The sequence below is a fragment of the Gymnogyps californianus genome, chromosome 6 (genome assembly GCF_018139145.2).
Source record: "Gymnogyps californianus isolate 813 chromosome 6, ASM1813914v2, whole genome shotgun sequence".
In the NCBI taxonomy this organism is placed as follows: Eukaryota; Metazoa; Chordata; class Aves; order Accipitriformes; family Cathartidae; genus Gymnogyps; species Gymnogyps californianus.
Window position 1 is genome coordinate 34,983,344 of NC_059476.1, and position 288,358 is coordinate 35,271,701.

A 288,358-nucleotide genomic window follows, 5' to 3' on the forward strand; every position below is an offset into this window, starting at 1 on the left:
TCCCATTCCAAATGGAATGTGGTCCCTTGAGCTCTTGAACAGCAAAGACTGCCAGAAACCATGATCCTCCCTGATTCATTTTCTGATTCTGAAGTACAAGCCAATGGGTTACTTCTGGATTTCTCGTGTTGAAAACTAGTTTAAAAATAATTTGTTATTTTATGATAGTTACTTTATAATAATTTTAAGGTTTCATTGTAAAAAACTGTTTTAATCCTGGAAAACATTTGCATGCGATTTTGTAATTCATTCCACTTAAATCTGGAATTTGGACATAGGAGGATTTAGAATAATTTTTCCCTGGGCACGGGCTTGCAAGGGGTGACGCAGTGTGGGCTTGAAACACCAAGGAGCTTCAACACTATTTCAGAGTATTCATAGCAACATTAGTAACTATATAAGCACTTAAAGTTAAGCACCGGCTAACGCAGACCCTTCATGTGTCTTCTGCTCTGACCTGCAGCAGGTCATTTGTCAGGTCACACAATAAACAGGACCACTCTGCTCAGCTGGAGCTGGGAAGTGTATTCCCTCACGCAATTCCTTCGGATACCGTGCCCAGCTGAACAATACTCTGGCCTCAGCCATAGCAGCATGCCGTGCTGTCTTTCCTGCTCTATAGCCTGAGCTGCAAGGTGGGACCGCTCTTAGAATTTATGCGCTATGAACTACAGACCTTCAGGTGGCGAGTTTGAGACACGAATTCATTGTGAGGTTTTGGGCTCAAAGCATGAGATACAATGAGACTGGCACAGGTATTTTGCCAGAGCTAAGCCAGGGCCTTCAATACTTTACACCCTACATGTTTATGGCACACTCATGCACGTGTGGTGTCACGACTAAACATTTCAGCAAGAGCTGGGAGAAACTCTCCAGGAGCCCTCTGGTGCCCCTCCTCACCTCCCAGCCCAGAAACTGTCAAGCCCCCACGATGAAACACTGAATTTGTGCCTTGACTTGGCACAGGTGTGAGTATCTGAGGCTGGACAGGGTCTGCCACCGTCCAGGGAGCAATGGCTAGTCGGCTGTGTGTGCTACCATGTCCCGTGTTACAGCTGTGTATCTGTGTGCATCTGCACATTTATTTCAGGGCCATAGCTACTCCTATTTTACCTTTGATGAGAGTATTATCCAAAACCTGTCTAGGTTGACACGTTGGATGCATATTGTTAGTGTTGTGGAGGAAAAAGTGGCACCCTAGATACAATAGAAGCTCTCAGAGTAACAAGGTTATAACTATACATTTGGACATGGCTCAGCTATCAACAGATAATCATTACAATTTTATAAAATTAACCTACTACTGATATTTAGCATATTTACTGTAGATATGATTAATGTAATTGTCTCCACTTAAAGCGGTCAACAGGGACCACCGAGCATTTGAATTTCTGTTGTCACTACATCTTTCTCTCACTACTTTTTTCTGGCATCTCCTTCTCTAAAGCAGTCTCTGAATAACCTATTGCCAATGGGTACAATGTAACTGAGAGGAAGCACAGTTACAATATGGTGAGTAAACTGAACATCGATGGATAATGTCTGCAATAGGGAACACCAATAAAACACTGTAAAAAAGAAGGTGGATATTAAGAACAGTGATTAACTGATCAAATTGTGACATTCCAGGATCACCAAAGTCTGAAACATATGCAAAAAATATACAAGGACTTCTAATTGGCTTCCATGTCTCAGACATTAAAGGAATCATGAACAGAATACAGTTCTAAATACCTTGCACATATAGTGAAAATGACTCAGTATCACCAATTCAGGTGTGAAATGACAAATTTCAAGATACATAGCCAAGTACATATTTGTCTGCACAGGAAGCATCTCAGGGTGCAGCACAGTAAAGCACAAAGACTCAGATTTAATTGTAGGTTTTTGTGTACTCCCCCTGAAGCCAGAAGCATTTTTGAAGTCAAGGATATTATGACCAGGATGAAGTCCTTTAATGGATTGAGACTTAAATGCCTACACTGTGCAGAGATGCTTTATATTAACAAGACATTTTATGTTAACAAAGAGCAAGAGAGAACATACATCTTCAGCAGGAAAAAAAAGAAATGTGTATAATTGCCCTTTTCTAAGATGGGCATCTAAGATGGTCAAATTTAAAATGCCAATTAACCTTCATCTAGTTCCCCTGCTCCAGTAACATGGGCTACAAGCAGATCACTTCCCATGGAGTGCAGCCCTCACCAATCACAGGAAAGGGCAGTCCAGAATGGGCTAAAGAACATCAACTCCTTGTCACCACACTGCTGATCGGGCAATCCCATTTAATCTTGGTAATGTGACTGCAACACATTTACAAGGCACCCTAATTCTCATTATGGGTTCTTGACCCATTATAGAGAGCACTCAAACAGCCCATACCCTCTCCTATCTAACCTCATTTTATAAAGCCATTATTTAATACATGCACTAACAAACCTCATGCTTATATATTTTCCAGTTTTCTGGAAAAAAGAAAGCTTTCTTTGTTTTCTATCTTTAACATCTATTTCTAACACCTCAACCAAATGAAACGTTTCTGTTGCAACTAGTTCAGAATTGTTTCGGGAAAGAGGAAGATACTCTGTAATTTCCATGGTGGAAATTTTAATAAACAGCACCCTCAAGAGGATTAGAACTCAGTTCCTTCACTGTTTGGTTAACAAAAAAAAAAAAAAAAAAGGAAAAAAAATCTGTTGCTAGGCTACCACTTTTGAATACAGCCAGAATAATTTCCAAAGGTTATTTAAGGTGTTTAACTACAGAACAGATACTGTGCGGGAATCTGTGTATGCACTAAAACCCCCAGTCACCAGTGCTACTGTGGTGGCCCTGAGGCATCTTGCATGGTTTAGTGTGAAACTGAGGTTTGCCAAGATCAAACAGGCAATCAGTCCCCATTATGAGATGATCCTTTAAGGAGGCGACTTTGGCAAGGGATGAGGAGACAGGCTGCTTTGGGGCTCCCTGTTGCTCTGCACATTTGGGAAAGTCCTTGTGAGAAGAGCTAATGCAAAGAGAAGTCTCATGTTTTGTTCTGAGGGTGATGAGTCCCATGGCCATCCTGGCTTGTGGGCTGAAGGCACGAGAGCACACCTGGACTGTTTCCTTACACTACACCGGGATGAGACCCGGACACATACTGTGACATTTGGGAAGAAAGCATAGCAGCTATACCCCACACTGGGTAACAGGACTGACTGGAACTAAGGGCACACTGTCAGTGCCCTTCTTCCCCAGGACAGACAGGAGGTCAGTAGCTGGGGGCAGCTGCCAGAAAGATTACAGCCTCTGCCCCTGTAAATCTCAGCCTGAGCCAAGTCATCTTCAGAGTCTTGAAGGGGAGCAACTTGTGTGATATGTCTGGATTTAGTAGTGAAGAGATCTTAAAAATCATGTCTCAGAACAGAAATTGGATGTGTCGAGGAACAACCACAATTTGCACAGCATCAAAAAAGTCACTCTGGTGCTTCATTCTACCATATGATGGAGTGTATATATTTTCTTTGCAGAAGTAACAGCGTCCAGATGTCTCTTCCCTCTTCCACTTATTCTTTCCAACTGAACACATATCATATCAATACCACTAAAACTGATTTGCTGGCTTCTGAGTGATAACTTCACCAAAAAGGAAGATTTCCAAGAATACCGGAACATTCAATGTTAAATACAGCAGTAATTTACAGAGTGAATAAATTTGATTCCCATTTGGATGTTTCTCTCCAACGTGTTGACAATGCTCAGGTACAGGAAATCAGATCTCTGATATTAGGTTTAAAAAGAATCTTGCAAAAATAAAATAAAACCTTGAGAATGAAAAGTCAATTAAATAATTCAGAATAATTATTTTACACTTAATTTAGTAAACTGATTTTCAAAGGATATATGTTAGGTTCTCACTCTGCTGCAAAACTGCACTCAGAGTTTGTTGTATTGGCAAATGCTGTTATTTAGCCTTTTTGTTTTAATTATGAGCACTTTCTCTGTGCTTATCAATTTTTAGGAAACTTTCATGGATTAAAAAAATATCCTTACCATTTAAAGAGTCACTGTGATCTAAGGAAGCCTAAGCAAGGATAGCCTTCTGAGGAGTAGCCAGATTCATGCCTAATGTTGTTTCAGAAGAGTGTGAATTCCTAGAGATGGAGTACCCAGCCAGATACAGATGTGACTGGGACTGTCAGAGAGCACATTTAATCCATCTGCCAAAAGGAAGCTGCTTTGTCAAATCAGACCTGACAATCCAGAACTGTTTTCACAGCTACACTTTGGTATGAAGAACTATTTTAAAATTACTTTTAAAAAGCATTTTTATTACTTTTGTTAAAAATCCAGATGCTTTTACTACAGCTAGAAATGGGATGACACGTATATGCTGAAGAAAACTTGGGCAGAAATAACTCATATCTGATCGTTATTCCCTGGAACAACAATAAACAGCTGCTTATCTGTGATCGTGCTACTTGGCTGTAGCGTTACCTTAGATATCAAAACTTTCAAGATTCACATTAATGTAAGCTCCACAAATTATCTGCTATACACGCATGAATGGCTCTGGTCCCTTTATTCTGAGATAATTCATTTCCTCCCCTTCTCCCAAGTTTTACCGCCCTTTCTTAGCATGTCTGGCCAATTTTCTGACATGAAAGCCTTACTAAAACATACCGATTGCTTACTTTACTTGCCATGTACAGCAATTTTGGTTAATTATTTTAAAATCCATATATACACAACTCTATATAGGCTCCATATGAATAAGAGAGGCTAATACATAGCAATTACCTCCATCTTCTAATTGCTTTACTAATTTTATTTGAGATAAAAATTGGCAGGAAATTTTTGCATAACTGTTAATTAAGATTTATTTTTCACCCTTCCAGAGTAGTATAATATACTGGGGTAGAAATACAGCTTAACCTACATTTCACACTCAGCCATATTCCTTTTTATGCTGTAGTTAACAAAGGTGTTCATGAATCAGCTGAAAATCTCAATTCATAGTTGGATGACACTTTTCTTCAACTAACAACAATCCTCAGTTACAAATGCCAAACAGGAAGAGCACATCTGTGAAAAACAAGCCTCTTAAACTGAACGAATGAATAACAATGATGTGTGGGTTGTGCTTTCTATGCAGCAAACTCTGGGAAGACCTTTCTGTGAACAGCTATCTGATAACAATTGAAGACGCTTTGGTGTTCCTACTCCCCTCCCACAGCTCTTTGTATCAGCAGCTCAGCAGAGAGAGTCTGACAGCAAGATTCCTTTGTCATTTGAAATTTCAGGTACTGTAACTCAGCTCAGTGCTGCACAAAGGGACCTCTACTGAGTGGCTGTGTGTTTGTACAGAAGAGACAGAAATTTCTCAATGGTCGGTTCTCTGTGCAGCAGGAATTGTTATCTATGAGTTATCCCAACCAAACTGCGCTCTGCTGAGTAACCTTTCATCACCTTGGTCTCCCTGATTTACACACAGCAGCACCCTCATTTCCAAATAAACAAACTAAAGCCCTACAGCACCTATCTAAAGCCCTATCTATGCTGTATACAAGAACCTATGCTGCATGCAGTTCCTCTCCCAGTTAGTTGCAAAAGCGAGAACAAACCACCTGTGCTTAAAGCACCATTAGCTTCTCAAATACCATGTTGAAAACCGTAATGTACAAGTCTATAAAAATGGAATAGAACAGAATAAAGTTCATCTTCACATCCAAAGCTTAGTGTAAGAGGCGCTTCCCCATCATTCTCATAGGCCCACCAGAGAGACATTGGATCCGAATATAAAAATGTAGAAGTATGAACATGAGCAAATCATTCTCAACTTGCAAGCTGCAGTCTGCCATAAACAATCCCCCCCTCCCTTTTTTGCATCCATAATATTAAGGAATAAGTAGAAGTATTTGCAACACTTCATTCATCATATCAGAGACTGCTGCAGAGAGAAAGGACAAGAACATTAGCACTGGCAAATTCACATTGCTCTTTTTCCTCAAGCCCTGCACCAATATTTACATAATCCAGCAACATAAAAACAAGGAACTGTCAGAGTTCATCCCTGAAAGAAATCCCCTTTGACTGCTAAAAGGCAGACCTCCCTAGCCCAGAAGAGCAGATTGAAGCCGTGCAAAGCTTCTTACATCAAGAAAGGGGCAACACGTTTTAGATCGATGTAACAAACACTTTTAATTTTACAGAAAGTTCCCTTCCATCTCAGCAGAAGGCAAGTTCTCAAACACTTCAATGACATGAGAAACAGGCTCAGATCTGCTCACTTTCCTTCTTGCCAAAACAGGTTGCAATTTTCCAAATACATGAGACCATTTTTCCCAACCACTTAAAATCCCAGTCACTGGAATCAGAGTCTGACAACAGTTAATTTATTTGGACTCCTTCTACCTCATTGACATGCTAGAGCTCTAGGCTGTAGCATAATCTCAGCATTTTTCTCTCCTGAAAAACAGATGCTACTAGGAGGAAATAACTTTAAGTGCTCTGCAGCAATTGCCACATTCCCAAAGACAACTTCTTCTCATCCTTTCCATCAAAAAAAATGACCAAAATAGAATCTTCCTATAGACTCTTAGGAGTTCCTATCCATGGCTTTCCATGCCTACACTTGACACTATTTGTCCAGCTATAACTAAAGATGAAAAGATGAAACACTGTTTAAAGTCACCAAATCTCTGATGGGTTTTCTCATATCCCAAGTCTGTGAATGTGAAGGAAAAGAGCTTGCTTTACAGAAAAGATTGGAAATGCATGTGAGATGCAATGTGCTATTATAGTGATGAATTGCATTGTCTAAAAGTCAAAGCACAGGTCTCTGGGGTACAACCCACTGTTCTGTTCCTGCTAGCTGTACAAGGGACACTTGTATCCAGTGCTTCCGATTTCCCCACCTGTAAAAATGTGAATAAATAACTGCTTAACCCAGATGTTTCAACATCCATTGCCTTAGCATCTGCAAGTCTTTACAGGTCCTAGGCTAGAGAGCACTCACAAAAGCTGAAAGTAATATTAGTTTAGATCATATTTTCTGCATTTTTTGTCCTCTCGTTCTTAATTCTGAAGGACAACTGCAATTGCAGTTCATCCATTTAGGCTTATCCTAAAGTCATTATTTGTTATGATGCTGTTCCTGCCTTCAGCTACAAAGAAAATGACTACCCCCTCACAGGCAGGATTAACAGTCACAGAAAATGAGTTATGGCTAGTCTAACTGACAGGAGCTCAGAAGCAAATTTATTTTCAGAAGTCCACCTAAGCCCAGGAAAGAATTCTGTACCCTGTATCTTCTTAATTCTTCCTCACAGCTACGTAAAGAAAGTACACAATGTGTTTTTCTTCATCACAGTCTGCACAGTCGAGACACATGCTGAGACCTACTGGTGCTAAAGGTAGCACGTGAACTAAGTGGTGTGAAATAAGCGGTGCAACACTATACAGAGCTTGTGCACTCACAGCTGATTTTTTTTTTTTACTTAAAGAATGTATTAAAAATATTGTCAGCATGGGTGGATCATTTTATTTATAGGTGGAATAATAATTATTTTACTTATGTCTCTGTCAATCTCCAAGTAAGCAGGCTAGAGGGAAAAAGAGGCTAGTGTTCCGTGAGATTGTTTACAAATACATTCGTACCAAATCGGTAGTAGCCAGCCTCATCATTTTTTCTTCAATCCATAGTGTCACCTTTCTTAACAGAATAGGTGCCAGATGGAGCTGCATGGGCTTATTTTGGCTGAATTTTAGAAGATTCATAGATCTTGGCCTGACTGTTTTTAGTGCCCTTTATCAGTAGATTGAATGGTACGCTCATCCACCTTGCTCAGAACTAAGCTGTTACCCAAGTAGCCTATGACTGCTATCAGCTTTTGCCCACTAGACACTACTGAAGAAATTGCCCTTGAATCAGCTGAAGACAAGACATTGTGGGACAAAAATATAGACTGGATGCTGATATACTGCATAGTGCTTACACAGATTAACACCACACAACGATGATCTCCAAGCAGCCTTCCAAAGTAGTAATATTTCAGTTTAGAGATCTAGTACAGCTTCCAACCAAATACACTTCGAAATTACAAGCCATGATAAAAAACACATGGCACTTCTGTTCTGAAAATATTTTGGAGAGATCTGTTTTTTGAAGTTGTTGTAGTGTAAAAATGTACTTATCTACCTGCAGCTGCAGCGAAAAAATTATAGTGTTCTCCATGATTCACAGTAATCAATAAATGAAAACTAAATAAATTAAATTCTCACAAAAAGTGAGAGAAGATATGAGGCAAATAACAGACATACAACAGCTGCAGCTTTTCAACATGGGACTCCAGAACACACTGTCAGTGCACTTCATGTCATATACAAGTGACACGTACCGCAAGTCATTGGGAACATTCAGCATGTTACAAATGAAGCACATGTGTTCTGATCTGGTTTGTGTCCAGCTCTGAGTGCAAGAACACACACAGCTGAAGGTCCACGTGTGCACTCCTGCCACTACAAACAGCTCCACTGAGATCCATCGCACAACAAAGAATTTCCTACCCAGATCCAGGCTGTAGGATCAGTGCCTTAGTCGCTTCTTGCCACAAATATGAGGAAAACAATGACACATCTCTCAAAGTTTACCTGGAGAACATGTCCTTACCTTGTTTCATGAGCTGAAGCCTAAGGATTTCAAGTTGTTTTTTTTTAAATCTGGAAAGTCTTTATATGTTTAACAAAATACATCTGAGTATGAACTCAAGTCTTACTGTCTTCGACACCTCCTCTACCAAACTGGAGTAGATGCTTTGCTAGATTAGGTCATATGTTACCTTTGCATATTAAAAAAGTAGATGGAAATACTGACTTACATTTATTTTAATACAATTGTGTAATTTGAGGTTTATAGAGCCATGCATAAAGCATTTGTTATTCCACCTATAACAAAACTGATCCATTAACTCTGACAATATTTTTAGTACATATTTTGTTACAAAAGCATTAAGACACGTTATGAATCATTCTGGCATTATGAGAGTTAATAGAATACTACATATTTTTCAGGATTATTAATATTTAGTGTCGTTCAGTAAATTAAAAAATCAAGTTTAACTAAGGTTAAAAATATCTGATGATACAGTACATAGATGATTGTAAATGTATATTAATGAAGCTTTACACAATTGACTGGATATCTTTTCGTTAATCACTCACAAAACCATGCCAAACATATATCAAAGACTTCAGCTCCTTTTTCATCCAATCTTCCAACATTTCATTATTATGGTTACCTGATTAATGGATGCAATAATACATGTGGCATGATATGATATGTTCACATTAAATTTTAATCAAATATTACTAAATTCAGAAAACATTAAGTAAATCATGACTGATGAGGCAATATTGCTGTACTGTCATATTGATGGTTAGAGAAACTCACTACGGAGAGTTACAGATTAAGGAAGAGAAGTAAATCTTATGAGGAAATAGAAGTATCTCAAGTTTAACTAGTTGGTTCTTTCAAAATTGCCTTCCAGCCAAAGACTGAATATTAGATCCATCAAAAGTATTCCAGTGTCTGTAACTGATATGAATGTTTTGTTTTCTTCTACTGCAAGTTGTCTCATTCTTTCAAAAGCATGGATTAACATATACTCTGCACAAGGGCTTTTCCCAAAGGATGATGGCCTGTACAGTGAAAAAAACCATTATTCTTCACTGTAGCCAGGAAAACTTAGCGCGATTTATTTAAAACCTTGCTATGATCTGAGAAGCAGTGTGTCAGGCACATGGAATACACTTGGTCTGTTCATTTTTACCCAAATTACGCTACTGTTGCTTTGGAGAAGGTGGACAGGCAGATAAGATGGGGGTTAGTGTTCACTTAGTTAGTAATCACAGCCTTGATCTGCAAATGTAAGATGGTTTCATCCTGGAAAACCAGAGAATGTGCCTCTACTGCTGCAGACAGCAGCTTTCTTTTCAGCTTTAAGTCAGTAATGAACCTGTTCATCTGAAAATTTGGAACTCATATTTGGCAATAATTCTATACTGCATTTTTAACTGGCAGAAGGAAAGAAAACACTGAACCGGCTTTTTACTGCTGTATTTGAAACTGAAAGAGAGCTAATGGTATTAATCTATTTACATTTCCTGCTCTAGTGAAAAGTCAGATGGGATTTGCTTATGTTGTCCTATGCCTGCCTCGGACATCCAGCTCCCCCTCCCCCCGCCCTCATAACTTAAAGATTCAACTTACAATTTCGAGGCATTATCCTTTTTTATAATGAACCAGTTATTTATCCAGAGAATAAACTCCACCTTATGAGAGTTAGATGACCCTTTAGAAGCTAAATTATGAATCCTAAATACCAATACTGGAGGGAGTACTAGCTAAAAGACTGCAACAAAACAATTCAAGCAATAACCTGTACTGAAAAAACTTATTCCAAAGAATTTAGAGCTCCTAGAAATAGATATTCTCAGGGGTTAATTCTAAACTTTCAGTGTTATAATCCATGACTATGCTTGCATAGAATTTCAGTCCCATGGTACAAACTAAACAGCTCTCTTCTTTCATTTGTTTCTACCTTAAAAACAGAAATGAAAACAGTCTTGTCATATGACCATCTTTTTGGTAGACTCTGATGCCAAGGTATCAGCGTCACTGGATCTTATTTTCAGTATGTGAAGTAGTGTACAAATCCTGCTTAACTGCTTAATTAATTGTATTCAAAAATGTAGTGCATTGCATAGTACTTGCCATGAGACCTTTCCAAAGTCTGTTTGCCTCTTCATGTCCTGGTTTCACTTTCAATCCCGTTTTTTGTCTTGAAAGATTATAAGGGGTGTAAGACTGCCTTGTATTATGGGAACATGCTTACCAGCAAGCGAAACCTCAGTACTAGTGCACTCCAAATAAATACTACTCAATTCTGCAGCTATACTCTGAATATTAAGAGCAATAAATATTTAACGTGTTTAGCTGGAAATTTTTTTTTTGACAACTTGCTTTTTGCTAGAAGTCATTCCATATAAAGTATTTTAAGGGAAAGCATACAGATAATAAAGGGAGAGAGAAAAGGAAATTAAAATGCTAAAATGGATACAATGAAATTAACGACCAACTGGGATCAACTGGGAAGGAGCTGTGAGTATTGATGCATCCTGTTAGCTCAGTTGAGCTACAGGTTTCATACTGGTTAGATCTATGGCACAAGGATTTCAGTTAAACACTTTCTTGCTGTAAAAGCGGGTTTGGCATTTTTTAAGTGTGACTAGCTCATATAACATAACGTGAACAGTTATGAGAACAATTAAAGCAAATCACTAAGTTATCTTCCTCCATACCCCAGTAAGTTTTGTACAGTTACAAGATTAAAAAGCACAAAATTCCTGTGAGTGTAAGACCTAATAAAAATGGAAGAATACATCCAAACCCACAGCTCTTACCTCAGGCAAACTCCCACTGGTGTTGGCACCTCATGCGATGCAGAGAAGAGTGCAGACACTTCAAACAAAATTGCCTGGAAAGGTTTGATTCACTCTCACTTGATTAATTGAATGAGTATATTATAAAACAGTCTTGCAGCTCTTGCTTTTCTCAGGAATGGAAAAAAAGAGGTAACTCGAGGTCCTCGGTAAACTTTACATCACAGAGCGTGATGTTATGGCTCAGGCCTCCAAAAAACTGCTGGCTTCCACTAGAATCCTCTGTTAAAATCAAGGTGCAGCTTTTAAAGACCTGACATAGCCTTGTAGTCTACAGAGTTGTGTCAAATACCAGACCTCTTGTCAGAAAGTCAGCTCGAAATGGACCTTTTTCTTTGCATTTCAGTCTAAGAGAGGAAAAACAAAACAAACCAGAAAATTTCTGACTGAGCACTCAGGATAGGTGATCTTCATTGGATTTTGAAAAAGAGGCAATTGATATGGGCAAGGAAGGCAATAATTTTCTGTCCAGATAGAGAAACACAGCGGTGGATTTAGGATAAGAGAGCCGGTTTAGAAAAAGAGAAAGGAATCAGTGCTAGTGATGCAAGAGCAGAACCTCATAGCCTTTAGCAAAGTAAAGCTGCTAAACAAACCTACTTTTGTCCAAGCTTTTTAAATCCCCAGAAACCAAAGCTGAAGAGTCTTTTATTTTTGTGGATGGGGCCAGCTGAGAGAAGCATTATTCAGCTGCCTGTGGCAGCATTTAGGAAGGCAATAACAGAAGCAATGATGCAGCACTGGCCCTTTCAAAGATGAGCATGAGTGGAGCTGCAGGTCTGAGTTGGGGAAATAGGGGCAGGCCTGTGGGTTATAGGTGAGAGGGGATTTGTGGCAAGGGTGGGAAAGTGATGAAAGGTAGGGTGGTGGCTTTACAGTAGAGCTGTAGGAGAGAATATGTATTAAGAAATGTTAGGAAGAAACTTGGGGCAATGGAGCATGAGCGAAAAACATGGACATACTTGCATACCCAAGTTTGATTCCTCATCACCACTTCCAAATGGCCAGCTCTTTCTGACCCCCATTTTTGCTGTCAGAAATACGTCAGCCCTAGTCAATGTAAAGGAAAAAGTCAGTATATCAACTGTTCATCATTATGCCCTCACAAAATACTGAAAATAGGAAAGTTTCTGCTCAGCTTCATACTGAGAGCTTATAATACAAAGACAGACAGAGTTTTCCTGGTATCTTGCACCTGGACAAAGTAATGCGAAGGAATACTACTTAGCCTTTCACCATTCCCACCAACTCCTTTACCTAAATTAGTTGTACTGAGCAAAGAAATCACACTATAAATATAATTAGTTACTTGGAACCTGATCTAAAGCCTAATGAAATCAGCAGAAAGCTTACAGAGAGAATGAGCTATAAAGAAAATATTAGTTTGATTGCTGTGGGCAAAACTACTTTCAGATCTAAGCAGAGGATTTAGCTATTTTATTCTGCAAGTAATGAGAAAATATCTTCTTGATTCTAAAACTAAAATAAGAGACCTAATTAATTCTAGCGCACCATAGTCATATACATTACTTCTTAGTATGCAGGCATCCAATAGTTTCTTTTTTAAACAGTAATATTTAAAAATGCATTTAATTTAAATGGTTGTGGTTCCTCTTTTCGGTAAACACATGTGAAGGCATACATTGTGTTTAAATATAACAAATACAGCTAAAATCATGCATCTGGGTCAATCCTCTGCATGTAATCAGGATTATGAAAATTTAGTTTTTCTTATCTTTCTCAATAAGTGGTCTACGTACAGACGACTGGAAATTTATTCAGACATGGTCTTGGTTGTGTTCTTGTTTTTTAACTCACGAGTTCTTTCTTCCCTGCAAATCTGACTGGTTTCTAATTTTGTCAGTTGCTCTGGTAGCTAAGGAAAGCGCCAAACCGTGGTTGCCGATTTCTAAGCTGTGCTGAAGTTCTTTCAGAAATAAAATTCTCATGCCAAGGCATTCTAATTGCAAGTTTTCTGCCCATTTTAATGACTCGCTCTTTTGGGTTTTGGTTCTGATTGCTGACCACATGTAATGATAAGGGAAAAGGTCACAGAGGACCTTGAGAAGCCAAAATCCAAACAGACACAAAAGAAGGGGGAAAGGCGACAGGAAAAGGTCTTCATTTGGTTTACACCTTCTCCAAGATTTCACTGTCCTGAACCTCCCAGCTCTCTGAATGAGGTTCCTTCAGCCCCAGTTGTCAAAGCCCTCCTTCATCCACTGCCTTGCCCACAGCTCCTCTCAGGCATTCCCCAGAGGCAACCCAAAGAGACACGGCACATCTAGGGGGAGATGCTGAAATCCGGTTATTCTGAAAAATCTGACAAATGGAAGGAGGCCCATCAGTCCAATGGCTCTGTACATGTGTGGTGGGAAATAAATTGTCAGAGCCATAGGGGAATCCCTTTTGTTTCAAAAGTGCTTCTTCAATGAAACAGACATCCCCATCTCTCTTTGAGGAAGGCACTGTGTGGGAGGCTCTGTGGGCCCTCCTACAATGCCATGACTGAGAAGCCTGTCTTTAACTGGAGCTTAACTGAAAATGCACAGTCCAGATAAAATGCAAAGGCACAAAGAGTAAATAAAGAAGTAGTCAATGCTAAGCAAAGTGTGGGCTGAGGAATTCTGCCTCCTAAGGAGGTGACAGTCAAATGAAGCTGGCTCATCATGTGTGTCAAAAGCAGTATCAGACAGGTAAATAGCAATTCTACACTTCCCTCCTACTCTAAAATTCCACGCTTAAAACACAGGGTATTTTAGGAAGCTTCCTGCTGACAGGCACATCCTGCCCAGAATTACATTTTAATAGTTCTTCTTTTAGACAAACATTTAATTTATACTTATACAGTCAACATGCTATTCCCATGCAGTCCCTAGGGAGGAGCAAAACATGCAAAACACAGAAAGGGTGGTAATGAAAAGAAATAATCATCCTGTTTTCATTGATGAGTTTACAGATAATGTAGTAGACTATTTACTATGGTTCTGTTTTCTCTGGAGGGCAATTTTAAATCTCTTAGAACAACTCTGTAGACGCTGGTAGAAAATGGTAGCCATTTTCAGTCCAGTGCAATGGAGGTTAGCATGCCATCTGGAATGAATATGTGACATCCAGCACCCCAGGATCTTGGACTTTTGGACAAAAATCTACAAAGTGTCCCAAGACTATTCTCTGAGTAAAAGAGAACTTCCATACAAATTTAGATTTTGAACTAGCAATAATATCACTGTATCACATTGCAACTAATGTTACACAGATAATGTTACAGGTTTTACACGCTTTCCACAGCCACTTCAGGAATTGGCAACATGATGCTTCTTGAAGGACCAGGGCACAGTGATATTTTCATTTTGCCGAAGTCAAAAGTACTACCTATCCATCAGGAAAAAAAATCACACTAGAAACTAACTAAGTTGAATACAGCATTGCAAACGGCAACACTGATGGTTCTGAAGCAAATCCTGCACATCACTAGTGGGTTTTAAAACATGAGATTTTAAAGAGTAATCTTGTCAGGTTTCTTTTTATGTGCCTTCGGTTTTTTATCAGATTCAGATATAGGAAACAAAACATTGACACACAACTCAAGGAAAATGCCCCATTTAAGCATCTGCTAACAGTCCCTGGATGAGAAGAGGCATGGCTAGTTCCCCAGAGGGGCTTACAGACACTGCCAGCCTTGCTGGAGAAACAGTAATGACCACTGCTGGTTCCATGAACAACAGGCATGCTGTAACACATTGGCTTGACTCAGCAACGCGGCTCCTAAAACCGCTATTGTGTTGATACAATATTCCTCACTCCTTTAGCTCCCATTCCACAAGTGGTAAATTGGCCCAGCATCCTACTCCTTTTTCCACTAAAGATAATGTGTCTTGAAATGAACATTGACTGTCTCTTAAAACCCAATAAATTAAATTGTCTTTCCTGAGCCAGCAGCAGGAGTACTGGAAAACATTTCTCGGAACTAGTTTGTTTTATTTCTAAGAAAGTGTTTGACCTTATGATCTATTTTAGCAAACTGGTATGATTTATGGAGAACTGATAAGCGCATAGTAAAAACCAGCTATGCAGCTACCTGTCACGAGTCAAACATTTTATGCAAAATTAAAAATTACACACAAACAGATCAGCAATATAGTTTAAATAAATAAATATTTAAAAAAAAAAATCTGCAGTTCAGTCACCAAAGATGAAAAAAAGAGTTAGTAAAGTGCCTAGAAAGAACAGCTTGACAGTATGCAATTTAACTGCCAGTGTATCTAAAATCTCATCCTACATAATATTTAGCAAGATCATCAAAATTTGCCTCTGGATTAATGCAGTATGGAAAAGGATAATCAACCAGTTAAGTGTGTAAGATCTCACGTACAGATGCAAGAGAATCAGTAAATTGTGACACATTAACTCAGTATGACTTCATTAACAATTGAACTACCAAGTTTTGTGCTCAGATGTAAAGACCTTTGGCAGACTTTTTCCTATTGTAGCACTATTGGCAAGAGAGAGAAAAAGGCCAGGCAGCACAGGGCTAAGGGTTAGAGAAGGGCTTGTCATTATGAAGAGGAACAGTGACCAAGTGGGATGGTCAAGATGGGAGCTATACTCCTACAGATAGCAGATAAACGTTACCTTTTCATGAGTGTGTGTCCATGAGCTAAGAGGAAGGAAAACACAACAGTTTGGTACAACAAAACAATTAAATTTTGTCATCTCATATGTCTGAGTGTAAGTACTGGCAGTGAAGTGCCAAGTAGCCTTTATTCTTGACCCTGGCTGACCTATCCCTTCAATGACTGATATAGGACAACTTCACCTATCTACTCTTCAGTCAGTGGGCTCTATATCAAAACCACTCTGGACTACGTAGGATCTGACTTGGTGATATATAACTAAACCAAGTGATAGATAAATTCTTGCAAATGAAAACAGGAACTAGCAAAGTATCTTTTGGAAGCTCCTTGCCTGAAGAGACTATCTTGTCTAACCACATATGTTGGAAGGAAAACTGCCCCCAGCACTCCTGTGTTGAAAAGCTAGTCCCCACAGCACAGGGATAGCTGAGAGCTACGGCATATCAGGCCACATAGGCTCCCTCAGAGACCCACAGACGCCACTCATGTCTGAGGATCATATCTACAAAGGGTACAAAGGGAATCCCGGACTTTCTTTACTTGCTGCTGATTAGCTTTTTTACTTCTTGTTTTCTGGGTGTCTCATCTTCCCGCCTACCTTCTATCCTCTTCTCTTTCCCCTTTTTTTCTTGCCCTTGTTCCCCTTTCAGTCTATTACTGCCATGATCCTATGAACTTGTGCCATCCTTAGTTCCACCTAAGAAAGTTATGTACAATCCCATATACATATGTTTTATGAAGACTATAGAGAAGAAAACACAATGTTGTATGGATAAGGATCATGATGATGCTCAGTAAGTTAGCTGGTCAGCTTATTTGCTGTTCAGTGCCCTGCTTAGTTGATCTTTCTCAAGAAAGTTTATTTTAAATAATTAACACTACTATCTTGTTAGCACACTTATGGTGATATGGCAATTTTGGTATCACTGTCATTGTCACCTGTTTTCATATATTGCAATTCCTACAATGAAGAACCACGAAGAGCAATAGCTGTTTCTTCTCCCCGTCATGGAGAGAGCTGAACCAGCCACCCTCTTGATTAGCTTTGTGCCCAGGGCTGAAACAACAGCCTGGACCCCATCACCTTTGCTTGTATTGGATAACGCACCTCAGGGCAGAACTAAACTCTCCAGGGCAGGAGCTGGTTTTGCACCTTTGCAATGGAAGGGTGCTCCTTGCTGTCACTCGTGTCTGTGGCTCGCCTGCGTGACCTCTCTGATACCGGCACCGACCTTGCTGCCCTGCGGCGATGGGTGCCTTTACCGCCACGCTTCATGACCGTGCTGGGTGCTTTTTTCCTCACAGAAACCCCACGCATCTACAGACCGACGACCTGTGCCACACGCAGCGCTGAATAAAAGGAAAAAAAAAAAGGGAAAGAAATCACGGTTGCGTGCCCCTCTGCGACGGGCGCGGGGCCCTCCCCCGGGTTGCGGCCGTGCCCCGCCGCGGGCGCTACCTCTCCGCCTTTCGGGGGCCGCTCACCCGGTCCCTCGGACCGAGCCGCCACCCCTCTCCCCTCAGCGGGGCACTGGGACAGCAGCAGGGCACCGCACCCGCGGGCGGGAAAACGGCCGTCGGGGCGGCGCGAGGACGGCCGTTGGAGAGGCGGGGCGGGGCGGGGCCAGGAGCGGCGCCCGTTGCCCCGGCGACTCTGCCCGAGTCTCGCGCGACCCGGAGGCTCTCGCGAGTCGCCGCCCGGTACGGGCCGGGCGGAAGCGGCCGCCGTGTTTACAACCCGCCGGGGCGGGGACGCGGGAGGAGCGGCGCCGGCAGCCGGACCGGGCGGTGGGGGCCGGCGGCACCGGGAGCGGTGAGCAGGCCGCCTCCGCGCCCATGTGCCCGCAGCCCCCGCCGTCCATGGAAGTGATGGAGGGGCCCCTCAACCTGGTGAGCGCGCGGCCGCGGGGAACGGGGCAGGGGGGTGGCGTCCTGTCAGCCGGTCCTGCCGCCGCTCTCGGCTCTCAGGCGGCGGCGAGTGCCCGCGGCGGGGAGGGGGTGACACCCCTCCCCTCTTACCGGTGGATAACCAGACGGAGAAGCGCGACTTGAACAGTAAATAGGGCCCTCTCCGCGCCCTCCCCCCCCCCCCCCCCCGCACCTGTTCAGGGCTTCTGCCAGGCCCTGCCGCGGCGGCACCGGGCCCTGGCCTGCCTGGAGGAGAGCAGGGCCGAGCGGCTGTCCCGGACTTGAGGCGGCTTCGGCGGCGGTGGGGGGGGACGGACGGGGGGGACGGACGGGCCTGGGCTCGCCACAGTCCGGTCCGGTGGCTGAGAGGCGGGGGAAGCGGCGGCCAGGCCGCGCAGCGGTGCCCCCCTGCTGTACGGGAGCTCCTGCAGGGCCCGCGGCTGGTGCGGCACACGGCGGGAGCTGGGCTGCTCCGTGCCGGCAGCCGCCGGGAGCACCGCGAGAGAGGAAACAAGGCAGGGGTGCGTGTAGCGGCATGTTTAGATTGGGGCGGGGGGGTGGGGTGGGGTGTGTGTTAAGTCTGGCCCAAGTTGCAAACAAGGGAAGTTTGCAAGACAAGGGAAGTTCTGGAAGGAAACGTTTAGATGACACAGGCCATATCTATGCGAGTTTAAAGAGTTTGAGAGACTTGTCAGGGCCCACTACTGTTTGGAGGCTTTTTTTAATTTCAGAAGGTGAAATGCTTTAAAATCTTAAATCGGTAATTATTCTGCTTAAACTAAATCTCAAAGGAACTTTAAATGAAACACAGATGTCTGAAAAATGCATTTTCACAAAAGCTAACCAGATTTTAAACAGCCTAAATTGGTAGGTTTCTGTCACATAGACAAGATCTAGGGTCAAGAACAGTTAATTCTCTGCTGCCGTGTAGGTTTTATCAAAGCTGTATCTTGGCTACGCCTCAGATGCTGTGATAGACAGAGCATTCCCTTAGAAAACTAGCTTTGGTCCAGCAGTCCAATTAGCCAGGAGTAGCACACCAGGAATACAGCTGTAGTGCTTCCAGGAATGAGTTTGATCCAGAAATTGTTTTACACATTGCCATGCAAACCTCAGAGACTTGTGTCCGTTTAGTTTTTAATCAAAGCTTATTTGCTCCAGCATGGCATCAGCCCTGACAAACCCTTGCCTGCTCCACACAGAGTCAGTCAGGTATTTCTGGATTGCTCTGTCTGGTTTCAGAAAGGTTTGTAAAATTGGCATTGCAGACCACCCATGGAATTAGGGCTGACAGTGTAGCAGGAAGATGGTCTATTTAGATCTGAACCGATGGTGCAGAACCACTCTGGGCATGTCTGCATCATGCTGTCTCAGAATTTTTACTCTGTATACTGGTAGCTGGATTGAAATAAGGAACAGCAGGAAGTTACAGCTCTTGTAACTTGTTGATATGATGGGTTTAAAGTCAAATACACTTGCAGCATGGTAATGCAGGAGGGATAAACTATAGCTATTTCACAGACACTGTAAAAATCTTTTTAAAAGTAAGTCTAGTGCATGAGCTTCTAAGGAGAAAATGATAATTGAATATTCACTAGTAAATGGCTGAAAGTAGCAACTCTGTGGCAGTGCAGGTATCACCAGTTAGTAGTGTTTCTTACTGAGACCACTTACTAAGGATTGTAGGAGTGACAAGAATACAACTAAAGCCTGGCTGATGATCCTCTGACCATGAGAGGAGTGTGCAGTTACCACACCTGTCTAGCAGCAGGCTCACAATAAGATCGAGACACTTCTGCATAATGGATGATACAGGAAAAAAGTTGCTTTATATAGTTTTGTACAGAAAATTATGAAGTTGCATGCGCATATGTTCCTACTCCCTTTTAAGGAGTATCCTGAAATACAAAAACTTTTCTTGAAACTGCTGCATAATATAGTCATGGATCATCTTATACAGAAAAATGACCTGTCTTTTCAGGTTGTGTCAAGCACCATGAAAATTCTTCATGACAAGAGCTTGAATGGGTACAGTACCATGGTTAGAACATGCCTACATTTTTACAAGGACATGAACAGGAGTAACTAGAGTTTTGCAAAGCTCTTCTATTCACAGTCCCTTTCTGCAGCTGAGTTTCAGATTTGCAACAACATTCAGGGAAGGTGCCAACCTCCAATATAAGAACGTTCGTTTAAGTTTTTGATACTATCCAGTGTCATGTATTTCACTTGCTTCTCCTATAAATCTCTTCTCTTGCCTAAGTCTAGTTCTGTGGATTGGAAAAGCGCAACTTTTTCTAAAGATGCCAGACCTTCAGAGAGGAGGGGAAAAAAACCAACCAAACAAAAACCCCCTGAAACTACAAAGTGGTTTTGGATACACTAATCATTAGGCTTATTTATCTGCTATCAATGACTTAAGTACAAGACATTTTCCTTCTTTCAGTATATCATGGCTTGCTAATTTTTGTGAAATTGATTTTTCTTTAGTTAAGGCTTTTCATTAGAATTTGCTATAGTTCTTGGATGTTGCTCTGTCCTGTAAAACTTGTTCATTAGTTGTGTATTTGAGCATCTAGTCTTAGTTACTGGAAAGCATGAATACTGTCCTGATTTTCCTGGGGAGCTGATCTGTCAAAAAAAAAAAAAAAGCCTTAATAGTTTTGCAGTATCCTGATGCCTCCATTTCTCTGTCAACATGTAGCACACTGACTGCACTTAATCCTTTGTATTGGTGGCTTTCAGTTATTCTTTATATATTTGACTATTGCTTAGCCTTCCAGATTACAGGTGGCATGCCATACCTTGTTGTATTCTGCTGATTTCAATTACATTCTTTTTCTACCTTCTGCAAGATACATTTCCCTCAAAATAATATTTTATCTTTATGTATCTGGGTCTTAATTAATGCCTTAAACTATCAACGATATTTCTTTTTCTTAAGTTTAATTACATTTTGGTCTCCCTAATTCACTGATTTACTTCTGTAGATGGCACTAGACAAATACTGATTTGCTTTCCAGATCTGTTTTAAAAAAAAAAAAAAATCTATAACTACAGTGGTTTTTGTTTAATGGAAGTTTTAATGGTTGACCTTCAGGTCTACTGACTTCAATGAGAAATGGACCTATCTTTTTAGAATTTGTGCTTTAGCTCTTCAGACCCCCTTTTTGTTTCCTTTTTGAAGTTATTCTTATCTTTTTGTATACCTCCTGTGCCATTGTTGCATGCTTAACAAATAATCATGCCAAGTCTAACCCCATCTTTCCTTCTTTTAACCTTTCTAGGGCTTGTGGTACAATACTAACTGCTGATTTGATTTTTCCACTCAGCTGTCCTCAAGGTATTCATTGTATCCAGTGATACTTCATTTAGGAATAAATTGAAGCAACTTTTCCAAAATCTGTTGCCATCCTCTGAGTTGTTACAGCCATGGGAAAGTGTTTTGGGACAGCTCTGATAGTTGAACATTCATTTTGTCTCTTCCTCTCCCCCCTTAGTGTACTGTATGCTTTGCAGATGGGAAGCATCATCTGATCTTGAAAGAATGGGTTAAAGCCCTGATCCTTATGCTTTTACTAATAAGGAAGCCAGTTCTTCAACCCTACAAATAAAATATTTAGGTTGTGCTGTGGAACTTAAAACTGGTATGGACTAAGTGCAGTCCCTGCACCTGCAGGCAACCATATAGTGTATATCTATCTAGTCCAGCTGAACACTTGTTTCATACATAATCCAGTGCCTCAAACTAAGACATCTCAACATTCTTTAACAGATTAAAACTTTTACTGCAAAAACATGAAGGTAAGTCTCATAAGAAAAGACGCTCTGTGCAAAAATGCAGTTTTGTGTGCTCCCTACTGTAGGGGCAATTCCTACTGCCATCTGGTTTAGGCAAAGAATTCTGATCTCACATCCAGCAATAATTTTAACCTTAGGTATAGGAGCAAAAGGTAGCAGTTAAGAAGCACAACAGCACACTGCTGACCATCAAAAGCTTGGAAGTAACACAGTAAAAATATGAGGCAAATAGTATCAACCTCAAGAAGAGACTAAAAAGGAAACTTGCTTGTTGAACAGAGTCCGACACCCAGGACTTCATAACTCTACAGATTCTACTTTAATACCTCAGTATCTTCCTATAGAATATTTGCTAAGGAACCATACCACCTTTACCTTGTGTATTCTTCCTACAGGGTAATAGCACTTTGTATGGTTTATAATAAACTACAGTCCAAAATCTGATGAATATCTATTGCCTATAAGTTTCTTGAAGTGTAAGGGACCCAGCTTGAAGAGCTGTTGTTTTGATGAAAAACAGAAAGCACAGACCAGTGGCTGGAGTGAGAATAACACACCAGAACGTATATTACAAGAATCTCATATAATGGAAGCTTTTAATATTAATGCTGTAAGCCACTGGTAGCAACCATTCCAGTGCAAGCCAATCAATGGTTTACTTTAAGAAATGGTTTAGAAGTGAGGTGAATACTACATCCACATAAGGGCAAAATAACAAGCAGAATAAATACGCAATATGGAAGTGTATGAGGAGAATAGAAAGCATGTATGAAAGTTTACCAGAGACCAAAGCATTTAAACCACATGGGCCAATGTGTTTTAGATTTAATGCCAGCCTGCACCTCTGTTATTTTGATTGGAAAAACAGGAATATTATGTTAATCTACAGAAACATCCACTGAATCCAGTTTGTTTTCTCTAATTATTTTTTTTAGTAAAGCTTAACTTAAATAGAAAGCTGCTATACTTGCTCTTCCAATCTAAAATGAAAAAAAGAGAGGTAGATGCACTCAATTCTGAATTCAAACTAGAGAAAACAAGCTTTTATGTAATAAATGTGGAAGTATCATTATATAGACATGCCTGACACAAAGTCTGTTTTTACCAGTGGTGAGAGGCCTTGGCTTGGTTTTCCCAGTAAGAACATGATCTATATGGGGCCATTCGTTTCAGTTAAGGGAAATGTAAGGTGCGAGCCTACAGAGGCAGCAGCACATCTGTCTGAGTAAAGTGACTGGAGGTGCTGAGGTGATGCATCAGATGCTCAGCTGAACAGCCAGATCAGTAATAGCCTCCTTGGAAAAGCTCAATAATGTTGTCTTCAGTCATATAACTACTATTAAAGTACAACACAAAACTGTTCCATATTGCACATATAACAACTTGCAGTAGCTCCCAGTCAAGAACATAATTAGCTAAGCTACAGGTGGTTGACAGAAGCATTATTTCCTCACTGGTATCTATGCTGTTTGGGTACCTACCAGCAGTGCCTTTCTGCCGTGTCACACTGGCATTACATGCATATCATCAAGCCATGCAGTTCAGCTCTGAGTAAGCATGCCTAACAGTTTAAAGACCCAAATGAAGCCATCTCATAGAGGCCTGAGGAGGCAGCAGACTGAAGTCATGGCTGAAGCCTTTCTGCCTCACTTGTCTGAAATTGTTGCTCCTGGAATAGTTTGTTTACTGGACCATTTGTTGTGATGATTCAGTTGTCCCTACTGAGGGGTAGCTCAGTTGCTGTAACAGCTTGAGCCATGTGGTTTAGGGCTACATATAGGAGCCCAGAATTTTTTTTTTTTTTTTATTATCAGGGCAGTGGAACTGTTCTCATTTAGCTTAGAACCTCCAGTTAGCAAGCCCTGTGTAATACCAGCTGCAGCACTGTATATGGGGACAAGAAAAGCATTACCAAAGCAGCTGAGAACTGTAGGTATACAAAATGGCTCTGACAAGCAAGCTGAAGCATTTAGTGCTTTTATCATACTAAATGGATGAAAAGCAAGAGAATGAGGTTGATTTGACTATGCAATAGGTAAAAGGATACCACACCTTAATGAAGTTGCAGGTGATCAGAGAAAGAGCTGCAACTATGCCTGTATGGGGTTTTGAAGACCACCTAACCTGAGCAGTGTGAATGTGAGTTGGTTTCATTCCAGATATCTTAATTGCCTTTGCATGGTGAGGAACTCAGATTAACCATTTTGTCTTAAATTTGGAATAGGTTGGGAACACACATATAGTCAATTAGAGCTGCTCAGTGAATTAGTGTTGGTTGGCTAAATAACTGGTTGCTTGTCTGCCCATATATTTAAATTCTAATACTATTGCTTATAAGCGAGTTGAACTTCAACACCTTTACAGTTGTGAGGAGTCTGTTAATATTGAGAATACATTCTCATGAGAGTTTCATACTTATTTTGCTCTATAGTCACACTAACCTGTAATTTACAGTTGAGTCATTGTTCTGTCAACCTTGCTAAGTACAGGCTTTCAAACACAGAAAATTGAGCTAACATGTGGCTAGTCGTCTTGGTTGAGCAGCCACAATGGCTTCTGCCATTTTTTTGTTTCTCATGCAGCCAACTCTATCTTTCTCTACAAAATACAAGGAGTATTTTTAAGGGGGCTTGCTTCTGTTGATAAAGCTACACATTACCATTTCTTTAGGCTTAGTGGCAAATATAGTCCTATTATTTAGCATAAGTTACAGTACAACTCTTTATTATTTTCATTTTTAGTGTAAATGCCTGTAAATACAAGCATTTTCCATAGTCACCCTGAGTTTTATTCATCATGACTGCACTTTTTTTTAAATAAAAAAAGTGGATGGCCATAGTTTGTTCTTGGACCTCTCAGGTCAAGTTTTCCACTTGTATTCTCTCTTCATTCCATTTTTCAATGCATACGCAGACATACGCATTCAGACCTAAGTTCACTATTTCCTGGTAAGAATGGGTTTGAAAGAGACTTCTGTACATATAGCACTGACAGAGTGTTTGTGGGGTGGAGGGAACAATGGTGCAGCACCTCATCCCAGCCTTTGTGGCCTGCTGCTGTAAACATCCACATGGAAGATACTTAGCACTCTTTTGTACAATATGGAAGCAATGCAATGTGCACTTTCTGACTCTTCCTTTCTCCAAAATACATTCTTAGAAAAACAGCCCTGTATCCTTAAGGAAACAAATCCCCAAATAGATCCCTCATCTCTCAAAAAAATACCTTCATCTTTGCTTTCAGTAGTAAGAGAGCATAGGTATTGATCCTTTCTGGCAAAGATAACTGGTATCCACAGTCCATAGCATACAATAGATGATGTTAGCAACAAACAGTGGTTTCACTTAAAACATTTACAAACTTTTGTATTAGACAGAACTTCTTTGCAGTTAGCTTTCCTCAGGCCCCATCATTTTAGCAGCTGGGTTTCCCTGCCTTCATTTGTAACTTTATTAGTAAGGCACTGTAATCTGTGCTGTATAATCATATTAAAATATATCACGTTCCAGAGCGTCCCTTACAATGAACAAAGACAGCTGTAAGCTTAACATCTTGAGCAAGGCTTTCTCCAGTGAAGAGTTGTTCCCATTAGGGGAACAAAGAAAAACAAAACATACACCAGACTATCTGTCTCAGCTACAGGAGGATTGTTGCAAATTACTGCTTTTAGGAGAGGGTAGTAGACTTACCCTATTTGAAAATGAGTAGTACTACATCCACCTCTTAAAAATATTGTAGGATCAAGCAGGTTTTTTCCTGTTACTCTCCTTTCTATAACAGCTAGCCATCAACTGGAATGATATGGGAAAAGCAGCAGCTTTTTTTTTTTTTTTTGCCCCCCCCCCCCCAAGCTAGGATCATATGGTGGTAATCCTTTAAATTGTAATGGTGCATTATCTCTAGAAAGAAAACTAGCATTTTTATTTTTTAGTTTGAGGGAGTGGTAAGAGATGTGGCAAGTGGGCCTTATAGCTTCATTTCTCATGGCCTGCAGTCACATTATTGTCTAGTTTATATTGGAAAAAAAGTTGAGTGTTAATTTTTGGGCTGCTAAGGAAAGCTCTAGGCAAAGAGGAGACCTGCATTGCTGTTTTAAAGGGTTGCTTGATTATTTTTTTATTCTGTTGCTCAGAGATTACATAGGCAATGATTTGGGCTAGTAGTTGGGTGGAAAATCTAATAGGAGCATTTCTCTGGAATAGTAGTACAAAGTTACAAATGCAGGTATCATCCCTTAACATCTCAGCTACAGTTGGAAAGTTTGAGGAAAGCTGTCTAGCTTACCTGCTTCTGTAGTTGATCCAGAGTGGTTCAAGTGACATAACAAGGCATATACAAATCCCTTAAGAACCAAATATGTTGGAGCAAGGTGAGGAAGCTTTTGAGCTTGGTCATCCTTCACTTACACCTGCTTCCTCTTACGAGAGTCAAGTTGTTGCACCTGTCCATTTGCCTACTGGGAATTCCTGCTCGTCTGGATTGGGAGGGACATCTAGAAGTAGTTGTTGACCTGCTTCCCCCCTTCAATTCCATTGCTTGTTAATAAATTATAATTATTCTTACACCACATCCTACATTTATTTCCAGCACTGCCACTGGAAGAGGAAAGAGAAATCAGATATATAAACCCACTGCAGTCATGCAGCAGCTGTTTCTGTAACGATCACAGCAGCAGGACCAAAGTCAAAGCAGCCCTGCTTGAGTCTCTTGGGAACCAGCATAGCAGCTCCAGAATTGTTGGTGTAAACACCTTCCTCTAGCATGACATCAGACCAGGGATAAACTTGAGAGCCATTTTTTTCACTTTATGATATAGGAGCAATTCTTCCATTGCCACTTTTATAAGAGGATACAGGCCCCTCTGAGTTCAAAATAGATTTGCTAACAATGGTTGGATGCTGTGTGGCTAAGTATAACTGAGCACTAAGAATAAACCAGCAGCCTAGACAAGATGTAGAAGCTTATCCATGATACATGGCTATTAAGCATCCAAGTACTTCTGTTGCAGCTTCATCACTTGCTGCTAGGAAACAGCACCACTAATTTCTTCAAACTGCTGGTGATGAATAATCTACCATGAAAATGGGAGAAATTCCTTGGTCCTTCCACAATCAACTAATTGGAACAAACACTCTCAGGGTGGAATAAATGAGCAAATATTTCCTTGTCAAGCTGGCGGGAAAACATACAAAATGAGGAATTCCTCCCCCATGACTGACTGCAAAGCACCCAGCTTTCTCACGCAAGGCTGTGCTGAAATTGATTTTTCTCTGCTGCGGTTCCTGTTGTTTCCACTGGGGAAGTCTGTTGCTCTGCATCAGAGTAAGATGGCCCAGCATCTGTATATTTTGATGTAACAGCAAGAAAGGCATTTTGACCTTGTAATCAGAGGATCCTAGCTTTTCTTTTTGCTGGCATCTCTGGGCTGTTGTTTTCCTAATTTTATTCACAGTCTAGCCCAACTTCTTCAGACTCCCTTCAGCTTCACTGGGAGTTAATTGAGAATGGAAATAATTTAATTGCTCCATCAAATAGCAACCGACTGTCCTCAGATGTTCTGCATGTGCTTAAGTGATTTGAGTAAGATCATGCTCCAGTAGTTTAAAACATATGAAAATAACCTTTGAAAACAATCAAACTCAAATTCTTATATGTAGGAACTAATAAATGGAACCAGGCCCCTGGCTTCTTGAATTGCTTTCTTAGCTCTTCTGTCTCTAGCTACCCTGTTTCCTCTTTCCATGGTTTTTTAGACCTGCCCATGCAGTTTGCAGAAGCAGCTGTATCAATACTAATTTATTGAAAAATTGTTTTGCAAGGAGCTAGCTCAGGTGTTTTTATGTCCATGACATAGCTAATTTGTAACTGGATGAGCTGCCATGAATAACCAAGGAGATGGCTCTATATGAGCTGATACCGTTTGTTCATTCCCGTGGGAAATAAGTTCATCTTTCTGGCATATGTCATTTGTAGGAGTCCATAGAAAAAGGCCATAAAATAGATGTTTTTCCAATAGAAAAACACTTCCTCTTCTGAGATTATTTAACCTCAGGGCAGAAGAAACAGGGAATGCTGACAATGCTCTGAGGATTGAATGAAGGTGAGGAAGAAGAATATAACCGAAATATTTGTTATGAAGAATCAAGGATTTGTGGGGTTTTTTTAAGAGCACTCCATATTAGCATATGAAATCAGTTTTAGAAAAGCCGAATGTCTAAATGCAGTGATACAACTGCTAGAGATTGCTTAAGAACAGCTGTTGCCCAAAAGAGTGTTTTCTGTAGAAGTCATTCTCTTCTGTGGTGTCAGAGCTGCTAAAATTCTGGTAGAAAATAGAACTTACCGTGACACTGTAGGCGATAAGTCAACTTGGAGGACAAAGATGACAAAGAAATTGACCTGCATTTTGGAACTTATTTTTTAAATGGATGTTAGTATAGGTATCATGTTAGTCCTGATAGAATCATGTTACCGTCCTGTTTGATTCTCTGACCTTCGATTCTTCTACCAAGACTGCAGGAGACAGAGAAAAGTGTAATTCCATAAGGCCTGTAGGGAACCAGCTGTTCTAACATCTTCGGACATGGACAAATGCACTCATTTGTATGTTGATCCTGGAACATGCTTAAGTGAGTTGGTGACTTATATTCACCAAAATCTGAAGTCTGACATGTTTTATGCCTTTATTTGGGTGAAGGGAGGGAATAGAGAATTTGTATGGGTCAGAGACAGAATTACAGGGACAGATTTAAGGCTTTCAGCTCTGTTTCCCCTACAGGTTCAGTCAGTATGGATTTGGTAAAGGCTTTCTTGAGAAACAGTAATCTTAAACAATGAAACAGGCAAACACTTTCTTCAGATTAATAAGTGTCTTGTGTTATTTCAGAGAGTCAGTGCCCTGTACCTGTTTACTTCAAACTCAACATGTAGTAAAGCAGTCATGAATAGTCTGTGTTACTGACGGTCTTGCCAGTTGGTGATTGTAGCCTTTCATATTACACAGCTTGTCTTGGAGGAAGGACCATAAAATTCATGTCTGGTAGTAATGACAAAAGGACTTGCTTTCATGAATGTTGCAGTGTTGGTTACGCAATACTGTTGCTCACTGAGCATATGCAAATACTTGCATCAATTGCTTGCTTTCAGCAACATCCTTAGTCTACCTTAGCGGCTCAGAAATACTAGTATACACTTAACTGTTGTACAGCAACAACGTGACTTTGATATCTTTAACTATGGCTGTGCTGCTTCCATTAATTGGTATAAGCTGCAAACAAAAAACCAAAGATCTTTTGCAATTTCTTTACCCAAGAGGCAAAGCCTCTTGGGCATGGGGCAGCAGAAAATGTCAAACCAGCTGGAAGCTGTAACATAACTCAAATATCTTGCATTCTGCTAGGTAAATTGGTCCTAAATACTTACAGCTTCTCATAACTTCTTATGGCCTACTGGTCTTTTTACACGACTACAATAAATGCCTGCCTGTAAAGGAGAACGTGCACTTTCTCAGGAACAGCTTCAAAAGGATTTTGTTGTGTATGCACCATCTTTGCTGCATTAACAAACTTCAGTTCTTACCTGTACAGTACAGATTCTTGTAAGGTAGTATTAAAGAAGAAATCAAATTATAAAGCTTGGAAGGGAGTGGGAGATCTGAACCTAAAAGCTTGAGAATTGGAATCAGTACAGGTTTCTTAGATGTACCGATTACTTTTAAAACAGGTATAACTATTTGCCGGTTAACCCTCATTGATGTAATGCTCTTTTTATTTTAAGGCTCACCAGCAGAGCAGAAAAGCAGACCGTTTGTTGGCAGCAGGGAAATATGAAGAAGCAATTTCTTGTCACAAAAAAGCTGCTGGTGAGTAGGTATTTCTCACATTCCAGCTCTTAAAATCAGTTTCTAGATTTGCGTGTTTCATATAAGTAGAATATCTAGTTACTTGCAAAACTTTTATTCTTAAAATGTGAATTTGTTTTTCAGTCCAGATCAAGCAGCCTTTCGAAAACTTTTTTTCTAATATGAGCAGCTAAAGTCAGACGTTTCCAAAGTTGTTTTGATTGGGGGTGGTTATCACTGTGAAGGCAGTTCTTGACTCAAGATGAAGCCAACACCTTGTGTCATGCACAAACTGCAGTTGGGGACCTGCTGTAAGCCAGTTTCACTTTACACTTTGTATTTTCTTCACTGCTTTCATAGCTGAAGTCACCTGCTTTCTCTGTTGATAAAGGAAATACTTAGACAAATGTTTGCTTACAAATTTTACTTACTTCCCTTTCCTAATGTCTGAATCAAGACAGCTAAGAACAGGTGATGAGCTCAGCTGTCCCAGAACTCAAGCAAAACAGCAGATTGCATCGCAGGCCTTGATGCTGCGATTGACAGCCTCTCCTAAGTGAGACTTTGTGCATTTACCTGTCCATTTAACTAGTCATGCTTAATTATTTGTGTTGGAGTCTGTCAGCTGTCTGACAGTGCGGCAACTGCTTGGCAGAATAAGAAAGAGGAGGTCTTAATTGGTGCAACAAGTAGGACATTTCCAGTGACAGGGCTTGTGTGGAGACAAAATAAGTGGCTACTCCGAACATCGTAACCTAGATACCAGGCATTCTCACTTTCCATTCATAAGTACTAGAAAACCCCATAAAATGAGAAACTGATAGTTTCTTTGGTATTTATGAATACTCAGAGCAATGAGGGATAGCACTTGCATTCTAATATGCAGACTTCTTTTTGGTTTCTTTCACTTCATATACCAAGACAAAACCCAGAAATGCATTGAATGTTTCTTGCTTTTCTTCGTCTGATGATTCTATGCCATTATCTTACATCCTTCTGAATTTGGTTAAGAATTTCTTATACCTTGTCATTTTCAGCACTAGCAAGATATGCTCAAAGTCTAAAGTGCTGCTCTGACTCTAAGCCAGCACATTTTCTGGTTTGGAGGGGAAGTTAATTAAAAAAGCGGGGAACTACAACTATACCTCTTCATCAAGAATATAATTAAAAAGCATGACTTCATAATACTGGTGTGCCATGGGCGAGAGGATTTTACTTACCACATTTTGTCTTAAAATGCTTGTATGTTAAAAGTCTGGTCCTTAGCTGTGTTTCTTCCCTTCACGACAAAGTTGTTGTTCTGGGACTTTCTCAAAGTGGCTGCTGTCCTCCTCTGAAAAACAAATTGGAATAACCTGAGCCAACAGGATGCCATGGGAAGGGTGTAGCGTGTATTACATGATCTTACAGTAATTTTTTCAGACTTTTGAAAAACAGCAGGTGTTTCCAGCCACTGTAACGTGGTAAATACTTTGCCTCTGGACTGCTGCTTTTATATGGGGATTCAGAATACAGAAAGTCTGAAGCCTTTTCTTAGCTTTTATGGAAACGTTCAGGTTTTGTAACCCTGTCCTAAGTGTTTATCAATTTTCTTTCCTGCAGCATACCTTACAGACGCTATGAAGCTGACCCAGTCAGAGCAGGTGAGAGCAAAGTGCAGCAGATGCCAGAATCAGCCATAGCTCTGTTGTGTGCCTGTGTGTCATATTGTGCCCTGACTCATCGTACCCCTCTTGGGCGTTAGCCTCTGCATAGTTTTCTGAACCCATGGCAACTGCACCAGGAGTTTTAGAAGTGCAGTGACGCTAGTCTTCCTTGAGAGTTTTTCCAAGATTACATGGAGCAGGGACAAGAGAACTACTAACCCATCCGAGGGTTCTCCAGCAATGGTTTCTAGTCTGCAAGGCATCTTCAAGTAGGTGATAAAACTGGTTTCATACTTAACTTTTGCTGTGAGGCACTTAGGCTGTTTTGCTGAGACACAAAGCTGAGCATCTCATCTACACTCTGTAATTTTGGTTTTATTCATCCCGACTAGGGATCTCCAGAACAACAGCCCTACACCTTTCCTTATTCATTGCACAAATCTATCTGTGAATGTAGTAGTGTAGTCTGCTCAGCACTTCTGTAGCAGCACGCTTTGAGTTTAGCCAATATTATCAAAGCAAATAACCCTTGGAGATCGGACATCTGTCTTTCCTCCAAAGAGTCATTCTTGTAGAAAAATGGTAGTCTCTTACCCAGGTGGTTCCTGTGAGTTATTAACCACCTTGCCACCCCCTTCATTAAATACAGCTGAATCATTTGAGACCGTGTCTGGCCTTGTAGCACTTTTCTGCTTAATGTTGGGTGTTATTAATATGGCTACACAGATACCATCACAGAAGCATACAGATAGTTTGTATTAGTTAGCTAAAGTGTGGCTGTGCGTGCCAAGTGAATCTCTTCCTTCTTGGTGTGTTGGTCCTAGGTCAGTTAAACTCCTAGTGCCTCTGCTCAGAGGTATTGTAGCCTAGTCAGTGACTTAAAAACAAAAACCAACCAAACAAAAAGACCAAATGTTAACTCACTCCTTCACAATACCAGGAGTTATGGTAAATTTGGGTGACATATCTGAATCTGTTGCATTGTAGAAGCAGAGAGCACTTCTTGTTGGATTTAGTATCTGAATAACAAAAGCTCCTCCCCCTCCCTCGGGCATGCCGTGGTGCTGTTTATGTAAATATTTACATGCATGTAACTTTACGTGTGTGAATATTCAGGTGGGATTAGGGATCACCAATTAAATTGTTTAATCTTGTTCTTACTCAGGCTCAGCTATCACTGGAATTACAAAGGGATAGTCACATGAAACAGTTACTGCTCATCCAGGAGAGGTGGAAAAGGGCAAAGAGGGAGGAAAAGCTGAAAGCCCAGCAGAATGCTGACAAGGAAATAGCCGCACACCTTCAGACTTCTTATAAGCCATCTGCTGAAGACTCTGATGATCAAAACATATTGGTTCCTGTTACTCAGAAATACAGCCCTTCCACGGAGAAACATCCACAGGATATTCAGGGTGTCTTTGACAGGGACCCGGATACACTATTATTTCTACTTCAGAAAAAAAAGGAGCCGGTGGAAGCATGTATTGGGAGTAAAGCTCCAAAAGATGACAAAACAATAATAGAAGAGCAGGCAACCAAAATTGCAGATTTGAAACGGCACATAGAATTTCTTGTAGCTGAAAATGAGAGATTAAGGAGAGAGAATAAGCAGTTAAAAGCAGAAAGAGCTAGACTCCAAAAATCTCCGGTAGACAAGGAGTTGGATGTAGATGCTGACTTTGTCGAGAAGTCAGAGTTGTGGGGCCTGCAGCAACACTCAGAAACTACTTCTTCAGCTGCAACTTGGCAGAAGTTTGCGACAACTGCTGGGAAGGCAAAGGACATTCCAATACCCAGCCTTCCCCCCCTGGACATCCCGTCCCCGGAACTCCCTCTGCTGGAACTCTCCGAAGATATACTGAAAGGACTGATGAATAGTTAAAAAACAGGAAAAGTGCTCAATGTAGTTACCCAAACTTAAGAAAAGGGAAAACCACCAGGACAATGGTGATCTGAGGGCAGAAACATCTAACACAATCCTACTGTTGGAGAAAAGGCATTAAAGCAACTTTGTTACTGTGAAATACACATCATATCTGATCTACTTCATAAAAGTTAAAGGTACCATAACTGGTATAAGATGGCAAGCTCTTTAGTCTTTCTCCCAATGTTTCAAACCAAATGACTGCCTGGAGAATGTTTCAAGTAACACAATCCTTCAGGGTTTTAAAGTATGCTATATGTAATAGTTATCTATAATGCCATAAATGATGGTGCAGAACCTAACTGTTATGGTTGCCAGTTGGCTGCCACTTCATATTGAAAAATGCTTTCTAGCATGAATTTAAACTGTGCATTTCATTATGCATAACTTTGTTAATTCAGATACAGTGCAATTTATACACCTCCTAGATGGATTTATGTGCCACGCTCGATACTCCTGACCATGTTAACCTCAAGTCAGGAGAGATTTTAATTTCCATTCTATGAAGGAACCAACTTACTAGTTCTGTTGACGAGTTTTTTTGGGTTATCTGTTTACATAACTAATCAGGGTGCATTGAATCTAGCTATTGGTTTCTGTATAAAGTGACATTGTTTAAAAAAGAAAAATCTATACGTAAGGAAAAATACCCTTTTTGTTTTCAGTGATGCATGAATGGAAGTAATTCTAGCTGGCAGTATTTGATTGAAAAAGAAATTGTTTACAGCTTAACCTGATTCAAAAAGGATATGAAAATAAAAACCAAGGTGTTCTGACACTAAACGTGTGTTAAATCTCTACAGATGTTGCAGAGTATAAAAAACAAATTAAGAGTTATGCTAACAGCGTTAGTACACACGTACAGCTCAACTTCTGTGTTCATCATCCAGCAAATACGGGACAGCTGGGATGAATTCAGAGGGCCTTGCCTATACATGAAGTGACTTGGCTAATAGCTGGCTTCTAACACCTACAGAGCGCTGAAGCGTCAGAGGAAGCAGCACTGTGGTTTTGCTCGGGGACAGGCTACCTGGAGCTGAACGAAGCCTGCCGCCAGAGCTGTGCGCACCCATTCAGGATTTTGGTTTCTGAGGAGGGCAGTGCAGCCCTCCTCGCACTCAGCCCCTTTCAGCATGGGTCAGCCCGTGCCCTGCCCCAGGGCGTTAGCCAGCCCTAACCCTGGCACTCCAGTGTTACCTGAACCCAGGCTTTCCCAAGGGGGTGTGTTGTGATGTGTAGTGGAGGCATTAGTTAACTTTAGCTGTTACTGATTAATGAAAAGTGTTAAGTGTTCCAAGCTACCCCATTTTAAGTTATTCTTGCACTGTTACAAGGTAAGCTTGCTTTCTAAGGGTACATTTTTCTTCCAGAACAGACTTGGAAGTGCAGCAAGAACACCTCACTGCTGTGCAAACTCTCCTGTTACCTTTGTATACGTGGTGTCTCCTGTGCTTGCTTGAAGGAGAGTAGGGACTGGAGGCTAGAAAAAGCCTAGGGAGACAAAGGTAAGACAAGTTCATTAGAGGAGGTCCCTTGCTCTGAATTGTAGCAGGAAACTAATCTTGCTGGGGAAAAAAAAGTTATTTTTCAGTTGCAGCAGTTTAGCACATGACCCTGCAGAACAGCTGCGAGGAGGTAACCTCTTCCAGGTCAGCCCCGGCTTGCTGCTCCCACAAAAGGGCAAGTTACATCTCCGCTGTCACCTGCCTGCCTGGCCGTTACAGGTGGCAAGGCAGTGGAGCATAGTGTTTCTATTCATGTAAGTAAAGCAAAGAAAATCGTATGTGCTCCCAAGAAGGAAATAAAATTATTTAAGCACCTATCTCATGTTACTGCCAGGGATGATAGCCCAGGGCTGTTAGCTACAGACAGACATTTCAGCTGTCTCTGCAAGCAGCAGCTATAGGAGGAGGAAGCAATTTTTAGCTTGGCTACCTTTGCTGAAGAGTCAGGATTCTTTAGAGGGGGAATAGGGGAATTGCAAGCTCTACCTTCTGTTTTTAAGACTAAACTGTCCCTTTGTATATAGCTGCATAAACAAAACACCAGATCTGAAGGAAGCTGCTTCTCTGTAGGAAGATAGCCAAGTAGGGGCAAAACTCCACGCTGCTACTTTTGAAAGTGTTGTTAAAACTTTTCTCTCTCCTGCAGTGCAAACGTTTGTTTGTTCTTGCGCTCTGCCTACTCAACACATGACTGCTGCTGAAATCAGACTCCAGGCAGCATGGCTTAGCACAAGAGGTTTCTGCTCCCATGAGTGATGCGGAAAGGAGAATGGGTGCAACGTTCCCTTTAATAGGATAGGAGCACTGAGCTGCAGTAGAAGCACTGCTAGCGTTACTGCCAGCGTTACACAGGCCCCATGAAGGTGATGTGGCAAGCTGAGTATTTCTGTGTAATACAGAGACCGTCCTAGAGCTGGAGCAGGCGGTACCTGTAAAGAGTCAGACCACGGCCTAGTGAACAACAGAGGAAGGAGAGCCCTAGCACTGCCAGCTTCTTCTTTCCCTCCCTTCCAGGCAGCAGCACGGTCAGCCAGCCACAAAGCCTACAGAAAGACAGGTATGTGGGAGCAGGTAGGATCACCCCTTTCAGCAACAGCACGGGATGTTTATAAAACATCCTATAGCTGAGAATCTATTGAGTAATGACTTTTGCTTATAAATTTCTTTACATTCCAGGGAAAAAGCTACATGTATGAAATAAGATGAACTATTTTAATTTTTCCGAGTAAGGAATTCTTCAGTCTGAATTCAGAGCTAAGCAATTACACAGTCCGTTTAAAGAATGAAAGGTTGTCTGGAGAATACTCACCACTAGAGGACAAGTTTTATAGCTATATAGTGATCCATCTAAGGAAATTCTTCTCCAGTGTCTGTCAGCAATTGGTTTCTGCCCCAACAATTTAAAACTGTTTTAAATGATTATTGCCTTTCAGCTTGTTTGAGTTCTGGCGTGGTGAAATGACACCCAGACACACCCGGCTTTCCTTCCCCGCACCTCTGGCGGAGTCGGCATTATGGTTTACGCTCCCTTCCTCCCAGCGATAGCTATTTTTTTCCCCCTTTCCTCTACCGCCTGCTGCACAAGATGGAGTTGCCAGCCCGGAGCGGAGGTGCCGGGTAGCCGCGGGCCGGGCCGGGCCGGGCCGAGCCGTGCCGGGGCAGCGGAGCGGCAGGTTGCCTCTCTCCGGAGCGTTTGGTTGCCGCCGGCCGCCACCTGGTGGAACTCAACTCACCGGCTCCTTCCCCAAGGCTTCCAAGGATAACGAAAAGGGGCAGTGTGTGAATACTGTGCAGAACGTAAGCAGCTTTGCGTGAACTACAGCAGCAACAGCAAAGTGGTAAGTTATCGGTGGTCACACAGCGTGTAAGCAAAGCCTGGCACGGTACGTGGAAAGATTCCCACGGGCGGTAAGCCTGATCTGATTGTTTTATACTCGACAGAGCTAAAAACTTCTGTGGTCCGTTATTTCAAAGTGTCTCACCAAGAACCAATTTTAAACATGTGTCCAGACACTGACTTCTATTTGTAGGCTTCGCTTTACCGCAGAAACCACTCTTGTCTTGGAACACAGAAATATTATCCCTGTTGTATATAGCCAACATATGCTTTGCAAAAAGAAATTGTAATTACCCAATCTCTGGCTCTGTCTCCACAAAAGGAGGAACCAAAGAAAGGCAAGTGGGAAGCAACGTGGAGTCTCTTGAGAATAAGATCTGCAGACTGCACTGCCGGTTGCTACTTACAATGACAGCTAAAACCAAAACAATACATTTTGGTTTTATATAAAGGGAAAAGGGGATCTTGGGACCTCTTCCTCCGAGAGCATTTCCGTTTTCAGGAACGCTGGCCTTGAACTCCTTCCTGCTCTCCTGTCAGCAGCAGCTCCTTAGCCATCTGCAATTCCTGTTGACCTGCTTTCAGCGGTGGGGACTACCCCTCATTTAGGCTCCCTTTCCCACAAAAGGTTGGACCAGATGATCTTTCGAGGTCCCTTCCAACCTGGGCTGTTCTATGGTTCTACGGAAGCAGGCTCGCTAGCAAAATAGATGGGGAAAAGCAAGGACAGCCACAACAGCTGATAAAATCCATTACTGAATTGGACTAAAAATACAGTAGAAAACAAAAGGAATCGGTCAAACTGTGCAAAAGTACTCAGAGCATTAGTGTGGCTGCCACAAATCAGGTACAGGCTGGACAGTATTTACCAGACCTTTCTGCCTGAGCCTGTGGCCCGTGGAGTTCAACTGTATAAAAAGAAGTTCATTGCTCCCTAAAGACTCAGAGCTATGGCCATCTTTTCCGCCACCTCCTTTCTCTCCCATGTTTGTTTTACCAGAAGTAACCTAAACTTACCAGGCTTTCTGTCTTGTAATCATTTGAAGTGTTCCCTCAGGCCCATTTGCTGCAGGAGTTAAGGTATTATTGAGATCAAACAATATGAAATCCTTAGAGCTGTGAAAATACAGGATTTCCTGCCTCAGAGCTACTAAACCCCACTCTTTAATTCCACTAAGGAAGCACAGAGCTACGATAAAACCACATGCCCAGGGACTGGAAAAAGAAACAGGCGTCCGTGTGAAGAATATATTGTATTGGTATGGTTGGAAGGTACCAGAAGCGTTCACTTTGAAACGTAACAGTAAAAATCCTTCAGTCAACCACTTAGCTTTAGAAAGGCCCATGTTTAAAATGCAACTGTTTGCATACAATACATCAGGTAAAACATGTCTTCAGCTTGCTGTGAGGCAAGATTTTCCTACTCGCTATATATAGATCGTAACTTCCTTTTCAAAGCCTACGAGAACAAATGAAAAAAGTACAGAGGTTAGTTTGTGTGTGCTGCTAACACTACAGATCATTTGCTCCTTGGTCAGAGTTTCCTCGGCCGCCCTGCTGAGATGGAAAGAAAGGGACGCGGCGGTGGACACCGCATCAGAGGAGCCGCCGCGCCACCGAGCGCTCCCCTGCCCTCCTGGGGCACACGTATCATGGGAACACAAAGACGGAGAAGGAGAAGTGGCACTCCTGCTAACAAAGCGCAAGTCAAAAGGTGGAAAGCAGGAGCACAGCGGAGAGCTGACAGTGGTGGAGGCAGAGCTGGGGGTTAGGAGGGGAAAGCACAGCAAAGCCTCAGTCCGGGAGTCTCAACAGGGAGAGGCAGCTTGTCCAGCGCAGATGTGGGGGAGAGCACAAACATCCTGCTCAGGAAAGCAGCAGAACAGGGCGACGGTGGCTGTGGAAGGAGGAAGGAAGGGAAATTCCCAGTTACGGGCGCAGGGCGGGGAAGGCTGTCAGCTGTGAGAGCAGGAGAGGGCTTGACAGGATGTCACGGGAGAGGGTACGAACAAAATTACCACCTACCGAAAAGGTCAGAGAGCATGAGAAATGTAGTGCTGATCAGATGGGGGTTCGGTTTACACAGAGATCTGAGCAATTTCCGTGAAGCTGGAAGAGCAGAATAAATACGCTTTAAAATGAGATTGTTATAATCCCTACGTCTGACCTGTGTAACAGGGACCACGGTTTCACTGCCGGCAATTCCAGCAATCCAGTGACTTCTGTTTCAGCTAAACCATATACACAACCAGCCATCCATGCTGAAATACTTCAGGTCATAGCAGCCCTGCTTTCTTCTTTGCTTACTACTTACTCTTCATTAGTTACCTCTACGGTTACAATAGGAAGAAAATTGTCGTGGTCATTTACTGTGCAACAGCGCAGTGGAAGCAGATGATGATAAGGAGCTGGAAAGGGGCAAGGGAAGGAGGGGGTGTGTGGAGAGCAGGGCTTGCAGTTTCCATGACTTTGAGACGTGAGCTTTCAAAGGACAGAAAAAAAAGAGAGGAAGAGTTTCATGGAGAGCATAGCAGATCAAGACAGCTTGGTCTCTATAGGAAGAGAAGACAGAGGATGACACGGTACTTCATATTCTTGTTCTAGGTGTTGACAGTGTTTCTGCACTCAGCTTCAGCTGATCTCACCAAATACTTTTGGCTACAATAAAATAGTTAAGATTGTACACCAGAAAACCTCCTGAAGAGTCTTTAGGAAAGGAGGATGGGAAAAACATGCCCAGTAACGCCTTGCAGAACATGGAAGCGGTCAAGAGAGAAAAACTAAGCTGAAAACAAAACACCTCCCCACAAACCCCTCTTCAGTCTCAGACATCGGCTATGAAAATCTCAGGTCGTACTGGCGGCGAGCACAACGCCAGCCCGCCTTCCCGCTCCCATTTCCTGCAGGGGAGCAGGCAGCTCCACTTCATTGTGGCAGAGCCAGAAATCTGAAGATACTGAATAAGCTGAATTTGGTACACTAAGTACTTAAAAAAACCAGAATTTTTGGCCTCTTTTTAGTGGCATGTGGAGTAGCTGTTACCTTTAACAACTTCTTGTGGTCTGCTAATGCATGCAGCGTGCGACTTGCAGAGTCTTTTCGAGTTAACGGCAATAAACGCTTTACAGCACTCCCCATCGCGCTCAGCTTGTACCGCGTTTTCCTTGTTCGCTCGCTTTTGGCTTCTTCCCCTCCCATTAGTTACTGGGAAACACTGTCATTGTTGCAGGCAGTTTATGAGGCCGTCCCATCTGCAAGCGCAGCAATTACCAAAGCGATTTGCAAAAGGCATCAGGTTTTTATCCATTGCAAATCCATCAGATATACCCATTAACAACAAAATTTTAAAACTATGCATCTGGTATAACTACCGTATCAATTTACTAGATAAACTCTACTAAACAAATGGACTGGATAGTTAAACTCTACAGTGACTACAGTGAAATCCTATTTATGCAGTTCAAATTAATTTATCGATTTATCTTTGCTACGAAAGCAGTGAAAAATCTACTTACCCCAGTGACTGTGCAGCATTGCCATGCAACACCGCAGCTCGAGCCCATCAGTGTTGCGTCTCCAAAATGAGACTTTTCGTCTTACAATCCTGTCAGTCTCTCAGGCTTTTCTTTGGGAGGATTCTTGCTGCTTCACCATCCATTTCACCCACACGTTTTTGCAGATTAACAACTTTGTCATACACTTATGGATTCATCAGCAAAGGTGGCAGGAAAAAGGTCACAAAGGAAGAACTTTAATATTCACACTTGGAAATCCTGATTAGCCTCTGTTCAGCGACCCCTTCGGTTACCGCCTGAGGAAGCAAGAACTTCTTCAATCCCCCAGGCAGACACAGGGATCCCTCCCCGGGTCTGCAAGTGCTGCGGGGTGACAGGGGCAGCCGTCAGTGCCCGGTGGGGGCCCAAAGGACGGTACCAAAGCCCAGGCCTAGAAGCTCGGGGTGCTGTCTGCTGTGCACTCACCGACAGTAAAGCACCTGAACACCTTTGAGAAGAGGTAGAGCAGGAAGCCCGAGGCTTTGGCCAGGACGGACACAGCAACGCGACTCTTACCGACAGTAACCCAGGGGAAACCAACCTGTTCCCTTCAATTCAACTACAAAGACAGCCCAGCACAAGGAGCAAGCTGGGATGACAGCCATGGCCCAGGCCCGGACAACTGCTCTTTGTGTAGAAAAAAAAACACAAGGGGGGGGACTACAACCATCTGCAGCAGGAATGCAAATTTCAGCAGCCTCAAGAAATTTCACAAATGTGAAAAGTACCTCACCAAAACTCAATTCGGGGGGGAAATACTTAGAACTTTATTAAAATTCACTCATTTACATACCCTGAACTTTAAAAAAAAAAAAAAGTATGTGCGACTGAAGCCCACTGGTCATTAAGCAAACGTATGCTGGCAGGTTTTGCATCTTCAGCCAACGCTCTAGTTCTGTGCTACACACAGCGTAAAGGAAGACGCTGCATGGAACCAGGTACGAAGCTGAGAATCAACTGCCAAGCACAGCAACGTTAACCCCAAAGTATTTCTTTGCAACTTCAAATTCCAAGTTTTCAAACCAACTAAAGAACTTTACTTTTGGAACCAGAAATTGCTTTCATGTTTCACTATTTCTTAAGATAATTTATATGGGTTTTTTGTTGGGGTTTTTTTTTTGGGTGACCCAAAAGCCGGTCAGACTGGGAGCAGTAAGCAGGCTAGTTCCTATCCCCTTTCAGACATGTCACAAGCTAGCTAACAGCTGCACCTAACATCTGATATCAAATCTAAACATCTGTTTAGTTTTAATAATTTAAATCCATGTACGCTTTTAACTTTTCAAACTAACTCCGAGAGCTGGAATTCTGCTCAACTGTAACATTTATCATTACGAAATAAAAACAGATACAAATCTTTTTTTCTTTAAACATCTATTATTTTGCGATATTACTCGAACTGCAAAAAGCCAAGATGCTCTAAAAAAATTGTTCTATAGAAACTCCTTTCCCCCCTCACCCAAAGTAAGCATTAGATTATTAAAGACAGAACATAAGCGACGTTTAAATTGTTTTATTCTTAAGGAGAGGCTCTTTCTGGCTCAGCCATTTGAGCTGTGCTCCAGCACGTCCCCTCGCAGTTTTGTCTCAAGCCCGGAGAGGGCAGAGCGGCGCGCACGAACCACGGCAGAACATTTCAAGCGTTACAATCAGAGATGCTTTTGCCATTACTGCGAACGAACGACTCAGGCTGTCACACGTGGGCCACAAACATAAAAAACGAACATGACGAGACAACATTTGATAAAGTCATTTTAATGGAAAATGTAAAACCCCTTTCAACTTCAATGTACAAAGCATGTGTAACACTTGCACTTTTAACAAATTAAAGCAAGCCAATGTTTTAAAAAAATACATCATTGAATGTATATATGTATATATTTACATAGCATATTAAGTTTAATATTTAGCTTTAAAAGTTCACATAAATTTTACCAAAATGAGACAATTTTTAAATAAATTACACCTTTTGAAAACGTTTAATTGTACACTGAATAGCTTCAATAAAATACTGAAGTGTCTGTATTTAATATCTACTTTATATACTTTATATTTTACAAAGTTTACAATTATTTGGCAGTAATTTTCAGATTATGACATGACTGCTGTGCGGACTCAGCAAGATCCCAAATGCAGGCAATAGCTGGTGTTTGTGTCCTACTCTCACAGTAACTGTCTCAATGTAGTGAAAAATATCTGAATTATTTTAGCAAACTGTACAAGTCACATTTACATTTGATCAACAATATAGCATAGAATTTTGGGTTTTTTTCCAAAAATAAATACATCATCTTAAATCTTTGACATTTCACAAACTTCATGTACATTATAATACAGGACAGCAGAGTGCTGCTGAATTGTTTGCAAGTCTAACATGTAATCACAGTGGCTGTGATATGAAGCTCTACCGTTGCAGTGTCATTAACAAGTAAATACGATGACTATGTTTTCTTGGCACTGATGGTTTGTGAAGCTTAAATTAGTGTGCATACTGGTCAGATATTAGAAAAAAAATAACCTCCATTTGCCGTTAACACAAAAAAGCAGAGAGCGCTTAGTTTTCATCCATATCTTCCATTTCACCTTCATGAATCTTCAAAGCTCTCACCATTTCTTTAACTGCATGATACAAGATATTTTTAACCTGCAAGAACATCAGACAGATTTTAGTAAGGCCTGCGACTAAGGAACTCCGCAAAGTAACTGCGTTTAGGACTGAGCCCTAAGCCTAGGGGATGGAAAACAAACCGGAAGGCTCCGTCTAGCCAGTGCACCTTTTTACACATTTTAAAACGTAACGTGAAATAAATAAAACCAGCAACTCAAGGGAGAGTCACTTACACCCCTGGCATTCACGCTGCTGCTCATTGTTATTCTGTGTGAACAGCAGCGAGGAAGTAGCTCCACGCACCGCTCCGCATTTCAATGAGCCTGAGCATGCCCTGCCTTCGCAGCAGCTTCCAGAGCAGAATTCATTTCCTACCTGCAGTTTATCATCATAATTGATTTCTTCCTTTGACAGCCTCAGCTCCTGCGTTAAGTGAAATGACTGTACAAGATGTTCTGGAGACACAAAGTCTTCAGTTACTTGAACGCAGCTGTGAAAATTTTGCACCTATCCAAAATAACAAGAAGAAGAGACTGATAATTAGTATTTTGGGGTTATTCTTTGGCAGAGATACCTGAGAAAAGAGTGGGCCTTGAGATCTCTTAAACCACAGGCTTATCAGACTAAAGGGCGTCTTTACACGTTTTATGCAGAAAGCAATTAAGTGTATTCAACTTAGATAAGTTAGCTTCTGGCAAAAGGTACGCTTTGAACAACGCACATCTGCCTGTGCTCCGGCACTTCTTCCTGTAGTTGGCTCTGACATGAATCGAACGCACTCTGACGCGTTATTCCACCCTTTTACCAGCCGCACAGGCACTGCTGCTGTGTACTGCTGCTGCACAGCCATTTCCAAAACGCTGCGCAGGCGCCGAAGCCGCAGACCGACTCCGCAGCAGCCTTGCCCTGCAGGACCCGGCTTCCTCGGGCCACGCAGACCCACTGGAAGCTTGCACTCTGCCAGGCACAACTTGTCACGTTTGCTGAAAAGTAACTGCCCATGGAAATATTTAAAAGAAAAAAAAAAAACAAAAGGGCAGGTGGGGGGGGGGGGGGGGGGGGGGGGGGGAGCACTTTTTTTTCATCTAAACACTTCTTCTTACTGATAAGAGGTAACTACTGAGAGAAATGGACACCATCTCCCGCCACCCAGGTTGTACCTGGAGGACAGGGGACAGGAAAAAACGCTTCTTGGTTGTGACCTGACTACCAACTCCTGTTTGTCCTCTTCAGAAACATACAGCATCAGGTTTCCACCCCTAAACGCCCACAAATTACACTGTTTCTTCAGCATGTCAAAAACCTCATTTCCCCAAATCCCAACAACTGCTCATAAAGTTGTGCAACAGCAATTCTGCAAACTTACAAAGCCTGGGGGGTGAGGAGGGAGCACCTCTGCCATCCTAGCAAACAAACAGTCGCACCCTGCTCAGTACTGATGAAGATCTGCAGATTTTAAGATCAAGCCTAGCAAAATCTAGAGTTTTTTAATGCATACTCTAAAATTTCCATTGTGCTACCTGACATTCAAAAAACCTTTGGGACCTACACAGTTCAGGACACAGCACTTCATTTAAAAATTATTTTCTTCTTCAAAAACACTGCCCGAGTCCAATTTTATAAGGTAGCTTGGCCTTTTAACAGGTGAAATCCCAGAGGGTAACCCCTAGCTCAACACTAGTGTTGTATGCAGGGTTTCTGCAGCCTCGTAATCGTCAAGGACAAAGCAGTGCCGTTCCCTCCTGCGAATTAATCAAAACAAAAATAATTCCGGAGACGAAGAGGGTTTGTTGCTGCCACACAACCTGCAAGCGGCAGAAAGCCAGGAGCAAGGAAACAGCTGCAGAAGTGCCACCGCGAGGCTCCCACCAGCACTCGGGGAATTTCCTGGAGCTTTGGCTGAAACCTCTCCGCACTGCGCAGCCGGGCTGCCGGCTCCAGCCCCCCTCCTCCCTCGCAGGCTTCTCGCCTGTTTCAAGTCTCTACCTGCCCTTGTTTTCCTTTCCACCCCATGCAAATCCCACACCACTCTTTCACTTTCTCCTCACTGAGACAAGGTTGTACTGATTCCCTCTCCCTCCATTGCACAACCGGCAATATTTGTTGCCCTCAGATCTTTCATTCTGCTGTGCCTTAAACCTCCTTCCCTTCCAGGGTCTGTCTTATCACTGTGCAAGTCTTTGCGGGGAGGACAGATTTTACCCGGCCGGTCTGGTACTTAACATGGGAATGCCCTGCCGACAGCCCATAGGCAGTTCTATTTATAATATTTATAATACAAGCTGATACAATGACACACACGAATAAATATGTTTAGCAACGATTCCCCTGAGGTTTGCGCGGCGAGGACTACAGCACTCCCACGACTGTGCCAGTTCCAGCTGAACCGAGAGAACGGCTTCGCCCCCAGCCCATGCAGAGCAGAGGTTTTCCAGCAGGGCCCAGGACACGGGCGGAGTGTCGGAAAAGCCTCAGACCTGGGCCAGGACAGGGAAAGGTGAGTGGGCAGGGAGGACAGGGCCGTCCATCCTCACGGCCGCAGCTCCTCACCGCACAGCCATCTCTCTCCTGTCCTTACACTGAGGATCAGCTGCTTCCTGCACAGCTTAGCTCCGGGGCCAGCACTCAGCCCAGCAGCTCTGCATACGCAACTCCCAGACCTTTACCCTACATCCTTATCATAACATCACCAGGATGTCACATTACCTCCAGCATGTTATTTTACAATATATAATCCTGCTGTTAAATCAAGATAATACCACTATAAAAAACAACATCATAATAACCTGTTCTACTATGAACAAGTTTTGCATGTAGCCTGAACAACACATTTCGATCACTGACTCAACTATTTCTAGCTTTTAATTTATCACTAAAATATTTTACAAATTTGGAGTCACCAAATTAAAACCAGAGAGGGCATCCCGAGAGGACAACTGTGATACAGGTTGACCCAGAGCGGAGCAGCAGAAAGAGCGAATCATTCAAAAGAACAGTAAAAACCCCCTTTTTTAGCTGGGGAAGTTTCCAAGGAGAGCTGAGGGCTCGCTGTTACAAGTGCCAGAGACAGAACAAGGCCCAGACATCAACAAAGCAGGGGACACTTCTGAGCTCCCCCACTCATACAGCCAAGAAGAAAGGAGATACAATCCTACAGTGCATCACTCACGGTACATTCAGGGAAGCACCTGCAGAGGAGACCAGTCCAACACTGTATCTATTTCTGGTTTCCCCCCCGAGAGAGCACTTCCCTCCACAAGAGGTACTGACAAGGCTACTCTGACCGTCACAGCTCACAGGAGAGGCTCTCCCTCCCACCCCCCCAATGGAACAATTTGACTTTGCCTACTGAAATGATCATAAGGGGGATGTGACTGCTGTCTGCAAGTACACAGGGAGGAGGGGGAAACCTGGGAAGCAAGAGGAATGCTTTATGCTACCATAAAATATTAAGAACAAGTTACTTTATAAGCTAGACATGAAGCCATAGAAGCTGAGGGGAAAAAAAAGAATATACAGAAGAAATACACACAACCTCCTCCATGTTAGAGCCATACAATTCTAGATCAGCACATCAGAAGCAGCAGTGTGACAACAATCCTAACTGGCTCCAGGACGGAAGTGTCTGAACTACACTACGCAGTGACCAAAGGCAGCCGGGCTCCCTCACTCCATCCCTCAGCCCAATTTCCTCTGCTCCACAACATTACCAATGAGAAAATAAATATGTTAATTTACCACCAAATTCAGTATCAACTCTCATCCAGTTTTAATTATTAAAGATTCACGATGTGTATGTAAATCTGAAACACTTAACGTGTAAACTTAACTGGTATGTATTCTTGTTCAGACTTATTTTTAAGCGTTTAATGTGCTTTGTATATATGAAGTGTTGGTGCTGATCCCCAAGGTCAGTATTTATGCATCTCTATATAGAGTACTATACACGTACATGAAAGAACACGATGCTTTCATTTCCTCCTACGTGGCAGATTCACAGGAACTTCTTACTGAAGATGAAAAGGTTCTCAGCTTCACCCACTAAGGTTTAAAAACACCATGTTATTAACTCCTTGGTGCCAGAAGCTAGAACGTTACCACTTCAAAAGCACTGTGGAGCTTAAAGCCAAGGAGATAAAGGTAAGAGTGGTCTTATTTTTGGTCCTTAAACCTATGAACTGCAGGGAAGCCTGGAACAGTCCTACTGCTTCATGTTTTATTTCTGTTTGCCTTTGTATAATGCCACATGCTATATAAAACACATTTCCCAGTATGTTTATTTTCTGTGGGTTCCCTTTTCACTCTTGTATCTGGGATATCTCCCTTGTTTCGAGAGATGAGAGTAAGGTTACTGGAGGATGCAATACAAATCTTATCAACTCTGGGAGTCCTAACTGCTTTAGCCTAACAGGAGCTACGAATAACATCAATACCAGACGTTCCTTCACCTTTGTGAAGCAACATCAAGCCCTGGAGACATGGTACAGGGAAAGGCAACCTACAACCACCCAACATTTGGTCACCTGGTTTTGGGTTGGGGTTTTTTTTTTTTTTTCCTTTCTTTCTTTCGCCAGAAAACAAATCCACACAGATCATCCAGGGTTAACATACCACCACGTGAAACCCATCTAAAGACTCACTGGAATGACAAAGGAGTCTAGTCCAGAACGTTGCTTTCAGTGCCCCAGCAACTGACATAGCCAGCAGACAGATTAGGGACGTAACATCTGTCATCACTACAACCCATTTTTTTTTTTCATAGAGAAAACCCTACTGCCCTGGTCACGGCGACATGGTAAGCCATCGCTTTCTCTCTGCCCAGAAGAGGCAACGGTTGGAAGCTGATCTGCAGATCAGAAACCAAATAGCATCTTCTTCAGAAAGGCCTGGCCTCGCTTAAACCTGGGCGGAGATCAATGATAAATCTTTTAACAGCAAGATGGTTTACAGTCCCTACTGCAGGGTGGGGATGCTCCTCATTCCTTGGTAGTCAGCTACCTAATTAGTGGTGTTTGACAGCTGGCAAGACAGCAAGAAAGCAGGCTCTATTTCCTGTTGAAACAGGAAAAGGTTCATGGAGTGAAGAAATAAATAAATCTAGAACTGCCCAAAAATCATGTCTCAACAACGGTGCTTTCTTCCTCTTTTCACCAAGGAGAAGCAGTTTGCAGACTGTGCAAAAAAACCACATCAAACAAAATGAAGTAACAAACCCTATGTGCTAGGAGAGGACTGAAGCTTGCCACACAAATTCATACTCTTTCTCCAGAATTGCCCTACTGGCAGTACTTTTTCTTACGTAACTAAGAATTAAATCAGCCCAGCTGCTGCAGAGGTGATATCACTCTTTCTGATGGTAAGGAAAGCTGCTGAGGGGACAATGATGACTCCTGGTGATTGATGTACCTTCTGTGTAAAAAGGAACTTAATGTGCAGTGGGAAAACAACCTCCAAATCCTGTTACAGAAACATCTTGTTACACCCAAACTGTCTCTACAGTTCTCCTACGGCTGAAGACAAAAACAATGACACCTGACATCCAGGTATTTTTATCTGCTTGGGTTGCTCTCCCTGCCTTTCCTGGGTTAGGTTAACTTCTGGTTTAGAAGGAAAAAATTACTAACCTGACTTTCCCGTAACTAACACCAGTTTATTTAGAAATTTGCTAATGAAATGAAAAGTGGAAAAAAGTGGTTAATAATAGTCTGCTCATTTTTTGTTTTAAAGGAAAAAAGGAACAGTACTATTTCAAGCATTCAAGTTGCTGTATGTTAGTACTGGCTAGTGTCTACACAAGCAGATGTACCTTATTATACACTCCTATATACTAATAGCTACCAGTAAGAAAATAAAATCTAATTTGAGTACAGATGTAGTTATGTCTTTGAAAAAAGTTATTTTATTGTATTTATGTTATTTAATCCTCTGTGTCTTTAAACAAATGTACATTACCTGATGAAGTGCTCCTGCTGGTAGAATAACAGCATCACCAAGAAACTGAATAACCGTGCAGGTTTTTACACCGTATTCTTCAAGAAGTCTTTGGCGAAGTTTTTTGTTCACATACCAACTCTGATCACGTATTGGATCATGCTCTGGTAAAACTTCTAAGCCTTGCTCTTTTGCTATCTGTAAGTACAGAAAAGATCCCAAGTTACTTTCAAAAGAGGCTGAACCTTTTGCTGATAAGTTGTAAGTATACCTAACTTATGAAGCAACGCTACTGTGGTCCCAATATCCAAACAAGAATTTTAGTTAGGGATTCAAAAGAACCTCAAAGGAACTGGGAAGTCCCACTGAACTGAAGACATCTGCAGAACTCCCACTCCAAAATGTAGAGCTTTAAAGAACTCGGCACAATAATCTATTAATAAGCAACACACTCTCTGTGTGACTTGCTTCATCAAGAAAATAAAATCTAACCTCAAGAGTTCCTATGCTGCCAATTTCTCAAGCTTACAACCTTCAGTTTTGACACAGACATGCAACACCACAACCTCAGCTCAGGAAAAAAGCAGCAGATAAAACTAAGGGTCACGTGGTGCTGGGCAACCTGCTCTAGGCGACTCTGCTTGAGCACAGGGCTGGAGAAAAGGACCTCGAGGTCCCCTTCCAACCTCAACCACTCTGTGATAAGAAGTTATTTTCCTACCATCCCATCAAGGAATCCGGAAAAAAAGATGGACATAAAAAAATAATACTTCCTGACAGCGGCAGACTTAACTGCAACAACCATTTCTCATCAAGTTAACTACAGGGGAACAAATATTACCCTTAATCAATTGCTAATTAATCAATCATAGCAAAGAAAGAAAAAAGTGACTAAAGATAAAAAACACATATCCAATCCATCTGTCATGACTCAGGAGACAATTATCAGAAACAGATTTTTATTCATACTGATATTAAATATACTTAATTTCATGATACATAGCTTGAAACTGTTCTTGTGTATTATCACCTTTCTTCTGTACTAACAAGATACTGAGATTTTTATCTCTTATCAGCAGGCAAAGTGGTCCCAAGGTCTAGTCGTCAATTAATTTCCACTTCAGTATTTCAAAAGTACTACCACAGCAAAAATACAAGGTGGTACACAATTTGAATACCATGGCAAGCTGTGGCAGCAAATGACAAACTTTATTGCATAGCGTCTTAAGTGCTTGTTTTAAACCTGCTGCTCAAAGAGTTTCACAATATCCCTTAATTGCTCTGAAAGAAGAAACGCTGAATAATACTCATTGTCCGCCTATTCCCTTGCATTCATTATTTTGTTCACAACTCTCTTCGCCAAACTGAAGAGCCACCATCCACTTTATGAGCATCTACTTTTTGAATGAACAGAAAAGCCTCGCTGTATAATTCATGATCTCCTGGAATTAGCTGTATTTTATTTACTAGTGCTCATTCTTCCCCACCGTTCAGCTTGCCGAAGAGCAAATGTTTGAGTCACCAGAGGACAGCTGCTGCGGGACTGAAACACTGCCTTATTGTCCAAGCGAATCTTTACTGCTAAATTTCTTAGGCTCTTCCTGCTCACAGTAGAGACCTTGACCTCCAGCCTGTTTATGGGCCCCTTTTGTTTAGCCAGTTAAAACTCATCTGATTTTTTTCCCCACTGTAGAAGACAGTGAAGACTTCTCTTCCTCGAGCAACCACTTCAGCGATATTTTGGTATTTCTAAGTCATCCGTCAAGACCGCCTTCTAGAACATGAAAACATGCTAAGACAGGGCACAGCAAACTGCTTCCAAGATGGTATCTCTAAATTTAATACCATTGATGACTATCAATGGCCCAGTGGGGGGTATTCATCCTACATGGTAAGTAACGACCTGAAAGGTTCTGATGTGGCTCTAACTTGTTCATCGCATGCTACCTAAGAAAGATCTGCACCGTAGCTAACGCTGAAGAAGTCTGCTGCCCTTGGGTACATTATCCCCCACCGCTTTCGTCTTCACTAAGAGGCAAGGCATGTTCTTTGAGCTAACTGACACGACACAGTCCTTACGAAGATTGGTGGCTGCTGGGCTGCAAGGTCAGGGTTTTTTGCATGGGACAACTCACAAAAATTTCAGCATCTAATAAAGCAAGAATGGATCAGTCACAGAAAAACACTATCCTACAAATTATCATTGGTATTAGAGAAGGACAAGAACAGATCTCCATGCCCTCCTGAGCCTTCAGAGTTTGCAGACTACCTGTAACTCTTAAGAAGTGAATACGTATCATGTTACATATTTTATTTGTTGATGATGTAGCAGGTCAATTATAATTCATATGCTATAAAGGAAATAATTTTGCTTCCCTCCCTTCCCTAAGCATAGGGGTGGTGTCTGTGGTTTTTGCCAGCCCCCTTTAATTTACCAGTTACTTAGATTATGTTTATAAAATATGTATTATAAATCTAACCTTCTGCAGAAACTCCCTTATCTTGTCAGCATCTTTGCCAGCATAAATGTGCCATAAAGCGCCAGGTAATTCACTTGAATCTTTCAACCGCTTCCTTAAAAGGTCATCCAAGTCTTCCTCTTCAAACTTCTTCAAAACTCCTAAGATTCAACAAAAATACTTTTAAAAAGTGAGACCCAGGAAAAACAAACTAAACACCTTCTTTTCCAATTTCTTGTGTGAGACTGAGCAGATAAAAGTTTGCCAAATACAACAGAAGCCCCAGGTGACCTTTTTGTTCAGTGTTTGCAATTAGTTACTAGAACATGAATGCCATAAATACCTTAAAAACAACATTTAATTTTTAAACTTTTTTACATTTCTTGAATTTGATAGAATACATTCTCCTACCTGAAATAAACAAGCAGGGCTGGCACCAAAAAAACTAAAAGATGAAAAAGGTGTTTTCCTGCAGTTAGCAAAAGCAGCGTTTTGCGTGCTGTTCTGCAGCACCTAGTCAAGAAGCTAGAGCTCTCCTGATACGCTCAAGTTTTGCTGCTATTAACTTAGCGCATATGCAAGCGAAAAAAAAAGCAAACAAAAGACAGCAAGTCTTACTGCAGCTCTAGTAGTCACACCCAAAATCTACATTTGCTGATTACAGAATAAGAGGACAAAAGACTAAGGGGAAAGAAACAAAACTATTTCAGTGATTTCAAGACTGTTTCACATAAGCAATAAACCTCATACATACCACTAACATACACCAATTTAAGCTCTCCAGTGCTGAAAAAATCACATTACGGTTCAAATTCAATAGAGCAAACACTGTGCATCCAGAGAGAGCAGAATAAACAGAAGGTTTGGCAAATACATCATCCTGACATAACTGTTAGAACTACCACAGCTTCCAGAGAAAATCCTTCATCCTGCACTTTCATTAGCTCTGCCAGCCCCAGCACAGGAACGGTACATCAATTATAGGTAATGGCAAAAAAAGTGAAAAGAGTTTGAAACACCATTTCATAATTCATGAACTATAGTGTACTTTATGCAGAACTACTGTGCGTGCAAATTCTTGAAATAAAGAATCTCCCGGGTTTAAGCAAGTACTTACGGCTATCTTTCATCCACTTCAGAAGAACAGTGTCAATTTTAAAAGCAGATCATTCAGTCCATCTACACCTCTTACAATGAGCTTCCCCTTACCTGATTTGGAAAGTACTCCATTTCCTTTCGCTATGCCAACATAAACAAGGATGTTCACGACATCAGAAACTTCAATATGGAGATTTGTGGTTCCTATATCATGGTCTTTAGTAGCAGCCACACCTATGTTACAAGATGAAATTAAGATTTGTTGTATTGCATATTCACCTTCAAATAGAAACGTGCAACAGCTGAGAAAAAATTTCTGAAAGTACACTAAGCATCACAGAAAAGCATTTTATGTACAGACGGGCTTTAATGTGAAAATACTGAGATATACAAACTACAAACATGCTTTTGTTTCACTTGCTAAACAAGAAAATGTTACTTTTTAACAGAGACCTTGAGATATCTCTTAGCCCAGGTAACTGTCCGTACATAGCGGTTGTGTCAGAACAAAACACGTTTCAGCAGAATAATCAATGACATTTTCTGACCACTACGTTCCTTCCCAACCTTTCAGGTTGTTCAGGGCAGAATATAAGTACAATGAATACACAAGGTTATCAAATCAAATGTGTCACTTTTATGCCTGGCTGTAAGCAGAGTTCTTAATCAAAAGAAATCCCCAAGCAAAGAGGAAAATTAGTTTTGGTTCCAAGAGGTGAAAACATACATGCTTAAGTCAAAAGGACGTTTCAGAACACTAAGCCTTGCAGCAGTATTACATAAAAGTGTCATTAATGACTCAGTTCTTCAGACCCATGCCTTGATCACTATCGTTAATATGTTTATTTCAAAGGACTTCTGGAGAACTTTTTAAATCAAAGCCATCATGCCACAAATTACAACTCATGTCTTGTCTTATTACAACAATTTGTAAAACAGAATTGAACAAATTTGTTTGCAAAAGAAGGAGCAGCTGGAAAAGGTCTGAGGGAAACAACCTTTTCTAAATAGGTTTTTGAGTGTACAGCATACAATACAAATACAAATTATGAGAAATATGCTGAGATTTATTTATGACCAGAATTATGAACACAATAATATTTCATGAAGTATTTTGTCATACAGCATTATTAAAGACAGGATCTGTCTTTGTGTAAAAGCAGCTAACCATTTATATGCTTCAGAAGACTGCAACAGCACAAGAAAAGGTAAAAAGAAATGCAGAAGCAAATAAACTCTCATGCCTGAGGTGCAGGTACTGTTAATACGCAAGTCAGTCCCACTTTTAAGGGAAGAGGTAACTGCTACACTTCTAGGGCATACTCACCATATGCACTGCACAGTCTGGGTCCCAAATCTGGACGGACAAAAAATCCTGGCAGATGAGAAGCCAAGTTTAGTTTTCCTTCTGGACTACAATACTCAGGCAAGGGTAAACTTTTTAATAAGTCCTCATATCTGGAGGAGGAAAGAAGAATGTAATTGAATTTGTGTCATTACATAGAGAGAAAAAACCAACATGGAGTTTGACTTAAAAATATCTAATATTAAACTCCAATACCTTGCTGGCATCATAGCCTTGAAATCTTCACCAGAAGGCCAATCTTTCAGTTTTAGTAGAGCCGTTTCCCCATTTTTTATTTTCTGCCGTTCTGCAAGTAACATAGAAATTACTAAAAACTAATACGCTGTAGGTGTTTTAACTTTATTCAATTAAAATACATAACTGAACTCTTAACCTTTGTCTACAAATATTTCATCCATAAAACAGGAGATAATTAATTTCGAGACTCAAGAATGACAACAAAACAAACTCAACTAGTTGAGGAACAATAACATTGGTTTGGTTTCTTAGTCAGACCTAACTAGTATATTAGTGCATCTTTAATTCTGCAAAGGTACAAAATGCAAGTTTCCATCACGTTCTCTGCAAACAGATTACCTAGAGCTTTCTTTTTAAATTAAAGTTTCTTCAAAGCTTCAAGATCCATAAAGAATATTTTTAACTGCAGTTTCTAACATTGACCATGTTGTTCAGAATCAATGGAATAAAACATTTAAAGTAACGTACTTGAAACATCTTCAAAACCATCCCAGAACTCCTTGACATTGGTGTTTGAAATAATACTGTCTTTGCAATTCAAGATATCAGCTTGCTGGTTTCCAAAATCTAGACTAATTGACTCAGCTTTCCACAAGCTGAAGTTCATTTTCTTATGCATACCAGACACTAAAACAGGCTGTAAAAAATAAAATAAAATAATCAATACTTATCCTTTTGCAAGCAAACACCTCCTTCAATTAAAGTGGAGTACAAATGCATCTGAAACACACACTGAAGACCTTGGCCCTACTGAGCTGTTAACATTTCCTCCGACAGCAATCATACCCACATCTTTTTGGAATTTGAATCTCTGTAACAGTAATTTCTTAATTATTATTAGAAGTTAAAACTACACTACGTTCACATGTGGGCTATACCTGACAAGCTTTTGCCCACTGTCAACAATATATTTTCAAACATGGAGTTAGGCAAATTTGTCCTTTCACACAACTCCCCCAGAGTTCATGCTGAGGTCACTTTCTAGACCGAACGGCTCAATACCTACCCTTCCTTGTTTCCAGCACTCTTTGAAGAGCTTCCAGTTGTTGTTGTTTTTATGGTCTCTGAGCCACAAAACATGCTTATCACAGATCCACGAATACTGAATATCACTGTACCGTTTACTGCAGTCATCCTGAATACATTTTCTATCGTCCTTTGGCTCATCTTTTATTTCAGATTTTACATTTATCTTTGGTGCTCTATTTGGTGGAATCTTGTTTTCTACTACTGAAGCAATTATGTCATCAAGAATGTTTGGCATAGTCCTTCCACTCTTGCCACTCTATTAGAAAACAAACAAATGTATGCTTAAACAACGTAAAAGCAAATGCAATTCCTTTTGCAGTAGAATGACAACATTTCATTACCAATTAGAAGCTTGCAGTTATCTACTTCCTTTGTAGAAAACTGCATGCATTCTTACATGGAAAAAGTTAGAAATATATAGTTATTACAAAACTCAATATATTAGAATCTTCCTTTACTTTGTCAGTTTATGGCTTTATCTAACTTCATGGACATTTTCTTCATAGTATGTATCAATTATCACTATATATAGATACACAAAAATAAACAGAATGTTAATGCAAATGTGTGTGTGTGTGCATATGAAGTTTTAATTATAAATGAATATTTAAAGCAATACAGCTATCAGACTGCTCTAACTACAACGTACCAAAACAAATGACAGAGATTTTCAAATCCTGATATAAAAACCGTGTGTCTTGTAAACACTTACGGCTGTTCCTGTAGAGTAAACGGGAGCAAAAGCAATACCAGCATCTGTAGAACCTAGACGCAGTTTGCCTGCTGTTGTAGTTAATAAATCTCGTAAGGTTGAGCCCTGCTCGTTGTTCTGGGATGCAGGAGGGGAGCTTTTACAGTTTTGGGACTCCAAATTATCCTGGTCTTTCTCTTCCTTTGAATGTTTTCCAGAAGGACATTCTTTGTTCTCTAAAACAAAAATAATCATTGGAAGTTTACACTGTTGTATCATGATGCAGACATAGGAACAGCACCAGTATCCTGCATTTTATAGTGGTGGTAATATACTGTAGCACTAGTGCTTTATTCACCTGAAAACACACCAGAGGATGAACTAGATCCTTCAAAATGCAGTCAAACAGTGTGACCATGAAAAGGCCTTCCTCAGCATCTCAGAGATGCAGCTGAGTGAGTACCTGTCACAAATGAGAGATGCTGTAGCTGGAAATACTGCCACATTACACATGCGTTCCACTAGTGGCTTTTCTGGTAACAGATTCTGATGCCACCAGGAGAAGGCATTGCAGTTTCAAGATTAAAATTAAGGGGGGAAAGAACATCATCTTTTCTTTTTGTTGAACAGAAAACTGTGAATTTTTCCCAATTAATTCAATTACGTACCACTGGTGCCCCCAAAGTCATGGACATGATATGACAATTTCAAACATATACCTTTCTTTTCTTCTCTGGCTTTCTGCTCTGCAAGATCAGCTAACCAATGCAGCGGTGACTGGGATTCAGGTGGTGTTAACTTGCTGTCTGTGCTTACATCGCTCCTTGGACTTGTATTACCATTTGTCTCGGACTTTTGAGGAGTATTCTGCTGCTGAGACTCAGGCATGCACAGAGAAATTTTATTACTGTGGTTAAGGACATTCTGCAAAACCTGTAAAGAACAAATTTATTTTAAAGTATATAACTTTGCTTTAATGTATTTCAAAGACAAGGCTAGCACTTAGCCATCGTATATGCAAATTAAAATGGAACTGGTACTATTCAAATATAAAAACTCACAAGAATCAGAACACCTGAACAAACTGCAATGTATACACACATTTTAGACTCACCTGAGACACACCATTCATTGCAGGGAGCTTGCCAGCTTGCGTGCTCTGCTTGCTGGTACACTGACAATGGGATTTAATTTCAAATTTTTCTCTAATATTGTGCATAGCATCTAAAAGATCTGTCAAAACTAGAAGACAATTAAGAAGAAAATCAGCAGCAGCTCTCAATCGTTTTGTGGCCCTCTTTACAATACACACACAGTGATGCTAAAATGCTATCTCCAAGCCCTTTTAAAATTTAAGCTATTAAAAAAGTTAAATTTAACACTCAAAAATACTATAAAAAGACTGTCCAGTTTACCTTAAAGCTCGTGCAGAAAGAGACAAGGTCTTTAATTAAATAATTGCACACTACTCGTCTGAATAATCTAACCTTCACTCTGCATTCCCATGGCATGGCACACACCAAGCAAGCCAGTCATTCATTATTTACTCCTCACTGTTCAACGGGTGCATCATTGCTTCATTTAATAAAACTGTCGAACTACAGACTGAAGTGAGCCACGTCTTGACAGAAAAATTAGTACGTGATCATGTAATTTAAGGCTGTTTGGTAAGCGGTACGCACAGAAGAACAAAACTGAGGTTATGTAGGCAGTCTTCACTGTGCTGCTTCCAGATGAGTGGTTCACTTCACAATTTAAAATTAAAACCAGTTTCAGTCTGGAACCTGTTCTGGGGAATGTCACAATTTGAATTTATTATGGAATCTAACCAACCTTAATTTCTACCTGAACTAACATGCAACAACCCATAAAATAATGACTGGGTCTGTATATCCAGCTTAAAATAACTTGGGAATTTACTGAACAAGTTTAAAGGCACATTTGAGTTTTCTATTCTCTGCTCTGCATCAATGCTGCCAGAGATCACAAGTAAAGTTGCACTAACAACCACCACCACACCTAACCGCACTTCTCATAAAACTTGCTTGGTTGTATGAAAAATTCTGAATTTAGCTGGGTTTAGGATTACTGCTTAGTTTTTCATTTGTCACAAGCTCCTTCACTGCATTTTGCTTTAAGATGCTCATTCAGATGTCCAACCAAAACCACACATGAATCTTATCTTTTTTGGGTGGGCGGGTCAGAAAACAGTGAAAAACAAATCCCCAAAAATCTGTTGCCACATGGTGCTCCTTGGCAGTCCTACTCTAAGATTTTAACAGCTAAGGTCAGATTTATTAAGTACATTCTGGCGGTTTTATTCTGCTCTGAAAAGGTACAAAACAGTCACAACAAACACCCTGAATTTCTTCACTGCCTGTCCCCAAAACCCCTTCAGACATCTGCCAGCATACTCCTCTTTCTGTCTTCATCATCTGTGCCCCTTGCTGTTAACTGCCCAGAATCACTTGCCTTCCTGCGATGATTTGACACAATTCGCAGGTTTTTAAATGGAAAACGAGAAGTTTCAAGAAACAACTCTGGCCTCTCTTCACAGAAAGGCCTGGGAAAAAAACCACATCCTGCTTGTTCGCACGTGGTCTTACCAGAGCCTGGAATAATCTGTGTTGGCATCAGATGTTTGTGATCATGAGGCTGTCCCTTCACACACTTCATCCAGGCATATAACTCCTTATCTGCAAAATAACATTGGCAATTGTTTTACTTGCAGTGGTACACAGACACAGCTAAATAACATTTTTCAGATTTTAGTTAGAAACGGTTTTCTACACGTACTGTAAGTCTTCTGTCCTGGTATCATGCGTGACAGATTTACATACAACTGCTATTTTTCACAATAAGGAAAAGAATAAAGAGTTTTGACAACACTGAAATCTGAAATAGCCGCATCTAACACAGACCCTTGCCAATAACCTCGAAGTTTCAAAGTATATTCCCTTTATTACATTGAGTGAGTTGCCATTTTAACATAAGCCGAAATCCTTTACAATTGCTACTGAGGCAGTGAGACTCCCTTGACGAATTCCAACACGGAAAAGAGAGACAGTTAGGCTGCGATTGTATGGTTAATTTAATTTGACACAATCCACACTCCAACTGAAAGTGGCTGTCTTTGACCAGAGAGGGCCAAACAAGCCAAAAAGATGAACTTTTAACCAAATAAATTCTCTGATTTGGCCTACTATGCAGCTGCACCGATGTTACTGGTGGCAAAACGGAGAGGGAAGTTGCATCATGGATTTATGTCAGATTAAAGCAACCATGAAACCACAAGTCTGTATGTACTGGTTGAAAATTGTCTGTGGCAGCAGAGAGAGGCTTTCTATAAAGTTTCAGGAAGACTGTCCCTGCCAGAAAAATATGCAGTGTAAAGACAAGACAGAGGAAGAACGAGAGCAAAAAATGTCTGGCCAAGCAACTGGTCACCGATCTGCTATGTGATTTTGGGGCAGAAATAGGAATGCAATTTCTCTCTCAACCCCCAGTCTTGTATCCTATCCACTGAAATGCTAGTTTTAAGAGGCTCTTCAAATATTTTTACTAGTTTGCTCAGCTCTAGCAATGTAAACTAAGGAGAACCCTAAAGGAAGCACATTTAGCACATTTAAAGCATTATTTTCTTACACTGTAATAGATACACAACATACCAAATATTCCATTCAGATAAATATTAGATTTGTTAGCTATTTTGTAGTTTTTGTAACTCCTAAAACACTGAAATATATAACTGGTCACGAACATAAATCAAATCAAGAAACAAAATAGCATGTATCTACTTAATGCTATTTTATGACTGAGGTGCCATAACATGGCATTCCACTTGATGGTGCCATGAACTGTAACAATGGATGCACATTCATTCGTTCATGTAGTAATGAGAGAAGTCATTAATAAATATCTGAATATGGAATATTTAAACCTCTAATGTTCCTGCTGAAGCAGGGGGAAACCAGTGTATTCTCTGTTACATTTAGCAACTGTAAAAACAACTACTGCTTCCAGGAAAAGTGGTGTAATATAAACTGCTATTATATAGATATGGGTGGGTGGTTCTGAACTTTGTAAGAGAGTGCCAAAGGAGAGAGACAGTTCACACGAATCCTACAGCATCATTAGAAATAAAGCTGCAGAGAGGGAAGCTATCGTACTTCTGCTTTTGCATGTAATGTTGTGATGAACAGTAAGGAGAAAGTCTTCCCTGTTAGAAGACTGAAAAGAAGCCTGCTTCTGTACACTGCTTTAAGCTTTGAAGACATTTTACTAAAATTTTCCTGGCTGGTTAACACGCACACTATAAAAAGCCTCTGACTGCATGTTCCCACTAGGGTAAATAACGTTCGGCGTATATCCCAAGCCACGTCAGATGGATGGACACACATGCGCACGCACAGACTTAAGCCAGTTAAGAGCTGCTGAAGCAGCCTCCAGCATTAAAGCATTAACGACTGTTCTCGGTGTTGGAAAACACCGACATTAGTTCCCTAGAAACTTCAGGTTTGATGGAAGTCTCTGGGAACATCCTATAACCGCTGTGTAGGAGGCCTCTCACTGCAAGCCAAGGACAAAGCGGATGAGTCTCTCCATTTATCAAAGATCTGCCATCTAACAGTTAAACTTTATTTTACTAACATTTCACATCTGTGACATTATGCTGCTATGACAAACATGGAAATGCTTTTCAAAACAGCACTATACTTGAATCAGTTCCTGGCGCAGTCTTTGACCGCAGGACTGTGCCAGGGCACAATGCCTGCCACCCAGGGGAAGGCAGTCCTTTCCAACAAGCAGCCTCAGCACCAATGTCACAGCCGAGGGCTGAATGACCAGATCAATCTTCCAAGCCGTTCCTCCTTTCAATTGCAATCAGGCTGGGTCACGCAGACATCACAGGTTTACAAGTCAGTCCTGTTATACTTCACTACAGACTAAACTAGACATTTCCATTAAAGCACAGGAATTAGATTAAACCAAGTATGTGTTTAGGCTGCTGGATTGTGAAACCTCCATTAACACTCATTTTAAATACTATGTGAAGTATTTTTCTCCATCTCTTCTTTTTTTTAATAAGAAAAAAGTAGGCTGTTAAGCCAATATGACAAACCATGTACTTCTGAAGGGAGGACTCCAGAAAGCACTCAAATCAAGGCAAGTCTTAACAGCAATGAGTTACCATAAAGCAGGGAGGTGTAATGGAGTGCCAGTCTCACAGCTGAAGAACAAGATTTAACCTTGAGGGGCAAGGCACAAGCAATCCAAGACAATCCACACACAAAGACTGAAAAAGCAGACAAAGATCTAAAATAGCCCCCATAGCAGCTGCTTTCTGAATGACTGGTTCTACATCTACCAACAAAAAAGGAGGCAAAAAAAGATCTAAGAGAAACCAAAACACACAAGCAGTAATTTAACACTTTACAGAAAGGCAGTTACACTAGTGGATCAGCAGCTCTACAACAAATGAGAATAAACAGCCTATACAATACTCTAGTTCATAAAGAACTGACCTCTAGAACTTTTTCTTTCCTTTGCCTTGTAACAATCTAGGCAGACCACAAATCCACATTTTTGGCAGACCCAATGAATGTTAAATAATGTGGCTTCACATGCATCACACATCTCACGGACTCCTCTCACTGCTCTCTTCCATGCAATTTTGGCTGAAATACAAAATAAGCAGAATAAAAGGACTGAAATTTAAATGCAAAGCACAGAATGAATAGTCTTTATAGATGAAGCATTCGTAGTTTTCCCATCAGACACAACTGGGTGTCAGGGGAGGAAAGTGATCCTTCATAAACAGACCATCAACATCTACCCCCTTAGTTGCATTACACAGCATCCCCATCAATGTTATTAGCAATACACTATAAAGAAATTAAAGCATCCAAAAACCACAGACTAAAGTAAACCAGAAAGAATATTCCTGCTCAACGTAAGTTGGTTGCAAGTACAAAGAAAAACTTCCTTAACATATACTTTTAACCCCATGCAATGAAGAGAGATGGGTTTTTCACCTGATTGCCTATGGGACATGTTTAATCTCAAGGGCAGCCACACTGGTGAGTTGGAGGGTTAAAGTCAGCAGGAGGGGAGGGAGGTGCCTGTCCTGGAAACCTGGCTAGTACTTCTGCTTTCTGCCCCACCTCTTCCTCATATTGCTTGGAATTAGTGGAGCCACCAGCCCATTTCCAGCCTGTGCCCATCTGCCGTGGGCCAGAAGGATGGACTAACTGTGGCTTTGGTGGGGAGGAGGTGACGGTGTTGGCACATGCTCCTCGGGGCCCATGCTGTCACATTATTCTCCTTTGTTTTGGGAAGGAGAGATGTCAGAAACACAACGTCTGTTGGCAGGAGTCTGTACCTGGCTCACTGCGGGCCTTGGCTTGGAGCTGGCCGTGCTGGCTGGAGAGCTGGAGGCCAAGCTGGCAACCGAGGCCGCTCCGATCCCAACAGCAGCCTGGCCCCAGAGCTGGTGCAGCACAGCCACCAGCGCAGGGAGGGGCAACAGACTGGCCCACTGAGGAAGGTCCCTGCCCCTTCCCAACATACCCTCTTACAAAATAGCCTAGGAAAATCCAACATGACAGTCTGGTGAAGTGAGCTACTTGAAAAGCAATGGGTCACGATGAACGCAAACACTCGAGTAAAACTGCAGAACACTTGAGAGCATTTGAGATTTCCTTACCGTCTTTTTTCACCCAGGACATGGCTGTTTTCTCAGATGTTACTAACTGACAAAATTTATCACCTATGATATCTAGAATGTATTTAGAAGTTTCTAGGTCCAGTTCATCATCTTCGTAGTTTTCATGTGTCCATAAACTCAGTGCTTCATCATCGTATTGATCAGGAGAAGAGAAACCATCTATCCTAACCACTCCGTTCTTACTAAAAGATAACCTAAAAATGGAAACAGATAGTTTAACTGCATATATCATTGTATCCTGTGACTTACAGTTTACTTGCTAATTTACCTTACTGCTTATGTCTTACAACAAGTTTTCTTTACCTTCTTTAGCATCCTGCCATATTTTTTAATTTAAAAATAAATCCTACTGCCAAAAATGGTTTTAAAACAAACAGTAAGGAAGCATGAAAACTAAAACTAACTTTTTAGGTACTTTTTGCATTCAGTTTACTCATCATTCTCACTCAGCAACATTTATTACTGCTTTAAAATTGCAGACAGGAAGATTCTCTTTTTTTTTTTTGCAGAAGTTTGGTTCCACCTATTCTTCACCTCTAATTTTTGGAGTGTCTGTGACAGCACTCACTCAGTCTGACTCATATTTTATAAATCTTTCTATCCTACTGCTCTCATACTCAGAAAACAGGAGTTTGGACACTATATTTAAGTCTTTCTAGGCAGAACAAATCACTAATACAAGATAACGTTTTTTGTATCCGCTAATTTCTGACCTTTAAAATAACTACAGGCTTTCCTGTTATCCTACCCAATACCACTCCACTAACCCTGGCTATAGCCTATTTTTAAGCAGTAACAATTAATTATTCAATCTTGCATAATACAGGATAATTCATTATACACATGTGATTATTATAATAGTTAAGGAATCTTACAGCAATGCCAGTAAGAGAGTCCTGAATTCAGAACTAAGTACCAAAAATTACATTTAGACATGCATTTAATGAACAAGAAATGATGAATTTTCAGTTACAACTTCCAACAGTAGTGCAAACATTGTTTACAATTCAAGTCCTACTATCTAAACACAATGAAAATAAACTGCTGTAAAATTTACCACAATATATTCAAAACATTCAAATTTTTAAATTCCTAAGTGTGTTTTAAAATGTTGGCAAAATTTTATCACTGATGTTCTCTCCTTCATACAAGAGGAAAAAACCAAAACTCCGACATTGCCACATTAGGAAGCAAATATTCTTATGCAGAAGGTATTCCGAGTCCAACATTGAAATGATTCCTGTAGGACTACCAAGTCTTGTAACTAAAGCTTCATTATAAAAAATTAAACCCAATCTAGGAACAATTTCCTGTCCAAAACGAGTTAGATATATACTGACAACACAGCCCACGTGCAAATTAAAGCAGTTTTGTTCTGTCTCGATAGCAGTGCTGCCTGCACCATGTACGCTACACTGCATCCTGGGCAGTTTTCTTCCCGACTTGTGAGTTTTCCTTGGTTGGCCATTAATTGTGAAAAAGGAGGTCACAACTCCTCTGTCCTCAGAAAACTCCCAGAAAACTTTGAGCAGCATTCCCACCATATACTGGCATAAGAACAATTACGAATAAGTACAACTCTGCGGTTGTACAACTTGTCCAGAATAACTGAAACTTGCCTTTTGAAAATCCCACTTCAAATGCCAGACACCTGTGTAATGGTGATGTGCTGTATTTTCTGCTTGCCTAAGGTACACTGGGCAGCTGTTCTGATGCCTTTGCTATAAAGCTTTAAACAGCAATGAAGTCAATCCACAAAAGAAATAAATACAAATGTAAATACTGTTAAATTAGACAGTGTCTTTTATCAGGCAGACGACTGAGCCAGAAAAATCAGAGAAGCTTTCAAGCATGGAAGTCCTTTGTCAGTATAATTTTCAGAAGTTAAAACACCACGTTATCCAGAAAATAGCTGTACTTACCGCCGAAAGTAGTAAAATCTACAAAATACTGGTGAGTGAGTTGGTTCTTCTCCTTTCTTACTTCTTATTAACCTACATTCTCTGCATTTTTGCAAATTTGGTCCTATTTCAGAGCAAGAATCATCCTGCAAAAAGGATTCTCCCGTTTGCTTCAGCTTCTTTACTTTGCGCCAATCTTTTAACACTGAGCGAGGTATACCAGCTGCAAAAGTAAGGAGAATTTCAGATGAAGTACTGCCAGCCCTTATTCGCAGAACCCAATCAGATCAGTGTTCAACATTTCTGAAAGTACATTTGTCACCTGCATAATATATTTCGTTATTACTTCCATTTGTCCGCCTGTCAGCACCGAAGTTGAAAAAGCATAGCTACCAATTAGACTTACCCAGGCAGGAACACAGTTAACTACCTGCTGAGCTACCAGGAATACCTAGGACACTGTATTTTCTCTTACATTAGATGTATCGTTCACTAAATATTCCACTAAAATCATCTTCAGAATCTCTTTCCTACAAAACAAGCAAAGAAATACAATACCCCAAGAAAGAAAAGTTTGAATTGTTTCAAGTGAACATGTACGCAAAAAAGGCAACAATTAATGAATGAAAGCAGAGCTTACAAAAAAAAAATCCTGCTTCTTCAAAATTTGTTTTTGCTGAGGGTTACAGATATGATTACAGAAGAGCAGCTCTATTCACATGTAACTCTTCTGAACTTAATGTAAAAAATGCAGCATAAGGAAGAACAGAATCCATTTACTCTCTGTCAAGTTTGTTGGCTTTGCAAGGCTAAGCAGTACAATTTTATTTTTCATATGGAAGTCAGCAGATCTGACACGGAGTAACATGAGGAGCAAATCTATTGAGTAATACGTGCAATTTTCACATACACATTTTGAAACTGAACCCTGTTGTTATTTAACCAGGCTTTCATTTTAATGACTTTTAAAAGCAGCACCAGTTTTATCTGCAGATAGATAGAAGTATCTGTCATTTCATCTACCACTACTCTTGAAAGTTCATGTCCTGTAAACAGCGATCTGATGTAGGATGATAGAGAGGTCAGGGTGCTAACTTTGGACTTGGTACCTGGGTTCAGATCTGCATTTTGCCAGAGATGACTTGTGCAAGCTTTGCAAGTGACAGACTGCCTATGCCTCAGTTCATGGCTTACAAAATGCACTCCCAACTCATCCAAGGAGCATTATGGTAACTGGATTAAAACTTAAGAGTAGAAAAGGCCAAAGTACAGGTTTGCTAGTCCAATGCAATGTTTTCTGCCTTGGAACCAGAGATCCTGGGTGTCATCCGGGAGCCGCTAGACTTCAAGCTCTGTGGGCAGGAACTTGGAAGACCCCCAATGCTTGTAGGACTGTAAAATGCCTTGCTTTGCAGGAGGGAGCCTTGCAGCCTGGAGCTCTGAGCGCTCTGGCTAGCGCACAGGCTCCCAGGGCTTTCCGAAACAGCAGCATAGGGACAAAGCAGTTTTCAACCCTGGCAGTATCCAGATACCACCCACATTGCGAAACTGCACTGAGCCCCACATCCTGAAGCACAGTTATCTTCAGCCACCTACGGGGAGCCCAGGCAGCTGTCCCACAGGGACCTGTTCTTTCCTGAAAGCTCCTCAAGGTTGACTATGTTTTTGTATACATCTTTGTAGAAAGTCCTCTTCATAAGAAAATCTCTGACCAGCGCGCTCTCAGAAGTTACAACAAAGCTCCCCCAAGATAAACTGACAGGAGTATCAGAAATGCTCATCTATTTAGTGGGTCAAGTAGGAGAAACAGACAGAAAGACCCAGATCTATTAAGATTTCAAGAGAGGATGGCAAGCACAAGAAGCTGCTACCACGGGACAGGCCCAACCTGTTAATGTGCAGGACACAGGCCGTGCGACTCACAACAGAACATAATACCAACTCCTACCCATTTCCCAACCTAAGTTCCATAATGTATTATCATGTATCACTTTTATACTCGGGTATCACTAGCCAAAATAAGAAGTCACTGCCTTCCCTTAACTTAGGTAAGCAACCCTTCTACAACAAAGCCACACAAAATCTTTTGCAACAATACAAAGGTCATACAGACCTAACATGTTACATGTATATATTTACAGTTTACTTCAAGAAGTGAAACCGAGAAACTTTACAGGCATGCTCTCCTTGATCTTCCCTTTCGTTGGGGGGGGGGGTGGGGGGGGGACAGACGGACACACAACAGTAATACTATCACTGGACCCCAGCCAGAATACCTCAGACAGACTGCAACACCTCCAGCACCCAGTACAACCTGAGGATCAAGTACTCTCAGATACCAGAAGAGTAACTTTACACACTAGGCAATGAAAAGCCAGAGAATGTAATTACAGGGAGCAGTACTCATTTTCTTACTACCTGTACGTAAAAATTCTTGTGAAAAGTAATTTAATGTTAGACTTTCTCATACTCAACCAGAACAAAGACAAAAGACTAGTCCTTGGAGAAGAATAAATTGGGATAAAAAATAAGGTAAGTTCTTAAATAAAATCCCTCATGTTGGCAGACCAGTTTCTCTTTTCAGATAATTCTAGTTACAATCTGCTACATGCTACAGTATTACATTTAAATTGAAATTTGTATTTCCCTAAATTTCTTTATATCTTAAACAAGAGGGATGTTAACACCATATAATACGCACACTAGTTACGAGTGTGAAATGACTCTCCCTCAAACCTTTCATTAAATTAACCAAATCATAACAGAGTGGCATCACGCTCTCAAGGAACTGCCTCTGGCTTCCTGATCAAAGGATGAATTAAAGTTTAACAATAGAGAATCTCTCCCTCAAGTAGTGCTCTAAAAATAAATGCATTAGATCTTTAAAAAAAAAAGTATCTCAATACAAGTGGCACAACTACATGCACCAGTCTGTTGAATTTTGATGGACAGCATAAACCAGTTTGTTTACTGCTTATTTTTAGGCCAAGAACCAGTTTGTTAACACATATATACAAAATGCTGAATTTCTTAAACAAGGATATTTCAAATGGCCTCAAGACAGATAAATTTGGACCTACTCATTTACACAAGCATGCTTTTCAACTCTTTTCCCAGCTATTGTGCACGACAAGCCCTCCAGGATTAACAATGTTAGACTTCACATTAGTCTGTCTCTTCCATATCAGATTAATATACTCACTGCTGCTACTGCTGCTCTGTAACTTCAGCTTGCTTTTTTCTTTGGCACTCCTGCTAAGAACACCATTCGGTTTTACTTCTTCCTCTGTATCCCCCTTTTTTTTCTGCAAATCATTCTGTTTCTTTTTGTAAGTTGGCTTGGGCTGCCGTTTAGTCCTTTGCTCTGACTTGCTCTCGCTTTCATCAGAGTCTCCGCTTTCAGAGCCAGACTCGTAAGTTCGTTTTGCTTTTCTCCTAGGGTGCTTATCTTCCTTCACAAACTTATCTGCCAAGATTTTACTATCTATGTTATTTTGCAAATCATTTGATGTAGAAGCTATTAAATTGACAGTACATGGCTTAATAATTTCTGAAACACTGTTCCCTGAATTCTCTTTTTTATTAGTGTTTTTATCTTCCTCCGAATGTCTTGTTAGCCAAGCCTTTTTCAGTTTAGTGTGGTAGTTTGGCTGACTCGTCTGGGAAGTTTGCCCACTGCCTACAGAGTTCGCTTTGTTTATTGTATTACAGACGATAGCACTGTCTAGGGAGAGAGAGGTTGAAAACGTCTGATTTTTCACAGAGCTGGACTCGGTCTCACTGGTGTTACTACTTTTAAACTGAGCTGCAGCCAACGCTGCCTTGTGCTTTTTCAAATGGACAAAGTCAGTGGAGGTGGAGAATCCCGAGCTGGGCTGAGCAGCGCTGCCTGTCTTGCCAGCGGCGGGTGTAACCGGAGCTGGAGTGCTGACCTTGCATTCCTGGGTCTGCGCCACCGCCTGACTTGCCGCTCTCGAGGCAGTACACTCCAGTGGCGCGCAGGCCAAGACCGTGTTCGATAAGGAGTAAGTCACTTCTGAACTACCCCAGCTTGACACACTGGTAGTTGTTGCTGCTGATGTGGTGACATCCGTTTTGGTACTGCAGATCATAGTTGTGGTAGGGGTGACAGCACGAGGAACGCTGCCTTGCGAGACAGCTGGAAATTTCTTTTCATACTGTGTGCGAGTACTGTCTGAGTTCATATTTGGCAGAATGATTCTTCCAGTCTCCCTGGCTTCCGCTGTTTTCAGGCAATCTGCTTGATTTGTCACAGCTGAAGATCTCTCACTAACTCCATCTTTGGAAGCAGACTGCATTACTGGTACACTATCGTATTTCGTGCTGGAAGGGGGACGCACAATAACAGATGCTGTAGCGGACTGTGACTTTCCACTCATTCTTTCAACGTGCCAATCCACTTTTTCGTTATTTGGGGCATTATTGGACTTCCATATTTCTGATAAATTCTGTTCAGAAGTGCCCTTGTAAACAGTCTGAGCTTCCTTAGGCTCAGGTACTAAAGTTGGTGGTTTCTGCAACTCCTGTATTTTGCCACCACCAGCATTAACAGGTTGAACGGGGGTTAGAGTCGGAGGTGAAAGGCTGCTATAGCTGCTTTCCTTCTTCTCCAGGTTCTGGTGCACAGGGGGGTGAAACACAGGGGCTCTATGCAAGGCAGGCATACTCCGGAGTGTATTTGAAGACGAGACTGACAACTGAGTAGGGCTCCTGCTGTCACTTCTAAAAGAATTTACAGAGTGAGACTGCACTGACTGTGAAAGCTGCTCAGGTATCTTGCTTGCAGGGCCTTCACTCTCTGGTTGGTGCTTAATTAAAGGTGGAGGTTTTGAAAGAGAAGAAATGTAAGAGGGGAGAGACTGGGGACTAGCTGCTGTTGAAGGACAATTAGTTTGCTTATCAACATATGCACTTGAAGCTTCCTTTGATGGGTATGATCTTGGTGGTTCATTTACTACACTGTTAGACAAAGTGGTGAAATAGTTACTCTGTGGCAAACTCTGTGGAACTGAATGTTTCATTTTATACAGTTCTGACACAGAGCGTTCGGCATCTTTGTCATATTTTACTGAATGGCTTTTAGGACTTGAAGATAAGGACGTTACCCTGGAGTAGTTCTCTCTCTCTCCCTCCAGTGCCTTTATTTTAGCTGTAAAAGGAGCAACTTCAATACTTTCTTGGAGTATCCGCCTGTGTTCTTCTTTGTATTTGCTCAGTCGCTCCCCAGTCTCCTGTGGTGGCCTTGGCAGCTGGTTCAACATTGGATCTGCAAAATGTCTGTGCATATGGCTCTCCTTTGCTGACTGTGTTCTGCTTTGCTCTAGCTCCGTCTTTACTTGTGCAGTTGTAACAGAACGTAAAGGTTCAATAAACACTTTCCTCTCCAGTTCTCTGTTTGAAAAAGGTTAAGCAGACACAGGTTAGTCTAAAAGTAGTGCAATGTGCTAAATGGAAGACCTTTCTTCCCATGCTCTGGACAAAGTTATCTGTTAACACAAAATAAACTTTTCTTTATATTAGGTACAATTTTCAAAAGCTTTCAGATGACTCAGGAACTCAAGTACCATTCCAAGTCAACAGGGCACAGTCTTGTTTTGCAGCACACTGACAAGCTTTTCTTTATCACAGGCACCCACGTTTACAAATAAACTAAAAGGAAGCTAGAAGACAAAAACAGCTGCTGAAATGTACCCTCTCACACAGAGTTAAACAGCAAACTTACTCTTTGTGATGCTCTACGATACTTTTGGACAATGGTGGGCTGGAATGCGTTGTCAGTTTGAGAGGCCGAAGGGGATCTGCACTGGACGGTCGCACAGGAATGTGACTCAGTAAACCAAGGCTGTCAGCTGAGGTCACTGGGGTGGGCTGGTGTAACCACGGGCTGGGAGTATTCTGTTAACACCAACCAAAACAAAAAAATAAAATCAGATTTCAAAATAATCGTAGGACCACAAGAGTTACTGTATCAAGTCCTACCAATGGTCAGAGTGAAGTAATGTATTTCAGCATCAAATCATACACAGTAAATAAAATTTAACATTTTAAGTCACTTTTTGATCAACTGGTACATCTGATTGTACTTCCCCTGGACTTGTGGCATACAAAATAGTTTACACATTTCAGAAGCATTCTTAGAACCGTTTAATTTTCAAGTATTCAGCATGAATAGTTAATTCTAGAACGGCATCTCAAGCTCATCAAAATTAGCAAACCAATGATAGTCTGATGGTGCTTAGCTTCAGTTACTAGTAAACAGACCATTAGCTCTTCAATGAATTGCAAGAAGTTATTTCTTTCAGAAGACAAATATGGTTTAGTATTTCTGGAAAACAATTTCATCTCCAGCTTTATAACAAATCTCAATATAAGGGATAGAAGTATCTCTTTCCTGGATGGTTCCTCTCCTCCCCCCAACCAAATGATTAAGAATGATAATCCTAATTAATCTGCTTTATTTTGCCAGGCATTTTTATTTGGCATAACTTCATCATCAGCACACTATTAAGACCATAAACGTAAATGCCTGCCATACTTTGCAGCATGGCAAACACACAGTACGCACTATTTTATGCTGCGTACCTAAATACTCAAAAGGTGGGCAATACCAACCTCCGTGTTTACACACACCATGATAGTCTTAATTTATGAAACTGTTTTTTAATTGAGTACTTTGGTAAGTTTCTATTTTTGTATCTTCTCTGAAACTTGTATAACAACTCTGCAGAAAAGACCAAGAGCAGCTCTCCGTCTCTCTCCCCTTTCCCTCTCTCCTCTGAGACCTGCTTATGAGAAACAGGCACAGAGGAGTGGAAAGGCAGGGCACCCTGTTGAAGTGGTGCTCAAGTGCTAGGGACAAGCCAAGAAGGGACTGGGACAAGAGTGAGCAAAGCTCTCACGTGCACCCCAAAGCCTCTCGGTGCTGCTCCATCCCTAACTCCTGGCACTGCCCAGAACTTCTTCCCCTCCTCTGCTCCTTGTCAGTCCATCCCTCTCCTTCTCCCCAGTCTTGGCAACTCCCAGCTGAGAACTGCTGCAGCAAAAGGAAAGCCAAGAGCTCTCATGACACACACACGCACGCAGCACAGAATAGATTTGCAGGTGCTACAGCTTTGAAGTTCTGATTTCTATAATTTTGAATATTTAAAGTAACCGCTCGGGTTTGCGCTAACAGTTTTAGTGCACACGTTTCTTAGGCCAGGAGTTCCCACGCTGTGGTGAGTTCCCACGAATAGCCTGTAAGCTGTATTAAAGTATTATGCAAAAGAGGCCCCATCACCTTCTCCCTAGAGGAGCTGGGGAACATCTGCTTGAGCACCAAGCATTGCCCAAACAGCTTCATGACTCCACCTGCAACCATCTATGGCCCAGCCCAAAGACAGGAGCTGCCACAGCCACCTGTGGACAGTAGGAAAAGGTGGGCTTGGGGGCACGCTTCCTTCAGCACACAGACACGGCTCAGCCCTGAGCCGAGGGTGGCTGCTGCTGCTGTTACAGCTGAAACACAGATCCCTTTCTGCGATCGTGGCATCCATGCAAACCGACCTTGGAAACGCCCATTCTGGGTTTCTAAGACGTATTTAAAAAAGGCCTCCAGTGCGAAAGCCAGAAGACAAGTCACCACAAGACAATTGCCACATATCAACATAATTAAAAAGCTACGTGCCTCGGTATGCAGGGCTGCATACTTCAGGCATCCAAAGTGAAAACAGAGTCTATCATAAGTTCTTTAAAATGGACTTCAGTATGGGGTGGAGCAGGCAGCAACATGAAAAGATAAATCCACCTATAGTTTTCTCTTAGGCTTTTCTTCTCTGCTGCGTTTGACTTTATCACATTTTAGATCAAACTGACTTCATATTACAAGGCCAACTCAAACTGACTGTTTGGGAAAGACTTAGCCACAATGGTTTGGCTTTTCTCAAGAATGAGGCTGGGGAAGAATAGCTTTCCCCATGATGAAAAAGAAAAAATCTTTATAACCATTCAGGAACTCCAAGCTTTGACGCAAAGGCTTACAATTTGGCAGAAGGACCACTGTCAACGACATGCCTTTTGTGGTCCCTGTGAAAATCTGCCCAAATTAGGCCAAGTTGTAAGCCTCTAAAAATCAGTATGCACATGCTCAGTGGAGGTTTGATTGAAGCTGGCAGTAAAGCTCTCCAAAGTTTCTGTCTGCACTACACATGCTTCATCTCACACTATTCCTCTAAGGTGCCTGCAATGAGCATGCCATATCCCAAGCCTGCAGGAGCTGAGAAAACTTTTCCTGTAATTGCCACGTCTGCCTGCCAAACGCCGCCGCCGCACTGGGCGCTAGGCTGAAAAACACAAACCATTTCTTCTGAGCCTTCAGTGGTTATACTCAGCATACAGATAGAGGAATCACCCTGACTTGAATACAGAGGAGTGGAAAGCAGATGGGAAGACAGGGATGTGTGTCAACAGGAACAGAAGGGGAGAAAAAGATATGCCCAAGAGAAGGTACACAGATAGGTGTAAAGACAAGAGAAATGGGTGTATACTGCAAGAAAGATTTATAAGTGCTAGAGTATTTCTCTTCAGAACTTCCCACTGGATTTAGTACTCCTTCCATCTCAGCCTTTCTCCATTATTTAGCAAGCATACACAAAATTGCACTATGAAGACGATTGTCCTACCTCTCCTAGTGTTTAACTCACACAATGGTTTTCATTGTTTGAGGTAGCAAATATTTACCCTGTGGACTTCAGGTCTCAAACCAGGTGGTTGACCTCACTTGGTCATAAACTGAAACCAAACATTTTGTCTTTCTTTAAAATACTTAGGAAATCAAGGTCTGGAAGAACTCCCTACTCACGTCCAGTGTGAGACAGCGGTTACTACTGGACTTCCATTCCTAGTTCTCTGCCTACTCAAAAAACGCACCATCACCGCACACTCGGTGCGACACAAACTACCAAATCTGTACCTAGAAAACCCCTGTTGGGAGACACCAGCCCCAGCTAAATACGTCATTAAGAAACGAGCCGAACTTACCCTTCTCAAGGAAGCCTCCGCGTTAACAGGAGTTTCTGGGTGGACCCATTTGGAGGAGGGCAGACCGAGTCCTGAGTAAGCATGTGTTCCGTTTGGGTACTGCCAAATAATTGGATAAAGCCCTAGCTGATTATAGGAAGCAGAAGGATGAGCTTGTCCAAGAAGATGTGGAGACTGGTGTTGTAACATCTGTTGCTGCTGCTGGTGTGCTAAGGCCAAATGGCTTAAGCTGCTAGCATGAGCAGTCTCTAGTCGCGGGTGGCCACCCAGCAAGGAGGCAGCAGGCACTCCGGGTAACACTGCAGGAAGTAGATGAGGGTGATGAACAGAATGGTGAGATGCGGTACTAAGGGCATGAGTGTTAATAGCGGACAAGGGAGCCTGAGCTGAAGACCCAGCTAGCAGATGGGATGAACCAGTTAATGCAGGATGATGAGTGTTTGGATTTAAACAGGTTCGGTGGGATGAGGAATGCAGAGGATAATTATGCTGATGCAAATAAGGTGAAATGTGATTAGTTCCTGTTTCTTGTCCAATCAGAGTGGGGTCCCTGTACACCGTGAAATGTTCATTCTTGTCAATGATAAGAGGACTTTTAGTAGCTTCTAGAGCACTAACTCTAGCCGGAACTGGATGAAAACTAGACCTAGGCAAATCATGATCAGTTTTATTGGCTGACCTTGTTAATCCAGTAGCATGGCTGTTTTGGGAACTAACCTTAGACTTCACAGTATCAGAAGATTGGGTGAATTTAGGCTTAACATCAGGTGACTTTGTTTTAGGATGATCAACTGAAGCACTAGGTTTTGACTTCACAGAATCGGGGACTGGACTTTGTTTATGCAGTTTACTCTCTTCTGCTAGAGAGACTACATTTAACGAAGACATAAACGAGCCATACTGCACTTTTTCTTTTTCAGCATTTAAGTGTTCATTTACTGTTAACGTTTTTACAACCCCAGGTTGTATCAAATCCGTTTTGTTAACAACACTGCTAACCCAACTTTGATCAGCTTCCTGTTTTCTTGCTTCAAGGAAATTTGCATTTGCAAACTGCTGTTTTAAATCGCTGCTGTGAGATTCTATTTTCTGAACCGTTTGCAAACCAAAGGTACTTGCAGCATTATCCTGGCTCTCCTTTTCAGAGCTGTTTTCATTAGTAATGTCAACAACACATTTTGGAGTAGGAGGTCTGGGTACAAATTGCTCATTTTTTAATTCTGCAGTATGATGCTTCTCTGCATTGCACTCTTGAACATGTGGATCCTTGGCATTCTGCTCATAAGGTGTTGGCTGCTCTGCTGCATGGAGTGAAGATTTTTGCTGCTGATCCAAGATGGATGACTTCAGTCTTTCTGTCTCTTCGAGTTTTTTATCCTCCTGTATTTCATCCCATGGAGACCGCCTATCTGTTAGTGTCTGTTCTACTCCCTCAATAGTCTGGGATTTTCCTTCTTCTCCATTTATCTTTGAAGTGTTCTTGCTTTTTAACTCATTTTCCGAATTTTGGTCTGAGGACGAATCTGTTAATCTTTTATTTGAAATTTCTGAGTCACTGCTCTCAGAGTAATCTGAGATATTGTCTGTCCGCAGTCTCTTCATATTTAATTTCTTTTCATCCTCTTCAGGTTTTCTTCTTTTACTAAGGAAGTGTTTATTTTTGTTTTTGGGGTTTTCTGTAAAAGATAAAAACATGTCTATTACATTTTCAGTCTAATACAGTTTTAAGAAGCTCTCCCTCCCTTTCCAGTATCTGCTTTTACCTCCTCGACCTATATAATCGTATCTTTCTTCTTTCATCTTCTCTTCATCAGGCATGCTGCTATCAGAGCCTTTCCTCTTATTTGGCCGAGTATTCCTCTGTTGCTGGTGCTGGTGAGAATTTTGTTTTGGTGCTGCAGTTTGCGAATTCATTGCTGGTCTGGGACTATTTGCTTGCGCACGCGTATAATGACCCTAAAAATAATTCTGTGATTAATGGACTTAAATGCAATTTTAATTAGCGGCTTTAAACATGTATTTTTAATATTCGCAATATACGAAAATACTTAGGTAAAAAGATAAATGTATCTACGTGGACTGTGTTGCTGTTCTGGTTGGAACGAGACCGTCGGCGTGAAGTGATGCCAATATTTTCACCTTTCAACAAAGAGTGAACAACATCATCTAGAAAGGTCATCTGAACCATAGAAGGATCAACATTCTGAGGTTCTAACACCTGGTTTATTAAAAAAAGAAAAAATAATAATCAGCAGATGTTCAGACACTGCCCAATCTGTATTTTCTGTATCAGTGCTCACCAGTCGATTTTGTGCGCTAAAGACTAATCAGAGAAAAGCCTACTTAATCCTGACAAGCAGAACTGACATATGACTCTCAACAAAGGCTGGGAATAGAGTAAAACCAAAACAAATGTGTCTTTACATATCACTGTAAAAATAACTTCTTTTTTTTTTTTTTAGAAGAAAAAGTACCCCACCACCACTTCCTTCCCCCCTCCACTGACGTGGAAATTTGAAATTAAAAGACACTGAGCTCTTCACAGAGTAACCCTTAAGTAGCAATTACAATATACAAATATTTTATAAAATTTATTTAATATACTGTAAAATATACTGCAGAAGCACATTACAATATTGCTTCCAACAGAAGCAAAACTGCTGAAAGAAAGGAACCAAAAGGACTAGAGAGAAGAACTCTAAGACTGGTGGAGTGTTGCTAGTGAGGGATATTTCAGAAAGAAGGAAATGATAACCAGATCTTTAATCAATGTGTCACAAAGTGGAAAAAATATTTGGGGAAAATTAATTAGAGCAAATTAAGGGAAAGAATGTATTTGAGCATTAGACTAGTCTTAAATTTTCATTGTCACACGTGATTTTGTCAGTCATTTCAAGGCAGACGGGTCATTCACTATAGTAACGTTCAGTCATTACTCTGGTCTCCTGAAATAGAATTCATTACTGCCACTAAAAATACCAGTATTAATTCTTTTGTAACATCAACTTCAGAAATATAAATAAAACCCACGACACTAAATGTAAATTAGGGCTGCAGTAAGTGCTTAATTCAAACTGCAGAAAGCGGATATTTCAATTGCTTGGAAGAAGTAATTGCTACTGCAGTGCTAAAAGATTTCAGCGTTGAGAAAAGAAATTCTCAGAGCTGACAGGGAAGACCAGTTCTTAGAACTAGATTGCTTAACTTCAAAGACTTCACTAGTCAAATAGCAACAGCAGAAGAAAAGCAAAACTGTAGGACTGGTATTAATCATATAATTGCACAAATGTTCAGCTTCAGGATGGTTTTAACTGCTAGCCCAATGCAAAGTCAAGCTGTAGTTTCAGCACAGTAATAGACTTGCCCTGCTGGAACCGAACAACTCAGTGTATTTCAGAGTACCACAAAAAAATTTTAAAAACTCCCAACATGTAGATTACTTGAAGCTTATTTTCCGAGTATCACGTATCAAACTCACCTGGTCATTCATAACAACCATAGTGCGGGTGAAGAGATCATGATGAGTAATGATACCAGTAAACCACTGGGTGGCAGAATCCTGTCTGTACACTCTCACCCTATAACCATTTAAGGAGTACGGACCTTTAGAAGGGGAAGAAATAAAAAAGCCATTGAGCAATTCAGCCAAAAAAAAGTATAAATGGGTTTTCTTGATTTTTTAAGCTTCATAGCAAACATACAGTGCACATGGCATGGACAGCAAACTACAGGCAATCCTGGCACAGCACTGCCTGCGGATTTTACTTTTATTCAGGAAGACATTTTGAAATGCAAATGGTACATTTAGGTATGCTTTAAGGTCAATTCTGCTAACATTTTCAACATACAATTTTCTTATTTAACTAAATCTTTCTGCAACCATGATGACAAATGATGGGAAAATTCCTGCCTACAAACAGCAACCAGAGAAAAGTAATCTGAAAGGCTAGAAAGTGGCAGCAGCAGGTTATACAGAAGCTATTTAACAGGCTAGTCACATGCCCAGATGCTTTGCTGGCGAAAAGATTTACATCTTGGTGGTTAGGCTTCCGCATCTGCCAAGTCTTTCCCATAAGTGACCACAGAGTTTCTCTCCATTACAGCAGTCGGAAAGGCAGCTGAGTGATCCCATCCCTGCTATGGCCACACAGAACACTCAAAAACACACACACACTATGAAGACTTTAGCTCCTGTTTTCAGATATATCAACTGCAAAGAAACCCCGCACTGTCCCTTTGCAAAGATCAGTTTAATTCACCTCCAAAAGTGTGTGGGGGTGGGGAGACAGTATGAGATCGTACTTATTTTATAGTTGGTTTCAAGACCCAGAAATTGAGATTCAACAATTTTACTCATGTTCAGTGTCTCACTTGATCATCGGGACCCTAAGTTTCATTGCACTTAGTGTTTATATAGCATTTTGTATGACCAAGCAACACTGCCACCGAGTTCAGTTCCAACTGCGTGGGTTTTGCTACTTCCGCAACCAAACCCCAGGTCAGGCATACAGAAACGGAAGTAAAACCAGTCAGTGACAACCTACAAAAAACCTAACTTAAATGATTTAAGAGTGCTTAGTTGCTCAACCACACAGGCAAGGCCAGAATTCCCCTGTCTTTCCTAAAGATCACTTTTTCCAGCCCCAGCCCAGTACATTAAGCAAGCTCAAACATCTGCAGCAAACAGGCCATGGACCCTGCAGGTAACAGCATTCTCTAGTAAGAGATCCATATTCACGACTGGATCCATGATACCCTGTGCACGAGAAAATGTGTAATCTTAAGCACTGTTTAATGTCAGCATTTGAGAGATCAAGAGAAGTGCAAAAGCAGTAATAATTTAGACATTTCCAAGTGGTCTTAGGGTTTAATTTTGGAACCTTAGCAAGGCCTTTTGAAATACCTTTTGCATGTGATTAGGTTTTAAAACAGCTGGGAACAGAAACACCATGCAATGGCACCCTTCTTTCACCCACATTCACATCATTCACTGCACAACTGAAACCTTGAGCCCACTGAATCCACTGAACCCCTGAGCTACCGGCATTAACTCATCCCCGGAGCACGTTTCCAGCTGCACAGACAAGGGTCAGAAGTGCACCAGCACAGGCACTGCCAATCACTGATACATATGGGCAGAAAAAGAGGAAGGATCTACAAGCTTGTGTCTCACATTCCTGGTCTTGGACCAGATGGGGTTCCCGTGGGGACACATCTCCTGATGGCTTCTCTCCAACCCTTACTCCATATGCCCCTGCAAAACGCCTCCAGCTCAGCTCCCACACTTCTGGCTGTCTGACCCAACCGCGTTCTCTGTGTCTTGGACTTTTAATGGCTGTCCCAAAGCTCTGCCTTGTTCAGACAGTCTTAGTAAAATTTTGCCTGTCTCTCTTCATGCAAATTTCCCATTCCTACTTTCCTATCCCAGCTCCTCCTCTCTTACATCCTACTGTTAACTGCACAATGATTTTCAGTCTCTTGCATAACCAGAACCAGCCTCTCCCCTCTCCTCAGCTTCTTGTCTCATTTTAGCATTTACGATTCCAGCCACTGGCTTCCAAGTCCTTTCCCAGTCTTCTCAGCTTACAAGCTCCATCCTTCCTTCTCCATCAGCTTCCAGCTTCTCTTATACTCTTCTGCACTGACCCAGTGCCAATTTCTTTCCTCTTACTCCTTGTTCTCATCTGTGTCTGCCCTTCATCCCAGCTGTTATCCTATCTATTTTTAAAAGAGACTTTATCTACCTTCAAAAACAGTGGGGGGGGGTGGGGGGTGGGGTGGGTGTTCTTACGTGCTGCTGGGGCGTCAGGAAGGAGAAAGATTAAACTGTGGTCATACGACACAGGACAGCTCAGCTCCAGCCCAGCCCAGCCCAGCCACAAGCAGCCATTACAGGAAAAGCCTGGCTTTGTCTCCAGTCCCTGGCTGAATCATGCTCAGCTACACATTGTTGAAACAGCCTGTGCACTACTACCAGGAAGTATCTTCAGGGCTGAAGCACACTCAGTGTTTCAAGAGGATTATTATACATGCAGCCTGAGAAACTGTAGTGATAATAAATCTAATAGGAAGAAAAAATTTGAAGATTTTAATTGTTAAAAATCAAAGACACTTTACTCTGTTCCTTGAACTGGTTTTATTTGTCCCAAAAGCTTTCAACTTGGCCAAGTTTGGGAGGAGTTTGTTTTTTTAAAACAAGGAATAAACTACTTTCCTGCCAAACCTACAATCTCTACTGCAAAGCATGCTGCTGTGACTGCCGCCCAAAGAAAAGGTCACAAGGGCCAATTTTTTTCTTTATTCTCATTCTTGCAAATAATTGGACCAGTTTTGACTAAAATTCCCCCTGCTCAAATTGGCATGTTTCTTTTCAAACACTTGGAACTCAATTTTATGTTTTTCTCCAACCCTCCTCTGTCTTCAGATAAACTGTGTTTTAATTCTGACAGTCAAAGTAGAAAATACTAAGATATGAGATGAAGGTTTCAACATCACAGACAACAAGGAAAAGGCTGGATCCTAAAAATGCTGTAGAGGATGAAGTAAGAGAATATGGTAACTTTAATAGATGCGTCTAGACAAGGTAGAACTGAAAATGTTGCTTAAATTGCAGGGAACAGGAAAACGGTAATAACGGAGAACGTGAAGAAAACCAGAGAAGGGAGGGGAGGAGAAAAGAAGGATTACATGACTAGATTACAGCAGCTAGCACTGCTAGAGGGCTGTCTGTAAGCCACTGAAAGGTTTGTGCCAAACGCAAAGTCTCTGTGACCAGGAGCAGATTGTGCCCCAGGAGAACGTGACAGCAGTCTCTGCTGGCTGACCACTGTCCCGCGGGGCCGAGGTGGTGGCACTGCAAAGGCCCTCGCGGTGGATGGCACGTCGCTGCCCGAGGAAGCGTGTCTCTCCTCAGGCCACACTGTGTCCCATCAGGTGAGCAAGTGGATTTGAACTGCAGCTTCTCCTTACATGAGGACAGCTAGTCTGCAAGGACGTTTGGATTAGAGTCATCTCATCATCTAAAATACTCCTAATATGTGCACTTCTAAGCATCCAAACATCTGTTTGAGAAATTACATAAAATTATATATATAAAGACAAAAATACAGTTCCTGGAATGATGGGATGTAAATGAGTTGTGTAGATGATGGGCTGGCAGTTTCGTTTAGATGATTATTTCAATATTGCTGGGGCTTCGCTCAAGTATTGATTCTGTACCAGTGCACACAGAGGCCTTTATAATTGTCGTCTTATTGTTACTCTAATGAAATATAATAAACAAGCTCAATTTTAGTTTCCTTTTCATTTAGCCCTAATTTGATTTCACATCACCTTCTCAATCCAGTTTTGGCTGCAAATTTCATCAACAGACTATTAACTCATGTTGTATCTGAGGATATTAAGATAAAATCTAAAATGACTAACACTGACATATCAGCTTACTATCTACACAATTCCACACATTGCTTTTTTCAGCATCCTTTCTCTGTGGCCCCTAAGAATAATCACATCTAGTCAAATTAGAAACTCCACAGAAGGAAAGACAAAAGTCTTGTACTGTAACTTCAATATTATACTTACCATATTCCTTTGGTCTTCTATTCTTACTTTTATCAAAGAAACCAGACAGCAAGCAAACCTCAGTGCCATCCTTAAAATATCAGATTATTTACTGCTCCCCTCCCAATCTTAATTTACAGAATGACTGCTTAAGCATTTTTGTCCTGAAATTGGTTTACTGCTTGCCTGGGGATTTTAACCCAGACCCACAGAGGTTAGTTTCTGCCTCCCATTGCTAGGACTGCCTCTGTAGAGCTGCCTGTCAGTTCTGCAGAAAGTTAATGAATATACTGCAAATGTAAATAGTATTTTTATTATCAGCAAGATTGAGCCAAAATCATTTATTCTAATTCATACTAGTTTTCACGTAACTTCTATCTACAGTGTAAAAATGATGTATGCATCTGCTGCAACCTTCCAGCATTAGAATCGAGTTACAAAATCGTAACTGATTTGAAAAGCACTTTTCAATCAGGGAGTGAGGGTGTGGGGATCTGAAAGTATTCTTCATCTGTGACGAACTACAAGCACAGACATGCATCCGAGAAGTTATCACACATAATAGTAACACTAACAGAGCACAGAACAGTTTTAAACATGCTAAAAGGCATGTGGTTGCCATTAATACACACTTACTTTCACAACAAACTTCATAAAATATCTACCTTCAGACTAACAATATTCAGCTTTTGCTGTAATCGCTAAAACATCAAACAATTTAAGAATAGTCTGAAGAAGTCACACACAGCTTCTTACATAGTCTTGTTTTCTTGTATTAACAAATGCTTCCAAAAAATAACTTCCAAGTTAGAAATGTATTGTCCATTATATCACAAATGCTATGGGATGAGTCCCATACAACTAATGGCCTTAAACTAACTAACACAGAATAAAAATAACACAATTTCCCACATAATTACCTTGCATAAAAATCTCCTGAACCTTTTGTTCCTTTACCCAGGCTTTTACCTCCTCATGTAACTGCGGGTTATCCCTGAGAACTGGGTTTAGACTGTCTACGTCGTCCTAAAGTAGAGATTAAAAAAAGAACCATATGTTATGTTTACTTGTAACATTTCTGTTTATTTTCCTAAAAGTATTTTAGAGTACAATATTAAGTAGTTTGATGCTAATTTTACTGATTGCCTACAAATCCCTGTGGGTTTGTTTTTTTTTTTTTTTTTTTTTAGAAAAAACTTAAAAGCGTAACATAGTGCTAGAAGTTATTTCATGGGAACATGGTATGTCAGATCCCACATGTGGCCAGACTTGTAAGCTATTAATAGGATCACACTTTCATAAATACTGTCTTAATACAAGCTAAAATTGCCCTCTAAAGACTTCAATGTTTACAGGTATGCAGAAAGAACTGTTTAAATGATTAAATGAATTTTTAAAAAAAAAAAATCTATTTTCCATATCTGTACAATTTAATATGGACATATTGAGCATAAACATATATATAAAACTCAAAGATAATGCAGAAGAGATAGCTGTATTTTAAGAGAAACAAACCTTCTGAGAGAAACACCATTACTGATTTTCAAATATGTAGGCCTTTGTTAATTAGGTAATTTTGAATAAGACATGCTTTAATATTTATTATATACGGTTCTCCTGGAAAAGATTCTTTTTCACTTTTGAGTAGGACATCATCTGGGAAAATAAGACATATTTCGTGGCACTGTCCTCTTAACCAGGAAAAACTAGGCACAAAATCTCGTTCGTATCCTTGGAAGCACAGCTTAAAACATCATTCATCTCTAGACTCTTAGAATACCTATTTCTCTATTTCAGAGCAAACTTGCTATTTCTGTCTTTGAGGCTGTGGCAGAGAAATAAAGCTGCACCGCAGCCTGGTGACTCCTCATGCAGAAGACGGCCTTGGAAATCCATGAGCTGCAGGAACATTCATTTGTGCCAAGAGAACTTCAGACAGCTAGAATAATCAGAGCGATTCTCCACATACAAAATGTAAAATGTTTTATCAGTACTGCAGCTGAGATAAAGTAATTTCTTTCCTTGATCTCCAACAAGTTCCTTGATGTTTCACAATTTATTATGAAGAGCTCCAGCCATAGAATACAAAGATACAAGCAACACTCAGGGAATCGTGCATTGCTGCCAGGCCCTCAAGTGACATGAGCAATTTCTCTCTATTCATCTGGATGAGATTATTCCTGCTAACCCACTGATCACAGGATGTCTATTTCAAATTCAAAATTCACTTCCTGACACTTGAAGATTTGCTGTGCTCCATTATGGAGAATGCATCAATGCTTCAGTTATTAGAGAAAATTACTGTCTCTCCTTATGCTTTTGAAAAGGATACAGCCTCAGATCCGAAAGGAATGGTCAAGATGATCGTTTTAATACATGTAAAGTTGTCCTGGTTTCAGCTACGATAGAGTTAATTTTCTTCCTAGTAGCTGGTATAGTGCTGTGTTTTGGATTTAGTAGGAAAACAGTGTTGATAACACACTGATGGTTGTAGTTGTAGCTAAGTAGTGTTTATACTAAGTCAAGGATTTTTCAGCTTCTCATGCCCAGCCAGCAAGAAGGCTGGAGGGGCACAAGAAGCTGGGAGGGGACGCAGCCAGGACAGCTGACCCAAACTGGCCAAAGGGATATTCCATACCATATGACATCATGCCCACTATATAAACTGGGGGGAGTTGGCTGGAAGGGGCGGATTGCTGCTCGGGAACTAACTGGGCATCAGTCAGTGAGCAGGGAGCAACTGCATTGTGCATCACTTGTTTTTTATATTCTAATTCTTCTAGTGTTGTCATATTATTATTTTTTTCCTTCCTTTCTGTCCTATTAAACTGTCTTTATCTCAACTCACGAGGTTTTTTTGTTTGTGGTTTTTTCCCCCGATTCTCCCCCCCATCCCACTGGGGGGGGGGGGGGGCGGCAAGCGAGCAGCTGCATGGTGCTTAGTTGCCGGCTGGGGTTAAACCACGACAAAAGTGGAACAAAGCAAAAGTGAAGGGGAAGATCAACAAGACCTCTACCACCACGTTAAAAACACCAACCAGGGAAGTATGTTGCTAGCACTATCAGAGGCACAAGAGGGTCAACACTAAACTTTATTCAAGAATGGCAGGGTAGCAAAACACTTCTCCTCCTGAGGCAAAAGGGTATTAGCTGTTCTACTTTCCTGTGCAAATCCATTTTTGCATTGATCCTACATACAGAAGCAACACCACCACTAGAAAGAGGGAATGATTTGCCAGGGGAACCCAATAGACCCTGGAACTGGAGCTGTATGATGACCATTCATCTGTCCTCCTTCCTATGCACTCTCTTCCACAGCAGCTGCAAGAGATTCCTGTACCAAAAATCTCCCCTCTCAGATCCACAAGCATTAGACCTAAGCAACAGGCTTAGGCACTGCAATACTGAAAGTCTGGCAGACTTAAAATTGCAGTTAATATGCAGATCTCATACATTTTGAATAATTCCTTCAGCCCCATCTAACAGAATTTGTATCTTCATTTCAAGACTATACACATTGATTAGGAACCAGGAAGTCAGGCCTGTTACTCTTAACGTTATTCTACTTCAATGAGTTCTTTATGCAAAGTTTTTGAGTCTCTATATCATCTTCAGCCACTTTTGATTTGTTTCTGAAGGCAACACACACTGCTGCTTTTCTTTTTTTAGATGTCACATCCTTCCTACGCATCTTTGCCTTCTTTGAACTTGACACTGAAGATACTGGTGATCCTACAGACAGTACATTTGAACCTTTTTTGTTCCATCTCCTATTGAGATGCATGACTTACCAGTACCTTCAACAGAGTGCTTCATGTGAACACTTAGAAAAGGAGACTGCAAAGTCCATTTTGTACTACTTTCGTCACTCTTGGAGAAAGATGAGCTCATCTCAGAGATGAGCTATGAAAGGCACAAGTGAGGTCAAAGATCCATTACATAAACTGCATGCAGGTATGACTGGGATTACATAGAGGCTATCAAAGAGAACCCAGGGTTTCTAAATACACACACACAAAATACACATTTAACTTATCAATCACTGAAAAATAAAAAGTGTTTTCCTTCTAGCCATGAACATGCTACACATTGGTCAACAGGAATCAGTACAGCAAAGCAAAATTGTAACTGACAACTGAAGCTCAGTATCAAGATACTACAAAAAAAAGTTCCTGAAACCTCAAAAATTCTGTTCGTGTGCATATTACATATATCTATGAAAAAATGCGTGCGCCATGACTGACCTTTTCCCACCATTAATCTTAAATCTGAACATCTAAAAACCAGGAAATTAATTGCATAATGTGTTAAACTATAAGGTGATGGCCTTAAGCACACTGTTTTAGCGCACACCACAAACTGGCAAAAACAGGGAGACAGGGCAACAGGCAAGGCTGATGACGTGCAGTCTCTTCCCTGTCTTAGCACTGAAGACGAGCAGATAACTCTGCAGTGCCCAGTCCTTTTCCTTACCCTGTATTTATATGGCTCAAGAAACAACAACTCTGTCTACAGATTAGAACCTTGGCAATTTAACCTTCAGTTTTCCCCTCCTTCTTGGTCGAAGTAGCAAGACTGACAGACTAACCCACAGAAGAATTAAATGCCCTGTAGGATTTTCCTCCAGCCTTTTCCTCATTTGAAAGTAGTTCTACTCACAAAAGTAAGTATAGTACCCTCTCCTAGACTAGTTTTTCCACAAGTCCTGGAATACCTCCTCCAGGAGGATGTTAATGCTGGTTTGAAATCCTTATGAAACGCAAATCAGAATGCAAATCAAATAAATGGGACTGCAATTTTCTTCTGCAAATCTACTGTAGGAAGCTCTTTATGTACTTCATATGGCAGTGCTCCTTGCTCCACAAATGACTATGCAACACTGGGAAGACGACAAAAGGCATATGGGCTAGAAAAATATGGTCAAGATAATCCTTCCTGCCCTTCTGGAAGACAGTCACATGAAGCAATGTGACCATGAGAAGCTTGCCAATCTATATCAAGTTTTTTAGATCTTTATTGCTGTTCTTCCTTCTTTCCAGACTAAAAGAGGAATTCATTTCTGGTGGAGTGGACCTTCTGCTTAATTATCCAAAAAAATACTGAGTCAGCTGCATGTCTCTCTAGGTGATAATTCTCACCCGCTGGGGACGTGGTCAACTCCTAGGAAGACCTGAGAAGGATAAAGAATGAAATTTTCCCAGACAATGAAGTGATCCAGTGTTTTTCTGAGTGTATCTGTTCTTTCTTCTGGTACAAAATGATAGAACAGGTTGGAAACTATAGACCATACCATCAGGTTAAGATACCACGCTACTCTAACCAGCAAGTAGAAATCTTTGTTCAGAGAAGCAGTTCAGAGAGCTTATTTGGACAAACATAATTTATCATTCAAAGCCACAGGTGAACAAGTGCAGATCACTTATAATGCTTCGAAATTCCTTTAAGTCATGATCAAACAGGAATTTCAAAGACAGTACCCACAGAAAAACAAGTCAAAATCCAAATACATACAGAATTCTCCTACTCAAGCCCCATCCACAAACAAAATACTGTCCAAGATACCGAGAGGCATCTCTGGACGAGTCAAACCTGCACATTGCCCAAAGACAATACAAAGTGCCTTCTGAAAGACTCAAACAACCACAAGCTCCTTTTCCGTTTTGGGCAGCCCGGCATGACTGTGGTGGGAATGCCTGCACATTTCCACAGCTCTCTACCATCCCAACAAGACTTGAACTATTGAAGCAAGATGTTTCCTCTGCATTTTAAAATACTTCTGCAAGTCATCCTTCACAAACTTGAGGGGCAGAAACGAGTTCATTAACTCGAGAGATGAAACCCTGGAGCACAAAACAACTACTAAAAAGTGGATTCAAGTAGCTGCTCCTACCCCCAAACACACAGCCTGCATGCTGCTTATAGGAGGGTACAGAAACTCCAGTCAGCTGTCAACTCTCCATTTTCAGTGAAGAAGAGAACTGACAATATGCATTCCAGGAAAACCAGTCCTGGAAAAACAGTGGCTTTTGGCACTAAAAAGGCTTAAATCGGAGCCCTGAAGACCAAGCCTCAACACACGCCATGCATTACGAACCTGCAAATGTTTATTTGGGAAAGCACCTTCCTTGGCCACAGTGTCTCTGCATTTGGCTTCAATGCATCAAGGACATCTTTTTAATATCAGTAGGAACTCATTTCAGCTAGTGTTTTACAGAGAAAGACTAAGTAGATTTTGCAGTCCTCACAAAGGTCAACACCACATTAGTCCTCACCATCTGTGGCTTAATTAACTATAGCTTCCTCTGGCTGCTTAGAGGTTTTCTGATAATTTAGGACACGAATTAAATGAAAACTAGTACATAACCAACTTGAGAGTCCTGTTTACAATGTTTACAGAGTATGCACTACACATGGAAATAAGCATTTTGTTAGTACTTTAATGGTAGAGGGACCACATTTAAATTCAAACAGTGCAAATGAAAAGTTCAGAGATCAAAGTGTCAAAAGCTTGAACCTTCAGTTTTCTTCTTGTCTCATCAGTGAATATCTTCAAATCAGTTTCTATAAAATGAGCCCCCCACCTTTTTTTTTTTTCCATTCCTTTTTGCACCGTATCATTTTTACAACTGCATGGAACTTCAGCTGCACAGAAATTAAATTTCACAATTGCAGTCTGAAAAACAAGGAACAAAGTCAGTCCAACACCTGCCTACCGATTGCCACAACAGTCTTCAGAGAGCAGTGGCAGCAAAAAGTATTGTTTTTAAAATCTAGACTGCTGAGAATTTATACTAGTCCCCTAATGCAGTTTTTTAGAAGATGATTTTCTCCCATTAAAAAAAAAATTAAATACCTTACCTGCACCCAGCCTCAAACACATCCATGCATATTTTTACCCCTCATTTGAAAGGTCTGTACAATTCTCTCCTTATTTTCATTCCTTGATAACTAGCCATCCTTTTTTCTTCCTCTTTTATCTTTCACTGATTGTGTCACCTAACATATCTGATTATATCACTGATCTGTAATCTCTTTCACTGATTATAACTTTTTAACAAACCTTCAATCTTAATATTGTCCTGCCTGACATCAGAGCGAGTAGGGAAAAAACCACACAAAGCAAAACAGAACAGTGACATAAAATCTGGATAGGCAAAATACCAAAGATCTTAACAAGAACATCACCTATTAATTGGTGCTATCCCTCTGCCATGCTACAAGGCTTTTTTTTCAGTGGCAAAAGATGAGACTCTAACTACAACAGAAAAACTGGCAGCAACTGACACTCCCAAGGGTACCACTGGGCAGGAGCAGGTGCTGCCAATGCCCCACAGACCACACCAAAACCCTACAGGGAAATCATCAAATTTAGCTGAGACTAAAATATACAGATCTTCTACTGCTTCACCCATCTTTCTAGACACACACGCATGCATAAACCACTGGTAAACAGTATATTCCTTATTCCTTTCTGACAAGTGAAAGGCTACCCCAGCTGCCACACCACTGCAGCTGGTGGGCAGGAGGTCAGAGAGACACTGAAGGCTGCAGGGCTGTGCTGCTCCGCACAAGGCAGCAGAGAAACGCCTTTCCAAAAAGGACTGCTCCCGGGGGAACACATCGACCCGACCCACCGTGTGCCCCTGCAAGGAGGGCAACCTCCCTCCCGGCTCCAGGCTTCTCATGAAGGGCAATGCCAGCCAGAAACACCAAGGCTACAGAAGGCTAGAAAGTTTTTTGGGGAGATCATAACTTCCCAGTTTACCTTAAACGGCTTTGTCTGAGCTGAGAGAAGAGGCTTAGGCTTACCAGGCGATGCTAGCGCTTTCTATGTAAACCCAGCCCACACTTGACCTATTTTCTGCTGTTCTGAGCGCACAGTCACAATTTACCTCACCCAAACCCGGCAGCTGCTGGGCTACATCTGAACCAGTTAAGTCAAGCTTGAAGGCACAACTCTGACCCCTAAACCTGAAACAAAGTCGAGCTGAGGTCAGCCCTGCTGACACGTGCACGGAGGCACGCCGCATGGGGAAAGGCAGGGACGGGCAGTGACGCTCTCCCTACATGCAGAGGCCAGGCGAGAGAACAGGGATAACTAATCCCTTCCCAACAAGGGGCTCTGAATGCATTGTTCCGACAAGGACAAATGTTTACAGACATTTCGGACCACAAACATTTAAGATTAGGGCTTATTTTCAGTGTGTAACAGCAACAGCTATGTTTCTATAAGGAGAAAGTTAAAACTACATGGAAAAAAAGATGAGGACTAAAAGTTTAGTAATTTTCCAACTGTCAGTAAACTTAACACCTCTCAGGAAAAGCTACCAACAGTTTTTATTTTGCTCCCCACTCTTCCCTATGCCTAATACTTCTCCCCACACACTCCTACTTCCTTCCTCATTTCACCTGTTCAACAATTAAAAGAGTTGACACTATTTTAAAATTTTGATTATCAGGTTTGAGAATTAGGGGAGCAGGGCTGCATACGCTTCTCCAAGTCATGATTTCAGGCTTGAAGAAGCATCACTGCACCAATTAGTTCAGTTCTGGAAGAATAACTCACACCCTTAAGAATACCAGAAAACTTCTATTAAAAATACAAAAGATTATCCTATGGAAAATATATTAAAGTCAGGAACATAAATATACAGGAAAAAATCTGACTCGTAGTCTAATATTCTCCCTGATTTTAACTCGCAAACACAAAAATAAACAGAGATATTTGCCTTCCTTTAAGACTGCCAATGTCTCAGTTGAAATGGGCATGCTGGAAAACTTGCTTTTTACAAGTCAGCTCATTACACCTGTATCTGTAGATGAGAATCTAGTATGGAAAGGCAGAAGGGAAACGAGAGCAGCATATGGAGCGAGCATGCAGCAGTGAAGCAAGCAGTCACGAATGGATAAGTAAAACCAAACCTGGGCCAGGCAAGTATTGTCACAAAACAACCTAAAAACTGCTCTAGTGACTTCTACAATAGTTTTGCACTTGAAAAGAGATTAACAAAACAGATGACCCTTATGCTCATGGGTTATGTCACCCTCTCTTTGAGCAGCTGGGACAGTCTGGGTCAGAAAAGCAAAATCTCCTGGAGTGCCAGACATATCTTCTAGCATCTGATCTAAAGACTTCCCCAAACAAGTGGCTCCTACCCACAAACCTGGTGGGCCGTCAGCTTCCACTTAGAGCACTGCAGTGACTGTTTGTACTACTTATGTCCTCCACGTACAAACGAATGAAAGGTCAAGTGAATAGCACTGCTCCACGTCCATCATCTCCCTCATTTTGATGACGCAGCCATACATTTGCTTTTCTTTCGTTTTCCACTGAATCACATTTCCTTCCCCTTCCTCACTGCAGGCTCCGTACATTTATCACCACCATCTCAGCAATATGCAACTTTGTCCTAATTTTGCATTTTGTTTTATCTACTCCTAAGAGAAACAGGGAGGGAATACTGGTCCTACCCCGCTCAGCCAGTAACTCCCAAGTCATGTGGTGACACTGGAACAAGCCTTTGAATCACTCACCAAGCAACTCAATGCCACTATGGGAAAAGAAACCTCAAAGTGCAGACGTTTCCCTGAAGCAAGCAATTAGCAGAGTGAAGTTGATGCTAACGAGGAGAGCAGCTAAGCAAGTAGATCGGAGAAAAATCTTTTGCACATTGATATTAAAATTGAAACTGAGACCCACACCCCCTGTGAATTGTGAACAGCTTTCAAAAGATATCTAACAACTCCCCAAATCATATCAGCTGAAGGACAAGCTGTATGGATGGAGGTGTCTTTAAGCAAAAAAGTACGTACGTTCTGTTGATCATCAGTTGTCTGGACTAGTGGGCTGCTAGAAAGGCAGTCTAATGCCCCCAGAAATCAAGCCAAGAGATCAGTTCTTGCTCAGAGACTGACCATTTTACAGAAGACACATCTTCCTTGCATCAGGGACAGCAGAAGTTGCTTGCAGCAGCTTGAACTGGCAGAGTTGGAAAGCTGTGTACCACCACCACAGCTAATGACAGACCGGACAGTTGATCTCTGATCTCATGGTAGTTACCTCCACCAAATCTTTTATCAGTTGCATTACTCAGCAACACAGTATTCTTTGATGAAATTACTGACAACTAAGAGCTTACTGTATTAAAGAGCAAAGGTCTCTCAATTCAAATCTGCAGAAGAAAACTGCAAAACACTATCCAATACGTGGCAGACTGACGACTGCTCCTAGAATCAACACCACCTCCTAGAAACGTGCATCAGAGTATCTCACTCTTGTGAATGAGACTCTGCTCTGTAATTTGAACTACCACCGACTTAAATTACCAGCAGTCACAGAGATACCCAGTCTCTTCTGCAAATATCCTCAATCCTACTTACCAAATAGGAGCTCCGGGAACATACAACTTCCCAGCTCCTTTCCCCCCGTAACTCATAAGGACTATGGGCAGAACACAAATCCCTCCCAACAATAAAAATATCTGAAGCATTTTTTTTGTCAAGAGGAAAGAATACAACAGATATCTTCAAAATGTTCATGAAAGCCAACTTCAGTGGTGTTTGATCCACTTAAGTACTATTACATTAATGGTTTATTTTCAAGTGGTTTCCCCGGGTTTGCTTGAAAACATGTCTCTTAGAATAGTACTACATAACAGTGTTGGCCAACATGCTGATAATATGAAAGTAGTCAGAATAAAACACATTCCTCTCACGTTTTAAATGAGTACCACTGTATTTGCACAGAACTTTTCAAACTTAATTTATAATAGGATTTAAGGCAGCACTGTACAGAAGCAATGCATCTGGGTTGGAAAAACAATCAGCACATTTTCTAGCAGAATTTCATTGAGAAGAATAAACTTCTCTGGTCTCAGGGATACTCTGCAGAGACTCTCCAACCATCTGGCTGGACATACAACAGCAAGCCCATCACTGTGCAAACGTGGAAACGCTGCCTCTGCTCCAAGACAGTATCAGAAGCAACGCAGCCATCATCACGTGCTTTTTTTCCGCTAAAAGCTCCGTTCTGACCTGCTGGAGCCATTTTAGGAATTTTCCCTATAAATAACAGACATCTGACCAGCTGGGATGTATATCATATTTGATTAACACTACAGCTCTCTGCAACTCTGGAGAAAGCAGTGGCTGTGCCTTTTATAGAACAGATGAATAATGGTCTTGCAAAGAGGAAAAATTAAATTGCTGATCAGAAAACAGGGACATTTCAGTTGTTGCTGCAATAAGCTCCTTGGGGTAAACTTAGGAAAGTCATTCAGTGTGTAAAATTGATACAATGCTTGTCTATTTCACAATATTTTTCCATCAATAAATCTACTAGCACACAGAACCAAAAAATTCCTATATAAAAACATAATTCAACACTGAACTACACCACTGGGGGAGGGGAGCCTGTCAAGCACCATACTTCAGCCACCAAGTCTTATGCATCCTGAAATCTGCTTTAACCTGATTTTATCTGTTGTATACCAAAGCAGCATGGAGTGGTGAAAAGAAAATAGCAAAAGGGAAGAAAACATTCACACCATGTAAAAACCCAGCCTCTATGGCTGAAATATAATTTCTAAACTGTACACTTAGAATTCACTAGTAAAATCATGAAATACAGACTAATTTGTGAGATGCACAGAAACTACTGTGCTTCAAACCCACTTGCTCAGCAAAAGCATACTGAAATACTACTCTCAGTAACGCTGGCAGACACACACAAGAAGAGGGGGATGCAGGGAAAAAACAGGAATAGTTAATTTTAATTCCATTCAAAAGACAGGAAATGTTTGCTAGATTGAAGGGGGATCAGTATTTACAAACAATGGTAGTAAAAAACCTTTAGAACTGTAATTATGTAGAATACCGTTAAAAAGAAATGAAGTTTGATCAGGAAATGCGCTGTACACCAAGCCCTCTACATCAAAACAAATACTGCACTTTTTGTTTTATTAGTAAAGTTATTCCAATGTCTAAGAAAACAGTACGATTCATACTTGGTTTTAATTAAAAAAAAAACCAACTGAGTTTGTATAAAATTACTTGAGTTTCTCCCTAGATGTCTGGCCTGGAAAAGGAATTCCATATACACACCTGGAACTTCTATAGCTCTCAACCTCTTAACCGCAGCTTGCTGAAGGCTGTGGAGCAGTTCTCATGAAGCACTAACCCTAGACTACAAATTAGTACTTTTATTAGGTGTAATTTCAAAAATATATTTTGTAAGAAAAAGTTACAGAGTAGCAACCCTGAACAAAACAATGTTGTATCAGAGGAAGGACGAAAGCAAACAAAACCATGAGCACTTCATCAAATGAGCTATTCTGTTTATCACGTCAAGCTAAAGCTTAATTCTGTTAAGAACACATTTCAATGAAACTCAGTTTGCCCTCTACCTGAAATGCAGGAAGGTCTACTCTTTTCCCTCCCTGGGTAAGCACTCCCATGCAATGACTGTGGGATTTTACCCTCATTCACGCTTCAGAGTTCACCAAAGCACTAAGGATTCCCAATCCCAACATACAGCAGCTACTTGGGAAAGCAAGAACATACTGGCAAAGCACCATCTGGTTACAAAGTGAAAGAGACTTCTCTAGGAGCTGACTTTGTGTCTGGATTATGAAATAGCATTGGTCAAGAACACCACGTAAGAAAAATAATTCAAACTTTCATTTTTAATAAATCAAATTTGAAGATTGGAAATTTTAAGGACACAGAAACAAGAATAAGGAATCCTTCTCTTACTACTGAGCGGTATTTTCCATGGGCTTTTACTGGTGAAAAAAAAGTAATCATTTGTGATCACACACAGTAAGTTCCTTACCCGGAAACACTGGATGGATTTTTAAATTCAGTAATCCCAAGACTGCTTTTGAGAAGTACTAAGATACTCCAGTGAAAGGATTTGATCTTCACCTTCAAAGAAGAAATGTTTTGTTCCATCTGTTCTGTTTTGAATTCCTAACTTCTAAATTACTTATTTCAATGCTACCTCCTGGAGTAGCATTAATGAAGTCAAGTCATTTAACCAACCGTGATTTTTGAAAAATTGTAGGAAGAGTAAAACTAGTTTCTCTACGACAGTGGAAGGAAACCTGTTTTCCTATGGATTTGAGGCCTACCTCCGCTGTAGCAACCTCAGCTTATCCCAAGGACCTCACAACTCTTTCCCCTTCCTCCTCATGCACCTTCCCACAGCCTTCAGCAGTTCCACCTGAACTCCCTACTACTACTAGGAGGAGCCACACTATTTCTGGCAGCTATGCCACCCGTCTGCTGACTGATGGCCTCCCCTCCATGCTGCTGATTTCCCTAAGGCTTGTCAGATCTGCAAGAGCTCCACTCCAGTGTCAAACCTCACACAGAGACAAAAAAGTGACTAAAGTCCTTATTTCTTAAGGAATCAAGGTAAAACAGAAAGGTACAATTTTACTCCACCTATTTTGAAAATAAAGACAGATGAAGTCCTCAGGGAAGCATCTCTTTTTCAAAGGGAGGCACAAATACAGGCTTAAAAGAGACGATGTACATCTTCCTCTGACTCTACAAATGGAGGGTGTCAATCCCTCCTCCCTCGTTCCTCTCTCTTTTCAAGCACTCCGATGAAACTCTTCTGTCCCACACGTGTAACTGGGAGCGAGGACTGGTATGAGTCATCTGACCCACTTCTAGCTGGACACAGCCTTTTGCTTCCCCTCACGTTGGAACCGTACACTTAAACATAGATGTGTCGGTAACAAGCTGTTTAGACCATTGCTCTTTACGACGCTGCCAGAGAAGCCAGCTGGACTGCTTATGGGTGGTCCAGACACCAGAGACATGGGAAAGAACAGAGACAGCTCTTAAACATGACGCTGAGAAGAGTTAAAGATGTAAAAAGTTGTGTGCGCCTGTCGCCCATGGAGGAAACGAAAGCGGGAGGGAAGCACATGACGGCCACAGCCATCAGCTGGCTGGCACCAGGAGTTCCCGAGCTCCTTCTGTCAGCCTCAGAGGGTGGGACCAACCCAAAAGCTCCTGCCCGCCTGGTCAGTGGAGGTACAAGTTTATGGGAAACGCAATTTTCAGCTGCAGTAGCTATTTTTAAGCCTGAAGTTTAAAGTAAGAGAAGTCTGAAAGATGAGTATGATTATGGGGTGCTTAAAATACAGACAGAAAAATATTATTTTATCCCTGTTTCAAGATGTTTAAAGAATTTTTTATGTGCACGTCATTACTACACAAGCCCTGCTACACAACTGGCTTGCTCTTATGAGCAAACAAGTCACAAAACCCAAAAGCATCCAGGCCTGAAATACTCAATGTCTGCCCATAATAAACAGAAAAGGAGAGTATCAGAGTTGCACAATTCCCTTTTCTCAAGCCTTACTTCATGGCATATAGAACTTGAATTTCTAATAGATCAAGATTAGCGCAGTATTAGATCCTGAATCCAAGGTACCTATTTCATGATTAGTGAGAAAGTTTATTATTATTACTTCAACAATCTTTAAGGTGTATTAGACATTTGACCTGTCAGCTCTCAGACGTGCAATGCACATTTAGAAGAAGAGCAAAGTACACGCGTCTATCACTGTGCATGTAACACCTCCCATAGGGGATTTCTCAGTGCCCTATCTTTACATCTGCAACCTTCAGCACAGAGGTAGACAGGCAGACCTTACCATTTTGAAACACTAAGGCAACCAGGCTTGTCTTAAAAAAAAAAAAAAACACCACCAAAAAAACCCCAAAAACAAACAAACAAACAAAGGTTGTTCTGAAGGAGAATGTGCGTAAGCAGGGTGGCTCGAAGAGAGATTCCACCACAGAGAAGAACTGAAGTAGTGTGTTCTTCATTCATTCTTAGCAGGGTTTTTTCTTTTTTTTCCCTTTTTTTTTTTTTAAATCCAACATGCAGGAGGACTTTTTGAAGACTGTGTGCACACCCTTCCACTTCCTTCCTTGAGTGGTGAAATACCCTCTTTGCAGGAAGTTTAATGGTTGTGAAGGAACTTAATTTGAATTCTTTGCCCTGTTTCAGCTGTGCACATTTGTTCCAGTGCGGTGTAATCACAAATCCTTTGGAAATATATTATCACACACACACGGAACGTGTCTGTATATATTGTGTATATATTTGGAAATATATAATCCATCATGTACCCTGCTCTGCCCGACCCAGACATACAGCTGAAATGCACTGACTGCTTGGGCAAAGCAGAGTCTTTCCGGGTGTTTCCATAAGTGTATTTTATTACGGAAAAACACGATATAAACCACTTTTTGCTATTCTTTATTTGCTTGTCCAAAGTATAATGCAGTTGACTCCAGCTGCTTCAGCCAGTCACAGCAGAATCACACACTTCAGCCCAATAGTGCCCGTGACGGGTACTGCCAAACACCACCCAGACAAAAACACCACACTGATGAGGTCACGCATACCATATGCTGCACTTTAATGCTTCACATCCCCATCTATAGTCCTTCAAGTAAACTACAATGCTTAAACAAATCAAGGCATGATCAGGTTTGCTGCTGCTTAACTTACTACGTGTATCATAATGAATAGACACATAGCTGTCACAGAACAGTACAAGTAACTTATTATTACAGAAAACCATTTAAGTTCTAATTATCTGATTTAGGTCACACTAATATTTGTGTAGGCTTACCATAGTTTGGCTCAAAATATTTTAATAACAAATGTGTTTGAAAGTGTGTTCATTTTCAATCTGCAGCAAGAGCCACTATGAAACCCACTACATTTGTCAATTTTTACTTAGTCACAAAATATACATGATATATTGTGAATGCAAAGTAGAAAAATATTAAGGACCTGACTTACACATCACATTTCAAGACTGCATTTCCCACAGATACTAGTTTGACATAGAAAATGCATGTTGTAAATGTTATGTCTATCACTTCCTGCAAAGGAACATAGTTTTCACTTCATTGCTAAGCAAAGTACCACAGCAAACCTTCATATTTGCTTTCTCCTCAAGATCCCCTTGTCACCACCATAAAAAGAACTACATGACTAAATGGTCTGACCATCCCAGATTAATGAATGAGTCACTCTCAGTCACGCACAAGTTTCACGTAGAGAATAATACCGTTTGTATCCTCCATGAAGCAACAAAGATAAAAGCCACCGGAAACAAGTTGTAGGTTGGTGTTTAAGGCACCACACATACAGAATCCAAGGAATTTTTACGGAGAAGGGCAGGATTCAAAGCAGCACACATGTAAGGGAAAAATCACATAACACATTTACCTGTAAAGAACAAATTCACTGACAAGTGTAATACTTGCTATAGAAAACGTTGTGAAGATACCAAAAAAATGGAAAAAGGCTAGTATAGCGCAGCTGCATACCCTACTTTTAATAATGATGTTCATCTAGCTCTTACGAAGGTTGCTGAATCTCTTAACAATTGAAACATGTTTATTTATGCAAAGAGCAGACATGGCATGGGAATCTATGGTTCACAATTCCCCAGCGAGTCCTGCCAAAGTCTCTTTACTCTTGTTCTGGAAGAACCACTTCTGGTAATGACAGTAATTTAGTTCTTTGCCTACTCAAACTTTGTTTTTCCTGCCAAGACTAAAAGGATGCCACGTGTGCTGTTCTCTTTGCCTTGAGCAGTTGTCACCTTTAAACTGGACAGCACCACCTTATTCATGAAGCCCTTTAGCCCAATAGTGATGTTAGCCCAATAGTGATGTTAAACAGCACTGCGTTTTTTGATCAGAACTGATCTGAGTAGAATTCATACCAAATGCTCATCTGCTGCCCATTACTAGTATAACGAGTATACACAACGATGGGAAAAATTACTCAGTAGTGAAGAATTGTATCTGAAGTGAAATGGAGTCTTCCCACACAGATTCAAACTTTGTTTGTTTTGGCAAAAAGGTACTGGAATTTTAGGCACTAACAGCAAAATGCAATAAAAAAAGTGTTTAGATCACCATGGTCTCCAAGGACTTCATATTGAAAATGTGCAGCCATGAGAGCTTAAACCAAAACCTAAACACATTTAGAAAGACTCCAAGTTAACTCATCTCTGCAAAGAATGGTTCCTCAAGTTCTGTCTTCTGCTTAAAAGCAGGTTAACAGTATTCCAGACCAAACAAGGGAGCGAAAAGGCCATTTTTTCTTCTTTTTAGAACAGCAGATTTTCATAGGAAGTTTACCAAAGATTTACCTAGGACCTGTTTTCATGGCAAAGAAAAGGAAGGCCTTCCAGAAAAAAGTACAAGTAAAAACTACCTTACATTAAGTGACTGAAGGCTAGGAATGTGATTTCCAGCTTTAACAAAAAATAACAAGCAAAACAAATGAATAGAGACAATCCTCCCACTTCAGGTATCTTTCAGGAGAAAACAGTCTCATAATGATCAAGTTAAATATTTATGTCTAACACACTGCTGGTACATAATTCAGTTAGCATATTTAAAAAAATAGTTCCTGTTCTCTTAAAGACATTATCATTCAGTAAAGCTATTATTTCTACAATTAACTCAAAAAAATTGGCAATGAGACATTGCTAGCCCTGCAAAGAGACATGCCTATGAAAGTAGTTTCTAAAACTTCTTATAATCATTCAAATAAAGAAATCTTCGCACTATTCATCAGTAAGCTCGATGTTATTTTATGTGTCTACATTCGATATCTGAGCAATATCCAGTTAAGATGCAAATTCTGGATGCCTTGATGGAATCTCCATCAACAACATTCCTGTAATGTTAAAACAAGCCAACAATTTAGGTCTCTCTTGTCCCCAAACTACTTATGATTGATACAGATCAGCAGCCTCCATCTCAGGCTTTAACAGGTAGCTGTTTGCTCCAGAGAGGGGGAAACTACCTGACCTCTCACACCGAGTTGCCCTCTACATGTCAAAAATGGAGGCCAAGAGTTAGGGAGACCAAGCTTGTATCTGGAACTATTTTTCACAAGCTACTGCTTTATACCAGTTTTTGGTCAACACCTCTTTTAAAACTGAAGTTGCTAATACTCTTAATTACAGTATTATCACTTAAGATATTATAAAGCCAGCTGTCCATATGACACATTTTCAAAAATGACACCTTCAATTTGGATGTACCTTCCCAAATTAAGGTGCTTCTGTGTCTAATACTGTATCAGTAAATACTCCTTGAAGTGAAGGACCTAAAATGCATATAGCATCCCTATGCTACTGCCAGTCAGGCCTGTCAATAGAATTGTTTTACAATAGGCAGTCCTTCTCATATATTCAATTTGTTTTGCTCAGCTCATCTTGTAAGAAATGATCCACTGCCAAAAGGAGACTGATTACTGTTACTGGAATGAACGTTATCAGAGACATGATCTTGATAGATTTCAGGCAAAGGACAGACGCTAGCACAAGTATTTCCTTTCTAAAATGAATCTGGAAGATTGCAGCTGGACTCTGAGGGTGAATTTACACTTCACAGCTCTGCTGATTTAAGAGGTCGCTGCTGCCAAAGGAGGATATCCCACTCTGCGTTGCGTCATCCTGACCCCCTCCCTGGAGGAAGCCACAGCACTCACTGCACCCTGGGCTAATCCAGCTTAGCTCAGCTCACTAACATCACACACCCCCCGCCCCATTTTTGAAAATCAAGGTTGTGCTGGTTTAGAAGGCTGAAGGCGCTAGCATGGGGGCTGACAGTGGGAACTGTCCTTTGCGGCAGAGCCAAGCTGTTCGAGCAGCTCGAGTCATAACATGTAACCTCACCCTGATGAGAAGCATTGAACTCGTTAGCTGCCGCACCAGACACACAAAAGCACCAGCCCTTCCACAAACTGAACCTCCCTCTCCTTTCCCCAGAATTCGCTCTTGGTCGCGTCTCTTTTTCTAGCTCTATATTTGGTATTGGGAAAAAAAACGTCTTGGTGAAGCAGGATGGAAGAAAGGGTGTCAGGACAAAATTACATAGCATTTATTCAGGGCCATCTGTTATTCCAAGTCTCAAACTACTATTTCTGTATCACTGCAGTGTATCATCCCAGCCATAAGAAAGAATTTATGGCTATTCTAATTGCAATCAGTTCAGCACAAGTTGAAGTATTAAATGTTTTTCTATCTGTCATGGAAGAGATTTTTAGACCTTCTTCTGAAGGGGGTGGGAGGGATCATTGTTTCTCTTGTTCTTCAAATACACACACATTAATATATGTGTTTCTAATTAATGAAGAAGGCATTAAAATCAAGGATACTGGAAATTTTAGCAAGCTTAGAAACAACAGCAAGAGAAAGTGTTTTTTCTTTTTAAAAAATTAACATTTTCTGCTATTCATTCTTAAAAAAACAGTAAGTGGGATATCACTGTAGTAGTGCAAAGACCTAGAAATGAAAGCCCAGCTTCAGAAGGATGGATATTATCTTTTATCTGCTCTATAATTAATGGTACTGATTAACCTTTAAAGGGGTCAGGTATTTTAATTAAAGGTAGTTCAATAATATTAGTTGCCTAGTACTCCTTGACATGACCAGATTCACTAGAATCTGATACAGTATCCAATATGATCTTTCACAAAATAAGCAACAATCTCTGCCAATAATCAATGGGAAATTGTTCCTGTAACACAGAACTTGACTGTAAAATGCACTTAAAAATAATAAACACATGGATTTTAACTAAGCTAATTGGACAGTACTTATAAACTAACCAAATTTCTTACCTGATAGGGCTGAAAGGCACTATCTTCAGTTATAAAATCCAGCTGTTTGTCCACAAGGAATTCTACTGCAGTAACTGAATTGTATACACTTTTTCCAACCAAGGGCTTGAACGTCTATTGGAAAAAAAGAAAAAGAAAATTAACCAATTAAAAAAAGCTCAGCACATCAAACCATCAGGACTGTATAGACACTGATGTAATTCTTCCATCAAAACAAGTTAAAACAGAATAACAATTACTAATTATATAAGAAAGGAGGATTTTGTGTTTTGTCGTTTTTCCTTTGTGCCATTGGTGGAAAACCAGCTAGAGGAGGGAACTACACCATACATTCTTCCTTTCCCTCATTGTGCTTGAGCAAGAGCGTTTACCACAGAAGCTCAAAGTACAGGAGCACCCTTGTATCTTAAACATACAGCTTAGCATGCAGATCCTCTCTGCCTGCCTGCAGGACTAGCTAGCGCAGTGGTAATTACACTAAGGACGCTGAAGTGGAAACAGACTGCAGACGTGAAAACGCTCCCCCTCTTCCTGTTCTGAAATCGTTCACCTTGCCTCGAGTCAACCATCTCATTTCCCTGCTGGTCTCTGCAACTGTTCTGACTCTGCTGCCTGCCGCCCCCGCAGCCGCTCCTCCCTGCAGCAACCGGCTGCTCCGGCGCAGCGACTTCAGAGAAGACAGTGCCTGGTCCCGGGGCTTTTGCAGCGGGGCTGGGAGGTTTCCTGCTTCCCCAGCACGTGGGAGGAAGCAGGAAACCTCCCAGCCTTGCTGCAAAAGCCAGGCATGAAGAAAGGGGAGCAGGGAATAACGGGCTCCTCGACATCCCCATACAGTCTTTGTCCAAAACACCCTGCCTCGTCCAGGTGCAGCGGGATGCAGTAGGCAAGTGGGGAGGGAGCCACGACTCCAGCGGGTCTCCCCCAAGAGGGGACGAGCAGGCGGTCCCTTTCCCTGCTGGCTGGGTTTCCTGAACAGAAGTACAAGGAGAGCGTGACTGAGTGGGGATGTACGGAGAGGGGATGAGTCAGGTGAAAAGGAAATCCCAGCGGATGGAGGGGAGAGAAAATGCCGCTCTGAAGACAGACGGGAACAGCAAGAGGAAGGCACGGGTGAACAAAAGAAACAACAGCAGAAAGAACATGCAGGATATAAGGGAAAAAAACATGGAGGGACAGAAAAAAAAAAATAGAGGAAAGTTCTTCTACAGGACAAAAAAAATAGTAATGAGGGAAAACAGGAAAAGAAAAGCGCCCTTTGAGACTGATGCTAAATTTAAAATGCAGGAGGAAAAGACAAAGAGGAGAAACAAGGGCAGGTCAAACCACACGAAGCATTGTGCAAATGCTACACCAACATCTGTAAGACGCCGCTATCACAACAGGACATCACTAGCTCACATGCAACACCCCACAGCAACAGACCCCAAGTACTTGCAAAGGGAGGGCAGGATCACTGCCGCCTATTTACAGGTGGGGCAACCGAGGTACGAAGCAATCCTGTAACTTGACAAAAGCCACCTAAGCAGGGCAGCAGCAGAGTCAGTGACCTGCCCTCAGCCAGTCTGCAGGCAGCTCCTAAGAGATGCACTCAAGGTTTTATCAGACTTCATTACCTACTTTACAAAGGTGTTGCCTTGCGATTAGGCTAAATATAACCCAAGTCTCTCTGGACCTTCAGCTTTGGCACTTACTAAACAAATGAGAGAATACTTCATTGGAGACACGTAATACTTTCTGATAAATGTATCCAACTCTACAAATGCTCAGATTTAATGTACTGCATTCTTGTTCCCATTTTATTTAAGGTTTCACATCAGCTGTTACCCTTTCTCACACAAGTAAGCGGGGGAAAAAAAAAACCCTATCAGCCAGTCAGCCATCTCAACAACAGGGTAACTAGATGAAAGCGCTGGAGGGACAGGAGAATATGATAATATGCTAACTACAGTGTCGGAATAGTAAATAATTATTTAACCTCTAATAGTTAAGGGCCTTTGCTCTTGCATCACTCTTCTATAATGTATCTTGTATTCCTAATGGTTCGAGTTAAGAGAGGGTGGAGTTCGCATCATGAAATTGCAAAGCGTTGAGTGTATAAACTCACAAGCAGACAAACTTTTCTTTAGAAAAGTCAATGTTGTAGTCTTTCAGTTCTTAATTCGCCCCCGCGTCTTCACGTACACTGTTCTACTTTTTCCACGCTGGCTCCTTTCTAACTTTCTGTGCTATTATTCAGGTCAAGAAACACGTTTCCGACTACAAACAACAGGACATACCACACCATTAGCCGAAACGAAACCGTGTGGAATGCGGCTTGCAGTTATCATTCAGGATTCAGACAACACTACAGATTAAGGTACGTGTGAGCCACCGGTTTATCTTACTGCTGGTATTAAAAGAACTAGTTCCAAATATAGTTCTGTGAGCATGATTATTCTGAGAAACGTAATGCCTTCTCACTTGCTTTCATAGATCTAAGCCTCTAGACAGGCCAACGCCCCCAAAATACGCATGTGGAGGATGCATGCTATCCCACAAGCACAGAGGAAAAATATGTAAATAAATAAAGCAAAACTACGCCATGTTACACACCTCCTCATACACGGATGGCTGCTCAGCTGCACACAACTTGAGATTTTTCAGACACTATTAGAAAACACTCCCACTATCAAAGAACAACAAAACCCCACCCTTTAATAAAAGCAGGCCTTCTTGGGAAAGCAAAGTCCAGGCTCCATCAGCTCCAGGAGACAGGCAGGCCACCAAGGAGACAGACAAACCGGGACAGGTTAGGGATTTGAAAAATCTTAAGACGGAAGACATCACCAAACTTCACACCACACATCGCATATGCACAAAGAAAAACACACTAAGAGCACAGGAGGCAAGAGTCAGCTACTGAAGGCAAGCATGTGAGGCATGTAAGGACATGAAAATAGATGTAAAAAGGTCCAACGAGCTCCTTGCAGACTTTCAGAGGAAGACGCTCCCTCTTTCCATTCCCAAAGTGGAGGACAACTCTAAGGAGAATCAAGCACACTGGCTGAAACCAGGAAAAACTGAACCTCTTCAAACAAAAATCTCCCTTTCAAACTTGCATAAAGCTTCCTTTTACCATCTACGTTAACCCAACTCCCCAAAGACCACAATTAAGCAAAGGACGCAAGCACTCAATCTTAAGTGACATCTGACTTCAGCACTCTTCTAAGCAGCTGCTTGGAAAAAATCCCACTTTTTTCCCACCAAATTTCCCTGCTTGGCCAAAGGGAGCTCTATGAACACACACGCACACTTTGGTTGCTTTGCTACCAAGTTCCCTGATACTGAATAAAACATATTTCTTACTCTGCCTCCCGCCATCTCTCCATGATTTTACCCCAGCTCACGCAAGAAGTAACCTGCCTACGGGAGGCATCTGGCACAGCTCTGAGACTAAGAAGAAAAGCTGGTTTTGGACCTTCCGGAAATCCAAACAAATTTTTAGAAAATATTAAGTACCATCACGTCACAGCAAACAATCTCAAAACTATTCGATGGCATTCACCAAATGCTCGCAAATACAGCGGATTACGGACTGCTTTTTCTAACGCCCAGTAACACAACTCATCTATTTATTTATTGTTTCAAAACCCCCATGGCAACCACAGGCCCCGCTTTCCCGAGGAAGCAGTACTGAGCAAGCACATAGTGCATTTTTCTCTCTGCCTAATGCAATTAAGCAGCTGGAGACGTGGTAAGCCGCCCCCACCATGTGAGCAGGCAGCTCCCTGGCCCTGGCCAGGGCTCCAGGAGCCGCCGCACCTCGGCTGCCGAGCTGCTGACTCCCGGCTGCTGCAGCCTCGGCGCTGCCAGGCTGTGACACCCAGCAGGCTCATTGCAGCAAACGCTCGGGTTACAGCTGAGCTCGCAGCTGCCACCCGGCTCATCCCGCACGTACCACTACCTCATTTGCCTCACTGGGGCTTACAGCCTGCTTCGCTGGGCACCCCGCGCCTGAAGCCTGCTCCCCACACCACAAAAGCACATTTGCCTATGCACATGTACTGCATTTGCCTTTTTTAAATCTCCCTAGACGAATTTACGCCGTAAAGAGAACAGACTTTTAAAAAGCTAAAAATTTATTCAAGACAGCTATTCTTAAACTAAAACCGGTAACTTTTCATAGGTTTTCCTCTTTAAACCACAAAAATTGAAAAGATCATGTAAATTTAATTTATACGTGCTATTCAGCAAACTTTTCCACATATTGTTCTTTAGCCTCGCTGTTCAGTCTGCAATAGCGCAAACACTGGCACCTTTTCATTATGACAATCATTCAAAATAGCTGTAGCTCTCTTCCAACGCCTGTTTGTTGCCATGGTTTGCACTCAAAGGCAGAATTACCGACTGGAAAGGAGCGCAAGATATATGAAGCGGATCTGACATAAAAATCGGGCATCGAGTTTTCTTATTTGCAGACTACTTTGCCTGCTTTCCCTACGGAAAAGCCCATTTCCAGGCAAGGCGTTATTCCGGGCGGAACTCTCTCAGCCCTTCCCCGGAGGGGGTGTCGGAGCCCGCGAGCAGAAGGAAGGAACCGGCGGGACGGGGGTGCGAAGCGCCCCCACAGAAAGAAGGCGCCGCCAGCCGGGCCCCCTCCTCGTCGGAGGCGGCGGGGGTGCCGCATGGCAGCGCGCACCGCGCTGCAACGATTATCGCAGCTGTTTTGTAACGGCGGGGCCCCTCACCGCTAACGTCTGGACAACAAGCTCCTGAAGTTCAGCAGCCAGCGTTAACGGCACAAATTTAACCTCACTAACAAAACCAAACCAAACAAAACAAATTCTTAAACTACGTTTTTCCGAAGGGCGCAGGCCGCCGGCCGCCCCTGCACGGCTCCCCCGGGGCAGGGAGGTGTCCGGTACTCACGGTGTCTCCAGCCCGTCTCGGCGGCGCACGGCCTGCGTTCACCCGTCGCCGGGCCGCGCACAAAGCCGTCGCCGGCCGCGTGCCGCGCCCGCCTCCGCGCTCCCCCGCGCCCGCGGAAGCCCGCCCGTCACGTGCGCTGCTCCGCACACCGCGGGGACGGGGGGGTCCCACGACACCTCCGCGGGCCGTGGGCGCGACCCGCTCCGCCTCCGCGGCCTTGGAGGGCAAACAAAGACGCGCGGGCGCCCCTCAGAAAGTTAAAATGTCCGCGGGGGAAGGGGGAGCGGGGTGTCCCGCGGAGAAAGCCCCGGAGGAGCCCCCCGGCCCCCCGCCCCCCAAGTCAAGGCGGCGGACTCTCCCCCCTCCCCGGACTCCAGCCCATCCCCCCCTCCCCCTCCCCCCACCCCCCGGCCCGTCGGTACGTACCTCGCTCGGCGCCCCGCGGCCCGGCCCGCGGGACCTCCGCACCCGCCTCCGCCTTTGAACTCACAAGGAAAATGGTTCTCGCCGCGCCGCTTCCGGGTCGGGCGGCCGCGCCGGGGGCGGGGACGACGGGGAAGGAGGCGGCGGCGGGGGGGAGGAGGAGGAGGAGGAGAGCTCGCCACCCGCCCTTTGTGGGGCCGGCGCGGGCTAGCGCGCAGCTGGGCCCACCGCGGAGGCTCCGGCGCGTCCCCGCTGCTGGGTCATGGCGCGCTGCCGCCGCCGCCGCTTACATAAGGGCGGGCGCGCGGTGCGCGGGGCCGGCCATGGCGGCGCTCTGCCGGGGCGGGGAGGAGCCGGGACGCGCCGAGCCGCGCCGCCGCCGGCAGCCGAGCGAGGGGAGCACGCCGGCGGGAAGGGGCGGCGCTCGGCAGGCGCGGCCCGCGGGGGCGGGGAGGCGGCCACGTCCCGCGGGGGCGGAGCCGCGAGCCACGTGTGGCGGCGGCCCGGGAGCGGGGCCGGGGCACCCGGGGGCCGAGAGCCTCCCGCTTCCCAGCGGCGCCGCCCGGCCCCGAGCAGCCACCGCTCCGCCCAGCCCGCGCCAGACCTCGGCACCCTGCAAAACCTGAAGCCTAGTTGATGGCCTGTGTCCTTCCTGCCCCCGGAAAGCCCCCACGGTGCCGGGTCTGTCCTCTGAAAGCCTTTCCCCATCCCTCCCCGGGTGGGCTTTTTAAAGTCAGCAAACGAGGGCTACAATTCTGTCCACATTCACACACACCCCTTTCCCCCCCACCCAAAAAAAAAAAAAAAAAAAAAAAAAGGAAGGGCGGGTCAGGCATGAGCTCAGTGCCTGATTTCGGCCCAGAAGCAGCCGGAGCAGAGGGTGCGGTGAGGGTGAGGGGAGCGACCCGACCCGCAAGGCCGGGGACGAGCCGGGAGTCCTGGGCTGCTCCGCTCCCCCCTGGGCCGCCAGACACAGTGAAAAGCCTGGCAGGGGCTGGTCATCCGAAAGCCTGTCACTAACGGCATACTTCGCCGTCATCAGCAAGTATTTACAGCCCATAAACTGATGCAAAACGTTCTTGAGCACAATTTTCTAATTTTCACCATACAACCTATTTTCTCCTTGATGACAAAAAACCATAAAACGTTGTTTTCCCACTGTTGAACAGAAGTTAATGGCACTAGCCAACTAGTTGTTTACAGTTTACATAAAAACATCAATTCACCTGAATAGTCCAGGGGGAAAAAAGTGCATGGTGCATCCCTATCTAATGAGAAAATGGTTTCAGAACAGAAATTTAGCAATAATGCCTGTAATGCATTCCTTGAGTTTAGCTCACATACACAAGCATGAATAGAAGAAAAAAAAAGGAAAAAAGAAAATCACAAGGGAGGTTGCGATAGAGGCATTTATTTCCTCCGAACCCTTTAAACATAAACAGCTGTACATTTTTTACTTTATGGAAAAAATATAAAGTGTGTAGTTTGCCAAGAAAGTATGAGAATAATGGGAAATCAATGCATGACTACCTCTCTTTTCTCATCTCGAATTACTCCAAATGATGTAAGCTTAAAGGTGTACTGGAATGCTATAAAATACTGAGCTCTGAAATAATAAAATACTTAAGTACAGTTAAAAATTAAAGTTGAACTGGAAGGCTCCCTGCCCACCACAGACTTTTCACCAGCAACTGGATTTCTTCCACAACAGTTCGTGACACTGCACGCACACAAGCAGGGCAGGAACCAGGCTACCTGTACACAGTTTTTGTACGCTACCCAGCCTACGCTCAAACCACGTAACTGCAAAACTGGATTTTGCTTTGAAGGGACACTAGCAGAGGCGGTTTATTGTATTGATTTTCCCTTTTAAGTGGTCTTCCAGCCTGGCGAGCCCGAGGCAGCTGAGCAGCCTTATATGGCAGGAAGGCTGCGGGGAGGCGGCGGTGCCCTGAGCAGCCTCCATCTATTCCTGACCACCCAGGCCGGACAGTTGCTCCTCTCGTCTCCGGCACCCCTGCGGACAGCCCCTCACCAGATCCGCTCGCCCTCAGGGCTATCCAGAGAAAGGCCGCCTTGTACTGCCAGCAGAGCATGGGGCTCGCTAACCCCCTCTGCTCCCCCAAGAACACACCCCCTGCCCCAGCCAGGCCGTGGTGGGGCTGCACTTCCTCATCTCCAGAGAAAAAAAATTGCAACAAACATCTTAGCGGCACCATTTTGACGTGATTTCTTTCCAATTCCTTCTTCTCCACCCCACCGCCCCTGGGGTAGGAGGGAATAACGCCTCAGCCGCTTTCACCGGTACCGAGACCGGTCATGCAGTAGCAGAGACTAAAATGCATCCTTATTCCATGTTTGGGGCCGCAGTTTGCACCACCTTTACCCCTGTGGTGCAGAAGCGTGCCCATTCTCTGCCACCAACCAGCAACAGGGCAGCTTGTCAAGTAAGCGGGGAGTCTTTCACAGACTCGGTTCTTCAGAGGCCTCACCACCTCTAAAAAATAAAACTTGACCTATCAGTAATAGCTGGCACAAGGCAATATCCTGAACTCAGACTTTGCCAAGTAGTCAAGAAATAAAGTATTTTTTCCAAACTTAATTTTGTACTTGTACGATCTTCAATTTAACTTTTAAAGCGCATTTTAGATTACCTGCAAGAAGTACTGAACATCCCAAAGACATACTAATGTTACCACCAAATTCATACCTCTCTCATACGGTTTCAGGGGTTTGTTCTACCATTTCTCTCAAGTAACAGGCCAAACACTTACAGTTATTTCAGGAAGGGCAAACAAATGAATTATGCCTATTACAGAGCACAACATACTTCATGCTACTATCAAACTAATGGTGCTGTGATAGCTGTGCGGTATGTAGTGCAACTGTCAAAGCAGGCAGTCCTTAATAATATCCAAGGCAGACACTGTTAAAATACCAATCACAAGACCGTCTGGAGGACGGGCAAGTTTGCCCGTTTGGACAAAGCTTTATTAATAGACTACGACTTAGTAACAAAGAATATTAATACACAGCGCAGCACCACCTATTCATTACCACAGAGGGATTTTGCTAAAAATTCTCAAGTGGCACCAGCTACGTGTGGAATACTAACCCAGCAACCCTATGTCCAAGGGTTTCACTTAAAGATGATCTCAGTAAAAATCCACTAAGTGGGAAAACACCTTTTGAGAGTATAAAAAAAAAAATCAAGTTGCTACTGGTGCAATCGCTAATGTTAAGGACGCTAAGGCAACATAAAATGATGTTTACATCATTACGGCTTACTAAATTTACCGCAATATATGTGTGTGTACTCTTAACAAAACACAGATCTGCCATGTAAAGGCACTAACACTGATTTTTAAACAAGAATTTTAAAAATGAATGTCTTAAGAGTCCCAAAGCCTATGGAAAATATTCCTATCCAAGCCTGGTTATGACATTTGCAAAATGCTACACTTTAGAGCGGCTTATTTAATAGTCACATTATTTTAGCGCTGTTTCCAACTACTGTTTGCTTCGTCTCACAATCGGGCCTGAACTCTGTCAAACAAGCCATACTATAAGCTTGCAGAACAGAGCTGCCTTTGTTCTTTGGCACTACCAGTCCCCTATGGAATCAGGCAGCACACTGAACTGCACTCGGCAAACAATCCCTGACCTTCAATTACTGTCTTGGCTCGCTGCCACAGGATACATGTATTACTGGTAACACAGTGTGCCCTATTTTGCAGATAATCGCTAGAACTACAGATAATCATGAAAATCGACGGAAAAACGCAAACATTCCCTTCCTAAAATCGCAGTCGTAACTTCAACTACAGCAAAGCGTTCCTCCCGTGTGCCGCAGCAGCACACCCAGGCTCAGGCTCAGGCCATGCATGCGAGGATGGCAGCGCTGCAGGTTTTGTATTTTTAGAGACCGCACGAAAAATTCCAGGTGGCGTATGGCTTCGCCTTCCTCTGCTGGAGGTTTTCGGTTTGGTTTTTGTTTGCTTTGAGGCGGAAGGCACGCCGGGTTGCGCTGGCACGGTTTTGCAAGAGCTGCTCTTTTTCCCTTTTATTTTTTTTCCCCTTTAAAACACCGGCAGGTTTTTCACTTGAGCGCCCCGACACAGAGGCGTTTTGCTGGGCGGCTGGTGCCCGGGCAGGGTCGGGGGTGCGGGCGGACGCCGGCGGGCAGCGCCGCCCCCTCCCGCAGCCCCTTTGTTGGCGCGCCGGGGCCGGGGCCGGGGCCAGCTGCAGCCCTTGTACTTGCGGGCTGGCCGCCAGCCAGCGCCCGGGCCGTGAGTCACTGCCCTTCCGGGAGGCTACTGGCACCGCGCGGCCTGAAGCACCGCAAGGACATCGGGAAACTAAAGCACACACCGCCCGGGGGGGGGAGGTGGGTGGGTGGGTGGGTGTCTGCTGTAACCCTCCTTTCGTTTCTTGAAGGCAGTAAACCCCTTCAGCTGCAAACCATGCTCCTTCCCCGCACCTCACTCGAGAAATCCATGTGTGCGATGCTGCTGGCAAGGAAACAGCACATGTAAATACTGCGAATGAGTAAATATTTAAACTTTGAAACAAATGAAAGTTATTTAAATCGGTCTTCATCGTTTAAATTAGCGTTTTTCTACTTATCTTCTTCCTGTGTGTGCTGCCCTACATTTGCTTAGCAAGCAGAACTGTTTCATAGTGATACTCCTGCAGAACTAACACGGCGTAAGAGCAGAGCTACGGTCAGTCCCACATTAGTGGAGAAATTAACTTTCTGATTACATATTTGTGCAAACCAACTGAGTTCAAACGGTGTACTTAAGTGCAGAAGCCAAAGTCCAAAGGAGGAATTAATGTGTGTGAAACAATCATTACTACTAAGGCTGCAACACGTAAAATAGAGTAACTGGCATTTAGGCATCAGTTCATTTGGCAAATTCTTCATTTAAACTCTCCTTTTTGGTTATGGAGGTGGGCAAATCTCACTTGGAGACATCCAGACATGCAAAAACTTCCACCAGGCTATCTTTAGTAATTTTTCAAAATTGAGAAGCGGAGGACAACAGCGTACATGGAGGAACATAAGCAACAATACAATTAATACACTCGTGTATCAGCGCTAACTGATTTTACAGTATATTTCAAATTAATCCAATTTAAAATGTGGTTTCTATCTTTGCAATATTTTCAACCAACTTTTAAAATCACTTTTGTCCTTCCCCGGGCAAGCACCATGGGGTTTAATGCTGCATGCATCAACATGACTCTGCAATTTTCCCCATTACTTCATCCCCATCTACTTCATCATACCAGTACTGTAATCGCAGCTCTGGGAATAAGCTCTGTTAGTAAACTTGCGCTATTTTTGTGGCTGAATTGGTGTGCCTGCTGCAACAGGAGACCAATAATCTTGGTAAAAGAAAAACCAGAAGCATGGCATTAAAAAAAAATAATCATCATTGTAGGCAATAGTATTGCATGAGTTTTCTTATTTGCTGCAGTTTCTTGCCACTGCTTAAATGACCTGCAAACTTCAGAAACTACAAATTTTGAATGTTGACAAATAATTTCAGACTAAGTTGCTTTCATTTCCCCTGTTACAAAACCCCAATCCTTTGTACAAATTCAACTCATTCTTTCAGGTCTAAACTACCTAAATAGTACTTTCTACAATTGCTGCCCCTAGTTTCTTTTCTTCCTAGCCCATTCTACACCTTCCCCTAATTCAGTTTCTATTGGCAGCCTGTTGCTGACGTTTTTGTCTCTACCTAGCCTCTGCAGTATGCCATTTACAGATACAAATCCTTATACTTGGAACCTACAGAACAGTGCTCTAACTCTAGATTTATGTCCAAAGACAAAATATTGAGCAGTCTCTCAGGCATCCCTTTGTGGATGTCTGTCATCTCAAGCTATGTCCTTTCCCTTTGTTACTTGAGCAAAAATGCTGTGACCCTGCCACTCACTCAAATCCTGTAACATCAATGTCATCTTAAGTGTGACCTGCTCCCTCTCACTTGTGGGTCCCGGTTACATGAAACTCTTGCAGATCATTCTTACAAAGCTTATAAAACACATGTTTTTCTACCCATCCCCATAGTTCAGAGCACCAGCCTACACTCATCCTGCATTTTGATTACTGAAGCCTCCTTGCCTCTGGCCTTAATAAATGCATACATGTTCAGATCCATGCAAAATGCTGTCACAAACACCTCCAGCCCACAATGTCCACTCTTGGCACTCCTTCCCCTAGCAGTCCCATCACATCAAACTGCACTTTCAGAAACAGCATCTGCTGATCCTACTATTGCTCATTTATCAATTTCAGGAACAGCTTACTGGCAACACTTGCAAAGCTGATTCATTGACATCGTTCCATTTTCTCCTTAAAACCCTGCTTTGCTGTACTGACCTCTGAAACCTTGACAATGGCTTGGCTGCTGCTTTATGGAATCCTCATCTTCCCTCATAAGCAATGCCTCCTATTTCCCATCTGCTTGTCTCTGTGTGTCATGTGCCCTTGACTTACTCTCAAATTTTAACTCCGTGAAGAAAGGAACCCTTTTCATTCTGCGTTTGTTCTACAACTCGTTGCACAATGAAATCCTGGACTTTCATATCAGTTTCCAAGTGTCATGGTAATGTGCCACAACAGTCATTAACCTTGGGACTGGATTCTGTCTTCCACAAAGCAAGCACAACAGCTTCAAGATCATAATGTTCTTACCCACACTTCTTCTGCAATATTCATCAAACCCTTTTTAACTTGGGTGCCATCCATGTTTTTAAGTATTCACGCTTCTTCAGCCTTCTTGCTTCCCTCACAATAATGCCAAACTCCCTCCAACTCACTTCTTGGCTTTACTCTCTTCTTCCAACCCTACTGCCAACACTCACAACGTTCTTGCATCCTTTTCCCCCTGAACTTACTGGATGTAACGTTCATTTACCCGGCCTCCTTCCAGCCTCACCTCCAGAAAAACAACCTGAGAACATCGGCTTTGGGCTTCTTACATCCACTGAATTGCCGCTCTTCTGATTCAGCATCCGGCACTGCCTCCTTCTCGTACTCAGACTCCACCTTTATTTCCTGCCCCTCTCATACTACATTCCCAACTGCCTCTCTGAAGCACATCTCACCTCCGGAGAGTCACCCAGATCTAGCTTTCATAAGGTCCCTTTCTGTTTTTATTCCCCAGAGCTTAAATACCTGCCTCACCTTTCTCCATCTCACCCCCTACATCCTTGTTAACTTTGATTTCCAGAGCACTATTTTTTTTCCCAATTCTATTTTTTCAGTTCTTCTGCCCTGCCACTCCCTCTCCCTTTCCTTTGTCTAAGGCATCTTATTCACTAGCTTAGTCAGCTTCCTGTCTTTTAAATGGACTGTATTTTATTTTGCATTTTTCTATTTGCTGTTCTCCAAAACAACTTGGGTGCATCCTCACCACAGAAAGCTTGGCTTCCCACTGCAGTTTGGGCTCCCTGGTTGCTCAGGCTGCCGGCGGGCCCTTTGGTCCAGGGCCGCCTCCTGGAAACAAGCCTCTGGCTCCATCGGAGGCAAAACGGGTTGCGGTTCTGAGGGAGCCTCACTCCAGGCATCACTTCCTCCATTACGACAGTGGTGAGAATGCACCCGTGCCGGTATTTTCCATTCCCACAGCCCTACAACAGTATCCAAGCGACTCTTGTAATACCAAATGGTCTCCATATGCCTGATGCCACACCCAGGGCATGCAACATATTCTTGACATCATGCTATAAAATGGTCACTTGAGTAGGCTGTAACAACTCAGTTAAGTAGAAAGTCTCTACGGGGAGTGGAATTGGCTCTTGAAACAGAGCTGGGATCAGGAGAAAAAGGTATGTTAAATAGGAGCTCCTGTTTGGAGCTATCTGGAATAACCAAAGCTGCAAAAACACACAAAAGTTAAAGTATAAAAATCTTGAAAAAATATGAAGAACAGAGAGCAGTATTTTAGAAGAACACATCCTGTAGAAGCTGAAAGAGGGAAATACCTGCTTCAGATTATCATATGAATGAAGTTGTTACACATAAATTTGGATTCCGTTTCTGAGAAGCAAAAGACTCCTCAAGGCCATTCCTCCAGTCTTTACATTTACTCCCTTTTACTGACAGCAGTGTATTTCACTGTTTATCAGGCGGAATAAGAGCTCTGGGACAAGCACATTCAATTTGCAATATATTCAGAATGGGGGTTATTTTGGTGAATAGTTAAAAGGCTACAACTTCTATTCCTTCCTCCTTCTCTACTTCCACTGTCTCAAAAAAATCAGGAACCCCATTTGCCAGTTCTGCAGGCTTTCTATCTGGCTATCTCTGGATTCCCTTGATAGGGAAAGGCCATTCAGGGCAGGAGAGGGTTACTCGTTTTGGATTCAGTGCCTCTGTGCTCTCTTAGTCTCAGCTTGTTAGGAGTAAGGTCATACTTGGACATTTCTCTGTGTTTTGCAATACATCCTTTTTATATCCTAACCATGTACACTTTAAGCATAAGAGTATCTTATCTTAAAAGTAGTATTTTCATATTTCCAAACACTAAGACTTAAATATTAAGCAACATCGATGCATTGTGTTTTAATTATCTTTGTAAAAAGCTCCATCTTACCGAGACAATATGCTAGTATATACTCCTCAAATAAAAATATCAGACTGTTCACCTCACCTTCACGTGTCATGTAAGCTGGGAGAGATACAATCTAGTTTCAGACTATATACAGAAATACCTTTTAACCTTCTTGAGCAGTGTTTTTTCCTGCTATGATTGTTTTATAATCATGTTGTGACTTTGTCAGACTTCCTACACTGAGATAGAATTGCTAATACACTGGTTTGATTCCTGACTCTATAGTATAAAAGGTTTGGGAGAACTTCTCAAAGACAAAAACCTTATAGGCATAAACCACTAAGAAGTCGAGGTTAAAAGTTTACACTTGATAATAAAAAGTCTGATGGAACAGACGGGGGTTTAGTCAATATATCCCAGCATCAGGATAATGCTGAAACACCATCAGTCTATCTAGTAAACAAATTAGAAAATAACCTAGATATCATAATGGATTCCCCCCCCAGCGTTATTTTTAGATTCTCGCATCTGCCCTCCTACACGCTTGTCCAGTAGCAACCTTGATGGACAAACACTTTTTTTTCCTTTCAGGAAAACACGGGACAGATGGTGTTGAAAGTATTTCTCTCTGAGATAACAAGTTTTCCGCTTTTTATAAATTCACTCATTTTCAAACTGTGACAGCTGTGAGTTTAAAGATAAAATCGAAATGATCCAGATCTTGTTCATCTCCTTTCTCTAGGGTCCCTGAAAGGTCACACAAATATGTCTCATTTAGAAGCTTCCCACTAAATGTGAAATCCACTTCTTTTCCAAGTTCAAACTTACTGGTATGTTAGAAAGAAGCGATGTACCCCTCTGCTTTTTTTCAAATTTGTCTCAGGCCTGTATTGTGAATTGAGGATCTTCTGGATCCATTTGTATAGTATATCAGACAGTATTTACCTCCAAGATCTATTTATAGCACTAACTACATTCCCTCATTCCTCTCATACTAGCGTACATGACAATGTTACTAGCCTACATTATCTACTCCCACTTAGTCTCTCATGTTAGACTGTACTTCTACACCCTGGTTATCCTCATCATCTTCCCCTGTACCCTGTTTGGTTTGAATTTATCTTTCTCCAGCATGGCTGACCAGAATTATATATGTTAGTTTAAAAGCACTCTCAGGGGCAGCTGTACGGGGACACTAGCATGCCTCTATTCCAGAAAGATGTGTCTCACGAGTCACACCTGCAATCATCTCGACATCACACAGCAGGTTCACAGTCCTCCTCTAACTGGCCAGAAGGCCCGAACCTTCTCCAGACCAGTGCTTCCGCTGGATAAGCTCTTGTCTACATTTGCCATCTGCTTCTAAATCCACCACTTTGTGTTTTATGCAGTTACGTTTTGTTCCATTTCTATTACTTCGTTTCTCAGGGACATTCAATTTTAGTTGCATTAAAAAACCTCATCCTCTGTGTTAAGGGCTCCTCCTATTCTGTACCATCTACAGATTTAATCAAATTTAATCAATTAGTCCAAATATTTTAGTGAAAACACTAAGCAAATCATTCCCAGAATGTGTGAACAACTATTGGTAGCCAGAACTATTTCACCAGTACACTGCTCCACCTATTTCAACACCACATAGCTAACATCTTAGAAGCCAATTCCTATCTAATTTACTGTTCACGCTACTAATCCCCATCTTCCTCTGATTGTTCATCACTTGACATACTGTGGAATGCATTACAAAAGTCTAGATGAATGATATTAATTGCATTTTCGTGCCTCAGAACAAAGCCAACCAACCTTGTTCAGGTGGGCCCATGATGTAGCTTTTCAAGGTGCTGATGACAAGAATAGCCCATAATTAAGGGGAAGGGGAGGAAACACACGGCAGATGCAGTCTATTTGTAAACACTTAAAAGAAAACAAGGTGATGAGTAAAAGCCAGCATGAATTTGAAAATAATACATTATGTCAAAGCAAATTTCCTTTACAAATAGAAGAGCAGACTTGAGAAGCAGATCTATATCCTGACTTAAATAAGGTTTTTGACACTGCCTCCTATGAGACTCACATACACAAGCTAAATAGATCAGACCCAAATGAAACTAACGTGGATGCATATCAAGAAAAAAAGGAATAAACAAAACAAAAAAACCCCAAAACATTCAGAAATCATCACTAGCTCACTGTCAAAATATGTCTCTAGAATGCAGTTCCCAAAGTCACCTACACTGGGTCTGCTCTTACTATTTTCATTAGTGACCCAGATGATAGAACAGAGACTACATTTATTAAATTGACAAACAACCAGCTTGGTGGGACTGCAAATTATATTGGAGGACAAAAAGACAAACTAGACAAGTGGTCTGAAAAAAAAAGATGACGTGCAAAACACTGCACGTAGGCAGGAGAAGTCAACAGCAGAACTACTGAATGGCGAACAACTGGCTAAGGAGAAATTCCACAGAAAAAGAGAGAAGTTAGGTTCAATTTATGAACTGCTATGAGTTAACGGTATCATGCTGTAAAAATGCAAACAATACTGGGATATATGAATGTTAGTACAACTTGTGTTCAGCATTCATAAAGCTTCAGCTGGAGTACTATAAAGTGAACAGTGTTTTGGATATTGTTCTTCAAGACAGGTATGTGCTCAAAAGAGAGCAATAAAGTGAGCAGAGTTTTGTAAAATAACATGGATGAATACAGACTGAAGAGACTGGGAGGGGAAAACAGAGCTGGGTGTGTCTCCAGCTATGAAAACAGGATGCTGCAAGGAATAATTTCTTAATCTCTACAGCAGACACAACAAGTTTTAACGGCCTTAATTTAGATTAGATGATCTCAAGGTCTTTTTCAGTCTTATGATTCTAGAGCATCTGCAGGGTCACTTACCTCTCCCAAATAAAACAGCATTTAGAAACACATGCCCAAATTAATGCTATATTTAAGCCTGCTTTTATTTATGCCATCTGCCTCTCTGCCCAGCTTCTCTGACCAACATCACCTACTTCATGGCTTCTCTCAACAGCTACAAACTGTTGGTCCTTTGGGGGCCGCAATGCAAAAGGAAGTTGCAAGACCTCGCTCCCTGGCAGCAATATTCTGGCACTCTCGAGAGCTGTGAGGTACCAGCTTCTCCCGCCCGCACTAATCCCAGCCTGCGGATTCTCACTGATGGAGCTGCACGGGAAGATTTACCTGCAGACCTTGGGAAAGGTTCTGGCAGATCATGCCTGACCTGAAGGCCACAGGCTGGCCTTCCTTGTCTAGAAAATTCATCCTTCTGAAAGACAGGTATTGGGTCATTAAAATTCACTCTTTGAAGTAGGTCTATTGTATTTTACTTCATTTTCTTTAATCTCCCAAGTCCTTGATTGTTCCGCCCCCCCCCCAATGCCTCCCAAAGCTTTACATATTGTGAGGGCAGACTGACAGTCTTTTAATTGCTTGCATAATTCTTCCTTTCCCCCTCTTTACGTTGGCACTGCTTTCTCCAGTCATTGGTACCACCCTGAAGGAAAGATTAGCTAAAATAGTTACAATCAGCACTAATTCTTTCCCAATTCTGAGATGGAAATTTCTCTTGGTCTGAGTATTTTACGATCCTTAAGTTCCTTCTGGTTGTAGTAATTTCCATTCTCTTATTCTCATTATACATCTTCCCTTTTCCTCTGTAGTTATCATCATCCTTACTGAAAATTAAGCCAAAAATATTTAATTTTTTAGTTGTGTATTATAGTTACTCTCTACCCTTCTCACCATACAAAAGCTGCTTCTTTTTATTTGTTTTCACATCATTTGCAAGATCAAATTCAACTTTTCAAAGCAAAGAAATCAGAATTCAGTCTTTTTTTCCCCCCATTGCTCACAGGATTCCTGCATTAGTATTATTATGTATCTTCAGGCTGGCTATTCATCCATTTTGGTCTGCAGACCAGGAGAACTCATCCTTACCTGGGATTCAGCTTCCAGACAAATTTTACAGATCTGCGCCTTCAAGAAATTGAGTCCTCAGGCTCCTTACACCTGTGATCAGCTTTGCTTATTTAAATTTGCCACTACGATTCAAAACCTAAATTCCAAACCAACTTTCCTATATTTTTTCACGTATTTCAGCCTGAATCAACTCATGATTACTAAGGGTACAACTTTAAGTTCCACTTAATCTTATTAACTGTAAACTGCCACTGAATGGGAAGGTCCTGAACGCCTCACCAGCCCCAAGCACTTGCTCCACCTCCTCTGGCAGCCTGATCCAGAGCTTGCCCCCCCACCCTGACTGACTCATTTTCTCTGGAGTCACCTTGCCAATGTAACTCACGCCTTGGCTGCGTGACTGCTAGGATCAGCTAGATGGGGGCAGAAAGAGTGAAGCCAGCTCTTTCAGCAGCTGATTAAGCATAAAGTGAAACTGAATCCTCAATCCAAAATTATTTTCTAGAATATCCTCATTAACTTTTCAAAATGAAGTCTGAAGCAACACTGATTTGCTGTTGGTTCAGTGACTAGTTTAAGGAAGAAACTTGCCAGCAATCACATCCAGGAATACCTTGGCCCTATGATTTCTTCTCTAATCTCTACCTGGGAAAGTAAACCACCTCGTAACAAGCAGTATTTATCTAACAACACTACAGAGATCCCTATCCCTATTCGAGTCTAACCCTGGGGCTAACAACAGATTCTTTACTCCTCCTGTCATCTTTCTCCAAAGCGATTTTGAGCCAAACTGATTTCAGTCTGTCCTTTTTACACCAAGGTATTTTTTCTAGTCTACCATATAATTACTACTGCACAGCTTTTGCTTTTGTTCAGTTTTTTCTGAACAGCACAAAGTGCTTTAAATACATCTAGTCCAGTTATTAAGAACATTCTACCATGCTTCTGACACCCAGATGTTTTATATCCCGACCTCTATCAGAAGCTCGAATTTCTCCATTTTGTTGTCCAGGCTCTCAATATGTATACACAACATTTCACTTGTTACTTAGTAACCACATCCCATTATCCAGTGAAAACCTTTCCCTAGCTGCAACGTCTGACTATCATTTTCCTTAATCTTGGAGCTCTTTTCCTTCTCAATTAGCACTAGTCTTCTACCCACTGGCACTTCTCCATATGCTGAGACAGAAACAAAGGTTTACCCGACAGCTCTCTGCTGAAAGCTAAAGCCTAAATGGAAGTTGCATAGGTTGGTCAAAGCTTTTTTCCTTACACTGAAGTTCCCAGCCATTGCTAAAGGCAATTTTTCTAGGTACTTGGGGGCAGAGCCTAGCTGTAAGAGCGATCTCCTCAGGGCTCTCTCCTCCAGGGACCATAATTCCACTTAAGATCATCAGACCATCTACTCTATGTCTTCTCCAGTACGGTATGCACATCTGTAATCCACCACGGTAGAAAATTTGCTGTCATTTATCCTATCATGAAAGCTAATGATGGAGTCTTTCCTTCCCACTCCCACTCAAATCCCTTCAGGATCTTTCTCAGCTTTCTCATTCTTTCTTATCTTCCCATTCAGCAACATCAAAAGTCCCACCAAGAAGTCTGCGATTCCTCAGCCACATAAGCCTTCTCTTAATTCTTGGATCTGGTTTAAGTTCCAGCCTCACCGCCAGTTCCGTCTTGAGCCTCACCCCCCCCCCCCTTTTTTTTCTCTTCACTTTTGAACTGTATTAGTGATTTCATGCATACTATATTTAGTCATCTTTATTAAATCTGCCATTTTTCAGGTTTTCTCCACTGCTCCCTTGATTATTAACTCTCATCTCTTTCAAGTCCTTGCCTTCAAAAAGGACACACACTAAACTCCCTTGATATACTCACCAGTTACACAGCAACTACTTATCAGCTGCTTGACTTTTGAAACCTTTTGTCTAAAGGAACTTCAACCTTTCATTTAGTTCAGCTGTGGTTAGCAGCAGGAATCAGTCTCACACTCAAGTTCAAATGCTGTCCATAAATTACATTCAAATCAAACACTAGTCACTGATGCTCAAGAAACAAGATTTGCTTCCCAACCCCCTGGGAAGGTCCTATGCTGGCTATGTTGACCTCTACTAAAAGCTCAATGCTTTATAATAAACTGGATGTGTCAAAGATGTCTGCTTTAGCTATTCCCATGGAAGTCTATCCAAATTTGGCACAGTTAGAGGCCTCAAAACAAAAAAAATTAGAGTTCACAGATGTTTAACTGCGAAATGCTTGCAAGCAAGGGGCTGTTTCCTTTCCTGGCAATCACTGTTCTTGACGAGCAAGGGCCGTGGCCTCAGAGATCAGAACAGAAAGTGTCCCCCGTTGCTGGCACCCAGAACTAAAGGAAGACATAAACTGAGGAGAAGGCACAGGGGGCAGGAAAAGAACCACCAGAAGGGTGAGAAAGAGTGAACGGACACAACAGCTGGCAATGGATTAACAAGAATAGAAAGCTCTGTGTACTACACATCCCTCTTGGAAGCTGGAAAAGCACCTAGAAACCCCATGCAACATTCCTCTGTTTTCTACCAAGGCGACTTACTGCTTTTTTTGTACCCGGGCCACAAAACCAACCAGCCAACTGGTGTGAAAAAAACAGCTTCGCTCTGTAAAATGCTTGAGTCCTAAATGATAAACTGAGCAGTTAAATCTTCTCTCTACCTCACTACCTTCTCTCCGTCATTGAAAACAGGCCTTCTTCGGGGACCCCCCCTTCCCCAAATCAACTGGAAGGAGCGGTACTTTATTTCTAAAAGTACTACCTGTTCTCAACAGTGTCAAAGCAGAAATCACCCGTGCACTCTCTGCACTCTCCCCATACGCTGTTATGTTTGACACTTTCCTCTCTTTCTTGGCCTGTGTCGCTTCTGAGTACTTTTGCCGTTTGCAAGATACAGCATGCTTATGTGAGGATGAGGAACACTGTCATTTTTTTTGCCTTTCAACTTAGTATAGCTCCTGTAATTTATTTTTTTTTAGTTCTCCTAATCATGTTCGATTTTTTGTATTTCAATTGACTTTTTAAATTAAATTATTCTTTTTTGGCCCAACAAGCCAGGCATAACTGATACAAAACTATCAATAAATCAGATAACAGCATCCAATCTAAGACTATTCAAAAGTTTGGGTTTTTTTTTTTTTACCCCTATTTAAGATATCCTTAAACTGTGCTTATTCAAGATGTAAAGCAAGCAACAGAGGGAAGTTTAAAAACGAAGCTTCCCTTTGGTGTTTATATTCTCATACCTGTAAAATGATTTTAAGAACTTTAGTCCCTTTCCCACCCCCAAAGTAACAAGAAAAAGCTTTGCATTAGCTAGGTATTGAGGGAACAAAAGAGTAACTCTCACAGACAGGTTTTTATTTTTCTCTGAAAGAAAGCTCTTTCAGACCAAGACCCACAAATAGAGCTAGACAACAGGACAAGCACTAAATCTCTAGGACACTTCCCACCCCCCCACCCCCCACCCCCAATTTCATAGTCCTATGACATCGTACATTGAATTAATTCAGGAGAATCTATAAAATGAATGACCCATTTCTGGTAAAAAAATCTCAGCTGTGAATCACATAGCCATTTGGCCTATAAAAAGCAAAAAAAGTAACCTCCCCCCCTCCCCCCCCGTTCTGGTACAAAAAAGAAGTGGAGATGTTTTCCAATGAATATAAAAGATAAGAACTTTTTGAGAAAGAAGCATAGGTACTTTTAGATCTACCTTTCCTCATGAAAAAACTCACTCTGGCATACCTGCATAGCAATGTTTCATTTCTCTGTCCCAGCCATTATTCAGTCTCTGAAACAGGTTCTCTGTAAGTTTCTCTACAACTGAGTTATACCTGACTTTCTCTGTAAGTCTGCTAATCCTGAAAAGGGATAAAGAAAAATATATCCACAGTTTTGAGTTTATTTCAGCAGAAGTAAAGATGCTTTGTATTAAGTGCCTATAATAGTGGTTTTAATGATAGAAGAAAATACATATCCAGTTTAGGGAGGTGGAACAGAGATATTCTAGCTATGGAAGATCTCTCAAACTCAAGTATGTTTACAAGAATTGTGCCTTCCCCCCATTGGCAACTTTTTCTCTGCCTTCAAGCTAGAAGATGACTTAAGTAACATATCAATGGACTTCAGAAATAACTAACTCATCATTGTAATGAAAAAGAAATGGACCACTAGTTGTCACAGCAGAATCTAAATTAGGATTCTATATTTAGAAGTACCACCTTTCTTTTGAGGATAGCAACATGCTTCAGTTGAAGGGCAAAAGAACTCACATGAAGTTGGTACAGCAGCTCTTGAACCCGAGTATGGTGGCAAAAGAGCGTGAAGTGAAAGAAATTTATATGTAATGAGTATCAAATGTAATTATAACATCAAAATTAAAACTAATCTTTTAGAAGATGGGAGGCATATGAAATTGGAAAGTGAAGTTTAACTGCTTAAGTTCTAGATCTGTAAAGAAATTAAAAGGACAAAGCTATTCATTCCATTATCAGCTTTTTATTTATGACCTTTCAAACAGAAATGAATTCAAACATTATAATGACACCAGATATTATAGTAGTAGTGTTGTAGTTATTAAGGTCTAAGGATGAAGATTGACACTTCTATTTCAGAACTGAAGAATAATTTGCATTATTAAAGCTAGCAGTTTAATTCCTTCTGTATCTGTCAATCCCATAAAATATATTAGCTCTTCCACAAGCCTCACTCCACCTATTATTTCACAAAAATATAGAGGATTATTCTTCCATTGCATTTCCCCCCCCCGCCAAACTCTGTTATACTTCAGTTACTCCTTTACTTTTGGTCACTGACTTCAGAAAGCTGATCCTCTGTGAGTGAAACACAGTATTTTAAAGTAGACTCTATGAGTGAAAATTACTCCTACTTCATTTTTGCTTTTCATTCTGTCTCATTTTCTTTGTCACTGAAATGTTCCCAGTCTGCATTTATTAAAAATAGTCAAGGTGACCCTAACTCATTTATTTAGTATCTGAAACATCCAGCAACTCCAGATGTTCCATTCCAAATACATCCAATTTATTTTCATTTCCATTTTAACCAGACACCAGATCCTCTAGGACACATAAGTAGAAAAAAATGCAACCTGCTGAGCAAAGCTGCAGTACTTAAAAAAGCTGCGCTATGCAAAGGGTGATTGACTTCGTATTAGAAACTACTTTGATTCATACATATGCAGTAGGAGGGGAAAAAAGGATTAATATAAAATACATTGAATTAGCCACAAGACTGGGACATAACAATTAATTAGGCTGGAAAAATATAATTCCTAATAGTATGCAACACGCATGTAATCTTAACATTCAGCCATATAGCCATGAAGAGGAACTGACCTGTTACCTAGGTGTTTAAACATTTAGCAGAACATTGGCAAGTTACTGAAATACTTGTCTACCTTCTTGCTAAACCATCCTTCCAACTCCAATTTCAGTATACATTCTTTCAGACATGATTATTTGTCCTGGTTTCGGCTAGGACAGAGTTAATTTTCTTCCTAGTAGCTGGTATAGTGCTGTGTTTTGGATTTAGTAGGAAAATAATGTTGATAACACACTGATGGTTTTAGTTGTAGCTAAGTAATGTTTATACTAAGTCAAGGATTTTTCAGCTTCTCATGCCCAGCCAGCAAGAAGGCTGGAGGGGGCACAAGAAGCTGGGAGGGGACACAGCCAGGACAGCTGACCCAAACTGGACAAAGGGATATTCCATACCATATGACATCATGCCCAGTATATAAACTGGGGGAGCTGGCTGGGAGGGGCGGATCATGGCTCGGGAAGTAACTGGGCATCGGTCAATGAGTGGTGAGCAATTGCATTGTGCACCACTTGCTTTGTATAGTTTAATTCTTTTAGTATTACTATTGTCATATTATTATTACCATTATCATTGTTTTTCATTCCTTTCTGTCCTATTAAACTGTCTTTATCTCAACTCACGAGGTTTTTTTCCTGATTCTCTCCCCTATCCCAGGGGTGGGGGGGCAGTGAGCGAGCGTCTGCGTGGTGCTTAGCTGCTGGCTGGGGTTAAACCACGACATTATTTTAGAGAAAAAGTGAAACCCATCCTTTTTGTTCTCCAGTCTGGTATACCTTGCAGCTCTACCGCTCAGATGTAAAAACTTAGACCTTTTTCAAAAGTGCTTTCTCTATGATGCACAGACACATCCCACTGAACTCTAGACTATAATAGTTTTAATAACATAAAATGCATACTTTATTGGAGTTGGCATTCTACTGCATGATCTAGCTTTTCCAAATAGAGAACCCTAACTTTGGGCTAAAAATTACATTTTAAGGACCAAAGTAGCTTGATGAGGATGAGAAAGAGAAAAACATATATATATATTCATGCAAACTTTGCTGGGGAGGTATTGTGCTGCAGAAGGTAGACTGTAACCTGACTTGTAGCAGGAGTACAGCAGGAAGCAGAGGGCAGAGGCACAGCCACTCTTCCACATAGCGCTTTGTAGCAATGTGGCTGGAAAGCAGAAGCCAGCCAGACCACAGTAACCCTGGTGCGCCGGCACCCCTTTCACCACTGCTCCTTACCAGAGCACGCAGTGGATACTCACAGGCCACATTCAGTGCAGCTGTGAAAGTGCAATGAATTCACTTTTTTCTTTTTTTTTTTTTCCCCAGCAACGCTTTTGAAACCAAACTCTCATTCAAGAGTAGGACACTCCATACAAAAGGTTCATGTCTATGAATGCTTCCTAAGGGATGCAGCTCAGATAAATATACTTTAACATATTTTGCCTGTCATTTTAGGAATTAAAAAGCATGGGCAAGAATTGAATTTCAGCTTGGTGACAGGTGAGTTCAATATAGAGATTATTAGGAGCACTCAAACCAGCTTCTGTATTATGTGCAAAACAGACATTTAAGCATTTACTCCAGAGCTTCCCTCCATGCCCCCTGGGGCGGACTGAGGGTGTGTGGGGGGGTATTCTTGAACATTTATACAGCCTGGATTCCTTCAGGTTTTATATATTAGCAAAAGACATCTGCTAACGTATTAAACAATTTCTGTCTGAAAATCAGTACTGTCGTGACAACTTTTGCATCTCTAACATCTACTGAATCGCTTGTTAGTTTTTCTGCCTGTTGCACAAGCAGGCAGTGGAAGTAGAGGCATGCCAACATTTGAAAAGGGAAGCCCAGTTTCAAGATCCTCTTCCATCTGCTTCAGAGCAGTTTTCATTACTCCTCACTCTGAACCAGGAACCTGAACCTCTCTCTCCTACCTCCCGCATCGGTAGCAAAACCACACTCTGGCGGGGAAAGGGACTGCTTGACCCAACAGCCTCCCTGTGAAGGTTTCCATGAGACTTCTCTATGTTTTTGGAACAGTTTATTTTGCCAAAAAGTGCATTTCTGTGGCTACCTCAACCATCTAACAATGGCTGATGGTCTAATCCAGTTTGATTTACTAATTTAAATGGACTTCTCAGTTGGAAACAAAAGCTATTTCTACCTCTACCATATTATTGCAGCTGACTGGGGGGAAAAAAACCTTGCATTAGAACGACAAGTAGTATTCTCCACAGCACAAAGTATTGAATTTTAGAGGGTATCAGCCATCAACTCTGAAGTCTGTACAGTCTTCAGTGAAGGGCAGCATTTAATCCAGAGAAAACAGATTTTTATACCAAGTTTTGCAAAAGGATTTCCCATGGGTAGTCTGTTTTGACAACAGTTACCACATTGGGACATCTGAAATTACTACAGTTTTTCCCACACTTAAAGTGGAGCCCAGATGACCATCAATTTCAGAAGCATTCATGTTTGTTAATTAAATGCTCAAATTCTCATATTTACAAAGAAAAGGGGTGAAATGGGACCAATCAAAACTTACTAAACTAAGCATTGGGTTTATTTTTAAAAATAATATTATCTCATAATATGTTTTCTTCTAGGTACCACCAAGTTATAGTAAATGTTAACTTTTGAATGGTTAAAGTAAGAAAAAATAATGCAGATCCTTGCACTTAATAAACTAAAAGGCCTATGGTGTTATAGGGTCAATTTAGCTAGCTAGAACTTGTGTATGTGAATGAGTGACTTCTTTTTTCCATAATAGATTAAGAAAAAGAAGATAGGTTATATTGAAGAGCATTACATATGATTGGATGCTCCTCAGAAAAGCAAGCCTAGAAAAAGATCTGTTCCTCTACTAAGAACTGAACTAACATAGGTCTGGGAAGAAGTAACCAGCTTAATTTTTTTTTGCATGTACTGTATAAATAAGCTTACCATGTAAATACATTTGGATGGTAAGCAATTAGAAAGAAACTAACTTCTGCCTCAGATTATTTTCCTTAACTGTAGGTTATCTACTGTCTTACTCTTAACAGAAGTGATTTAAAACAATTGTGGTACATCAGCAAGAGTCTGTCCATGAAATTCATCTATTTATATTAGAGTTGCTCATAACTTAAAGGTAGCAGAAGCAGCTGCCTGATGCAGCCAATGTATTTACATTTCCTTAGAGCCAGACTGAAGAAACTGCAATCATGCCTGTGTGAGCCTGCTAGTTTGGTGCCGGAGTGTAATCAGGAACAAAACCCCACGCTCGGCACTGGGAACGCAAACCACACACCCACAAGAGATCCACGCCAGGTGTGCTCCCGAGGAGTTCCCAGCGTGTTCCCACCACCACTGGGAGCTCCCGCCTGGAAGATGAGACAACAGCAGGCCAGAGAAAATGCCCAGAGTGTGCACGGTGAGGGCATCACACCCTGCCCATCTGCCGTGCTGCTCCACATCATTTGCTCCAGTAGGCATAGCCTGCGTTACAGCCAGGCTCTGATGCTGTTGCTTGTTACCGTAGGGTCACAAGCTGCTCTAGGTTCCTAAAACTGCCTTAGTAAGTGCTTCTCTCCTACAGAAGCAGAGACAGCATCACAGGGCCCTTACGTTAAACATATCAGCAGCCCTCCTCTGTTTGCAAGTAGCAAAAATTCACATCCTTTTTACTAGCACACTTTTGATGTGAGGAAATCTTAACCTTATCACAAAGGCCAGGAAGTCCTGGGCTAGGCTGGTAAGCAACTGCACACTTCTTTTTCCTATAAGGAGTCTTCTGTTGGACTGGTGCTGGCAAGGCTCCCTGAGAAGTCATGTGTTTTGGCATTTACTCTTTTATTGCAGTATATGGTTCCTCTTATAACTTCCCGATCTACTGCTTCTGCTTCTCTGAAGAAGCAAGCAGATGTCCCTGTATTTGTTACATTCACACCACACTTCAGAACTTCAATTCCAAACATAAGGGGTTTTGGGGTTTTTTTTCAGAATTATTAAAGGAACAAAATAAGATTTAGTCTTCCTCAAAACTGCAGGCGTGAGGTAGCAGACCAAAGCACTACCTGCATCACCCCTTCACATTTTTCTAAGTTCAGAGAAACTTCTTCCAGCCCCACAAAAATAATCACCCAGGCTGAGAAACCTCAAACATGAGAAACACTCTGACTGACAAAAGCAACCTGGGGTGGGGCTGAAAAAAAAGCAGTTTTTAATCACAGGTCTCAACATGCAGAGTTGCTATCAAAACATCCACGCTACTATCAAAAAACACAAAGCATGCCAGGTGGATGTTTACTTATTGTACATGTGAAATTTTAAGTGCCTGGTATAGTTTATCCCATGCTGATGATTTCAGTGCACATACTGCAGTAGCCTGCAGATCCTTGCATGAATTGTACAGCCTGGCTTCTGGCACGGGAAACAGCTTGGGGCTCACCTGAAGAGCTGTACCTAAACGTCTCTGGATTTGCACCTTGTACCCCCCTGAGATGACGAAAATTTGTTTCCCTCCACCATAACACATGTAAAACCCTAACCAGTGAAAACATGGTATGTTTGAGCATTTAAATGAAAAGTGTTTAAAGGTAGACGCAGGATTCAGGTGCTGTGTAGTACTCCTAGTGTATTCCTTCAATGCAGGTGCTCAAATTTGTGTGGGGATTTTTGAAGTATGGAAGTGTAACTGAGGACTGCCTATGTCGTGTCTCAGTTTATATCTTATAGCCAAGACTTCAAAATACTGACCTACAACATAATCTATATTCCTGTTATTTGAGAACATTCAGGTAGGTAGATGAAGGCTGAAGACGACTGCCAACAAGTGCATATGGGAAGATCATAGACTTCCATTCCTTGAAAACAGCTTACACAAGGCTTTACTTGGGAAACTTTGTGGCAGTACCATGTTATTGTACTACCCTGAACTTTTGATTTTTTGCAAAAGTAAAAATTGCTTCCTCGTATCAATTCTCTCGGTACCTGAGATTTCAAACCCTCTTTTTGGCAAGGCTTTGTCGCAGCTAATGTGGTGATCAGGTTAGCTAGTACCTTCTTCATCTGGCATCCCCACTAATTCTTTTGCTTTTTCTGATGGTTGCAAAGCAGCTGATTGCACACATCTATGAACAGGGACTGATGGCAGGAAGTTGTCTTCAAGTAGCTCCATTTTTCTCTTCAAGGCGCACCGAGTAGCATTGGATAATTGTACATTCAAACCAAAGACTCTTTCATACAAAGTGCCCAAGGTTGATGAGGCTCTGTGTGTACAAGGCTGCCAGGGACCTGATAAAACACTGGTTTTATCTCTGTGCCTCACAGACATGTAAGTGGTAGCCCTCAACACAGGCTGAGATATGATGACTTTGAAGCGAAACCTCAGTAACGGCTTTATTGTTTGGGTTTGGTTTTTTTTTTCTTGCATAGACTAATTCAGGCTAGAAAAGAAAAGTTACCTTGCATTTCCAAAGCCCAAAATAAACCATATCCAAACTTAGGGATTACATGGATTTCCTGCCAAAACCATGACAATCACAAACTGAAAACTACGGATTATTATGTCTTGCTGTATGGGTTTGGTTTTTTTTTCTGGTAAAGTATACTTCTAACTGGTCACAGAAGATTTGGATGAAACTTTTATTTGTCAGAAAGCCACTCTCATACATGCCATGCTTTGAAGTCTTAGGTAAGAAATACTTTAGGCTGACAAATACCCACAGCCATGCATGGCAGCTAATGCTACGGAATTAAAGCTGGGATGGTCGTGAGGGGCCTGGGGAGAGCGATGGGAATTTACAACCCAGGCGGCTGCTGAAGCAATGCTAATAAACTTCTGATGCTAGTAAGGGGAAGGAAAGAAAACTGAGAAGGCCCAGAAATTTGACTTTACAGCTTCATTTCTTTGTGCTGTTAACATCGTGTATCCTGTCTTCATTGAGGAGGAGAGAGTTGTTCTCTGTCACGCAGGGGCACAAGAGGGCATAGAGAGAAGCTTCCAAGAGGGCAGAAAGAGACTTGAAAAAGGCATGTCAGAATGGAACAGCATAATTCCCACTCTGACCATACATATAAGGATAAAAGGTTGTTACAAGGAAAAAAAAAATCAGAAACCTAAAAGGGAAAAAGAGAACTATTTCCTAAAGAAGCTAGCCAACAAAATCTTGTCTAAGTGGTGTATAATAGCAGAAGGAACTGCTAACTACTGTTATTCCCATCTCTTCCTTCACAAGCATATGAGCAGGGGATACTCGGTCACTACCTGGTTTCAGCAATTACCCCCACACACACTGTCCCCTCCTCAAAAAACAAAAGGGGCACACAGAATGATCTGGCAGCTACTGGCAAACAGCCGTTTACGGGCCGACTTCCTGAGCCAGAGTCCGCATCCTATTTCACCGTCCGCTCCCTGAGTCAGCATAACCGCTTGCCGTATCCATGCACATTTTTTACCACCATAGCACAGCATTCGGCGGCAAGGGCAATGTGGCAATAACTTTATTATTCCCTTTGTGGATAAAGTACTTCCTTTTGCTTGTTGTGAACCTGCTGTTCCAATGTTTCACTGGGCATCCATTGGTACTTCAAGGCAATAATTTTTGATGTGCTACCTCAATAGCATTCATTGCCATACAGAAGTCTGTCCCCCACCATCAGCCCTCTTCCAAGCCAGAGAACACAAGCCTGTTTAAGACTCCTGAGGAGAAGCTTCTACCTACTCAATATTTTTTTTGGACCCTCTTTATTTTTACGGTTCTACTATACAATCCTTGAGGTACCCAGACTGCATTCACTATGCCAGTGAGTGTTAGTTTCTACAGTGACATAACTTTTGGTTTTACTTTGTCCTTATTCTTACTCTTTTTCTATTGCTTGCTGCTATTCAGCTGATCACTAGAGCTAAAAACAAGATGGAAACAGCAAGCCATAGTTAAGGACAATTAAGGGCATATGACCACTACTTGCTCTTCAGAATGATGCTGAAGTGCTTGGTAAACAATCAAGTGTGCATTTAGATTTAATTATTTTAGAGGGCTAGTGGTATTCCAGTACCAAAATAATTTTTTAAAAATGCCATCAATGCATTTCTGAATGAAAGAGCTTCACAGAGAGGCTTACATCAAAGTGGAGAGTTTGACAAAGACATTTCTTCATTTTATGGAATTCCAAGTTCATTAAAATTTGAAATGAGAAATAATGTTATTTTAGATTAACAGGTGATCTACCAGAACATTGTGTTTCCATTAGTACTTGACACTGTCAACACTTGTATGAAATCAGTGTGTGCCTCATTTGGGAGATGGGTACAAACCAAAAGAAAAAAAACATTTTAAGTTGACAGTATTACTCTAGGATCCTGAAACAAGCTTGCATTTGTTAACATCTATATTATTTGAGAAAGAAGGCTGTAGTAACGGTTTTAATTCCCTTGTTATTGTCAGTAGTTAAAAAGATGGCTTAGATGAACGCTTTTAATGCATTTATTTTATGCATTTTAAAAAAACTCAAAATATTTTTTGCCATACAAAAGCTTTATTTAAATTTACTGTAAAATCTTCATAGTCTTACAGACAAAATATTAGAACAAAACATTAGCAAGACAAGGATTATAGAGAGAGAGTATCAAAAGATACGGCTATAAAAAGACAGTAGACGAATTGATGACTTACGAGGAAATCACCAAGCATACAGTATCTTTAGACCATCAGAAATCCATACCTCTCACCAGAGAAAAAGCCATACTTTTTCCAGTTTCAGTATTTTATTTCACAAAGTCTTTGTGTGTTGATAAATCTCACCTTGGTGTCCTGCACAAACACCAAAACAGCATTTTGAATCATTGCCTTGGGTGAACTTCACAGGAAAATACTTCTTGATGCTGTTCAAAAGGATGTTTGCCAACAAAGCAGCTTGTAAAAAGGCAGACTGAGCAGGACAAAGATATACTGATATTATTTTCACAATCATACAAAAGACCCCTATACACTTCAGCCAAGGAAGAGAAAAATTTCCTTTATGTTTCCTGAACATTTAAAGACAGCATTTATAAGGTTTAGATTGTAAGAGTGCATTCTTAATAGCAACAACATCCCATCAAGCATCTATCAACAAATCCCTTTTGGACAGAAAGGGAGACATAGGTATTGTAGTTTATTCTCCAACAATGGCTTTTAGTATAAATAAAAATATTTTTTCTTTTCAGAGTTTAAAAGCATGCTTGAATTTTGTGCTATACTGGCATAAACCAGTCAATTGACTTGACTTCAATTTCATCTGAACACACAGCATTATTGATATGAATTTTTATAAAGGAGGAAAACAAGGTATAGGTGTCTTCATAATTAATGCTTTTTAACCAGAAAACTATTCTAGGCATTAGAAAGTAGAGCAGAAATTATGCTTGAGGAGTACTAGGAATAAGCCTTATATAACTCTTGACCTAAAGTAAACATTAAAAAAGGTGATGCTTATATTAAAAAGATACCTGATCATTTCTATTTTTATAGCATCAGTGACGGAACGGAAGAACTCAATTCCTGATTAACATTTAATATACTATGTATCAAGATACTATCTGCTCAGCTTTTTTTTTTTTTGGAGTGCAACAAAAATATAGTAAAAATTCGTACTCTGAATATTTTTTTTAAAGTACTGTTATGTAGAGTAACTAAAAGGCACTCCGAAGTATTTCACATAACATAGAATTTAATCAACTACATCTCAGCTACAGTTATTAAATTGGATCTCCTATAATGCACTCTGCCATATTCCACCATAGTATTTTGTAGAACTCCACAGAAATTTTCTTTTTCATCTGTCTTTTAGCCATTCTAGCTATTAAGTAAACTTTTCAGTGTTTAGGAATAAGCATGTTCTGGACAATGCACTAGGCACAGGGTAATAGGCAGAAGGGATAATAAAGATACATCATCTGCATTATTTAAAATTTAAAAATACTCAAGAGTTTGAGAATGATGGAAAATGCATAGTGAATCACTAGGCTCCAGATAAGGACCATCTTACACTGTTGACAGAAAAACTGGTGGATCATCTATCAAGTGGATTGAAAGATGACCGAGAAAGAATATTAGGCATAGACACTGTCATCCTCTCATTACATATGCAACTTTAATTACAATTTTATTAAGTTAAGAGTTAAAAAAAAAAAAAAAAAAAATCTGAAGTTCAGGAACAGAGGACTGAAAATTTGCACAGGCAACTTAATCCTCCAGCCTCATCCATGCATAGGAAAACAAAATGTTTTCCAATATTTCAATGGCTGACTTTGCAACCTGAATAATGGCTTTAAAAGTATGAGTTGTTTAGTCTGTGATCTCCTAAACTCAAAATGGAAACCGGTATTACAGAAACTCCATCACGTGGAAGTATGCTGACCCCACAGAGATCACAAGTCTAATTTGAACTTTTATATTTCACTCACTAACCAAATGAAGTGAATTAAAGACTAGCAGGCATGGGGGCCCCTGTCTGGAACTACATGTATTCTCTTACTTTAAAATATTCTTTCTTCTAAAACTAAATGATAGCCTGAGACAAGGATCTTCTTGAGCTTCCAAAACTGAATACCAAGTGTTTCGCTGCTCAGAAGCCAAGCAGCTATGTTCCTCCCAGTAACTGATGAACCAGAAAGTCTGGCAGGCTGCCACAGAACACAAACCCAGAAGACCTTGCTCAAAACCAGCCTACCTCGTCAGATGCCTTTTGAGCTAAGGAGCCTAAAAACCTGTGCTGCAAGGCAACCACAGAAGCTGGAACAGTTTTTAACAGAAGACTGTTCAGACCAGTCCCTAGAAGGAGATGAAAGACTATGTAAATGAGCATCATAATTATTTGGTAGACAAGTTTTGGTACTCAGGATTCACAGGTTTTATTTTTAGTTCTGAAAGGAAGTATGCTTTTTTTATGGTCAATCCCAGTTGGCCTCTTTCTGCTTTCACCGCTCTTACTACTTAGCAAGAGAAATTACAGTACTTCTCGCTTCAGCTGCTCATAGGTTTTCCCGTAACGGTTATATGAAACTGGGATGAATTGATACTTGCATTGTTATTCACAGAACTGTACAGGAGAGGTGGCCTCAACCAGAATTAATGCATAATTAATTTCATACTTATGCTTCCTACAAAATTCTGGCCTTACATTTAAAGAACTATCTGCTCAGCTCAAGCAGTAAGTTCGTATACTGTATTAGGGATCTATCAGCCAGATTTGTTTTTATATAAGGAAAGTGCAAGTCCTATAGAAAGGGAATGGCTAGACTTTGGGCACATTAAGGAGATCTTTCCACCTGCAAATGAGTCCCTCGCTACCTAGAAATATGACATACTTATACTATAGGGTATTTTCCCCCCCTTATAACCAGAAATCTTTTTCAAGTAATCACACTTTCTTTTTTTTATTTTAAGTCATTTTCTTACAACCAAACTAATAGAGGTTTGTGCTACAGACGCATGTCACCCTGTAGACTAATGATCAGTAAAGAAGGCACTGCCATGACTCACCGTACCCTCAAATAACCTCCAGACTGTTCCGACAAGAACTGCAGCAGAACATGCTGGCTGCTGACTCAAACAGATGCAATACGCACAGCCTCATTCCCTCGCAGAGCGCAGTGCCTTCTCTGTGCCATTAAATATGATTCATACACAGCACGTTGCCAAAATCAAAAGAACAGATCAACATTAGCAGACAGTAAATCCTAAGTCTGCTCTTCTTTGAATATTACATGCAAATAACCTCTAGTATAATTCTGCGTATAGCAACTTGCCTTTCAACCTCAGTATGGATGTTACAAATTTACCACCTTCAGTAAAAACACACATCCGTTTTGACCATGTAAGCACCCAAAAGAAACATCAGAGATGCCTGACACCAAAGTATGGTAAATAGATGTCAGTGTTTTGCATCATCTGTTTGTTACTAGCAGACTGCGGTGAAAGCATTGACATCAAAAGTCGTTAAAACCACGTCCAAAAAACACCTTCAGATTTCATAGAATCTAACATTCATCTCGACCCCTCAGAAAAGGAGCCAGTGCCTTTGGTAGAAAGGAGGACATGTGACAGAAGAGCTTTTGAGCAATGCTGTCAGACAGCATGGCATGAAGCAGTTCCTGTCTTGACAAGAAAGTCAGAGAGAGACAGACTTGGCTAATAATCCCATCCTTTTCAACCAGACAGGATGTGGTTCTACAATAAAGAGACACTATCGACTCCATTAACCTACAGTGCTGGAAACAAGTCATGAAAAATGTATTAATTTCCACTGCTCATTACCACCCTCAAAATAGCTGCTACATGCTTACCTTCACTTGCAGTATTTTTCAAGAGAATACTGTCGTCCAGAGAGAGCAGCATTTCCTAACTCTAATATTTTCTTTCTTAAAGAAAGAACAAATCCATGAGTTAAACCAAGCCTCTTTATCTGCTGACGTTTTCATACATGATGAATTAGTCCCTTCCTATGGTGTAATGCAGACTGTCAAACTAGAAGAATCAATCCTGCCGCCTAGAATTTAAAGGTTTCACTAGCAAGGAGTTTAACTTCCTGTTTTCAGTGATGTAAGTTGGGGGGGGCGGTTTCTGGTAAAGCAATAACTGGGACAGAAAATATATTTTGAGACTGGTATTAATATAGGGATCAGCAAATAATTGTGTGTACATTTTAGGTGGCTACAACAATTTTCCCTGGTGATACTTGAGATCTGTACCATAATCCATGAATATAAATTTAGAATTAATTTTTTCCCCAAAAAAAGTTATCATTAAAGGATGATGTCAACTGCATGACCAATACATACAGGTTTTTAGCACTCCATGGCTTGAAAAACAGAAATATCCATTTATTTACCTATCTATCTGTATACCTCTCTATATTTTTTTTTAATCCCTTTCCCCAACTTGTCCCCCATAAATTCAAGATGTAGTAAGTCATCATGCTGTTCTGGTTTTTCGCTTACGGAGCCTTTTCCTGTCTCTTTCTGTTTTTACATAAGAGCTTTGTCAAATTAAGGCAGCCTGCATACTGTAATAAATATCAATTTACAATGTTTTTGCCATTAAAACCACATAGAGAAACTGTCAATATGTAGGAAAAATACCTTCCAAAAAACCATTAACCTTTATAATGTATTTCTGAGAGTGGCTTATACTCATTGACTAACTTATTCCCCTCCCATCCAAATAATGGTCCTCCCTCTGTCGAACTGAAGATACACAAGAGGCTTAAACATCGCGTTCAGCGTCACAAGAGCGTGATGGGCTTTGTGGTAATATGCAAGCTCTTAGAAGTTCCAGTGAATGCTCCTCCCAGAGATGTAATTCATTCCTGTGACGTGTCAGAGCACAGCACGTTGAGGATTGCACCAGCAGCCCCAAATGGGATTTTGTGAGGAGTCAGCTCCCGTCCTGGGATACCTGGGAGCATCACAGAATAGTCACCCGTGACTCATGGCAAGAGAGTCTCTGCCAGCCTCTCCAGCTGTGTAGGGACAGGGCTACAGATAGGAGAGTTGTTCAAGCAGCCACAACCCACTTCCTTTCACTGAAGGCCCTCCAGCAGCTTTTTTACCAGCCAGACAGCAAAGCTGCAACAAAGGCACATCAGCAGACATGGGAAAGGCCTGCATTTTAGCCACAGAGACTGCACCCTTGTCAGGTGACTGAACACAAGCTGTCTGATGTAAATGTGCATTTCATCGCTTTAGAGAAGCGTTGTCTGGAGACAGCTGCATACTGTGTGTCCTGTGAACTGCTGTGACTGACCATGTACAGGCAATACTGGAACATGGCATTCAAAGGGAGCTGTGGAGAGTGACTGAACAACTGAAACATCCTGTCCTCCGAGGATAACGAAGACTACTTAAAGGAGATACTTCGTTAACAATCCTGTACTCCACATAAAATGCAAAGCTCTCGTTCCACTGTCCCTGGACTGACTCACATGGAAAGCACAGCTATAAGAGGGTGTCAGGGTTTAACCCCAGCCGGCAGCTAAGCACCACGCAGCCGCTCGCTCACTGCCCCCCCACCCCTGGGATGGGGGAGAGAATCAGGAAAAAAAACCTCGTGAGTTGAGATAAAGACAGTTTAATAGGACAGAAAGGAATGAAAAACAATGATAATGGTAATAATAATATGACAATAGTAATACTAAAAGAATTAAACTATACAAAGCAAGTGGTGCACAATGCAATTGCTCACCACTCGTTGACCGATGCCCAGTTACTTCCCAAGCCACGATCCGCCCCTCCCAGCCAGCTCCCCCAGTTTATATACTGGGCATGATGTCATATGGTATGGAATAGCTCTTTGGCCAGTTTGGGTCAGCTGTCCTGGCTATGTCCCCTCCCAGCTTCTTGTGCCCTCTCCAGCCTTCTTGCTGGCTGGGCATGAGAAGCTGAAAAATCCTTGACTTAGTATAAACACTACTTAGCTACAACTAAAACCATCAGTGCGTTAGCAACATTATTTTCCTACTAAATCCAAAACACAGCACTATACCAGCTACTAGGAAGAAAATTAACTCTGTCCTAGCTGAAACCAGGACAGAGGGGCATGCACCCTACACACGAGGCAGGTACCACCACCACAAAAACACAGCTGAACAGCACAAGAGGGGACCGAGGATCCAGGACACTGAATAAATACCAACTGGCTCTCAGGAATTGTAAAGGGAATAAGAGAGAAGGAACAAATGGCACATTGACATGTTGTGTCTACATTTGTAATGTCTACCTTCCCCCCCCCCCCCCCGACTATTATGGTTTCAAGTTTCTTTACAAAATTAAGGTTATTGAAGCTGAATTCTCAGCAGACTGTGGAACCAGAGTTCCCACAAGGGGAGTGCTTTGAGATGGGAGATTTGAAGCTAGTGAGAAACCTTTAAGAAGAGGTTTTAAGAAGCACTGTTTTTAAGACAAAGCTCTAGCAATCAGGAGGTGGCAGAGGATGAGGTGTCTGTACTGTAAGCCCTGTACCTGACCTCAAAGAGCATGTTCTACACGCTCCCCTGGCAAACCGCACTATGGGCACAGGATTCAAAAGTGTGGTCCAGAGGACCTTTTATCTGTTATGGCCACAGGAAGAAACTAATCACAAGATTGTTATATACATCTGTGAATTTCCCCAGAAATCTGGTTAGCCTCTTCTAAAACCACTTAAGAAGAGGTTGTGTGGCTCACTGCTCAGTTCCTAAAGGGTTAGGAAATACTGGGAACGAAAAGCTTTCTCTGTGTTACATGGAGAACATCTCAAATCTGGCCGAGATGACCTCCCTACAATCATCAGGCTTGTGAAATGGATCCTTGCACAAGATCTGGCAAAATGAGGAAGAGAACTGGGGATGAAGAGAAGAATGGAGCTGAACAGTGTATCCCTTCAGCATCATGTGTGTCTGAAGTGAGGAATTTGGAGGCATCGCAGAAAAGGGATCAATGATTCCTCAAACCTAGATTATATTGTGAAGAATTTGTGAAACGATAACATTGCTCTGTCTGTGATCATCACCCCAGTTCCTTAGTCTTTGTTACACAGAAGTAGCGTGGGGAGTTTCCTGCTTTCAGTTTTTCTTCTGAGAGCTCTGATGAAAGCTGTACAAGTACATCACTGGCAATCTGGGACTCTACACAAACATACATACTCCTTTCAGTAGCCACTCCTCCATTCAACATCCCACCTGGAATCAAGGCGAGGGATTCTCTCCCATCCTTTCCTCCAAGAACGGCAAAAATGACAGCATGAAAACATCAGCACAAAGGAGCAAAAGGAAAAACCCACTGGACTCCATCCTATTCTGATCTACAATCTTCTGTGGCAGCAGTAATCCTCCTTTCAAAGGTAAAACAGAGACAACAGCTACCACCAGATATTCTAGAATTCTGTTTATCTCAGCAAGTAGGATCTATGTGCTCTGGTGAAAGAGCAGAATCATTTGAACCACCTTCAGTCTCTTCTTGCAAAGACAACAGGGAGAACAAAGACTCCCCCTTTTGACACCAGTGAGCTCCTGCAACAGTTCTCTGAATTTGGAAGATGACGACCTTATATTCCGGCAGTCACTTCCCTGAAAAAGCTATGTTTTCGTGCATACCTCATTCTGGCTACAGGCAGGAAAAGAGTGAACCAGCAACTGCTGGAGACTGAGTCTTTCGTGCGAACAAATTCAATCTAGACAAACAAAAGCTGATGCTGAAACAGGAGAAAAACAATCAAAACAATCAGAAGAAATGGTAAACAGCACAACTACACTGTGATGTTTGCATTCTTTCCTGGGTTCCTCTCACACCCAAGGTTTTTTTGTTCTTTGCTGATGAATTCCCAACTCCCTTTTTTCCCTGCCAGCAGCCTCCATCCCAACACAAGCCCCTTAGACAGCTCTAGAAGCTCCAACATTGCTTGCACTGTTCTCAAATAGCAGCAGAGAATTAAACCAGGCACCAGTCATAGCTTAGAACCAAATACGAGCAGTTCAAGTAGACAACTCTACTGCTTTCACACCTATCCCATTACTGATGGTATCTCCTTTCAAACAGTGAGATACAACCTCCTATCTCAAAACAAGCAGCACATCCTGGAGGCAAAGGAAGAAGTGACTGAATCCTCCTTTCTCAGCTAAGCAGGAATCCCAATAGACAAAAGAGGAATTATAGAATAACGTATAGCCAAATTTTTGCATGACTGCTAAAATCTTATCAAAATTGGAAATCAGACAAAATTAAGGGGAAGGTCGTCTTTACTATTTCTATGCCTATGGATCATAAGAAATCACAACTGAACTCACCTCCTGCCACAAAGCTACTCAAGAAAATGACTTCTCAGTAATAAAATTATATTTCCAGCCTTCATGGTTGCAAGCTGAGCCTAGAACTATTAACAGGCTGCAAATCATTGCTTGCATGAGTCTGGAGAAATGACTCAGATCTGTAAACTGCCCTGTTAATCTCAAAGCAGAGCACTACCGAGTCCATGTGGTGGAAACTCTGGCCTTTCTCCACATACAGCATAAAGATGAAATTTTTGCTAACAAATCTCATCACTTGGTCGCAGTCAGGAACTACGTTATTTCTCCCACTCTACAACTGCTCCCACTTGCAAACTCATCCCTCAGAGGGTGACTAACCTGCAACACAGTTCAATGAGCAGTAAAATGTAAAGAACAAAGACAACAGAAGTTTTGTCTGCACAGCAGAAGAGACAGAAATATGGTCTGGTGAACTGATCAAAGCCACCAAGGAAGGGGGAGGGTGGGGGGAGATTCAGTGAAGGTGGATCCAAGCTACAGTCTCTGACACAGGACACCCAAAACACTATTAAAAAAAAAAAATAAAATCTGTGCAGAACAAATGACTTGAAGAGCATGATAAAACCACTGGCCAAGAATTACAACAGTTGAAAACATACAGGATTGAAAATCATTTTACACATGGATTTTTTTAACTTATTTCCACTGCTCTGATGGGAAGGCTGAAGACAACATTGCTTTAAAAAAAAAAAAAAAGAAAACTGATTAGCCTTACTTATTACAGTTAATTTGTGGGTAGTTTGTACCCACATTCTCATGTCTACCTTGAAAATATGTCTACCTTCTCACGTCTACCTAGAAAATAAGCCTCAGTTTCTGATAAATTAACATTACTGTTTTTACCTGCATACATGGTTACCAATATTCTTCGTCTCCTCGCAGTTTTGGATCATGGCTGAAAACAGAATTTCAAGAGAGAAGCAAGTATCTGCTTTGGCCTAATGGCTTATTTTCCAGAAGAAATTTGATATAAACAGTTACTGGGTTTTCTCCATTTACTTTTTATAGTCAAACTTATTGCTGGCCAACATAACAACAGTATTCAGAATTTATTGTGTTTTATAAATCTTGCAATGACTTTCCTGTTATCTCCCATCTTCATCTCTCATTTATGAAAATAAACAGATATTTTAGTTCATTTCAAAGACAAACTCTAAAGGCAATCAGCAAAAATCTGGATTACATTAGTTGAAAGAACTATACTGAAACTGTACTGACAAAGCAAACTGCAGCTAGTGCCTTAAACTCACAATGTATATGCTAAGACCCTGGTTAAAACCAGTTAAAAAGGTCCATATATGTTAAAGAAAAACATTTTTCCAACACAAAGGAACTAGCTATTGACTACCTTTCATAGTCTCACTGTGCCAAAAACATCCATAGCTAAGTAATAGACCTATACTTTCTTTATACAACTAAATTACTTGGATTAAAAAAAAAATCATCAGTGCCACAGTATAAATACATATACTAAAGCATATGTTAAAATACCATTAATATATAAAAGGAAGCGTTTAGAATCCTGTAAAACCAGGGAAAAAGCCAGTCTGTCTCCCCTACTATCCAAAATTTGCTTAAAATAACACAAATAGAAAGACCTGGGGCAGGCAGGCACAGAACGATCGACAGTTTTCTAATTCTCTTGGCAGGTAAGATGTCATACACTATATTACCAAAAGGCAGGCAAATACAGGACCAAATGACATCCAATAGCGTTAACCTCCCCTGCCTGGACGTGTGGAACAGTCGCCCCTCCTGCTTTCATTCGTACTTTGTACATGCATTTGTAACATTTAAGGAGATGACATTGGTCATTTTGCCACTTTGAAAGGAAGCTTAGGTTAGATATTCAGAGGAGGGTTCAAAAGGCCCAATAAAAGCTACAGTGGTTATTCTAATAAATAATCTAGTATACAATGTGTGCCAATAATGTCATTTGTATTGAAGGAACTCCAAGTACGTCTATCGTTAAAAGATTGTGCAATTGCAGCAAAGATGTCGAAATTGACATTCTACAGCAGTGGCAGTAATTAGAGCCGTGTGCCAAAATATGATTAATCACAGTTCACTGGGTATTTTGATAGTAACACAGGAAAATAGCTTGTCATAGAAAAACCATATGATCAATTAAGAATGCCATCAAGCCCCCCATAAGCATAACCTTGTCGTATGAATACCACAGTGCTTATATATGCAGATTAACTGCCAAGATCCAGGTTATATATATACGGACGGAAGATCAAAACTGTTAATAACAGAGCATATGGAAAACTGCATAAATTCTTCCCTAAGAAAAGCTCATCTGAGATTATGCACATCTAAAGGAAACACAAATTGCTGTACATTCAGACAGACAAATGCAGCAGAGCTGCATTTCTACCTGGCCACATTTTGGAGGGGGAGAAAAAGAAGCGAAGAGTCACAGCAGGTTCTCTATATACTACATATACTGGTCAGGCTTATAAAAATCATCTGCAATCCCTTCACCTGCAAATCAAGTCAAACACTATTCTGCTAAGACTGCACCAATCTTGACTAACCAGATACTGCTGCTGTCTGCAGCTGCCTTCACCAGCAAACTTGATGGCACTTAGTGGAGGTTCATACAACTCTGTCTAGGTGATGCCTGACAGAAGTCGGTCTGCCACAAAAGTTCTGATGCAATCTCAAACCCGTAACTGCTTTTTTCCCCACAGGAGAGAAGCTAGTATCTTACTAGGAAGTACCAAAACATCCATAAAGCCCTAAGTACTTAATAAATGCACACAGTGATTCTATTTTAGTTTTATGTTATTTCCAATATGACAAAGTTCCAAAAGACTTCTCTGACTTAATTTAATTCCCCCACGATCGTCAATAAATTGCCCCAAATGTTTCTCATTCTCCCCATATGAATTAATTGTACCATGAGTCTTAGAAGATGACTGCACACAAATACCTATCACTCTACTTGCCAATAAAGGATCAATAGCGAATTCTTTACCAGCTCTCAAACTACCTTGTAAATGCTTTTTACCCCAAAAGTAAAACAGTATTGATTAGGTCTGTCCTAAGTAATCTACAGAAGGAGACACTCTGAAAGCCAGAGGTGCTGCCCACTCTTCAGGATTAAAACAATTAGCATCTTGCCTCAAACTTCAGTAAGGATCTGATCCTGGCAAACTTGTAGCAGCAGTTTACAGAGTGCAGAGACCTCTTCATGTACACTACAATCATGTACAATCCACTACTAACAAGATTCCTGAAAGGGAATGTGTTTTGGTGCATCTTCAAACTATCCTTTCTGTAAGCTACAAAGATACACTCTGGCATTTCTGTAGTACTTTAGATAGACATGATTTGAAAAAGAAGTTGGCTTTAAATTTAAAAGCAATAAAAAAGTTTTATGAATAATTTAGAATAAAGTACTACGGGTACCAAAAGCATTGTAATTTAGAATAGTAAAAGTATTATAAGCAAAAACATACCTGGACAAATAAAAATACTGAAACCAAAACCAACAGGCTTTAGCTTGGTAACAGAGCCTCACTAGAACATTGGTTAGAACAAATACAGCCTATTCCAGACAAATACACCAAAATACATAGGAACATTGTTCTCTAAAAAGCCAGTTATACTCTTAAATGCAAAATTCATGTAAAAAATTTCTATAAAGCACATAAATGGATTTTGGTTGTATTCATATTAATATATAGTTTTATTATTATACTTTCAAAATAGCTGAATTCATCAACCAACGATAAGAAGTACTATTCGGCTCATTTCAGGATTCAGCTAAATGTTTCAGTGATTCCAAAGGCATCTGTTCAGTCAGCCCTACAAATCAGTATTTTATTCCTATTGTGATGGTACTAACACAGTTTGTAGCAATTCAGTATATGCATTTAAGAGCCCAGCAAAGCCCTTCAATGAAATATGTAAGAATTTTTCAAAGCCATCTGAAACTAAAGCCGTGAACAGACATATAATTCTGCATCACTTATTAAAAGAAATGAGGTACTTACCCAATGTCTTGGACTCAAAATTGATGAGAAATTTCAAATTAAAATACTCTTGTCAAGAGTTTTTCAGAATGATGCATTATATGTAAGAATAGTTTTTTTTCTTAAACAGTTCCGTTCAAAAATTGAATATTGAGAGGTTTCATGTAAATTTCTAACAATTGTTTAACTAATGGACCAAGTCTTTTCCATAAAACAATCAAAATGGAACACAAAAGCAGCTAATAAAAGACCAAAGAGCTTAATAAAATACTTTTTTCTACCCATGACTAGTGTAGACCCTATGACAGTCAGCAGACAAAAAATAAACACTATATTGTTAATTGTGTTAATAATTCACCTATCTGTAAATAAGTCAGACTTACTCAGGATTAGATGAGGTCAGACATGTTTCTCTAGTAAAATATTAATTACTGCTAAAGAATATTATTTTCAAACAAAGACCCATTCCCTAATCGATAGTAGACTATTTTGATTGCTTACAAAGTCAGTCTAATGAATATTTTTCTGAAATTGTTTTGATTCCTAAATACTTTATATAGCTCTAAATTTACAGTTCTTAAACTTGATTCACTTTCCAATATTAAAGATATTCTATGTAATAATGCTTTAAACATGCAATGCACACTAAATAAGATAAAATATCTTAAAGAATTACCAATAACTATTGTTGAAGTAACCTCAAGCTTTACTGCAAGGAAGAGCAGATAAGATAGGGAAAAACAACCCAAACATAAAACCAAGTTTCACTGTATGTCCTTCCCCCATTTACGTGAATATTCCATTAAGCAGAGGGTAGAAAAGCAGAAGTGTTGTAAAACCACAGATATGACAAAGTGGTTGTTTCTCAATACCTGATGAATTTCAAAAAATTAAACTGTTTCAGTGTTGTTCATCATTTGTTTAAGACTGACATCATCCTAACAGGACACACATTGCAAAGAGAAACACGAACGTCTTCAGTTTAAGTTTTTGCTTTTTCTTTTAAGAAGTCATTGAAAGTGTATTTGCCGTTTCTAGCCCTTGACTCAACTTCCTGATTTGGCCAGCAGCTGGAAGGATGTTAATCCATGGGTACGAGAAAGGAAGTGGTAAAACAATACGCTCCCAGTCCTGACCTCTGTGTGCTCACAGAGAGAATGGATTTTGAACCCACTGCAGACAATTGGATGTGGCATGTAAAATAAAAACTGTATTTTTTTTCTTTTATTTAAAAAAAAGGGGGGGGGAAGAAAACTGCTCAGCAGAAGAAACAAACCTGTGCCTTCAGCAGCTTCCTCCTCTATCCTTCTCTCCCCATCAATACTCCCTCACAATTCCAATTAGCCTGTGGTTACTGCCTAATCACATCTTAACTCTTCTTGTCATAAGTGGCATGACCTCCAGCTAACCAACATTTCCATTCCTCCTGCCCAGCTGCGGCACATGCAGAGCCACCAAATCTGAGAAGGGCTTCAGAAACGCTGATGAAATCCGTGTGAATGTAAATGCTGCAACATGAAGTTCAGAAAGTAACGTGTTCCCATACAAACACGCACCTGAAACGAACTGGCGAGTACTTCAGGAGACTGGTGTTGTGACAGTGAAACCAGGAATAGAGGACATACTGGTTTGACTACTTAAGAGTTTGTTTTTCAGAAAATAAGAGTGATAGTCACTTTCTCAAAAAATGAAGTTACCAGAAATTTTAGGACACTAAAGATATAAAATACAGATTCTATCCCAGCTAGCCTCCTCATGCAGGTTAAATACCTGAAGCTGACAAGCTGTTCCTGAACTTCTTTCCTATGTTCAGTTTTCTTCTTAGAAGATAAATTTAAAAAGTAAACATACTAGATGTACAACATCAAATCATTGCTAGAACAACGTAAGCAGTATATGAGGTTGCTGTGGAAATTCGACTTTTCGTTGTCCTCAAGAAACTGCCATATATGAAAACAGATTGCTCATGATAAATGTATCATGCAGAGCCCATTTATAATGCTTTAGAACCTATGACAAAGAAAAAAAGACCACCTTTTGCTCCAAGTACTTCATTTAGTCTGTTCTAGTGTAACTGAAGGCCTGCAACATCTGCCAGCAAAAGTAGTTTCTGTTAACGGTAGCTAACTACCAAGATCTCATTTCAAAATCTTTTTCAAATGCAGAGCCCTGAGGGCACAGAATGAAATCAAAATATATAATAAAACAGAAGCGATCAATACTATTCAAGTGCAGACAATGCGTAATAGTAATAAACAACAGCACTTCATTCTCACATATATCCCTGCCTACTTCGCAAGAGCTTAGTGTAAACTATAACACAGAATATTTTTGTGTAATGGTGGGGGGGAGCATAAGTGTGTGTATGCACCCTAGGGGATAGAGCTTGTGGATCTAACTGAAATTGAGGGGGTTTTAAGCCAAAGTACCAAAAAGGGGAGATAGTAGCACTGTCCCTTTCAGCATCAGGGAGAGATTGGTTAAATTCAGTGTGAAACCACATCCGTAACAGATTGAGCTGAAAGGAAATTAGGTTTTTGTTTTGTTTTTAACCTGTTTGCAAAGCAGAAGCTCTTTAAAAATTACTACCATAGCACTACTGAGCTCCAATTCTGGGCTGCCGAGGTGCGATGATCTTTTTTTTTTCAGGCTCCATCAAAATCACATAAAGGAGACAACCTTTTCCTCCCAGCAGCCTAACCAGCAACACGAGTAACACACTGACCCCATGAGGTGAAAAAACTATCCTTTTTTCAATTCAATTTCCTTGTTATCTCAAATATTAACATCCTTTTCCACACCACAAAGGCTCAAAAGACTGAAAAGTCTTCCTCTGTGTCTTCTCCCCAATCCATGTTGTCAGTTTTCTTTTTGAATCTAGCAACACAACATCCGCCCCCATCATTTATTCTGCTTATTCAATATTGTGAAGGATCATACCCAGTGACAAGACCTGCTGCCACTGCTGTAAAAAGAACTAAAGCACTACAAGATATTCCCAGAAATCAAGAGAATATTGTTTCATGGGCACCAGTTCTGTGGTAGACTGAGGAGAAGCTAAAATACCACGATGCAATCACGACATGACAAAAATGCTCTGTGGAGTCACTCTATAGAAAAGGAGACCTTAGAAGCAACAGTTGCCTTGTTTATATGCCAATTACCAAAATTCAGGTGGAGCTGAAGTATACGCTTTCTTAGTACCACCAAAAAAAAAGCTTCCTTCAGATTCTCAGTACTTTGCAAACTGGTTAACTTTTACCCTAACTCAGCAAAACACAGTGTTTGGCCCCAACTGCAACATTTTGACTTCATCCAGACATTAATTTCACCTGAAGCTCCTGTGTCTCAGCTGTAGAACACACTCTATTCACACAAGGCCATATGTATCCAAACAGTAACGTGTAAACTACTGAAATACTTTTTCAGAAAAGGTGTTTCATATTTTGGGTGGGTTCTCCATGCTGCTATAAGTTTAAGGTGGATATTGAGACTTCATACAGCACATCACGGGATTCATGATGAAACCCAGAAGAAGCTGCTGGAATTCTAGGAAAGGAGAACAAGAAACTCATAAAACTCTTAATTACGCCTTCCATAACTCATCTTACTCAAGTCAGCATGAAGAGCGCAGTGCTTCAGCATTGCACAGCTGAGAAGTCATTAATGCACAGAAGCAGCAGTGGAGATTTTAACAGTGGGTGGCTTTCAGAATTAGCTGCCAAGTGGATTTGACAGGTGTAAAGCCCAGCTGCTCCTCCCCGCCATCACAAGAAAAACACCGAGCAGTTGCTTGTGCATGGAAGTCTTCTGGCACAGCTTTCCTCATTCTGGACAGCCACTGTTCGGGTGGAGGACAAGTACCACGCCGACATCCTTCCCTCACTGTACAGCCTCTCAACAGGTATAGGTCAGAAGATTCTTTGTTTGATGTTTTTAATACAGAGAGAAAAATATTATATTTGTGTGTAAATCTCTATATACACACACATCTTTAAATACATACCCACACATATATACACATATATAAAATGTATGTATTTATAATATGTCATAATTTATATAAACAGCAACAAATAGACTGTGAGTGGCCAGACTGATGGAGATACACAAAAGGCACTGCAGGCATTCAGTCATTCTTCCAAAGCCTAAGCTCTGGCAGATGAATTTCCAAAATACCGTGCTGAAATAACCAACTGCATCCACATGCCTATATTCTGCTCACCACTGTATCTCCAAAGTTGAGCTGATCCTTCTAGTTCATTGAAGAAGTTCAGACGATCTAGAGAGCTACAAAGCAACTTGTTTTCTTCAGCACAAATGGAAAATTTGTTCTCATAAAAGGTATTAAAAAAAAAAGTCAAAGACTTAGGACTTCCCAGTCAATTCCAGAGGACCCACCATAGCTCTTTGCTTTTATACCTGATGAAGCTGTGGAGTAGGTCAACACTGAAGCTGGAAGCATGAATGCAGTTAAGATACATGTACACTAACTTTGATCTAGTTGACTAGGGTATCAGCAGGAATATAACCATATACTGAACCAATATAGGTTTCAGCACCAGTTATAAAATCAATATGCGAGCAGTTATCCTGCATTGAGCTCCCTGCAACTGTGGCTGCTCTGCTCTGCTTCAACTGCCTAGCCTGAATATAGAACCTTGAGAAGCTTTATGTCTACCTTTTACAGAATCACATACAAATTATTACCAGCATTTCATTGCTATCTGTCTTTTGAACAGGAGCAAGTGACAGAGGCACACTGAATTGGGAGTACTGCTTAGTGGTGCAGCTGAAGGACACTAAACAATATCTAGTTATTTAAGTTGCATAATCCTTGGAGAACAAGGAGAAGTACTTTACCAGCAGGAAAGAACCTAAAATACAGAGACCTCCAGGATGCTGTGACATAGGAAAGCAGCTTTCTCTAGAGGAGCTGCCAAAATGGCAACTCCCAGGCCCGTATGATCAAAATGACTTGTGCTTACTGTTATTTTAAGGCTAAAGTCTAGAAAATACTCGATTTTGTCTGGAATTCTAGCACTCCTGTAAATTAATTTGACATTAAAAATGATTCTTAGCATAGCACTTAACTACAAAAAATATTTTATGTATTTTATATATGGAAGCGTGCTTTTACAAAACTAAATTCTTTCAAATAAAAAGGGTCTCCATTGCTTAGAAGTGCAAGTTTAACAAGAAGAAAGTAAAAACCAAAAATTAAGTACAAGCTTGCCGTTAGCCAACACCTTGAGACAAAAAACTTTGGAACAAACAATGCAGTAAAGTGCACAGAAAGTACCAGGGCCACATACAAGTCAGCACTGCAGTGAGGCTTTCCACTCTGTCACTCATTTCCAGAGTGGGAATCCACAGGACAACACGCATATTTCACAATGGAGCATCTGGAGAGGCAGATTTCAGTTTATTGCTGTTCATTTGGGACATGTCCTGGGAAGGTAATGGCCTCTGCTTAGAAGGCTGTGTGGAGAGCAGTGGCTCCCAGTAAGCAGTAGTTTAAAAAAAGCAAGTGCCAAAGTACACAGGCAGGATGTGGTACTGCTTGAGACATTTATGTTCTGTGGGAATATTACAGTAACGTACTCTCCAGCAAAGTAATCTTTGAACCATCTCCAAGTGCTGTTTCTGCATGTTACTGTCTTTCACAATGCAGCAAAAAATCAGGTCATTTATGCTCTGCTGAGTCAGTTACTTAAATTTTCTCTTCCCCAAGCTCTAAAGTGTCTTAAATCTTTTCCAAGAAGCTGACAGTTTCCAAGCAGTTTCTCCTCTGTTGTATATATCTTATCTTCACCCCAGATTAGCAAGGTATACAAGCACTAGAATTCTGATGCAGGGAATGGAGAAGCTGAAAAATCCACTATTAGTTTTTGATTGTTTTCTCTGGAAGCTACAGCACTTCCTCCTCTCAAATGTGAAATATCCTCAAAGTTTTTACTTATTTTTAGGACTCAGGAGACTGTCTTTTCTCTGCCTTGCTTTCCATATACACAGTAATCCTTTGTGAACTTACTTCTTTTTACTGCTAGAGTATTTTGAGTGTCTGAGGATTTAATCGCAGTATCTGGCAGTGTATACCTCTATTTTTCATTGTGCAGAGGGAGAACAGGCTGCAGTGAAGTAACTGAATATGCAGGGGGAATGTTAGCAGTACCTACAGAAACTCCTGACTTTGAAAGGGATCAATCTGATCTATGGGACCAACATATAAAAGAGAAACTTACTCAGAAATGCTAGAATTAGACCATCAAGACAAGGAAGAAAACAAATCCTTGAGAGAGTGAAAAAGTGGTAGTGCGTCACAGTATAAACAGGAATGAACAAGGGACCTGTTCTACTTTCCATCATCATGCCAAAAATAAAGAATTTGATTTGTCTCAAGAATCTCTGGAAGCTCCACAGAAGCTTCTTGTTCAATCTGTACACCTTCTTCTTTAATCGTGACACAAATGCCAATAAACTGGCACTTTATAAGTATTTACTTTATAATCCAACACAATCAAGCCAGCTGAAGCAGAACACAGTCAAGCAAAAGAATTCTGCAATTGACAGCTGGGACAGAAGGGCAGGGAGGGAGGGGGGAAAAGGCTACGTAAGGTCAGAGGACAAGTCTATCTTCCATGTGTCCATGAACACTTCTACTCTTATACTTTACCAAGTACCCTAACATGCAGTCAGCACATGAACATATGGGCTCATTCACATCTAACCAGAACAAACGCATCCACTACCACCCAGAACAAACCTCGTCTCATTCTTCTGCAAGACGGCCTCCTCATTAGCATGACGGTCAGACTGAAGGCCCACAGTCCCACAGGTGCCACTGGCACTGTCCACCGTAAATCAGCTCCAGATTCTCACAGTGGAAAAGAGTTAGTCATTGCCAACGAAGACCCACTCTTTGTCCCTGGTTTTGTTATAAGCCTGGCTAAAGCTCTGTATTCTTGCAGAGCCCTGGACAGAGTCCCAGGAAAGATTGTTCTCAAGCCACTGGTTTAGCAATGACTTCACTTGTTCCAAGAAAAAGAGACAGGCAAACAGACCCACGCTCTTTTTTTTTACTGGGGGGCAGGAGGGAAGAGATTGAGTTGCTCCTGCAGCCACCCTACCTTAGGAGACAAGCATATTCAGGATCTCCTCATGAAATGTATTTTAATTTTTCTATATATACTCTTCAGAAATACACAATTGCAGGAGAACCAGTTCTTGCTGTACGCCAGCACCGAAACTGGGAGTGATACAGTTATTGCAGACCTTTGTATCAGTTGAGACCGTAGGGCAAACCTGTTGGTTCGACACGGTAAGTACTGTAAAGCTAGTGAAGCGCTGCCTCCCAATTTCAAACCAAGAAAGAATTACTATGGATTCTTCTGATTTATTGTATATTAATTCATACTGAATTCACAAGCAGCACTGTTTTATTTATAGGTATAACAACAGGCAACACATACTTTACAAAACAAACCATACCCAGTAGAACACACGAAACCCCTGACCCATCACCCGTGCCTGTATGTAACCTTCCCAGGCACCCAGCTCTGCCCTGCCAGCTAAATGTACCATTCCCCAGTCCTGGTTTTCATCATATTAGACTGAGTCAAACTGTTTCCTCCTTTAACATCTACCCTGCACAAGACTGCCAGTTTCTTCCAAAAGGAAAAGGCCAAAATAAGATAATACTTTCCTTCCCCTGTTCTACAATAGTCTCTTCCTTTATTGTTGCAAGTGCAGAAGTTTCTCATGTGCGCTCCCATTCAATGCATTCACTTTTCCTTATCTCCAATTCCAATCCTTTTCTTTCCAACCTCTTGTATTCTCCTAGGTCCTTTTCCTGAAAGTACAAACTTGCCATAATTTATCCATCTTAAACGTGTCTAATATTAATTGCATTTTCATTACCCTTCTTCCCTTATTTTCTTTCCAAGATGATGGAACATGTCCATTAAAATGCCTGTCTTAAATTTCTTTCTTTCATTTCCATCTGTAGACCTTCAATGATAGATTTTCATTTCAGCACATTATTGAAGTTTCCAAAACCCTCTTCTCAAACAAAATTATTAAGAAAAGGCACTCAGTCCACACCTTCCTGTGCCTTAAACATACAAAGTTGATGCTGTTAAAAAAAGTGAACTGCTATCTAAGTTTCTATCGTGGTGTCCTCTCCTAGCTAGTCTATCACCTTAAACTTTTCTTCCACATTATTCTATTATTCTCTAAAATGTCCCTAGTGGCTTCTGTCCTTAGTCTTCTCTTTTTCTCCCTCTACACTTTATTTCTAGATATTTTAATATGCAATTAGGGAGACAGTAATTAAATTCAAACTGACAGCTCGCAGAAGCATTCTGTTCTGTCCACGTTAAAACCTTGGCTCCAGTTTGTCACCCTGCCCACACACTTACTTCCATCTTCCTTCTTGGCTACTGAGGGGATACCATCATACTCCTAAGACTTCAGACTGAACTGTATCATAGGCATGATTTTATCACTGATCTCTAACATCCTAGCACCCAAACTATTTCTACATCAGGGAGATTTACTCCCCCTAAAATACAACTATTCTTATCTACCCACAGATCAAAAATTTTTATCCATCATCTCAATTGCTTCAAAGTTGTTTCCTGAGGAATTCAAAAATCAATTTTGCCTCATGTTTGAAGTACTGGTAATTCTCCTAGCCCATCACTTTGAGCCCATCACTCCTCTCTTTTTGTATCTTTGTGACACACACCCCTGCCTTGTTTACCAAACTAAGCTGATGCCTTCAATTTCAACACCTTATCTAGGCTACTTAATCCCTTAATGTGGAAAGACATACCACTCACTTCTACTACCTACACTTTTTAAGTTTTCAAAATCCATACTTTAATTTTTTCCTATGCTACTCCTTTGGCCAAGAAGTTTTCTTCTGCATTGACATCTGTAAAGCATCTCCATTACTTGAGGTAAACAACAAGTGTTGTTTACCAAACACACTCTTCCCTACTATCTAGGCTACATTTATGCTGACATTACTTATCATCGTTGCCATTTCTTTATGCTTCTTGATAGTCTTTTCTTCTATGCTTGTAAATACTCAACATGCAGCGTGATTTCCAATTATTCCAGTCAGCTAGGCAGCCAAGAAGTTCTCCACGCTTTCCAGAAAATAATCTCACAAGAAGGAAAAGCATTTGATTACAGCATGAAGAAGCTGAGGCACCACACTTCCTCTCTCTCTGAGACTTGCACAGTGGCCCAGAAACAGGTATCTAGTCAATGTCATCAGAGTGACCCTGATATGATGAAGCATGTTGCTGCCAATAGGACTCCAGGCTCATATACGGTCAACTTTTCACCTTCGGCATGAATGAGGCAGGAACTCTACTAAAAGAAAAGATAATCTCATCATGAGAGAAACTGAATTCAGGGGATAATCTATCCCTCCTCTGTTACCGAGTTTCTAAACAAGGAGCAAGAGGCAGTACTTCTCATTTCCTCACTTTCTCAGCACCTGTCATACGAGCCTAAAAATCTTAAAGTACAGCTAACAAGAGGTCAATGGACACTGTGCTTTCAGTAACAGCTACACCTCAGGCATTTAGGCATTTAAAAATAGCAAACATTTGTGACCAACTTGCATTCTAGCAATTTCATCTATAAAGTGGAGGTTACATTGTATCACACAATTGAGTAACAAAAGAAATCAGTAATTGCGAAGTACACAGACACTAGACTGATGACTGCCCATAGAAAGCCCCACAGGAAATTACAGACCTTGTCTTCTGATCAGGTTTGAATACCATACAGTAAACACAGTGCATGTTGATCAAAGAAGAGAAGAACAGAAGGTGATAACCATCTAAATAGACAAGCACTTTCCATTCACTCCACTAAAGGCAAAGATCCTGCAGAACTACTACATAAAATATCGTATTGGGTTTGCATGGCAAGGTTTTGGTAGCAGGGGGGGCTACAGAGGTGGCTTCTGTGAGAAGCTGCTAGAAGCTTCCCCTATATCCGATAAAGTTAATGCCAGCGGGTTCCAAGACGGACCCGCCACTGGCCAAGGCCGAGCCCATCAGCAACGGTGGTAGCGCCTCTGGGATAACATATTTAAGAAAGGCAAAAGAAGTTACAGGGGAGGAGCAGTTGCAGCCAGAGAGAGAGAGGAGTGAGAAGATGTGAGAGGAACAACTCTGCAGACACCAAGGTCAGTGAAGAAGGAGGGGGAGGAGGTGCTCCAGGCGCCAGAGCAGAGATTCCCCTGCAGCCCGTGGTGAAGACCATGGTGAGGCAGGCTGTCCCCCTGCAGCCCACGGAGGTCCACAGTGGAGCGGATAGCCACCTGCAGCCCATGGAGGACCCCACGCCGGAGCAGGTGGGTGCCCGAAGGATGCTGTGACCCCGCGGAAGCCCGCACTGGAGCAGGCTCCTGGCAGGACCTGTGGACCCATGGAGAGAGGAGCCCACGCTGGAGCAGGTTTGCTGGCAGGGCTTGTGACCCCGCAGGGGACCCAGGCTGGAGCAGTCTGTTCCTGAAGGACTGCACCCTGTGGAAGGGAACCACGCTGGAACAGTTCGTGAAGAACTGTAGCTCGTCGGAAGGACTCACGTTGGAGAAGCTCGTGGAGGACTGTCTCCCGTGGGAGGGACCCCACTCTGGAGCAGGGGAAGAGTGTGAGGAGTCCTCCCCCTGAGGAGGAAGGAACGGCAGAAACGATGTGTAATGAACTGACCCAAACCCCCATTCCCCGTCCCCCTGCACCGCTCAGCGGGGAGGAGGTAGAGAAAATCGGGAGTAAAGTTAAGCCTGGGAAGAAGGGAGGGGTCGGGGGGAAGGTGTTTTAAGATTTGGTTTTATTTCTCATTATCCTGCTCTGATTTGACTAGTAATAAATTAAACTAATTTTTCCCCAAGTCGAGTCTGTTTTGCCCGTGACGGTAATTGGTGAGTGATCTCCCTGTCCTTATCTCGACCCACGAGCCTTTCGTTTTATTTTCTCTCCCCTGTCCAGTTGAGGAGGGGGAGTGATAGAGCAGCTTTGGTGGGCACCTGGCATCCAGCCAGGGTCAACCCACCACAAATATACTTAAATATTGCTTTGTTGCGTATACGTTAGCATCCAAAATAAAGTTGTACCAGAAACTTTTATTTTGGTATTTAATATGAAGACAAGACAGTCAAGTACGTGAATGATTTTTTTCAATATAGTTCGCATGCATGGGAAAGATTGAGACTTTTCCTTTAGTAACTACAGCAAGACTCAACTTTTCCAAAAAGTGTGCATTATCACATCCACACTTGGGATTTCACATAAAAGTGCATATATTCCTATTGCTGTTTGGCAAATCAAAATGTTTTTACCACCTTTTTCATTGCTTTCCCATTTTTAATAAGTCTTGTTTTGACAAAAAAACCTGCCAAACCTTCACAGAGGTCATCCACTATACCAGAGTATTCAGATAGTCTGGAAACAAAACCCAAAAGTATTATGGCAATTTGAGCACCCTCCCTGTTCCCCAAGGCCAGGCGTGCTCAGTGCAGCTATTGATACAGAGCAGAACTTTGGGAGGTCTCTATGGAAGGAATCTGCTCTAACTAGAGTTAATATCCTGTCTCCGCACTTTCCCTCAAATATGGGTTTTCTGGAATGGATGACTAGAGGGTTTGACTCAGAAAACAACTGCTAGAACATCTGTAGGCAGGCCAAGTACAAATGCTGAGAACTTGTCATCTTTAACATCTGAAAACTGTGACCTGACAAGCTATCTGAGCCCCACTTCGGACTACATGATTGCAATCGTTTAATTGTAAAAGCAGGAGGCAGATCTTTTGCAAACCTTCCTTCTCACGCCTATCAGCTACCTCAAGAACGTAAACATTACAACAAGAATAAAAAAATTGGTAAGATGGAGATGGAAGGAAAAAACATTTCTGCCTTCTGCTGGACCAGCACAAGTTCGAAAAAGTCTCTACTGAGAAAGGTGCAACTAAAACATTTTCACACATTAGCAAAGACATACTTTTAACTTGGGGACAGGATCAGCAGCCAGACTAGAATACTTTCTGGAAATACACCCCTTCTAAACCCAAGAAGGATCTCAATCCTAGAGGGTGAGATTAGAAGCATGTAAAATAGTAGAGTACTTAGACACTAAGTTCTAAGTTGCTAACAGATTTTAAAATACCCATCTCAAACAAGGAGAGATGGGTGGCTTCAAAGAGCAAATGACAACTCCCTAAAACTAAGAATTCTTGCTCAAGGATATACTATTATGAAACAGAAAATTTGCCTGTACAAGCAGATATACGAAACAGCCTGTACATCCAGAAAGTTAGCTTGTTTTACTCAAGCACATTAGCACATACAAGGTGAGTCAAGTAGGAATATTAACTGAAGAAGAGGTTAAGTCCATCCTAAACCATCCATGCATCTCTTCCACCACTAAGCTTTCTTGAACAGCCTGCTTCATGACCTTCAGCGTGACTGTTCCAACCACAGCTCCAGAAAAATAATCATGCAACAGCATTTCAGAAAGTCCATCAAGTGCTCAGAGATGAGAATACGAAGGGAATATTTACATGAAACACAGATACAGCTAAAGTCCGGAGGAAAAAAAAAAAATACCATCATCTAAATCTATTACAACTACAAATTTCTAAAAACCTAAGACTGAAGTTACAGATACTAAGCTTAATATCACAGTCTAAGACTTCCCTTCACCATTTTGACAAATTTGTTGGAGCTCCCTTTCACCTGCCAGTCTGTGAGAAATCTTCCCCAAATCTCTACAAAGCAAAAACAGCCAATATAGTAAGTTGCTGGAATCTCGTATCTATTTGGGTCTTCTGAAGACTTTGACAGCACTACTAGTTTCTTTGAAGAAAAAAAAGGAATACATGTTTATTGCTTATTAGATTATCTCATCAGATCCTTAGTATTCATCAGGTCTATCTAAAAGCGTGTCAAAAACAGACACAGTTCTCTCAGCAGCTTTACTGTTTGGGCATCAATCCAGAACGAACAAGAGTCACAAGTATCATCTCATAAAACAGGCAAGCAATTATCACTTACTTTATTGATCTTTGCTCACTTTTCTCATCTTTCTGAACTCTGACCTGAATTCTAGATACACTCAATTCCCATGAAGAAGGTATCACAAGCTTAAGGGTTTATTTTTCACCTTAGTTTCCACAGTCCACAGAGCAGTACGATATGTTGCTGATAAGTCTATACTCATAAGATGCTTCGACTATGTAAAGTGCCGTTAGTTCTATTACGTCACTCAGAGACTAGTTTTGCAGTGCTCTAAATTGATTCTAAAAGGAAGATAAGTGACTATTATCACTCCCATCCTTTCAACACAAACATGCTTTATTAGTATTTTCTTATCCTTTTCTTACCTTCCTCCCCCTCCATGCTCACCACTTTCCACCACCACTTAAGTAACCTAGACAGTTTCCTAAGAAGGACAGAATTAAAGAGATTAAAATAGTTTAGTAAATGCAATTGCTCATGTCTTACCAATGCAGGCCATTGAATTTGTTTGATCTTTGATCCCTGAGTCTGGCTTGGGTCCTTTCTTTTCGCCCAGACCAGCTGGTACTCCACCAAGAAGGTTGCAAAATCTTCATAAACTTTAACCCATTCTCGCTTTTCCCATTCAAGGTCATCAAATTCCACATACACCTGGAGAAATTTAAGAACAGGAAAGGACATACATTATTCCATATACACAGCATGTGTGCATCTACATGCACTTTTGAAAGCATGTGTTTTAAAATTTAATGCAAGAGCTTAATATTACCCATTTTACTGTTATGGTATTGAAATGATATAATCAGTTCCTGCACCACAGAAGAAATTTTTCTTGGCAGTGCATTTGTGCTGAAGAGGAGGGTTACATTTGCTAAAACATTACCGTTAACATTGGGTATCTTATCTCAGGAATGAAAAACATAACACTAAGTATTTACTAGTATCATTCAAGTAATACAAACAGCTATTTACGTTATCAGTACATAAGTTTTAATAATATTTCTCATTCTCAGTTCAAATACTTGTCATATAATACAAATCAACCAAAGAAACACTGTTTCAAGGCGGGGGGAGCCATTTGGAACAGAACCAGAAAGGACATCGTGAGCCTGCAGACCCTGCTACTACAAGCAAGCCCAACACACAGCACCTAACAGAAGCAGCTCAGTTTCTTGCCATTTCTGTCCTTCTGGAATCCCGCTCTTCTGGAGGGAAAAAACATGCCACGCTTCTTGTTTCCAGCTAAATTAATTTGGAGCCAGTTTGCAACTATTTGATCTTGTGCCATCCCTGTCCTGTAGGTTATACAGTTCTCTCCCGACACATTCTTAGAGAACAACCATACCGTCCCTCAGCTGCATTCACTAAGTTAAATATGCCAAACCTTTTGTCTCCTCTTGTAAAGGGAAGAGGGAACTCAGAGCCAAAAAGCTATCCAAAAGCTATCTGCATTAGCAAACACAAACTCTTCTAAAACCATTACATTTCAAAATTACAGAATTTATTTAAAATTTAAAAAAAAAAAATCAACATAATCAATTGTTTTCTTTTCCAAATTATGAGAAAATTCATAAGAAAAACCAGCTGGCATTATAAAAAAAAAGTCACTGCTTATCACACAAACTGGAGAAGAAGGGAAGATGCTTTGCTACCCTCCTGAATTTCAGCTCTCAGCCACACCCCGGCAACTTCTGAAATTGGAGTTTCTTCCTCTATCTGCTTCTGAGAACTTAAATCACTGTCACAGAAATATTCCTGTCTTTTTAACTTTGGTTAATTTTAGGCCTGCAACATACTTCCTCGTCTAGACTTTCTGTCTCACACTTTCCAAACGTGTACTACATAGTGCTCCTTCTCATCTTGTCCTTCTCCCTTCCATGCACACAACTTAAATTTGCACCAAGCCTCTTCTCACTTCTGTATCAAAATCCATCATCCCAGTTTTCCCTCCCCATAGATGCTCTTTTTTAACCCATATTACTCCCATTCTGTTCCTACACGCTCCCTTCCTTTTCCCTTCCCTCTTTAAAGCATCAGATTAAGCAGAAGTAACTGCAGTTACTTTCTTCTATGACAGCCCATTACTGCATCTCCACTTAAAACTTGTCCAAATAATAAGAAAGTAGTTTCTTCTCCTGTCAAGCTACGCTAAGTCTATTCATTTATTTCACTGTTCCCCCTCCTCACAACCTCCACAAACTGCTCACTACTCTGACTAACCACAGCTATCGCTCACTGCGCACCCAACTCCTTTTCATCCACCCCTCTACCAAATACTGACACCCAGCCGTCCCTGTCATTGTGCACGCTCATTGTCACCAATATCATATTCACGGCCAACTAGTCTTTCCACCTCTTATCTCACCTTACTACTCATTTTCTTTCTTGCCTGGTCTTAATCTCTGGGTCAAGGTAGAGTGTGCAAAGGGCAGTTGTCTGCATTAAATGCTGTTCCTTCTTTATTTCCCAAGGGCAGAGCATTCCCTCTGGATTCACTGCCTCGACATCTGGAATTTCTGCCATCTGCCTCCTGCCACTCCTCCGACATTTCAATCACCTTGGCTGATCACAGTCGTCCCCCGTCTCTGCATCACCCTGTTCATCAACGCAACTACTCTTTTACCTCTTCCCTTTGCCCATTTCACTCACTGAAACTATCAGGAAACTACTGCTAGTCTTTGTGGTGGCATTAGAATCTGCCCTATAGGAACAGTTTGTATATAAAATTATCCTCTCACCTCAATTGTTCATTATTACAGCTATCACCTGTTATTCTAACAAAGCAAGTAGAAAACAGCAGCAAAAACTCAAAACTAAGAATTGTAAATTGACACCTTTCACTAAAAACCACTTTTTAATAACTTAATTTCTATAAATTAATTTTAAAATACATAATAAAGTTGCAGAATAATAATTTCTCAATCAAAAGAGAGTTAACAGTAAACATAGTAATGCTTTAAAGCACTGGCAGGAAAGCACATCATACCTCAAATCATCTTAGCAGTAGTATCTTGTATTTGCAGCTACTCTGAACCCTTCTAAAGAGGCATTTATTTCTACAATTGATCAAATGAAAATTTAAAGACAACCTTCAGTGACAGTACAGTCAAAAATCATTCTCTAAAGTCACCTTTATCCTGGCCCCTCCTCCTGCAAATTCCACTCAATTATTCTGGACTGGTCAAATAAAATTATTTTAATATCTGGAAAGACATTTTACTTGGGTAGTCTATAACAGGGTGTAAGAGGTTAAGCACCAGACCTCACACAGCAGCGCATTTAAAGAAATAGGAGGCAAGGGGAATCAAGTGAACAAACATTTTTCAAAAACACAGATAAGTCTAAACCGGAGTTAGCAGTTTAGAAACCGCCACGCTAAAACATACTGTATCTTCTGGACCCTAGCCAAAACTTGTGGATAACTGTGATACAATCTAGCGTTTGTGTGCAAGTTTTGCTCCCCAAATAAACCGAAATCCGGTGCAACGACAGTGGGAGTTATTGCTGAGCTATCTGCAGAGTCTCCTGGCACCGTATAATTAGATCTTCAAAGGAGCAGTTCCAAGAAAATCGGAGAATGGAGCATGGCACAGAGCCAGTCTGCCATTGCCCAGGGCACCATATTCCTCCTCTAGTATGACACACACACAACCTTACTTGGGAATTACTTCTGCCAGCTTCCACCACATTCAGGTTTCAATGCCAAGACTATTAACTATCTGCTGGCTTTTCAAAGTTCATTTTTGAAAGGCAGAAACAACACAGATGAAACGCAGAGCCCAATCCTTCGTCCATTCTCTTTTTTGCTAGGAAATACTTAAATCAGGAAAATCCATTATGAATTTTTCTAAGGCAACAGTAAAGCCTCTGAAGAACACAGGCTTCCTCTTTCTCTGCACACTGACCTACCGCACAGAGAAGAGCAGTATCCCAAGCAGCACAATTTATGAAAGGAGGTAAAAAGGAGAGAGGAGGAAAGGAAGCAATCCAGCAATGTATGCCAACAAAATAAAACATAGAGCCAAAGTCAGACCCCCTAAGGAGTGCAAAGGCTGAAAATATTTAATCTTTCTTGCTTCACTGACGAAACTCTGTACAGCAAGAAACTCTACATTTGCCTCCCTAAGAATGAATGTTGATTTTGAGATTTTTCAGCCAAATTTTGCTTCCTTGCCTTGTCAGCTATACAGAAGTTTGTGTTCCCAAAGCAGCTGTAGTCTTCTCACCACGTATGCATTCACTTGCATAAAAAGGAGAAATTCCCACTGGGATGATATTATATTTATAATTGGCATTAATGTGCTAATTTTGTAACTCACTACTATTTTCCAACAGGAAGAAGCATAAGCTTTTAGCATGCTTTTCCAAGTAAAGCAAGACAACAAATTAATTTCCAATGGAGTCAGCCAAATAATTGCAACAAAATATTGCTGTTTCAAAGCCAAAACACAACAATCATGGTGAAATTCTCTACATGCAGCACTGTGATCCAGAGTTTTCCAGTCACTTCTGCTCCAAATAAATATGCCTGACCAAATAAATTCTGAAACCCTTTAAACTGTCACGAAAGCAACGTTGACTTCCAGCAAATTTGACTTATAATGCTAAAAAGCATAGTCCATGCACCATCTACTTTCTTGAAACTACCTGAGTGGTTCGATGCTGTTTGTAACTCCCCCACGTGATAGTAGCGCATTGCCCATGGGCTGGTTAGTGCTGAAGACAACTGCAGCGTTAACAACCCAAAGGCTGACTTCAGGTTAGGTTTGCCCTGGCAAGAGTTCCAGGCAATACAGCTACAAAAATCACTAAAAACTTGCATCATTTTAAGGTAAAGTAGTCTCTAGTAACAAGGAAATAGAGTGCTGTATAGCATTTATTTACGAAGTTTCTAACCTGGTGTGCTAAAATGATCCATACATCCGATTTGTATTTAACAGAATACAAGTTCTGTTTTCTCTCCTAAGGGAGGAGTGTACAGTTTCCCCTTTATCATCTAAAGATTGTTAGCAAAACATTTATTTCTAGGAAAAAATCAAGCAATTTTTCTTCAGATGTTTTTAATAAGGCAAAGAAAACACTTCCGCTTTAGTGCCACATCGGATAGTCTTTCATCAACACAAATTTGGCTACTGACTTCAAGGTGAGTCCCAGAGCACATCCCACTGGGTTTCATTTATAACATTTTTAAATTAAAAGACACAGAATATTACACCATGTGCAATTATAATGCATATATACTTTCTAAGCCATTTATAAGAGTTGAGAACTCAAAACTCAGGTGCTAAAAATTATCTGTGGAATTCAAAAGTCTTAGTTACACAACTTAAGATAGACCTACAACTCTTCACATGTAATCAAGCATCAAAACCTAGTTGTCAGTCAATTTTCAAACCTTGTGATGTATGGTCAGGTAAATACAAGAATGTAAACCTTGTATGTAATTTAGCAGAAATTTACTTGAAAATATACAAGTATAAAAAACAGGTTTCAATGGCAATAAATAAAATCTTTTACAAATTTGGGGGGTGTTTTGTTTTGTTTTTAAAACCCATGGTACCATCATCAGAGGAAAAAAAATCTTCCTGTTTGATGCCTCCAACTTATACATAGTAACTAAGAGAATCAGAAACTACATTACAAGATATTAGGACAAAATTCCCAAATTAGCAAATTAAAACCCAAGTCCAAGTTAGTTCTTCCCTCCCTATATTCTCCAGTGTTAACTGCAACCTGCAAACTTTAATTCTGGGGCACGTATATTTTATGGGATGTTTAAGAATGGCTTATTCTTGGCCCAGTAAAGAGGGTGCTGGGAGTTTCCTGGTTTTGAGAGAAAATCTACCTTCAGAAAAGAAAATCCAAGGAGCCAAGCGAGCAGCCAGTGCCTCCCCCTGCTGCCTGCAGAGCTGGATGGAGGCAGCGAGTCCAGGTATCCCAAACTGAACCACCACCAGCAGCGATGCAGGTTTGAAATTGGCAGGAAGGTTTCCGGAGGTCTGAACCCCACACAACTCCAACAGCTTGCTTAGCTCCAGTGAGCTTTTTAAGCATTGTATATAGTTGAAAATTAAAACAAAGTATACTAGGCTCCAAAAAACTCCTCCATCTACTTATTGATATGGATGCAATTGCCAAATATCTAACTGGTATAAACTAAAGCCAGTTGTAAGTACACAGGGAATGGAACCACTAAGAGTGTTTTTATGAAACTTAGTCTTAGACATGCGCACGCCTGCAGGGCTACGATCTTACTGGCATTGTGGAGACGTGGTGGGATGGCTCCTATGACTGGAGTGCTGGAATGGAAGGATACAGGCTCTTTAGGAAGGACAGGCAGGGGAGATGAGGAGGGGGCATTGCCCTCTATGTCAATGACCACCTGGAGTGCATGGAGCTCCTCCTGGGGATGGATGAGGAGCCGCCCAAGAGCTCATGAGTCAGGATTAAAGAGAGGGCAGGAACAGGTGACATTATAGTGAGAGTCAGCTACAGGCCACCTGACCAGGAAGACCAAGCAGATGAGGCCCTCTATAGACAGATAGGAGCAGCCTCAACGTTCACAAGCCCTGGTCCTCATGGGGGGCTTCAACCACCCCAATATCTGTTGGAGGGACAACACAGCAGGGCATAAGCAAGCCAGCAGGTTCCTGGAATGTGTTGATGATAACTGCCTTCTCCAAGTGATGGAGGAGCCAATGAGGAGAGGTGCTATGCTGGACCTTTTCTCACCATCAAGGAGGGGCTGGTGGGGAATGTGAGCTCAAGGGCAGCCTTAGCTCCAGTGACCATGAAATGGTGGAGTTCAAGATCCTTAGGGCAGCGAGGAGGGTGCAGAGCAAGCAACGCTGGACTTCAGGAGAGCAGACTTGGGCCTCTTCAGGGATCTGCTTGGTAGAGTACCATGGGATAAAGCCCTGGAGGGAAGAGGGGCCCAAGAAAGCTGGTTAATATTCAAGGATCACCTCCTCCAAGCTCAGGAGCGATGCATCCCAACAAAGAGGAAGTCAGGCAAAAATGCCAGGAGGCCTGTACGGATGAACAAGAACCTTCTGGACAAACTCAAACACAAAAAGGAAGCCTACAGAGGGTGGAAGCAAGGACAGGTAGCCTGGGAGGAATACAGAGAAATTGTCCGAGCAGCCAGGGATCAGCTAAGGAAAGCTAAAGCCCTGACAGAATTAAGTCTGGCCAGGGACGTCAAGAGCAACAAGAAAAGCTTCTATAGATACATCGGCAATAAAAGGAAGACTAGGGAAAACGTGGACCCTCTCTGGAAGGAAACAGGAGATCTGGTTACCTGGGACATGGAGAAGGCGGAGGTACTCAATGACTTTTTCGCCTCGATCTTCACCGGCAAGCGCTCCAGCCACACCGCCCAAGTCGCAGAAGGCAAAGGGAGGGACTGGGAGAATGAAGAACCGCCCACAATAAGAAAAGATCAGGTTCGAGACCATCTAAGGAACACGAAGGTGCACAAGTCCATGGGACCTGACGAGATGTATCCGCAGGTCCTGAGGGAACTGGCGGATGAAGTAGCTAAGCCACTATCCATCATATTTGAGAAGTCATGGCAGTCTGGTGAAGTTCCCACTGACTGGAATAGGGGAAACCTAACCCCCATTGTTAAAAAGGGAAAAAAGGAAGACCCAGGGAACTACAGGCCACTCAGTCTCACCTCTGTGCCCGGCAAGATCATGGAGCGGATCCTCCTGGAAACAATGCTAAGGCACATGGAAAATAAGGAGGTGATTGGTAACAGCCAACAGCCCACATGACGTCCTTGTCTCTACATCGGAGAGACATGGATTTGACGGATGGACCACTCAGTGGCTAAGGAACTGGCCGGATGGTCGCACTCAAAGAGTTGCGGTCAACGGCTCGATGTCCAGGTGGAGACCAGTGACGAGTGGCGTTCCTCAGGGGTCAGTATTGGGACCACCACTGTTTAACATCTTTGTCAGCAACATGGACAGTGGGATTGAGCACACCCTCAGCAAGTTTGCCAACAACATCAAGCTGTGTGGTGGGGTCAACATGCTGGAGGGAAGGGATGCCATCCAGAGGGCCCTTGACGGGCTTGAGAGGTGGGCCCGTGCGAACCTCATGAGGTTCAACAAGGCCAAGGGCAAGGTCCTGCACATGGGTCGGGGCAATCCCAACCACAAATACAGGCTGGGTAATGAGTAGATTGGGAGCAGCCCTGAGGAGAAGGACTTGGGGGTGCTGGTTGATGAGAAGCTCAACATGACCCAGCAATGTGCATCTGCAGCCCAGAAAGCCAACCGTATCCTGGGCTGCATCAAAAGAAGTGTGACCAGCAGGTCGAGGGAGGTCAGTCTCCCCCTCTACTCCGCTCTCATGAGACCCCACTGCCTTCAGCTCGGGGGCCCCCAACATAAGAAGGACATGGACCTGTTGGAATGAGTCCAGAGGAGGGCCATGAAGAGGATCAGGGAGCTGGAGCACCTCTCCTATGAAGACAGGCTGAGAGAGTTGGGGTTGTTCAGCCTGGAGAAGAGAAGGCTCCGGGGACACCTTACAGCAGCCTCCCAGTACCTAAAGGAGGCCTACACAAAAGCCCGAGAGGGACTTTTTGCAAGGGCATGTGGTGACAGGCCAAGGGGTAATGGCTTTAAACTGCAAGAGGGTCGATTTAGATTGGATGTGGGGAAGAAGTTCTTCACTGTGAGGGTGGTGAGGCACTGGAACAGGTTGCCCAGAGAGGCTGTGGATGCCCCATCCCTGGAAGTGTTCAAGGCCAGGCTGGATGGGGCTTTGAGCAACCTGGTCTAGGGGAAGGTGTCCCTGCCCATGGCAAGGGGGTTGGAACTAGGTGATCTTTAAGGTCCCCTCCACCCCAAACCATTCTATCATTCCCGTCCTGTTCCCAATATCCTTGCCTTCTCAGGTTTTTACAGATTGTTTCTTTGATGGAAATGGCATTACCCAGTCATCAAGTCTTTCTAAATATATCTTTAACTAATCAAATGCAATCAAAGCACAATTTACTATAAAGCAAAACAGCTTAAAACAGCAAAATTATTACTGTGTTATACAAGTGCTACCCATTTCCGCAGGGAAAAGCGGTGAAATAGCAACCAAAGACAGCAGGAGGGTTTTTTGTTTAATAAAGGGCATGCAATGTTGTTCTACGCTACCAAAATTTCCCCAATCCTTCACATTAGCATTTCATAGTCACTCTACATTAAAAAGAACTCATAAAAGAAACATCATACCCTTTCCTTTATATATTGAAGTGCTATACATTTGCATTTTACAAACTCTTCAAGCAAAACAGTACAGAGGGAAAAAAAAAGTATTTGAAAATATATTGGCATCAGTCCATACAGCCTAATAACACCCGAAACAGCTGGAATAATGGCAATAGATTGGTCTTAAACTATCAAATTATTTAGGATTAAAAGATTTGGTTTATTGCCTCCATGTATCCTTAAAAATTGCCAGCATTTTTACTGCAAATCAGACATATTCATTCGTAAGTACAAAAATTTCACTTGTATTTGTAGACAAGAAAGTATTTACTTTCGACAAAGAAATACTAAATGTACTGTGTATTTTTTAGCAGGGGTGAGTAGACACCCACAATGCCACAGTAAGTCTTTAGAAGACTTGAAAATGTTCTTGACAAAACTGGTATATGTTTAATTAATCAGACTTTTACAATTCTTCCACCGTTTAAGGAACATAATAGCTTGTCTCAAAAATGCAAGAGCTCTGCATCTAACTTTCGAGCACTAGAAAAAAAAGCTGCAGAATCAGATACATGTTTTACAGGAAAGAACACTGAAAGCTCTTTAGAAGATGGGACAAATTAATAATGTTGGTTATTTTATGCTATTTCAGCACTTAAAAAACATGAAATTGTTTGGACAAATGTTCAAACCTGCACATCTGTTTTGATTATTTGTGGAGCTTGCAAGTAGTAACAAAAATTTAATAGCAGAAAATTTAATTTTCTCTTAAATGGAAAGAGAAAGTCCTGCTACTTTCAGATGAACTGTGGAAGTCAAAAGGACAACTCCTCAAAGATTAAATCCCCTTTGACACACCCTACTACCATGAAACATCACACTCATTATTCTGAAGACTTATATTCTCTGTTTATTCAAAGGAAAATGGAATAGGCGTATTATCCCAGAAGTAGTCCTCAGTTATAACCCGGGAAGTTAAAGTGTACAAAAAAAGAGGCTAGTTCATTATCTGCAGGGTATTAAGTCTCTTTTGCTTCAGAACTGCCTGGAAATCTCCTTTTTTTGCGGCACAATGGTTCTGGGTCTGTCCAGCAGGAATGGACCAACACTTACTTCTTGAAAACCACTTAAAGACCCTGCATAACAGCATCCAGCTACAACTCCTCCGAAACAGAGAGAGACAAGCCCTCCAGAACCACTACTCTCATTACTGAGGAAAAAATAAAATCTGCAGCCTCAGGATCATCTGCTCAAAATTTATAAAACTATATGGAGGAGCCTGTATCCTTGCTTGAGACACTCAGTGACAGACACAGTCAAGCTGAGGCCATACTTTAACTGCCAACATTGCTCAATACACTTCATACACGGAAGAATAAGGAAGACAACCCTGCTCTCTGAACAAGCTTCTGAATAAACTGGAGATACACACTTGCTGGAAGACATGTCAAATATATGCCATGTGCAGGAGGGAACAGGACCAGATGTACAACATACATGCTTCAATAAACATGAATTTTCAAGGTAGCTTCCTTCTATCAAGCTTTCAAACATAAAAATCCTACAAACACAGAGACGCCTTCAAATAAACACAATTATTTATTTCAAGCAAAGAATAGTCTCAAGATACATTAAGGGAGAATAAACATAGAAATGATCAACATGTACAGTTCATGGTTAATTTTGAAACCCTAATTCTGCATTCCCTAAAACGCATGCTTGAACACTGACAATAAAGTAGCTTTTGCAGAAAAAATGCAGAGAAAAATGGTTGCAAAACTGAGGAAAAATACCAGTACTATTGCAACAGCTTGCTGCAGTCTGTAGCTTGGATTGCTAAGCAACCAGCACATCACGTAGAGTACAAAGTAAGATTGCAGGGAAGACAAGAGAATAAAAAAACATCCTACTTGGATACCCCCATACTATCTTTGAAAAATAAAGAAAAACATTTAACACACACATGTGCCTTTCATCCCTCAATTTAAAAGGCATATTCTAAAGAGCAAGCTGAAGGGAGAAAATATGAACTACACCGGATGCAAGAAAAAACCCCATACTTATATGTGATTTAGAGTTTTAAATGGGTTTCTCATAAAAGACTTGTCCCTGACAAAAAGATAATCCACAGGAGTGCCAGATTTTATTTTAAAAGCTATTGGAATCACTTAGGTATTTAAAATATTTGACATACCTATTTTGTAAATCTTTTTCCAAATTCAGATCTTAACAGCAAAGTGAAGTGACATGCAAACCAGAAACTAAATCATGACTGTACTGTACTTAAAGAAAACAAAGTCAAGTAGCCCCATTTTAAAAATGTTTTGGACGCCAAAAATACACTGAATTACTCATCCAAAATGAGACATCGAAGCAACTTACAATTTTAAGAAAGCATAAACTATTAAATCATAGCAACAACTAGTTAAAATATACACATTACACAAAAACTTCCTGGTCCTTCAGGCTTGAAAAAAATCTTTCAAATTCTCTTTGCTATCACACAACATAGAAAACTTTTCTTACTATATCTAAATTTCTAAATGTTAATTTCTAAGAACAATTGTTAAGAAGCATATATACTATAGAAAGCCTGCATATTCAATTTAAAGAGGGAATTTTGTGTTCGAATCAGACATTTGTGATTTTAGATAAGGTGAACAAAAAAACAATTAAAAAATTTAACTAGATGGCTAGTTAAAAGCAATTCATATGTGCATATATGCACATTTTTAATGTCACACTAAAAAGACCAACACCTGTCATTTAATAAGGAATCATTATTGCTAAGTCTCAATTCAAAAAAAGATTATGCTGTTTTTAAACTGTATATATCTCATATTTGACTAAAAACAACTGAATGGAGATAAGACCATTTAAAATACTAATTATTAAATGTTAAATGGCTTTCAGTCAATTTTTACAGTGCAATGGCTTATTAATGAAGATAAAGTTTGTCCAGCAGGTTGTCAGTGGACACAAAGCACTACAGGAGGCTGAATTAAAGTGCATGGTGAAAGGAATAGGTTACTTCCGAGTTAGAATTCATGATTTGCTATTGTTCCTCATCCCCAAAATCCAAGTTAGCTACAAACAGAAATCTACCTCTCTTGAGGCAGGAAACATCACCGAATCACCTGGCTGTAGCCTTAGCTAACAGGGTATGGCTGTAAAGCCACTCACAGGGAAACAGGACAACTTCAGTCCTCCTGGGACAGTCTGAACACACATAGCTGGAACTTAAGGAGATGACCAGGACCTAAGCAGAGAGCTATGACAATTACATGAGTTCTTCTGATGTCTCACTCCAGCTGAATAGCCCAAACCTAAACCATTGCGAGAGGGAATCAATAGAAGTGCTAAAAGCACAGGGCTTTCCCCATTTCTACCAAAACAATGCAATTGGCTATCTTCAATAGGTGAGGAGGCAAAACAGTCATCTTTCCAAGGTTCAAAGGGCTAACCCCTAGATTAGACCTGGACCTAGAAGTATTTATCAGTATCTATCCAGACTGAGGTTCAATCTGTTTTGTGTGTTGGTATGAAAAGTGATGTCCTCCCAAAACCACAGCGTAGAGCCTGAATAAACACTGTACTTTTCAACAGCAAATCTTTCTTTGAGGTCAAACAAAAAAGAGACCATAAAAGAAAAGCAAGGTTTTGAGTTGAACTTTTGATACCTGTACCTTGAAATCCAGACTAGGAAAAAAGACCAAGTGCCTCTCAGTGTGTCCACATCGTTCTCCGGACAGCAGGCCAAACAAACGGGGAGTGGGCTCACAAACAAGTTCCTTTTTGTCAGATAAAGCCAGGGATCCCAAAAAGACATTAGCAAAGCTTTAGCATAGTGACAGACAACACCAGAGGAAGCTGGTCAGCAGATCTTGTTTGTACCAGAGACATCTTCTCAAGGCCTAGTTCCTACCAACAGCAGGAATACAATCAGACAACCTCACACAATTCATTGCTGTTCTTTGGTCAGCTTACAGGAATTAACAGAACTATGGAGAAATACTAAAAGAGTAATCGGGAAACCAAGAGAAAAGTTCATCTACCAAAACGAGACAGTATATTGTATTTTTTATAAACTATTATCAACTACAAAATAGTAATTTTCGGCGTTCTGACAAAAACGCAATATTTGCTTTTATAACCAAGATTATTAACCTTAAACAACAAGCCAACCAAACAAATCTCATCAAGTAGATGAGAAAGTAGTAGTAGTAGTAGTAATAATAATAATAATATCTTCAGAAGCATCAAGACTAGAATCCTGAAAGGTAAAAGGAATTTAGTGAAATATTTATCTACTTCATTGATTATCCACTAAAATGTTGGAAGATATTTTCCAGATGTTTCTTCCTTCATAAGACGACTAGAATATTTGAGTAGGGAAGTTAGTGCACCATATCAATTACTTTAAAGCTTTATCTCTTATCAAAGAAGAACATTTCACTGTCTTAAAAGTAACTTGCTGTCCTCTTCCCTCCACTGAACGTGCTGTCTATAGCCACAGTCTACAAACTGTTTCTCCTAGTCCTGCCTAAATCACCTCTAAGCAGTATAAAAAAGACAAACATTTTCCAAGTTCTTCCTACCTAAGATGCAGAGATATTTCACTTTTGCTGTTGTGTTCAATTTTGATTTTTGGAAATCTGAATTCTTAAAGTCTTCTTTGTGTTGTGATTGTATCCAGTACTATCTCGCAAGCTGAATTACTCTTTTGTTGTTTTAGTCAGAGACGGCTTCTTGTTACCATTCCAGCCTTTGGGTTTCAATCTCCTCTGCAAGTCATCTTTCAAAACTACATCTCTATTTCCTTCACATTGTTGATCTTTGTGTAGTCCTTCATACTGGAGAGTCATCACTTATTCAAGAATAGACTCTCATATAATCTTTCTGATGTAGCTGAGTGTGAAGACACCTGCTAACAAAGGATTCATAAAACTTACAGAAGTCTACTTCTTTCCTATGGATTAACTGCAGCATTAGAGAAGAAAAATAAAATCTGTACTCACAGGCTGAAGCTTCAAAGGATTAAAACTTTTCAGGTGTATATGATCTTCCTTTATTTTTCTGTTTGAGATCAAATTGCAAGGCTAGACTTTATAGAAAAGAACTGGGTCATTACAGTTCACAGTACACCAGTGCATAAATGTCCACAAACTGGGATCAAGGTTCATTCTAACTCTGAACTGAGATATCTCCAAGTATTACTAAAAGGCCAGACGAGATTAAGACCGGGGTGGTTGCGCATGTGAGTGAACAAGACATCAGGAAACATCCTGCCAAAATTAAGCAGCATTTTGGGAGCAGAAGGAGGAACGTAACCACGGCTTCCTGGGTTTTCCAACTGTCTTAATCCACATCCTCAACCTCTTCTTTGCCAAATAGCCACTCCTCAGTCACAGATATTTGAAATTTCCGATCAAAAAAATTACAACTCTATAAATAATATGTAAACTATAAAGAAATACAGCAGCACCATAAGTAATTTAGACAATCATCTTTTCCATTTCACAGCCTTAAGGAGATATTTTACATCAGAATGAAGACTCACTAGTAATGCGCACAGACAAGTTGGTCCCAACTTAACCAAATACTTATCTTTTGTCAATGCATTTCAAAAGTCTTCTAATAGTTGTTCGTTTGTGGTTTTGTTTTTTTTTTTTTTAAATCAACAAACTTTAGACATTGATATTGAATTGGGAGTTTGTGCACTCAGTTCATGACAGCGGGCAAGTCGCAATCTCTGTGCTTTAGTACCTATACTCTAGAACAGGAATAGAGTCACTTCAACCCAGCGTTGACTGTTTTGACCACAAATTCTTTGGGAATTAAGATTATATGTTTACACGATACTAAATGTAATGGAGATCTCATGTCAGTGGGTTTTCAGGTGCAACTGATGTTACAATACAAACCACACTGGATCACAGAAATACAAAGACGACCGGCTCCTCTGAACAATTGCCCATTTTGTTGTTGTTGCTGCTGCTAAGGCTGCAGCACAGGAAGGACTGCTTCAAATAAATAGAATTATTGATGTGTAAAAGCTTCAGGATATAGGGGTGGAAAGCACTTAAGATTACAGAAATCATTCATGATACATACCATGAAAAGTCTCAACATGTTTGTCTACTAATGTTTTTCAGAAGACACACTTTTGCTCTCTCATCTAACACTGTGTTTTGCTCTGCAGCAAAATTTCTCAAGTATGTGAGGAAGGTCATTCAACCTTTTATATCCTAAGTATTATCTAATTTATTTCAGTACCACAATTCTCCAAACTACAGAGAAATGTTTATGATTTTTACCTTAATTGCATGAATTTTTTTTTAAAAAAAGCTTCCGGCATACCTTTGTCTTTTTTTTTTTTTTTAATTAGAAATTGTCCTAGAAATCTCCAATGTACTACAACTCAAACAAAAAAGTGAAGGCAACGTAATGTTACGCATTTTCTGCTCTCCTAGTAATTTCTTGCAAAGATCTTTTTAAGGAAGAACAATAGATGCATTGATAACACCAACAGAACAATAGATCCAACAGATAACACAATCAAACCCTTAATGCTTAAGCCCAGAAGTAAAGACATAAGAACAAACACTGGCAATGAGTATACACCAAAAGCTGCCTAATGAACCAAATGAATAACCTTAATTACTGCATTAGCTATCTCTGAGTAACTTACTAGTGAAAAACTCAGACAGACGTTCCCTGTAACAACAGCAAGGATAATATTTTTGAATAAATGGCATTTTAAAGATGATGATGGTAAATTAAGTTTGTTTATGCACAATGATTTTATAGGCTGTAACTATAAGGGCTGTGCCTGGGATTAAAAAAAAAAAAAAATCTTCCCTGCAATTCAAAATGCATGCTGCAGAGAAGAGAATAAAAAAGCATTAATTCAAAACTGTACATAATTTGCTCACCATCTGTGCAAGTTTCTGGAACAAAAAAAAATAAGGTTTGCTGTATGTCCAAGGTAGCTTTTAATGCTAGAAATGATACATATGATAAATGTACCTACTGTGTTGACTCTGATATTTATAAAAGTTACTTAAATCCTTTATAGAATTGAACAATTAAAACGTGAAGCCTGAAGTACAAATACGAGGACTGGTACTCTTCATCTCCTGCTTCCTCCCCTTTATTTCCCCACTATCATCTTGCTGATTTAAAATTAAGATATAGTTTTATGTATCCCGATTCAACCATTGCTATATACAAAAAATGCAGAACAACTTTCCCCAAATTTCTAGCACTCATTCTGCATTTGCAAGTTTATTTTCTGAGGAGCTCCTTGTAATTCTGATACTCACTTATACTTAGATTTTAATCCAAATCTTTAAAGAAATGTATCAAAATAAGCAAGTTCTTTTTTGTAACAAATATTAACACACCTCATCTATTTCAAGTTTTCTGAATGAGGAAACATCTTGAAAACAAACAAAAAACCTATGAACTGCAATAGATAGTGCACCTGTTACAGTTATATAGAATACAGACAAGACTTCTGGAAAAAATTCAAGTCACTAAGTAGGGCCTTTACGACCTTCAGAGGTAAGTCAAGCAACCACAGTCTTCCGAGTGAACTTGCATTTGACAATTCTATTGTACTATGATAAATCAGTGCAAGAGAAGATACAGCATACTCGTATCATACTTGTTCCCATTCCCCTTGGGAATGAGCAATAAAATGACTGTTCAAGTTAAGGGACACAAGTGTGCCCTTCAGGAAAATGAACACACTGTAAGAAGATATTTTTGACTGAAGGAGTCACCAGCTGCAGAACTCTTAGTGGTGTAAGATAACTGAACTATTCATTGATAAAGAAGTGAATCTGTTTTCAAAACATATCAGGGAATGACAACTAAGGTTTCTACCTTGCTTTACCAAATGCCTTCTGCTTCACTGTATGGACTACTTAAAATCTGGATGTTATTTCTAACAGTCTCATTTCCTTGTAAATTGTATGTATAATTTACCTTGCACTGCAGTAAACTTACTGTGAATGAGAAAGGAACAAATCTTACTCATGTGAAACTTCACTTAGCATCCAAGACAAAAATGCAAGATGGAGATGTGTGTCTTCTACTGTCAACAAACATTAATACTGCAATAAATTAAAAGAATATGCAACAAATACTTTTGAAAGTAATGTTCATTATTGGCTTTCTCACAGCTTTTGATACATTTATTTCACTGTGATACAAATAGCTCACATACCGTAATCTATTCAGAGTATTAAGCACAGCCAAGGCCTGCAATCATGCAACTGCAATATGCTTTGAGTAGATAATTCTTAATATTGCAGACAAATATATATACTAGTATTTTTATTCAGTATGTATGAAAACTAACTGCATTGGGGGGGGAGCACCATGTTTTTCTCCCATGCTTTTCACTTCCCACAAAATCAGTAAGGCCAAAGTGCTTTATTCCCCAGTCACTGCATGGAAAAAAAGAGGGAGGGCAGAATGCTACAGCTAAAACCCATTCTTAAGTCTCTCTCTCAGGATGGGAAGGAGGAGATCACTGATCAACCAGACAGAAACAAACATCTAACCCACTCAGGGCATCAGTAAGAGTTGCTACTGTCTCCCACTACCTCACGTTTAGATCAGGCGATGAAGGCTGAATAAACAAGATTCAGAAGTAACATTAAATGCGCTACACACAGGCAAGGAGAGCTCTTCTAGTTTTGCTTGTAAGAAGGGATCAGAATATTGCATATATCCAAAAAAACTTAATATTATTTCCTACATAGATTATTGGATACCAAAATGACCTGCCAAGGAATTTTGGCACAAATTCATGGGAATGATAAAAATAAAGAAATGTACCTGACAAGTCCCATAGCACTGGAAAAATTAAGTGTTCTTGAGCACTGAGAGCAAAGGGCAAAGATTTCCAGGCGTTCTAATGTGTGTGGCTTCTCTTCCCATCACATCCCTTCCTTTCTAACCTTGATTAAAAAACCCCATATACTCACAGGATACGTTTTGCCCAAGAGTCCACAATGGCAGGACTGGTTGTTCAGTTAAAACACTACCCCTTGCTTTCAGTACAGGCTGGTTTCTTAATATGTTTTCTGCACCCAAGATGTTAATTAAAAAATAAAAAGAACGAAAGGAAAAACCCCACGCACCCCCTCCCAAAAAGCACACAAGCATGCAAGATATCTAATGCCAAGAACAAGATCACTCCTTTTGCAATTATTTGATTCTTAAATTTAAAACTAGAAATGGGCAACTTAGTCATTATATTTTTTTCATATTAAACCTCTGATCCTTTAAATAATTTTTCTTCCCACATGCAACACACTAAAAAACAATTGTAGAGCTCTGAGGAAAGCCAGCACCTGCAGGAAAGGGTTTAATCTGGCAACTGCTGGTGTTGTTGAGTTATTCATCACATAAATCTCTTATTAAGTCCCACCTCTTTCCTGTAGTTCTAACCGTTGGAGTTTGAGAAAACAGACCTCGTTTCATGCTAAACTCCCACCACTAAGCAGCTGAATCTCCTACATTACTTAGGATACTGTTCGTGAGAGCAGACTTCACATGGAGTCATGCAACATCCTGTTCCAAGCCAAATGCTCCAGATGGGATACGTTTCACTGCTGCCTCCCCCTCCCCAGCCCATTTAAGCTTTTCTTTTCTTTGAAAGCATTTATCCCAAATTGATGCTATAACAGCATGCTAAAACTGACCTTTTAAGAAAAATACAGACAAATCAAAACTTACTTAAAATCTAAATGTCTTTACTACAAAAAAACCCCCACCACTTAAAATTATCAAAATATTTGTATTAGCTAATCAATTAGCAAAACTACATATATAAGAAAATGAATTACTTGATGCAGCTCTACACTGCAGGAAAATCTGCCTTGTTTCAGAAAGTTTACTAATCATTTAAAAGCTTAACATTGTCACGCACGTTACTAATCCAATGGAAGTTCTCATCGACATAACAAGGAAAAAACTGTCTAGTCTGCTGATCACTCTGAATGCTGGCAATTTCTCAAACATCTGCTAAAGGTCAGATTTCCACTGCATGGAACCAATCAATGAAGCTACACAACACTCCCAGCACCATTGGAAGTGCCAAACAAAGACCACTGTTTTACATAAGCAAAGAAACTCAGCCTGAAATCTTCCAAAACACTACCAGCAAAGTCTTCACTCCTGTCACCACATAGTACTCATCTACCTGGCAATGGCTGTTAAAATTTATTCTAGTTTTGCTTTTTACAGCAGAAACCAAGTTACTTAATGCTAGCCTATTTTTCTGCATTGTTAAATAGTGTGCAGCCGATACCACATACAGAGAAACGTCAGAGGAAGAAAATGAACATATATTTATTTAAACAAAAGAGATTTTTACTTAAATGTTAATCATCATAAAAACAAAGTTTCAGAAAACTGAATATTCACACATTTGGTGCCTTTGTTTCAACTCAGTGACTTCAAAAAAACCCCACCCCTACTGAGTTATAAAAAACAGATCTTAGAGTTAAAAAACAGCCTGAAATCATAAAATTCTGCCCTGAAATCCTTACTAAGCAACCTCAGAAATATAATCCCAATATCCTAACAGATTAGGGAATTGTTGACTCCTGCTAAAAACAACATGCTCTATATTTCAACAGCTTATCACATGCCATAAAACCAGTGCTTTAGCAAGACCCTACACAGAAGAAATAAATGATCGATTCCAATGCTGCTGAAAAGCTGAGCTTGTTCTATTTTTACAGATAAAACATTATTTTATATATGGATAATCTGGTATTGATTTACAAGAAAAGCCTTCTGCACACAGGAGAGAAGCAATAACAAAGCAATCTGATGGAATTTGGGGAATTTTTTTTTTTTTAAATTGTGTGTCACTAAGTGATCTTCAAACTACAATTTTTGGCTTGTTTTGTAATTTGTTGTTGTTAAAGAAAATCCATTTTAACTGCAGAGCCAACATGGATAAGAGAAGGGAAGCAGAAGTCAGTAGACAGTCCAATAAATTCAGCAGAAATATTCTCCTGCATTCCTTCTAACTCAACAGCTAATACAGCAATGGTGTGGTCGCGGGGCAACCCTAAATGAAGGCAATATCCAATTAAAAAACCCCACAGTTATTACTAGGTAATCATGTTGCCACAGAGTCGACAGCTTTGTGCCGTAGCCCCCGCTGTGCAATGCTGCAGTCCTAGCCCTGCGGTGCTCACAGCTTTGCTCCGACCCCCAGTCCTCCCTGCCACAGCTGGGACAGAGCTACGAAATGGCCTCTCAACTCCAGTGCCCGAGGTGAACCACGCTCCGTCTCCACTCCCTCGGCAAATCAGAGCAGAACTACCATGCCAGGAATCAGTACTACCCGTGGGTCAGAGAAGGTATTATCCTGTGTGAAAGGAGAGGACTGTGCAGCAGTCTCTCATACAACAGAGAATGGGAGAAGGGACCAGCACTCCCCCAGCAAGACCGGGCCCACTGGAAAGTGGTGTTTCGTGACTGCAACGGCAAAACAACAAAAGCACAGGCTGCTTCTACCAAAAAGTTTTAATGGCATGATAAAACTTGGTATTATCTGACACACAAAAATGAAGTTACTAAAATTGAATTTAAATCCATCTCTCATAGAAAAGACTTCAAATTTTTTTTTTATTTTATTAAAGCTGAATAGCAATAGGACTATGGGATATTTCAAGGAGACAGTTATTTCTCCTTACTAGTTCCACTTAATCTTTGAAAAATGCCTTCAGCTCCTTTGAGCAACTTTTTTTCATGATTGTTTCTTGCCTCATCTAGCTGTCAGTGTTTGGGCTGATCCCAGTTTTGTGGGACACTTAGGGGTACGGAGTTTTGTCACACTTACAAAAAAATAGAAGGCAGTTCCAGAAAGGCCCATCAGTATGCAGCTGTCTCCTAACTTTCAGTCATTCAACCATCTCTCCATTCAAGAGAAGCCAAGAAAAGGAACAAACATCTGTATGAGATGCTTCAGGGAAGAGTGCAATGACCAATAAAAGTTTCTGTCACGCTCTATGTTTCCTCCAGCAGGTCTGTACAACTTGCCATTACAAAGGGGTTTCTTCAAAGTGTGTTTAGAAGCAGCGTATCGCCCATAAGGGAAGAAGCGTAACAACATACGCTTCAACGGCAATTCAGTATAAGGATTATAGATCAATAATATTCTATAACTGTGACGGCTTGCAGAATTTAGGTGCTTTTATATGCAAACATTACCAATTGCATTAACATATTTGAGTACAGTTTTTATTTAAACAAGTATCATACTCAAGAAGCAGCCTGGCCAGATGGGAATATAGAATATATACGAGCCCAAATTACTTACATTAGTTCACATCTCCACACACATGTGTGGGAGAGTATTGGCCTTGCATTCCTATTACTTACACTTTTACAGAAGGGAGGACAAAGGCATGCTTAACTCTCTCTCAAGACTGAAACAGAACTGTATTATAAACAGTCAGCAGAATTTACTTTTGGAAAAGATACCAAAGAGAGTTAATTTCTCCAGCTTTCCAGCACATATAGATCCACCTCTACCTTAGAGAGGTTTTAAGCCATTAATGCCAGTTTCCAGAGGTTTTTTGATGACATAATATTAACCCCACAAAGCAGTAAGTTAAGACAGCAAGTGCCTGTAATGCCTGACAAATGTAAACTCCACACACAGAGTGCACCTACATTACCTTTACTAATTTAGTGTACAGCTTGGATGTTAGCCAACAAATGAGGAAGAGAGAAGTGAGCTAGAAGATCTGTAAAGACCAGTTTTATGAGTGCAGGCCAACTGCCAAAGCATTTACTTTGAACTCCATGTTACCGTGGCTACGACAGCTTAAACCCAGCTCAAGTACATCTGCTCTGCACTGCAGTGCACATCCACAGACTTGTCAGCTTGCTCTGCTTTACTCTCTAACATGGGTCACTCACACTGCTTTTAGGGAACCCACTGAGAAGCAAATTATTGAAGTCGTCAGTAACAACCCTCAGTAACACACCTGAGTCGCAATGTCACCCTGTACCAGTGAGTGAACTGTACTAGAGAAGTCACAAATTTACTCATTAAGCAGAGGGAAGAGAGGAAAAAAAGCTGCCTAAATGCTGCTTCCAAAAGAGCTGTACAGTGAATGACTAACCCAAGAAAAGCACAAGTAGGTCACCATTAGATAGACACTATCCTAAGCTTCAAATAGTTGGGAAGAAGTTCAGTACTTAAACCTAAGATTTAAAGCTTCTAGTCATGCACAACTATAGTTATCCCCTACAGAATTACAGCACTTACTAACTCGGTACTGAATAGATTTTTTTTTTTTTTTTTTTTTAAAGAATTCTCAAAAGTTCACTAGTTCAAAGGATGTAAAATGTTCTTTAAATATGTGCTACCAGAATTGCTCCCCAAATCATCTCCATGCAAGTACATTTAAGATTAATATCTTACAGTTTATTTAGTGAAATGGAGAGGCTATGAGAAGAAATTCAGATTTAGCAGCAATTTTCTCCCATGGCTCTTCAGAGAATGAAGAATAATGTTCTCCAGAGAACCTCTCAAAACAATTGCCCTTTTTCCACAACAGCTGCCATTTACTTACACTCTCAGAAGGACGGATGCCATAGGCTGCATCTCAGCAAAGAATAACTGTTAGCTCGCTTTCATCCTTTCTCAAAGTCATCATCTATATCCCTACAGATAGGAAGCCACTTTCTCCCCTGGGGGCAATTGGCTTCATTCCCAGCAGCGAAAACAGAAGGCAAGTAGTGGCCATCTTTGTTCAGGCAGTTGTGGCTTCAATCAGACTGAAAAATGAGAAGTTGCAGGCACAATGGAGGGAAACACACTTTTAGAATCCTTTCCCTAAAAATTAATCTCAGTCCTAAACATCCTCAAACCTGCTACATCTGAATTAGCCAACAAGATGGATACATGGAAGGAGGAAAGAGATATGTATTTGAAGCGTGAAAAAACGGAAATGAGAAAATTCAGGAGTTCACAAAACGTAAAGAATGAAAATAAACTGCAAGTCCTGTTGCCCTGAGTCAGTGAGGCGAAGCAGCTGTAAATCTGTCTAAACCAGCTCTGCATTCTCCAGTTGCTTTGTAGCTCCAGAACGCATAAAACAGCTATCACATGCCAGTCAATCTGACCCTCCAAATTGTTAAAAGTCTACTTTATTTAACACAGGTTCACTCTTTAGGGATTTTCTTTTGTATGAACTGGGTAAGAACACTGCCTACATGGAGTGTTAAAGATGGGTCAAACCAAAGAAATTGCCAGAAGAGAACTACATAAAGGCTGAGTCAAGTCACTAATTTAGAATCAAAGGAAGCATTTTACTGGGGGAAGACGGGGGAAAGACGGGGGGGATGTGGACAACGACACACAACAACAGACACACGAACGACACGACACAGACTTACAAAACAACCTTAATAAGTTTAAACTATGTTATTAATTACACTTACCATAATTAACTGCAAAATCAGGTAAATGCAGGCTTTAACAACAGACACGGCCAATTCAATTTTCATTGACATTTTCTGTTAAAAATTGCTATGCAATAGTCTGTTTCAAATACTATTCTGAAGTTTACAGTTTTACTACTCCAGTTGTTTGGGTGATGATTACATTCTCACCCATCCTAAATTACTGATCAAATTCTCTGCCTTAACTGAGTAGTCCTTAAGATTTTGCTGCAACGCATTAAAACTACAAAGTGTAGCAGGTAGGATTATTGAGCTGAGTTGATAGCATTACCATTTCCTGACATTTTAGTGCTTCATTTGGCAGCCTTTATCTTTAATTACATTTTGCACTGAAATAACAAAGAATACAAAACAATATGAAATGACATAAACGATACTCTTAACTAGAGCTGCCAAGATGCTTTTATCTCAGAGATGCCTGCAGGTTTTTTGTACTTTAGTTTCATACTTTTTTCAACATTTTGAGAAGCATGCTAGGCAGCCAGCTAATTCGATGGGTTTTGTTTCATTAAATATTCTTGCATGTAGCACTTGCAATACTCCCTCCTCTCCCCACTTGCAAGGACATGAATACTCCGTTATAAGAAAGTTTAATTGAAGTATTAAAAATAAATCAATTTAGAAAGCATAATTACACTCTAATCCATGAGCATACAAATAGTTGGATTCCTAGTTAAACTGTCGGCAAAGGCAGCAGTCTGTAAACTTAATCAAGCATGCCATATAACGTAACAACTAGACCAATTTACTCCTTCAGAAGATAAAAAAGCAGAATGGGAAAGAAGAAAAAAACAAAACCGCCAAAGTCCCCAAACTACCAAGGGAACTAAGAGAAAGTCCGCATTATGTGTCCAACAGCTGGGCAGAATCCAGTTAACACAGTTAACACCAACAGGTACAGCTGAAATTGCCATCATACACGCAGTGCCTCTTATTTCACTGGAGATAAAATGGGATTAATGTAACATCTTCTGCTTATGCAGATCAGGAAATTAAATTATCACTTTGTACAGTTCGCATGGTACAAAGAATATATTCTTACAACAGATGCACAAATGCAATAAACCCATGAAACACGAGGAAAAGGTTTTACCAGGTCCAAGCTTGCAAATGCCAGATCTCATCACTGCTCTGGCATCATTATCTGACCAGTAATTCACAGACCCTGCAGGGCCAATTAATACTACCTCATGCAGGTGACAAGTTACCAACATCTGAGAAGTTAAACACAGTTGACATACACTCTAGCAATGGCTACATTGTAACTGAAGAACATTAATATCTCTAAGACATTTCTTGAATGAGTATAATTTTTTACACTTGTTATACCCAATTATACACACAACCTATTAGTGATCAACTCTAAGAATTAGAGATCTACCCCTTGCAACCCAATGGCTGAAGGGACTTACCACTATCAAACCCAGACTCTTGCAAACTAATAAAGCAAACTTCCACATGGCAACAGCTACTTCCTTTTACAGCTATATAGGTTCTTCCACTCAAGTACTTCATCACCAGAAAATGGAGGGGAAATACTCAAACAGTCCCAAGATAGGCTGCTTTTTTTCTTTTTTTTTTCTTTAATATGTAGAAGTTCTTGATTCACTGCTGTTCATCCCGTATCTGTGAAGTATCTCACCGCTTTTAGTGTTGTGACAATTCCCTTATTCTAGAAATGCAAGCATATTCAGGATTGTTTGATAGACAGGCAAGAGTACTGCAATTGCCAAATCTGACAAGAACACTCACTTTATTCTTACCTCCCAGAATTAGCACCTTTCCATATTTCGTTAAATACCCAGGCAGCATTCAATTATTTCTCAGAGTAGCATTGCATAAACCTACAAACTGTAATCATCAATGACTTATTTGTCTATCAGCTGGCCTGCCAATACAATTTCACAGAAGAAATGAGGTGAGACAAAACAGAATCATATGGTCAGTTAAATCTGAACATGTGGGAGGGGGAAGAGGAAAGAAGAAACAAGTCCCAAGAATTAGTACTTCAAGACTTTTTCTAGGGAGCTTTAATCTGATGCTTCAAAGTCCATCTTCCCAAATTTTTAGCATTCAACACTTAACAGAAATAAAGGCATGGATGCAAATACTAAGGTATACCATAGACAACAATGAATGCTACTTTGGCAGGTTTGCCTGGCTTGCGTTTGTGCATAGCTCAAGCCCAACAAGCAGTATGGATGTATTCCAAGTCATTAATTCTCACAGAAATCCAATGAAATATTTAAATTTTCCTTTCACCTGCAAGAGAAAGTATTAAAGACCTAACAAAAATAATACTCTTTATAGGGGGGACTGTGCTCATTTAATAATTGTTTAGTCTCTTATTTCAGTTTATGCTGCTATAATTTGAAAGGTGATTTAGTCATCACCTGACAGCTGAGACTTCATAAAGGATTAACAGATTTCACAAAGTCTGCAATTCTGATTTGTTATTACATATCCTGAAGTATCTCATGATATTTCAACAGTAAAACCTGAGTTTCTACGACATTTTCACGTCAGTATAGAGAAAATTTGTGGTAGTGCAATTTTGAACCGTGTTACCACGGTGCAGGTATTAAAAAAAAAATCTCAATTACTTTCTCCACATCACAAACTGCTTTAGAGATTAGATCTTGCTTCATGGTTTATACTGATTAACAGTGGCTTATATAGGACACACCTTCCGCATCACTCACCACTTTCTTCTGACTTTTTTTTTTTTTTTTTTAAGAATTAACTTTTTTCCCAGAAGCAGAAGACAAGTGTGTGGTTTCTTATGTTCCCAAATACACTCTCATCATATTACTCTGGATTCCCTATGGAGCTGCAAAATTGAGTTCCCTCCCATAACACACTCCAATCTTTTACTACACCCCAAAGCTTCTTCTCCTCTCATCCCGTGAGCTTACCTCCACAACACTCTATCCTGTAGTTTTACTCAGCCTGGACTGCTGGGGATATGATGGCACACGCTGTGGCTTAAGCACATGCATGACTCTATACAATTGGTTTGTGACCAAATTAATCATGACCTGCTGAGCTCCCTGTACCTTTGTATGCAAAGTGTTAATTTGGACTCTCGTCCACTTACCCAAACATTAGTTTTCATTGAATTCTCTATGAAAAAAGTTGTCTTTAGTTATCATAGTTGCATGCAGCACTGAATGCACGTCACTGAAAATGGTCAAGAGATTCCAATATCAGTGAGAGGGGACAGACAGACAAGACAAAAGCATGAAAATGCTTAAGCTTCCCCACCACTGTCCCAATTTTCTTCGCATCTAACACCAGGCTGGAAGAAAAAAAGAACACAAACCTGAAATAAATGTAATGAGACAAACTGCTGGAGAGCTTTGCCTTTGAAGGACACGGGGAGATGTGCCCACCAGTACAGTCCTCCAAAATTGCCAGAAAGAGAAGCTGGTAGAGCTGGAGAAGGAGCACACAAAGTGAGCCTAAATGTTACAGAAAAGAGGAAGCAAGACAGATGTGCACAGCAAACGAATTTCTTCAAGTACGTATGTTTTTGTCTTTCCAATGAAGTCTAGAAACTTCCCCAATTTTCTAGTTTAATCATGGAGAGATGGAGCAGTTGTTATTAAAGTTAATAGACTTAAAGCAGCAACACCAGACTAAGCACTTTTAGACATCCAGTATCTACTACACTATGCAGTCTTTATTTCAAACCATGCTACTACAAATTAAAATGCCTGTAAAAATGGATAAAGAAGAGAAAAGTGAAAAAACCCAGCATAACAGGTCTAAATCCTTTCTTTTACTATATAACCATTTTCCAGGACAGTGTATCTACTACCTAGTAACTGCCTCCCACCTATCTTAACATTTATAGAGCAGGAAAGAACAGAATTTCTCTGCATTCTTGACAAACTCTTGGCCAGACACCCAAATACTTTTAGAGAGCAGACCTTTAAAATTATGTTTCTGCCAACTGAAAAGGAAAAAAAAAAACCACCTTTTCTTCTCCTGAAGAGTGTGGATATGGTTCATATAATTAATCATTTTAAGGGGGATGTCTAAGCAGCAATAACACAAGAAAACACACTGGAAAAACAGAATCAGAAGCTCCTGAGTGGGTGATTGTACTTGGCAGGAGAGGCACAAACTTTCTTCAAATACTCTTCTTCGAGACATAATTGAACCACTGTAAAATATCAAAACCTACACAAAGGCATACATATAAGCAGTATTTAGAGCATCTTCCCCAATCTCTCACAGGCTCTGCTAACCAATAAAATTCAAGTATGACCTTTCAAGCAGGCAAAAGGGCTTGTCAACCAATAGCAACAGTGATCCTGCAAAGAATGCGAGCGATACATCAATGCTAGGACAGCATGTTGAGTTGACAGTAGCTGGGGGTCAGCTGGAATCAACAGCCCCTGTGTGCTGCACTGTCACTCACATGGTGATAGAGGGATCCAGGCATTTTTGAAGTGATCACAGTCAGTTGTTCTGACATACTGCCAATAAAAAATATGGGGCACAATGAAAGTAATAATTTAAACACTTTCTCAGGAAAAAAAAAAGTAAAATAAAACTTGAACTTCTGCAGCTAGAGTGTCTTTTATAGCCTTTTAGAAAAAAAGGACATCTTGTAGCATCTAAAACACATTGCCTCTCGTCAAAAACAAACAGCTAGCTGCTATGAGGTCACCTCATATACACACACACACAAAACAAGTCACTTACTTCCTCCCTCAGACACAGCAACTTAAAACATTTTGAAATGGGTTAGGAAGTTGCCTGAGAAAGACAGAAACTCAGGAGGTAAGGAAAACCAGCAAGCCTGGTAACAGCCTGGCAAGTTTCCTTCTGAAAAGACTAGGGGTTCTTTACCTAGGAATACTGTACCTGCCTAGCAGTACTAGATCCAAAAATACTGCAGTAGCTTGTTGATTTATCTGTGCAGAGGGATATTTTCATACATCTGGCAAGTCAGGACTCGCAGAATAATTTAGCCCTTTTGTGAGACTGCCAAAATGGCAAGAGCCAGGCATCAGATTTCTTCCAACAATTAAATGGGTCAGACAGAAACTACCGATCAACTTTCTCCCAGAGAACAAAAATATCCATAATAGCAATAGGTTTATGATGAAGAAATTGAATTTATTATTAGGTGAAGCTAGCATTTTAAAGTTAGATCATCACTGCATTAGTCTGCAAACTATCTTGCTTGAGAGCTGAAAGCAAAGTCTACAAAGAGAGTCTCCCGATAGTTTGATTTTCCTGCAGCTAGGAATCAACACAGGCACGCAACAGCAGTCAACAGGAACACAATATATGCCTACATGACTAGGAGAGTATCTATGAATACTTCTTTTAAGTGGAAAGAATTAAACATGTTTTGGAAAGCCCATGCTAGAAGACAGAGTAAGCAAGCAGTAAACACGCATAGGTTTTGCATGTGAAAGGCAAGAATCATTTTAAATCAGCAAAACAAGTTAAATCCACTATACTTGAACAACTCATTTCTGTAACAGTGTATATCCAAATGCAACTGGAAAGAACTGGATAATGCAGACTTCATTAAAAAAAGGACTTGATATAGCAACACAATTTTCTTTTGAAAATGCTTTCTAACATTGAGAAGGTGGGAAAATGTGGCTCTAGAAGTGGATAGCAATAAAAACAACTATAGTTTAAGGTTCATTTGGTTTTTTAGTTCCCTACCAATAGAAATTTGTGAATGTTTGCTATACAAACTTGTAAACAGAATGGTCTACCACATCTACTAAATAACCTCCAGGGACCAGACCACATTTCCTTGTCAAAGTGAGCTTAAACTTCTTAAACAACATAACTTAAAGCAAGCAACATAATTATTTTACTGGAGTAAAGAATATCAATTGCAAGAGGCTTCTTCAGGTACACTTGTATTGAATTCATATTCTGGGATTATATTTAAAAAACAAAATCACATGAAAGCGTAACAATGATTCTGCAGTTTCACTAAATCTACTGAAATACTGAAATAAACATTTGTATCTGCTTCATCTCTGCCAAAAACATTTACAACACCATATAATTACTTCGAAGTTATGCTAAAGTAGTAACTATAATTCAGGTTATTTTATAGATACGGATCCTGCTCATAATGAATGTGCATATTCAACATAAGTTCAGGAAATTCTCTTCAGCAGCCTCCGTTAGGGGTCACACAAGCTCGCTCCCTGCCCTCACACTCCCAGGCTCAAGCACCTAAGGGTCAAGGCAACCCACGCTGCCACATGGGCCCCAGTGCAAATAAAACCGAGCTGCATGAGCAGAGGGCAAGTTGCCGGATCGACAAGTACAGAACATTTATAAGTACAATAGTTATATTAAGTAACAGCTTTTTGCTCAAGTATCCATGCATGTGACTCTCACTTAGCAGCTTGGTTGTGTAGGAGATGGAAGCTAGAAATTCAGCTGAAAGATCAGAGAGCTAACTCTCACTGCATCTGTTCTCAGTGCTTCTATCAGCACATTGTTCGGTTAGTGCATACACGAAGACCACGTAGCCTCTCTCCAGCCCCTCACCACAGGGACCTCACTGAAATAAGCTATGAAGACAGTCTGAGACTCAGCTGAACAACTTCCAATATACAGTGCAGCATTTGTTGATATCATTCGTTGTTATGCCTCAATCTGTAATCCACTTTAGTAGTGTGTGCCAAAAACTACTCTTCCTACAATCAAAAGAAACAAAAAAATCTAGGCATTAAGCAAATAGATCTTGCTCTACACAAATACAGCGTTTCAAATAATCAGACTATATCATTTTGCTTCAGTCTGATGTGCAAGAGACAGGCACTCTGGACTGATGAAAGAGATGTTCTCAGACGATTTGTGAAATCTTAAGTGTGATTATTACTCTCTCAAAAAATAATGCTATAACCATAGATATCTTGCTGTACAAGGTCTGATAAACAGAACCTGTGAGGTTGTTCCAGAACTAGTGAGACTACCTGGGCCTTTAACAGTCCCGTAAGAGAAGTAACACACCAGTTGAGCCAGGATCTACAACCAATGCTGGGCCTTTTCTCCTGCCGCAATACAGATCTCTGTAGAAGCAAGTGATCTACTTGAGGGATTACTCATTTGAGGGGCATCAGGCTCAGAACAGACTGTCTTAGAGACTATTTTATGAACCAGACATTCTACTACAAAGAAGGCTGGCTAATTTGTCATTCTCTCCACAGCCATGAAATGTTTCAGATTTACAACCAATCATTCCCACACCTGGACTGCTTGGGACAAGTTATTTACCTCCCCGTTCATGTAACACTGACCTACCCAGCCACTCCTCAGAACATCTCCATTTTCCACACAGAATCAGATGGAAGGATCTTCATGTTTGCAACTGGTTGTTTGTTTTCACAAAAGCTCATGTGAAATTTAATAATCATTGATCAAATGACTGGCAGGCAATGAAAGAGTGAATACATTTCCAAGACAATTTTTTTTCTCCCTTTGTTCACCATTAAACTGTCTTACTTTTTAAAAAAATGGCTGATGCACCAATGCAACCCTTGTAAGTAGTATCACGTTTGAATGCATGCAATGACATCTATTTATTGCTGGTTGTGGGTGGCTTGTAAGCTTAACAACAAATAGCTTTGCATTTGAAGTGCGTCTTGATGGAAATCTTTCACACTCTGGAACCCCAAGACCACTGTAGAAAATTACACAGACTGGGACAGCCAGATTTGACCTTTTAACACTGACCTACAAGTCTCTAGGGAAAACAAATCACAAATGACTCTGTTTTCTGACAAGGGATGATTCAGGCATCTTCGTGTCAATGGATAACTACACCTACAGACTTTGCTACCAACAGATAGATCAAAGTTTTGTGAACTGCTTAACCACAAAGACCTGCAATGAGTTAAAATATTTGTGTCTTTAAACCACACCAAAGTTTTACCTGTTTTTGCACTACATAAAAATTTGTTCAAAGTAGAATTATTGCACTATCACCTAGTATCTCTTGAGGAATACCAAAATATTGCTATTAGGGAACCTATCTTTGTAATAATACCAGTATCTGCTACACCAAGAGACTGAAGCGTTGCTCTGACAATTAACCGTTACCCAGAACGATCTGGCAAGTTTGCTATCAAGCTCCCTGTTGGTTTCATAGAGGAATCTGTGATTGTTTCCCCAGCGAATTTTGATAGTACAGCTTAATAATAAACTGTTCTGCCTGGAAAGTAAGAGGGGGGAAAAAGACAAGAGAAAAAACTTATTAACATCCATCTGCCTACAAGATCAAACTTCTTTTATGCATTGTTGTTTTAATTTCTAATTGCCATGACTGCTAGAAAGAACTGCAGTGTACTGTAAAGATACTCAAACCTCTCGGAAAGCATCCAATTTATGTGGTTAGCATGGTGTGATGATGTGGAAACAGAAGATAGTGTGGCCCACAGATCTTTGGCAGGCTTCAAAATATTGTCTTTCATGGTAAAACTACTCTATTTTAAGCGGCTGATTGAAAAGTACTAATAAGGCACTTGGGTTGATGTCTACTGGTGTGGGGAGGATTGCACCATTTCTAAAAGAATTTAAAGACTGTTGGCTCTTTTTAATAGCTCTTGAAAGTCCTCTATTTAAAGTAGCTGCCTACCTAGCCCAGTGGTCATCTGCATATTGAGCTCGCTGTCAGGACAGGGCTAAGAAACAACTTTGATGAACCAGCCGTTCTACTTCAACTGATATCACTCCTCTTACTGGGGCCATAGCTGAGAACCAATGAATACAGTCTTGGTTTACCAGTCAACTTTGAGGGAACCATAAAAAAACCTGCTTTGGTAGCTACAGCCAGAAATCTGGTTTAAGACCTGTAAAAAAGAGAGGCATTTAAAGATCCTCCTCTCCTGAAAGAGCATCAGGGAAAAAAAAGATCTCAAGCAAGGTGTATTCTAAGTTGAGTCACTTAGCTGCATAGCTCTTACTCGAGTACTCCACTGAGGCACCGCACTGCACCCTTAAAAGTTAGCAGCTTTTTCCTCCATTTTTCTTTTTATTAATCTGTCTTCAGTGCAGAGATACAGAGCTTCTTTCCCATCTCATCCCTCTTACATCCTAACTGCATGAATATTAATTTTCCCAGACTTTCTACTGCCACACATTCCCCCAAGTCACAAACCCTCAGTCAGTGAGTACCACTAACTTCACACTCTGCTGTGCCTGAAAGCTAACAAAAGCACTGCTATAGGTAGAGTCAAAGCCAGAAAAGCAGACTACTTTTTTGCCACACGTCAAAATGTGAGGTATTGAGAGCTGTGGTACCAATTAAAGCTCCTCAAAGTAAAAAGCAGCTGCATGTCCTGTTGCTGAATGAAGTTGGTTTAGATTAGGGCATGTCACAAGTTAATGCACTGCAAATAAGTAGTAAGCACTCTCTTGCTGGCAATTCCAAATACACAGTGATTGTAATACTGATGTCTGCAACATCAAAGCACATGCAAAAGCTCACGACAGGATAAGGTTTTCTTTATCTTAGCCAATGCAAGACGCAATTTGCAATTAATAGGTCTTTTCTTCCTTTGTCCTTGGGACAAAATGTGTAACATGGAAGACTGTTTGCCTCTCCTTAAAGCAAAGGATCATTGATTACAAAAACCTGATCATGAATGGCATCCATTAAAGCCATCAAATCACCAGTCACAGCACCCTTTCTACAGAACATCTTGAAACTTCTGAAAGTCCCTCTAATCCACTGAGCTGGAATGGACATGCTAGTTATAGATATTTGGGTTCAAGTTAAATAGGCTTCCTACGACTCTCTGAATCTGAATTCTTTCATTTCTATTCCCCCTTGAAGTACCTTTGTACACAACGCTCCCTTGCCTTCTGCATATGTTCCCTTAGAAATCTGCCTCTAAATTCCGAGTGTCCTAATACAGAGATGGAGTCCTGCTCAGTAAGAGGAACAGTCTATAAAATCTCACTGAGGGAACTGGCTATGCCTAATTATTTATCTTCTATTTTAAGTGGCTCCCAAATGTTCTGGACCACTGACAGCATTCAGTATGTCTTCCACAGAGCATCTTAATCAAATTTAGATTATTTTTCAAATAGAGAAGCAATGAAGTTTTGCAGACATCTTGCTCCTTTCCTGGGGGCCTCCAGTGACACACAGATCTCTCTTCTAAACAGAGTACACTAAAACAGCACACTGCCACAGTAGAAGGCTATTTCTTTCTAGTTGTTCACATAAAACTACATGAAGAAACAACACTCGCTGTAGCCACACTGTTTACAGGAACAAACCTTCCCGATACAAGGCACAGTGAGTTCACTCCAACTCTCTGCCCAAGCATTGTAGAACATACTGATAGTCTAAAATGCCCTTTATGCCTTTGTGAACAGAACAATGACATGAAGACTCCACATACAATCCTTCATGTGTATTGTTGGTGAAAACTTGCCAAACCTTCAATGCAAAGGCTGTCTGCCAACAGTGACTCGACTTAGACCAACTGCATGGTGAATTCAGTAACAGCAAAGGTAATAACTTAACTTTTGAAAATTCTAAACTTTGCATTGCTTCTAGGTATAAGAATGAAAATATTTTTGAAAAAGAAAATCAAAGCATTAAACATCTTTCCACCTCAATTAGTTTTCAAAATGCAAATAAGTAACTACACCAGTAACCTCAACACTAACGTGAAAGTTATGACCAACTGGTTCCAAACAAAGTTTTGGAAAGTCCTTCTCATCACATGTTGTTCTTAAAATTTTTAGTAGGAAAATCTTCCATCTGAAAATACAAATTAAACTTGTAGGACTGTTGCTGTAACTGAAAATATGTCTTTTTTTCTTTAATATCTGTTTGCAGGACAAGCTATGTACAGTCATTTCCAAAGTCTTATTGATGGCTCAATTATAGTTTATGTTGTCATGCATTTGGCATGACAATATCACCCATTCACTGCTATGTGAAGCAGTGCCCCCAGGCCTTGAAAGAGATTGCTTACCAGTAAAAGCAGTAGCAAAGTTGAAGTAAATTGAAACTGAAGAGATAACAGGCAAGCACAGAGGTAAAGAAAAAGAATGTATTGGCCAAGCAGTTTTGGTGACATTATTCAATCAGCAAAAAAGAAGCAGCATCCACTGCTCCTGTTCAGGGTTCTGTTGTCTGGTTTGTTTGTTTCTAAAGTATAAGACATTAAAATTGTCTTTTTTCAGGGATGTAGTCTCTCCTTAAATTATCTTTAAAACAAAAACAGATCAAGTTCACAGTGTTCCTTTTGTGAAGGAAAAAAATAAATAAATCAATAAACAAGAGGTAGTCTCAAATTTTGTATTCATTTGTATTTGTGATTTACAAGTCTGAGATAAGGATTACGCTAGAAATTCAGACTTCTTCCCTGAAACAGTCTTTCCAAAGACTTTTCTAAGTTACACAAATGATTTCTCTTCTTCCCTGCCCTCTCCTCCCCCCACCATCTCTTGAGAACCGCCTGAAGGCAAATATAATTGGAACCTTGCACTCGCTGCAGACATGTCATGAACAAGAACATAATCCAGGGTCATCAGCAGGCTAAAGCCAGCACACTGCACTGCCATGCAAGATGATCAGTGTTTGGATGATAAGCATGCCTACAGGCTAGCATCGCAGCCAAGGCAAGCCTAACAGACCTGAGAGAGGGCAGCTCGTGTTGTTCTCAAGCAAAATCTGTTCAGATCATCTACAAAACAGCTCTGATAGGTACAATTGCTTTCAGAGCTATTCCCCCCTCCCAGTTAAGAGGACAAAACATAAGGTCCTAAGGATTACGGGGGAGGGAAGGTTGAAAGCAAGGATCTGCTTACAGTCAGAGAAGAATATCATTAACTATTAATAACAAAAAGGCTGCAATGCAGACAGCTTGAAATCTGGTACAGCTTACTAAATCACAACTGCATATGAGACCATTATACTACAGTATACCAGTAATAGCTCCACAGTTCAGAATCCTTACCTTGAAATCTCACTTTCAGTGAGAAATTCATACATTTATATGAAGATCACACAGCACATCTTTCCAGCGATACAGCAGTTACTATGATGAGAGCTGTTTGAAAATTCAAAAAGATTTCTTCTAGTTAAACATTCATTTTAAAAGTAGGCCCTCCTGAAACAGGATGTTTTATGCCAAACAATTTACAGGCAATATTCAATATAGCATAAGCGCAGATCTTACTCAGACTGCAGTGACATCGGGGAGGGAGAAGAAATGCAAGTCATGCATACCTAACAAAGTTTCTTCACTAGGAAGAAACGATGAATAAGTTTCCTCCGGAAAGAGTCCTGTGAAAGCCAGCCTCTTAAGCCAAGACAGTGGTTCCAACTTCTTTCCACCTCACTTCAGAAAACTGGCAATCAGTAAGCAGTTAATACTGTATCAATACAAGCAAGGCATTGCAGAGAATTTTGCGGAGTGCCAAATGGGGGGAGAACAGGGGGGTGGTTTGGCTTTGTTTGGGGTTTTGTGTTTTGGGGTTTTTTATGTTCAGTACACTAGTGGCCTAGGTGGAGCCCTCTATTCACATCTAAGCAAATCAATTTAGCTGATCTCACTTTCTTCCCATTCCCTGGACAGACATTTCAAAGAGTATTGATCTGCCCTTTCAGGTGCACTCTTCCTTGGTGAAATACAGAGTAACTGCTATCTGTTTTCCAGAATGACAGGAGGACAAAGGGCTAAAGGAAAACAGGGGAGACTGTCTGCAGGGAGAAGGGCTGGATCACACTGGCGCTACTGCCAGAATATATGATAGGCAATGCCAAGCATCTCAGAGCTGTGAGATGAGTAAAGAGCAGATCAGGATGAGTGCTGAAGCAAACTGGGGATGCTACATGAAAGAGAGCTGCAGCCATTTCAGTGCTGTGGTTACCCCCACTCTCCTCACACGTCCTTGCTGCAGCTGGTTCACAGAGCTGGAGTTGTGCAGTCCTGTTCCCCTGCTGTCACCCCACTAACAGGCTCCACAGAGCAAAAAGGAGCTAAAGAGTCCAGCCCTAGTGCTGGGCCTCCCCACTTATGTGCTCTACTTTCTCAAGTGAGGTGGGTCTCGTAGTTTGGAATGTATTTTATAAGAAGGGCATATTTGATCACAGCTGGTCCTGGTCTGTCAAGCCTCTCAGAGTGGAGAAGGCTGTCCACACAAATGGGTGTTGCACAGAGACAGAAAATAACAAGGCAAAGAACCATTAACAGAAGATTCTTAGTGACACTATCCATCATATTTGAGAAGTCATGGCAGTCTGGTGAAGTTCCCACTGACTGGAAAAGGGGAAACCTAACCCCCATTGTTAAAAAGGGAAAAAAGGAAGACCCAGGGAACTACAGGCCACTCAGTCTCACCTCTGTGCCCGGCAAGATCATGGAGCGGATCCTCCTGGAAACAATGCTAAGGCACATGGAAAATAAGGAGGTGATTGGTGACAGCCAACATGGCTTCACTAAGGGCAAATTGTGCCTGACAAATTTGGTGGCCTTCTACGACGAGGTTACAGCATTGGTGGATAAGGGAAGAGCAACGGACATCATCTACCTGGACTTGTGCAAAGCATTTGACACTGTCCCACACAACATCCTTGTCTCTACATCGGAGAGACATGGATTTGACGGATGGACCACTCAGTGGATAAGGAACTGGCTGGATGGTCGCACTCAAAGAGTTGCGGTCAACGGCTCGATGTCCAGGTGGAGACCAGTGATGAGTGGCGTTCCTCAGGGGTCAGTATTGGGACCACCACTGTTTAACATCTTTGTCAGCAACATGGACAGTGGGATTGATCACACCCTCAGCAAGTTTGCCGACAACATCAAGCTGTGTGGTGGGGTCAACATGCTGGAGGGAAGGGATGCCATCCAGAGGGCCCTTGACGGGCTTGAGAGGTGGGCCCGTGCGAACCTCATGAGGTTCAACAAGGCCAAGGGCAAGGTCCTGCACATGGGTCAGGGCAATCCCAACCACAAATACAGGCTGGGTAATGAGTAGATTGGGAGCAGTCCTGAGGAGAAGGACTTGGGGGTGCTGGTTGATGAGAAGCTCAACATGACCCAGCAATGTGCATCTGCAGCCCAGAAAGCCAACCGTATCCTGGGCTGCATCAAAAGAAGTGTGACCAGCAGGTCGAGGGAGGTCAGTCTCCCCCTCTACTCCGCTCTCATGAGACCCCACTGCCTTCAGCTCGGGGGCCCCCAACATAAGAAGGACATGGACCTGTTGGAATGAGTCCAGAGGAGGGCCATGAAGAGGATCAGAGGGCTGGAGCACCTCTCCCATGAAGACAGGCTGAGAGAGTTGGGGTTGTTCAGCCTGGAGAAGAGAAGGCTCCGGGGAGACCTTACAGCAGCCTCCCAGTACCTAAAGGGGGCCTACAAGAAAGCCCGAGAGGGACTTTTTACAAGGGCATGTAGTGACAGGCCAAGGGGTAATGGCTTTAAACTGCAAGAAGGTCGATTTACATTAGATGTAGGGAAGAAGTTCTTCACTGTGAGGGTGGTGAGGCACTGGAACAGGTTGCCCAGAGAGGCTGTGGATGTCCCATCCCTGGAAGTGTTCAAGGCCAGGCTGGATGGGGCTTTGAGCAACCTGGTCTAGTGGAAGGTGTCCCTGCCCATGGCAGGTGGGTTGGAACCAGATGGTCTTTAAGGTCCGTTCCAACCCAAACTATTCTATGACATTCTTAAGTTTGCCAATAATTTAGAAATTAACAACATGGTTTCAAAGTAACCCATACAAGAAATATGTTAGAGATGATAGAGAAATAAAACACATGCAGAGAACTATTTGTAAGAGTGTCCAGAGCCACACCAAGAAATGTCAGGGTGGAAAGCCAATCAGGACAGTTCTACAACAAAAACTGCAGATAGTAGGAGGGTAGTCCACTTACTAGAACAGAAGTGGAACAAGAAAGATAATAAATCTGGAGTCACAACCACATCAAAAAAATACTGTGTGTGCTTAAGTGTTAACTTGCTTCTTTCTGGTGTTTCTTATTTGGGGATTTGAATGTAGCAATTCACTCTCTCTGGGAGTAAAAGTAAAAACCCTGGAAAAAACATAAATGTTAACAAATCTCAAAAAAATCCTTTCTTTCTCAGGCCTGAGAAACCAGCACAGCTCACTGCTTCATTTCTTTTTCTAGAACAGAAGCTGGCAACTTCTCAGAGTGTTTGGGATAGTATTATTTTTTCCCTTACACTTGAAGTTAAGCATGCTGGTAACATTCTTCCTCCCGCCTTCCCATTCCCACCAAGTTTGGAACTCATCAGGAGCCCAAAGCCTGACTTTCACAGACACAGAACACCAAAAGACATCGATGATTTACAGCATCTTGCCGTCGCGAGAGACAGTGGATACCTACTCCTTGCTCTGAGCTCTGCAGGTCTGGAGTTTGGCAGGAGCCAGGCAACAGCTTTCTGCCCTTGTGGCTGACTAACAGTGGGTGCACAGGCATTTTGAGAGAGGCTAGTCCAAACTGGGACCTGCCAGCTGTTTCCACTAAAAGATATGACCCGCTGCTCAGAAGCCAATGTTTGCTGAAACACTGAATTTGCTATGTCAGAGCTTGCAGGCTCCCTCCAGGAGGATCAAATTTGATGTTTGGCCCTCACATTCAGGGACTGTTTGTCAAAATTTTAACATACTCACAGTGGAGAAGTGCAGTCATGCATCCAAACACAAGAAAGGTTATATTTAGAGTACAGGAGATCATTATGGAAAAAGACAAACAGGAAAAATTTAATGTTGGAGGTGGATAAATGGTTTATGATCATGAACAGCACTGATCAGGAGCTATACAGTTGATTGTAGCGGGGTAGCACTCCTCTGAGTAATGCAATGCCAAATTAATGAAACTTTGGGGAACAACAGAAACAGAAAACAACAAAATTATTTTATCCAACATATGTTTTGAGACTGAAGCTAAAGTACTGCATCCACTTCTGATATCCACATTTTTAAAAATATGCTAAAAAATGGAGGAGGATGCAGAAGAGTGCTGAAAAGTTACTGAAAATAAGCATGAAAACCCGCTTAGTGTCATATACTCAGATTACTAACAAAGAGAGAGAAACGTGACTCTAACTTGCAAATATTACCAGGAAATACTTCACAGGAAAACACCAGATAGTAATAGGCTACTACAACAAAGTCATGACCAGGTCTCCCTTCCAAAATTTTTTTTTTTTTTTTACTTATCTTTATTCTCTGCCTAAAACCACAAGTAAGCTTCATTTCTTATCAGCATTAAAATATCTGCACAGTCAGTAGTCCCCAAGTTATATATATATAGATACCTAAGTTTCACAGAAAACTGGTATGTGACTCTTCTTCTTTGGTGTTTGTGAAGGCATGGTATATTTGCATGATCCAAACAAATCAGCTGCTGAGAAGAGGAGTGATAATGCTGTCTGAGCCGCCAGGATCTGAGACTTTTTCGAAAAAGCATCTTTGCATGACAAAAACCTAATGCTACATCAGACAGCTTTTCATTAGCGGAATGCTAATAAATTGATATCCTCAAGTAATTAATTACAGAGACTCTGGGCAACAGGATGTCTCACAGCAAACATGTACATTCAATTTTCATAAAGATGTTTTGCCCCAGTATGAGCTCCAGTTTGGGGCAGACAGTGCCAGATGAACTGAGGAACTGAGTTTCTTTCTAAAAGGCTGCAAATCTGTTCCATTAGTTCTCAGCTGCACTAAGCAGAGTTGACTTTGAAAACCAAGCCAAGCACTAGCAATGATCATTGACGCTTTGTTTCTTTCAAAAAGCTCTGTACTTTAACGAAAGGTTATTCACTTTAAAGTTCAGCTACATCTCTTTTGTACTGAAAGCCTGCCTCTGGACAGCACTGGAGGAATCCAAGAGCTCATGGACATTTCAATCTATAAATCAGAAGGCTTTTGCTCAAGTACTAAAAGCGAGACTCAGAATAACATTAGACACAGATTTGGTAGCAGGCAGCAGAGCAGTGAGAGGGGAATCACAGGACTTGAAATTCACCTTATTGTGCTTCTCAATAGGAAATACGATGCTATTTTAACAACAATGATTAATCACTAACAAAGGAAGATGGATTCACTACTCAGAACCTTCACATCAAGCCTAAATGCCTTTTCTGGAAAATATGCTTGCGTTAAATGTATTTTGAAAACCCAGCAAGACAACCTACAATAAAGCTTCATAGCCTCAATTATTCAAGAGATCGTTATTACTAGATCATCTAAATGGATTACTTTTATTGCCAACAATGCTGAACACTAATTATGGCTCAGGATTTCACTGTGCTATATACTGCACTGACAAGTAAATAGACATTTCTAACATAAGAAACCTAGATTTTCCTTTTTATGATTAGTTTCATCAATAAACCAGAACAGAATATACCAGCGAGTGCCAATTACATGGGATCTGCAGCTGCCTTGCATCTGCAGTGCAGCAGTTCATTTGCCTAAGTAAACTCAAGAGTTTTGGTACTTAACTGGCAACGGATTTTTTTAGCCTAGAGTGCCACATTAGCAAAACCAACCCTGGAAGAAAGGTAGGCAAAGACCAGCTAAGAAAACATTAGAAAGGAGCTGGACAGCGTGATCTGTGAACACAAATACAAGCAGCACCTGAGCATTCAAACCCCCAAGTTACTGCAACCTACGGTTTGTCAAAATTCTCAGTCAATGCATGACAACTGGTTAAATTGTGAGCAGGACTGATGGTGTATAAACAGATTACTACTTAGCACAAAAGATCATAAACCAGTTTATGTTTTTGTTTTTATTTTAGGGGGTTCTCTTTTGCACAAAATACTAAGCTGGCTCCTGTCCCAACGCGTAGCAGCTACATTAGCGCCAGACAATGACTTGCCAGCACATCTAATGCCATCACAGTAAACACATTCTGCAACACAGACATCAAAATCCTGGGATCTTGCACCTGCACTTTCCAGAATGTAACATTTCCTCGTCCAATGCACTACGTGCTTAATGGAAGCTAAGCAGCCGCTGTAATAGTGGAGCTCATTAAAGAGACGTTTACAAAGGACAGAAATATCCAGCTGCCAGAGCAGGACATCACTCAGAAAATAATCATCTCTGTGCTCTCTGCTCTGATCCACAAGGGAAACCTACAAAACATGTTCCAAAAAATGAGCCTGGGAACAAACCATGAACTCAGTAGATATAAAGTGCCATAAACCCAGTAATTTTACTCCCCTCCATTCTCCTCTTCACGTTCCAAACATCAAACTACATTATTTTTCTTTCCCTAGAAGATAAACTTATTTTAGCACTTCTTTCACTCCCTCTTCCCATCCCCTCATCCCCATTGCTTCCATTTCAAAGACAAAGACTTGGATGCCGAAATGCTTATCTAGTTTTCCCCACCCACCTACACTGAAACATTTAATAATAGTTTCTCTACCTTTGAAACTTGCTTTGCCTACACTCTAATACAGTCACGCAATAATGTCCATCTTTCAAGGGCTCCTATTTTTTCTTCACGTTTGCCAAATCTAGATGATCTCCGTTCTCAGTTGCCCTTTTAATTGACAGCCTACCATATATACAGATACACCATAAATAGAGGATGCAAAAGCTGCCATCAATCCAGTTCATAAAGGCTTTTCCTTACAAATGTGGATCCCCTCCCCATCATAGCAGGATAAGGCAAAACAACTTCACCAATTCTGAGCAGTGAATTGAAGAAAAGTAGAATTTGGGTTTAGTTACAGAACTAGCTTTCGCTCCCACTCATGGTTCAGCACATCCGCCTCCAGGGACCCAGATGCTGCAACAGAACCTATCCATACATCCAATTCCTCTCACCATGCTCTTTGACGAAACCCTGTCATAACCATCATTAGTACCCTTCATCATCTAGTGGGTCTACCTTGTTTACTGGCTTTGGTACTTTAGATGATCTTTTTAGGAACCTGTGACCAAACTGACTTCCTATTTTTATTTAAGCACAGAGAGGAGAGAAAGATTGAGAAATAAGTCTAGAGAATGTCTATTTTAACATTTGTTATGATACTTAAGGCTATCTTGATTTTTTCAGGCACACCCATTTTCAGGACTCCTACATCTCAGTCTGAATCCTTGAATTATTACAACCCACTCTTGTGAGTGGGAGTTGAAAACATGAAAAAAAAAAAAATCTTCTTTTACATATCCAGCTTTGGTTCTTCTGAACACCACCAGTCCTGTAGGCTTAATTAAAAACAAAGAAGCCAAAAAAAGCAAAGAAAAAAAAAACAAGGGATGACAGAGTCACTGGCTTAACAGCACTCAAACTCTCTGCCAAGACACAAAATTCTTTCTGTTCCTGCCTATTTTCCCCAGACACCTCCACCTCCTCTTCCCCATTAAACTAAACCAATATGTTCACACAGTTAAGCATTCCAATAACTTGGTCAATATAAAATATTCATAGTAGCTCCAAATCTATCAAATTAGGATAATTATTCCCTCCCATTTCAAGAGGCATAAAACCTCAGAGGACTGCAAGCACACTGATGCTTTTGCCTCCCCTGGCAACTCCCTAAGGTTGTCCTCCTGTGGAAGAATTAAGAACTAAATCATGAGGGCATTTAATGATAGCGTGGTCCAGATTTCATCATGTTTTACCACTTTCACGGGTTGGAGATGTTAAAACAAGAAGGTGTCACAAACCCTACTTAACACCTAAAATTTTGTTAGGCAAAACTGAATGAATACAAAACAGAACATATGGAGCATTTCTTCTGTCTTTCTTGATGCAACCCACAGAAGTGATTAGCTTGGCTTGTGACCAATTTGACATCTTGACAAATTAGTCAGTTCCTCACAGAAAAAGGATCTCAGCTATTACATGTTTAGGCAATCCAGGTTAATTTGATTATTACTCAACTCCTCTGTCACTCCCAATTATTCAAACCTCTACAATAAAGCAAAAACCAAGAGGTCTTTGCCACATCTATAACATAAAACACAACTCACATCACAACTGATACATGAAAAAGCCTGCTGGCAACTCAAGTTGCCACCAACCCTTGTCATCAAGATGTCAATGACTGTAGGCCTACTAAATCATGGGAAAAACATTCAAATAAAGTGATTCCAAACCCTTTAGGACTAAAAAGCTATTGTTAGCATTCAAACTTTCTGACATGAGTATTCACTTAGACTTTCACTAGAAATACTATAAAGGCACCCTGGTTCCACTTACCACTTGGTTTCCTAGACCACAAATGGTCTGCACACAGTTCAAAAGTCACTAGTGTAATCCATTTCAAAAATTATTTCCCGAGTTCATGCCACAGAAACAGAAGATATGTGATGGAAATGAAAAATACATTCTCTGTGCTGGGGGGAAAAAATCCAGAATGTACTTAAAATAGGAGCTGAATCAGACTACTTAGCACAACCCTGTGGTTAGGGTCACAAAAACCATTTAAACTCACTCACTGACACTAACTTGCATAGTTTGCACCCTCAAGTACAATGTGGCTAAGACGGAGCTTTCAGTGTTCGTCCCAATACTGTTTCTATCAACTCCTTCAAGGTCCTTACCCTCAGACCTATATTTAAGTCTTACCTAGGTTCTTACCTCACTTATTACATCATTTTTTTCCTTGGGACTTCACAGAACTCTGCTCCACACACATCCTCTCACAATGCTGCTACACAATAATCGTTCTACTACATCGCAATGACAGCATCTGTCTTTTCTACATCATTTTGCCTCCCTTCTCTATCAAGTTAACTTACTGGGGTTTGGTTTCAAAGTCTTCAGACTCAGCTAAAAATGCCAAGTCCTGCTTCTGATCCATACTTAATCAAAACTTCTGTCATTGGCTGCTTTAAAAAAAAAAAAAAAAGAAAAAAAGAAAAAAACAGTTTCAGCCTGCCACCTTTGAGTTTTATCCCTGGCCATCCTTCATGTTTGACAGACATAACCAAGAAATACCAGTAGAGCTACTTTGCTATACACCTCAAAAATCTCTCCTACCTCTCCTCTGTCACAAGATTTCCCAAAGGTTAGGCTGCTGTACACAAACAACACATGATTATAACCTCATTTCAGCTCCTTATCCTTCCGGACTTCATAAACTCTGAGGCACAGACAATTTTAGGTCTGTGTTTGCACAGCACCTACCACAGTGAGGCCTTGGTCAAAGAGTGTCCTACAAAGTAAACAGAGTTGCATAGACACAGAGACGGTAATCTCAGCAATTCCAGCACTGAGACTTGGCAAAAGTTTATCATGCGATTCACAGTCCATTTACCCTAGAACATCTCAGTCTTACCTTCAGACAAACAAAATCACATACACACAAATCCATTTTTGAAGTTAACCCCCCCCAATCTTACAGAACACCTTCAGCAAAACCACACCACTACTACATCTTTGCTCCATTTATTACCTACAGAACCAAACAGTCAACAGACCTGTGTAACCATCCACTGCTAACAGAAGCAGCCTTGATGTCTTTTTTAAGATGAGCGATCAATAGTTTCAGTAGGTTTGAGCTTCACATTAAAAATGGATGTTATTAGTTATCTAACAATATCTTATTGCCTGAGAGAAGGGAGGTTTACTGGAAGTCTTCCAACTGCGAGGACAGGACAAGATGTTTATGAGGAGGCTGAAGTACTCTGACCATAGAAAGATGCAATAGAGATGTGATCTAAGGAGAAATTAAAATATAGTTAATCAGTGGGGTAGGTAGGGAACAGGAAATACTAAACAGGACTAGGACAACATCAGATGGAGTGTTTTGCATGGGATGAGAGAAGATTAAAAGCAGTGTCAATAATTTTGACTCATGCATCCAGAAAGAACACAGTCTAATCTTCTCCTATTTATACTTACATGAGAGTAAGACATCTTCTCCCTGCATAACACTTACCATTGCCAATTTTCTCATGCTGGCTACCTTGGCAGTTTGATATTTCTAACATTAGAAGGTAAGAAAAAACACAGAACGCAGCAAGAGGTGTGGGGATGTTATTTCACAGCACTCATTTCAAAGCACCTCCACAATGCCTTTTAGTTGAAACGGCCATGATATTAACTCATATCTCTGTGAAAATATTTTAAAATTTCTTTGTAATTGTTTTTTATACATCACAACCTGTAAAAAATATTTTTTTGTATCTTTTTCCCCAGGTGTGCCTTTCCCATAATACACACATACTTTAAGTTATAAACCATTGCAAGTTTGACCCAATGTCACAGGTTAACCACCCTTCAAACCATTAACCCATTTGGCACGACTCTGCTAAAACAGGACTTTATTTTCTTCCAGACTGTTAGTAAAATCTTTCATTAGAGTATTTGAGCAAGTATTTTCCAATTTAAATAATGTTAATAAACTGTTCAGAAACAGTTAAAAGGACTATACAGAAGCAACCAATAGAGATATAGAAAAATACTTCAAGGCACAACTTAACAGCATATACTGCTCCGAGTCCATCATTACCACTCGCCATAACAGCCTTCACCACTACAAGTGCTGTACACCACAGAACCCACAACCCTAGCTCTCTTCTCCCAACCAACAATACCAGCAAAACATAGCAGAGGTAAAGTCCTGCATACTCCATAGCACAAGTACTACAGCAGCAATTTTCAAGTTCTGTAGCAAAGTGGATATACTCATTTTCTTATGAAACACCTCTAGTTTTTATCACCATAAATGCCAATACTAGTAGACAATATCTCATTACCACACAATTTTTTTTATTACTTTCTACTACTGTTTCTAGGTATATATTTTTTTCAAGCATGTTTTCCAGTCAAGGCTTCCCTATTAACTTTAAGCTACTGCCAAATTTCAGAAGATCTGGAAGTTTCTGTCCACGCATGAATTTCTTATGAGAGGCTTGCAAAACAAGTGACTTGCAAATCTGTACACTTCACTGTTGGGTGAGCCAGGCATCGGCACGCCAGCAGTTCCGAACCTTGTGCTGCCACTGCCCAGCTGACAGGCCCAATAAAGAAAGGTATGGGAGGTGGGCAAAGCCAACAGTGACACAGTGAAGAAAGCACCTGGTATTAATTAAAAGTAGCTTTTAGTGACACACTCACATATTTAAGTTAGACACTGTTGTCTTCTACACTCCGAAGGAAAAAAACAACTTCTCCACACTGAAGGAAAAGGTTAATTTTGTAGCTCCAATGGTTCAGACAATAAGATCACACTGTAGAGAGAGTTTGAATAGCCTGAGGGTGGATAAAGCTGCAGTCAGAGTTTGCACTTTACTAGACATCTGATAAACTAATCCCCATCAAGGCTACCTGCCTGTTTGAGCTCTCATAACTAACAGAATTCAACAGCAGCCTTAGTTAAAAATCAGCTGAAAGAGCAGCCAACCAAGCAGCACAAATTCAGAGACAACTCGACTGCCTTAGCACAGACATGCTCAGAACCACTTTTCTGTGATCCACAGGTAGTCCAAACCTACCACAGTATCAGGCAACATCTCCTTCCACCACAATATGTATTAGGGAAGCAGCTTGTAAGATCTAACTTTCCAAATCCCAGAATTATGCTGCTGTGTTATGCTCCACGGTATTTAGATTGCCAGCCTGTAGTTATCTATCCCAGCTACCTTGCTATAAAGTAAGGTTTGAGTTCAGGCTCTCTATCCTGTACGTGCAGTCCCATAGAAGAGCAGTACACACCTGCTATGTCACAAATGAGTCTCCCTTACAGTGAAACTCTGACAAGTAAAAAGTAGATGCAGGTAAGTCCTGGGAAGAGAAGGAAACAAGCAACTAAGAGCAGCCGTAAAAAAACTCAGTTCTACAACTGCCCTGAGACATGCCAAACTGACAGCCTTAGGAACAAGAACTACACGCGGCCCAAGCTATGATTAATGAAACAGCAATACCAGCTTCATCTCTGCTTACTGACTTTAAATAATCAATGCTTTTTGAGATTTTGGTTTTCCGAGTTTAAGGAACCATTAGCTTTGAGTAAAACTGTGAATGCAGGTATTGAACTTCAACATTTAGATTTTTTTTTTTTCTTTACAAATTTCTTAATATTTTCTTGTGTTAGAGAATGGACCCATTGCTTCAGGAGCCAGAAGCCTCACAGGAAGGGATGTCAGCTTTTGTGCAGACAGAAGGAGCCTTCCTTTTGTCAATTTACATCAAGCTATGTATGGGTTTCTACATCTAAACCATCATGGTCCTCTATTCTTTTCTTGCCTCTTCTGCTGATTGACCCATACACTCTAGTTCCTGTATGTGCCTGCCCAGTCTTTCCATAAGAAGCACTGATCAAAGAAAGCTCAAGAACTGATCAAAAGTTTTCTGGGTTGTTGTTTTGGGTTTGTTTTTTTTTTTTTTTTTGGGGGGGGGGGTGTTTTGGGGGTTTTTTTTGGAGGGGGGGGCAGGGCAGAAATTAAAATATGTTATTTTCCATTCTTCCCCCCCCCCCCGCCCCAAACACTGGCCAACTCAGTCTTAAGATCCCTGAGGGCCATTCTACATGTCCTTATACTGTCCTCAACTGAAGACATACTTTTTAAAGCCTAGGCATGCTGAACTCCAGAGCAAAACCAGACTTCTGTAAGAAAGGATGGAAAAACACAGACATAGAACTAATAGCTCATTTCCACTGAAGCACTAAACTCTTTCAAATACACCCGTAAACATTCCTGAACTCACAAGTTCCAGGTACCTGGAAATGAGTAGACTACCATAACATAAAACACATCTTAGAAAAAACCATAAAAGGGTATTGAATGCTGTCCTTTTACCTCAGCCAACAAACCTAAGAACCCTCCGGAGATACAGACTTCATCCATTTCAAAGGTACCAACTGTAGAGCCCTATTACATTCTGCCATTACTTAGCTCTTTATTGCTCATTATTTTAGCAGAAAAGTAACACATGGGCAAACTTAAGACTTAAGTCTTATTCTGTTTATCATATTTGAAACCAGTCAGTGAGCAGTGATCAACTTTGTCATGTTATTGAAACATGAGCCATGCTCAAATGTATCTGAAAGCTAAAATATTTTTTAAAAAATAATCGAAATTAGATAACAGAAAATCCATTCAATGTCAAAAAAATTTTGACAGAGGAAAAAAATACGCCAAAGTGTACACACACCTCTAACTTTACCTGGACAAGACACTATCACAGAACTCAAAAAAAAAAAAAATTAAGTAGTGTCAGCAAGCCATTTTTCCAGGTGTCAACAGAAAGCCAAGTCTTTCCATTTTAAAATATAAAAATCTTTACAATGCTTTATGAAAGTACTACATTCAGTTTCAAAAGAAACTATCTGATGGAATTAGAAAGTAAGTTAGTCAATGAATAATTTATCAAACGAGATTTTTCATTTTATATTTTATGTAGTCTTAAACCTGACTCTCACCAAGTTGAAATTTTGTAAAAAAGATATAGGTAACAAAAGGAACAGATTAATCTAGACTACAAATTTCTAAAGGAAAAATATGGTACAAAGTAACAAAGCACTTGAAACAGTTTCTATTTATACAAAGATATTGAAATTTCTTTCAGTGAGTCAAAATTGATTATCTCTTTTAAAAGATCATGCAGAAGGAGATAAGTACCCCATTATACAGAAAAGCTACCCATCAAATTAAGAAGTGGTCATGACATTATCTAAAAATACTCACATGTCACGTTCTGACCTATATACAAATGTTAAAATATGACAGTATACAGAAGTATCAGGTATATTTAGGACAGCCCACCTGGATTAACAGTTACCAAGCCAGAAGTATTTCATTACCACCTGCAGCCTTTTTTTTTTTTTTTTTAAAGCTTTACTCACTGCTTAACTGTTATTAAATAGATCACCACCAAGTTTTGACCAACACCTGGGTATACTAAATATAAATGGACCTGCAGTAGACAATTTGGTTACCACAATTGGAAAAAAAAAAATCATCAATATACACCAGTGGAGAAATAAATTTTTACAACTTAAAACTCATCTAAAATGCTACTTTATTTCCTGAAAAAAATTTAAACTCAGCTTGACAGTATTAAACTAAATCTATTCAGAACAACCTGCAGAAAGGAAATAATGTGAAGATATGTGTCGTGGTGTAGATAGCCATTTAAGATATGCAAACAAACTGCACGCTCTTTGGAATAATCTGGTTTAAACAGACATCTACTTGGACAGGGTTGGCAGGGACGGAAAGACAGAACAGATACCTCCGAGTCTCTCGGGTTAAGAAACAGTAACGGAAAATTGCCACATTTATATGCTCCGAGACAGGAGTATGAAGTAGTACAGCAGAGCTAATAAAATCATGAGTGGCATGCAAATGACAAACAAGGGGTGACTGTTGACTTGTACCTCACAATGCAGGAACCAAAGCATGTCTGAAACAACAGCATGCAATCCCGAGTATAACGTGCAGTTAAAGCCTGACCCTTCTTTGTCACAGGACATTGAAAAGTTCACAGGGATTCAAAAAGGTTTCCTACAAATTCATTTAGGAAAAATCCAGCAAGGGCTACAAAACCCAAAGACCTCTGCTGGATGAAGTCCCTGAGCTCCAAATCACCATGAGGAAACACTGAGGAAGTGCAGTTACGTGCCAGAACTGTAGAGGCATGATAGCTAAGTGTCACAACAACAGCTCTTAAGACCACAGTATCTCGTTCACATTTGGTCTTCAACTACATCAGTTTCTGTATTTTTGACTGAAATGTTGGCACTAGACCACTGTTAGCTCCTAATTCTTTAAATATCACTGTGGGTCTATAGCCCAAAAGTCATTAACCTCTCACCTAAAAACTGCTCGTACCATGCCTTGCTTGCATGTATTTGCTCTTGCCTTTGATGATGACCAAGGCTACGAAACTGAAGTCTTCGAGTTTTGCTTTAGGAAGAATCAGGATGCAAGAAAAACTACAGATTAACAACAAACTTCAGTTTAAGACTTCACTACTAATTTCCTGTCACTCTTTCTCCAAGATTTTCTATACTAACTGAACAGTTTAAATCACATATTTCCTACGATCATCCCAAAAAGTCTGTCTGTTTGATACCAGCTTTTGGGTTGTTTTGTTTGGTTTTGAAAGGTAGTAAATTTACATTCTGTGTTTCAGGAAAGAAGAGAAGCCAAGAAGAGCAAAAAATAAGGAAATAAGCTGGAGGACTATTTCAAAATGAACCGTCTTTGCCAATGCTCCTCCAAAATACAGCTTTCCAGTCCCTCCTCGCCAGACATGCAGGACTAAAGAGATGTGACTTGGGCCACCTGGCAATGACTCAGCAAGTGCTCTCTCTTTCACAGAGCAATCATATTCCAGATTTTAAACTATCATTTTATTAAAGAGCCCTGATCCCTTAACAAAAAAATAAAACCCTGGTGAGTCAACCTACTACGTCAGCAGTGTCTACTTGAGTTGTCATACACAGCAGTAAATTCCTTGCAGTGAAGCCTAACTGCAATCATTTCAACATCTACATTAATTACAGTGCTGATCAGAACACTCAAAAAGATAATCACATTTACGCAGAAATATTATATTTGCAATATTTTACAGAGGCATCAGAGGTGTATGCATTTTAACATATAGATGCTTGTTTCCCTCAAAACATTTGATTTCATATCTATTCTTCCAAAACTTGCCTTTGCAAATAAGTATAGCATCAACAGACATCAAATGATCATGTTATAGGTTATTTTGAACATATATTTCCTCATTCAAGTGAAAGAATAAATTATTCATACTGAGTGAATAAATATCATTAATTCAACTGCAATACAAAATCCCTGCATTACAGCTGAGCAGGTTAGGACACATTTACTAGTTACAGTGACTGCAACTCTCAAAGATATTTAAGCTAGTTTTCAACTACTTCATTCAGGCCATGGTCCAGAAACATTTCTCCGGGAAACGGTGCCAGCTTAAGCTGCTGCTACCCTCAGCCATTTGCCTCTGATTGATCCCATACCACCTCCTCAGCCTCAGTACAACTGCTTGAAGTGCCATATGGTGAATGGATCAGGAAACTGCTCAGGGTTAAAAAAATTAAGCCAGCAGTGCCACCAAGAGAAATGTCTGTGGAACCACAGTCTCCAAAACTTCTACAAATGTTGCCATGGGAGGGTCAAGCTAAAAGCCTTAACGCTTACCCTGCATCTTTTGTGCCCATGAAGCTCTGAACAGAGTACATGAATTAGCTCAAACCCAGTTTCTGTATGTACATAGAGGCAACTTCCTCATGAGCAGATTAAGTTGCTCCATTCCACTTAATTCTGAAAAGTGGTAACAGCTGTTTAAAGTAAAGTAATAATATTTTTAAGAAAATTACTAGAAAGCAAAACACAGCAAAATCCCCAAGGTTCTTCTGGCTCCCCTGCTCCCATTCCATTTTATAACATGAAAGTTAGTGGTACATGGGAATAATATCAACTAACAACAGTAACTTTCTGGATGAGTCAATATAAAGAAGCAGCATAGCATTAGTTTAGCTTAGAATTCTCCACCAGCTTCAAAGAACAAGTTGGTTACAAGCAGAGCGGGCCTCAGTCCCTACCTAGTAAGGCTAGGAGGGAAACCATCCCTGCAGCAACACTGAATGTCAGTGCCCAAAGCACAAAAGTGGGCAATAATAGCAGGTCATAGTGGTGTCTCTTCCGAGACAACCACCTTGTAGCCAACTTCAGGTAAACTTCTCAGATGATCAATACTCACTTTCTTCCAGCAGAAGCAGCAGCAGCTTACTGAGTCCTACTGAAAGGGAAGGTCAAGCCTGATCTCAGTAGAGATTCAAGATCACCAATGGAACTAAGCGTCTCTACAATTCATTGATAGTAGGATCAGAAGAAGGTTAAGCTTATTTTTGGCCAAATTTTAGAAGTACCACTTTTAAAATTCACTCAATTTGACATTAAAGAACAGTTCTGCTGTTCTCAAGTAGGTTTTGAGAACTTGGTATGGACACAGAAAGAATGGCTTCTTATAAAATGACTACTCATTCTTTAAAACTCTTTACAATGGCTATGCCCTGTTTTTTGAGACGCCTCCAAAGATTCACACAAAGTTCTGGAACAAGAAAAATTTGATGTAATGCAAAGGTGGAATAATACATTATTTGTATGCATGGCACATAAAAGGCAAAAGTGAATGCTTTTTTGATTAAGAAAATACCTGATATATCTTTCCTAAAGCCTCCTGAAAGATTTAAGCATAGAATCAAACCTTTCTTTTTCCATATTTCGTTCACTGCTGCACACTTTGCAACTATGCAGCAAATTAATAAACTGATTAATCCCTAGGTCAGGACATCTAAATTCTGTTTGCAATCTTGACATTCAAATAAACTTTCCTCAAAATCCATCAGTGTAAGTATATTTACTTGTTGATCCACATCATATTCAGGTTTCTATTAGTACAAAAGCAAAGAGGAGGGAAGGGCAGAGTATAAAGCGTTGAATCCTTGCAGTCAATTTCATAGCAACACTCCTGTGCTTGATCTTTTTGTCAAATTACTATGAAAGAGATACTGCTTCCTGAACACTAACTGAACTAACTCTGGAAGACAGATGAGGTGACATTCACAGGCACAGGACGACAAGCTCAATCTTATTAGAAACACAGAAAGGAAATAGGAAGTTTTCTTTACTGCTGAGCCAAGGAAAGATTGCCCAGCTGATATGCACCAAAACTTCCAAGACTCTCGTTGGCTTCAATGATGCAGAACAGTAGAAACAACTGAAAATGGTCTAAATCCCTGCTGCATTTTAAGCTTCTCCCAATCCTTTCAAACCAACTTCAAAACACACACAAAATGCATCCTACAACACCACTCCTTGTCTGGATCCAGAGGTAGCAGTGACATGATAAACTCTGGCATGTTTTTAGCATCATCACCAATAGCTGGAGTAAATAACGTGACAGGCTCCTCACCAACAACTTGCTCTTCATCTTAACCCAGATGCCAGTACAGAAATATGTAGTATTTTTAAATTCCATTGATCACCAACAAGCTATGCACAACTAGTTTAAAGCATATTTCTGCATCTTCCAGTTTATTTTAGGGTTAACAAGTAAAAGTTGCAGAGCATGTACTTCTAAAATAAAGAATGAAAAAATCTATTTCATTTTTAAACAGATTAGCTCAAATGCATTAAAAAAAACCATTCAGTTTCTCCTTAAATACTACCTTAGTGAAAGGAAAACAGCGGACAATGCAAAACACTGCACTAAAAATCAATACATGGCAGAAAACAAACGTAACCTATAGAAGTGCAATTCTGTGCCTGTATAACAAAGCCATACCACATTCAGAAAGTTTGGGAATGCGGCAGCAGGAAGATTAAAACAATTACAGGTCATAAAAAGACCAGGTAAGAGCAGCTCCACACACAGTGAAAGCAAATTTAACTTCATCTTTTAGTGAGAAACTCTCAGCATATGAAGTACTTCTCTAAAACATCTTCTTTTATTTTCAAATTATCAGCAATTATTTCAAATTATTTTCATACTATCTGTAATACAGTACTGTTAAGTTTCCATTACATTCTGTTAACTTCCATTTTACTGTTAAGCAAGGGCAAATTCAGTTAAAACAGACACATGAAGTCTGCTGCTGTTCTCTTCAAATGGTTTTACCAGACATAGTGAATTTTTAGCAATTCCTTGTTTGCAAATTACCGAAGATGAGATACTAAAAAAATACAATTTACCAAAACTATTTATGTATTATTTCCCCCACTACATCTTACTAATTTTACTGTAAATAAAAATCAAACAACTGCTTCAAACTATCACTAATATTTAGTTTATGAAGGATGGTGATTTACTGCCACAATATATTTCCCTATGCACAATTACTGAATGTTACATCTGCCTATCATAAGACATTAAAGACTACCAAAGTACTCAATTCTTGACTTTGTATTCCAATCCATGGACGTTATGGCAGCAAAATTCACACATCAATAAATATGCAATTACAAATCACTGCAAATTATTTGTATACTTTTTATTAAGGGTTGCACGTTATGTGTTTAAAAGCTTATTTCCATTTTCTCTTTCATACGGAGAAAATATATGGCTGAATATATTACTATATTCAATATACAACTGCAGGACCATGAAAATTCACAGAACTCTGAAGCACTTCCGGTAAGTGAAGTACTTTTAATAATTTGATTTACATTTTTAAAAATTTACTCCTGTAAATAATCACTTTTTAAGCACAAAATAGGAAAATACCTCTGCCATCACCATGTCAAATCTTGTCAGTAGTGATTAAATAGACATCTTGCAACCTGTGGCCCAGAAAGCAATTCTTATGGGACAGCAAAGACCAGGGAGATCGCATGGTGTTGACTCCACCTCTTTCCTCCTGGCCGTTTCTTTATTTACCCAGAGCTATCGCTGCAATCAGAGCAGCACACAGGCTTTTCCAGGCAGTTAGCAGTAAGGAAAAATAGAGTTCCCAGCTTCCTCTAATAAAACCCGCTGTTACTTAAGCAGAAAAATAGTTATGAATTCTCTCAACGACTAGTGAAACACACACACACATATATACACACAAATATATATATATGTATATGAAACTTTTTTTTTGCTTGTATTTTTATTTTTAAATAAATGCTTTTCATGCAACAGGAATGTTCAAGAATGAAAGATCAAGAGGTCTAACTATCAAGTTGTGACTCAGAGTATGAAAATCATCAAGAAAACTCCTGGATTAAATTTTATACATTGTACACATTGTACCTGTATAGCAGGTGTTTTTAAACATCTGTAAACATTACAGGATGACTAAGAAAGAGGCATGGGTTCCAAATCCTGGCAAGAAGGTTCTGCATGTAATGGGAAGAGCACTCATCTTCCAGAAGACCAACAGCACTCACAACCAGTGCCAGTTGTTCTCAGCGTATTCCCCACTAGTGGTAAATTAATAGGAAAGCTGAGGAAGGCAATATTTCCATAAAATAGTGGGACAAAAGACACTTTGATACTGTTCTCTTTGTTAAAAAAAAATTAAATAAATCCATTTTAGGAAAAAACAGAGACTACATATCAGCTATGTTGCAATCATGAAAAGTATAAGGAAAGAGTCATTTAACGTACTTTCATGGAATAAGAGAGACCTATCAGGAAGAAGATACTGGATAACTGAGTTCTTTTCTACATTTTCTTACCAGGACAATAATTTCAACTATGAAAATAGTCATTAATTTAGTTATGAAAATACAATCATGAAACAAACTTAGCAGCATATGAAAACTGGAGTCTTCATTTGCCTGCTCACCAGCGGAGAGCAGCTAGTCCAGCCTTCAGGTCCGGAGTTCCTGATTTAATGAGTGGTTCTGTTTACAGCAGAACTAATGAAGCTCGGTTTCCTGCGGATTTGCTCCTACAAGCCCTGTGGCCACTTAACGTTAATTACGTCAGTTGCCTCTAAGCTTGCCCACGTCTCCCTAAGATCCTTCACCTCATAAAACTCTCCATTTGTCCATATATTCCCATATCGAAACACTCACGCTTGCTCTCATGCTTTTATTAATGCTCAGCTCTTTCTCATGCCCTTAAGCCCACCTTCACATACCATCAGCTCCATCCCCCATCACCCACCTATCTCTGTACAGTGCTAAGCAAGAGGCAGCACATGCTGTAGCTGGTTTGAAGCTCGGTGCATGATGGTTGGCCATCTGGAGACCACCTCTTCGCTTCCAGGGGGAGCACACAAAATGCCATGACCTCCTTGCCTTTACGGTTTTTTGGGAGGAGGGCTCTCACATCCCCTCAGATGTCAGCTTTCACAGACTGGGGGAAGGTAATCTTTCTCAGACCTCTCCCCACTCTTAAATTGGTTGAAATTGACTGGGAGGTTCACACTTATTAAGGAAGAAAAGACACAAAGCCAATGTAAACGATACTTCCTTCTGAAGCCAGGATTAAAAGGTAACTCAGTTCCGGTCAGTTGCAAAGCATCTTGAAAATGCCTGCTGCTGCCCTCCTCCCTTCCTGCGGATGAGGGCATCTTCTGTATTTCTGCAACGTCCACCCCACTCAGAGGGACCAGGAATACACAAAATTGACAAAAAGTCAATTTCAACATTTTTATGCTGCACCCTGTGGGCAGCAATGAAACTGTCAACAAGAATTACCATTTCACTTCACTGACAAGTAGCAGAAGGGTCTGGAGCTATTCATTGGGATGGCCACCTCAAAACGAAAGCCATGGAAGGATAAGAGCAGCGCTCACTCCATCTAGGATAGTACACATGGAACCAGGGCTAACAGAAAAAAGCCCTTATCCTTCACTGGGAGCAGGGGAAGAGGATACTCATATCAGCTAGTATCAACTAACGAGAGGTTAATGTTAACTACAAATGCAAACGGAGAGCCTAACCCACAGAAACTACCTGTTGCTAACAGAAACCTTATTGTTTCTTCCTCTACCCACTCCCTTTGTGATTTATACTTGTTTGTGCCTTGGGGACAGAGAACAGGTAACACGAAAACTAAATATTGCACTTAGAGGAGGCAATGATGCTCCAGTAGTTAAGTACTAGTCTGGGACTCGTTAGACCTAGATAGTATTTCCAAAACTTTCCCAGGCTTCCAGCACTCCTAGGTGACTAGGAGTATATCTACATAGCATAATGCAGTGCTGTGTAGCTAGCTTGAATACCAGAAGGAATATGGCCACGTTAGCACTGCACTGCACCCAGACTGAAGTGCAGGCTGGAGCATCCATCCTGCTTCTCAGGTAGTTTGGATCTATCCAAATGGCGCTCCACTACGACACATAAGCATACCCTTAGTCATCCTGCCTCAGAAACCAGCTGTTAACATGACAGTTCTTCATTAAATTACAAAGAATTGTAATGAAAGAGTATCTGAAGAGAAAAACACTCGGATACCAAAGTTAGGAAGAGGAGCAAGTACTTACAATAGGCAGCATACATTATGCATTTAACATAACAGATACAACCCCTGAAACGCCTTGTTTTAGCACCCTTTCTCTCTTTATGTCAGCTCTGCCCCTAGAGTTTACAAATTATGGCTCTGACTTGTAAATGTTAGTAAACATCTCCTTAAACGTTACTCAGTGTTTCCATAATTGTATATAGATTCTAGAGAATACTACCCTGCAAGAATAACATCCAAAACAGGTTCTAAAAATAAAGCATTCTAGACTATTCTCACATATAACTAAAGGTTGAAAACACAGGCCATTTCATAAAGAAGGGCATGAACAGCATGCTACTTGAATTACAGCTGGAGAGTGGGAAAAAAAAAAACCAATCCACAATATAGTAAAAAAGTAGCATTTCAAGTGTCACATACATTCTGTTCCTAAAACAAAGCTTAAAGCCTGGGATGTATGAAAACAAGAATTCTTAATTTTGTGAATCACACTTCTTGCACCAAGCCATCAATAATCTCTAAAACCAGGCAATTGTTTGCTTAATGAGTTTGTAAAAAAGGCAACATTCCACCCCGAACCGTGTTCGGCTGTGAACGCCTCCCCCTTACCAGCAGCAATATGGATTGCCCAGCGCAGTTCGGTGATTCCTTTTTTCAGCCTACGTAATGCCCATTTACATAGCCGTGATATTTTTAAATGTGCTTTCAGAAGCACCAAATAACATAAAAACATGGAAGCAGACAACCGCAGCAGTAACATAGCACTCATTTGACCACAGAATTCACAAATAAAATAACGACCAAGTCCACGGAGCACAATAAAACTCCATTTTACAGATTATGCATTCAGAACACTAACCCAAGGAAATCCTGGTCGTGTTTCCCCCCCCCAGTGAGAGAGTGCCTGAGCACAACAGAACATATCCTGGCTCCTTCGCTAACCTCCACGCACATTCCTACACCCCTTAGGAAAACAGTGACAGCGGACATAAGAGGGAGGGAAACAATGACATTCTTTTAATAACAACGTTCACTACCGCGTCCAGTACGTTAGACCCAGTCGGGCAGTGCTACATGACGACAGTTTCTGCATTCCCCTGGAACAGACGCATTCGCCCCCAGCCCGAGCTCTGCTGCTCCAGGAGCAGACTGATTTTTCCCCTCCGTGGCCAGGCCAGGTATTCGCCCTCTCCCACCGCCAATGCAGCCGCAGGCGGCCGCACGGCCGGGAGCCGCATCCGCGCCTTCCGAGGGGCACGACGGGGGCCGGCGCCGCCGCCGCCTCCGTCCCCCCACACCGCGGCCGCACACGCCGAGGGGAAACGCGCCTCGCCCCGGCCTCGACCCCCGGCGGCGCGGGCTCCACGTCAGCCGTCCCCGCCGCCAGGGCGCTGACACGCACTTTCCCCCCGCACCCGCCGCCCCCCAGGCGAAGGGCTGTGTCACGCCGGGCCCGCCCGGGGCGCCCCGCTGCCCCCCTCCCCGGGCCCCGCGCCGCCGCCGCCTCGGCCCCGCCGCAGCCCCCCAGCCCGGCACGGGACGCGGCTCTTACCGCCAGGTCGGGGCTGTGGGAGTCCCGCTGGGAGACGGCGCGGATGACCCCGGCCCGCCAGCGCCCGCTCTCCGGCGGCTCCTCGCCGCCGCCGCCGACGCACAGGAACCGCTTCCCCACCAGCTCCGGCCGCGTCTCCACCGCCATGGCCGCCGCCGCGCAGGCACCGCACCAGCCGCCGAGCCCGCTCCCCTACGGGCCGCCCATGGCGGGAGCGGCGCGGAGCGGGGGCAGGCGCGGGGCTCTTCGCCTCAGCGGCGGGCTGGGTCGGCGCCCCTCGGCCGGGCCGGCGCCGCCGCCGCCGCCGCCAGCAGCCTGACACAAACACCGGGGGCCGGGGGAGGGCCGGGGGCGCGCGCTCGCTCCCTCCCTCCCTCGCTCGCTCACCGCCGCGCTGCGGCCCCGACCACTCCGCCCACGCAGCCCACTGCCATGGAGACCGGCACCACGCGCCGTCTCCCTCCGCCAGGCAGCGCGCGGGGAGGGGGCGAGCGGCCGCCGCCGCCGCGCGGCAAAGAGTCCGGCCGCGGCGGCACCGGCGCCCGGGCTGGGGCGGCCTCAGCACCCCGCGGGGCTCCTCCTGCCGCTGCCGGGGCGGGGGCGCCGGCGCCGCAGGACGACTGTTCCCTGCGGAGGTCGCCTCCCGCCGGGGGAGCCCCGAGCCGCCGCCCGCTGCCCAGCCCCGCGGCGGGAGAGCATGGCCCTCACCTGCCGGCCCCCCGTCTCGCCGTCTGCGGGAGGCGCAGGGAGAGCAGCTCCGCGGTGACCTGGCACCGGTAACCTCACACCCCCCCCCCCCAACTCCGGTCCTACGGTGGGATTTCAGGCACAGCCCCCTCCGGGCATTTCCCGGCGGTTTGGTAAGCGGCTGCCCCCCTACCCGGCTCGCCCGCACCCTGTTTAAGGTGCGTCGCCCCGAGAGCTCGGACCGGTGAGGCCGCTCCAGGAGCCCCGCACCAGGAGCCCAGGATGCCGAGGATCCCAGCCCTCCACAAGTTGGGAGAGCTAGGACTAGGACTGCCATCTGCAGTGCCGCCTTCTCCCCCCAGTTTAGCCTCTTATTAGCTAAACAAAGACAACCATCCATCTTTCCCTACTGCAAACAAGACCGCAGAACTCTATGGGAATGCAACGTTTGTTTAGTCCATCATAAGCTTTTACGGGCATAACACTTCAGCCCTAGAAGACATTATTTGATACCATCGAATGCAAGGGAACAGAGGACATCAGAGCAGTCAGCTCAGAGACTCCCATGTGCTTCAACCAAGAGCTTGGGTTATAACACATAACAAAGCCATGGTCTGTAGCAGCTGCTGTCAGTTTATTGTTTTTTCCATGAAGCCTGTAGTCATGCTGTAGTAATGCCATGTTTGAGTTTTAGGAGTTTTTCCTTCATGTTATCTAGAGGTGTAGCTTTCGTGAACTTCTGCCTTTCTTTACTGATACGCTTGCTCTCAAGAGAGTGGGTTAATGATCTCTCATCTAGCACTGGAAAGCAAATTTGAATAGTGCATTTTTGAAAAATAGATTATGAGGCAAAAGCAATAAATCAGGAGTGCCAACTTAGCACATTCCCATATATTTCAGTGCAACAAATAACTTCTGGTACAAGAGAAGCTAATTAACAGAAAGCAAAAAAAAAAATCAATTCATCATTCACCATGATAAGTTTCTTCACAGTATTAGAATAACTTACAAGACGTAGCATTTATACAAGAACCTATAGCTGCCTAGTATCCCATTGGCAGTTGACTAGGGATGCATGGAGGTGTGCTGCTTAGAAGCTGTAGAAGAAACCACAGTGCATTTGAGCTAAATGAGATCTTCATCCACATTTCAAGGTAATGCTACAACTGACAAAAAAGTCCTGCAGTCTTGCAAAACGAGCAAAAATTATGCAAGTACAGAGCAGTTATTCATAAATGGTATAAAAAGAAGTTACAAGGACAACTAAATAAATATTAATCATATCAAAACTCTTTATAGTTTTATTAGATTCCCTCTCGTTTAGCCAGAGTAATTTGAGATTATTACTGAATTATATACTTAAGTAGATTACATTAGTGTGCAACAAACCATAAAATATGCCCAAAAAGCTGAGTTACATGAATCAGACTGAACTTGTGAATTTATCACAGAATACCAAAACATTAAGAACAAAGTATTTTTCATTTGTTCCAAAAACTCATATCACAAAGTGCTGACACCAGAATTATGTTTTAGGATAGATTAGAATTCACTAAAGGCTATTGTTCAATGCTGTAGCATTTTATAGTTATCACCTGAAAATATCTGTAAGATCAAGTAACATCAACATTTAGGTGTCAGTTCCCGTGGTCAGCTCTCAGTTCCCAGATGCCAAGTGGGAAGGGCAGGACCTTTGCCCAGCTCCCCACCACACCACAGAGCACAGTGCTGCTCAAACAGCTTTTCACATCGACCAGGAAAAAAAAAAGCTTAAAGGAGTGCCTTGGCATATTGTCGGGGCAGCTTCACCCCCCCGGTCACCCCGCCATCTCAGCTCTTCTCTCTTTTGCAAAGAGTTATTCAGCTTTGAACAGCTTTTGTTACCTGTACATGCTTTAGGAATGTCAAAATGACTATGTTCAGGTGGATCAGCGTGCAAGAGAATCATGGGTTGCTGAACATGTTTTCCACCATCAGCAACTTTATTTTCTTTGCCTCTTCACTTACCTATTTCTTCTTTGCTTTCTCCTTCTCTCCTTGTTTCTCTGCAAAATGCTGGAAACTGGGGGAGCACTAAATGCTCAGGTGTGGATAAGTCAAATTAGAGCCCCCAGATGCAACAGAACAAAGTAATGATGCTGTGCTGTGACCCAAGGCCTGAAGACAGCCTAAAGACTAACCTTTAGAAAGTCTGTGCCCTATCACACTTTGGTAGGACCTCTTCCTTTCTCAGAAGCCTTTGCAGGTGTCAAACCAATACATTAATTCCCTTTTCAAAGCAACAACTCTTCCATTTCCTTGATAAATATTATGCAATACTTGAACTGAAAAGTCAAAGTACCAAAATTGGCAGGATTGAAAGGATTAGGGATGGTATGAATTGATGCATCTTCTGAAGAAAATGGCATAAGGAAGCCTCTTCTCATAGATTACTCCAAGAAGGCCAGAGGAATCATCCTCTTTGAGCTCAGCCACAACACATGTTGCCATGTGCCCATGGGCAACACCAAAACAGAGCTGACACTTTAAGGCTGGAGAACTCCAGAAAAAAATCTGAAGCAAAACGCCTCTAGGCTGAGCCCCAGGGAAGGAGGCTTTTCTTGGGAAACCTACCATGGGCAAACTCCTCCAGGGCACTCCTGTGTGGCCCCAGTGCAGCTTTGGCAGTAAATACAGTGACTAATCAATTCAGTTACCAACATTTACAGCAAAGTAAAAACATTCAGCCATCCAAACAAAGGAAAAACAACACTGACATATGACCTGCTGGGTCCATTCTTTCTCACTCAAATTGCACATTGAACCGATGTTAACCGCGTGAGCCCACCTGAAAGAGGCAGCTCGGTCCTGCTGCAAAGAGATGGGAATGGGAAGACAGAGGAAACAAGGCTCTGTTTCTGTCCCTTCAAGCAACAAGAAAAGCAATTTCCATGATTTCAAAATCACAGCATCTTTCGCTATAATTGGAAGAATATTGATGGTGCTGTTTATAACTTGGCTTCTATAGCTATATACCCCACTTCAGCTGGGCATTTAATCATCTGAAAAGACTATCATGCATATAGTGTATTAACATTATCCTTTAAATCACACAGATTGCTAAATAAAGTATTTTTTTCCTAAATATTTTCAGTCCCACTTCCTTGAAAGTATACACATTGGTCAGTTGCAAAATTAAGATCTTTACTGGGAGCTATTTCTAGCTTTCAAGCTGAAGTGCAGCACAGCCTGCATTGGCAGTAATTGCACCTTCTGCATACAGATAAATACTGCATTTATAAATGGTTATTTCCACTTTGCAGGAAGGAAAATTGAGAGAGGAAGGCAAAATGACTTGTCAGTGTCACAACTCTTAAGCAGAATGAATATTGAACCAGCTCTTACTAAAATCCTGTGCTGTATACTTTTGGATCTGTTTTACCTATCTTTCGGAGATAACAAACATCAGTTTCCTCTGAATTCATAATTTCTCAGAAATTTGGAAAGTCACATTTAATGTTTCCCAGTGTTCAGCATCAGAAAATTAAGAATCTGTACTTAATAGCAACTTGCATCATTTGGTTTGAAAGTTTGCTGACTTGAAAATTCATAGCCAAGAGAAAACCAGTTTTCCCCTCAAACATCAGTTACTTCTACTACAAATTTAACTTTTCATTTCCAACTGTCTTACCTTATCTTCTACATAGAGTCCAAGGGCTTTTCTTGATGCATCCTACCAAAAACACCTTCCTTGAAAACATAATTATTTGAGCGGTGAGGCAGTCCTTGAGCACTGAATGGGACACACGGTCAGTGGGAAAATATGATTATACAAAGACAGCTATTTAATGCAGGTGCAAAGGCTGCATTAAACACCTGGGGGTGTAAAGGTGCATGACAGTAAGAGTTGTGGTTCATGGGATTACCTCCTCAGCTCTACCACTAACATCCCATATGGTGATTTACTATTACTTGCATCACTGGCTGTCTACAGCCTCAACTCTATCTGGGGCTGTCAACTGATCACTCCTGATCTTTTCCTGTGTCTTGGCTTTCTCACTTGTAAAAAGGCTGCAAATTTACTGCTATATTTACACTGCAGGTGAATGCAGCACCCCACCGTGCCCAGGTATTGCCTTCAGAACTTCCTCAATACCATCATCCTGGCTGTTGCTACAGCACACATAGGAAAAAGATTTAAGTTTATGGCATTTGCAAATCACTCCAGCCATATCTGCACTAGAAAACACTGTAGTTCACAGGGTGCCACTCCATCAATGCTGACAACAGCAAGGAGCACTACTGAGCCTCCATGTGATGTTTCACAGTCAATTTGTAGCCTAGAACAGATGAATACTCACAGCGCACTTTGATTCCAACATTTCTTTCTGTTCCAGTTAATGAGGTATCACCAGAAGATGGCTGAACAAATTAAATAAATGTGGCCTTCAATACATCCCCTTCCTCAGAAGCTTGCTGACATCTTAAGATATTAACCCATCCATATTCTCCCCTTCCTTCTTGTCACCCTCACTTACCATTGCCTTACATTTGAGCCAGCAAAACAGAGCTCCTGAGCATCCCACATCTGTTTTAAATACGCAGTCAGCCAGCTCAGCCCAATGAAGCTGCAGGGGCGGGTTCTGCTGAGCCCTGGAACTTCTGCCCTGGAGCAGCTGAGATGCATTCACCCCTTGTCCTCTGCCGTGGGGCTGGCCGCCTCCCTCCAGCTGGGGACGGCACCACCTTTAACAGCTGCCACTGCGTTCTGCAGTCAGTATTTAACTGCAGCCTAAGGGTAGACCATCATTAGACCGGCCCTACACCTTGGTACCAAACAGCCTCTCCCACGCCTGATGAGTTTACACCCTATAGAGGTAAAAAGCAGAGGGTGGGGGAATAGCGGTAACAAGGCTGTCAGTCTCCACCTTTCCCTGAATACCTACAGGCTTAATTCCTCAGGTGAAACTTCAGGGCCCTGCTTTGGCCTTATCAGATAATGTCTCCATCTAAAACAACCTCCTTGAATTTGCTTGGAGGAAAATGTTCTCAGTTTCTTCAAGCCACAGATGGAAGATGCTATTTCCTAGCTGGGTAACGGTCACCCAGTGCAGGTGCAAGCATTGAGAGCAAGGACAATGCACAGGCTGCAGCAGTGTGACTATTTTGTGGCCATCCTTGTAATGTTAGATCTCCATTCAAGTTTCTTCCCTACCTTTCAGCCATCTGCTGATGCCAGCTTGAGGCTTTGGTACTTCTCAGGAATCAAACTGAGCTTTAGACACATCTGTCAGCCCCTAACAGAGCTCTCCCGGGACAATGCATGCTGTAACGCCCAGAAGAAAGCAGCAGAACTAAGAACAAATTCTTATTTAGCTGAGGGGATCTGCCTACAGAACAAAACTCCAGAAGAGACTGGGCATACTCAGAGCCTGAGCAGCCTCAGCAATGCTGATGTTCCTCCTGAAAAGGCTTGCCTTTCACCGGGCTGCTCCCAGCAACGATGTTCCTTTCTCCTGTCAATCGTTCACACATAAAACCTGAAACCAATCATCCTTAAAAATGAATTAATCACCTTCCCAGGAACCTTCACTTCCAGTAGTACTTCCTCCCACTCACACCTAAGCTGTATAAAAGCCAGTAAGTGCACTGCTACTCCTGGCAGAGTATTAAGTAGTAATGTAGCTTGGTGTATAGAAATGCCTGCTTCTCTCACATACCTTTCTGGAGCACCAACTTTGTGGGTTATCCAGTGTGTGAGTATTTTTATTTGTTTTTAACTAACACTAGATGTTTGGCTATTGCTATCTCTGTGGTTTTGCAATTAGTAGCTTTCTAAGATTAGCAGATGAACAACAGTTAAAAAAAAAAATCCCTGAAAACACAAACAATCCTCTGAAGGCAGTTATTACTTCTATGGCAGACTTTTTTCTCACTTTTAAGATGTGCTAAAGTCTCCCAGAATCTTGTGGAAGAATTTCTTTCTGTGTTGGATGAAAGGCATTCAAGTAGATCACTTTATGAGTAGATACCTTTACTAATGAAAAGAGCAGGATATGTTTAGCACTGAAATAAATGTATAGATCTTCTTTGAATTAGCTGGGAGCTGGATCAGGACTCTTATCCTCACTGGAGATTGCTGGTATATTGTGTAGTAAAGATAGAAAAGGGAAAATGAGCAACTATAGCTGGCTGGAACCTGCTATTCCAAGTGCTTCAATCCACTGTGTGAGGTGCCATGAGCACCTTTAATAATTCTGACTTAAGAGGCAGAAGTCTTATAGTCTGATTAGTACTCTGTACATAACTTTCTCAATGTTTATCTCAAAGCTTCTTATACATCTTTTAAAAAATCACTATTAAGAGCTCTATTGGTGCTGTCATCCACGTAACTTCCTGCTACTGGATCTCCAGTTTCTGTATGAATTGTGTTGAGGTTGTGACCTCTTCAGAAGCAGGGGCTCTTGCTGACAGCACCTTTAGACTGAAATAACTTGGATGTTGGTATTACTTACACTGATGTAACTAAAACAGGTGATGGTTATGGTAAGGAAATGGTTTAGCATGCTGCTACATGATACACACAATAAAAAGCTAATGGGATGCTTTGGGGTCTAGAAAAGCTCTAAAGCTGAGGTGAGAAATAGCTAAGTTTAGCTATCATTAAACTACGCACTAGGTAGGGAAAGTGACTTTACAATGTTATGTATGGCTACTTCCTTGTCTGGAAAAAACCAGAAAGGTAGCTAGGTCTTTCTGAAACTGAGATAGAAAGAAAAGCTTACAGACAATCACTTAAAAAAAAGTTCTTTTAGCTAACTTTTCTTTCTGTAAGGTTCTGTAATTTTCTTTCTCCTCAATTTCTTCTGTCTGATGCTCACTCTCTTACTACTCTGCTATCCAAATTCCTTTGCATTTTCTTAATAGAACTGTAGTATTTTCCCTATATGTATATATCATTAAGCACAATTGTTTGATACCAGTTCAGTCTAGACCGGTAACTATCAAATGTGGTAACTACCAAACTTTTCTGATTGTTTCTTTTGTGTGATGCTAGTTCTTCTTTCCTCCTGCCAGCAAACTGGCTCCAAACTGGATTAAAACCAAGGCACAGAAGGTGTACACAAGAAGGTTTCTTGTATTCCAGCTGCCTGTCTTGTTGAGTTTCTGTGTCAGTATCCTGGTTTTGGCTGGGATAGAGTTAATTTTCTTCCTAGTAGCTGGTATAGTGCTGTGTTTTGGATTTAGTAGGAAAACAGTGTTGATAACACACTGATGGTTGTAGTTGTAGCTAAGTAGTGTTTATAGTAAGTCAAGGATTTTTCAGCTTCTCATGCCCAGCCAGCAAGAAGGCTGGAGGGGCACAAGAAGCTGGGAGGGGACACAGCCAGGACAGCTGACCCAAACTGGACAAAGGGATATTCCATACCACATGACATCATGCCCAGTATATAAACTGGGGGGAGTTGTCTGGAAGGGGTGGATTGCTGCTCGGGAACTAACTGGGCATTGGTCAGTGAGTGGGGAGCAATTGCATTGTGCATCACTTGTTTTGTATATTCTAATTCCTTTAGTGTTATTATTGTCATATTATTATCATTATTTTTTCCTTCCTTTCTGTCCTATTAAACTGTCTCTATCTCAACCCATGAGGGTTTTTTCCCGATTCTCCCCCTGTCCCACTGGGCGGGGGGAGCGATCAAGCGGCTGCGTGGTTCTTAGTTGCTGGCTGGGGTTAAACCATGACAATCAGGAAAGGCTAACAAATTAGTATTAATTGTGTCCTGCAATTAAGTAATAGCTATTATTTAACAATATTTACCTCTTTGTAAGGATTGTCTTAATATTTCATAGTGTTGTATGGCACAGGATGTAAACAAATGTTACTGATTCTGTGCTGATCAAGCAACAGGACTTTCTTATTTTTCCTGGCACTGTTATCCCAATTAAAACTACCACAAATTTTCTACTGAGCCAGTAACTTCTTCAATTAATTTGCTGTTCTCATTAGGAGTGTTCCAGGGTCTGTCTGTCACACTTGTTCAGGCTATACTCAAAACTGGTCCTGGAAAGGGAATTGATTTAAGTCTGCCCTTACTGCAGGAACTGTGATGAAACATTACATCTTATAATGACAATCTGAAAAGGCGCAGGCCTACGTAAGCAGAGAGATGAGAAGGGCCTTGCTCATTTTCTTAGACTTAAGAGCAGAAGATTATGTTTGGTTGTTGCTGTGTCATTTAATTGAATGAAGAGATTGTCTCAGAGTCACGGACTAGTTGAGGTTGGAAGGGACCCCTGGAGATTGTCTAGTGTGACCTCCTTGCTCAGAGCAGGGCCACCTACAGCAGGCTGCTCATGGCCGTGGCCAGTCAAGTTTTGAATATCTCCAAGGCTGGAGACTTCACAGTCTCTCTGGGCAACCTGTTCCAGTGTTCAACACCACAGTGGAAATAGTCTTTTCTTAAGTTTAAATGGGATTTCCTGTATTTCAGTTTGTGTTTGTTTGCCTCTTGTCCTTTCACTGGGCACCACTGAGAAGAGGCTGGCTCCTTCTTTACTCCATCTTCAAAAAAGATTCCAGCAACCCCTCTTATTTGTATTAATAACCCCCTGATTATTACCAAGTCTATATTATACATTTATTATTGATTTTGCGGTGGCAAAGGCATCCAATTCTCTGCCCAGATCCACCTCCGAGCTATCTTCCTTGGGTTCCTGTCCCAGCAGTGCTACCTGCTCACTATGTCTGCATCCTCGCTGCTGCTCAGGTTGTGTCTTGCACTCCTGTAGTGCTCGTGACCCTAGACTGGAAAAGGTAGAAGCAGAAACTGGCTCTCCTCACCTGGTTTGCTGAAATTCAGCCAGCAGATAGCTCTTTTGTCTTCAGCAAATCAGCTCTGTGGATGCAATCACAGACCAGCTGCTCTAGTGTACAAACCAGGGAGGTACCTCTCTCCCTGAGGTAAGTCCTAGCTACAGGTAAAGGTCTAAAACTTAGAAAGGTGCATACTGTGTAGCTGAAGCATCACTGACAGTAAACATGATTGAATTAGAAAAAACATTCTTGGAAAGAAGGATTAGTGGAGAAAGAAGTGCTCAGTCCTCAGTAGTTGTAGGTATCTGCATTGCTGCTGTTCCCAGTGTAACTGATGCTCAATCACACTTCTTTGTATCATTATTTTCCTGTTGCATAGGACTTCTGGACCTGAAATTTCTATTAATTCTAAGAAATTAGTCTCTTCAAATTTTTATCTATACAGGGACTTATCTGGTTCTGTCCTGTACTATTTTGTAGGATGATATGTAGGAATCCTAAGTAGGATGTGCAGATTTGTAATATTCAAAAATGCTCTTAACACCTGCTGAAGAAATTTTAGTAAGGTGTGTGCAGGTGGCTGCATGCAGGACACAGACCTGAACACAGACTGCACAGATCTGCAGGAGACCTACCTCCTTTCAGTGAATGGTCTGAAGGTGGGCTTGCTCTCACTATCAAGTCCTAAATCCAAGAACCTACTGGGTGCCAGACGGAATACTGTGCTACTCTTTCTATGTTTAGATACTGATCATGCTTTAAGAGTAATAGGCCAAACTACTTGCTAGCTCTAATATTAGAAGTAGCTGAAAGGAGGCAAAAGGAAGAATAGTGATTGAAGATAAATCTTCGTATCTTGGTCCTCTATTTTTCCCCTCCCCTTTATCTCTTCCCTTTTAATCAAAATACCAGAGCAAAGTTTTCTGGAAACAGTATTACTGAGTTGCAGCAGTGACTATATGGAAATAGTCATTATTTGACCACATCTAAAGAAAGATGACCCCAAACTATAAAACAACGAGTTGCAATTGTAAGCGCAATGAGAGAATACAGCGTGCAGAAACTTCCCTAGCACAAGCTGGTCTGTATCTAAAAGCGCTACGTGTAACCTGGACTTCAGAAAAGGCCAGCAAGTAATTTCTGCTGGCTTTGTAATCCCAGTGATGTTATTTACCTGAAGCAGACTTTAGATGACTGCACAGAGCTTTATTTGAGATGATTCAGAAAAGTCAAGGTCCAAGGCGGGTGGTGAGCCAGCCTGTGTGGCTGCACTGGTGTCCTGGACTGGAGAGTGATGTTCCCTTTACAGGAAGAGGCCTCAAATGGCCCTTATAAATGGCTCTTATTAAACCCGTAATTTGGGACTCTCATATGCCCAAATGTAATGCAAATCCACTGTCTTTCTCATTTGAAACTACTGACAACAGAAGGACAAAATGGAAGTTCCAGGAAATGGTTATAATAAGCACCACCTCAGAGCCTCATGCTGACTCCAATTTTCTTATGTCTTAGTCTGCTTTGAACTCTCTAAGTTATGTCCCAGCAATTTAACACTTGTGTTTCCTGTTGCTTAAGTGATCCTTTTTTGTATAAAAAAGGATCTGAAAGCACATGTTTGGTGGTAACTGCTAATCCAATTGAAGACTGAAGTCATTGATGCAAGAGATTTTAGTGGTGACTACAGTTGTGATGCAACTCATCTGCAGGGAAATAAAGTAAGGGAAGATATTAATGTCTTCCTTCCAGTGTTTGCATTAGCTACAAGACTTGTTCTATGCCAAGGGTGATGGAACTTGGACACTTGATTTTTATCTGAGAACCCAGTGGGTCAACCATGTAAACTTTACAGCCACTCAAAACCATAAAGGTGACTTCATGTTTTTTAATTCAGCTGATGAACACACTTAATTGTTGAGCATCCATCATTTGTGGAGTTAGTGGTCCTAAGTACTTCAGAGATCAGCTGCTGATGTTCCGGAGTTTTGGGTTGTACTTTGGTCATCCATCATCCCCCCCGCCCCGTGTGTTACTTCTGGTTTCATGTATCTTGGTGGATTGTTTTCCAAAACGAGGGAGAGGGGATGAAAAAAGAGCATGTGGAAGAACTGTGTCCATACAGGAATACGGTGGGAAAGGAAGCTGTAACAAACCAGCTCCTGATTCCCATCTTTGACTTGTTGGACGGTGCCTTTCAGTGTCAATTTTTGATGGCTAACAGTTCTTTCTAGCAACTTCTGGGAGACAAGGGGTATGCAAAAAAGGGTAAACCTCTGTGGGAAGAAGTTTTGATTTGTCTAGACAGAGCTTCCTTAACATAATGTAGATAATTGTTCCCTAGCCTCCTGCAGACTACCAGCTCGGAGCAGCTACAGCAGCAGTGTATTTGCCTGTTAAACCAGAAGTTCTGCCTATTGTTTTTCCTGCCTTCATCACTTTCCACTGCTATAGTCCAGCTATGCTATACCAGGACATTAAACATTCAGCATCCAGAATGTCTAGACAGGCTGAAAGACTGTCTCTGCTCTGTTTTTCAGCGTCAACTTTCCTAAGAACTAAAAGGCTATTTGGAAAGAGAAGGTGGCAGAGTTCCTAGTACAAGACACATCTTCAGGCTGCCTTCTGAAGCAACTACAGAGTAACACACTCTGGTAGGGATTTCTAGCAGTGCACAAAATTCCTGTGCAAGCCTCCCCCTGCTCTCCAGAGAGGCTTCAAGCCTTTGACAGTTATTGCTAATGTCTTAAACAGCTTGCACTTGTATTCTAAGGATATAAGACTACATAGAAATGTACCCTGTTAACTGGTAATGTCCTGTTTATATAACAGAGGAAAGGACTAAAGGGTGACTTCCTTGCCACAGAAGATGGGAAAGATCTTTTTGAGGCAGAAACAAATGGTTTCCATTTAAAGTATGGGACCTGTGGACCAACAGAGATATTTTGCTGTGCGTATCTGCTAGTTTTAGGAATGCTAAACAAGCAAGCAAACAAAAAAGCAAAACTTTTTTCCATATAACCTTTGTCATTTTTTTTCAGTGCTGACCTTAGTCACTCTCCGTATAGGAAGAAGCAAGTACTTGTTTCCTGCAGGGTGGAAATGAACATTACCTCTAGAAGCTTTGTAAACTGAAAGTTAGATACAACATAAGGGCTGATGATCCTGTTGCTGTTAATCTACCTGCACACTCTGTATGATTGTGCTATATAGCATAGAAACCTTAAGCTTTGATTTCAGACCCCAGGACAAGCCTGGGAGGCTTTGTCAGAGGTGGGGAGGAAAGGAGGGCGGTCAGCCTGCACAGCATCAGCTGCTGAGTCCTTGTGCTGCTTGCAGGAGTGAGGGCACAAGGGTGCTCCTACCCAGCCATGCCTTTGGGGTCCATCCCAGCTCCCCCTTCTCTGGGTGGCTGAAGATTCATTCCTGGGGATCCTTGTGCTAACCCTCAAACTTCCAGTGAGTGGGAACAGCATCCTTGTGTAAGTGCTTAATAATCTGGGCTCTTTAAAGCAAAGTAAATTTTGCTGTATTAAAGAAAGGTGAGCCCTCCAAGAACAGAGAATATCAACAAAGCCTTCAGACCGGTAGCCAGGATATTGAGAAGCAGCAGGTAAGAAAGATGCCTGGATCAAAGAGAACAAACAACTGACTGTAAGCACCCAATATGATGGAGTGGCTAAAAGGATAACATTTTGTTACCTCTGTTAATAAGAATAAAAGGTAGGTGGCAGCTTTATTATCTTATGCCATTCAAAGTCATATAGGATTAACAGAAATCCAGTTACAGTGTTCAGTATATGAAAGTGCTGGAAAAATTTGGGGTTAGGGCTAGAAATCTACCCTAAAGCATTTAGGGACTAGGGGAAAAAAAGCTATTTTAAAGAAGCTTGCAGTTTAATTTTTTAAGAGATTGAAAGGTGACTTAAGCACGCATAAATCCTTGTGGAGGGATAATGAGTGCGAAAGAGGTCTTTAACCTATCACTTAAAGTATAGCAAGAACCGATGACTGGAAACTAAAGGCAAAGTCAAAGTTTAAAAACATATGCCTAGTTTCCTATAGGGAAAAACAATTTACTGATGAAAATTTAAAAAATTAAAAATCAATGTTCTGATGCCTTCAAATCAATATCCTTTGTCAGCAGCACCTCTTCTAGAAAACAAAGGTTATCTGACACAACACATGAATGAATGATTTCTGTGTCTTGGGCTTAAGTCAGATGAAATGATTTGATACTCCCTTCCAGTTTTAAAATCTATAAAAAGAGACTTCTTCCCCAATTCAGGGGAGAATGCAGAGACGACAATTCTTGGGAGAAAAGGACCCCAAGCAATGAAGAGACAAAGCATTGCTCCAAGAAAAAAAAAATCAGGATATTGTATAATAAAACAGCTTCCTTAAATGCATTTGTTGGTCAGTGGTTTTGACTAGACCTGTCTTAGGATGAACAAGGCATAGTGAAGTCAGCCAGCTGAAGACAAATTTTTGGTTGTACTTAGGAATTGCTATCCTGGCTGATAGCAGTGGTCCGCCTGAGTAGCTCTTGTGCTGTGCTGCCCTGGAGGGGTGGGAGAGGGAGAGAAGAAAGGGAAACCTGATAGCCCAGTGTTCTTTGCTGGCAGCCTTTTGACTTGCTGGATAATGCATGATGTAGTCCTTCAGCTCTTGGTACTGATTAGGCTCCTCTGGACTGGGTTTGGGCTCTGCATTTCAACAGGGAGTTGGATGTAGTAAAGGGAATCTAAAGGTCTAGAAAATGTGCCATAAGGAATTGAGGTTGCTTCTTCAAGGGAAGATGTAATAGCTTAAGTACTGCTTTCAGCTTTTAAAGTTGCTGCAAAAGGAAATTAACACTTTTCATTCCACACTTGGGGGAGACAGGATAAAAACTCCTGAATACCACTTGACTCAGCTTAACTTTGATACAAGGAAAAGCTTCCCAGTAGGATAGTGAAGGACTAGTAAAAATAGCTAAGAAAAGGTGTGTAATCTCTGTTGAAAGGCTTCAGGAACAGGTAGGACAAGACATCTGTCCAAATGACATGGGGTGATCCTGGTTTTGTTGTGCAGCAGATAAATTTGGGGTCCTTTCTGGTTCTAAGATTTTTTTTTTCCTGCCTGTTTTGGGCTGATGGCCATGGGCTGGTGCGCTGTTTAGCTGGAGGCTATGACTTTCTGCAAATGGATACGGTGCTGAACAAGGTTCTAAGTGTTGCCAAAGAATGTATGTCTCCTCTTCATTTTAAGTAAAATCTATCAGCCAGTTCAAAAGGCAAACATTGTTTCCTGATAAAATGCAGCTGGTGTGCATATGAGCTTAGTCAGCAGACTATAAAATAGCATAAGCTTTCCATAGTGATCGGAAACATCAAAAGCAGAAAGTGTTTTTAAAGAAGAAATCTCCAACAGATTGCTATAATTATTAAATGTGATGCATCACAAATAGTGATGGAATATAGCTGAGATGATATTACCCAGACAGGAAGAAATAATACGGCTTTGGTCTGTGTCTCTGTATACAGATTTCAAAACTCAGAGAGGGTGGATCATCAGATACCAGAGTATGTGTAGCCCATCATTTAAAATGGGTTTGCTCTCATGAGAGGCATATATTTACTGTAACATTCAGCTGCAGCTTTTGAAGAAGTTAACAGCTTTAATGCCGCTCTACTTGGGAACAGGGGAAAAATAAACTATACAAATCTGTCCAGTGGACTGCCCTACTGAGATGCACTGGTGTATAACCCTGGTGTGTGGTCACACTTATCTACAGAGTAATGTTTGCAGGTCCATGTGCAATACATGTCAAAAACCTTTCTGTCTATAGCTTATCAGTACAGAAGTAGGGGAGCGAGAAGTATGGCACTGCTGCTTTGTGAGAGTCTCTCGGGTACTCTTGATGATCTGGAAATCTGCTCCTCTGTTGCCTCTGCTTGTCCTTGTGGGGCTGTATCTCATATGCTTTCAACTCCAAATGGAAGCAATAAGGTAGGATGGACATACGACTGCTGCCAGGAGAACAAGTCTCAGATGGAGCTGTTCTGAACTTTCCCCTTCCTCTTTAGATCACATTTCCCTTAAGAAAAAAATCCTAAGGGGTGCTGTTACATTTCTGCTAAGAAACAAGGAACTGAAGGCATTTAACCCATTGCAACCAGTCTTTAAAAATTGATACAACCAATCAACAGTTGTGTGATAAGCCTTTTCACAGCATGGTGAATTTTCTTAAAAAGTAAGCAAAGTACCCCTGTAATATTTGTGCTTTTAATCAGATTAATTGGATTCTGTCTGAATTGCCTGGTTCTATTCTATTATGCTGCAGTCAAAACAGGCTAGTGCAGGAGTGATGAAAGTGCTTTGGCTTTATATTGACAGGGCTGTTCTGGATTTCTTTCAATGCTCTGTCTTGGCCTTATCTGCTTTCCCTGACCTATAACTCACTGAATTAACAGTGCTAGACCTTGTTCTTTTGTAGTCTTGGGGGGGGAATCTCTGGGCCTGTTCTTGCATTTGCTAACTTCTCTGCTTGCAAAGATTTCCCTCTACTATGCAGTTCAGTCATCCTACAACCCCAGCTAGATACCTTTAACTCCAAATTCTGTATTGCTTAAAATTCAGTACTGACTGAAATTGTTAGGGCCCCAAAAGTCAGGAAACTGACTTCAAGAAACCCTCCCAAACCATGAGTTTAACATCATGTTCCTGTTGCTGTTTGAGTTTTCAGGCTTCACATTAGCAGGTATATCTACTAACATGAGGGGAAGAAATTATTCAAAACCTAAGGATTTTACCTATTGATATAGAAGCAAGAGCTTTAAAAGGAATGTCAGACTGTGTGTAATAAAACTGTGAGAACAACAGTGGTTAAACCTACCAGATTAAAAAAATGCAGAAATACCCATTTTAAACTTTTTGCTTTTCCTTTTTTCATTAATTTGGATGCTTCAGATTCCTAATGTGGAATGTTAATAAACTTCACACAAACGTATTTCTGAAAAAATAAACTTACAGCCTCTTGCTATACTGTCTGTCTCTGTATTGGAAAAAAAAAAATCACTGAAGACACAGCTGTGTTAGACACCAACTGTCTTTGCCGTGTTCCCCAGCGAGATGCTGCCCTGGGAGGCTGCAACACACATGTGAGCAAGAAGGGGCATGTCCAGAATTGTGCGCAAAAGCTTCAGCTGCTTTGATTTCATAAAATGTCCACAGTATTGCCCAACGATCACTCTTAGCTGAAATCCCATTAAGGCAGTAGGACTACTGGGCTGTTTATCTAGTGATCAGAGCCTACCTTTGCTGTCACTTTATGCACAGGAAAGATACATGAGTTAAATATTTGAAGGTAGCATAAACCATGAATTTCAACCATATTCATTAATAATCAGTTATGGGCATCACACCAGCTTAGAGTATTCTAAGAAATAGTCATCTTCACCCATTCTGTATTCTGTTGTTTCAACAAATAAACTGGTATCATCTGTTCCATATTCTGGCTCCAAAATTACAAACATCTCTGGTATGATTCAGTAACTGAAAGAATTCTGTAATTTTTTTCAAATTGTTCTGTATTTGAGACTCATTTAGAATATATTCATATAAAACAGCAAAGTTAAGAAAAACCCAGCACCACGATTAACATGCATGCATTTTGGGGAGCTGCATGGAAGCGGTGCTGTCTTTGGGGAGCTCATCCTCCTAGTGCAGGGGACCAAATCCCACAGTCAACATCAAAAGCTCTGTCAGAAACTAGCTAGCATCTTCCTAAATGTTGCTCAGTTGCTGTTTTCACAGCTGCAAAGTAGGAAAAATGTTTGTTTACCTGTAAAGGAGGTGAAAGTTAAACATTAATGTTTGTATACATACATTGTATTATAACAAAGAAGTTCAAAGAAAATTGAGGGCAGGTGACCTTTACAAGTGATTACACTGTTAAAACTATTTAAAGCAACTTTTAACTATATTAAGTGGCTTTTGTGGTGGGCTTAAAAATATCCTATAATGAGATATCTGTAAGTCTCTTCCTTACATAAAAATAGACAGACATATGAGTAAGACACCCCAGGTTTGAATAAGTACATGGCATGGATTTAATTGCCATGCTGCTCCCTGTGTTTCTGCCGTGCAGGAGCGTGGATTATCATTATGTGTGAACTGGAATACAGGGAAGTCCATGTGGCATCCTTGTGCCTGTCTGCTGGGGGCCCAGCAAATGCCACCCGGCTTCTTGCACTGAATTAAGTCTCAAAATATTCTGTGAAATAAAGTGTAATCTTCTTAGCAAGATAAATTACCCTTAGGAGCCATCTGCCTTTACCTCTTAAAAAATGCCTCTTTAAATGTAAATTTAACTTTCTGCCAGAGACAGTATTGCCATGGCAACAAACGCAAGAAAAATAAATGTCTTTATACAAAATAAAGAGTGGTTTTTCTCTTAAACATACTCCATATGAAATAAAATATGCAGCTATGGAATTAATGTATACGCTATCTCGGACACTAAAAAAGAGTATCAATCTTTTCCTGGAATGGTTCTCTGAGATAGTATCAAACACACAATTGCTTGCAGTAAAGAAATCTATTGCATACTTATTTAATATGCTCTAAACTAGAGCTCTTATCTTGCAGTTTGCTCTAGATGGACTGGAATGCTACAAACTTCAGCGGAGTGTTATGCAGGCAGCAGGATCCACCTCTGCACAGGAGTTTACAGAACTGGAGTCTAAAACGTAATCTCTCCCAAGTAATTTATACTTTGAATGCTTTGCTGTGCAAGTTTGCTTTGTACAGTCTACCACTGGAGAGGTTTGTTATTCAAGAGGCATATAAGTAGTGGTTCAGATTTCTCCTTTCATTGAACGCAATGAAGAATGCATTCAGGTTAGGCCTGTTTCAAAAATAAGATTGATGAGTGGTGCACTTTAAATTGCCCACAAACAAATTCCTCTCTACCTCTTTCTGCATCGGTTGCCCCCTACAAAGGTCAAGGTAAGGAGATACCGAAAATGGCCAATATCATTATTTTCCAGATGCGAATACCTGCATGGTAAAAATAAAGGTTATTTTTGTATTATTGTATACTTTCCCATTTCAAGCTTCAAATTTCACAGTATACAACTATAGTGACAGTTTTCAAACACTTGTCACTGTTGAAATGTTCCATGTTTGTTTATTTACTCTCTTCTTTCTTTCCCGAGTTACTTTTAGCCTTTTGATGGCATGTGTTGTGTTTGAAGCCTGCAGAGGACTGAAGATGCCTGTGGCTGGGTTTTACTGGTTCGAGGAGGTGAGGAATTCTGGCACTTGCCTGTGGAACAGAAACCATCCTGCAGTCACCTCGCACCTTTCATCTGAATAAGACACTGTATGGCAGGCAGGAAAACTATGTATTATCCTCACTTAAAGACGTGTTGAAGAAATAATTTCTGCTACAAATTGTGATGCTGACCTTGGCATGTCATTCACCATGAGAGTCAGCAGGAACGGTGCTGAAAACAGTAACCTCCTCTTTCTCTACCTTAACTGCTGAGTGGCACATTCAGTAGCATCAGCATCTATCGCTTCGGGTATCACTGTTACATTTGTTGGTATCAGAAGAGTAAAGTTGAATGTTTCCAGGAATGGCATGGGCAGAACTTTCTACAACCTCCCTTTCTGAGAAAAGATGAAGCAGTCTGTTTCAGCAAAATATTGTCCTTTTACATGTACAAACAGTTCTGTGTGAAATGTAAAGCTGGTATGCAGAGATGGTTTGCAATGGATTAGCTAAGGTATCAGGGAGTACTCAGCTTCTGTATGTCTCGACCTGCTAGACTATGAGCTTGTCAAGGGTATCCGGACCGGGTCATGCTGTGGACCGTCTTGCCCAGTGTCCTGCCTTGGGCAGTGGCTGATAACAAGGTGTCTAGGGAAGGAACAAAGGTAACAGGGCACACAGGCACTAATCCTTCCCACACGTATCCTCCCACCCTCCCGGTCACCTGAAGTTTTGGATCAACTGCACGTAGCAGTCTGCGTGGCCCACGTAAGGATGTGTCCTTAGACAGCCTTTGGGACTGAGCGCTTGTAAACAAGTACGGAGGAGAAGCACCTTCCTGCTGCGGTTCAGACGGGTGCTGGAGCCCTGGGGAGCCAGCTGGCTCCACAGCTCTGCTCTGAAGGGAGGGCTTCAGCCCGCGTGAGCACGGTAACGTACTGCGTCCTTATCTAACCCCCCCAGCACACACAAGTGACTTGGCATGCTCTGTCTCACAGCGAGTGAGCAACCTCTGGGTCAGCAAGGCCAACGTTAGGTGACATGAACGTGTAAAATGAATGTTTTGATAGGTCCTACAGCAAATAGAATGTAAGCACATAGGAAACACAAGGCAAAGGCAAGGGGCGAGTATCCCAACTCACCCTTCTTGCTAGAGTTGGTCACTGTGCTTCGAAGGGAAGAGATGAGAAGGGGAGTAAGGGTGCCTTACTGCATTCTTAATTAATTACATCTGTTCCTATCTCCTTCGTGCCCCGGCCCGACGGGTACCGTGCAAAGGCTGTCTTCATGTGTCACTCTGAAAACAGACGGCGCTGCTGCAGGGCGGTGGAGGACGAACCCCACCGCGCAGGCAGGGGCAGCCAGCGGCAGCGCTGGGCTGGGGCAAGAGGCGGTAGCTGCGGGCAGGAGGCGCGGCCCCCTCCTTAACAGCGGGGCGCTGCCTGCAGCCCGTCCCGGCGTGCGCTGTCCCCGGGCCTGCCCGGCACCGGAGCGGGCCCTGAGAGAGCCCGGCCGTGCCGCCGGGGTAAATAAACCGCCTCTGCTTCCCTCACACGCCGCCGGGCAGGGGCGCGCCCCACTCACCCCCCTCCCCGTGCCTCCCGCCGCGCCCGCGCGGCTGCTAGAGCGCATGCGCGCAGCCGCCGAGCCAATGGGGCGGGCGGAGGCGGGGCCGCGGCCATTCGGGTCCGGCTGGCTGAGGGGACGCGCCGCCGCCGCCGCGATGGTCTCCTGGATGATTTCGCGGGCCGTCGTGTGAGTGCTGGGCTGTGGGGAGCGGGCAGCGCCGGCCCTCGGCGGGGCGGGGAGCGGCTCGTCGCCCGGGGCGTGGGCAGTCCCGGGGCTTCCCCCGGCGGGGCTGGGCCGGGGGCGGCGGGAGGGAGGCGGCGCCCCTTTCTTCTCTTCCCCCCTGGCCCCCTCAGCTGGGTGCCCTGCGCGCCCGTTGGGCGGCCGTTGAGCTGTCGTTGGGTTGCGGGCGGCAAGGCGGTCGGCCTCGCCGCTACGGCACGGCACGGCCTCGCCGCTCCTGGCGCAGGTGGGGCGGGGGGCGGCTTCCTCCGGTGCGGCGGAGGCCGCGTCGTGCGGGGCCGGCTGGGCTGCCGGGGCGGTGAGGGGGGGCGGATGTCTCGGCCGAAGTGCCGCGGTACTGCATCAACCGACGGCTTAGACGTGCTGTGTTAAAACAAACCACTCTGCTTTTAGGAATTTAATTAGGTCAGAGCGCTTCCCCCGCGCCTTGAAAGGAGTGAGGTAGCGGGAGCTACGGTTCTGCCCAAGAGTGACACTTGTCTGGCAGCGGTTGAGCTGTCTGGTGCCTCAGAGGGTCGTTGTGCTCCCAGAGGCGCCCGCAAAACCAGCACCGGGCTCCTGGTGAGCACAGGTTGTCTCTCGTGGTCACACCGTGTGTCTCCCGCTGTAAGTGCATGTTTCCTAAGGCTGAAGAGCCAAGAAGCTCAGGCCACTGGTGCCTGTCACACATTAAATTGCGAGCGTTGCTTGTAAATTAATCCAAATTAACCTATCAAATCTGTTTGGTAACAGTTTTCCTTTTCAACTTGTGGCAGAGCTGAAGGGATTAGGAGAACGCTTGGGAGTGTGAAATGGGGGTCTGTGGTGAGTGTAGGTTATCAGCTGATGAAGAGATAGACTGGCAGTGTTATTGTGTACTGGTCTGTGTAAAGTTAAGTTTTTGGCAACCAAAGGGGCAAACTTTCTTAGGTGAAAAGTATAATCTAATGTGTTGTCCAAGTTCTATTTGAGAAAGAGTAAACTCCAGTGCAACCTCTGGCCTTTTTCGTAGGCATTGTACTGTTCCTTCATGAAACTGATGGGTTATTTTGCTTATTTGAATAATATTCCCTAAGAAATGTTGAGTAATATTTGAGCAACTGAGTCTTCCTCGTGCTCCTTGCTGAGTAGCTCTGTGACTGTGGGGACCCCGGTGCTTATTGGGTCACTTGAGCTGAGATTTGCTGTGTGTGACTTTTTGCCAGGCAAATGAAGTGAATCTGCTCACGAAGCAGTCCAACAAGCATCCGAATTAGTGCAAAGTGTGTAGCAGGAGTGTATGACCCAAAGCAGGGCGTAATAGGATTTCCCTGTTTTGTTGGTGACAAACATCCCCCTTAAGCTGTCTTGGTGTAGTTTCATCTGAAAACTTTATTTGTTGTCAGGAAGCCTTCTCATACTGCCACGTACATTTTCCTGCTGCGGTCTGGTCACCTAGATAAGTAGCAGTCCTTCTCCCTCTCCCTGCCCTCCCTGAGACTTGTCAGATAATTGAAACTTGCGAAGTAGAGCATCGTGTTCCAGGATTGGCAAAGGACGACATCGGTTTGGAAGAGAGAGGCTGTGGGAAGAATTACTGTTCGTGCCCTTTGTCAGCGTGATCTTCCCATGGGCAGTACACAGCACTAGAGGCAAGAGACATAAGCTTACTTTCTGTACATTAAATGTAGCTGCTGAACCTGTTTCTACTTCGTTACGTAAAAGCACAACCAGAAAATTTTTGTTTTAACAACAACTTGGGCTGCGTTGGTTGTAAGGGTAGTATCGGCAATGCTGAGCACCTCAGTTTCTAATGACCAGATTCTTGTGAGGTTAGTTGTGTTTTCCCTGAAATGAATTGCTAAGGGTTGTATTTGCATTTTGAGGATTAAGTCCTCTATAGGCCTAACCAATAGTACACGGAATGAAGAGAATAGCTACTGCTATCCACAGATTTATTGCAAGAGGCAATAAAGGACAATGTATTGTGCAGTTCTGTGTAGTCTGGTTTTCTGGTTGCTGCTGGTCACTCATTTGTGTGCCCTAATTATTTTTTGCTAAAAAGGGAGTCCTTAATATTATTTATAAATTCCCTCTGCTTTGTGTCCTTGTTTCCTAGCTGTGGGACTTAACTAGTTTGCCGGTGTTCAGCTTCCCAGGAAGGGGGAAGTGTTCAATGAGAACTTGGACAGCTTTGAGACTATTGTTTAACTTTGCTTAATAGAACAAAATTCACATGGAAAAGGAAGGTGGGAAGTAGCACAGAAGTAGATGTGGTGTGACATAAGAGGTCTTAATTTCAATGATCTTGAGACTGTCCTCCTTGTCCTCTTTTCTCAGTGTCCATTATGCTGTCTTCCTCTATTTGATCTGTTTTCCTTCCTGGTCTCTTTCCAGACCTACCTGTTCCAGTGGCTTCGTTTCTCTGACTTGTGTGTCATGAGTTCGAAAGATGTATACTACCTTTTCCTTAAATGCCATAAGAAAGATGGAAATATTTTTAACCACTACGTAGCTGCTAAGACCTGAGGTTCTCACTTACTTATGTAGTGTTTTAATTTTGGTGTGGTGACTTTGTGTTGTATACGAGAGCTATGGCTATCCTCTGCTGTCTGTAGCAAGTCCAGGAAGCCTTGTTGTTGTGTGTGGGCAGCCATCAGGAATACCTGTTGTCTTGACTGATGATTGGAAGGAGCAGCAGTTATTTTGGCTGCAGCAGAATTCTCCTCTCCTGACTGACCTGCTATTTTTCAGGGCCAGAAGAGCAGCAAAATATTAATTTGTAGGTGTGTCACAGTGCCCTCTGCTGACTTTTGACATGGAGAACTTGTTCTGACGTGCATGTCCCAAGCACACTGACTTCTGATTCAGTTTGAGAGTTTGCAATTTGGGGTTAATCAACTCCACTAAAATAATTTGGTTAAAGCTTTAAGGAACTAGGGTATGGAGCTAGTAGAGAATTAGAATTCTTAATTGCATGTGAATTGTCTTGAAGAGTCGTGCACAGGAAACAGAATGGTTCAAATTCACTGCTCCACGTAATCTTTGGCAAAACTTCGTTTTAATGAAATCTTTTCCCTTTGCTCTATAAATGCCATTATACTTACGCATCTAAACATGTGAAATACCTTGTAGTAATTGCATGTCTTCTCCTTTCTGTCAAGAAGCAGAAGACTTGAAGCACATAATTAAAATATCTTTTCATTTTAAAGCTTTGTGTCTATGGGGTGCTGCTGTAGTGTAAGTATAGGTCGTTATTAGTTCTGAAACACACTGGCTATTGCAACAGTTTTCAGAATGATTACTGCAGGATTTTTCCTTTTTTCACTTCCAAAACCAACAAGAAGATAGTAATTTCTTTCAGAGTCTCAGAAAACTTCTCAAAATGGTACACTGTATCAAGTTCTTAGTCTTTAATGGTGGGAATAGCTTTTTAAATTTGTGGCTGCCCATCTTGTTAACTTCTAATAGAGACTGTGGCTGACTTTTAGTGTGCTTTGATTGCTCATTCTTCTCATTTGTAAGGTCTGAGCAATTGTGTACACATCAGTTGCTGAGACAGTATTTAATAGTAAACACGCTGAGTACTTGTCAGTCACAGCCTGGTATGGATGAGATCAGACTATCCTCTTGTGCCAAGCAAAGATGTGAAGCATCCTAAATACAAAGTAGATGGCCATTTTGTTCTTGCAATCTGTTAAAGCAGGCTGTCTGCTGTAATCTGTTAACTTTATTCCCCTCCTCACTTAAAAATGAAAGTTCTCCCATCTGTGTTGCTTTGCAACAGTCTCTCTACCCTCATGTTCAAGTACATGTTTTGTTTTCAGTAAAGTTGGTCAGCAGTCATGACTGTTGGAAAAGAGTGTTGTTGTGGTCCACGGGAGGATGTATTTGTCTTGGGTACTAGTAGTTACTTTTCTGTCTGCTTGTACTTATAATGCCTGCCTTCCCCACCCCCATTTTAGAGCCTTGCAAGGAGCAAAAGATATACAAGTAAAAGATTCAGCAAGCATTCCTTGGTTCTGATATTAGATTATGGCTGTAACTACATTAAGCTGGACAAAGACTGTTTGGGGCACGCAGGAGGTGACCTGAAGGTAGGTAGTAGTATTAGTCTCTTTCAGCTTTTGCCACTTTACAGATTGGAGCTGTTTCTTCCATGGTAGTTTCCAAGGCATTCTCTTACTCTACCTTTAATACTTTTGTTGTTGTTGTTCCACATTTCCAGATGTCCAGCTGCCCCTAGAAGTACTAGACATCTGAGAATGGGTGGCTGAAGCCATAGCTTCTGTATTGATTGGTTAGTCATCAGGAGTATCTGGCTTAGCACGGTGGTGATGTTTTATGTAACTGTGCATGCTTTGTTTGTAAACCTGGATTGTGGCTTGCTCTTGGAATACAAATTTTTTAATTAAAAGCAATAAGTACAAAAATATTTGCCCTCTTATTTGCTAATCAACATGCTGTCAAACACGTTGTCTTGAAACAACCATAATTCATCAGATGGAATTAAGTAATGATACCACCACATCTGTGTGGAAGGAATAGCTCTATACAGCCTAATCTTCAAGTCAGAAGGGCCATTTGTGGGACAGTTTCTTCAAGTGTTTGTAGCCTGCTCTCCTGGCAGGATGGTTCCAGCTGAAGTATGAAGGATGTTGAGTGCTGTTGGATGCTGAATGCCTTCTGGTATCCTTCCAGTTTAAAGGCCTATAAATTGCTGCTGCACCTGTGGGGAAAAAGGAGTTACTGTCATAGTGTGAGCGACTGAGATGGAGAGATGTGCTGAAATGTCTTTCTCGCCACGGAGCTGCAAAGATTCAGTCACCATGTCTCAGTTATCCTTGGCACTTCATGCTATGCTTAAACAGATCTCACTGGCCTATTGCTAAGAGGGGCCATCCTGCCCTTCACTCTTTCCCCATTCTCCACTTTCCACAGGGTCCAAAAGTTGTGTGGCCACAGGGTGAATCTGGTGGTTTTGTCAACCCAAATGAAAATTAGCATGCTTGAAAGAGGTTAATCTTTTGCTAGTTGCAACAAACTGCACCAGCTCATGCTGCTGTCGTGTAGTTGCTAGATAAGTGCCATGTTGAGAATGAAAAGTTGCAGGACAAAAACAGCATTGTTTTTGGCATCAGCATATTACCAGACTGGTTAAAGCTTACTCTGAAACTACATTTTTCACTTGCACATTGCTGCTTATTCTTTCTTGTAGTGAAACTAGTTCCAGTAATAATGGTGCAGCTGTTCTAATCAAACAAGGTGTCAGATATTTTTAAAGGGTCTTAAATTTTATAGGTTGAAATCTGTAAGCATATGTAAGTCTAGGGATTAAGTGTATTGTCTTCTCTGTGTGAAAGTTTAAAATCATTTACATAATTAAGCAGTGAAATCATCAGAGCATTTCTCTCCAATAGCTCAACTTCTCAGTTAGGCAATCCTAATATGTACAGCAAGTGTCTGCTCAGTAAACTTGACTTGTAATACCTATTCTGTAAGTTAGTGCAATGCAAAATGACTAGCTCTGGCAGTTTGTTAGAAACAAGCGTCCCCACTGCCTGCCTGGCATACCTTTCCTTAAATCAATGTTTGCTACACAGTCTAGATGCTCTTTTCTCTATCGAGTTTATGGGATTGTGTAGGTGCAGAACATGTGTGGTCAGTGTTCACAGCCTGTAGCAGGCGAGTGGACTAAAGCTTGCTCAAAACAGATGGAGCACAACTAGAGGCGTACTGTGGAGTCTGACGTTCTTACTTAATGATCTTGGCATGTATTCTTAAAAAACGTGCTGAAATCCACATCTGTGTTCTATGCCTTGTAGATAAAGAAATACCAAGAACTGCATGGTCTGGCACAAAAGGACGTTTCTAATTAAAACAATCAGCCTCCACTGTTGCATGTTCCACAAACCGATGTCTGTGTCGACTGAGCGTATTTTAGGCTCTTGAGCATTTCTGCAACCTAGATGGAACAGCTTGTCTTTCCTAGTTATTTTGTATGTAGAGCCAGCTCCTGATACGCTTATGTAAGGCTGAGGAAGATCCCAAGCCAAATTCTAATATTTAAAAAAAAAAAAAAGTTGCTTTGGCTCAATAGTTTTAATCCTTGATAAGAAATTATTTAAAAATATATGTAAAAACATGTCTTGCAAAAAACCCTGTTCTGGTGCTTCATGTGTAAAGAAGCTTTCTCTAAGCTTTTTGATCCTTTTTATTCTGCTTTTGAAACTTTGGAATTTCAAAACCTGTACTATTATGTGAAAGTATTAGGTTTTTAGAGAAGAAAATATTACAGCTGAAAACAATACGATCTCTCTGTTGTGAGTCTTTCAAATTTTAAAGACCTGCGAAACTAGACTGTAACTGTTTACTACTGGACAAATGAGATGAGGTGTATAGAGTCTAGGTAGGAAAGATTATTGCAGGCTTTTTGCTGACCAGTCTGACTTTAAACATGACTGGCCTCGGTGGCACTGAATAACCAATCTGATGAGATGCTTTCGAACATAGGGGGAAATAAAACATCTCACAGTGGCTAACTCTGTATTGAGCCTTTTGTCAGCCATCACTGTTACTTTCCAGTTCACTTTATCACTGACAAAATAATAGGGGGTTACTTCTGTTTCTGTTGTGTTTTATAGCTAGTCTGCAAGCATCGGCATGGAAGTGGGTTTAACTGGATGAATGTTTTCCCTGTGTTTATCATCTTTGAAATATTGCTCACATATCCTGAAGACAGTTGGAACTTGTATTTGATGTTGAAAACTAAGTGCAATTTCTTTCAAAAGCCTTTAACCCAGTGTTTAAATGCAAGGATTCCCAAAGCAGAATTTTTTCTGAAGTGAGAAGTCTGACATAATGCTTTACTTTCTTCTGCTAATAAAGCTGTTGGAACTTGCAGTGCTTGAAGGGGAAAATCAGAAAACAGTTTGTGCTTGTGCCTTCCTACCAGTGTCTGGTTTTGTTATTTCCTCCCCCCACCCCGTTTTGTAACTCATTGATCAAAACCATGGAAAGGAGAGTGAGGAAAGTCGTCACTAGCGTAGAGATATCTTGATTAGTTTTGATAGCATAGTAGCATTACCTTAAACTGTAATTACCTTAAACTTAACTTAAAAAAAGTTAATTCTTTGGCTTTGTGTTCTTATTATTCACTTTTGTCTGCTAATCTTTTTTCTCAGACTAGGACTTTGTTCTAGAACACGTGGTTTCCCTTATGTCTAAAAGTATGTCTAGTGTTACTCAGTTGAAGTGTATTTACTGTTAGATTGTTTTAGAAGCCAGAGAAGTTGTTGACCTGTTCACGTTTTTCAGCAGCAAACAGCTTAAAGTTTACTTGGAAGACACTATATCCACAGAAACATAAAATACATGTTTTAAATGACTGCTTTGGCAGTCATTAGTTTGTCATAGATGCAATATAAGCAGTGTTTGTTTTATTATTCTACATATAGAACTTTGAGTGGTAGTTTTTCTTGAATAAAAGTTAACCTTGAATGCTTGAGACAAAATGGAATTTACATTTGTATAAAGAGGATAATGTGAATCAGGCAAATTACCTTTCATTCGCATTTGGCAAGTGTCGTTTCTGAAAAGGCACACTTATATTCCCTCTGTATCTTCTGGTTTCTTAGACTGTTTACGTATTACCAATCAAGCATATTTGTGTTAACAGAGTTCTCTCAAAAATGAACCTTTGGTTAATTAGCATATCTGTTATCTGTTTTTTAAGAACAAAACTTACCCCTCAAACTACTTTATTAATGCATGAGTCTCTAAAGAAAAACCAATAAATGACTGGGGTTCAGAAGGGGGGAGATGAAGGTATGTTTTAGCATGGTATTTTTGACATTAAGTTACTAATACAACTACACGAATAAGTTTGGTAGAGATTCTGCATGTTGTCAGTTCTTGACTTGGTGTCTAACAGCGTATTCACAGAATTCTCTAAGTACTGGTTATAATTGAGGAAACACGTATACTTTGGAACGACAAGTCCAGATGTTATCTTAACAGTATCTGCCAAATACAAATTTCATAGAAGAAACCTTTTCCTATGTACAATGGGGAAGTTTGGTTTTTGAATGCTCTAAGAGGCTTCAGAAATGCTTTTCTGGGTCATAAGATTAACAGAATTGTTTGGACATCAGGGACCTTAAGGCAAAAATTGAGGTGTAAATAACTTCTGATGATCAAAAGCAAAAAACCCAGCTGTCTGGGGAAGAGATAAGACAGGCGAATTTTTACTTCGGGAGTTGGTGTTGTGTGGTTGCACTTTTTTCTTTGCTCAAATTCTTGTCTTTTTGTAGCATTTTCTTAGGAGAGGCAGGACCTTGAGGCTGAGCTGCGACAACACCCTTAGGTTCTAGGATCTGTAACGATTAAGTAGGAGCTTTCTGGGCCTTTGGGTTGTGAACTTCACTTTTCTCTCTAAAATCAGCCAGCCAGATTAATATTCTACATAGTGTGGCCTGTAGCAGTGTTGGACACTTTTTTTCATTTAAAATAAAAATGCAACCCATATGATGAATGTATGGTTACATGCAGTGTGGTTTGTCTTTCACTTACAAATGGCTCAAAAATAAAATGTGGTTTTCCTTGGAACAAGCAGAATCCATTCTTAGTTGGGACCACTCCTATTTTAAATGTTAGTTTCCTATAGCCAGTTATTTTGATGCTGATGGTGCTCCAAAAATGTTGAGAGAAGATACTCTCTTAGAGCAGCAAGCAATGGCATGGTTGTGGATTTTAACTTGTGAGATTCTCCAAAGCTTCCAGCAGACCAGTGTAAGGCAAAAAAGCGAAGCTGACAAGGTAAGAATCCAAGTGGAAATCCATTTTTTTGTTAACGATATGGCATTCTGAGGTATTAGAGGGAATGAGTCTAGACCATAAATGATGGCCGAGGCCAGGATGGGGAAACTCCAGTGCAGTGGCTAGCTTTAAAGCCACTTTCCAAAGCTGAAGAAAGCTTTAGATGCCAAAAATGGTTGAGAATGAGCACAACTTTGTAGTCCTAATTTGAGACAATATAAACTATTTTCCCTCTAATACTGAAAGTAATATTGGAAGTACTAGCTTACTGAACTTCCATAGTTCGAGTGTTGGATACGTCAGGTCACTTTTTCCTTATGCAGCTGCTGAGACAATAGAGAAAATATGCTTGAACACTTTAATACAAAGAATTTCTCCCCATCTCATGCAGTTGAGACTTGGATGTCTATATTGTGCAATTATGCATGGGCTTACCATCGTGACTTCCGTAGCTTGATTGAAGATAATATAACTTAAGGTAAATATGCCCAAGTTAGTGCTAACAAAGAAAAAGCTGGCCTTGGATCCTTTCAGACAACCAAAAATTTCTTTTTCCCATCACTGAAAGAGGTTACTGCCACTTAAAATACTCAGTTATCTTGCTTTGGCACTTAGGTACATTAATGAGTGAGGCTACTTTAAACATTAAGTACAGTTGCTGTAATGAGAATGTATTTTGTTGGGTTTTTTTGGGTTTTATTCTGGAGATGTGTTCATGTATTTTCGACAGCCGTTGTTTTAGTTTGTTTCTATCAACTGCAGAGCTTTTGTCACTTATTATTGCTGTTCTTCAGCTATGCTATCTTACTACTTCTGTTGCAATTTTGTACTGGATAAAAGATCATCTTCATATGCAAATCTGATTCCTACCTGGTCATTTCACCAGGATTGGGATCTTTGAGATCTCCAAGAGCTGAAGCTTTAAGACTGCTAAATGTGTTGAAAAATGTGCAGGAGTTGGCGGTACTGAGATGATAGTATTTGCTTTATTCTTTTATGCTAGCTTTGGCTCTCCAAACATCCATCTATCTTTGCTTGTTTCAAAATTTACTGTGGCACGGAGCAGAGAAACCTTTGAAAAGAAGTGGCCACTGACTTTACATGAGTGAGTTGAAGTTATTGTAATGAACAATTTTTTAGTGTACCAGTTAGATTAAAATGGAAGGGGTTTGCAAGGTCTCTCCTGGATTCTTCTAGAGTATCCTTCATATGAAGGACTTCATATTCTTATACAGAAATTAAGACCTAATTAAAAAATTGTAGGAGATTCCAAAATGATTTTGAAGACACTAGATACAAACCTAAGAGTAGTAAGTAGGTAAGTAAGAGAGCTGGTAACTTTTTTACTTCAATTTATCAGAGCCAAGAAACTAAGTATCAAATGCATATATAACTTTAAACCTCATGACAAAATTAAACACCTCATTCTTGAATTTGTAATGTTCATGTTAATCTTGTTCAGAACTTCATCTGCATTAAATTAGTGATGTCTTTTAGGAGCTCATCAGAAGTATCCTAAATTGAGAGGATGACGTTGCTCATGAAAACTGTATGTGTAGGTTGTAGTACCTCCGAGAGTAGTAAGTGTAAAGAACTTTTTCAAAAACAAGGAAGCTCATAAATGTATTTCTCTGTCAATCACCTTTATTATGTAAACTCTTAAAACATGATCACCTAAAATAGAGTTTGTGCTATGTGACAGTTTCTTTGAACATCCATGTAGGTATCAGCTTTCATCTTTAAACTTAAAAAATATTGTGGTCTTAACTGTGTTCTTGCTCACCTGCTCCATGGAGTAAACTTATTTGTGCATGTACTAAGTAAAAATAGAAAATATCTGCTGAAAACTAGAGTTGGTTTGACCTTTTTTAAAAAAAAGAAAGAAAAATAACACATTAGTCAGTTGGTCTCTTCTAACTGATATCTTTAATCCAGCTGTCAGTCCTTGCTGATCATTAAAAGAAAAGCACAGTTCAGTAGAAGGACACATCTTTGTCTTTGAACAAAGTCGTGCCAGGCTCTCTTAAGAGCTGCGTGAGAAGTAGATGCAGTCATTCCTAATCATTGGCTAGTTCTCAGTGTTCAGTTGTGCTCCTGCCTGATGGCACAGGTGGCTGCTGTGAGGCCACAAATACTTTGCTTCCAGTGGTAAACAGTCATAGCAACAGGTGAAATCAGGGACTATTTAAGGTAGATTTGAAGGAAGATAACTTATTTGAGGTTTAAATAAGTGTGAGCAGCTTTGGAAATTAATACTTCTCTAGCAGGGATGAAATTCTGCTATTGAGCTTGAGGTTAGGAGGTAGGTGAAAGATTTAAGTTCTCTAATAAGGGTTACTCTGTATTGAAGGCCTTCAGTGTTTGCTTTTTATCATGTGGAGCAGCTATAGATGCATCTTGTTTCAGTTCCTCGGTGTGGGTGCTTGGAAGTTATGAGCTCACCTGCTGACTGTTCTGCACATGTGGTTGAGCTTAGTAAGTCTGTAAACAGGAAATAGTATAGGGATAGTCAGGAAGCTATTACAGTAGTGGTCAAACACGTATGTTAAAATAAAGCGATGAATAGGTAAGCATGCAGAGAAGTGACTAAGAGTTTTTATAACAATTTCTGTTCCTGCTACGTTTTCTATTTTGTTTTCCAGTACTAGCTTTTTGGAATTTTCTGTGCTACTGGGTTTGTTGGGCCTTTTGACTGTATGTTTTGAATGAGATTTGAGAGCTGGTGTGTTTTGTCTTTGTTTGTTTTTATGACATTGTGATGGTATCTCCAGGCTTATACCCTTCTGTTTGAATATGCCTAGGCTATCCAGCAGCTCAAGAAAAGTTGGTCAGTCCTGGACACAAGTTTTGGACACCATCTCCAGACATAGGCATAGATTCTTCTAGTGAGATTGATATGCAATAGCTTCTCCCAAGTACTACTGCACTGTATGTGATCTGTACATGAACAAGAGGTGAGTTGTTTCACAGGGTTTATGTACCAGTAATGCCCTGTCAACTGTGAGAGTGACTAGGAGAGCTGTGTTGTTAGAGCCCTGATGCAGCTTGTCCATGTGAAAGACAGTCTCCAGGCTGACTCGTTAGAGAGGGTAGCGTGGATTTTGCTTCGGGAGTTGTTTTTTAGCAGTACCTTGTTCCAGACTGCCACAGGCCCCTGAGAGAGGGCTGCTACAACGCACATGCAGTAGGTTCGTTGCTGGGAGAGTGGGACTCAAGGGACTTGTGTTTGGGGTATATTGCTGGCTGACTGAACTGGCCTAATAGGCTGCAAGCTGTATGTAGGCTGTGAGTTGGAGATTCAAGGTTAATTCTCACTGAAGGAGGTAGAACATCTAATGTGTGTTCAGGTATCAAGTTAATTGTTAATTAAGACCACTCTCTGACCTTTATTGTGTTATGTAGGGTTTTGTAGTAGCAAGTAGAATGAGTAACAGGCAACCTAGAAAATGCTTTGAAAGTTTCTAGTGCTTTCAGCTCTTTTTGAGCATATGAAGAAAACAAATGGGAATTCTTAGGAGGATGCATTTATAGGTGAATTTTGCTTAAGGTAATGGCAGGAAAGGAAAATCCTCATTTGGACTCAAAGAAATTTCTCTGCAGAGAAAATGGATTAAAGGTTTGAATGTTCTCTTGGCATCTAAACCTTGTTTTCTCTGAGAGAAACCTGGTGAGCCTATGCGAATAAGTGATCAATCTTACTGATGTATCTTGCCTGTAAGTACATCAGTATTTCCACACAGATTCCAGTACAGAACATCCCTTACAGAAGATAATTTTTTTGGTGTACTCTTTTTAGACTTCTTTCAAGGTTCAGGCAAGGCTGTTTCCGTGTTGAGAGAACTTGAAGAGTATCTAGCAACAGGTTCCCTATTTTGGAGTAAGTCAATAAAGTAGTATTCCATAAACACGAGTGGATAGGATACCTGTAATGGAGCCTGGAGCTCTGCATTGGAAGAAAGGCTTAATTGTCTCCTATCAGACTGCTTGCAATTATTATACTTAGAACATATTAAATAAATGTTCCTGACATAGGAAAGTCCCACTTTGTAGTGGGACCGGTAGGGAGGTCACTTTTCCCCTTAAAACTTTAAGGTGATTTTTCACTGCTTGAGTAATTGCATTACTTTTGGTTATGTTGTGCTTTGGAAGAATCTGGCAGCTGCTTTGGAGAATTCCAGCTTCCTAAGCTGCAAGGTTAATAGTCATCTTGCTCTGCTCAAGAAAGTGCTTTATTCAGATCTGTCAGTGCTTCTGGGTGTATTCTTTAGCTGTTAAGACTTTTTTCCTATGGCTATTCTCGATATAAGAATGCTATGAAGATTTCAACAGACCTGTTTCTGATTGCATTCCTGCCTTTTGGTAACTGTAATCTGCTAAAGGAGTTGCTGAGTTTAAGGTTTGCTACTGTTAGCAGACATGTTCTTTTAATAGGATTTATATGATTTCCCCTGCTCCTTGCCCAAGGCGGGGGGTGGAAGAAAAAGTAGGATACAATTTGGTGTAAGGTTCAGGAGCTTATCCTCATGCTCGTGTGTCCCTGTAACAGACTAGCATTTTGGTCCAAGTGTATTCTTTGTGATTACTCGAATACATAGTCTTTCAATGTAGCTTGTGATGGTTAGTGTTGCATATCTGACTGTTGTCCAGTAGCAAAATGGAACTAAATTCTGTCAGGTGCTGGAGAGAAAGACTTCATTTAGTGTAGTGTCTTTCAAAAGCACTCAGGACAAAAATGCCAGGGTGAGCTTTTGTTTGTCTGGACATGTAAAAACCTAGGAGATAGCTGGCTTAGTCTAGAACTTACTACCCAGTTGTAACCCTCAGGGGGTGTTGGCGGGCATGACTAAGAGTCTTGCTTTTTCTGTTTAATTGCAGGTTTGTTTTTTTTTTTTTCCTGAATAGGATTCTTACAGATACTCCTTATGCCTTATTTTGAGCATGAGGGTACCACACAGACATGTGTAGCAGTTATAACTTAGTGCATAACTGATTAGCCTTACCACTTTATAGCCAAAAAAAGAGAAAAAATTCCAAACTGCTTATCTTTTGTGGGAGTGGCTTACGAGTATATGAGTAGCATACAGTCTAAGCAAAAATGTTTATGCTTTTCCAGTGTGTGCTGATCGAAATCTCAGTGGACACATAGTTAAGGAGTATGGCCATATCTGCCTTTTTAAAGCCAAGAACAGCCAGCCAAAGACTCGAGCATTGTTATTCAGAGTAGATTTCATTCTGCTATTTAGTTTCCATTAGCAAACTTCCTTTCAAAAGAAATCTTGCTTAAACTAAACTTGCTAACCATAACATGGAATAGTAACTATAGTTCATATAGAAGCAAAGTAATACTAACAATGTCAGACCTGGTTTCTGCATAGATACTGCAGTACAGTTAGGGCTTTCATACCACACAGAGCTGGGAGTCATCTAGGTTACTTCTGGTATCTCCATGGTGTCTGACCAGCTCTTAGAAAAGCTTGTGTGTGTATATGACAGGAATGGAAGATGCTGCTATTATAACTTGCGGGTAAAGAGTAGTGTTGGGAAGGGGAACTGGGCATGGTCAGCAAAGTAGGGAAGTATATCAGGTATTTATATTTGCTTCCATGGTTTTGTGGAGATGGGGAGGATTCTTCTATTCTCCAACCTACCAAATGCTGTCAAGTGATCCTTCAGGGTGTAGGTGCATATTTCCACTGTAGATGCACACATTAGCAAATGTTTTGCTCTGTGTCAGTCTGTGCCAAGATCGTCAGTCTGTCAGTGGGTGGACAAATCGGTGTCATCTCTGTTATCAGACTTGTTAAGGAAAGAGAGCTTAGCAAATGGCATTGTCTCCGAAGTATATCATACTGAACGAGTGTCCTGAATGGGTTTTACTATTAGGGAACACTTGTGGCCCTTGTCTTTCTGCATTTCAGAGGAACAAAAGAATAAAGTACCAAACACTATTCCTTGCTTCGGGCAATTCTTTGGCAATGTGAACAGACTGAAGTCTTAAATGCACTGTTGGTTTAATGGCTTAGTGTTTTGGGAGTCTGGATGCAAGTAGTCTTTCTGAGCAACTTGGTGGCTTTCATTTACGTCTTGGTGGTTTTTAAAAAAAATTTTTTTTTAAACATTAGCTTTAGAGTTGTTTACTGTCCAGGTTAAATATGCTCAGTGCCAGAGCAATGTGTGTACAGGTGACTGATTTTTCAGTTATCAGTCAAATGCAAACTCAGTTGCTTTGCTTCAGAAATGAGTCTTTCAAATAGTTGTGCACTTTAAAGCTATTTAAACTGTAAGACTGTAGATTATGTGATAATACAGGCAGTAGGTTATGTTTGTTTTAATACAGCTATATGGATACACAAATACATTGTTTTATTCAGATTTCAAGGCTTTTTGATACTTTTATTTTGCTTTGTCTTTTGATTTTAATCTCCTAGTATATTTGAGAAACATTTCTCTTTAAATGAGCAACATGTCTGTAGAGGAAGTGGCTGTACCAAAAAAGGAATGCTACATTAGTTGCTGAGTACAGCTGAAAAACTGAAATAGCTAGGCATCCAACTGGCAGTAAAATTAAATTGGTAAGCAGGATTATCCATATATCTACTAGTAAAATAAAGTAAATGACATCACACTCAGCTGAAATCTGTTTCCATCTGTGGAAACTGGCTTTGTTTTTGTCCGCTACATTAATGCAGTGTGCTGATATCCAGTGTGAAATACAAACTGCACTTTTAAAAATAACGTTTAAGCTTTTAAATTCGAAAAGCCTTGGAATAATTTGGCACATCCTTGAAGTGTGTTCTACAGTTACTGTAGAAATACCAGAGGGGGGATGTGCTTATAATGTGTAGCAGTAGGTGTTGCTAACAACGTTGAGATTTTGGGGGGTATTGATGCAAACAGGAAACCTACTAGAAAATGCTGGGCTGTTGTAGCTATCTGTGTCAATGATACTGATTGTGCCCAGGCTCCCTGCTGCTCCTGTTCTATGTGTTTCTGCTTCAGTCAGCTGCAGTGATCTCTCTTTTGCCTATATACTAATCTATCATGTATAGATTGAGGGTAAAAGTGAATTTGCTGACCTTCAACTACACTCACTGGCGACAAGTTGGCTTTTCTACTGTTAAATTGCCTGGTAGCTTTAACTAAGATTGGATGACTTTGCCCGTGCGAAGGTGGTAATGATGCCAGAGTTGGCAGCAGCATCATGCCACACTTAAAATGTCAGCTCTGGCTGTAAGGAGATAAAAACTTCACAATATTTGTTCCTATTATTACTGGCTAAATGTGCTGATGTTTTTCATTTTAGTCCTATCTACCCACTTCTAGTGAACGAGTGGCAGTTTTTCTAACACTTCCATGTTACAGCAGTACTGAACACTAGTAAGTAATGATATATTGTGGTGTTAAGTTTCTTGTTCTTTGGTGTAAAAAGTGATTTCTAGAAGAATTCTTTAAAAGAAAAAAAAGTGAGTACTAAAATGGGGGTTTTTCTGACTCCTGAGTTGACCAGTATTGAGTAACATAAAGATTTGCTAGTTGGGGAAAACCAGCTACCTTTATTGTGTTTGTCTTGTGCTAGTTAGTGTTCTCATTTAACTTGAGGTTGTCTTTAGCTTAGCTTTATGATCTTCTTACTGTTACTGTAATAAGCTTTCTGCTTGAAGATCAGTTATTTCCAAAGCAGTGTTCTCAAAATTCTGTTCTGTCCCAATTCTTGTTTCTACCAGATTTTAGAGGATTACACATTCAGAGGATAAATTGCTGTTTAAATTTAAAAATATGACTTTTTTTAAAAATAGAAGTGGTGCTACTTGACAGTGAAGTGAGTGGAAAAGTATAGACCAAAAATCTGTTAAGTGAAACACTCAAACTGTTTCTCTTTCATATGCTTCATAGCAAGAAACTTACATGTGCAGGCTACTAGTAGCTATTAAAATAACTTTGGACTATTTTTTGAGAATCTGGGAGAGGTGCATAGATGACCAGTAACTGCTGGCATATAATTATGCAGGCGTCTGACAGTTGTTAGTGGTTATGATGTTCAGGAACCTCTTTCGTATCTTTGAACAAATAAATTTCTGCCCTTATAAAGTCTGTGTTATGTTATTAGGATTAACAAGGCTTTCCTTATCTCTGATACTTAATGGTTATAATTTCAGCCAGAAGAACACAGAAAGATGAGAGCCATTAGAGCTGATGGGTTACTGACCAGGGTATTCCACAGGGGCAAAAATGAGAGGAAGAGCTGTTGTCTACAGAATTTCATCCAAATGAAGGGTGCTTGGTCTCATAATACTTCTGTTTCCAGTTCTCCTGTTGTTTGGGTGAAGTGAGCTTTTTAACTAGGAGAAAAGCCTGACAACACAAGTTGGGAATAAAACCATTCAGGGTTTTTTGACTGTTGCTTTTCTTGGCCTTAGGATGAAAGATCTTGGGACTGTAGTAGAGCTGTATTTGGATTGGCTTCTGCAGATTAGTATGCTGAACTGGAATTCAAGTCCAGTACTTGAATTCTGGACTCCTTCAAAAGGCATTTCAACATCTGAAACATGTAGGTAAGCTCTGCTGCAGTGGAGTAGCAGCTTGCCTATACATATTAAAGAGCTTCAGGATCCATCTTCTGTTAACTCCAGTTTAGCATGAATTGTGAAATTCTGAGCATCCAGATCCAGATTTTAAACTGCCGCTATGATACACCAGTTACGCTTTTTCATATCAATAGTGTTTTAAGTGATCTGCAGTGCACCGTCCCTTCCCACTACAGAGGAGTCTGATCTTGTGGAGACCTGCTTGAAGTGCCCTTTAGCTTCTGTGCTGCTATCAGCCATTAACAACTCTGTTGTATGGGTGAAGGCCCAATGTATGCAAAGATTGCAAACGTGCCCCAGAAGATTTGTTCACATCTAGTCTTGTGTTGTGGAAGTGAATGCATCCTAGAAAAGGGCTATACATGATTAACTAGCTTTGACTCTTACTTATAATCAGGTACTAATTCTTTTTATTGTCCTAAATTCAATTAAAACCAATTATTTTTCTTAGAGCCTTCTTTGTTCTCTAAAGGTAAGAAAATATATGGTTCGGTATTTGAGGATTTTTCTTACATTGAGTTTTATAATTTTTAAATTAAATGATGAGGAAAATATATACATATTACACATTCGGGAGAGGATGGGGATGTAGATGTGAGATTTATACATTTGATTGTGTTTGGCTTTGGGCTGCTTAGTGCAAGAAAGATGTTAATTTATTTGAGAAAGTTCAGTGGAGGCCACCAAGATGGTCACAGCATGTGACTTCTGAGGAGAGTCTGAATGGGCTTGTTCAGCCAGAAAAGAGAAGGCTTTGGGGGGACTTATTAGCAATCTTACGTAACTTTTTGGAGGTTATGAGAGCCAAGCTTATTCTCTTGCTGTGCTGCTCAGTCAAGAGAGACAATGGTCATAAACTTCTGGTTCTGACTACATATAACTAAAACTTTGCACTAAGAGGCTCATTAAGCATTGGAACAGGTTGCCCAGAGAGGATGTGAAATCTCTCTTTGGAAGTCTCCAAGACCTGCCTGGCTGAAGCCTTAAGTAGCCTGGTCCAAATCTGATGTTGACCTTGGTTTGAGCAGGAGATTGGACTAGATGACTTTACAAGGCCCTTTCAAAGATGAAGGATTCTGCAGTTATGCTTCCATAATTTTATCCTCCCCCCTCACTTGTGGCATTTATAGCTCAACATGAGTACCTCTGCCAGTATCCCCCGCCCCTGCAACAGGCTTCCTTCCATGGGTGGTAACCATGTGTTTGTCTTGCACTAAAGATGGAAAAACCCTCTCTCTATGGTATCTGTGATGTTGAAGAAAGTATCTCACCTTTGCTGTTAACAATTCCATATTATTTTTTTCACTTATGTACTATATGTTAACTGTTGGAGATGACTTTAGTACTCTAAATTGGCTTCCTACCAAGTAGAAGACTTCTGCCTACATATCAGAGTGGTGCTTGGAAGATGGTGTATATCAGACTGATTGAATTCAAACTTACATGGATGTCTTGTATACTAGGAAAGTGGTAGTCTTTGCAAATAACATCTTGTAGAAGATGAAGGCTCTTGGAGTAGTTGCTTTAAAAAGTAAATTGGGCTACAAGTTCTTAGAATTCTTTCCTGGGTCTAACAGTAAAGTAAAGCTTGGTAGCGTCATGCAGTCTTCTGCAGTGGCTCTGGAGGTAGAACCACTTATTTAAAGCTACCTGACACAACTATAAAACCTTAAAATGTAGTTGATTATTTACTTTGGTAAACTTCAACCATTTGAGTTGAAATCTTGCATGCCAGATCTGTCCCAGGTGGACTCTTATTAAAAAAAACATGTGATGCATCTTTGCCTAACTGTGAGAAGTTAAATTACTTAAGAGTTCTGAACTTGCTTAGAAGATATCCCTACCAGTGTAAACTTCTCCCGTGTAACCATCCTGAGCAAGTTGTAAGTGATGCTGCAGAGATGTAGCCAGACTTTTCTGTAATTGCTGGTTTAGACCAGCTGGAACTAAGGGCAGGCAATTGCTTGACTTTACAAAGTGTAACAAGCTGGTGAAATAGAAGTATGGAGCTCTTGCATTTGTCAAGGAGATGGCAACTACTGCTGTTCAATTTCTCATAAAGAACTGTTCCACTAGGCTGTGGCCAAGATTCTTACTAGAAAATGCTGTGTTGTAACAAAGTTGTGTTAGAGCAGATCTTTTTTTCTATCCTGCTCTCAGCATGGATTGTTTGGCATCCTCTCACCCTGCTCTGCACCTTACTTTTGATGAATTTTAGCAGAAATTGGCTGTCTGAGCAAGACTGGATTAATTCCCACTTGCCTTCATTTCCATGTGTTGCTGTTGCAGAGTTCTAGCAAAAGGAGATGAAATTATGTAACTCATCTTGTTGTCCTAAAATTGCTTTTGAAGAATCTTCTGGTAATCTGATAAAAGTAGATGATTCGGATCACCGGAAACAGTCTTTTGGTATGGACAGACTGCAGGACTGGTTTTACTTGTAGCTGAACCAGAAGAGCTACTAGTTTTACACTATGTATTAGAGGCAGTCTTATGAAACTGTTTGTTGTCTTCAGGGCATACAGCCTTTTCTGTTCATGTTGCTCTATTTTTGTGTATTGCTAAACTTCCTCCAAGCAACCTATAACATTGTAATTTTTTTTTTTCAAGCTAGAGAACGGGATTTTTTTTATTAAGTTGGCTGCATTGCTCTAATGATGTTTTGTCATATACAGTATAATAGATTCTGAAAGCTCTTTTTATTTTCCAATAGGCTGGTGTTTGGGATGCTGTATCCTGCATATTACTCATACAAAGCTGTGAAGACAAAAAATGTGAAGGAATATGTAAGTTGCATTCCTTTTAATTGCTTAATTAAATACCTGTGTTGACATACAACTATGAAATTTTCATTATGCAGTGCAATAAATCATATGAAAGCTTGATTCCACTATTTTAGTATTAGATACAACACCTGTGTGAATCTAGTGATAAGCCTGTGATTTTGTTTGGAGGGCTAAAGTTAAGGTTTCTTGGGCTTTTCATAGACTTTGCTGAAATGTGTCCAACACACTATGCTGTATACTGGTGTTTTTAGGAGGATTTTAAAAATAAACCTTAAAGTGTTGGCTGCATTTCAGTGAAGTGCCCCAAAAAATGCACTTTTGGGCAGGGGGTAGAAAAAAGGTTTCCTAATTCTGCCAACATCTGTAGTATAAGCAATGACAATTTGATTCTCAGTGACCACTTGAACAGTAGCAGCAGTTTAATTATCATTGTATGGAGCTCAAAAGGGGATTCAAAATCTACCTGAGAAAAGGGTAGCTCTCGCTAATCTATTGTTCCTCAAAGAGGGGAAAAAAATGTAATCAGGGAAAGAAAAGATTTGGTTAAGATGATGTGGAAGAAAGAAGCAGAACAGACAGAAGAGTAAGATGGAGAAAAACACAATTGCTCTAGTTACTACAGTTTAGAATTAATCTGTTAAATTATTTACTTTTCAGTGTGAGCAATGATGATTACCACAAGAATGTTACCCAGTTACAGTCACAAGGAGCTTTGGTCACTGAGTTACTTCCGTGTTTTAAGAGGCAGCCTAACTTGATTTCAGTAACTAACCTATATTCTCTCATGAACCTTGTTCTTAACTTGGCTGCCTGACTCGGGATGGAGTCAGTGCCATCAGTTACTTTAACTCAGGAGCCATAGCTGTGACCTAATGTTGCTGTCTGCATGTGCGATGTCTCTGCTTTGCTTTGTACTTGGTTGTAGTAGTAGAACGCAGTAGCTGTTGTCCCTCCCCTTGTATGTCTTGTATTTAGCCTTGATCACTCCATCAAGGCTCCAAAGTGGACATCATACTCATACTACTTCTGGTTTCTGTGCACAAGCTGATTAGAGCTTATTTGTGCACATAGAGGTAGTGCCTGCCAGAGCTAAGCTTCTGGGAGGAAAAAAAATCATCAAAAATAAGAGAAGAATTTCCTCTGTCTCATGCTTACTTTACCCTGTCAGGAAAGTATAGAATGCAAAGAATTTATAATCTGCTTTTCCTCCCTGCTCCCTCAAAAGGGATCCACAGGCTAAGTAGAGGACAGCAGTTTCAAACTCTAATACAAGAAATCACTTTAATTTAAGAGGTTACCATTGCCTCTTGCAATATATTTTTCTAGAAAAAGAAAAGTAATGTTTGTGGAATGCTGAGATTTTGACTCTTACCTCAGTTGTCCAGTTAGCTATGACTTAGCGGTCTTTCTTGGGCATCCTTTTTTAGAGATGCCTGTCATTTACACAAGACCTTTAGTAGGGCCTGGAACCATATTTTTCCAACTGTGTATTTTCATTTATTGTGAAAACACTGCTTTTCAGTCACCTGTGGTCTTTGACTAGTCCCTGAACTTGCAGTTGCATACAAAATGTTCATGGGGCTGAGATGAATGACACCCATCACAGTGACTTTTTCATGGGCAGGGAATGACATTGATTCATCAGTGAATTACCACTCCATTGCTGGTTGGGTTGAGTGTCCAGATAGATCTTAGGGATGATCCATGGCTTTCATCTTCCCAGCTGGGTCATTTCCTTTCACAGAGAGGGTGTAGGTTTAACTGCAGCCTTCCAAATGGCACAGCTCTGCTGCCAGTCATGTTATGGCCCGAGCACAACTTCCTTTCCAGAGTTATGTGTGGCTCAGGAGCTGTCTGTTTTTGTTTGCTGGATTGCAAGAGCTTTGTAACAGTGAAATCTTTTACTTAGCCACTGCTTCCACCAGTAAAAAACAAACAAACAAAAAGTAGAGACATCTTGACTTGCTGTGTAGGTCATAATGTAGCAAATTGTTCAAAGATTATTTCTGGGGAAAAAAAGTGTTGCTGCTGGTTTTGGTCATTTGAAAGACTTAGGGACTTTAGTTCTAGAAATTAGGATCTGTGCCTTTGAGGAGATTTATTTGTCCTTGTAATTACCCTGGTTTAACGGAGTTGACTAAGATCTTTGAGGAGTGTTTTCACTGTGTTATGCCAAAGTGCTTGTAATAAGCATCTGAAACATAGTTTAGAAGTGTGAACGACCAGTCTTCTCAAATCCTGGCTTCAGAGTCCTGACTTGAAAGGATGTGCTTCAGCCAAAGCCAACAAAGATGAGCTTAACACTTGGATGGTAGGAAAAAAGCTCAACACAACAAATCTGTAATCACCCTTTTAACATAAAAAGCAACACTCAATCAAAGCTTCTGTAACTTCATCTTTAAGAGTTAAGTAGATGATAGTCTTCTGGGCAGTGTCAAATATGACCTTCTGTTTTTCCTGGGTGTTTTTCTGGTATGAAAACCACTGTAAGTCACTCAGGTTCCTTTGTCAAGGATACTTTTGGTACCTAATGCATTAGTTGTACTAGAATATGATTTGACTTGTGGTTTTGAGAATCTTGGCCCACAGCTCAGCAGGACTCCTGGCAGATCTCATGTGCCCTTCTGCAGAGCATTTCTTGCTGTTCCTAGCAGCCCAAGAGAAACTCCACTTCTACTATTGTCCCTAATTGGATAAATAGATGTTGATTAAAGAATGAATAGCCTGGATAAAATATATTGGAAAAAAATTCAGTCTTGCATGGCATCTTAAAAATTGCATTGCATCATGCTTAGGTTGATGGGGCAAGGGTGGATGTTAATTTTATTTTTATTCAGGTGTTGACTGGTTCATGGAAGGGTCATCAGTCTAAATGTCACATAGCCTGTCAGAGATGACTTCAGCTGTTGTGTTTGTCTTAGTTTATTCAAGCCTGAAACATCTAAATCCTCTGAGAGATTGAAGTGAAGAATGTCGTCACATGACTGAGTTTCTTTTCAAATTGAAATGCAGGAAAGCATTTAAGATAAATGGGTCTCAAGTTGTGACAAAAGTGGTTTTAAAGCATAATGCACAGCTATGAAATAGGCAGCATTAGGTTTTGAGTACTTATTTAAGTCCACTTCAAAAAGATTGCTTTAAAAATGAAGATTAAATCTGAGCCACATCCTCTGTAGGAACGTATATATATTCCTCCTTTTGAAAAGAGAGTACCATGAATTTAGGACTTGAACTAGTGTCTAACAAATGTGGTATTTTCTGGTATACCCACAAAGCATTAGAGTTAGTAGTCTGTATAACGCAAATGAAATGAGGTTACTGCATCTGGTTGCGGGTTATGCTTTTCTTCTCTTTTCTTTCTTTCTTTAAACTGTTTTGGTTTTTTTTCCTAGCATAGATAGTGTTAGAATTTAAAGAACATGTGGGCGTTCAGTTAGTATGAATAACCAGTGGTGGTTTGCACTGACCTATTTTGGAAATACATTGCATTTGGCCACTGATATCTTAGAGAAGACAAACGCGTGGAACTACTTCTATAATATTTATTCTGAAAGATGTAGTCAGTTTAGACAACCCAATGTGAACAAATGCTCAAGAAAAATGAGCTATTTAGTTAACCATTAGAAAACAGAACTAAAACCTGTATTTTAAGAGCATTGTCTGATTTCAAAACGATGTATAGTGTAAATCTTAAAAACAACAACAAAAAATATATAGATGTAGACCCCTGAAGCATTGAGATGCTTACATATTAGCTCTTTTATTAACAAGAATTTTGTGGTTCTTGGCATATGAATAGAATTAAATTTCCATGAAAATGCTTTTTTCCTGCCTCTCCCCGGTGTTAATACCATAATGCTAAGCACACATGTAGAACTTAACTGCAAGTATAGCTGAATAACGTATATTGTGAAATGAAAGCAAGGGCTACCTGACTTACTAATGCTGACTTTTGTGTGTGTGGTATAAACATATGGATCAGTGTTGAAGAGAGTGAAATATCCTTTAGTGCTATAGTGGGAATTGCACTTTATACTTATGATAATCTACTGACTCTTTGCAGTGGTTTTTTTCTTATCACTAAAGCTTTCTAGATGCAGAATCAAATCTGTGAAGCCAGCCCAGGTGAGGTTGTGACCCTGGTGACCCAGCCATTTCACTTAGCTTGTTGCAGCTGCCACCAGTTCTACTTATGAACAGAAAACCCTTAGGACCTTCATATACTTTCACTTGAAACTCAGTTGAGGCAGACTGAGATATTGTTGAATGTCTTGCTTTGGCAGCTCTGAACTGGCTGTGCAGTGTATAGTGTATTCTGTGTAAGGGTGAAATCCAAATTCTTACTGAAGATGGTGTTTTAATTTTCAGGTTCGCTGGATGATGTATTGGATTGTGTTTGCTCTTTATACAGTTACTGAAACAATAACTGACCTAACAGTCTCATGGTAAGATCCTGCTTTTTATGAACTCTGGGTGAAACTGTATTTGTTTCTGATGTTGCTTGATTTGTAATGATTTAATTTTTATAAAGAAGTTGTGCTTGTTGATGGCCCCCTCTTTTCAGCAAAAGATCTCAGTGTATGTGAAGAATAACATCTGTTTTCAAGCTTGTTGTACACTGTCACTTGAAGTAGGGACTGTAAAACTCCCACCTTTGCTGTAGAAACTGACTAGGGGAATGGAGCTCTTAAAAGGATGGACTATAATTTCTCTGTGCAGGAATGTATAATGCAAAGCAAGTGTATTAACTGTTTCCATTTGTTAAATGACAGTACAGTCAATTAAAAAAATTAGGCCCATAGGTCTATAACTTTTAATTTTTGTCTAATATAAATTCTTGTATGTGAAGAATTCTACATGCTAACATGTAACTGTTTTTTGAAGAGATCTCTTCATGATGATTAATTACAGTGCATTTTCTTACTGCAGTTGTTGATTTCGTGCAACCTTTAACTTGTCTGTAGGTTTCCACTGTACTATGAACTGAAGATAGCTTTTGTTATTTGGCTCCTTTCTCCATATACTAGAGGGGCAAGTTTAATCTACAGAAAATTTCTACACCCGCTTCTTTCTTCTAAAGAAAGGGTAAGAAATAACTTCTCATGTTTTTAATGCCTAATATGGAAATACCATATGCTGAAATACTAACTGTTGCTAGATACGTGATAAAAGCAGTTACTGGTTTACCAGGCAGCATGAACTTGGACTAGCAGAGGCAAGTGCATACGACTGTCCATATATATGCTTCTGTTTAACTTGCATGAGCAGAAAATGTACTACTTTTTATTGACATGAGATAGCTCGGTGTTCTCTGGTCTACTTAGTGCACTTTGGGGAGCCCAGTTGAGTGGAAATGGTGCAGTTTGACTTTCTAGTGGAAGAACATGTGCAGAAGCATGAATGCAGTTTTAGCAACAGCTCTTCAAGTTACCGTTTTTTCTAGCATAACCTAGTAATAAAACTTCTCAGGACGAATGACATGGATGACTTTTCTGGTGTGCAAACTGACAGGATAAGAGGAGAGACTTTCTACTGAGCTTTAAGAGAAGACCAGTCCGCAACAGAAATACTCAAACAGAAAATAGCTAAAGGATATTTAGCTTTAGCCAAAGTATGACAGGGCCACCGATCTGTTTAGCTTTTTTTCAGTATCCTGTTTGGATGTGTGGAAAGAGCAGTTAGCAAAGGTGTGAAGACTGCCACTGAAAAACCTCACAGTACAGAAAATAGCATTCATAAAGGTCAGTGCTGGGCTTGGCCTTCATTAGGCAAAACAGGTAGCTGACATGATTGCCACTGATATGAACAGTAAGGTCATCTTGACCTTCTGAAGGTTGAACTGTAAACCATTGGCAACTTCATAAGCTAAAGGGATTTTTCCCTGTAGTCTGCTGGCTGTTGTGAACTACCTTGAAGCCTTTATCTCCAGGTATTTACCACAGCTGGGGATAAATGTCATGACTGTATTGTCCTTAGTTCTTAACTATGTCAAAGCTCTGGCTTCAGAAGTTCTTTGTGAGCTATCTCTACCTTTCTAAGGAACTCTCTGATTTCATCTTAAGCATGTTATTTCTTGAAGAACTTTTGTCTGACAAGTTAAGGTTATGCTCTGTAAGGAACTTGCTATGTAGCTGCAATGTTTCTGAGCTGGACAAAAGTTATCTATTTTATCTCCTTGTTTGACCAGACATCCTTTTTTAAATGAGAGAGTATAAGTGAATTAAACATCAGTATACAAAGGCAAGAGTAACTGTCCCATTAAATAGTTTCTTAAAGGTTTCTTCTGTCTTCCTTTATTGATGGAAAAATAATAATGTGGGGTAATGTGACTCTCTCATGCACAGCCCTCTAAAATTTCAGTATGTTTTGCTTTTAGGAGATTGATGAGTACATCGTACAAGCCAAAGAAAGAGGCTATGAGACCATGGTGAATTTTGGAAGGCAAGGGTTGAATTTGGCAGCAACTGCTGCAGTGACAGCAGCTGTAAAGGTAACTTTCTGCTTGCATTAATTGCTTTTGTCCTTGATGTAGAACAGTGTAATTGTACTGAGCATTTGCTATTCCTAAACAAAAAGATTAATTCTGCAAATGTATTGAAAACCTGGAACACAATTTAGGGGTGGCAGCCCTCTAGTCCTCCTCATACTATGTTTGTTTAAGATGGCTTGTAGTTATTTCTTGGATGATGGGGATCAGTTTACTGTAATTCAAAAGATACCATGCAGTTTTCTATGCAGGCTTTTGGTAAAGATGACCATTGTTTCTTTTCTGTTTCTGTTGTGCTTTCTTGTTGGTAAACAAACTATTTAAAGGATTTCTGGCTTTTCTGCTGTTTTTCTCCAATCAACTTGAGGTAACTCCACATATGAAATAAGGCATGAAAGATTACTACCACAGATAAAAGTTATCTTGACACAATTAACTTGTTTGTAACTTGTTGATTGAATTATTAAATTAATACACTAAGCATAAGCTTGCATATTGCTGTTTAGCATACTCTTGCTTTGTCATGTAACTTCCATTAAATCATGAAGTAACCTGTGGTTGTTCCCAAATTACGTTCCTACAAAACTCATGACCTTCAGTTCTAGGTCTAGGAAAACAAAATACAAGCTTATAAGTAAGATTCTAAGCAACTTGTGGCCCACCAAAAGGAGTATAACTTTAGGCAATGTGTATCCTACCTAATAGTCAGTTAAACCAAAGCACAAAAAGAAGTATGGAAAGAAAGATGTGTATGTCCTAGTTAAATGATAGTTTTAAAGCGATCAGGATTAATTTCTTCCTGGGAATAAATGAAACTGCTGTGATCATAGTAACAGGACTGAAAACCTGAACACTGTTAGTAGATAACAGAAAACAATGTAGAGATCCCTGGCTGTCAAAGTTAAGTAGGTACAGCTAACATTTAACTTAAATTTCTGTGCTTGTATGTGAACTTCTTGCTTTATAAATCAAAGACATTTCTAAAAACTACATTTTCAAATGCTATCCCAAAAAGGTTTGGAAAGTGTCATGCATATCTTGTTTGTTCATTTTCTCTCTCTTTAAAGATATATGTGGGTGGTAGTGTAAAAACTTATCACAGTTTTAAAATATGGATGTAATGAGCCTAAAATACTGAGACTGATTCAGTTTGATCACTGGTTCTTTCTTTGTTATTCAAATTCTTAGTATTGCCTTGAGGCATGAAATAATTTAGAAAGAAATAGAGTGCACCTCTAAAGGAATGAAAGTATCCAGAATGAAAATAGGTTATTTGAAAAAACCAAACAAACCCAACAAAAAAACCCTCAAAGTACTCTACTGGGAAAAAGTTTAAGAACTATGCTAAATACTAAAATGCGAATTCTTTGCCAAACAGCAAATCATAATTTATTACAATGTGTACCTGTAATGATATTTGTGCTCTGTGTGTTTTCCTTTTGTCTGGCTAAGGTTGGCTATTTCCTTCTTAATCCTTATGGTGTTACAGAAATATTGTAAAATAAATAACACAAATATCTCTTCCCACTTTATTCTGAAATAATGAATAACTTTTTCCTGAATGTCTGTGTTTAGATTTCATTGCTATTCAGCTGTGACTGGCAAGATGCCTGCTCTATTTGTTAAAACTTGTTAAACATGCTCATGAATATTTGTACAGAATTAGTTCAGTGCAGATGAGATGCTTGGGCCAAACAACCACCACAATACCAAAGACCTAAAATAGACATGATTTTTAAACAGTATGAAAGAGGAGACTCTCTGAAAATCTTTATTTTGGCATGTTAAACCTCTCTTCAGTTTGTCATTCCAAAAAGCTGAGCGTGACTGCTTCATGCAAGCAAATGGAGACAATGCATGTGTTCTTGATTTTGTTCCCTGTTTTTCAAGAGTTGACTGCTGCCTCCAGCAGGTGAAAAGATTATCCCTTCAGCATGAGCTGGTGGAGCATGCTATAGGATTTCAGGAATGGAATCCTATTAGTGGGATCAGTTTTGATGGGAAGGAGACACACTTTCATCGCTTTTTTTTTTTTTTAAGTAGCAGGCATGCTTATTCTGACATATCAGATCTCAGATGAGGAGTAGAGAATGTGAGAGGTTAAACACAAAAGGAGGTCCAAAGAAAGCTTCTGTTCACTAAAGTGTCCAAGCAAAAGACGCTGCAATGTCTGCTTATGCTGTCTTTAGGAGGGTGGTAAAATTGCTTGGAAACTCTCTGGAATATTTTCAAGATCAAGTGTGGGAAAGAGTGGTTTTCTCCAAGGGCTGTCAAAGGAATAGGGGATTAGTATTAAAAGGCTAGTTGGCTGTGTAGGGGAGGCTGGAGCAGCCGGCCAGCCAGGTCAGTCTACTGACTGAAATTTGACATAGATTTAAACCTGCTCCACTGTAGTTAAGTTGAAATGTAATTGGCAGGAGTCATGGCTTATAGCTTACATTCCTATACTGATATTTTTAGCTGGTACTAGTTAGCCACTGTTCATATAATATTTAGTGTTTCAAAACCTGCTAAATAGTGTACATTAACAAAATAAATTGTGTTACTTAAATTAACATGACAGAAAACAAATCTTTGTAAAATCCTGATTTCAGGAGACTTAGAGATGAAATATGGTGTAGGCTGACTTTTAGAGTTTACTAAAAAAAATTTTCTTTGGGGTATAAAAGAATCAGCAACAAGATGCCTTTAATGATAGGAAAGTTGTTGGAGCTCTTTCAGCTCACTAGTATGTGGATTTGTGGAAATTCTATCCACAACACTAAGTTCCACTGATATATCTTGTATTTTGATGCATCTGCTTTCCAGATAGTCTGAGATGCTGGTTACCTGTATGCTCCAATTTTTGCCAACACATAAATTCTGACTTCTCAAGCTAGTAGTGAAAACTGGTTTCTATATCACCATGTGTGGGATGGCTGCTAATTAAGCTGTGAAATGCACTGTCCTTCTTTATGAGGTCACACAAATATTGTTCATTTGTAAAGTATTATTTGGTAATAATATATTTTGAGGGCTGTGTTTCTGCATGTCTTTTAGTCATCGTGAATCTGCTGCCTTTTTGCTGGTTGAATGTTATTCTAATGGCCTTGCTCAGACTTCCCCTTCTTCCCACTCAGGGCATGGCAGAGGAAGGAGGTATCTTGCAGCCAGCTGTGGCATACAGCCAGTATCACTATGGGCAGCTCAGCTCACCAGTAATGTTGCTTTCATCCCTCCTCCCTGCTGGGACTGTCTGGCATGCTGCAGAGGTCATTCATGGGACAGCAGTCCCTCTCCAGGTTGAGAGGGAACAGAAGTCACTCCCTGTCATCCAGGATCGGATCAGGGAGAGAACAGCTGGGAATGTGGGTGCTGCACACTGCAGCTCTGCGGCCACAAAGCTCTGAGCAGCTCTGTGGATGCGGAGTCCATTGAGAACTTGTCCAATGAAGGCAAGCAGCTTTATTCAGTGATCCTGACCACTGAGGGGGTGCAAGTCCAATTTAAACAGCAAAAAAAAAAAAAGAGTCCGAGGCAGACATACTGTGTGGTGTCTGTTTACAGCAACTTCCCTGGGTTAAATATATAGGCTATAAAAATACATGCTCAATAACAAAATAGAGAACAGCATTTCATATATGAGGGTCAGCTGATGAGACGACATACTAATAGCTTGCTAGAGTCTGAGTAGTCTCAAAAGGAGTCCCTTAAGTAGGCTGTATTTATCAAAAACTGCATTTAGAAACCTATTACAACTTTAGTGTTTCAGATTGGTCACTGGTAATGAATGTGGTCTCTGAAAAGTGTTTAATGTGTTTTAGGAACAACTATTGAATAAATAAGCAAACTCATTCTTTAAGACTTGCATTTTGTTTAAGACAACACAAACTTCACAGTTCATCTCTCTTCAACGTTCACTTACATAGAAAATTGAGCACTGTTCTGTGCTTTTTTTCCTGCATTGTAATTGTAAATATGTGTGTCTCAATCTTTTGTGGTGTAATTTAGTTGGAAGCCTCTGGGCTGGATGCAGCCCACTGTATTTCTTCCTTACTGGTAGGAACTGTTGAAATAATGGGACACCAGTGCAGGCGTGGCAACTGCTCTGCCACCTTCTCCTGAGCACCATCTTGGCCCTGTGTGTATAACTGGGGAGAGGTGATGGCTGCTGCCATACCTGTGGCATGAGTGTGGAAGCAGGAGATCCCCCTTCAGCTCCACCTGCAATTGGATTGCTCTGCCTTCTGTTTTGAGGGCCAACATCCTGCTTTCAAGCTGTGGCTGGTAACTCTCTGAACTTTCAAACAAGATATCAAAGCTCTTAATGCATTAATATTCTAAATGTGAATGTTACTGTCAAATTTCATGTAGTAGAAGGTATTTAATAGTTTTCAGCCAGACTTTCTTTCTGAGCTGATAGTCATCCAGATCCTCACGGAATGCGTTGTTTTGGCAGAAAGCAATTATCTGCTGCTTTTGGGCATGGGGGGTGGAAGAATCTTCCTAAATCTCAAGTGCTGTATCAGCACAGTGATGTGGGGTTTTTTAATATAATTTAAAAAACCCCCACCCACTCAAAACACCTTGAAAATTGTCCTCCAATTAGTCTATGCAGTCATGTGAAGTAGAAATCAATCTTGATTTGGCTAGACTGGATCTCCTTAGGGGTGAGATGAAGACTACATTCAGACAGGAGACTGAAGGGAGTACCTGCATAGGATTAGTATGATGTGTGACCATGACTGTGCAGTACAACAGCGGTTGTGCAGCCCCCATTCCTACTGTGACTCTCGGGCATGTGTGCTGCATCTCTTATTTGTATACGTATCCTTTCAAACTTCTTAATATTTGCTGTAACTTGAGTAAAACTTTCCATCTTGGCAAGTAGTTTTGGAATGAAGGGCCCATTGTATGAATCTGTTATGTTCTCCCTGAACGAGGCAGTGCTCCACAGGGGCTCTAGCCTCATCAAGTGTGCAGTTTGGTTGAGGGCACAATGTTATTTTATGGCACATAGTTGACTGCTTTTCCACTTTGAAAAACAAAATTCTGTATCCAAAAGCTGCACTGAAAAATAAGGCTGAAGGTTGCCAGCTTGGATCTAGTCCTCTATATCTATAGTGGAATGGGAAATAGAGGCTTGTAATGTGAATTCTTCTTGGCATATTAGTTATTATAATCTTAATTACATTATCTTGTACAACTTCCAAATTTTTTTTGTAGTATATCACATGATGAATGAACTTGCTGTGCAACTGTTATGCAAGTGTGTCTTTCTATACTTTTGCTTCTGGCCAAATCCAGCTTCTGTCACTATTTTATAGTAGATTCTGTCCACACTTAGTGAGTGGAGTTGTGCTGAATTTATATGGATTCTGCTGAGAACGAACTGGGTCCATTTTATGCATTCATCAGTGTTCAGTGATTGAGACCTGAGTCCAGTTGCATCCCTTCAAGCAGTGGACACAGACTGATCAACAGTCTTATGTGTTGTAGCAGATACTGTAAGCTGTTACTTGTCAAAAGAGGCAGTCCTGTCTCTCCAGTTCTCTTCTTTTCTCTAGTGTCCTAGCAGCTGACTGTAAGTTCTCAGGCATAGCTGGTTCCTGGTTTGGTTTACTGTACAAATGCTTTTCAATGCAAGAAGTGGAGTAGTGGAAGGGCAGGATTCCTGCCTTAAGGCAGGACAGGCCTGCCTTAAATAAGCCATTTTAGGGAATAAAATTAACTTCAGAATTTCTACAGTAGTTTATTCACAGACTGTACAGTGTCCGTAGTGCATTTTAACTCAAAGGCAAGCTGTAGTTGTGTTCTTGAGAACTGTCAGTCATCCTACATGTATGTTGGAAGAACTAGAAAAGTAAAGGCTTCTACTTCTCTCATAAGAAACCCTTTCTTCGTTATTGTTTAGTGGCAATGTATGAATGGTGGTGTAAGAATTAAAATAGGTTCTTCTTGCCTGTGTAGCACACTGTCTTAGTTTTACATGCTGTACTAATGACTAGTCATTAGAAAATGAATATTAGGTTTCAGCCACTTCCCCCTCCCTCCCCGCCCCCTTTGGTAGCCATGCAAGCTTAAGGAGTATCACTCTGTCTCTTCACTTTACGTGGCTATTTTTAACATGGAATAAGTTAGTGTGCTGGTCTGCTGTCGGCAAACAGTTGTTGCCATGAGAGTGGGAACAAATGGCTGTGGCCAGTGGTGCAAGAACTGTCTTATGCTGGTGCTGCTGCAGAGAAAGGTGTGTGGAATTGTTCCCAGATTTCTGCTACTGCTAGCTAACAAAATGCTCAGATGAGGAATTTTTCTTAAAAGCTTCATTTGTAGGAATGAAACAAAATCTCGAACCCCTGCTCGAAGTGGGATTCATGCACAGGCTTGTCAACCTTCCTCTGAAACAGTTATTTTTTTGCCTCATATGCCAGAGAGGGAAGAATTAAATGTTTTTTTAACATGAAATTGAGTAATGTGCTTGTTCTTTTAGTTGCTTATACAATAAATTAATCTTCAGTGCTTTAATAATAACATCATCTGATGTAAGATGAAAGAGCTGCTTGATGACCATTCTTTCCAAAGAGGAACTTTCTGTATGTCCTATGTAGAAAAGATGTAAAGACAAACAGAGAAGGAATACTAATGTTCAAATGTGATCAACTATCCTTATATGTAGCATTAGATTTTGGGTTGGTATTATGTCAGTAAAGCTACATTAGTAAGAGAACCTGCTAGTCTGTTGTCCAGGCAGGACCTCTTTGGTTTGTGGTTTCAAGTTTCTGTCAACTAGAGCTTTTGTAGTGCTGCCAGTTTCTCAGTTACTTGACTTAATGTTACAGAGTGTATTTTTAACACTTTTTTCCTTTCTTACGCATATGCAAATTTGTGGAGGGTAAAATATAAAATAACGGAAATCTTTATTTTCAACCACGCTTTTTAAAATGGAAGTGTTAAACCCACTGTCACGCTACCTAGCACTGCTAGAGAAATACCATGTTTGAAGGGATTTGAGCATTTCTGATGTTTGGGTTTTTTTTAAACACTTCCCCTCACCCAAAAAGCCTTTATTTGCTCAGATTAAAGGAGTGAAACAAGACATTTGTAATGAATCTGCTAGTTTATCTGTAACTTTTTCGTCTAGGAGCAATATATAGTTAAGCTTGGGTAAAAGCAGTACTTAAAGCAAATGTAAATCTACCGCATGCTTATGTTCAGTGAATTTTGTAGTGCAGCAAGGAAGCATGGGCTTAAACATCTTAACCCAACTTGAACAGCAAAGTTAAACCTCTGCTTTGTTTTCAAAGATACTGTTGTTGTATTTCAGAGTCAAGGTGCGATAACTGAGAAACTGAGAAGTTTCAGTATGCATGATTTGACTACTATACAAGGAGATGAGCCAGTAGGACAGAGACCCTATCAGACATTACCAGAAGCAAAAAAGAAAACCAGAGCCTCTGCAAGTGAATCTTCAGGTAAGTATCTATTTTTTTTTCTAGCTAAAAGAACAATTCACTGAAGACATAAGTGGGAAAGCAGAAATACATTTACCCCATTTAGAAATGGAAAAGGCCTCAAAGAATTCCAGTACACTTGAACAGAGTTGACTTGAGCAAGATGTATTATGACAGTTGAGAAATCCTCCCTGAATTATTTTCTTCTCGCAGCTAAGCGTAGTCATACTGTACTCATTACTCCTATCTGTGCCAATTAGCAACAAGAATTCCTTGCCAAAGTAAAGCTTAATTGGAAGTAAAAAAAAAAAGTGATTAAGTGGTGTTTCTGTGACAAATGTACAAGAAGTTAAACATGAAAATTTATGGAAGCTCAATAGGAAGAGAAAACTAATGGAAGTGAATTCAGTAGGTCTGTGATGATAGTTCAAAATGTAAAATTGCTTGTGGTGATAGGAATAATGAAGGCATTAAATTGTCATAATGGACTGCACATCAACACTCAAAAGATGGTGTGTAGTGACCAATATATGTTTTTGCAGAGATATTTTATTATTAGTCTTACTATTTTTTTATTATTATTATTATTATCATCATCATCATTTTGTTCTTGAGCCTATGGTGCTTGAAGGAAGGTTTCGGTGGAAGGCTGTCAATTGCACTTTTTTAAATGGTGAGGCTACAATGTAAAGTAGTTGATACTTCCCACAAAAGAAATAGCTCTGGTCTATTTCTTTTCTTTTCACCTAAGCCTGTCACTTCTTCTCATCCCTTCATTTCGGGGAGGGGTGGTGCTTGTGGAGTACAAGGAATTCCAGGAATTGCATGGTAGCCCATGGTGTTTCTGAGAAATGAATGGCCCTAAGCTGAATTGCTAATTGAGCTCAGAAGGTATCCTGTGCAGGTCAGTGTAAAGACAGGGGGTACTGGCCAGAGAGAACACCCATGAATTCATCAAGAGTTGCATTAGGGATGATGTCACTGCAGCTGTTGTGCAGGGGCTATTCCTCAGTAAGAGAGCATTAGTTATCTATCTGAAATAGCTTGAAAATGCTCAAAATTACATTCAAAAAAAAATGACTCAGGTACAGTTTATATTGTGTAAATAACCACTGATGATGAGATTCAATCTCACGTGTCAAAATGCTTTCTTAGAGCTAGTTTAACTTAATTGTTTCTACTCCTGGACCCAAATCTAGTGTACAACTCTTCTATTTGAATTTTCTTCAGCATTAGAGATTTAAAAAAAAGAACAAACCATGGATAGAGTTAGAAACACTATGTAGCAAAATTTCATTGCACTTAGCAGAATGTTATTTTTTGTTATCTGAGCTGGGAGTTCCTGTGCAAATTAGTTGAAAAGACCTAGTTGTAGAAGGACATTGATCATAGCATGACTGAGCTGCCAGTACGCTTGCTGTGAAAAAGGCAAATGTGATTTTGATGTATCAGAAGAGGTGCTACAAATAGAGATAAGGAAGTATTGGTGTCACTGCAAACATCCCTAGTCAGAAACTATATGAGTAACAGATGAGATTCAAATCTTTCATATTGAAAAACATGAATTGAAACTGTATTGGAGGCAGAGACATGTTGCCTCTAGAATGGGAGAAGAGGCAAGCCTGCCTTAAGTAGCTGTGGAGTTAGGTGAGCATGATTCTAATTTCAGGAAAAAAATGAAATAACCAAAGGAAAAGAATGTAATTAAGCCTAAATAAAATACTGGCTTAAGACGAAATGTACGTTGATCATGAATAAAGTTGAGTTTGGAGTCTAAAAGGTGTCCCTGAGTGTTACAGCTTGTAGGTTCTGTAATGGCCTTGTAAAAGGAGAGCTTGGCGGGGGGGAAAGAACCAGGCTACATCTGGGGGCTTTATGATATGTCTATGATGGGGATTCAGGGCTTTTGGACCCTAAGGAGCTTTTCAGGACGTATTTTTAAGCAGTTTGCGCCCTCTAGTGAGAATCTCTGGTAATAATCTTGGTCCTATTTTTGCAGGATGTAAACAACCCTTAATAGTACTTTGACATTGTATCGATCTGAAAGGAACTTTGGTATTACATGTGCAGAGAGGTATGCAAGTATGAAGAAAGATTCTGTGAATCACGGAATCATAGAATGGTTTGAGTTGGAAGGGACCTTTAAAGATCATCTAGTCTAACCCCCGTCCCATGGGGATTGTGGCGAAAAACCTTAAGTACTTCTCAGGATGACCACTGAGGGTTTTGCAGTTCAGTGTAAAGCAGAAGACGGTAGCAGACTGATGGTTTAATTTTTGACAGTTGAGGAACCACTGCGTTACAAGCCACTTCGTTCCATAGGTATGTTACTTAAAAATGGCAGAATTATAAGTAACAAGCTCCTGGCAGACTAGATGTTTCGCCATTTTGAAACAGCTGGCAGACTGACCATATAATTTAAAAGAATAAAGAATATGTGTTAAAGATGGCTTTGTTAGAAATCTAAAAAAGTTTCATGTTACAGCTACTTCTCATTAAATATTTTTATAAAACTGTTTTTTAAAGGTTACAAAACTCCACTGGAAAAAAATCCTGGAGATGATAAAACAGATGAAGAGATGGAGGGGACACATTCAGAGGATGAAATGTTCGCTCAGAGAGGCCTTCGAAGAACTCAGAGCATGAAATCTGTGAAAACTATTAAAGGCCGTAAAGAGGCAAGTATAGTCTTAGTTAAGTGTTGAGTTTGTTTTTAACAATGTACCTTGGCATTTTTAATAATGCAGAAATTTTTTTTTTTCTTAATCTTAGAGGGGTTATCAACTATTACTGGGTTGTAGAATGCTAAATGGAGAAGGAAGTATGTGATAACAATATCACATACTTTGGAGCTCTTGTACTTCGGGGTGTTTAAGGGAAATACATGAACAAAATGAACTAAGCAAGGAAAAAGGGAGAGGAGATGAAATAGGCTCTGTGGTTGTAATGCTAATTCTAGCACCACCAAGCCCAAATTACACCTTGAAAGGGGTGTGGATAGTGGTATTGTCATCTGCATTTGTGTGTCTTGGTTGTGCACCCTTAAACATCTGCTGTTCAATGGATTAAAGAAGATTCAGAATTTTTTAGTTCCCATAGACATATGGCCTGCTTTGACTTTAACCCACAGAGAGAAGATTCTATGCAGCATTCAAAGTGTTTTATATTTGCATGTGTCACAAAATTTAAAGATACTTCAGGATAGATCTCTATGGAATCTCATAAAAGTTTTTGGGTAATTCTGGGAAAACAGTTGAGACTTACCCTTCTTGCCCAATTCTGTTGAAACTGTATCTTGTTCAGTCATAGGTGGATTCTCTTACTGAAACTGTGGAGTGTCCAAAGCACATTTAAAGACGCTTACTAGATTGAATTAGTGGAAAGGTAAATAATATATCTGCCTGAAGTGATCTCAACTCTTTGTTAAGTTATAATTTTTTTTTTTCCCCCTCAGATACGGTATGGATCACTGAAATACAGAGTAAAGAAGAGACCCGCTGTATACTTCTAAGCGTATTGCACAATGCCTGCAAGACAAACTGCTGTACTATAGTAACTTGAATTCAGTGTGTCAAGTGTTAAAGATCTGTGTATGATTCATATAATAAGTATATATGAATAGATATGGTAGGACTTGGTTTTATGAACCTAAATGGTCGGATAAAGTATTACTCTGCTTTTCTGTAATTGCTTATTGTTTAGACTTAAATCTGGACAAGTTATAGTATGAATTTCAGCACTCCTTAAATGGGAGTTAAATGAGTAACAGGAAACAGCCTTTTTCCAGAGGTACTGAACAGACCGAAATAATTACAACTCCAGTTGAATTAGCAGAAGTTGTAAGTATTTGGAACTTGTGAAAATTGAACCCATAGTGTCCCCAAGTTTACACAGAAAGATAGGTATACTTGAAATATTTTTCTGAACTACAATTCCTGAAAAGGCCTTTGTGTAATTTAAAAATGTACGGTTTAAAGGACAGTGGATGATGGTGGGGAAGGAAAAGGAAAGACGAGGTAGGTATCGTACATCCTTAAGATCATCTTCTTGCATCGTATTGCCAAGCTTATATAATACTGATAGGTGCAAACTGAGGGTACATTTAGCACTTTATGCAAAACTGTATAGTTTTGCACACTCTTACTGACTTACAGCTGCACATGTCATTTTAGTGACTTCTTAGGTAGGTTAGACTTATCTTTTGAATGCCAGCAATTCTTGTATTTCATGATCTTTTTTTAACTTATCTTGATTGCTTAAGTACACTTAGGATGCTGTAGATAATTGCTACTAACACTTAACAATATCAGGTGCCTTTCTATGTATTACAAGGCTGTGGGGGGGTCTTTGCGGGGGGAGGGTTGTTGTTGTTTTGTTTATGTCTTTCTTCCTCCTTCACTAGAGAGATGTAACAGATTTAAGTTAGTTTTTGGTTAAAATTGTGGTAAGTAAAACTTGTAGAATTCCAGTGATAGACCTCAGGGATCTGATCAGCCCATCAGATGTGTATTGGAAGTCATGCTGACATGAAGCCATGTATGATAGATTATTCAGGCCCTGGTTTGGTTTTGCTCTGCATTGCTTTAAGAATGAATATATATATATATTAGAACATGTATGTGTGTATATTTCATATCATGTGGATTCTAAAATTGGCTGTGTAGTAATTTCTTTTATTGCTAAAGTTATTACTAAAATATTTACATACAAATAGCTTTTTCTAAAAGTCTAGCTGATTTAGTCAGTCATTTTATAATCTAGAGTCCCATGGCATAACTGTTTGCACAGAGATTAATTTTGGAATGTCATTCAAGGCAGGGACTTGTCACAAGGACTTTTTGAGGTCCCCTTTGGTTCTATTTTCTGCAGTCCTGAGAATTAGGCTGATTTTAGTTTTCTGTGTGACTATATTTCTACTGTGGATTCAGGGAGAAAACACCCACTTTTTGTAGATAGTATTTTATTACTTGGCATGGGGAGAGATGGTGTTACTTTTCTTGAAGAGAAAATGGTGTGTGATCCCTCTTATCCTTGGATCTTGGACTCCAATCTTTAGACCTTCCCCCAGGTATGACAGTCATCTGCAAGTCTACTGCAGCGCTTTTAAACCTATTCTTAAGGCTTGGGTCTGCTGCAGTTCTTTTTCTTTATATTACAGCTATAGCAGGTTCACTGCTGGTGGGCACTTAATGGCCTGTTAATATATACTGGCATTTGAAGTAGTCTTCTGTAGACTTTGGGCCAGGGTTTGAATTGTATGGATAAAAATGCAGCTGGTCTGTATTGGCACTGCGTTACTCACTTGCTGTTGTAGGCATTTGTAAGCCAAGTGCAAAGCCTTCGTCAAATATAACAATACTGATGGCGCAGTGCTTTTAGCATCTCCGAGGAAGTTAAATGCTTTAGTAAGAAGTTGCAGCAGTCCATATGTGATTAAAAGGCCAAAGCTTGTATTACTTTACTCGAAGACGCAGTTTTGTACCAGAAGACAGAAAGGCTGTGCTCTCCCAAATAAATATAGTGCAAAAATCCCGTTCTCTAACCAAAACTGCAACTTGTGGTCTAGCTTTTATAAGGAGCTGTTGTCTGTGGGGGAGGCAGTGATCAGAAAGGCAGCCTCCCTGGGCCGTGGCTCATCACTTGTCCCCCAGGAATGTTTGTGCTTCTCATCTGTTTCCCTGTATGTAGGGAAAGGCTATATGTGTGTTAAGACATGTAAGATGTTAGAGGAAACTGAGGCTTTTTTATTTGCATCTCGCCCCTCTGAAAATTAGACTAACCTGGGCCTTGGGTGGAATCTCTAACTCTTACTTTCCAGCTGAGCGTCCTCCTTGAGCACTTGCTGCCACATCTTGCTTTAACTCATCATGTTTGTTTTATCAGCAAGCATGGCAATAAATTTGTCATCTTTCTGCAAATCAGAATGCTGCGCAGGGTAAGCCCTTCTTTCAGAATTACAGTTCTTGTTACAGGGTCATGTAGATCCTGTTTTGGGGGTCATGTTCTTTTCACATTTCCAAGGCTAGAGATCATTTGAGTAGTTCAGGCTCTGCCACGCTCGTGGTCAGTAAGTTGCTCTACGTGTCGCTATGTACTTGAGGTTGCAACTTCTGGCAGACTTAACTTGCTAATTAAGTAGTGACAAAGGCTAAATAAACTCTCCGTTTTCTGAACTATGCATGGAACTAGGAAAGCTGGCAGTATTATTCATATTCATTACTGTTTGCCTATAAATGTACTTGTGTTCTCTCAAATACTGTCTTAAGTGATAAAACTTCCAGTGTTTTCCTAGCTGTTTTCTTCAGTCTAATATTCTACTGTAAAAGTCTTTTCTTGACAGCTTGATTTTGCTCTTTGAATTCATCCTGAAACTGGTTCACTGTATTATCTTTTTTTTTCCTTGCTGTTCATTGTCAGCTGATGCTTGGCAGGACACAATGGCACGATTAGCTTCCATCCCAATGATATGTATTTCTCTCTGCTTGTTGAATTTAGTTTAGTTTGGTTTTGAAATATTACACAATCTTTTAAACTTCATGTACAGAGAATTTTCAAACTTTTTTGCCTTAGCAACTGCAAAAGTGATCTGTCTAGCTCGTGCCAGTAAACTTCTTGGAAAAATGTTAAACAAAAATGAAAATTTAACTTAACATTCTTTTTGGTTTTGGAATGTAAAATGTAGTTTTACAAAAATGTCATTATATAATCGTATGAACGAAGCGTGTCCTGAGAATTGACTGACTGCCACCAATAGGACTGCTACTATAGTTAAAGAAAAACTTACATAGAGGTTAAAGATACTTTAAAAGAGAGTATGTATTTCTTGTTCAATCATGTAAAGGTTTCAAGCCTTTCTAGAATATATCTGAACTGACTCAGATTTCTTAGCAAGAGCCTGCTGTACATGTTAAAATACAGTTTGAGGTGAGGATTAAATTGATGGCCTCAGTTGCAAATAAGCTTAGGCCAGACTGATTACAAGGTAATTGCCAATATTAGCTACTTAATGCTAATTGCTTTGCTATGTGAAAGTAACTGAATATTATCCAAGATACTTTTTGCAAACTATAATGAATTTTAAAATGAACAGAAGATAATTTGGTTAAACAGAATGGTGGAGTAAATGCTAGATGCATTTAACACGCTGTTCATGGCAAAAGATGCGTTTTATTTTTGGTGTTGCTTTTATTAACGGGAAGCTGGTATTTTTAAGTATTTTTCTACAAAAGTGTGTATGTGGAAAGGCAATACTTTAACATTTTTCAAGAACTCCTATTTTTAAATGCTACAGACCAGAGACTGTCTACATTGAGACTGAAGTTAGTAGCTTTAAAAAAATGCAATGTAAGCTTTAATTTTTATATTGTAATAATAACTTGCTGTCAACTTGTTTACATATTTGTAGGAGGGAAAGCTTCATTATGCATTGACTTATCTTGATACTATCTTTAATAAATGCTGCTTTGAGCAGGATGCAGTGGATACTTTATTACCTGAATTATGACTAACAAACCAGTCACTATGTGATCTGTATTCTATTATTTATTATAATGATTCCAGTACTGAAACAACTTGTCTGAATTTTGAAGAGACTTTTAAAACTGTTCGAAGCGTGACTAAACTGTCATTGAGGTTTTGCCATGGAGCCTGATGCTGATTTAGACTTAAATGAAACGTACCCTGCTAAAGGCAACTTGAAAATGCTATAGTGTTACCTATTGTGATTAGATGTTCAGTTCGGAGTAAACTCAAAATAAGATGCTTAGTCTCCCAAAAGAGTATGGCTTCCTGGGGAACTGTTGGATTTTTTTTTTTAATTAAACGACTTCTAATGCTAGCCCTTTTTTTAATTGATGCAGCTTTACTGTTGTTTGTGCCAACAAACATATTTTGTTTTGTATTTCCTAGTCAAACAGAGTTCTTCTGGTAACCCAGAGAAGGAGATGCATAGGTAAACTTGGGCCTTTCCTTTTTCAAACCTCACTTCAAGTAAGCTGTTAACACCCCTAGCAAAACCCAAGCAAAAAACCTCAGTAACCACATATTCTGGAGCTTTTTTGCAAGGCTTCCTGACTTACTGCCTCAAAGGAAAGAATTTCTTGATACAGTTAATTGAGGAGAAAGACTTAAAAACTACTATTTATTGCTACTGTCTCCTAAGCATTATGAAAATACATCCCAGAAGCACAGACTGACCGTAAGGGACCTCGCAGTGATTCAATTCCTAATGTCAGAACAGTTCATACAGTACAAAACCCCTACCTACTGAAGAAATTGTGGATTTCAGAAAACAATGCTGATTTTTTTTTTCTTTATTTATTCAACTAATGTTTAGCAGGTAGCAGGAACATTCGTGAATGTGGGCTAAAAGCTGTCTTCCTGCTGTTTAACATGATGCTGGTGAGACCTGCTCAGGGAATGGTTATCTGGCAATTCTAAAATAGCACTGGCACGTATGTCCTAGGCTAAAATCTTCAAGACGAAGCAGATGCAGCAATGGTGACAGTTTTTTGGGGCTCTTTTTTGTTTGTTTGTTTTTAAGAGACCTTAAGTGTTGTGTATTTTCCACACTAATGTGGGAAAACACATGATTGAACGAGGGGGAATGTAATAGGTCTTGTAAAATCAGTAGACTTCTAAAGTTATTTTCATCCTTTCTGTAGATCTATATTCAGGAACAAAATGGGAGCCTGTCTTGTTTATGTCTGCCTGCCTTTGCCAAGGTTCAGCAACAGATTGCTCTGCTTGAATTAGGGTAGGAATCATGAAAGCAGCTGGAGCAGAGACTGTAAGGACTTCAAATAAAACCCAAGATTTCACTACTGTCTGCTAATGTACGGTGACTACATGGATGAGGACGCTCAGAAATTATTTAGAAAGTCCCTTTTATCCACGCTGTCACAGTTCCAAGGTAAGCAGCACTTTGACCCTCACTTAGCTCTTCCTGGGGCACGTACCTGCTATGTCATGTGGCACTCGCCGCTTTCTCAGTGAGCTGTGCCATCCCATCCAAACTTTCCACTAATTTTAGTTCTCCTGGGCTAAGAATACTAAGGGGAGGTCATCCTAACTTACTGCCTCAAAGGAAAGAATCTCTTGATATAGCTGACTGGGGAGAAAGACTTAAAAAAAAAAAAAAACACAAACAAAACCCAAAGCAAAAGGAAAACCCTGTGTAAAGCTAGTGTAGTAGTAAAGCTGCATCTTCAAACGTAATGTGAGGAAAAATGCTAGCATAACCATGTGTATTATAGTCTTGAAGGAATTACACCAAAGGCGGCCAGTCACCGTGCTTTTGTCAAACCCCATTTCCCCAGGTCTAATTAATAATTGTTAATGTCTCTATTCTTAATACTAGAATTGCCAGCTTAACTGGAGTTTCTCGGGTTGTCCATAGGATGTGGAGCTTTTAGGTGGCACTGTGCAAACTGGATGAAAGCCACAGAATGAACAGAGTATTAATGGTAGTTTAATTTGTTTTATTGAATCAGCAAGCAGAACTGACTTGTTCTGTAGGTGCCCAATTACCAGATCTGGCCAGAGACAGCAGCCTGGGGAGAAGGCTACAGAGCAAATTAACCTTTGGTAGCAGCCTGCAATTACCTAGGCTAGATTAAATCCTAATGAAAAAATCCTGCTTCTCTTAAAATCGAGGTCATGGAAGAGGGAGAGCTGCTCCCATTTTAAAACAGCTCTTGAGCAACTGCTGAGCTGTTCTGCTCTTCTCTGGGGCGTCTCCTGCAGCTCGGCTTCGAGTGCCTTTTTGCTGGAGAGGCGATTTGGCCGTATCCCCTCGTATCCTACCTTGAGCAACCTGGTACCTTGGCAGCCTTTTCTTCCTGGGGTAGCGGTGAGACTGTTCCCCACCGCCACCTTCTGATGCTCTCCACTCTGCTCAGCTCATACAGTGATTCTTCTGGATCGCTTTTTTTTTTTAAACTCAATTAATGAATAATTCACCCTGGGAAGCAGCTGCCTTGCTACTTCTGCCTAGAGCACGGCTGCTCTAGAACTGACGGTCTTTTTCGAACCAGGTCTCAGCCCGCAGCTAAGGGGCGGGGGCGTTACCGCTCAGCGGGCAGTTTGGTGAGGAGTTTGCCCCCAGCCGGGGCTGAGCCCCCCGCGGGCGCTGCTGCCCGCCGCGGCGGGGCCGCGAGTGGAAGCGGGGCGGGGGGGGGGGGGGGGGAGCGGCGGGGCCGGCGGGCGGGGCGAGGCGGAGGCGCCAGCTCAGCGCGGTGGCGGGCGGGCCATGGCGGTGGGGTTGGAGGAGGCCTTCGGGGCGGCGGGGGAGTTCGGCGGCGGGCAGCGGCGCCTCACCGCCTTCCTGGTGCTGCTGCAGGTGAGGCGGGGCGGTGGCGGGAGGCGCTGCGGGCCGGGCCGGGGGCGGCGGCGGCAACGGAGCCGGCCGGGGCAGGGCGCGCCCGCCGGTCCCTGTGCGAGCCGCTCCGGGCGGCGGTCTCGCTCTTCCGTGTTTCCTGGTTTTTGTTGGTTTGTTTGGGGTTGGGTTGGTTTCTTTTTCCCTCCCTCGGCCCGGGACAGCCCGGGCAGCATCCCGGGGAGGGCGGGGGCCAGCGTGTGTGTCTCGGCACGGGGCTGCTCCTGGGCGCGCACTCTTACTTGCACGGCCGCCTTTCCCGTGTTTGCCTGAATGCCCGTGCCCGTTCAGGACCCGCTTCCCGAGCCGCCCGGCAGGGGTGCGAGGCACTGCCCTCCCTCCGCACCCCCCGCCCCGCCGGAGGTCTGCAGGTGGCTCGGGCATCCTTCTTGGAAACGGTGTCACAGCGAGAGCCGGCCTGCCCCGGGCTCCAGGCCGGTGGGGGGGCTAGGGGTCCTGCCCCCCCCCCAGCTCCTTTGCCTCTGAGCACTTTCCCTTTCGCTGGTCCTGGCCCCTGCGCCTTGACCATGTGCTCCTCTGTTGGTGCTCTGGGTAGTAACTCTTGCGGAGGATGGCAAAGTAACCCGCTCCTAGCATTTCTGTGGCAAACATCCTTTCAGACCCACGCTTAGTTTCATGGGCATTTTGAAAAGGCTTTGATAGGTTTTGTTCCTTTTGCAAGTTGCTTTTCAAACCTCTTTCTCGCCTCAGTGCGGTCTTACATGCTTAACTTTTCAAAGTTTATGATCTGTTTTCCTTATTTCTATGTACACTTTCCACTTTGTGAAGAGTGCCTTTTAAGCTTCTGCTGAGTGGAAGGAAATGGAGTCTAACCACAGCAACTGGTTTTTTTGGTTCTTTTTTTAAATCTCTTGTGAAAAGTGGTGTCAGGGTGCTGTCTTTAAATAGTGTCCACACCCCCGCATGTAAACATTTCTCTGTTTCACTCTTTTAGTTTCTTCCTAACAGGCTTCCTCCTGTTAGTGCAGTTCTGCGTTTTGAATTAAGACACTGTTGTGAGGGAGGGAGATTGTGCTGATTGCAAGTTTTTGTTTGTGACTTGTTTCTGCAAGAATGTCCAAGGTAAGCACAGGATAAATGGCCCATTAAAACAATGTCCAACCAAATGCACCACCCAAAGGCTTGTGGCCCAATGAAGGGAGCCATTCTAGATTCAAAACTTTTCCATCAATGGTAACGTGCTGAAAGTCACTAATATGTGGATATGCCGAAGGATAATGTTATTTTAAGTTAAAAAAAGTAAAATCACATGCAAAGCCCGGAAGACATTCAAAACATCTTGAAGCCCATATCGATAATAAATATTCTCTTAAGAGTTTCTTTTGGAAATCTTTTTTATTCCTGCACATTCTAGTTTTCCTAATGATCAGGTTAAGATTTCAGTCTCTGCGATGGAAAGAACTAGCAGAGACTTTTTAAAATATAATCTTAGATTTCTTTTTTTTTTTTACTTGTCACTACAGGTTGTATTCTTTAAGTACATTAAGTAATTTTTTTTATAATAGTTTTGGTCTAAGTGTTAGATCTCAGCTATGAAACTATGATGAAGTTCTTAATGTCATCTTTTCCTGTGCCTGGCTACAAAACTGCAAGAACAAACTCAACAACTTTGCAACAGGAAGGAGGGCGTCAAGATGAAGCTTTCACTGAACGTGCACCAGTATCTCTGGAGTCGTACCTGCTGCTCCCAACTGCCTCGATGATCACGTCTGGGGATTTAAACACAGTAGACTGACTGTGTTTTGTTTGTGATGCTGGGTAAAGGGAAATTGTTAGTTTAATGAAAAGCTCACAGTGTTCCATCAGGTCTCCTTGGGATTGTTGAGGGTAAATGACTGTGTCTTATTTTAAGGTATACGTGGCTTGTCAGTCGATGCTTATTGTGCTTGTGGGAGCTGTGCCCGAGTATCATATAGACCAAGAAGGAATTCCAGCGAGCAGAGCTGAGCTTGCCAAGCATATCCATTTTGTGGACAACTTCACATCTATAGTAACTGAGGCAAGTACTTCCGTCACGCCTAACCATTTTTTCTCTTCTTGGGATTTGTGCTGCTAGTGCAGGATGTGGTGCTTGTAAAAGCTGAGCAGGTCTTAGTGTAATGTTTTGCTTATGCTATTAAAAATTATTGGAACCCACCCATCTCTTTCTTTTATTATTGTTTTTAAATCTGAAAGTATATGACTAAATTATTTCACTTTCCTAGTGTAAATCTAATACTTATTAATTTTAGGTTAAACTTTCTGTATATTATTTATTTTGTTTTCAGTTTTCTTTACCTTCAGATGTTTTAGAAAGTCATTACTAATGAAGAATGATCATTTAACTACAGTTTATAACTCTGGCATTTAGGATGTGCTCCTCCTAATGTCTGTTTTCTACCAAGAAAAGGTTCAATTTGTCGTGTCTGCACAATCTGCTGTGCATGTAAGCTTTACCATGAGTTGCATTAGTTTCTCACAGAAGGTACATCTTAAACATTAAAACTAGTATGAAAATGAAACTCATGCACCACATGTCTGGGTAACTTAATGTGTGGTGAGAGTGGGAGATGGAACAGATTGAAGTTTGCTGAGTGGGACAGAAGCTTGACCCTTCATCCTCACGCCTTGTGAATTCCATGCAAGAGGCTGCGTTTGCTTTTTGCTAGTCCCTGGGCTATAATCACTCAGGCAAGCACGAATGACCTAAGAATCACTGCCAGTGCCAGAAAAAAGACTGCGTGGGTGGCTTGGCTTGTAGTCTGAACTGTCAGAGTTCTGCTGATTGAATTCTTGGAGTGGTTTTCAGTAAACTCGTATAAGACCGGTTTGCACTTGGTGTAGCGGGTGCCAAATTTTTGCTTCCTTCCCATTATCCCAAATGTGACTGTGTAATGTTTATCTTGGAAAAATGTAGTGACTAGACATAAGAAGGAATGATGCAATATTGGATCATATCCTCTGTCAGAAACAGATTTTTTGATTAGTCTGTTTTCCAAGATCACCCTTCAGTTTCAGACTCTCAGCAGGATGCATGACATGGAGTAGTGCTTAATTTATAATCAGAAATCAGCAAATTTTAACTAATACCGTGTTTTTAAATGTAGAAGTCAGTGTCCCTGTTTCCAAAATATGTAGTAATTCTCAAGACTCATCAAAACAAATTTATGTTCCCATTCATTTCAGTAACTTTATTGTAAGATTTTTTAAAATTATATTGTTAATATTCTTTTCATGGAATCTTTAGATGCTAGCCAATGTTTTGCTGTATGCTAGCGGTCTAGTAACTAAATCAAAGTGCCGTGTGGATTTAAAGAGCTGAGAGGATGTCTGTTTTGGTGATAGCAAAATTGGCAACGTTTTTTTGGCAAGCTACAGTTAATTTTGACAAATATTTAACAAGTTCCTTTTGTGCAAATAAAGTAGATAGATGCATTCTTTTAAAAGTTACATTCTTCACAGATTATTGTATCAACTTGTTAAAATATCAGCATCTTCCAGTGACACGCTAAGCAGCACAAGTAACGGTTTGCAAAAGCAATCTTTTCTCTTGTTCTATCCGGAGAAAGGAAGCTGCTTTTGTAAAGTTTATTTCCTTTATTTTGGTGATGGGGCTTAAACTGTAAATATTTTCAGTTCTGCTCTGGTTTGGCAGGGGCACTGTTCTGCTCTGGAGCTCCACAAAACTCCGGAGCAGCTCTTCAGTTCTGCTTCAAGAACTAATCATTGTAATTAATTTTGGCGTAACTAAGACTTTGTAAATAATAGCTCAGGCTTGCTTCATGGAAAATACAGTTGTTAGAATTGCCTCTTGGTCTGGCATCAGCTCAGTCCCCTGCTTTAACAAGTGGTGATGCTTAGGAAGGTGAGTTCGGGAATGTCTTGCATCTGGTGTAGAAACGGTCCTTTACTTTTGAGAAGTTGATTTTTACAACCATATCCAGGAGCATAAAGTTGTTTTGTCTCTTGTATCAGCCTGAAACACTCTCCAGATGAGAACTGGGAGTTTGAAATTTGTGTGCTGTAGAGTGCTAGCACAGAGAAGGACTTATGCCAGCAGTGCTCTGTGCCTTGGAGAGCACATGCTCTGATATTTTTATACTTGAAGTTTCCTGAGGATTCATGCCCGGGAATGTTTCATTGTTGAAGTCTCCTCAGAAAGCTAAGAAACCATAAGTTTCGGGGCTACATCTTTATCCAATGTGCTAGGCTAGAATCTGCTACCCAGTGGGGTATAGTAGAAACCAGGTGCAAATGCTGCTGCACAGGAGTTTTACCTTCCCAGAGTATCCAAAAGTCCCCCAAAACTCTGAAGTGCTGGAACACTGGGTACATTGGACTAAAGAAGGCATCCTGTGATTGCATTAAATCTTGTCCTGCTCCCACAACCTGTGTCTTGCAGGCTGCTGGATGGGTAGAACATGGGTAACTGGTGGGTTACTGGGTGGATGGAGCTATGTCTTCTCTGTACTTTGCCACTATGTGAGTTCTGATTGAGTAAAAACATATGTTTCTTGAGATTGCTATAATTAAAAGTTTCAGTAAATTCCTAATATTCTTTGGGGATCTGTATTAATTCAAGGCAGACACTTCAGGGCTGAGGTCCTAGTATGCTGTGTTGGATTTTGGTCATGGGCCTCTTCCCTTAGGCTTTTTTTTTCTTTTTTTTTTTTTTTTTTTTAAAACCTTCTACTTCTCAAAAAAAAAATGCAAATGGGATTAGGATCCTTCTTCCTTTCCCCAACAGACATACTGCACATGTCATTTAAAAAGTCAGCATGACACCCATCCACTTTTTTAAAAGTAAATTTTCCAGTAAATACACTGGGAATTACTTGAAATACTCAAATAATGATCAAATATTTCTTTGGGTAAAGCTTTGCATTGAATTAGTTAAATTCTTTTCCTGGAAAATCACTTAGGATTTTCTGATTGCCTTTCTTTCCCAAGTTCATGATGTCAGCAATGTTTGTAATCTCAACAGTGCGTTTCTATGAGTGTTGATTCTCGTTGTTTGTAGCAGAGGGGCTGCACAAGCTGTCTGTGTGCCTTGCCCTGTCAGGAAAGAGTAGAAGTTTCATTCTGATTTCAACCCACTGTCAGTTCATTTTCTTCTCTTCTGACAATTTTTGATTATGCTGCCTCAGTTTAGCTTTTGGATGAGGTAGAAAGCACATTTTATAAAGAAACCCATCATTTGTTTCTAACTTTTGTTTGATTATAAATGCATGTGCACAATAAGCTACTAAAATATCAATGAGTAGTCAATAAGTAGTTCTTAGAGCTTTCATAAAACAAGGACATGTTTCCATAATCCCTTCCTGCTTCTCATCAACGATTCAACATGTGTATGATGCACCAGGGATTACTCATGGTTCAGGAAACATAGTTGCACAGCATTAACTCTCTAAGTACTGCAATAGTGAACATGTGTTATTCTTGTTAATGAATAATTTTTATTACCTGTTCATTGAAATAGCTAAGCTTGTTCAATGTTGAAATGGCTAAGCTGTTAACAATTCAGACTTTTCTTGTTTTAATAACTTAAGATAAGTTGCCTTGCGAAAGCTTGGGAATTGGGGTGCAACTAATATACTTATCAAGTTGAAAGCTTATAATATATTATAGTGAAATTTCTTGGGGTGGGGGGGAAGAAGAGAGATGTGAGAGTCTGTTAGGGAGGAAAAAATATGAGTACTGTTGGCTTACCTATCCAACTTTGAACAAAACTCTAACTGGATATAAAGCAAGAGGTGGGAAATGGCAAGAGAAGAATTTTGTTAGATTTTTATTATTTTTGAGGAAGCCAGCAACTTGGTGTTAATACTTTCGACAATAAGGAGATTCTTTTTTTGACAGTGGTACCTAATTGAACAAGAAGCCTACAAAGTAAGCCTTGCATCATCCCTGTTTTTTGCTGGATTGCTTATTGGAAATATCACATTTGGCCCTTTGTCAGATAAACTGGGCAGGAAACCAGTATATATCTCAGGTAAGATTGTTAAAAGGTTTTTCTTAAGCATTCTACGTGGATAACATCATCTCTTTCTTTTCTGCCTGTGGGCCACCCTACCTGGAGGCTGCCCGTGGGTCACCTGCTCTGTCAATGATACTGAGTCAATGATCTGTATGAGCATTTCGCTCAGAGCAGAGCAGCACTAGAATTGGTTAGTATGAGTGTGCTGAGCAGCATTGCGGTCACTGGAATATCAATGGGAGATGAAAAATAACCCGGTTTTGCTATGACTGTCGCTATTGGAGCACAGTATTCCACACATTGCCTAACCATATTGTTCCCAATAGAAATAATCTGCTTTTTTTGGAGGGGTGGGGGAAAATGATTTACCTAAACATCTTTAGAGTGGGTTACTCATGTCCTGGTGTTTTGTTTTCCAGCTGCATTTGCAGCCAAAGCGTCTTTTTGTTTAATGATAACATTGTCTCAAGGAACCATCATCTTTGACATTGCAGACCTCAAGTGTGTGACTTGAAAATGATTGTAATTTTCATATGGTGTGATTTCAGAAAGCCAAATGCGAGAGATTAGAGGCAAGAGTACTATAGACTACTCATTACAGTCAGTAACTGACTGTGGTCTCTGCCTTTCTTCTGAGTTCAAGCTGTGTAGAATAAGTACTAATTACATTTTATTCTCTCTGCAGGTCTATTTTTTGATGTCGTTTTTGGGTATGTTACAGCATTAGCTCCAAATTATGACATATTTGCAGTTTCACGGTTTTTTGTTGGAATTGTGAATGGTGGAATGGCTCTTGTGTCTTTTGTCCTAACACAAGAATATGTAGGAAAATCCTTTTGGTCATTTACAGGTGGGATTTGGGAATATTTAATCGTTATTACTGTGCCACGTATTGTTCTGACTATCAATACCTTTTTACGTTTGTACCAAGTAAAGTCAGTTTGTAGCATAAGTCAAATAAGTGTGATGCGATTCATCCAAGTTGTAATTTCTGTGGGAAAGGTGCCTGAATAAGGAAGATGGCATTGAGTGTTTGATAAATAGCAAAACTGAGGTTTTAAAATTGGTACATTGATTCCTAAAATGTTTCAGTTTGTACACTGCATTACGTTAAAAAAAAAAAAAATACATGTTTTGGCAGATCCTGCCAACTTCCAAATAATGCTGTATGGTATCTTGGGGAGGTGTTCTTGAAAGTGTTCTTTGAAGTTTTCCTGCACACCACAGAATGACTTAGTGCCTGGATAGTGTTTTTTCCACTGCTGAATGTGCTGACCATCCAGTATTTTTAAATGTCCTTTTTCATATGCCACTGCCAAGACTTAAAATAAATTTAACACTTGCACGTCAGACTGGACGCTTGCACAGTAAAGCTGGAGTAGCTCAGACTGTAATGCCTTTTTGGCTAGCACAGCATGGGGAAAAACTTGGTCCAAATGCTGACTTGCTGTGGTTGTAAGCATATTTCTCTCTCATTTTGTCAGTTACCTCATTCTACTATTTTTCTTATTTCTTCTTCAGACTCCTGGGGATGTATGAGGCAGTTGTGGTTTAGTTATAGCTTTCCACTTTTTTTTTTAAAAGTACTGAATTTTCTTCTTCTCCCGGGTTCACTTTTTTGACTCACGCCGTCTCTCTCTCCCCTGCCCCTCCTTCCCCCTTGCCCTGTTGTCTCTCTCTGCTCTTCCCAGCCTTTCTCCCTGCAGGGCCAG

General features: G+C 40.9%; 4 protein-coding genes and 1 long non-coding RNA gene across 14 annotated transcripts in view; 4 read left to right on the plus strand and 1 right to left on the minus strand.

Moving 5' to 3' along the window:
* The first annotated feature begins 17,939 nt into the window (after positions 1–17,939).
* NRBF2 (nuclear receptor binding factor 2) lies at positions 17,940–34,017 on the plus strand. 2 transcript variants are annotated; one of them, XM_050899048.1, is made up of 4 exons: positions 17,940–18,011; positions 29,607–29,691; positions 31,273–31,313; positions 32,482–34,017. In XM_050899048.1, the coding sequence occupies exons 1-4, from the start codon at positions 17,958–17,960 to the stop codon at positions 33,196–33,198; spliced, it is 897 nt and encodes a 298-aa protein (XP_050755005.1). In that variant the 5' UTR covers positions 17,940–17,957; the 3' UTR covers positions 33,199–34,017. The 2 variants fall into 2 exon arrangements, with proteins under 2 accessions (XP_050755005.1, XP_050755006.1); XM_050899049.1 differs by lacking the exon at positions 17,940–18,011 and adding an exon at positions 27,925–27,981.
* A 7,858-nt stretch (positions 34,018–41,875) lies between these two features.
* On the minus strand, positions 41,876–215,832 carry JMJD1C (jumonji domain containing 1C). 4 transcript variants are annotated; one of them, XM_050899437.1, is made up of 26 exons: positions 215,686–215,832; positions 156,996–157,160; positions 100,470–100,583; positions 81,703–81,808; positions 76,701–76,825; positions 75,297–75,440; positions 74,986–75,178; positions 73,223–74,898; positions 69,927–70,099; positions 67,389–69,595; positions 64,205–64,406; positions 62,262–62,476; positions 61,081–61,233; positions 58,162–58,251; positions 56,670–56,797; positions 56,275–56,488; positions 55,577–55,791; positions 54,842–55,120; positions 54,304–54,472; positions 53,794–53,884; positions 53,560–53,690; positions 52,344–52,466; positions 51,156–51,295; positions 48,697–48,873; positions 43,120–43,251; positions 41,876–42,780 (listed from the first exon to the last, which is right to left on the minus strand). In XM_050899437.1, exons 1-26 carry the CDS (start codon positions 215,830–215,832, stop codon positions 42,691–42,693), a joined length of 7,599 nt encoding a protein of 2,532 aa, XP_050755394.1. In that variant the 3' UTR covers positions 41,876–42,690. The 4 variants fall into 4 exon arrangements, with proteins under 4 accessions (XP_050755394.1, XP_050755395.1, XP_050755396.1 ...); XM_050899438.1 differs by lacking the exon at positions 100,470–100,583; XM_050899439.1 differs by lacking the exons at positions 156,996–157,160; positions 215,686–215,832 and having other exon boundaries at positions 67,386–69,595.
* Positions 215,833–222,045: 6,213 nt separating this feature from the next.
* Positions 222,046–235,696, plus strand: LOC127017993 (uncharacterized). 3 transcript variants are annotated; one of them, XR_007766672.1, is made up of 3 exons: positions 222,046–222,107; positions 233,795–233,909; positions 234,364–235,696. It is a non-coding gene; the product is annotated as an uncharacterized LOC127017993 (long non-coding RNA). The 3 variants fall into 3 exon arrangements; XR_007766671.1 differs by having other exon boundaries at positions 233,795–233,895; XR_007766670.1 differs by having other exon boundaries at positions 233,795–233,895; positions 234,374–235,696.
* A 453-nt stretch (positions 235,697–236,149) lies between these two features.
* Positions 236,150–274,622, plus strand: REEP3 (receptor accessory protein 3). 2 transcript variants are annotated; one of them, XM_050898999.1, is made up of 8 exons: positions 236,150–236,177; positions 256,305–256,377; positions 260,746–260,822; positions 261,342–261,462; positions 262,754–262,867; positions 270,168–270,315; positions 272,821–272,972; positions 273,749–274,622. In XM_050898999.1, the coding sequence occupies exons 1-8, from the start codon at positions 236,158–236,160 to the stop codon at positions 273,803–273,805; spliced, it is 762 nt and encodes a 253-aa protein (XP_050754956.1). In that variant the 5' UTR covers positions 236,150–236,157; the 3' UTR covers positions 273,806–274,622. The 2 variants fall into 2 exon arrangements, with proteins under 2 accessions (XP_050754956.1, XP_050754957.1); XM_050899000.1 differs by lacking the exon at positions 236,150–236,177 and adding an exon at positions 250,552–250,574.
* A 5,921-nt stretch (positions 274,623–280,543) lies between these two features.
* LOC127017654 (solute carrier family 22 member 15-like) overlaps positions 280,544–288,358 on the plus strand; it is a 24,663-nt gene continuing 16,848 nt past the window's right edge. For 2 of the 3 annotated variants that reach the window (XM_050898854.1, XM_050898853.1), the window contains exons 1-4: positions 282,335–282,448; positions 282,543–282,689; positions 286,529–286,661; positions 287,332–287,496. In XM_050898854.1, the coding sequence (XP_050754811.1) occupies positions 282,564–282,689; positions 286,529–286,661; positions 287,332–287,496 (424 nt within the window). In that variant the 5' untranslated portion in view covers positions 282,335–282,448; positions 282,543–282,563. Of the gene's footprint in view, positions 280,634–282,334; positions 282,449–282,542; positions 282,690–286,528; positions 286,662–287,331; positions 287,497–288,358 lie in introns of those variants that run through there. The other variant, XM_050898852.1, reaches the window with a different exon arrangement.

Bases quoted from the DNA above. Each gene is read 5' to 3' on its own strand.
- NRBF2 (XM_050899049.1), top strand. From the start codon at position 27,925: ATGAAGGTGAGGAAGAAGAATATAACCGAAATATTTGTTATGAAGAAT. The intron at 27,982-29,606 runs GTGGGGTTTTTT...TTTTATTTTAAG, and splicing joins TTATGAAGAATCAAGGATTT to GCTCACCAGCAGAGCAGAAA. The intron at 29,692-31,272 runs GTGAGTAGGTAT...TCTTTCCTGCAG, and splicing joins TTGTCACAAAAAAGCTGCTG to CATACCTTACAGACGCTATG.
- JMJD1C (XM_050899437.1), bottom strand. From the start codon at position 215,832: ATGGCGGTGGAGACGCGGCCGGAGCTGGTGGGGAAGCGGTTCCTGTGC. The intron at 157,161-215,685 runs GTAAGAGCCGCG...AAATTTCTCCAG, and splicing joins CCCACAGCCCCGACCTGGCG to GTGTATGTGGAATTTGATGA. The intron at 61,234-62,261 runs GTAAGGAAATCT...TTTGTATTTCAG, and splicing joins GTCCTGGGTGAAAAAAGACG to CCAAAATTGCATGGAAGAGA.
- REEP3 (XM_050898999.1), top strand. From the start codon at position 236,158: ATGATTTCGCGGGCCGTCGT. The intron at 256,378-260,745 runs GTAAGTTGCATT...TTTAATTTTCAG, and splicing joins CAAAAAATGTGAAGGAATAT to GTTCGCTGGATGATGTATTG. The intron at 262,868-270,167 runs GTAACTTTCTGC...GTTGTATTTCAG, and splicing joins CAGTGACAGCAGCTGTAAAG to AGTCAAGGTGCGATAACTGA.